This window comes from Spermophilus citellus (assembly GCF_964194105.1).
Source record: "Spermophilus citellus genome assembly, chromosome: 10".
NCBI classification, from domain to species: Eukaryota; Metazoa; Chordata; class Mammalia; order Rodentia; family Sciuridae; genus Spermophilus; species Spermophilus citellus.
The window spans coordinates 100,388,757-100,677,114 of NC_138197.1; the positions used below are offsets into that span (position 1 = coordinate 100,388,757).

The 288,358-nt window shown below is 34.6% G+C and overlaps 2 protein-coding genes across 7 annotated transcripts; one reads left to right on the forward strand and one right to left on the reverse strand.

The window, feature by feature from the left end:
• Positions 1–107,066: 107,066 nt before the first annotated feature.
• CCDC59 (coiled-coil domain containing 59) lies at positions 107,067–114,697 on the reverse strand. The gene is made up of 4 exons (XM_081310142.1): positions 114,403–114,697; positions 113,163–113,406; positions 109,998–110,097; positions 107,067–107,459 (listed from the first exon to the last, which is right to left on the reverse strand). Exons 1-4 carry the CDS (start codon positions 114,554–114,556, stop codon positions 107,298–107,300), a joined length of 660 nt encoding a protein of 219 aa, XP_081166268.1. The 5' UTR covers positions 114,557–114,697; the 3' UTR covers positions 107,067–107,297.
• METTL25 (methyltransferase like 25) lies at positions 114,593–228,246 on the forward strand. 6 transcript variants are annotated; one of them, XM_081310139.1, is made up of 14 exons: positions 114,866–115,014; positions 119,231–119,323; positions 121,598–121,688; positions 123,180–123,344; positions 126,104–126,210; positions 129,792–130,391; positions 132,137–132,284; positions 169,775–169,869; positions 173,387–173,416; positions 176,814–176,887; positions 210,339–210,432; positions 225,346–225,420; positions 225,976–226,047; positions 227,759–228,245. In XM_081310139.1, the coding sequence occupies exons 4-14, from the start codon at positions 123,284–123,286 to the stop codon at positions 227,849–227,851; spliced, it is 1,449 nt and encodes a 482-aa protein (XP_081166265.1). In that variant the 5' UTR covers positions 114,866–115,014; positions 119,231–119,323; positions 121,598–121,688; positions 123,180–123,283; the 3' UTR covers positions 227,852–228,245. The 6 variants fall into 6 exon arrangements, 5 of the variants coding, with proteins under 5 accessions (XP_081166263.1, XP_081166264.1, XP_081166265.1 ...); XM_081310141.1 differs by lacking the exon at positions 121,598–121,688; XM_081310140.1 differs by lacking the exon at positions 119,231–119,323 and having other exon boundaries at positions 114,870–115,014.
• The last annotated feature ends 60,112 nt before the right edge of the window (positions 228,247–288,358 follow it).

The window sequence follows — 288,358 nt, forward strand, 5'->3', positions numbered from 1 at the left end:
TTGATGGGACAGATAGGATATAATACTTCCAGTACTAATATTGACTCCAATTAAATGAAAGGGTTAACTGTAAAGTTGTAGATATTGAAGTAATAACCCCCTTACTCCCATTTTAAGACTGGTAAAACTGGCCTGCTCGATGTTTTGAAACCAAAAACTTGGAAATCAAAATCAAGGAAGTAAAAGGAGCAAGGGAAAGGGAGTCAATATTTTGGCACTTGTCCTTTTAAAGTCAGCCAGGACTCAGGGAATGATGGGAAACCTCTACAGGTGTTGCACCTTTGATAAATCACCCTGAACTCTTGATTAGGGAGATGGAAAGAACCCTAGACAACAGGGAGCCAACCAGTGCACATTCTGCAAAGAGGAAGGTCATTGGAAAGGCAAATATCCCTAATGTTTCCAACGGAAGCAAAACTGACCTATCCTGGTGGATGGCACAATTGGTAGATGAAGGCTAAAGGATCCAAGAGGCTTCTCACATGTTCTTATGTATGATCTCTGAAGAATCTCAACTGACCCTAACAGCAGATGGGAATAAAGGTCAACCGGAAAAGGGAGTATAACCAAAGCACAGACACACATAGACATTAACAAAAAGGCAATGACTTTTTTAATGTGACTTGAAATGTACACTTGTGTCAGTCCTTCCACAAGTAAGTAAAACTGGGAGGTTACAAATAAAGAGTTAAAAAAGACACTACCAGAGTCTCAGTTTGTTCTAAGCCAGCTTGAGATCTACTGTAATGTGCAGAACAGGCTGAATAAGTTGTCTGCAGGGCATGCCAAACAAAGTTAGCTGCAGGATAACCTGGCTTCTCTAACCCTCCATCTGGTTCTTTATCACCTGTTTGCTTCAACCCAAACGCCCAAGCCCCAGCTCAAGGCTGAGCGCTTTTCCTCCCTGCTCAAGGCTGAACACTCAGCCTGACGCACAAGGCTGAGCACTTAACCTCCTTGTGTGCCAACAAGGCAGTTTGCAAACCCAGAGACCCTGTTAGATTTAGGCAGCACAGCAGAAGGGCTATATAAGCCTTCCCAGCTGCCCCCACACACACACACACTTCTCTTTCTTTCTTTTCTCCTTTGTTGCATTGCTGCAATAATGATCTCTTGGTCGCTCCGAGTGTTGTGGTCACTTTCGTTTCATCTACAAGTTCCTTACCTCCTATATAGATAATCTAATTTTATTGATATGATTGCCTAGTTTTAATATTTATCCCTCATATCAACCTAAAATGTGTAATGTGGCACATAAAAGCCCTAACTGATGTTACCAAGAGAGTTCTAAGAGACACAACTAAAGGGATCCTTCAACTAACACAGAGGTAATGCCAAGAGTCTACTTTACATAAATCAGATGGCATTTAACAACTCAAGGAGATATCAGATATGGGTACCATTTTAAAAATTAAATGTTGTGTTTCCAGCAACTCTGCTAATGTTTTGAAAGCCTGAACGGTCTCACAAATAAATGACATGTCCGACCACACCTTAAGCTCTAATAGCTTACTATCTTTGTGGTTTTCAGAGGCTGGCAGATAACGCTAATTATTTGCAATATATAATGCTTTGAATATTGTTTATTATCATCCTAGCATGGGCCCTCCTTCCTGTACACCTTTGTCCAGTCACCTGCCAAGTACCATCACAGAACTATGGACTGCCCTGATGCGCAAGATGCCCAGAGTTCATTAAGTTCCAGATAGTCATGGAAATTGGACCCTCCATGGAGCAGCCTGCTTCCCAACTTCTACAGAGGACCCCTAGATAGCCCCTCTGGAGGGAATACCTCACTGCCACAGCCAATGTTACCATGAGCTCAAAGAAGCCAGAATAGTCTTCACCCCTTTCCTCTGACAGCAATTCAAGGACCTCTTCAGAGGTAAGATCAAGGCAGGAGATAGATTACCCATAGGCAGATAGAAATGGGGACTTCGGATAATGGGATCCTAACACCTCAGATTAAAACCCTGGGCTAAAACCTTTTCTGTTTGTTTTTGGCTGCTTGACTGAAAGGCCGCAGGCAAGCTTGAATGTTCAACTCCTATCCTTGGCAGAAGCATCATAACAAAATACAAGGCCTCCATTTATTTTAGTTCCCACCAAAGCATCCCACATTCATCTGCCTCCTTTATCCTCTTACTGACCAGGAAGTTTTCCTTCTCTAACATTCCTGTCCGCTCTCCTCCCGGAGGTGTCAATGATAGTGTGGGATACCTCCAAGCCCACGATGGCCACATACAATACTCCCTCTAAAATGTTCCCTACAAGACCCTGCCTAAAGTCAAAGCAACTCCTCTCCTATCTGTTTTCTGGCTTCCTCGACTATAATCAGAGAATCTTCTTCAAATGTGTGATTAACATATCTGTTTATACACTAACTGGACAGGAACTCGCCTAGCTCCTTTTCTCAATTCTCTGTATAATTATTGGCCTTGCCATTGGGCCCTCCCTGTTTCGGCTATTCACCTCCTTTTTTATAGGACTGCCACAGATAAGAGGGTCCAGAACATACTCTATTAGACTATGTTCTATTACTCTATTAGAATATGTTCTAATACTCTATTAGAGTAGTTCTATTAGAACTACTTAATACCAGCACCTACAAGAGGCCTCAAACACATGTCCCCTTAGTGAGAAGTAGTTTAAGATACATCACCACCCCTTCTCCCATCACCTCTTTCTTATCATATAAAAAGAATAAAGCAGGAATGTTAGGTAGAACCTGACCTAGACAATGCCATTTTGAAGCATATTCTCCATCTTAGAACCAGCGTTACCACAAAATCACTATTACTCAGCCTGACCTAAACCCTGACAATACTCCATCACCATGCAAAGAAACCCCAAGCACTCCATCATCATACAAAAGGAAATAGTTATCTGAGACTAAACTCCTGAAAACACCTAGTTCCTTATAGAGGGGACACCACAAGGACCCTTCCCTCACAACTCCATTCCTCATTACCCTGTGTCTACTCCAGACTGTAAACAAATGACAGGTCTCTATCCCCACTGGGCCCCCTCTGCAGGTCTGTCCCAAATAAGCCTGTGTTACTGTTGAGCGGCCTCACTTCTCTCTTTACTTCCTCCATTTACTTCTTTCCTTACACTCTCCACTGCCATGCATACCTGGCAAAACTCCAAGTCTGATCAAGCCCAGATATGCCTTCCCCACCCATACCTGTGTGCAAGCAGCCAGATGATGAAACCAAACCTGGGCTGAGTACTTTCCCTTCAAATTTCAGGATCCTAAGCCTCATGTAGACTTACAACCCAACACAACCATCCTACTCTTTTCTTAGTTAGGTTTCTTCCACACTCTGGAAACATCAATATTGTCCTTTACCTTGACCTTGGATCCCCTGTATGCCTTAATTGCCTCATTCTACACTAACAAACTCACTTCATAGCTCTTTCAGGAAAAAACAAATCAGCTTCAATCCAGAATTCCCATGCCTTCCACCATCCAATCAATGTGGCTACCTGCTGTAATACTTCTCCTTTTTTTCCCCTTTGTTATAAGGACAATTCTTCAAGGTATCTTTGAAGCACATGATCTCTAACTTTGTCAAGACTATTTTTCTCTTGGGATTACCTTTGTCCCTCTCCCTTATGGTCAATTTCTTTCTACACATTCATGCTATATTATCTCCTTGTCTTCAACAACTGTTCCCTGACACATAGCCACCTTCAGTTATGACAGTTTCTCCCACACTCTTTTAGCTTTGCTTTTATTTCATTGTCTCCTTCTTCTTAGTCTCCAATTTTGTTCCCCCCTCTTCTCCTCCTCTTAAAGCGTTCCTAAGACTATTTCCGGTCAGCCTTTTCTACTGGATATGTACTTTCTTCCTACTTTATCACAATCATTCCAGTGGTATCTAAACATCAACTATTTTAATGGCTCCCAAATGTATTTTATCCCCAGTCAACTCCTCCTTTGACAATACTCAAATCAAAACTCCTGATTCACCACACACACACACACACACACACACACACACACACACACGGTTCCATCTCCCACTAAATAGTTCCAAGAGTTACCTATGCCCCAAGCAAAGATTTATCATAATGATCTATTTCTCTCATTTGTTACATTTAATACACTGATGTATTTCAACCATTTTGCCTTTTATTTGAAATTGTTTGCTTCTTTTCATCTTCATTAACCCAAGTCATCCACAAGAAATCAGAATCATGGGAGATTTGGAAGTTATATAAAGAATTAAACCCAGCACCAATTCTCAGAGCTTCCAATGTAACGACATGAAGCAACACAAGCATTTTTTAAAATAGTGGTATCACACAGATGTGTGCTACATTAAAGGAATATATTTTAGTGATAAGGAACATATTTGAGAAATAAATTAATGATGGTGTTAATATTAAGAGAAATTCATCATGAGAAGGTTTTCTCAGGTTTTTTTAAGGGATTAGTATAATTTTACTCTCCAAGAATGACACACTCTGAGAGTAAGTGTATATATGTCAATGGGAACAATTTAGGGGAGAGTGATTTTAATATCAAGGATGAGAGAAAGAAGATAAGAAGCCAGATGATCAGTTAGGCAGTTGATGAGCAATTGTGGGAACTTAAACTTAGGTATTGAATTTGGAGTTTGAGAAGACAGTGATTCCATAGATAGGAGTCTCCTTCCTTCACACAACTCAGTTTTATTCATGGGGAAGAGATAGATGCTCTTATACTGAGATATAACAAGAAAGAGATTCCTCATTACATTTGTAAATCTTGATAGCTTCCTGTATGCTGAAATTATGTAATGTACTTCAATTTTCTCTATTATTAGCTATATCTGCAACACCCAAAAATAGCAAGAGATGAAAGCCAAAATAAAACAATTAGAAAGAAACAAGACTGATTGCTATTCTAGAATTATTTTGTATCTTGTTCTCATTTTTATAAATGTATCAAAATTGTCAAAATGGAAATAGAGCATTATTTTAGTCTCTAAAACTCTCAATTATGTTTCAAGTTAAAATCAATGAAAGAATTATTGATCTAGAGTCTTAATATAAGACATTGCATCTTCATCCAAGCTATAAATCAGATTGTATCAGCCCAAAGCAAAAGGCTTTGGGAGGCATCTGAAAATAAAATTTAAGGTAGACAGGCATCCAAGATATGACTTATTCATGCTTTTATATTTTTAGTGTCAGCACTGAAGCTGAAATTTCTACTACTTTATGTCAGATTTATCTCGGATGTATTTTAAGCATCAAGAATGAAGTGACAGATCCCATCAGTTATATCAAGACTTTAATCTATAAAATGCCCTGTGAGGTTCCACATATGTTCATAGAAAGACAGTAATATGTTCCATAAATATATATTATGCCCAATTCCCTATTGTCTTTCACTGGTCCACTAAGTAGATGCATCCCTGGTCCTGAGGGGTGTAAGGGAGGTGAAATATTTATGAATGTCTAAAAGTGTCCATTTGACAATCCATCCTCTATACCTTGTAGCCAGAGGAAAGTTATACAACTGGAAGGAGGAAAGCAATTGGCTGAGATAAAGTATAAATAAATCCCGTAACAGTTCTTAACTCCAGTTTTCTTCCCTCGATTTCCTTTGCATTTCAGAAACTTTGATTAGATCCTATCCTGTCTAATGGCAGAGATCATGTATTCTTGTTTGGGCTTTTTCATAAACATTTATAGAGCCCTTACCATATTCTAGGCACTATGCTAAGTAGTTTACACAGATTATATTATTTAATTTAATTCTTCCCAATTCTTGGTGAAATTGATACTCTTTTTACTCCCATTTAGCCAATAAATTGAAATTGAAAGAGCTAAGTGACTTGCAGGAGTTTACAAAGCTAACACAAGGGAACTTTGGTTGAGATGGTTTTCTTCAGAATAATTTTTAATTCAAAAAGGTCATCAGAGGATATATTGAAACATTCCTTTTATACACGAACTAAACATTTTCCTTTGAAAGCTAAGATTACTTAATTTTCCAAGAAAATAGGGATGAATGAAGAGGAAGGATGAGAATTATGTCTTCTTAATCTCAGCATAAGGCAGTTGTTATAGTTTTGCTTTATGGAAATAAGTCACTGTCCTATGAAATTGACAGATTATGTTCATGTTTTTGAAGAGAAAATTGAATTATGATCAATTTGACAGATACTATTATAGCCATTTCATATTTTATTAACAATTTCATTTATATATTTAGTTTTTATTTCATTGCAAAAGTGAATTGAATAATTCATACAATATTAATTAAGAAATCATCTTAGGTCCCTCCTCATAAAACTGTGAATTATAAGGTTGAAATAAATGGGAAGGCCATCTATGTCAACCTCACATAAACCATTTAATCCCTCAATTGTGTTCTATCTGGGCTTAAAAATCTAGAGTGAGGAGAAACTCCTCATTACAGAGGTGACCATCAGGAGACATTCATTTACATAACATTTTCCTTATATTCATCCAATTCTCTTTTCTTGTTCCTTCTGTATGTTGAACCTAATTTTACCTCTTATGGCTATTCTTTGTTTTTTAGCAACTTTATCGAGATTCACATGCTATCTAATTCATCCATTTCAAGAACATCCTTTCAGTCTTTTTTAAATATCTTTACCAAGTTATATAACCATTACCACAAACAATGTTAGGACATTTTCATTACCCCAAAATAAACATCTACTGATTGTCATTCTTCATCTCCTAAAATTCTCAAGCTCATCAAGCCACTAAACCGCTTTCTATCTCTATAGATTTACCTATTCTAGACATTTCATATAAATGGAATCACGAGATCTGAACTCTTTCTTTTGGATATTTGTTTTACTTATCATATTTTTTCAAGATTCATGTACCTTATAACATCTATAAGTACTTTATTCATTTTTATAGCTAAATAAAGTCTCATTGTTGGAATATGCCAAATTTCTTTGTACATTAATTAACTGATCAACATTTGAGTTGCTTCACTTTTTGACTATATTAAATAATTATTCTGTAAACATTTGTGTACAGAAATGGTTTTTGTGGGTGTATATTTTAGGGGGTTCTGGGGATTGAGGGGCATTCAACCACTGAGCCGCTTCTCCAGCCCTATTTTGTATTTTATTTAGGGACAGGGTCTCACTGAGTTGCTTAGTACTTCGCTTTTGCTGAGGCTGGCTTTGAACTTGTGATCCTCCTGCCTCAGCTCCCAAGCCACTGGGATTATAGGCGTGTGCCACCACGCCTGGCTTGTGGGTGTATTTTTTGTTTTGGGGGGGTATATACCATTAATACTTCAAGGCACTGCCAAGCAGTTTTCCAAAGTGGCTGCACCATTTTACATTCTCCCCAGCAATGAATGTCAGGGTTGTAAATTCTCCACAACTTTGCCAACACTTGTTATTATCTCTCTTCCCACCCCTAACCCCCATACTGGAACTGAACCCAGGAGTGCTCCACAACTGAGCTTCATATTCTGCCTTTATTATGTTTTATTTTGAGTCAGGATCTTGTTAAGTTGCTAAGATTGGCTTCAGGCTGGCAATCCTCCTGCCTCAATTTCCCGAGTAGCTGGGATTACAGGCCTATGCCACCATGCACAGTTTATGTTTCTCTCTTGTTGTAGCCATGCTTGCAGATATGAACTAGCATTTCCCTAATGGCTAATAGTATTGATTTTCCTTTCATGTGCTTTGTCCATGTGTCTACTTTGGATAAATGTCTTCTCAAGTAGCTATATCTTTTAATCATTTTTAATTGGGTTACTTTATTGTTTTATTTAATTTTATTACATATATTTTGGATGTACAATATGATATTTGTCTGTAGATAAACAATGAGGTTATTACTATGATCAAACAAATTTACATATCCATCAATGTTCATAGTTACCTTTTGTGTTTATTTGTAATAAGTGTGTATGTGTTTGTGTTGTGTGTGTAGAGTATGTTTTGGTTTGTATATGAAGTGTCCCTCAAAAGCTCTTGTGTAAGACAATGTAGGAATGTTCAGAGGTGATATGATTAGGTTATTAGAACTACAACCTAATCTTTCATCCATTTGACATATTAATAATTTGGAAGGGCTACTATATGGGGTGATAATTATAGGCAAGTAGGGTATAGCTGGAGGAAGTAGGTCACTGGGGGCCTACCTTTGGGGTTGATATTTTTCCCTGGTAAGCAAAGTTCTCTATGCTTCCTGGTTGTCATGAACTGAGCAGCTTTCCTCTCCCATACTCTTCCACCATGATGTTCTGCCTCACCTGGACTCAAAACTATGAAGTTGGCGAACCGAGGACTGAACCTTTGAAACCACGAACCCAAATAAACTTAGTCCTCTGAGTTATTCTTATCAGGTATTTTAGTCACTGTGACAAAAAGCTGACTAACAAAGAATACTTAAAATCTATTAACTTAGCAGGCACATGTACAACGAAATATTATTAATTATAGGTATCATGATATACATTAGATCAATAGGCTCATTCATGCTACCTAACTACAAAATTGTACCATTTGACCCATTTATCCCAATTTCCTCTCTCTTTCTACTCCTAGAAACTACTATTGTACATGTGTTTTTATATATTAATTTTTATTTTAGATTCTGCATGTAAGTGAAACAAAAATATATTCTTTCTATTTCTGGATTATTTAAAGGACAGCTCATAATGTCCTCCAAGTTTATATTGTCACAAATTGTAGTATCCCTTTTTAAAGGCCAAATAATATTTCATTATATATAAATATATATGATATACATACATATACATAAGTAATACCACAACTTAGGTTGGTTCTATATCTTGACTATTGTGAATAATGTTGAAGGAATATGTCAGCACACATATCTCTAGAAGATATTGATTTCATCTTCTTTGATTATATTCACTACAGAGGGATTACTGGGGCACAAGCACACTAATAGGCACAATGGAGAAAAAAACAATTTCGTCAACAAATGGTGCTGTGAAAATTTAATATCCATACAAAAGAATGTAACTGGACTTTTATGTTACCAAATATGATAAATCAACTAGATAGTGAAGGCATCGATAAATTTCTTAAGTCATATGATCTGCCCAGATTGAGTCAGGAGGATATAGACAACCTAAACAGACCAATATCAATTGAGGAAATAGAAGAAATCATCAAAAGACTGCCAACTAAGAAAAGCCCAGGACTGGATGGGTATACAGCAGAGTTTTACAAAACTTTTAAAGAGGAACTAATACCAATACTTTTCAAGCTATTTCAGGAAATAGAAAAAGAGGCAGAACTTCCAAATTCATTCTACGAGGCCAACATCACTGTGATTCCTAAACCAGACAAAGACACCTCAAAGAAAGAAAACTACAGACCAATATCTCTAATGAACATAGATGCAAAAATCCTCAATAAAATTCTGGCGAATCGGATTCAAAAACATATCAAAAAAATTGTGCACCATGATCAAGTAGGATTCATCCCTGGGATGCAAGGCTGGTTCAATATACGGAAATCAATAAATGTTATTCACCACATCAATAAACTTAAAGATAAGAACCATATGATCATCTTGATAGATGTGGAAAAAGCATTTGACAAAGTACAGCATCCCTTTATGTTCAAAACTCTAGAAAAACTAGGGATAACAGGAACATACCTCAACATTGTAAAAGCAATCTATGCTAAGCCTCAGGCTAGCATCATTCTGAATGGAGAAAAATTGAAGGCATTCCCTCTAAAATCTGGAACAAGACAGGGATGCCCTCTCTCACCACTTCTGTTCAACATAGTTCTCGAAACACTGGCCAGAGCAATTAGACAGACGAAAGAAATTAAAGGCATAAAAATAGGAAAAGAAGAACTTAAATTATCACTATTTGCAGATGACATGATGCTATACCTAGCAGACCCAAAAGGGTCTACAAAGAAACTATTAGAGCTAATAAATGAATTCAGCAAAGTGGCAGGATATAAAATCAACACGCATAAATCAAAGGCATTCCTGTATATCAGCAACAAATCCTCTGAAATGGAAATGAGGACAACCACTCCATTCACAATATCCTCAAAAAATAAAAATAAAATACTTGGGAATCAACCTAACAAAAGAGGTGAAAGACTTATACAATGAAAACTACAGATCCCTAAAGAGAGAAATAGAAGAACATCTTAGAAGATGGAAAAATATACCCTGTTCATGCATAGGCAGAACTAACATCATCAAAATGGCGATATTACCAAAAGTTCTCTATAGGTTTAATGCAATGCCAATCAAAATCCCAACGGCATTTCTTGTAGAAATAGAGAAAGCAATCATGAAATTCATATGGAAAAATAAAAGACCCAGAATAGCAAAAACAATGCTAAGCAGGAAGTGTGAATCAGGTGGTATAGCGATACCAGACTTCAAACTATATTACAGAGCAATAGTAATAAAAACAGCATGGTACTGGTACCAGAACAGGCGGGTGGACCAATGGTACAGAATAGAGGACACAGAAACCAATCCACAAAACTACAACTATCTTATATTTGATAAAGGGGCTAAAAGCATGCAATGGAGGAAGGATAGCATCTTCAACAAATGGTGCTGGGAAAACTGGAAATCCATATGCAACAAAATGAAACTGAATCCCTTTCTCTCGCCATGCACAAAAGTTAACTCAAAATGGATCAAGGAGCTTGATATCAAATCAGAGACACGGCGTTTGATAGAAGAAAAAGTTGGCTACGATCTACATACTGTGGGGTCGGGCTCCAAATTCCTCAATAGGACACCCATAGCACAAGAGTTAATAACTAGAATCAACAAATGGGACTTAAACTAAAAAGTTTTTTCTCAGCAAAAGAAACAATAAGAGAGGTAAACAGGGAGCCTACATCCTGGGAACAAATCTTTACTCCTCACACTTCAGATAGAGCCCTAATATCCAGAGTATACAAAGAACTCAAAAAATTAGACAATAAGAAAACAAACAACCCAATCAACAAATGGGCCAAGGACATGAACAGACACTTCTCAGAGGAGGACATACAATCAATCAACAAGTACATGAAAAAATGCTCACCACCTCTAGCAGTCAGAGAAATGCAAATTAAAACCACCCTAAGATACCATCTCACTCCAGTAAGATTGGCAGCCATTATGAAGTCAAACAACAACAAGTGCTGGCGAGGATGTAGGGAAAAGGGTACACTTGTTCATTGTTGGTGGGACTGAAAATTGGTGCAGCCAATTTGGAAAGCAGTATGGAGATTTCTTGGAAAGCTGGGAATGGAACCACCATTTGACCCAGCTATTCCTCTTCTCGGTCTATTCCCTAAAGACCTAAAAAGAGCATGCTACAGGGACACTGCTACATGGATATTCATAGCAGCACAATTCACAATAGCAAGACTGTGGAACCAACCTAGATGACCTTCAATAGACGAATGGATAAAAAAAAATGTGGCATTTATACACAATGGAGTATTACTCTGCATTAAAAAATGACAAAATCATAGAATTTGGAGGGAAATGGATGGCATTAGAGCAGATTATGCTAAGTGAAGCTAGCCAATCCCTAAAAAACAAATGCCAAATGTCTTCTTTGATATAAGGAGAGTAACTAAGAACAGAGTAGGGACGAAGAACATGAGAAGAAGATTAACATTAAACAGGGATGAGAGGTGGGAAGGAAAGGGAGAGAGAAGGGAAATTGCATGGAAATGGAAGGAGACCCTCAGGGTTATACAAAATTACATACAAGAGGAAGTGAGGGGTAAGGGAAAAATAATACAAGGCGGAGAAATGAATTACAGTAGAGGGGGTAGAGAGAGAAGAGGGGAGGGGAGGGGAGGGGAGGGGGGATAGTAGAGGATAGGAAAGGCAGCAGAATACAACAGGCACTAGTATGGCAATATGTAAATCAATGGAAGTGTAACTGATGTGATTCTTCAATCTGTATATGGGGTAAAAAATGGGAGTTCATAACCCACTTGAATCAAAGTATGAAATATGATATATCAAGAACTATGTAATGTTTTGAACAACCAACAATAAAAATAAAAAAATAAAAATAAACTAAAAATGGATATAAAGCTCTAAACTTAAGACCTGAAATGGCAAAACTTTTAGAAGAAAACATGGGGCTGGGGATACAGAGTAGAATGCATTCCTATTATACACAAGGCCCTGTGTGCAATCCACAGCACCACAAAGAAAAAAAAGAAAAGAAAAGAAAGAAGACAGGGGAAAAATCACTGTCATTGGCAGGAATATTTTTGCTATCACACCAAAAGCTCAAGGACCAAAAAACAAAATAAAAAAGTGTGACTACATCGAACTAAACGGCATTTGCACAGCATAAGAAATGAAAGGGCAGTAGCAATTGGTATTTGCAAACTAGGAATCTGAAAAGATTTTGATATCCAAAACTTATGAGTGACCTCTAAATAGCAAAAGGTTAAAAAAAGAAAAAAAAAGGAAGGAAGGAAGGAAGGAAGGAAGGAAGGAAGGAAGGAAGGAAGGAAGGAAGGAAGGAAGGAAGGAGAAAGGAGAGGAGAGGAAAGGAGAAGAAAGAAAGAAAAGAAAGCAGAAGGAAGGAAGGAAGGGAGAGAGAAGAAAGAAAGAAAGAAAGAAAGAAAGAAAGAAAGAAAGAAAGAAAGAAAGAAAGAAAGAAAGAAAGAAAGAAAGAAGGAAGGAGGGAAGGAGGGAGGGAGGAAGGAAGGGGGGAAGGAGGGAGGGAGAAAGACCTGATTTAAAAATGGGAGAAGGACCTAAATAGACATTTCTCAAAAGAAGATATACAAATGGCCATTGGGTTTGTGAAAAGGTGCTTAACGTCATTAAAAACAAGAAAATTCATTTCAACTTAGAACAATACTACCTTGCTTTTAAAAGTGGTTTTCTTGTCTTTGAAATGTATCTAACGAGAATAATAACATACATAATGAGAATAATAACATACATATTACGTAATAACTTTCTTCTTTTGCTTTTAGTCATATTTGTTAGATTCATCCCTGTTGTACACCATTCCTCTACATGAGTACACAATTTTTTATTCGTGTTCTCATTGATGATTATTTGTATTGCTTTTTATTTGTTTTTGTCTTGTTTTTTAATTTTTGTGGATCTGAGGATTGAATCCACAGCCTTGGGCATTCTAGACAAGTGTTGTACCACTGAGCTACATCTTGATACTCCCAGCCTGTTTTTATAAAGTGGTACATATTAATTATACAGAATAATTGGTTTATTTGTGGTATATTTGTACACTCATATAGCATATTTTGAACATCCCTGACTCCTCCACTACCCCCTTTACCCTCCCCTCCCTCCCTCTCCTGCCCTCGTCTCCTTTTCTAATAGTCTCAATCTGAGGTTATTTTAAAACCTGATGTTATAAAAATTCTTATAAATTCTTATTGCTATCTCCTTGTACACACATTCAGGAGATTCTCTAGGGAATATATTAGGAAAGAAATAACTGTTATGCATATCTTCAACTTGACTAGATAATGTTATAGGTTTCCCAAAATATTTACTTAAAAAGAGAAATCTATACTGATTCTTGTCACGCAACTTTTATTTATTTTTAAATTTTACATGTCCCTTTGGTAAGTAAGGATACTTAGCTATGATTTATTTATATTTCTTCAAGAACAAATAAGACAGATCAGCTTTTTATTTCTTCATTGGCCATTGGATTTCCTAATTTTCTGGAGTATCTATATAAACCTAAATATAGATCAATCTATCCATCAGTCTTTTTCATTTTAAGTGAGTGATTTTCTTATACTGATTTGAAGGAATTTCCTATCTATATGTGTTGGAAAAACTTCTGAATTATATGTATGTTATTTTTTTGGTTATATGTACTGCATCTTCTACTATGTGGTTTTCATTATTTTGATGAAAAGAAATTAGATTTTTAGAGTTATTTTTATTTGTTCTTTTTAGTTATACATGACAGTAGGATCTGCTTTGGTATATTTGTACAAACATGGGATATCTTATTCTAATTAGTATCCCAGACTTGCGGATGTACACAATGTTGATATTTACACATGTACATAGGAAAGTTACACCATATTAATTCCACCATTTTCCTATTCCTATCTCCCTTCCATTCCCTTCATTGACCTTTGTCTAATACACTGAACTTCTGTTCTTCCCCTCCCACCTCTTTTTGTGAGTTAGCATCCATGTATCATTGAAAATGTTCAACCTTTGGTTTGGGGGGGATTGGCTTATTTCACTCAGCATGATAGTCTCCAGGTTCATCAATTTACTTGCAAATGTCATAAAGTCAAATATGTTGTATATATGTACCAGACCATCTTTATCCATTTATCTATTGATAGGCATCTAGTTTGTTTCCATAGTTTAGCTATTGTGAATTGTGCTGCTGTAAACATTGATGTAGTTGAGTCACTGTATCTAGTACACTGATTTTAACTGCTTTGGATATATACTGAGGAGCAGGATAACTGAGTAAAATGGTCGTTCCATTCCTAATTTTTTGAGGAATCTCCATATTGCTTTCCTGAGTGGTTGCACTAATTTTCAGTCTCACCAACCATATGTGAGTATACCTGTTTCTGCACATCCTTGCCAACATTTACTGTTACTTGTATTCTTGGTAATTGCCATTCTGACTGGAGTGAAATGGAATATCAGTGTAGTTTTAATTTGTATTTCTCTAATTGCTAGAGATGCTGAACATTTTTTGATATTTATTGACCATTCATATTTCTTCTTTTGAGAAGTGTCTTTTTAGTTCCTTTGCCCATTTATTGATGGGGTTGTTTGGTTTTTATGGTGCTAAGTTTTTTGAGTTCTATGTATAGCCTGGAAATTAAACCCATCTCTGAAGTGCACGTGGCAAAGTTTTTTGTTGTTGTTGTTGTTGTTTTTTTTTTTTTTTTACATTCTGTGGGCTCTGTCTTCACACTCTTGATTGTTTCCTTTGCTGTGAAGAAGATGTTTAGTTTGATACCATCCAATTTACTGAATTTTTATTTTACTTCTTGAACTTTAGGAGTCTTGTTGAGGAAGTTGGTTCCTACACTGACATGAGGAAAAGTTGGGCCTACATTTTCTTCCAGTAGATGCAGGGTTTCTGATTTAATAACCTAGGTATTTGATCCACTTAGAGTTGAGTTTTTTGCAGAATGAGAGATAGGGGTTCAATTTTATCCTGCTATATATGGATTTCCTGTTTGATAAAAAGAAATTCTTAATGTAATCAAATAATATAGTCAAAAAAGTATTTTCCTTTAGGGGATTTAATGTCTTAAATGAAAAAAGTATTCTATAGTCTATGGTCAAGAAGGTATTCTTTTATTGGATTTTATAAAACTTTAACACACCTGCTCTTGACTTTTGTGCATGGTGGAAATTACTTAAAATTTCCACTGAATTTTCAATGAAGGTTCAGTTATGTCATTACCATTCACTGAAAAATCTGTCATTTTCTACCTAGTTGCAATGTCACCTTTGTTGTATATGCCTGAGACTGTTTTTGATTACTGTGATCAATCTATCCATCAGTCTATTCCTCTAAACCTACCCAATATAGCATATATAGCACAGTCCTTATTTATAGCTTTCTAATATGTCTTTATAGATGTTATTATACTTAACAACAACCATGTTGTTTTTCTTCCAGATATCTAGATTCTATGGAATTCCATGATAATTTTGAATCAACACCTCAAACTCAAGCCCAGGTCTGCAGTGACCCTTAGTGGCATCTATATCAAATCTAAAGATCTATTTGGGAAGGAGTGACATCTTTACAATACTCTTTTTCATTTCATGATCACAATATATCACTTTTTACTTACATATTACAATGATCTTCAAAAATGACATAATTTTATTCATAGATATCCACACACTTTTGTTAAACTTATTCCTAAGCATTGATACATTGTTTGATAAATATTATTTTCTAAAATGTCATTTTCTGCTTGTGTCTAATATAGCATATATTATTTTCTAAACTTTCATTTGCACGTTTGTATGTTGATATCTTATTCAGGTTGATTTTGTATCCACACCTTTACTGAATTGCTTCACTAATTTGTAAAATTTATGTGTATTGTGTTGAATAGAATTAGTATTATCAGGCATTCAGGTTCCAAATCTGAAGGACAAACTTTAAATAGCTTCTAAAAATTTTAGCTTGATAAAAAAAATTGCATTTTGTTTATCAAATAACCTAGAATACATTTTCTCTGCTATCCTTTGAAAGAATTTGCATAAGATAGCAATTACTTCCTGTTTGATCATCTGGTAAAAGTCACAAGCCATCTTGGTCTGAGATTTTCTTTGTAAAAGATTTTTATCACTTTATTTATTTTATATTAATGGAAATACAGAATTCCCCTTTTCTATTTTACCTTGACTCATTTTGGATAAGTATTATGGTTTGGATATGCAGTGTCTCTGAAAAGCTCATATGTGAAAAAATGCAGAGATATTTAAAACTGAAATGGTTGGAGTGGAAGACTTGTAACCTTATCAGTGTATTAATCAATCCACTAATATGGATTAACTGATTGGTAACTGGGCAGATTGGGTGTGACTGGAGGAGGTGGGTCACTGGGGGTATGACTTGGAGCTTATATTTTGTCCCTGGTGAGTGGACTCTCTCTGCTTCCTGATTGGCATGTCCTGAGAACATTCCTCCATCACACCTTTCTGCCATGTGCTACCTCATTATGGCTCAGAGATCTGAAGTTGGATGACTATGGATTGAACTTCTGAAACTGTGAGCCAAAATAAACTTTTCCTTCTCTATGTTGTTCCTGTCAGGTCTTTTGGTCTCAGCAATGAAAAGTTGTGACCAAAACAGCAAGGTATAATTTCTAAGGAATTTGAAACTTTCTTCAATATTTTCAAATTTATTGGCATAAACTAATTATAATACCATTTATCTATTTACTCTCTGCAACACTTATAGTGTTTTGCATTATTTATATGAATCATTTATGCTTCCTCTCTTCATGATCAAACATGTTAGAGGTTTGTCAATTGTATTGATCTTTCTCTCCAAAACAGCAAATTTTTAGCTGACATTATTACTTTTTTTCTATACTTGTTTTCCAGCTCATTATTCTCCACTCAAATATATTATATTCTTATAATATAAAAATTTATCATATTTTTTAGTTTATTTTTCTGTACTTCTCTGAAATAGATACTTAATATTAATATTTAGTCTTACTTTCTAAATAAATCTTCAAAGGCACAAATTTGTAATTATTGTTTTGTGACCTACTAAAACTATTTGAGTGTCTGACTTATTGTTAAGTAAGTATCTTCTAATTTCCAATAAGACAATGCAACCATGAAAATGTGTTTCTTGCCCTTCCATCTTATGAAGGTTTTCTTGTTAACCATTTTATTGCTTTATAACTTTTCAAACTTAATATACTTTGGTGAGAGAGCATGCCACATAAAATTTCAATGTTATCAAGTTTTTGAAACTTTCTTTTTTAACATTTTCCATATGTTCTTTAAACATAAATGTTCTTCAGTCTTTGGGGTTCAGGAAGTTGATTGTGTCGTTTATATTAACTAACATTTTTGTCTGTTCTATAAACTAATATGTGATATGTGCTAAAATCTAACACAACTAGGATTTACTTACTTATTTTTTAGTAATTCTAAAAATTATTCCCTGATATGTTTTAAGGGTATATTACCTGGTATAGAAGTATGTAAAATTTTTCTTAAAAATTGAAGCTTATAAGTCTCTATAAAGTGACTGTATAATTCTTTTATTCACTAAAATCAATTTTGTCTGTTAGAAATATAGCTGTAGCTGTGGGATTTTTATTTGTTTCTTTGTTTTGTATTGTTTTTGGTATTTGAATGGTAAATTATCAAGTTCAAGGATTATTTTGTTGTTGTTGTTGTTTTTAGTACCCAAGGGATGAGAATTTTTACTACAACTCAATTCAAAATTCCATGGGTGATGATAATTTCTTAAGAACAGTTTTTTTCCCTTTTCTCCTGCTCTTTTAAGTGTCAAAGAAACTTTTCTTGGGAGGTCTTATGGATAAAGAGGTAGGTAGGGACGGTTTTAACTTGTAGTTCATACTCCTCAGGTTACAGTACTTTGAGGAGCTCAGATTTATGGCAGAGCTTCAGAGTTCGTGTATTGCCACCTACTCCCCTTTTCTTTTTGGTTATTTCCTGTTCTCTACCAGGCCATGAGGTTTGAAACTCAAGTTAGTGTGATCAGCAAAATGTCCACAGAGCAACTACAACATCAGTTTTGAGCCTACCTTCTTTGGAATCTTCATTTACCATTCAATATATCTGCTACCCCTCTAAAAACTTTGGGCTTATTCTTTACATGTTTAACTGGAAAGGTTGTATATTATGATATCTAAGAATGCAGAAACTAAAATCAAGGAAACTTAACATTTATCTCAACTCATCAGTTTACTAGCCATGTTATTTGGGCAAATCACTTCACATCCCTGAGCTTCGATTTACTTCTCAGTAAAGTATAGATAAAAATAACAAACTCACAGAGAAGACAAATTGCTTACTCCAAATACATCCAGAATCTAGAGACCACACTCAGACTACTCTGCAATACTATGATAATGGCTGTCCTTTTGTTTGAACATAAGTCCCATAGGGAATTATTCAACAGGTATTTGTGTTCTTATCAAGGATACACCAGGTTTCTTCTAATATTAACGTGAATTATTGTGATTTGATTACTTTGGTTTTTACCTGTTTAGATTTCAATCTTAAAATGAATTGATAAACAAACTCTCAGTCAATATTTTACTAATATAGTTTGCTTCCATTATTGTCATAATTCCTTGTGTTTGAGATCTCCCTCAAGCACAATTTATATTACCCTATTTCCTCTTAATCGTAAGTCAGTGTATTAGACCTTACCTTTGACAACAATTAATAAAAATTTCCCATCAAACAATATTGACAATGGTCAATAAAATCTGTCTGAAGACTTAAAGTAACTATACTAGAAATAACTATAACTTTACAGTAACTAAAGTGTACATTTTCAATCTTATTTTTTAAAACATTATCTAACTCTTTATTCAAAATGGGAACTATTCAATCACCTGTTACTAAATAAAATCTGGATTTTTTTATGGCTTTATGGAAAGAAGTTTATCAACAAATAAAATTTTCTGTTAAATTCACACATATTTTGTTCACAGTCTTGGAATAAATTTTAAGGAAATATGAATATAGCTCTAGACAATTAAGTAAAATTATCCTATCAGTTTTTTTCTAAAATACAAAATGCTACCCATATATAACAAATTGCATCACTGTAGTATCTTTTCAGTACAGCTGTGGTTTTATTATAAATTGGTAGTCAGTGAGCTATATCACATGTCCAAGCCTTCATTGGCATTCCATCTGTAGCTTTTTCTAAGTCCAGAGAATTTTTCTATTCCTTCCCTGATGTCAGTACACAGCTGTACTTCCTCCTTATTTTCTCATTTTATATAACTGCTTCTTGGTTCATCCAACTAAAACATACTGTATCAATATCCAAATATAGCAATGTTAGCAAATATAGACTGAGTCTCAGATTCCATAGGCAGTAATGAAAATGCCCTTGTGAGGTGATGGATTCATACTACACAGCAATCTCTACATTTTTGCATTTCTAAATATGCTTCTCCTTATCATCTTCCTCTTTATCTTCTCCCTCTTTTATTGGATTTCCTTAGTTTTGTACCCCTATTTAGATAAGGCTCTATCTGATTATTACTATGAGGGGGGAAGGGTTTGGAGAAAAGGGATTAGGTATCTTTGGGATTCTAGCAACATATACATCATCTTATTAGAAAGATGCTCCTGTGTGCAAGCTACATATCTTGAAACCGCCTATATATCTTGATTTCACAAATTCATAATACAAGTATTATTTTCTCACCTGATAATGAGAAGTTTGGATCAGATGACCTCCAGTCTGGCAACCTATTTTTAAACCTATTAAAAGAAAAAAAAAAAAACTTCTCATTACATAAGGTACACTTAGAAGTAAAAAGCATTTGTATTTCATTCTCTTTTTATTAGGGACTTGAAGAAATTGATGAGAAAAGTAAATATTTTCATCTGAGTGAAAAATCAATAGACCTAGTATACTATTCAACCATAAGATTTGGTTTTTCTTTTCTCATTCTTTCTTCCCAGATAAGGTACAATTTCTCGACCATGGATGTCATTTTGACCTCCTTAGTAGCCTTATTAAACTAAGAAAAAAGCACTAGATATTAATTATGGAGAAAACATTTTCTCTTTTTGAATACCAACAATACAAAATTCTGTTTGCATTTATTCAAAAATTGATAACCACAGTAATTTCAACATGGGAGTTGATATCACAGAGTTCAGAATGTGTCTTGCAAGCTTTCAACTTCCATGGGTATTTTGTTTTGAAGTAGGATCTTCTCCTGTATTCATTCCCTTGTCCTCTCAGGAGTTGAATTCAGACAGTTCATGAAAGCTACTGTATACTGCGCACATCACTTCCAAGTTCCTTTGAAACCACCACACTTTTTTTTGGTGGAGAAACTATGTGGCTAGACATTGACAGTACTTTGAAAATCTCAAAAGTCTGTATCCAAAAGCTAAGATGTAGTTAAGGGCTGAACTATGAAATGGTGTCCCAGACTAAATTCTAGAACAGTGAACACAGTGGTAACCAAAATCTAACCCAGCCCCAGCCCTTGTGGAGTTTTCAGTCAAATCAGAAAAAATATATTAGTCAAATAGTCATACAGTACAATACCTTATGAGTTTAGAACTAGGGAATTGAACTGGCCTAAAAGGCCAGGTGGAGAAGGCTTTCCTGAGGAAATGAGACTTAAAAACTGGATTCAGTAGGTATTAAGTAGGAAAAAGTACAAAAGTCTTCCTCTGATTTCAGGAAGCAGGAAGAGCTTATTACTGATGGAGACACAGCTCATTTTAGCAGACAGAATTTCACAGTGACTAGAGAGATGAGAGAGAGAGAGAGAGAGAGAGAGAGAGAGAGAGAGAGAGAGAGAGAGAGAGAGAGAGAAGAGCCTGGAAGAGAAGGGAGAGCATAGTAAGACCAAAAAGAAGCAAATGGAGCATGATAAAGAGTCTCATCTTGAACTGGGAAACAGCAGGAAAAGAAAGGGGTCTTTATTCAAAGTGGTAAAGTGGTGACATTATCATTATTGTGGTTCTGGCTGCAGTGTGAAGCTGTGTTCTATGTACCTCACATCCATGAGCTCCCTCCCATCTTCACATTTTAGAGCTGAGAGCTGTGGTTGCAAAGGATTAAAGCAAATTACTCTTCTATCACACTGAATAATTCAGAGTGCATGGGACTTATTTTTCACATTTATATTGAAGGCACTTATTGCCACCTCTGATGCTCAAAGCTGTTTATATTACCACGATGGTGGTTTGTCTATATTCATACCATCACAGTAAGTAATCTCCATTGGTAAGGTTCTCTCAGTAGCTCCTGTCTCTGGAATTTATTAAAGTAAATCTGCATTTTCTTTCTTAATGCAAACCCTCATGTTTATTCTGACACTAATTTGATTATTTAATTTAATTATATGCAAGAGTCCCAGTCAATAGACAGACACTTATATGTACAATAATTTCATATTTTATTGCTGTGACATCTGTACAGTGTTTGAAATGTGTTTTAAAACATGAAAATAGGAAATGACTAAATCCCATCCTCTTTAACACATTTAAGATTTTTTCTTGAGATAAATGTGATTGACTTCTTAAGTCACCAAACTAAAGCTATATATGGCATTTTTAATATGAGCACTATCCAGCTTCTGATTTCTCTGAGCTATATCATGTCACTAATCCATCATCACTTTTTCACAAATCTTGATAAAGGAACCGCTAAAATTGCCTAATTTATGTGACTAGGAAATTAATAAATAAGCTACAGAAATATACCATCAAAACATGGTTAATTCTAGAGCACATTTTTCCCCATTCCTCTTCTTGTAAAGTAAAGATATTTTAAAGTAAGTACTGAGCACTGTCTGGACATGTCTTTTCAATCTGTCACATCTCTGTGTCCCCTGATGCCATTTGTCATGTTGATTCTCAAATTGTAGCAGTTCTAAAATTACAAAAAGACTTTCTAAGAATAGCAGCATTGATATTTTGAAACGGCAACACTATTTTTAAGTATTCTTTTTTTTTTTTTTTTTTTGCTCCCTTCTGATGAAAGTAGCTCCATGCTTCCACCCAGTGGGTTTCTTCAAAAAAGTATTAAAGAAAAAATAGGAGGAAGGAAAAAAGGGAGAAGAGGAAAAAATAGTAAGAGTAAGAGGAGTAGGAGAAACAGGGAGAAGGGAGAAGAAAAGAAGGAGGTGATGAAAAGCATTCTTTCTTTTCAAGTTTCACGAATGGAAAGGTGTCTAACTTTACCACTGATCTCAATGCCATTTGTCCAAGGATATCTACTGCTAAGCTGTACTCAAAAACACTCACCTCTATGGGACAAAATGTGAACTTGCTATACACATGAAGCCTAGTAATGCTAATGTTTGATTAACAATACTTGTCTATTATTACCTTTGACAATATTTTCCTCCAATCCAGCAATCTAGGAGCGCAAGCATTTAAAGCTCCAATTTAATACTTCTTGAAAACATGTTTAAAATGAGGACATAATCATGGCTTCAAGTCATAAATTACCTTTAGAGGCATTAAATGCAAAAGACTTCATATAGAATGGTATGTAAATAAAAATAATTTGTGTAATTTCCCCCATCAGAAAACAAATTAAGTGAATTTTTAGGATTAGTACAACTTTAAGTTGATTCACTTACTCAACAGCTATTTATTGATCAGTTTGTGGATGTTGGGAATGGGGAATATAAAGATAATTAAAAGAATGTCTTGTTCTCACAGATTTTTGTATTGTGATAAGACAATCAGCATATATGCAGATTAACACAGAATGCAATGCCAGAGAGTGATAAACAGGAGTACTAAAATTAAACAAGAAAACTAAAGCATCAGAATAAGCTAGCCAGGGAATTTCTGTCTAAATAGATGAGATTGAACAAAGAACTAAATGACATAGAGTACGATTGTATTGAACAACACTCCAGAATGAGGGAATGGCATTACGGACTGGATCTGAAGTGTCCTCCAAAGGCTCATATGTTGAAGGCTTAGTGCCCAAAGCAGCAATATTCAGAGGTTGGTTGGACTTGGGGAAGTGACTGGATCATGAGGGTTCTGATCCCATCAGTGGATGGATCCATTGATGAATCAATAGCTAAAGGGAATATTAGAAAGTAGTAGAAACTGTAGTAAGTAGGAGTTGGTTGAAAGGAGCATGTCCTTAGGGAAGTGACATTGAGGTCTACATCTTGTCCTCAATTCCTTCCCCTTACTCTGTTTCCTGACTTCCACAAGGTGAGCAGCCTCTCCCACTGCATGCCCCCACCACTGTAATGTTCTGCCCAGCCACAGGCCCAAAGCATGAAGCCAGTCAACCATGGATTAAAATCTCTGAAACTATGAGCCAAAATAAATCTTTCTAACTTTTAAGTTGTTTACCTCAGGTATTTTACCACAGTGATGGAAAGCTGACTAACAGCATGGGAGATGCTGTGAGGTGCATATATCCAAATAACACAAGAAAAGTTGAACCTTTGTAAACTTTCCAACATTTTCCCTATGAGCTTGTAGGGTTCACCATAGGCAACTGAAATAACATACCTTACAAAATCATATTGGAACACTTGAATACTTGAATACTTATTGGTAAATTTTGACCTATAAAATGAACCCACAATTTCCCAAAGTTTATTGTCTAACTCCCACATGCTTCTAGGCCAAGGAATTTTCTGGCTGGCAACTTAATATGCTCAGATACTCAAAACTCAAAAGATCATGTCAACCTATGTAATATGGGCCATGTGCGTCATTTATATATAATATAATATTTGAGCAAGATGAGCTTTTTCTTGCCTAGGGTTGAGTGTTATATCTGATCCAATAAGGGAGTCCAAACATACTTGAAAATTAGCATTATGTTAATACACTACCAATGCAGACATCCAATAATTCCAAAATCTCTTGTTTTATGGGGTGCACTTACAAATCCTTGACATCTTCCAGTTCTCTTCACATACCTCCTGGAGAAGAACCCATTACTTTAGTGATTCCTTTTGGCATGATATATTCTCCAAAATCTGTCATTTAAATTCACTTTGAAAACTCTCTCAGCCACTTGTGAAGGAGATGCATGAACCTAAATGATCATGGCTTCTCTGGAGACCCAGAAGGAACCTAGATTCTGGCTTTTGTTTCTACGCTTGTAATTCTTAAAGATGCTCAGTCCATTAGAACACATCTACTCACTCCACGTGGATAATGAAAACTCAAGAACCACAGGGGAGGTGGGATGTCTTTACAAAGAGGGCAGGTGTATGTCATAGCATGAATGCAACTGGCCACCACAGCTTAACACAACTCCATGTGATTGTGAAATTAACTGATGACAAGGATGGTAATTGCTGTTCTTTCTATATTTCAATTCCTTGGTCATAAACAAGCATGAAAGGTTGAACTATGACAGAAATCCTACCTAAAAGCAAGGATATCTAAACATTCTGGATCTCTTAATCTCTAAAAATGGCCTCTGCCCTACTTTTGAATAAGTAATTTATCACCCCTCAGCCTACCTTCACATTCATCTTTCTCACTTGGCAGCAACATAAACTGGTTTATTTGTTCAACTGATTTGCTGTTATTCGCATTTACACCTATTGTTACTTGTGAATATACTCTGTTATTGGCATTCCCATGCCCTTCTGTCTCTCTCTTCCAGGAAGGCCCATGAACTGCTACTCCGCTTATCCTACAGTTTAACCTGGGGCCAAAACACATTCTACAAATCTTTCCAGACTTCTCTTCGCCCTTATTTTCCATCTTGTAAATCAAAATGCTTTAGGTGTGTTGTCTGTGTCTAAAAGAAAGACTACCCTAAAAAAACTCCAAGCTTTTTCTACTGTTCATGCAAGCATCCATGACATGGCCATGTTGGTGGTCTTACTTGTCTGTGTTCCTGTCATCATTAGGGACTCTCAACTAAATGTCCCATCTTATATTTTGCTTGAAAGAAACGACCATAGTCTCAAAATGTTCTGCTCTTGCTATTTAGATCCAAGTGCAGAACCTTGCAGACTAGATAATTAGAATTATAAGACACAGGTCATTTTCCAATTTTAAAAGGCTCACACAAAGCTTTCCTTACAACATCATAATGCCTATAATTTCTATACTGTTCTAGGTATATAAATGATTGATAGCTATTAATAATGATAATAAGGTCCCTAGAAAGGATTTGAAATATTCAGCAAATATTTACAAATTTCCTACAATGTGCCACAATGCTATGATGCAGATAATCAATGGTGAGGGAATAATTTCACTATTATCATTAGAATTTAGAGACCATCAAAAATGACCAATAAATTATCAGTGTAAGTAAATGTAATTTCAGGGACATGATAGAAAATATAGGGTTTACAAGATGCAATAGGAGCATGTAACAAAGATGGCTGGTTGTCAGGGGAACACCAAGAAAGCTCTTTATAAGAAGGAATTCTGAAATGTGATGGAAATTATTATCCAAAGTACATGTATGAAGACCAAATTGGGTGTCAACCTACTTTATATACAAACAGAGATATGAAAAATTGTGGTATATATGTGTAATAAGAATTGTAATGCAAAAAAGTACATGCAAAAAGATAAAAAATAAATAAAAGCAATATGCTATGTAGAGTTCTCAAAAAAGAAGAATTTTCCTTTATAATGTAAGTGTGATAAGGTGATTTTCTTGTTTTGAACCTTAGAGTTGAATGATGAGGTCTGAAGAAGCAAAGAGAATTCTTGAAATAATTTGTTTCATACTAAATTATGTAAGAATATAAATATCAGTGGATTCGCCATGCAGGTGAATAAATAGGTTACTTCTGGTGTGTCTTCCTGATTTCAGCTTTCTTTGCATCCAGAGGTGACCACAAGATTAAAAAAAAAAAAAGAGGGAGGTTCTTAGAGCAAGATATTAATATGCAGGCAATCATCAAAGGTGTGGTGAAGGTAAGAAGTTGGAAACAATTTATGTTACAAAGATGGATTGGCATGTTTAAGAGGCTGGGAGTGAACAACAAAATGATAAGCTTGGAGGAATTAAGAAAATTCATTCTAGCTGCACATCAACCACTTGAGAAAGGGAGGAGACCCAGATGAGGCAGTAGAGGTGAGATACTGAAAGTTAGTGAAAGTAATGCTAAGATAATTAGAATTGATCCCCAAAGAGTAAGAAATAGTTGAACATTTTTTTTTGCAACAATTTAACTTGATTTGTGATTTAGCAAAAATAGCCTGAACACAATGTTGAAATTTTAGTATAAAACCACAGGACTTTCCATATCAACAACTTAACAAAGTCTACTGCCCTTGTGAAATTAATTGCTATCGCCCATAAATATAGAAGCATAACTTATAATATGGGCAACTAAAAATTTCTAAAATTCTCAAACTGTAAAACTTCTAAGTGCAGTGGATAAATGTAACGTTTTTAAAATATATAATAACTTAGAAAAAGTAACAAAAGTTTCATGGCCCAAACTAATAGTAAAATAAAATACTGAAAGGTAATTACAAGTTGGTGGAGTGCCTGGGTGGGGTGTACTGCACTAAATTATCTGCTTCAAGCCATTGCCATTCCTTCCCCATCATGCAAAATGGTGTTCTGTAAACATACACCCATTTCCCACCAAAAACAGATGAAAAGATCATTACTTATTCTTTCTCTTATGCATCTGTGATAGAAGGAAAAGAAATCTCTGCACAAATTTGTGACCTCAGGCTTGACCTTGGTCAGGCATGGTGTTTGAATTCCCACCACCTGCTTGGTTCATATCTCCAAAGCTTAGAAATTAATATGAATTGCTGCCTGAAGGCTGGTAAATCTTTGAGACTCCTGGTGAAACTAAATATGAAAATCATCCCTAAAGGATCTCCCCAAATTCAGGCAACAGAAGATTGCCTGCTGAAGATGAGCAATCTAAAATTAGAAAGCACATAAGGAAACTATCCACCAAGAGCAAGAATCAGCAGATGCTATACACAGCAGGTAAAATCCTTAAGACTTCAGATAATAGAACAATCTTATATAAAATACCAAGTATATTTAAAGAATAAGTATATAAAGAAGGAGTGAAAATCCTGAATATAAAAATAAGCACAATAAGAAAAACTCAAGCAGATTTGCTAAAAAGACAAATATAATTTCCAGAAAATAAAGAATATTAATAGAGACTACGATCAGGGCATCAAATGAAGCTGAAAAGATAACTATTAAATTCTTAGTGCTGAGAAAATTACCAAGAAAGCAATGATTATAAAGAAGAATAAGGATTATTTGAGAGTATATAAAATTTTAAATGAATGAAAATCACCTCATTGTTAATAGCATGGAAAAGAAGATGGGCATTATTAGCAAGAAAACATTTACTTAGAAGTCAATTACATTGCTTGAGAAGAAAGAAAAAATTCCAAATTTCTTGTATTTTTTAAACATATATGTTAAAATTTTAAGTGTAAAAATAAAGAAATATAAGCACAATATGTAATTTACAATTGAGAGAGTAAAAAGACATAAAATACACCTATCAATTCAATAGCATAAATAAGAGGTAAAAAATAAACACAGAAAAATACCATAAACTTATGGTGAAATTAATAACAATAATAATTGCAATAAAAATAATTCTTAAAAACCCCAAACTTAGAATTTCAGCTGAAAGATTAGGGAAAGATTAAGGAAAAAGTACTGACAAGTATTAATAGGAAACACTGATCTAAAAAATGTTGACATAGTTTGAGTTCTTCTTTATCTATTTGTATATCTTTAATTTTTTTCTTTTGTCTAATTTCTCTGGCTAAAGTTTCAAGGATGTTGTTGAATAGAACTGGTGAAAGAGGACATCCTTGTCTTGTTCCAGTTTTTAGCGGGAATGCTTTCAATTTTTCTCCATTTAGAATGACTCTGGCCTTGGGTTTAGCATATATAGTTTTTAAAATGTTGAGGTAAATTTCTACTATCCCTAGTTTTTCTATGTTTTGAACATAAAGGTGTGCTGTATTTTCTCAACTGCTTTTTCTGCATCTATTGAGATGATCATATGATTCTTGTTTTTAAGTCTATTAATATGATGAGTTATGTTTATTGATTTCTATATGTTGAACCGACCCTGCATCCCTGGGACAAATCCCACTTGATCATGGTGCACTATCTTTTTAATATGTTTTTATATGCAATTTGCCAGAATTTTCTTGAGAATTTTTGCATCTATGTTCATCAGGGACATTGGTCTGAAGTTTTCTTTCCTTGATGTGTCTTTGTCTGGTGGGGTATCAGGTTGATATTAGCCTCATAGAATAAATTTGGAAAGGTTCCCTCCTTTTCTATTTCATGGAATACTTGAAGAGCATTGGTATTAATTCTTGTTTGAAAGTCTTGTAGAACTGCACTGAGAATCCATCTGGTCCTGTGCTTTTCTTGGTTGGTAAGCTTTTGATGGTGTTTCCCATTTCATTACTTTAAATTGATCTGTTTAAATTATGTATGGCCTCCTCATTCAGTTTGGGTAGGTCATATGTCTCTAGAAATTTGTGGATGTCTTTGATATTTTCTATTTTGTTAGAGTATAAATTTTCAAAATAGTTTCCAATTATCTTCTGTATTTCAGATGTGTCTGTTGTGATATTTCCTTCTTCATCTTGTATTTTAGTAATTTGAGTTTTCTCTCATTTTCTCTTCATTTTCTATTTTATTTATTATTTATTTTTTCAAAGAACCAATTTTTTTGTTTTGTCATTTTTTTCAATTGTCTCTCTTGTTTCAATTTTATCTCTTATTTTAATTGCTGATGACATGATTCTATATCAAGAACATCCAAAAAATTCCACCAGAAAACTTCTATAACTAATAAATGAATTCAGCAAAGTAACAGTATATAAAATCAATACCCATACATACACATTCTTATACATCAATGATGAATCCACTGAAAGAGAAATTAGGAAAACTACTCCATTCTCAATAACCTCAAAAAAAGGAAATACCTAGGAGTCAATCTAACAAAAGAGGTCAAAGACCTCTAAATTACAACATGCTAAAGAAAGAAACTGAAGAAAACCTCAGAAGATGGACAGATTTCCCATGCTCCTAGATAGGCAGAACTAATATTGTCAAAATGGCCACACTACCAAAAGCACTATACAGATTTAATGCAATTCCTATTAAAATCCCAATGACATTCTTCATAGAAATAGAAAAAGCAATCATGAAATTTACTTGGAAAAAAAAGAGACCCAGAATAGCTAAAGCAATCCTTAGCAAGAAAAGGGAGGCAGGAGACATCACTATACCAGACCTTAAACTACAGTACAGAGCTAAAGTAAGAAAAACAACATGATATTGGCACCAAAATAAACTTGTAGACCAATGGTACAGAATAGAGGACACAGAGGGGCTGGGGATGTGGCTCAAGCGATAGCGCGCTCGCCTGGCATGCGTGCGGCCTGGGTTCAATCCTCAGCACCATATACAAACAAAGATGTTGTGTCCACTGAAAACTAAAAAATAAATATTAAAATTTGTGCTCTCTCTCTCTCTCTCTCTCTCCCTCTCTCTCTGAGACAAACCTACATAAATATGGTTATTTCATACTAGACAAAGGTGCCAAAAACATTCACTGGAGAAAAAATAGTCTATTCAACAAATGTTGCTGGCAAAACTGGAAATCCATATGTAGCAAAATGAAATTAAAGCCCTATCTCTCACCATACACATAAATCAACTCAAAGTGGATCAAAGACTTAGGCACTAGAACAGAGACCCGGCACCTAATAAAAGAAAAAATAGACCCAAATCTTAACCACTTTGGCCTAGGATGTGACTTCCTTAACAAGACATCTACAGCACAAGAAGTAAAATCAAGAATCAATAAATGGGAAGGATTTAAATTTAAAAGCTTCTTCTCCACAAAGGAAACAATAAAGTGAGGAGAGAGCTTACAGGTTAGGAGAAAACCTTTACCACGTGCACCTCTGATAAAGCATTAATCTCTAGGATATATAAAGAACTGAAAAAACTTAACACCAAAATAAATAAATAAACAAACAAATGACCCAATCAATAAATGGGCTAAAGATCTGAACACTTCACAGAAGAAATAAAATTGATCAACAAATATATGTAAAAGTGTTCAACATCTGTAGCAATTAGAGAAATGCATCTCACTCCTGTCAGAATGGCAGTCATCAAGAATACAGGCAACAATAAATATTGGCAATGATGTAGTGAAAAACGTACACTCATACATTGCTGGTGGGACTGCAAATTGGTGCAACCACTGTGAAAGCAGTATGAAGATTCCTCAGAAAATTGGCAATGGAACCACCATTTGACCCAGCTATACCACTCCTTGGCTTATACCCAAAGGGCTTAAAATCAGCTTACTACAGTGATGCAGACACATCAATGTTTAGAGCAGCTCAATTCACAATAGCTAGACTATGGAACCAATCTAGGTACCCCACAATAATGAATGGATAAAGAAAATGTAGTATATATACTCAACAGAATATTACTCAGCTTTAAAGAAAAGTGAAATTACGGCATTTGTCAGTAAGTGGTTGGAGTTGGAGAATATCATGCTAAGTGAAATAAGCCAATCCCGCAAAACCAAAGGCCAAATATTTTCTCTAATATGTGGATAGTAATTCACAATAAGGCGATGACAGAGGGGAGGTGGACAACACTAGGGAAGAATAGTGTTACCTTACATTAGGTAGAGAGAAGTGATAGGAGGGATGGGGAGTGGATAGAAAGGATAGTAGGATGAAACAGACATTATTACTGTATGCATGTATGTGACTGCATGACCAATATGATTCTGTAATATGTACACTCAGAAAAATGAGAAATTATATGATATATTAAAGTGCATAAATGTATTCTACTATCATGTATAGCTAATTAAAGCAAATAAAAGATTTTTAAAAAATGTTAACTTGGACAAAATAGAATTTCTGGATAAAAAGGAAACTGTATAAAATTATTATTAAGCATAAAGAGTAATTGGGTGACAAAAGAAAAAATTTACCAGGAAGATATCATAGATATCTGTTCATGTACTTAATAACATAATTGTAAGTAAATATAAATCAATCAATAGTAGAAGAAATACAATGGTAAGAGTCCTTATCACTTGGGCATTCAATTCCTTTGTTTTTTTTTTTTTTGTGTGTGTGTGTGTGTGTGTACCTATTATGTGGGAGAAAAGTTTCTTATTCCTCAACTAGCATTTCCAGATGTTTTGTTTGGGTAATTTGCGGGGGGGGGGGTATCAATACATGTATATAACCAAAAGTGAAGATTGATCTGTGGTTTGTAGAAGCTTACATAAATGGTAAAACACATAGACATTCATGGTAATGATAGACATTCAAATGAAAGCAGGGATCATGCCAATGGATGGAGAAAGTGTAAAGGAGAGTTGGGGAGAACGGAATGGCCTTTGCGGGGATGGACAGAGGTTCCAAAGTTCCATACGATGTTTTCCTTTTAAGAGAGCTGGTGAGTGTGTGGACGTTTATATGATTGATTATACTTTTCCACACAAAGATTTTTAGAATGAAAGAAAGTGATTACCAAAAGACATATAGAAATATTCTTTTAGTTCTCCTTTTGCCAGATGCAGCTGAATCCCTGTCTGCACCTCTTCATTTTTCACACAACAGTTGAATGAGAAAACTCCAATAATAGGTGGAGTGCAAACAATATATGCTTGAAGAAACTCTGATGTATGACATTATATGTAATCCATCAAAATGTGCTCTTTATGAAAATCATGTCTTAAAATTTGTTAGATCTATCCAATTATTGCCCCCTTCCCATTCTTATACTCTTAGTTTGGTCATTTCTGTAACTCTGGATTCTTGACTCCTTACCTTTAACTTTCAACATTTATTAATTTGCTGAAGTCCTTTTTAGGATTACTTTTTAAATTATGGCTTGGCTTCTGAAATCACAAGCTGAATCATGGTCCTTCCCTATTTTCTCTACTCACCTTTCTTGCCTTTCAATACTACCTAGAAAAAACTTCAACATTATAAAGAAAAGAATACTAAAAAGAAAAATCCCACACCCACAAACTGACCCTAGTAATACTGTCTTTGCTGCCAAGGGTGAGGAAATAACTCTCAAGAAGGAATGAGCGTTCCTACTGTTTTCCCCATCAAGTTAAGAACATGACTATAGAATCAGATAGAACTGGATTTATATCCAAGTTTTACCTCTTCCAGAAATCTTACCACAGGCAAATTACTAACCTTTGATGAGCATTTTTTTCTCACCTAAAGACAGGAATAATGGAGTTGTCCTAAGAATTATTAACCAGTGATTAGCATTAGAGTAAGAACTTGAAAAACGATAGCCTAAAATTAAGATAATTGTGAGGTTATTGACTGCTTTTGTAAAACCTGTTTAAAGTACAGTAACTCTCTTCTAAGAACTCTCTCTATATATATTTAATGTCCTAGTGAAAAGATTACTCAACCATAGATAGATAGATAGATAGATAGATTCTTGACTCCTTACCTTTAACTTTCAACATTTATTAATTTGCTGAAGTATTTTTTAGGATTACTTTTTAAATTATGGCTTGGCTTCTGAAATCATAAGCTGAATCATGGTCCTTCCGCATTTTCTCTACTCACCTTTCTTGCTTTTGGGGGGATATCAATACGTGTATATAACCAAAAGTGGAGATTGATCTGTGATTTGTAGAAGCTTACATAAATGGTAAAACACAGAGATACATACAAACACAATATGAGTTCATTCAATATATTTATTGTCTATTGTTTGTCTTCTTTCCTTCCTGAATATACTATTACCTTTACAACATGGATTTTTTGTGTCTTGTCTATTTTTTCCAAGCACATGAATCATTGCCTGCACATAGTACTTAATAAGTACTCACTAAAATTGATTTAATTGATTTTGTTAGCATATTTATACTCATATCCTGTATAGGCACAAACTCAATTATTGGTGTTCTTAATGTGTTAATCAACCAAACTAGACTTCAATTTCTTTTAAGATCATAAAACTTATTTTTAAAACTATACTTGCATGATAATAAATAATATTAAAATGTTCTAAGTCTTATTGAATCATCATTAATCATCATTCCTAGTTTCTTGGTAATCATTGCAACTATCCTATAAACTAGGTGCTATTATAATGAACATTTTACAGATAGAGAAACTAAGACACATAAAAAGTAATTAATTTACCCAGAAGTAGTAGGTGGTAGAGCTGGGTTATATTCATTTGTACCACATTCACTCAAGTCATGAAAATATAGAATGGAAAGCAACTTCAGTAATTTATAACAAAAATTAGCCAACTTTTCATCAATATTGTACATAAAATGTAAAAAAAAAAATGAACATATGCTCTGTGGATACCAACCTGCAAACTGACTTAAATGGAGAAAAGAAAGTAAAGTAAGAAAGTAAAGAAAGTCTTTCGCTCAGCTCTTATAGCAATTATCTCCACTTGTCCTCTGGTATTTTAATGTTACCTCAGACAATTAATCTCCTCCAATGTGTTAATACGTTTTTTTTTTAGTTCAAACCAATGGCTTAGAATTCGTTGTAGCTTCCAAAGCATTTTACTGGATTTTTATATCATAAAATATATAAAAAATTTTTAGCCAATACCTGACAAATGGTAGGTAAATGTTAGCTCCCTGAACCTCAGAATTGTGTGGAAAAGAATTTAGGAGTCAAGCAGACAGGTTTGAATGCCACCCCTGCTACTTCTCCATTATGATATGTGTAAAATTTCTTATTTTCTTGGAGACTTGATCATCACAACAGTTAAAAGTCATATAATAATATTCATGTATTGCTGGGTGCACTAAATGAGAAATGTTTGAATAGACATGGACATAGTAGTGCTCAATCAATATTAGTTATTATATTAGATGATTAGATTATTGATTTAATATGGACTTGAACTTTGAGCTTATTACAGACATCAAATCCAGAATCAGAAAAAAATATTACTCTTGAATTCTTCTGCATACAAAATGTCAAATGCAGACCTTATGAATAGTGCAGTCTCAGAACATCATTAGTAGTCTATTAACACTAAAATTGTTTTCTAAATCACAATTTTAATGGACAGGACCTAAATTCAAATTAGATGAAAATAATTATTGTGGCCACTGTTTTTTTGGCAAACTGAAACTACCTAGACAGATGATAATAAGCATCTCAGGCAGAAAACAAATGCTTTAAAAATATTTTAAGAAGATTTTAGAGACTCTCTTTTAAAGGCATAATATAATGCAATCAGATGAAAAGTGCTATACCAGAAAACACTCCCCTGCTGTGCTACATTGGAAATGGGGAATTTTCTCTATATGCAAAAATTTTAATTAGGTGCTTTAGGTAGATAGTGAATATGAAAGGTGAAGTTTTCAAGATTACAAATTCTACAAATAGCAACCAGCTTCAATAAGAAGGAAAAAATGTACATTTTTTCAACCTGGATTCCTCTAGGTTAGACCTCCCACAGCAAACCACATATTTTATTATGAAAGAATAAATTGTCCTTGTAATGAAGTCCTAAGGCACTGATGCTTTTGACCTCTGTATCCTCAAGCTGATCAAAGATCTGAAGCAAAAACCAGGGAAAATTATTGACTGTCATGAAAAATAGAACTTAAGCATTTGATGAAATTCCTTTGAAATAGAGTTTATATCAGATACATCTCCACCCCCAGCTCCTGATATAATTTACAGCATGATTTTTTTCTTCAATATATTCATGAATATTTCTAATTATACTAAAAATAAGCCTCTATGCTCACAACATTTATAATTCAAGTCAAAGATTGAAACTCACATTTCACCAAAGGACAAAAGTCAATGAACCTGTCAACTCAGTTGATTTATCAAACTGTCTAAACATTTCTCTTTGGTGTCAAATAATTGTTTTCCTCAGGTTAATCACAAATTTGAATCCTCACACTTTAAATATACTTCTGTCAAGGTATAAGAGAAAAACATTTACATATGTAACTCTTGGCTCAGGGTTACTTGGAAATCTCTCTCCTAGCACTCAATAAGAAGACTTTTTTTGTTGTTCACAAACTAGCAGAGGTTGCTATGCAACCATATTGAGAGAAAGGGAGATTTTAAGTCATAGACTATGAGCACATGAATTAAGGTGTTAGAAGAAAATGAGTTCAATGTGTATGTGTGTAGGCAATACTGTATAAATTATCAGAGAGTAATAAGCTAGAAGTATAAAGTGGTTTTTCTGTGAGGAAAAGAAATAAGCCAGAAGAAGCAGATTTTCCAGTTAGCAGCTTGTGAAGTTCTTAGAGTTAATTAGGTCTATCATTTAATTTGATCATTCAAACAGCAGCCTAGTCATAGCTTAGCACAAAGAAAAGAACAGTGGGTGGACAGTTAGTGGCTAAATTGGACAGGCAGCTCACACCAGTATAAACCTCTTTTTCTTTTTTCTTCCCATTGTGGCTAAGAACATAAGAATACATAGAACTAGAGCTCTGTACTAACCTATGTGACACTTTGTGAAGAGAAGGAATGAATACATGACCTTCAGAATATGTTAGTGAGTTTTCCATCACTGTAACAAACACCTGAGCTAATCATTTTATGAAAAGAATTATTTTGATGCACATATTGGGAGGTCCCAGTCCATGATCAGGAGAATCCATTGCTTTTAGCCTGTGATACAGGGAACAGGATAGCACAGTGAGAGTGTGTGCTACCACGAAACTGCCTACCCATGACTGAGAAGCAAAAGCAAACAGGAAGGGGCTGGGGTCCCACCATTCCTTTTAATGGCATGACTTCCTATAACCTGAACCTTCAACTAAGCCTCACCTCTCAGAAGGTTCCGCCACTTCTTAATAATGCTAAACTGGGGATCAAGACTTTAACACATGGACCTTTCAGGATGCTTAAGGTCCCATCTATAGCAATATAATCTCCAACTTTGAGGCAAGCAAAAACTGAGGAGATACTAGAAACACATGTGCATGGAGCATTACCTCAGCCAACATGATCTATAAAGCCAAAAACAAAATGGCTATTTTTAAATGGAAGTTTTTTTTACCTAATGAAATAGTTTCAATTTTGGATGACCTTCCTCCTTAAACACACACACACACACACACACACACACACACACATCCCTCAAATCTTTATTAACAAATATGTCTTGTTAAGTCTTCTTCAATTATGGAAATAGTAGCATAAATCTCTAAACTCTGATTGGAAATTTCACGACATTTGTCAATCTCCTCCCACTGAACACCACCAGAATCTCAACTGTGGTTCCTCAGTTTAGGTTTATTATTCATTTAAAGGAGTGTGTACACACATGGAAAACTGTGGTGCATCTCAACAAGAGGGCTTCGTGGACTTGTGTCCATCAGAAAAATTTACACATTAATATCCTAGTTTGCAGTATCTCAGACTGTGAAAGTATTTGGACATGAGTCCTTTAAAGAGGTCATTAAGTTAAAAATGACACTATTTGGATGAGCCCTATTCCAATTTGACACGTTCTTATAGAAGGAGGACATTTGGGCACACAAGAGAACTCAGAGAATGGCATGCACAAAGCAAAGACAATGTGCAGACACAGTAAGAAGGTGATCATCTGCAGACTGAAGAGAAAGGCTTCTCAAGAAACCAAGCTTGACAAAGTCACAATCCTGGGCTTCCAGCCTCCATACTGAGAAAATACATTTCTGTTCTTTAAGCCAATGAGACTTGCATTTTTTTTTTATAGCAGCCCTAGCAAACAAATACAGAGGTTTTATAAATAATCTATCACAGTATTTGAGCTTTGGATAGGTGCTTCTGAGGAGTCTAAGAAAGTGGGGCTAATTCTGTGTTTGATCATCTCAAAAAATCTTGTCTACTCTGAAAGCAGACTGGAGTGAGGCTAAGACTAACATTGGTAAAGAGGTAGCAATTCCTCCTCTTAGTCAGGAAAGGGGGATGTTGGCTACTATTGATGGATGACATCGTGACCTTGGTTTTGTCTGTGTTTAAAAACAATGAAGTGCCTTGGTTTGTCTTACTCTGTCATAGTCTCTTAGTGGCTTTGCTTGATGCTGTTTTTTGATCAGCTTACTTATGTCCAACAGGAAAACAACTAGCTATGCATGCTAGGCCAGCTTCAAATAATACTGAAGCCCAGAGCTGTGTCACATCAGTTTCTAGATGTCAATGACTATTTTTTCTTTCTCTTTTTTGAATAATTTGGGAATAAATATCTTTAACTGTGTTTTGAATTAGACTCTACATAAGAACTATGGTCAAGATCATTTAATATAATGTGGGATTTATCAGAGTCATCAGAAAGGTTGACCGCCACACACAGTATGACCTTTTTCCTTCCACATTTTCAAGGACTTGTTTTCTACACACAGTCCTATCTCAGTTGAATAGCGAGGCTGCCCATAAATATAAGTGACAAACACACTCCCACTGATTAAATTACCATGACAGTTGACATTCATTTAGCTCTTATTTGCAAAAGAGCTTTACATCATCTTGTCAGTTATGTCTCACAAGGTGGCTATGGATGACCTGAAGAGATCAGGTGGCTTTCTGAAAGGCATAGAGTAGTGGAACCAAAACAGGAAGTCATTTTCTGAGCTGGGAATCCACTAGATGTGTTGTTCACGGGTTCTTTTGATCAACTAACATAACAGCACAGTGCGGGAGAAAGCACAGATAGGAGCAGTGTACTTCTGTTTGTTCCCTGCTCTGCCACATACTACCTTTGTGACTTTTAGAAAGTTGTTTCAAGTCTCTGTGCCTCAGTTTTTACACCTTCAAAATGGAATTCATAACATTATTTAGACCATAGGTATTTTGAAACACATTAAACAAGTCAGTACATGAAAATGGTTTATACGAGTGCAGACCTAGAGCTGGCATTTATTAAATGGTTCCTACTTGTATCATCTGAACTATGATCTTTCAAAATTCATATTGTGAAGTCTTCACACCCTTATCCTCAGAATGTGACTGTACTTAGAGAGAGCGCCTTCAATGCAGCAATTAAGGCAAAATGGGTCCATCAGAGAGAAATCTGATCTAGTACAATTGGTGTCCTTCTAAGAAAAGAAGATGAGGACAGAGACAACACAGAAAGTGGGGCAACCATGTGAGGACACAAGAAACCTACCCACACTTGCTTTTGGACGTCTATCCTTGAGCACTGTGAGGACATTTATGCTATTCCTGAAGTTTGTGGCAAACTTAACTTTGAATTTGTATCTTTGCTGTTATTTTTCTTTTCTTGCTATTTTCATGATTACAGAAAGAAGTTTGCCATAGAGTGAAAGAAATCACTTCTTCATAGCTTTTATGTTTTGAGTGAGGTAGTTTCAAAACAAATTTGATTCATTTAACTTCGTTTTTGCTTTACTAAAGGTTAGCATTTTTAAAGTAGGTTTTATACATTTTTTTTTGTTTAAATCACTCAGTCTGTGATATTGTCGTGGTAGCCCTAGCAACCTAATACAGTTATTTATCAAAGTTAGCCACTCCTGGAAACTGAACAATTCCAGTGAATTCTTGTTGCATTTCTTACATGAAGATATTGATGAGCTATTGAAGAACACAAAATACTTTGTTCTGTATTTTAAAATATGGAACATCATCTCTTGGATCTTCTGTTGATTTTTTTCTTAATGCTTTTTACAGAGGATTCCTTGTTTTTGTCTCACTGATAGCACCTTCTTATATACTCACTACCTATTACATTCTAATTAGCATGTGATGACATCCACATACACAGAATAAGGGAGACAAGTTAATGAGAGAGAACGAGATAATAAAGACAATAAGCATGCAGATACGAGTTCCAGTCCATGACCAGTCACTAGTTCCTTTTGAAAATTAGCAAGATGCAAGAGAGAGATTTCTACTATTGTCGAGACAACCTATGCCCAGATCAGGACCTGCAACTATGCACAGCCACTTTGAAACCCTCCTCAGCTAAAACCAGGACCCTAGCTTCTATTCAAATCAGAGATAGCAATGCAGATCATTAGGAATGTTCAACTCATTCTGCAACAAAGAAATATTTTCCTACCTTGTGCTATCTGAAAACAGACTCTTTCAAGGAACCCTTCTTAGCCTGCAATCCCACATCACCTAAATGAGGATGGGTTCCCCAAATGCCTTAACTCAACTTCTAATTCTTTCTATCAAAAATCTGGCACTTTATTCCTTCATTATTAGAAAACAAGAACAAAAATAAACTTGGGTATGCAGAGAACCAAGTTGAAAATCTGGCTCCTGTTTTGCAATTATGTGAAATCACTTGAGCTAATGATCTCTCCATCTCAGTTTTCTCCTCTAAAAAATAAGAAGATATAAGTTAGGGAATAAATTAGAAAAAGACCTATAACATATAAAAAAGATATAAAAATAATATGTTGGGCTGGAGTCGTGGCTCACCAGTAGAGCACTCACCTAGCATGTGTGAGGCACTGGGTTCAATCCTCAATGCCACATACAAATAAATAAATACATTTTTAAAAATTATAATAATATGTTTTATGAAATATATATAAAATATACTATGTGCAAAATTTTAAAATGTTATTCAATATAAAATAATAGGAAAACATAATTGTATACAATTGAAACGATACAGGAGAAAAAGCATCAAGTCTTTAAGTTTCTATTTTCATCAGAATTGGCATTCATCTGCCAGTAAATGGATGGAATCGGAGACTATCATGCTAAGTGAAATAAGCCAGTCCCAAAAACCCAAAGGCTGAATGTTATCTCTGATATGCACAATAAGGGGGAGGGAGGGAAGGATAGAAGTTCATTGGATTAGACAAAGGGGAATTAAAAGAAAGGAGGGAGGATAGGCCTAAGAAAGACAGTAGCATGGATCAAACATAACTTTCCTATGTTCATATATGAGCAGTAAAACTCCACATTATATACAATCACAAGAATGGGATCCCAATTAGGATAAGTTATACTCCATGCATGTATACAATGTCAAAATACCCTCTACTATCATTTATGTCTAAAAAGAACAATTTTTATGAAAGAATTGATGCTGATCATTAACTGCCCTGAAATAATTAATTATCAATAATAGAGTGGCTCTAAAAGTAGAAATTTCTTTCTCTTAACTCATAGTCTGAAGTGAGCAGTCCAGATAAATAGTCTGCCCTGCTCCATGCAGTTAGTCAAAAGACCAGGATCTTTCTTTACATTCTCCGACCATTCCTTAATGTCTCACCTTTATCTGTAGAAGTGAAATTGAGTACTGTCATATTAAGTTTAAATTGGCTAGTAGGCAGACAGGAATGTGGTACAACATACCCAGGACTAAGTCCAAAAGTGGCACACACTATTTCACTCACATATTTTCAGAGAAAATTTAACCATGTGACCGCATCTAATTTGAATAACTTGGAAACAGAAATAGCTGTGAAAGGGGAGAAGGAAAATATCAAGACAACAAGATCATGCTAACATAACAACAACAACAACAACAACAAAGATTAATGGGAATTAAAATGTATCTTTAACTTGAAATTTAAAAAATATATATCATTATTTCTATTGTCACTGAATAAAAGCAACTATAACAAAAGTATCTTCCAATAGCTCACCCATATAAAAATCTTCAGACTGTTCTAAGAACAACATAAAGCACATTCAATTCTTTAGAGAAAAAATGTGAAGTATAAATCATCACCACATCTTGTTTGGGATATTTAAATGAAACAGATATTGCCATTATTTTACCTTTTCTAATTGTGAGAAAATGTAATTTACAATCTATTTTATGTGATCTAAATCTTTTAAAATCATATTCTCTTTTACACATAGCAATATAAAGAATCCAAAGGAAAACTTTTCATTTAATAAATTCAACTCAAAGCTATATATTCTTGTGGTTACCTAGGTAATAGTTGCTATAACTCTAGAATTCATGATAAGTTTAGCATTGTATTCCTAATTAGAGCCATACTATAGATCCAAGTTATTATTTTAAATACAATCATAACTAGATAGGTTAAACTTTGCATTGTTTTCCATCAATATCAAACATGCATATTTGTTCCATCATTGTCAATATTTCAAATGCCAATTTAAAATTCATTCTTCCTTGACTATTTTTCTCAAGACCAAGAGTTTTATAAAATTATATATAGAAGAGATGTTAACATCTATATAATTGAATTTGTATAAAAATAATGTCAATTCATTTCTATACTAAGTATATATTTGGAATATATATATATATATATATACATATACATATATACTCAAAGACTTTTAAAGTTATTTGTTATTTGTTTCTACTAAGTAGGTCAAAATTAATTATAATTATTTAGCCAACCAAACTTCTTTATCTTGGAAAACCAAAAAATTTGAACTTGATTTCTATGTATCATTGCTGTATCTTTAATTATTGGATTGGAACCCATTCTAAAGTACTTAAAAAGTTTAATTGGTGTTCACACAGGGCATAAACGATTGCCTCTCTTAAGCTGTTGGTAATTTTAAATCAAGAAGTAGTACTGCCTATAAGAGTAAGAGCCTAATGAAGGACTGACCATGAATGCTATTTCAAATGCAGTTTATATAATTTGTATTGATTAGTGATGTATTTAAATGTAAGTATCCAAGGTAGAAATTTCTGCATTAGGGAAATTTGTCCAACTCTTTTTCCAAAAGCATAATGTCCATAAAATGTTTAGTACTACCTATATTCTAAAACAACTATAGCATAAAATAATTTGACTGGCTTCACCAGATCTCTCTTCTAGGGATGAAATATAAACACACACACACACACCTTCTCTTTTCTCAAGATCTAATTCTTTCTCCTTAACATTCTTTTCAATAAGTGTTTCATCTGTGCTATTCCAATGGCACTGCTCCTGTCAAAGCTGCCATTTATTTTCATTGTACCATTTCCAAAATTCAACAATTAGTACTCATCTTACATGTCTTTAGTCAGGAGCAGTAACATGTACCTGTAATCTCAGTAATGACTCAGGAGGCTGAGGCAGGAGGATTGCAAATTCAAGGCCAGCCTGGGCAACTTACTGAGACCCTGTCCCAAAATAAAAAATAAATATGGTTGCAGATGGGGTTTAGTGGGCAGTGTCCCTGGGTTCAATTTTCAGTACCATAAAGAAAAAAAAGTGAGTAAAGAAATCCTTGGGTTTCCAGGACACCAAATCTCCTGGTGTCTTTCTATCTATATTACTGTTACTTCTTTGTAGCTTTCACTATCTCCTCTTAGTCTCAACTTTTGAACTTTGTAGTACCTTAGGGTTTAGTCAAAGTCACTTCTTGGTCACTTCACCATTTACCCTCACTTCCATGGATGATCTTGCCTGATCACATGACTGTACATGTCATCTCTATGTTAATGATTCCCAGATTTAATCCCAATCTACTTCTCTTAGGAGCTTCAAAATGCCCTTATCAAACTTTTTACATGTCAACTTAACATCTAATAGGCATCTTAAATTTCACATATTTGAAATAAAACTCTATCTTCCCACCTAGACCATAAACCTTTTCCTTCATTTTTACATTTTTCTGAGGCTACCCACCCAGGAGTCTCCCTTGACTTCTCTCTAATCCTCATTTCCCCAAATCAACCCATCAGAAAGTCATGGGCTATTTTAAAAATTTTGTTTGTTTTTGCTGCACTAGGAAGTGAACTGAGGGTCTCTACCAATGAACTACTTAAATACACCCCCAGCCCTTTGGTTTTTTTTTGTTTTTTGTTTTTTTTTTAAAGAGAGAGTGAAAGAGGAGAGAGAGAGAGAGAGAGAATTTTTTTATATATTTTATTGTTGGTTGTTCAAAACATTACATAGTTCTTAATATACCATATTTCACAGATTGATTCAAGTGGGTTATGAACTCCCATTTTTACCCCGTATACAGATTGCTGTGTCACATCAGTTACATTTCCATTGATTTACAAATTGCCTTTCTAGTGACTGATGTATTCTGCTGTCGAGAGAGAATTTTTTAATATTTATTATTTTTTATTTCTCGGCGGACACAACATCTTTGTTGGTATGTGGTGCTGAGGATGGAACCCGGGCGGCACGCATGCCAGGCGAGCGCGCTACCGCTTGAGCCACATCCCCAGCCCCTTTGTTTTGTTTTTTGACACAGGGTCTTACTATGTTTCCCAGACTGGCCTCAAACTCATGATCCTCTTGCTATTTGGGTTCTCCAGAAAGTAGACACTAAAGAGGAAGTGGCATTGAAAAGATTGGATAGTAAATTTATGAAAGAAAAAGGGGAAAAAAAATGGGATCGGGGTGAGGTCAGTCATGATGCTGGACCCAACAATGTTTCTACCAATTTATTGAAGTACTCCTTAACAAAGAATGCTCATTATAAATGGTGAGCATGGTTCAGCCATTGACTGAGGTCACCTAGATAAGAGCATCACTTGTACCCAAAAGCTGAGATGGGTCTTCTTTCTTTCAAAAATGTACTACCTAATCTTTTCAATGCCACCTCCTCTTTAGTATCTACTTTCTAGAGAACCCAAGCAAAATAGCAAATTATATCACATTTTTTAATTGTTTGTCCACCTCAGTAGAATGCAAGTTCTATTAGGAAAGTGACTTTGTCTGTCTTTTTAATCATTGTACTAACACATCCCCAGTATTAGTCAGCTTCATGTTACTGTAATATAATACCTGAGATAATTAACTTAATAATGGAAAAGTTTTATTTTATCTTAAAGTTTGAGTTCCAATATCCCATTCAAGGGCAAGTCCCTAATGACCTAAGTTTCTTCTATTAAGCTCACCTTTTAAAGAGTGCACCAATCCCAATAGTATCACAGCCTGGCAAACAGCCTTCAATACATGGGCCTTTGGGGGACACTGGTCCAAACCATAGCAATCCCCCACCCCCCAAAAAAACCCTAAGATAGATAGATTGTCAATGCAAAATTACTTTGAATAAGTAAATTACCTAATCCATAAACAACATCGCAGGACCACAATTAAAACGTGAAAAAGGAAGAACTAGAAATCCACAATTTTTAACCCAATATATCAAGCTTTAAGTTATGTTTCTTTTTCTTTAGTCAAATTCTTATAAAATTCGTTAGTTTTATTCACAGAATTGCTAACATAATTTTTAGTCAGCTGATTCATTTCCACTCAACACAAAAAGTTTTTAAGTTTCCACAGTGCTTAGATGATACATTTTAATGGTGTCCATTTCATTAAATACATCATTCATTAAATTGTTTGAATTTTTAAACCAAAATTTTTAGTGTTGAAAGAAACAGCACAGGAAATTTCTTGTAAGTATCTAATTTTTTTTTTCAGCAGACAGAGCAAGTTCAGGCATATTTCAGAAATATTAGGTTAGGAATGGAGAATAATTTTCTATTGTATAAATCCCAGTTTGTTGCACTTTGCCAAAGGCAACGAAATAAATGTTAGAAAATGTTCTCTCATTTTGGATGGGCCTGGCAGAAAGAGCATAAATTGAAGGAAGAATAAGCTAAAAGTCTATGTGAACTCTAAAATTGTAGTTGACTGAAATATACATGCATGATCTCTAGAACTGTTTTTAAATGGGTAGGCAAACATAGAAGTGTGTCCTCAAACTCTGTGCACAGAAGCTATAGATGCAAAGTGAGGTTGTAAATCAATGATACCAAGTTAAAACCACTGTATTTTGAAATATCTGGGCATTATCACTCAAGTTATTTAATTATAATATCAAAAGCCTTTCTCTCAGTTCTAGACTCACATAATGGGCATGGAAAATTGACAATGTAACAAATGCACATTTTATAACACTTCTGATAATACACTGAGAAAAGTTGATTTGAAAAGGTGCAATACAGTGGTACTTCCTACTCTTTGGCATTCAAGTAGGAGCTTCTTGACATGAGGCAATAGAGTGGGAGTATGGAAAACCCTTGAGTTATCTACCATAGACTATAAAACTAGGGTCACCAGCATCATTAAATATTGTTTCACAAAAAACCTTAAATACCCACTTTCTCTAATACTCCAATTAATTTACTAACCTGTTTAGTCAAGCTTCACAAAGACTTAAGTTTTTTTTTTTAACTACAATTGAAAGTGTTAATTAAACGTAGGCCTTTTTTAACACTTTATTTTTTGTAAATATTTATTTATTCTAATTTGTTACACATGATGACAGAATGCAATTAATTTTATATTAAATATATAGAGCACAATTTTTCAAGTCACTGATTGTACACAAAGTATTTTCACATTATTCGTGTCTTTGTACGTACTTTGCCCTATCTAAAATTCCTTCATTCCTCCCATGCTCCCCCTCCATCACCATTATGAGTCAGCATCCTCATATCAAAGAAAACATTCAGCCTTTGGTTTTTTGAGATTGGCTTGCTTCGTTTAGCATTATATTCTCCAGCTCCATCCATTTACCTGCATATGCCATGATTTTATTCTCTTTTAATGCCAAATAGTATTCTATTATGTATATGTACCACATTTTCTTTATCCATTCATCTACTGAAGGGCATGGGGTTGGTTCCATAATTTTTTTTTAAATTTTTTTTTAAATATAGAGAGACGGGGGGGAGAGAGAGAGAGAGAGAGAGAATATTTTTAATATTTATTTTTTAGTTTTCGGCGGACACAACATCTTTGTTGGTATGTGGTGCTGAGGATCGAACCCGGGCCGCAGGCATGCCAGGCGAGCGCGCTACCGCTTGAGCCACATCTCCAGCCCCTGGTTCCATAATTTAGCTATTGTCAATTGTGCTGCTATGAACATTGATATGGCTGTGTCCTTGTAGTATGCTGTTTTTAAGTCCTCTGGGTATAAACTGAGGAGTGAGATAGCTGGGTCAAATGGTTTTCATTCCCAGTTTTCCAAGGAATCTCCAAACTGTTTTCCAGATTGACTGCACCAATTTGCAGTCCTACCAGCAATGTATGAGTTTGCCTTTTTCCCCACATCCTCATCAACAATTACTATTGTTTGTATTCTTGATAGCTGCCATTCTGACTGGAGTGAGATGAAATCTTAAAATAGTTTTGATTTGCATTTCTTTAATTGCTAGAGATGTTGAACATTTTTTCATATGTTTGTTTGATTGTATATCCTTTTTTGAGATGTGTCTATTCAGTTTCTTGGCTCATTTATTGATTGGATTATTTGTGGGTTTTGTGTGTGTGTGTGTGTGTGTGTGTGTGTGTTGAGGTTTTTGCATGCTTTATATATCCTAGAGATTAGTGCTCTGTCTGATGTGCTTGTAGTAAAGATTTGCTCCCATTCTCTAGGCTCTCTATTCACCTCTCACTGATTATTTCTTTTGGTGAGAAGAAGTTTTTTAGTTTGAATCCATCCCATCTATTGATTCTTGGTTTTAATTCTTGCGCTATAGGAGTCTCATTAAGGAAGTTGGGGCCTAATGCAACATAACGGAGATTTGAGTCTACTTTTTCTTCCATTAGGTACAAGGTCTCTGGTTTATTTCCTAGGTCCTTGAGTTGAGTTTTGTGTATGGTGAGAGATAGAGGTTTAATTCCATTTTGTTACATGTGGATTTCCAGTTTTCCCAGCACCTTTTTTTCTTCAGATTACAAGAATAATGCATATACTTATTCTGTTATTTAGGTTAGACTAAACCATGGTAGCACACTCCAGAACTTCTGGAGTTTAACCTATCAGAGTGTATTTAGTATGAATATAGTTCTCTTACCTGCAATAACTCAAGACAAAAGTTTCCTTTCATCTATGGCTGTACATTCTTATCAGACTCTATAAGTAGATAGAACTAGAGGAAAGGAATCATGAAAGAGACCTATCCACTCCCACAAAAGCCAAAGAAGAGAATGACACATTTGTTTTTCATTCATGTATTGAGCCACATAACACTTCCACCACAAAGGAGTTAGGGATATATACAGTCTCACTATGTTCCTGATGATGATCCTATTGATACAAAAGGAAAGAATGGATTTTTGAGGACAGTTCATGTTTGCTCCACATTTATACAAAATTGAAACATTATAAAATACGATTTTAAAAATAAATCACTCCTTATGAAAATCCCATAAGGATAATTATCATAAAGGGTTTGTTACATGTCCCTATACTTATTGTAGTCATGAGTTTAAATATATTTTAAATGAGTCCATAGTGTGCCTAACACTTTTCAACTTTAGAATACAACCAAAAATTCTTAAGAAGGCTAAAAAGATGTCAAAGAGACTACTTCATTGCCCCATCCATCACTGCACACTAGCCACATGATGTTTTCTTCTGTTCTTAGGATATTCTCATTTACTTTGTAGTTTTCTCTGCCTGAAACATTCCAATTTGTTACAGGAGTGGAGCTTTTCTATTCTTCGGGTCTCAACTCATCAGTCATCTCAGAGAATTCTCTCTTCAACTCTGATTTAGGATAGTGTCTTCCACTCCATGATTCTGTCTCATGAGCATATGTAAATATTTTGTAGCAATTATCACCATATAAAATTATTTTATTTATTTTTCTCCATTAGGATGTAAGCTCCAAGAAGAAAGGACCTTATCTATGTTGTTCAACATGGCTTCTCAGCATTTAGAATGTTGCCTGGTACACAGTAAGTGCTGAATGAATCAATCAATCAATATTTCTAAGGTTATGTGACAACCTGGCCAGGAATTTTGAGGCTTAAATCAACAATGATTTCTTATTTCTTGACTTTGTGCATTAGGAATTCATGAAGTGCTCAATTGAGCAGTTCTTCTGCTATATGTAGTATTGCCTAGTTTCACTCATGCAACTGTAGTCAACAAGGAATTCATATAAAGAGGCTTCTCTTGCTCCATGTGGCCTCCAACCACTCAATAATCTGAACTGGGTTTCTTTACATCATGGCTGCTGAGATCCAAGATAGAGGAATGAAAGCTGTAGTCTGGCATCAGGTCATTCCAGAATGCCGTTTCCACTCCATTCTATTGGTCTAAGCAAGTCAAAAGTCCAGCTCAGATTAAGGAGAGAGAAAACGGAGCACATTTCTTGGAGGCTCTGCATGCACAGTGAAGGAACTGAGGAATCGTTGACAGCCATATTTAGAGACTTTTCTCAATAACTGCATCAGTTAGGATTCAATCAGTGAATCATTAATAGTTAATATAATAGTTGTAGAATAAGTTACAGAATAGTTAAAGAATAGGGTGATGATTTTGTAAGAATTATATCTTAAACAATTGTGAAAGAAAAAGGTAGAATCTGAAAAGGGAAGTTTTCAGCGGAGTCATCAACATCAGTGTGAAAAGCCAGATAGATGCAGCTACCAAAGCAGAACCACAAAGAGGAGCAAGCTAGAAAATCTATGGAGACCTATTACCTCTGTGGATTCACAGTATGGTAGTAGTGGTAGACCTGGGATTAAGACCAACAATTTCAAAGAGGTGTTAGAGACTGCAGCAAAGCAAAGCAAAAACACACTAGAACCTGTGTACTCTTTGTTGAACTTTGAAGCTGATGTTGGTCAGCAAGACCAAGAATCTGAACAAAGAGCTGGACATGTGGTAGAGGAACAGGAAGATAAGTGAGAGTCCAACAGCTATCTCTATAACTACCCCAGATAACCATGACAACTTTCATAAAGTGAACTTACTGATTTGATTCTACCTTCCAAATCATGCAAATTCTTCTTTTGGCCAATTCTAACCAGAAACCATCTATGAAAGAAATTGGGAAAACCTCAGTATATTGATTGACATTGCAAAAAATCACAAAAGCATACTTACTTTTTTATTGATATAAAACATAAGCATATACTGTGTGAGTTGTATATCTTTCAAAATCTATACACATACCTCTTCCTTGTTTCTTTTTAATTTAAAATATTTAGGATGCCCTAGACATCAACTTTCACCTCATATCTCCACATGAACTCTTGCTCTAGCTACCTAATCCTACCCCAATTACTGTTCAACTCCTTACCACCACAAAACCTAGCATGACAACTTTCTAAAATATAAAACCAGAAATTGTTTCATCCTTCCTCAAAAATTTCATATGAGTTCCCATTATATTTAGAAAAAAAAATCCAAATACTTCACCCCAATTCACAAGCAACACACCATGATCCATAGTCTGGCCTTTTTCTTCTACTTTTACATTATCTAATCACTCCCCTCTCTTGTCCTTTGCTCTTCAGCAACATTGGTCTTCTTTCTATCTTCAGATAAAACACATTCAAATTTTCACTTGCTGATGCCTTTGATTTTTGCCCACCTAGCTTTTCCTGGTTCTTTCAATGTCGATTTGGCATGTCCGCAGAGAGGACGATTTTAAAGTAACCATGTGGTCTCTTATATAAGGAGCTTCTTTATATCCATTGGTATTATGCACTGATTGCTTAATTGTTTATTTGTGTCCTTCCACTAATAAAAGTTCCGTAAAAGTAGGAATCTTTTAACCAGTGTTCACATCTTAAAAAACAGAGCCTTAGTGAGAATTTGTTGACTGCATACATAAACATATTACCCCTTTTTACTAAAAAGAGCTAAAACTTGAAGAAAAGATAGTTCAAAGCATTTCTGGGGAAAAAAAAATTTCAAGATGAGTAATTAATTTCCCCTAAATGTTGCAGACCTCCTTTAATTACTTCTAAATAAATTTTTCAGTCAATTAATGCTATTGAATTGCTAATTAAACTCTAACTGAAAACAAACACCAAAACATTAGGCAGGATCCCTAACATCAAGATGACTTCGGGAATGGGGTTATGGCTGAGTGGTAGCGCACTTGCCTAAGCATGCGTGACACACTGGGTTCCATTCTCAGCATCACATACAAATAAATAAAATAAATATTCATCAACAGCTAAAAAAATATTAAAAAAAAAAAAAGATGACTTCAGTCAGCTGAGGTTGTGGCTCAGAAGTAGAGCATTTGCCTAGCGTGTGTGAGGCACTGGTTTGAATCTTAGCACCACATATAAAATAAACAAATAAAATAAAGATCCATCAACAACTAATAAAATAAATAAATAAATAAAGATGATTTAGGTGAGGAGAGGACTGTATGCATGAAAAGCTAAATAGCTGCCAGGCAGCAAAGGGTGGATATCAGAATGACACAAATAAAAGTAAGGAGACCTATAATGAGATTCAGATGTATTATTTTACAGATAATTATTGAGAACATTTTCCCCTTCATGTTGAAATATAATTGCAATTTTTTTAAATATTTTTGAGCCTAACTTCATCTATAACTTGGTAACAAATGTTTGAGAACCCTAAAAAAACTATGTTAACCAATTCAAAAACAATAAAGACAAAAAATATAAATGATGTTCTCAAAGAAAAAAATGGAACAGGGGAAAAGCTGTTGTGTAAAGGAGAAATGGACATATTCAGTTGTTATAATATACACATTGGGGAATGATTTAAATATTTATAATTTTTAAATAATGAGTTCATTGTGTGTTTCTATTTGTAGAAATTTCTACCACCAGTGTCATTTAAAAAAAATTTTTAAATGTTTCCCCTAGTGCAACTCTCTGCAATCATGACTTCAGAGTCTACATAATGCCACTAAAATACAGTGATATGATTTTTTAAAATAAATCTCAGTGTGAATGGGATTAACAAATTCATTTATTCCTGTTAGAAAGATCTGAGGTAATATAAGGTCATCAAATGTCTAGAGAAAATAAAAGATGCTGTACTGGGGAAAAGGTCACAGAAAAGGAAAGTATAAAAAAGATAAATGTTACCTACTTTTGAAAATAACCAGCTTGAACATCTACCAATAGCAAAGTTCTTTAATAATTCTTAAAAGAAATGGCAGGGAGGGCAAGTTTAAGTAGAGTCTATCAGCAAAAGACAACCATCTTCAGTTCTCTCAGGAAAAAAAACTCAGCAAGATGTAGACTTGAAGTCATTCTGTGTGGCCATATCACCATGGTAACCTCCAGCTCAGGCTACATTATATCTGCAGAGCAGTTAAGAACATTCCTTCAAAAAGGAAAGCATACATGTAGGTCACACTTGGAGTTGGGTATATGATGCCTAAGAAAAAAAGATTCATTTATAGGGATATAGAAGATGAATATTGTAGGCATGAAACGTTTGGACAATAAAACCTTTTTGAGTTTCTCATTATAAGGAAACGCGAAATTTTAACCTCAGCTCGTGAAATTAGGAGTATTCCTTATATGGCAAGAAAGACCAAGTATAAATTTAAAAAAACGGTTGAAAGTTTACGGCTACATAATCCAGAAAGTTATTTTCTCCACTTAAAACCAAGGTGGAAGAAATGTCATTTGTCCTCATCTGGAAGCACAAAATACTTTTATAGAAGCCATGTATATCCACCCCAGGGCATGATGATAAAAAGACATTAGTGAAATACATTTGTACATAAGGAAACCTACACCTCATTCATTAACAATACGTGTATCTGACAAATAAGTATGAAAAATTAACTAGAATAATTATGACACCAAACACTTGCATAATGTTTATTATTTGATTGATGCTTTATAGGTATTTTCTTTCTTAATCCATCCATCAACACCAAAGAATAGATACCATTATTTTCTCTATTTTATAGATGAAGCAACTAAAACACAAATAGGCCTAGAAATTTCCCCAAGGACACATAGCTAATATTTGTCAGATCCAGATTGCAATGTGGAAGAGCTTGGCTCCAGAGTTGATGTTTTTTTCTGCTATGTTGAGGCAAGACTATGTTAACAACACATTATTCATTCATTTTTCTTTATGTACAAATAATTAAATGCCTCAAATTTTTGTTGTGTGAGTTACCTGTTCTTGTGGGCCATGAATTCAAGAGTAGCATGATTTTTGTGGCTGAGGGTTCTTATGAGGTTATAATTAAGATGCTAGATGAGGCTACAGTTATCTGAAGGCTTGATTCAGACTAAAAATTCTGCTTTCAAATGGTTCACTCATGGCTCTTTGCTGGATGCCTCAGTTTCTTGTCACTTGGACTTCTGAATATAGCTGTTCGTATGTCTTTACAAAATGGCAGCTGTCTTCTCCCAGCATGAGAGCTTCTCCCAAAAGCAAGACCAAGTCAGCGGCCAAAACATTACATTTACCATCATGTTAGACATATTCTGTTGGTCACACAGAATGCCATGTATTTATAAATACCACATCTAAAGGCATGAATACCAGAAGGAGAGGATCACAGAGAACCATCTGGAGATCAACTATCACAGCTATAATTTTAATTTCTCTGATTAGTGCAAAGTAGGCCTGGGATCAGGGCAGGTCAATCGATTAAAGCATTTGGAAGGCAAAATGCAAAAAGGTACTCATTCTTGGTGCCAACTTGCATGAACTTGCATGGCCCAGAGAATGAGTGCCTCTTTTTATTTTGTATACTAGGTATCTTGCTTTCTTTACCCTATTCCCAACCCTGGTACAGAAGATAAACATTTTCCATGTTTTATTTTACTATCATTTTTTTTAAATTACCAGATCAGTCATTACTTATCTCTTGAAATCTTTATCTTCTAAATTTGGTTGGTTTTCTTTAAAGTTTAAATATACTAAGCCTACATTCTTGTCATAATTTTTAATAGTGCATTTTGTTTTTAACAGACTTATTTAATATTCATGTATCAGTAACCTGTCTTATGGGTCTAGAATGGAAACAGTTTTTAAAAAGTGTTCTTAATCTATTTCTCACAGGTATGTTCTATGACTATCCTAATATCGTGATATTTGAGTTATATTTATTCCAATTTTTCTGGGGTAAAGCTCTATAATTTTAACCAAAAAAAGTTTTTCTTTAATTTTTTTAGTTGTAGATGGACATAATAACTTTGCCTTATTTATTTCTTTTTATGTGGTGCTGAAGATCGAACCCAGTGCCTCACACGTACTAGGCAAGTGCTCTGCACTGAGCTACAGCCCCAGCCCCTTTACCAAAAAAAAAGTTTTTAAAAGCTACTTCTTCGTTGTGAATTACAGCATCATATGCAGACTCTGAGGTATTTGCTCTCATTTGTGCTACAAAATTCATCATTTTTCAATGCAAGAATACTTCGTTAATTACTAATTATGGCTTGGCAATATGAGAACTAAAATTCATTTTTAAATTTAACTTTATTGAATTAAAGTTTATGAGAAAGAGATTTATGGAAAAAAACGTTTAAATTGATTTAAAATTTATATTTAGACAGGCACAGTGACACACGCCTATAATCCCAGCAGCTCGGGAGTCTGAGGCAGGAGAATCTTGAATCCAAAGCCAGCCTCAGCAAAATCAATGTGCTAAGCAACTCCGTGAGACCCAGTCTCTAAATACAATACAAAATAGAACTGTGGATGTGGCTCAGTGATTGGGTGACCCTGAGTTCAATCCCCAGTACCTTCCACCAAAAAATGAATATTTATCATATGAGCAATACTACAAAATAAAGCCAATGCCAAAGGAAAGAATGCATCACTTCTCTAACATATCAGCTTCCTTTTTTAAATGCATTTTCTCCTGGTCATGTCCTAGTTGCACACAATAAATCACCCTAGATACATACTTGTTTTTCTCTTAAATCTTAACCATCTCTATGTACTAAGCACCTAACTATATACTCCTTATATTCATCATTTCACATATAATTTTTTATATTTTACTTCATAAATTCAATCATACATAAATATAAGGAGGTTGGTAAAATAAGCCTTCAGAACCCATTATCCAGCTTCAACAATTATCAGTCACCTCGGGATCAATCTTAAATGAGAAACTCTTTTGCTGAGATGTATTTCATCTCTCCAAATCTAATGAAGTTATGAACTTAAATCGTTAACTTGCAATGTAGATTTTTAAGCTTTTCACAACTCCATAAGAGATGTTCCCTACATTCCTGGTTCATCATGAGGCAGCCCAATCACCATGGAAAGATATCTTCCATGGGCGATAGCTGACAACAGAGGTAAGAATGAGCTATACATCTCTTGAGTTGCCCAAGAGATGAGAATATGTTATAAATTTCTACATTATTATATATTTTAAGTGAATGTGGAAAGCATATTAGAGGCAATTAAAAATCATCCCAAGTTAATTTAAAAATAGCAAAGCCTCAATACTAATCACTTAATGGTGAGTTGTTTATCCTTTTCAATTGCTTTAATCATTGTAAAAATGCAACTTTTAAAGAAAAAAAATTACTGGTTTGAAAAATGATAAATCTGGGGGGGGGGGAGAAAAAACCAAAATGTATTTTTGTTATCTGAGACCTGGGGAGAAGAGCGATTGACCGCTGAGTTCAATTAAGTTCTAGAGAAGAAAGTCAGAATTAGCAAATCCTTAACAAGTCACTCTGGCAGGAAATTAATTTTTGATTAAATAACATGATTATAGAGTGAAAGGGTTTAATTCATAGTGAGATATTGGATGGCTTCCAAGTATGTTACTTATTTCTAAGAATTAAAGAATTATTTAAAATAGCCTAAAATGATATTTTAAACAGCAAAAAAATGACTTAAAAATTGGCAGCAACTAGTTATCTATGGTTAATACTTAAATATTATGCTGGATTTGGCAATGTAGTGACTTTTTAAAAGTTTTGTTTCAAATATGCCAAAATTCTTCCATTGCTGATTCAAATATCCACACATTCCTAAAACAGGTAATTATGAAGCTCAGACTTCAGAGGGACCCAGAGAAGTAATGGAAGGAAAATGCTGGAAAGGAGCTCAGGAGTCACCACCTCACTCTAATGACAAGCACAAAACCGCAATAGACACGAAATATCAGCCACCCTTCTTAGATTCTAGATCTGTCCGAGAAATAAGATCACAGGGCAAACCACTTCCCCAAAACTGGAAAGACTAACAGGTAGATACCAAGAAACCGGAAGAAACCTCTATGGGAATGGGTACCAGGTAGGAAACACTGGGCTATCATTGACAAACTGCTGGAGATGAGTAAGTACAGAGTTAGGAATTCTGAAAGACTCACTTCCTTTTGTGAATTTTACCTCTAGGAGCTCACAAGTCCTCACAGTAAATAAATATAAGGGAAAAATACTCTCATGTTCCCAGCAGGGGCAGTAGAAAAGTCACCATTTTGAACTACACCAGAGCGCTTGCTTATTCTGCATGAGGTCTGTCCTCACAAGACGCTCTTTGATCAGAACCTAACATTTTGGGATTCTAGCAAAACCTAACCTACCCAACGCTAATCAGTCCTTGTCTTCCACAGAGAAAGGAAAATAAGCCAAACCCAGCTCATTCTATCTATCGTGTCTCATCGAAGCAGGGCACAAATCTGAGAAGCAAACACTGGTGAAGTTCACAGGTTAGGGGCATGAGCTTAACAAAAGACTGAGATTTAATCATAGGACTGTATATACTTCCCCCACCCCTACATCATACCATCCTCCTGTTACCATCTAGTAGGATGTCCAGTTGGAGTCCAGGTTCTCAGTGTCCTGAACAAAGAATTGAGTAAGACATGCATAAGTGATAAAGATTTATTGAAGGTGAAAATAACAGTTTATAAAGTAGAACAAATACACTCCACAAAGCAGAGAGGAGTGGGGAGGCTCCAGGCCCCAATGTCAAGGGATTATTTTCTTACATGCTGAATTGTGAGGGGTTCCCCTCTCTGCACAGACCTGATTAAAGACCACTGCCTCGATTTTTCCCATTGGTCACTTTGTGATACCAAATTGGAATATGAGCATTTTGCCTCCATTGGTTGCCTTTATTTTTGCCTAATTAGAATACTGAACCTATGGAGGGAGTTTTCACAGACAATGAGCCCTTAGCGGCATGAGTTGTCATGGTGATATCACAGGGACATGATGACTCCTCTCTTATCTTGTACTCCAGCTATTTTTCTTGCACCCTGCCTCCACCATCTTGACGTCCCTAAACTGCTACCCTAACACTACTACTATGGCCTACTTACTGGTGTCTATTGTACACAATAAGTGGACTCAGGGACCATGATGGCTTTATGCTAATGCTAGTCAGAAATCTGACCTTAGAGCTGTGTGTCTTCTTCTGGCACTGGGGCTATTCCAGAGACTCTGTCCACAGACAGTCCTGGAAATGGGAGCTGGAAGGATCTGCCTAGTATTAGATTTAATCATCTGAACACTAAGTTCCAGTGCAAAGTCTTGGACTTACCTCCCTGTCCTATCCCCAGTGAATGAGATCCTGTGCCACACTATGCTGCCTGAGTTTGGGGTAGTGTAGGTGAAGGCAGAGCCCTGGACTTCAAGGTAACACTAAACTGGGTCAAATTTGATTCTTACAGCCACAAGGACCTGCACAGTCTCAGTGGTGTACTGAGGTCATTCCATAACTGGTAATGATCCAGGTTGACACAAAAGTCTGTCCCTGTGGGGCACAGATCTCTTTGTAATGGAAGAACAGTTCTAGAGCCCTGTCTATAGGCACTGACTTGGCAATAGCTGACTTGCTCAAGGTTCGGAAATTGATGGTGGAGATAGTCACGTGGCCACCAAGGCTGATGGTAAGCTGGTAATACCTGAATCTCACAACAAAAGGGACAGTCTATGTACGCAATCTCAAGTGGAGTTCCCACTCCAAGGCTGGAAATGATGGTGGGTGAAACTCCCGTTTATCACAGCAACACACAGATCTCTGCCAGTACCGAGGCAGGTCTAGAGGTTCCATCTATAATCCCTGACATGCATGTGGGACCCTTATTTTCTACCCAATGTTGGGTCTCCCCATGGCAGGCCTGGCACTAGTCCCATGCTAGCTTTCATGTTCTACTCCCCAGTATGTAGCGTCTGGCTCCAGGCTCTACTCCGCAAGGTTGGAGGGGTAGGTGTGGTTACAATCAGACCCCTGACCTGACCTAAGGCACTTTTAGCATCTCAGATACTGGCCTTGGGATAGGGAATGTGGGGCTTTTCCTAGCCCTGGTTCACCATGGCAGGCAGCCCTGGCACTACATTTCAATTCTCAGACCTGGACTTAATTTTTATCTCCCTCCTCAAATGAGAGGCCTCTCTCCACACTGGGCTGCTTGGAGTTGGGTTAGGGGCAAGGTTGACGCAGGCAACTTTCCATCCTGCCTACTGCAATACACTTTTTTTTTAACTTTTTATAGATTCTTTTTAGTTATATATAACTGTAGCATCCATTTTGACATAATTATACAAGCAAATTAATTCAAACCCCAGTACCTCTCTTTTCCCTTCTATTTCCCCTCCCCTGCTCACTTCCTTCTATTTATTTCTTTTCTTTTTTCATACTCTTAGATATACCCAGGTGCCATAAGAAATCAACACATGCTCCACTTCACTTCTGCCAGAAGAGCGAGCTCCCCTACCTGGCTAGCAAGTACACCTGGGCAGGTAGTTGGCGTGCTTTTATCCCCAACATAGCACTCCCACTTTCCCTGATAGGAGGAGCTTAGGGTTCGATTTACACAATTACCTAATTTTAAAATTGAGACTGGCAAAGGGAAGGGCTATACTTAAAAATAGCTACAATTAGATCTTTATATCCCAATTAAGGCTAAATAGTATATTGTGAAGGACCACTTTCTATTTCTCACAATACTATAAGCAGATATTATGGTCTCTCACCTGATTTCCTTTGCTCTTGTGAAAGTTTAGTATGTGAATATCTGTTCAACTTAGAGTGTCTGTGAGGGGACAATTGTCAGAGACCCTTGACTCTGCCGCCATCTTGCTCCAACATCCAGAGAGGAAAAAATAAAAAAGAAAAAAAACTAACAGAACAGAATATCTCAGAAACTGTGGGACAACTCCACGTGGCATAATAATGCATAATGGAAGTGTCTGAAAGAGTGAAAGGAACAGAAGAGATATTTGAAGTAATAACTTTTACTGAACAGGATATGAGAAGGTCCCCAGAAGGTAAGAGGACTTCAACTCAGGCTTGCCAGTTTCTGAACTTAAGCCACAAAAAGGAATTTAAGAAAGCATCAAGAGGTATGGGTGGAGATTTATAAGGGCAGGCAAGGTGTTTGAGCTAGTTGTGCCATTCACATAGACCAAACACATTTTTTGTCTTTCCACAATGTCAGAATATATTGATTAACAATAAATTGACAAGATATACCACTTTCATCAGTGGCAATTCACCAAATACTCATGGGTCATCTGATAGTCACAAGCTGGGCAATCACAAGTTCTTTTATAATTTCTATTATCTATAATACTCAAGTCACACTTTACACACACACACACACACACACACACACACACACACACACATTATAGAAAGGCCAAGAAAGGGTTCAGGCAACCACAGGGATTCAGGAGGCTGAACAGAGGGAATAGCCAAAGAGCAGACAAGAATGCAAAGAGTCAGCTTAGATGATCAGGCAAGATTGGGAACCAGCAAAAAAACCTTGTTCAGGACTTCAGGTTTGTCAAAGCACAGGAACTTATTAAAGGATGAGGTCCAGACAAATGTCAGTTTCAGAGTGTCATGTCATCTTGGGGTGCCTTTCCTTTTATGAGACTCATGTGTGGAGGTTGCTTCTTTCAGTAGTCTGGTATGTATTTTTTTTATTAGTTGTACAAAACATTACATAGCTCTTAAGATATCAAATTTCATACATTTGATTCAAGTGGATTATGAACTCCCATTTTTCCCCCGTATACAGATTGCAGAATCATATCGGTTACACATCCACGTTTTTACATACTAGTGTGTGTTGTATTCTGCTGTCTTTCGTATCCTGGTATGTTTGATAAGATCATGGGCTCAGTTTTTCTGATAGGAATTTGATATGCCCATGTATCTGATGTGCTTCTGATTAGTTCAATAAGTTCACAGGTTGTTAGTTTTATTAGCATGACTAATTTATTTATCAGTTTGTGCATTACGGTTGTACTAGACAAATGGTGTATAAACAAGGTGTAGAATCATTCACCACCTCAGCACTTAAACTTAAAATGGAGTAGCTCATGGCAACCTACTGCTTTATAAAATAGAGTAACACAATTTTAGGCATGGTCTAAGGTTACCATTCTACACATTGTGGAGTAATTCAGAACAGGGCATAGCCTGGTGTCTGCACAAGGAGATTTATTCAGGATAGCAAGCTATAAAGCAGGATATGCATTCAAAGAAAGAGCAAGCATGAGCACTTGAGTGAAACAAGTTTTGGGAATCCTCAGTCTTCTTAAAGAAAATGTAAATGGTGAGCATGAGAGGTATATGGGGTGGCATCAACCTAATGAATTCAATGTTTTGTTGTTGTTGTTGTTTTGGTTTTTGGGGGGGGATTGTTTTTTTACAGAGTGCAGATCAGGTCATGATGGTCTGATTCTGAGAATTTTCAGGTTGACATTAGATATAGGGGGCATAGATGACTAGGTAAGACTAGGGACTTAATAGATAGCATTTGGTCTGTGCCCATAGCGTGGATCTCACTCTGTTGTTTGATTTTGGTTTTTTTTTAAATCTCTCTAAAAGTACATTGTGTAAACTAACAAAGTATATAGTCATCCATTAAGTAGACTTACAGCACTCACATGAGAGATATCAAAGAATCAAATAAATGGAGAGATATTCTATGATCATATATAGGAAGACTCAATAGGTTAAGATGTCTGTTCTTCCCCAAGTCATTTGAAGAGTCAATAAAATCTCAATTCAAATTCCTCACTTTATCACTGAACCTCAACAAGCTAATTCTAAAGTTTATATGGGAAGGTAAAAGGCCTAGACTAGACTACCTAAACAATATTGAAGAACAAAGCTTGAGAATTGACATTACTTCAAGACTCACTACAGAGCTACAGAAATAGAGGATGTGATATTGCTGAAATAATTCACAAATAGATCAAAAGAACAAAATATAGAGCACCAAAAGGGCCCCAAAGACATGATCCATGAAGAAAATAATTCATAAACAGGACTTCATTAAAAGCAGAATCTACTCTGCAAAAAACAATGAGAGAATAATGATAAAGCGAGCCAGAGATGGGGAGAAAATATCGGTAAAAGACATATCTGATAGAAAACTGTTATCCAAAACACCCAATCACTCTTAAAACTTAATTAAAAAAAACAGTTAGAAAATGGACAAAGGACCTGGACAGGCACCTCGCTAAAAATGACAAAGATGGCAAGCAAACATGTGAACAATGTTCAGCATCTTAAGTCATTAAATATCTGCTAATTAAAACAATGAAGTACCAATCGAACAACCCAAATCCAAAATACTGACACCACCAAATGCTAAAAAAAAAAAAAAATGTGGAGAAACAGAAGAAATCCTCATTCTTGGTGGGAATGTAAAATAGCATTGTCACTTTGAAAAGACCCTAGGGTTTTTTCCAAAACTAAATATACTTTCACTATATAATTCAGCAATCACACTCCTTGATATTTACCCAAATGAAAAACGTTTGTCCACAAACAAATCTACATGTGAATATTTATAACAAACCTATTTATAATTACTAATGTATAGAAGCAAACAAATCAGCAGATAAATGGATAATCTATAGTACAGATAAAAAATGGAATATTATTCATCTCTGAAAATAAACAAGCTATCAACTTATAAAGAGACATGGAGGATACTTAAATGCATGTTACTAAGTGAAGGAAAATCTGAGAAGACTAGATATCATATGGCTCCAACTTTATAACATTTTAGAAAAGGCAAAATAATGAAAACAGTAAAATGTCAGTGGTGGCCAGAAGTTATGGTTGAAAAAATAGAGCACAGAAGATTGTTGGACAATGAAATTATGTTGTGCAATACAATGCTGGATACATAACATTGTACATTGATTCCAATCTTTTAAAATGCACATCAAGTGAACCCTAGTATAAACTGAACTTTGGATGATAATGATACATGAACACAAGCTTATTTACTGTAACCTGTGCACCATTCCATCAGTAATGTTGATAGTGGAGGCAATTATAAGTGTCAGGGTTTGGGTTTATTGGAACTCCATAATTTATGAATTCTATTGTGAATCTAAAATTGCTCTATAAAATAAAGTTCATTAATTTTGAAAACTTTGGACTAGTTGTTAAAGGATTTAGTTACTAATTTCAAATCATTCTCTAAGTGTTTATTTATTGGGATTTCAAAATATCTATTTAAAAAGTATAGAATAAACTATGTCAAAATATAATGACTAAGCTAAAAATCTAAAATAAAAATATTCTCCAATATACACAGAATGAAAGGATATGATGAAAATTTAAATGGCAATTCAATTTAAGCTTCTATTTCAACAGAATCTTTTTAATTTTTTTTAGCTGCAGATGGACACAATACCTTTATTTACTTATTTATTTTTTATATTGGTTCTGAGGATGGAACCCAGTGCCTAACTTGTGTGAGAGACGCACTCTACTACTGAGCCACAGCCACAGCCCCCAAGAGAATTAAAAAAAAAATTCTCATAGTGGCAAATGTCTTATGTGTCTGAGCATAATTGAGCTTCAGAAAAGGGGTAAAAGAAGTGTTATGGAACTATATGATAAAGTTGCCATCACCCAATTTGGCTTTATTCCAAAAACTAAAACTAAAGATACATACTGAGCCTATCATAAACCATTCTAGAATAACTTAATAATTATTAAATCTGTATTGAAACTTCTTTGTATGCATTTGGTTGTAAATGCAATTAATAGTTCCCATTTGGAATGCAATGCCCAATAATGAGCCCAATTGTTGAACTTTTGAGAAACGATTCTGGCGTGCATAGATTATTTGATACATAGGACAAGGAATAATGCATTACATATTCTGTGTAGGAATACTTAAGAAATATTTTAGATTGATGATTTTCCAAATGTGGTTCTTGCTTCAGCAATCTGGGAATTTCTAATATTTCCATATTCTTAGATCCAACCAACTCCATGCCTCATTAATCAGAAATTCTGGAAGTAAAGTCAGATCATCTGTTTTTTAAAGGTCTTCAGCTAATTCTGGGATATGCTAAACTTTGAAAAGTTGTGCTCTAAATATTTTCCACAACACATTTAATACAGATTGATGCTTACAGTGTCACTAAGACTGCAAGACCAAGCTCACAACAGGGTTTCAAGAAATAAAGAACAGAACAGAACTGATTTCTCAAAGAGTTACCACTTCTGGATCCTGTACCAGAGTAACTCATTTCATCAGCATGTGCCATGACTACACAAGTGTCAGGATACTGATATTAAGCCACCATTACTGTCTACATGTATGTGTATCTCAACCCTAAACACTGGAGAATGAAACCTGTAGGCAAACCTCATGTGTTCCTGACTGCTTCTCACAGAATAAAAAAAAAGGGGGGGGGTCACAAATACTGATCCTGTCTCACAAATCTTGGATCCTTGTATTTGTTTGGTAGATCACAGTATAGAACTAGAAACACAGATGCAAGACAATAAACCCAAAGGACAAAATCATCACTTAGACACGATCCATTGTGTTTCGAAGTCAGTAACTAGAATTATCTTTGGTTCAATAGCTATCTTCAAGCATAATTAAAGAAATACTAAGGAAACAACAGTTTAGAAGCAATTATATGTTAAAGCAATCATTACCAACTTGTTACATGTCGTTGTCTGTCACGAGCTGTCCATGGGCTGTCTGTGTGGACTGTTGCACATAGTAGCCAAATGAGGGGACAGGTCTGGCTCTGCAAACTCACTGAACCGCCCCCTTAAGCTCTGCCTAAGATTCCACACAGCAACTGAGATGGGTGTGACCTGGCAGAATGACAATCGATCTGCTGAACACAAGATATCATGGTACAAGACTCCACCCTTGAAACCTGATCCCTGCCTTTGATGTCCCCCATTATAAAATAAACCAAAAGTGGGCTCCTGCTCTCTTTCTAGCATGGAACCTTAACCCTTAAGATCAAAGAGCCGTGTCCCACCTCCCCTTTCTGGATACTACTTTGCTGTGTTTAGTGATTTTTCGCCACTACTTTCTTAGCTTCTTAGCTTAATGTTGCAGCCAGCCCATTTAAACCCAGTTTGTCTCATCTGTATGGGTCGCGGTTGAGAATTATCATCATTTATGAATTTATATGCTCTTATATTTATTGATTAAACTGATCAAATGAAATGATGCCCAGCTATGCCTTGGAAAAACACACCTAAGCAATTCACATAGTGGATGAATGGGTATAGATACATATATATAGAGAGAGAGATCAAATTCATTTTGTATAATACAGTACTTTACTCTTTATATACTATAATTGAAAGAAGAATATAATAAGTTAATCTTTTTTTTTTTGGTAGTGGGGACTGAACTCAGGGGCACTCAACTCTTAGCCACATCCCCAGCCCTATTATGTATTTTATTTAGAGACAGAGTGTCACTGAGTTGCTTAGCACATGGCGATTGTGAAGGCTAGCTTTGAACTCAAGATCCTCCTGCCTCAGCCTCCTGAGCTGCTGGGATTAGAAGCATGGGCCACCATGCCCAGCATAATATGTTAATTTTCAAATAAAGAAACTGACTCTCACATGACCACATGGCTAATAAATGAACAAAAATATGTGTGTTTTACAACTTCTCGGTCAATGTTTATTCCAATACAATTAAATGCTCTTGGTTAAATGTTTTCTAGAAATCCTTACAACAGCAACAAAGCATGACAGAAGAAAATGGGTACTCAGCTCAAGGCAAGAAAATAGTGTGAGTGCAGAGCAACAGGAATATGGAGCAGTAGCCCAGGGAGAGATTTTAAGTAACTGTCATATCCAAAAATAGACATTGTACATCTAATGCAATTCCATTTACATACACATATTAGTCAAAACATGCTTGACTATGCTGAGATAACAAGCAATCTCAAAATCCCACTGACTTAAACAATGAAGGTTTATTTCTTGCTCCACTGAGGGATGGATGGGGGCCTTAATTCACCTTATCTTCATTCAGGAACTCAGGCTTATGAAGCAGCCATTAACTGTAACATTGCTGATCATGAAAGCAGAGGGAAAGCACACTCTAGAGAACCACTTACTGAGATCTAAATGATACACATCACTACTACTTACACCTCATTGACCAGAGTAAATCACATGGCCTCACCCAATTACAATGGAGCTAAGAAGTATAATCCTTTCATATGCTTGTAAGGTAGAAAGAAAATCAGAGATACTTGGTGAGTAATATTACTGATGATTACAACAGTGTCAAAGTCAAATTAGTAAATAAAATGTTTAATCAAAACCTGGAATTATAGGTCAGAAACACCCAATTAGGGTATATTTAAAAATGTTGATAGAACCTCATATCTGTGAGTGACCATATTCTATCATGGATATGGAGAAGCAGAAGTCAATTTGCAAGGAAAGAAAAAGTGAGGCAGATTTTCTAGAAAAAAAAATGCAAGTTTTGACATCTTTCTTGATCTTGACTCTAGTCAAGAGAGCCTTTGCTGCCTTTAAGGCCACTGGATAACTCAATATCTGTTGTTAAATTTTTAATTTTTCTTAAATTCGATTAAGTAAATTTCTGTTGTTTTCAATCAACAGTTTTAATTAGGGCAATGACACTAATACATTTTTAATATCTGTCTATCTAGTGAAAAACAATTTATATATCATATGATATATTAAAGTAGTTCCTATCAAAATTATGAAATTTATTTTATTTTACATGTATATAATGTAGTGGCACAGAAAATTATTTCAAATTTGAAATTACTTATCACAATTTTAGAGAAAGAGAAATAACAGTGACAAAGAATGTGTATTTTTTTTCAAGGTTGAAAAGTTGAGTGACATTAATCTGAACAAACACCAAAGAAGATAAGTTGTTATTTTTCAGTTTTGCTTTGTTTTTTACCAAAGCAGAAACATACAAGTAAAATCATAAAGTACTATTTTTAAAGGCTGAGAAAGTGCTAATTGATCAAGCAACTCTCATGTAGAATGCAAAATACTAAAATAAAAATTATATCAGTCAGAGGGCAAACTATTAAAATGTATAATGATATTTAGAAAAATGAAAGAAAGCTTAAAGAAGTTTTCAAAACAATTAAGCAAAAATAAAATGTTCAAATTCATAATAAAATTCACATTACTGGGCTGGGGATATAGCTCAGTTGGTAGAGTGCTTGCCTCACATGCACAAGACCCTGGGTTCAATTCCAAGCACAACACACACACACACACACACACACACACACACACACCCCAAAAAATTCATATTACTTTCACCAGAGAAAATGGAATGTAAAGGAAAAAAATAGGGGGTGTTCTAAAGTCCTTAACATAATTCTTGCAGGAACATTTCATATCAACTCTCCATGTCTCTGAATAAAGCTGTAATATTTCTATAAATACTCAACTGGAAAATAACAATTTTAGGAAATAACCACTTTTTGGTTAACTTGATATACAAGAAAATCTTATGATTCACTATGTGGAAAAATTAGACAATCACAGAAAAGAGCCTCAGATAGGCCAAACAGTCTGTTTGGTTTGAACAATTCCAAATAGGAAATAATTTGACCAGAACTGCCAAAAATATGCCAACCCCTTCAGTGCATGCCTGAATAAACATGAGACAATATTTATACATACTGATTAAGGATAAGATTTTGTTATAGATTATAAGATTCCATTCAAATACTTTTTTCTCTTAGTAGAATTTTCAGTAATGCCTTCAAACATAAACACTGAAACCCACTTTTAGAAAATGTAACATGAAAATAGTATGATATTACTCACACAAAGGTTAATTTAAGTGATCTAAGGTAAAACATATGGCTTGCCATATGATTAAACTTTAACAATTTGACTCCCTACATAATCTCATAGTTTTCTGCAACAAGACATAAATTTCTTCAAACACAAGATTTTAATATTTTTCTTCTGTATTTATATAGGGTATAAAACTGTTAATATATTATTATTTCTGTTTTTCAGTCTCAAGTAGGCTCAAAACTATGATCAACCCATACACATTAACAGAGTGGGAGCCAATGTTGAGTGGCTCTCTGCACTGAGTTAGTATTGATTTATTTTTAAAAACAGTTGAGTGTCTACTGGGTGCCAGACATTATTTTAAGTGCTCAAGATTCAGCTGAGAACATGATAGGAAAAATCTTTGCTTTAGTAAATATTGTTAACTAGTGAAAAATATTTTTAAACAAGGAAATAAGTGATGTGACTGTTACAAATAACAATTCAGTCAGGAATTATGGAAGAAATATGATGCCCCTTGTCAGGGCTCAAACTGAGTATTCCAACAACCTCTTTTAGCCTCACCTAATAAACTCAACATTACAACTTTTATTTATATATAAACCCTTTTTGCATGTGCACAGTCATTACTTTTCCACCACAATACCATAATTAAACCATATACATAATATATAGTTTGTATATTATATATATATATATATATTTATAGTATTTACATAAATGTAAATATATGTGTACATATATGTAAATAAATACACATATATTTACATATATATATATATATATATAAATTAGCCTGTTTTGCCTCAAAATGCAAATACAGAAGCTTACTTATTTAGTTACTTACCTCCATATTTATTGGTACTGGAAATTGAACCCAGGGTCTCATGAATGTTAATCAAACATGCACTCTACCATTGAGCTACATCCCCAGCTCCAAGCAGCTTTTTAAATATCCATTTTATACATGGAGAAAATGAGCCTTAGGGACATTAAATACCTGAACCACGTCTGTGTAACACAGCTTGGACTTGAACCTAAGTTCATTTAAGAAAATTCAATTTTTTTTAAAAAGAGAGAGAGAATTTTTTAATATTTATTTTTTAGTTTTCAGCAGACACAACATCTTTGTTTGTATGTGATGCTGAGGATCGAACCTGGGCTGCACGCATGCCAGGCGAGCACGCTACTGGTTGAGCCACATCCCCAGCCCCAAGAAAATTCTTTTAATTAGCTGATATATCAGGTAGATTAGCATTTCCCTGATTGCTAAAGATGTTGAATATTTTTTTCCTTTATTTTTGGCCATTTCTATTTCTTCTTCTGAGAAATGTCTGTTAGTTCACTTGCCCATTCATTGATTGAAATTTCATCTCACTCTGGTTAGAATAACAATCATCACTAATAATAATAAATGTTGGCAAGGATGCAGGGGGAGAGAAACATTTATACATTTTTTTGTGGAACTGCAAATTAGTGCAACCATCATGAAGATCAATATGGAGATTATAAAAAAAAAATCAGGAATGAAACTACCATATGACCCTGCTGTCCCATACCTCAATATTTATTCAAAAGAAATAAATCGCCACACTATAGTGATACATGCACACAGACATTTACAGCAGCACAATTCATAATAGCCAAATTGTAGAACCAGCCTATATGTCTGTTAACAGATGAATGGATGAAGAAAATGTGGTGTATACATATACAATGTAAAGAACAAAATTATGTCATCTATTGGTAAATTGATGGAACTGGAGAACATCATGCTAAATGAAATAAGCCAAATGAAGAAAGTCATGGATCATATGTTTTTTCTTACACGTAGAAGTTAGAGAGAAAAAAGTGAATAAAGGATTTAATGAAAAAAAAAAAGAAAATAGACCAGTAGAGTAGAAGAAGGGGAGTTGTAGAAGTGAGAAGGAAGGGAAGTGGTGGTATTGGGATATGAAATTGACCAAAATATGTCCTCTGAATGTATGAAAATATTTCAATGAATCCACTTTGGTGTATGATTATAATGCACCAGTCAAAAATAGATATTATAAAAATAAATATGGCCCCATTCTGGCTTGAAAGTATTTATTAAGAATGGTTCATTGTTTTTAATCCCTGAGTAGCAGCATGATTGGGTCTTCTATAAGTAGTAGGGCAAAAACAAACAAAGGCTTGGAAGCAACCACATAAGCTTGGAAATTAGAGAGATGCTTAGTGTCAGCCATTCTTCCTGTTGACGGTGTAATTCCTTTACCTCCAGAAGGCAACAGAGGTTGGGTACAAAATATTTAGATGACCTGGTTTAAATTACATTCTCTTCTTTTATGTTACTTAAGGTGAAAGAAGAACTAAAGAGTGAGACCAAGAGAAGATCATCAAGGACTTCCTGGTTTTCCCCACGTGTGATGGCATGATCAGATTTGAAGACAGGAATGTGTTTCCCACAGCCCCAGTTGGCATAGCCAGAGTTGTACTCAGCTTCATGTGCAAGATAGGGGAAGTGGCTCTTCACCTGCTTAAATAGTATCTAATGAAAGTAGCTTCTCGGGATCATTGATGTGGTGCTAAATGGCTTTTTGAGAGTTGAACTTAGCTAATTGAGAGACAATCCAATAGATTTCCCCAGAAATGCACCAGATAGATTCTCAAAGTGAAGGGCTGTTGAATTCCTAGAGGTGTCATCTTTTGAATGAGATTCAAAATGGAAGTGTTCATGTTAGTGCTAAAAGGCCTCATACTGACTAACATCCACAGCAGGACAGAACAAATAGGAAACTGTCCTCATTGATTCCTCCAATAATATTGGTAATGATTGAACACCAGGTTCTTCCTTGTTTAAATGGTTTTATGTTTATTAATAAGTAGAAATATATCTCTTTAAAAAGTGTATTTACCTTTAACCTATACTATACTGCAGGGAGATCTCTTATATGTCACTAGACAAACATTATAAGTCGCATGAAATAGCATTTAATCATTCGACTTAAAATATTAAAAGGAGAATAATTCACTATTTGTCATTTCTATTGCCTGTTTCACCCTCCTTCCGAATGAGTTATTGAATAAGTATAGCCAGTTACCTTGAAGACTATACTTCTATATAGATTTTTACACATGTGACTGTGGTCAATCAAGGTTCAAGTACATGATAACAAAACCCCAGGAATCTTTGTGACTGTTACATTCACAAGTCTCTCCAATCCTTCCATCCAATTTTGGCACAGGCCAGACTCTCATCTGGAGCCTATTGTGTTCAAAGGAAACAGCAAAGAAGTGCTATTAAGCCAGTACATAGAGGAGATTGGTTCTTCAGATGACTCTAATACAAGGCCCCTGTGTAAGCAGTCCTCCTATATTCACTACTAATGTGCATCCAGGTTTAAAATCTATTTCACGGTTAAGGCAAGAAAGAAAAAAACGAAGAGGAGAGAGATACAGAAAGAAAGGGCACAATGAATGGTGATACTTGTCAAATAAATCAATTAATTAGCAGATACAGAAAAGTGGAAGCATCCAAAAAAGCATGATAGTGTCAAATTTACAAAGCAGGCAAAAAAAAAGTGAGTCAGGAAAAGATAATAATAACTTTAATAATTTTTGAATCAATTAAATGACTTTGATAAATCATATGCTAAAACTGACAAAAATCATAGGACTACAAGGAACTCCAAATACACATTAGCTTCCATTCCTTGCCCTCAGGGAGGTGAGTTTCTACACTGCCCAACAAAATGGTTCTCTCGTCTTTTTTAGAAAATCTCTAGAAACAAATGGTTTATATCCTCTTGAATAGATTGGCATAAAAATTTCATCAGAGTAAACCAGTGAAAAAGATGATAAATCACTATGCCATTTGAAACAACTTTTCTTAGTTTCCCAATAAATCATTTATAAGGCATATTTCTATTTCCTTTTCATTTACCATGGTAAGAAAATTATAAATACTATATGAGATTTAAAGTCCATTTTCTTTGTGAAAATACTGGAAAACACTAGAACCAATGAAGGAAAAATAGACCATTTTTGAATCAATACCAACCAACATCCCAAAATAAGATGTTCTTTACAATTTTTATGTAATTCCTCTAAGATGTTATTAATTCACACATTTTAGCCAAAATTAGTACTATTTACTCAGAGCATGTGTGTACATACACATATACATACATATTCATACAAACAAAATTTCTATCATCCTTTCTTAATTTAACATTACAACATGAATATTTCTATAGATTTTCAACATCAGTCAAACTAAGATTTTTTTAATAGCGCCATAACAATGTAACATATTGTAACAGGTTGAAGAGTGTTCTCCCCAAGATATGTCTACATGAAAATGTGAATGTGACATTATTTTGGAAAAGAGTATTTTCAAATGTAATTAGACTCTCACAAAATGAGTGTATCCTGTATTAGAGTGGACCCCAAACACACCCAGTATCCATATAACCATATAGAAGACAAGACAGAGAGAGGTGATTTGAAGATTGAGTTATAGATTGTGGTTACGGCCTCTGAATTGTCAGTAGCCACGTGGAATTAGGAGGCCTGGAACTAATTCTCCTTCAGAGTCTCCAGAAGACATCAACTCTGCCAACATCTTCATTTCAGACAGCGTGCCGCACAGTTCTGCAGTTTCTAAAATTTCTGTATTTAAACTACCCACATGGTGGTGATTTGTTACAATGGCCCTAGGAAATTTATACACATGGGGATGAATCACCATTTATTTAATCACTTTCAGACAAAGAGGGATGTTTTCTATTTTTTTCTTTAGCTATCCTAAATAAGTTTAGGATGAACATCTTTGACATTCAGTCATTCAATCCTTTTTTTATAAACACTACATACTAGATGTTCTTCCAGATAATTGGGGGAATAAGACACCATGGAACAAAACAAAGGTTTATGTCTGTTGAGCGTACATTCCACCAAGGGGAGACATAATCACTACACATGATAAATAGATAAATTATATTAAGATATAGTATGTGTTATGAAATAAATAAAAAGAGAAGAATTTGAGAGTATGGATTGGAAGGGTAGGATATGCAATTTAAATAGGTTGGTTAGGGAAGGTCTTGTTGAACAGTTGATATTTGAGTGAAGATCGATGTCAAGGAGGTGGACAGTGAGGAGTGAGTCACATGGTTACTTGAAGAAAAGCCACTAAAAAAAGGAAAAGTCCAAAATGTCAAAGAATGTGTTCTGGACAAATTCTCAAAAATGCAATGACTAGGTCAAAGTGTGTGAATAATTTTAAACATCTTGATAAATATCTTTCAGCTTCTCAAAAACTTGCATCAGATTAAACATTCATTGAAAAATCACTTACCCAGTTTTCAACTATTTATTATTACTTTTGCCTTCTAAATTGAAAGACAAAACCAAAACCTTCAATTGTCCAAGTCTGCAATTTCTGGTGAAAGTGCATCTTTTTTTTCATGTATTTAGTAATCATTTGATCATTTGTATCTTTCTTTTAACAAATGCCTATACTTTTAAATGTGTATTTTTTTTTGCTAAATATTGAATTGAGAAAGTTTATTCTATGAATCAGGGAAGTTTATTCTGTGATCTGTTGTTTTAATATCCTGTACAAATGGTTATTTTTTTCAGTTTGGATGTTGCCTGCTAAGTTTAATTATATTTATTTTTATGTAGAAATGTTTTTAAGTTAATGTACTAAAATATACTAATCTTTTTCTTTCATTTTGAAGTAGTACCCAAATATTCTTTTACCTCCAGGAAAACATAAATAATAAAATACATGTTTTCTACTTGCTTTATAAGTCTATTTTCAAGTGGGTATGTCTCATGAGAATACTCATAGGTTTTTGTAAATTATGACTAGAAATTTAAAAGTACTGTAGTTAAATTTGTTTTTTGTTAGCAAAGTTCAAAATCTAAGTGCTCATATTGAACAAAATATTCTGAACTGGAAGCATGGAAAATTAGTGATAATTTAAAGATATTATTCTGAAATGTACTTTAAAATTTAATTCTGGCTATTATATAAATAGCACATATTTGAAAAATTTTAGTTTAATTATATATATATATATATATATATATATATATATATATATATATATATATATATATATAAAATTCTCAGGGCATTATTTTCCCCTTGTTTAATTTTTGTAATATATTATCCTTTCTAAAAATAAATTAACATACCCTAATATTAAACGTATATATATGCTTATACATCAGATAAGTATCTTAACAGCAAACAGAACTAAATCTAGAACAAAAATGAAATGGATATATCAAATTCAGAGTAATGGAGTTACCTTGATAGAGCATCAAATTTAAAACTAAGCTTCCTGGCTTAAAAAATATTTGATACAACAAAATCAGGTCTACCTCTGCTATCACATAACAAGTGGCCCCCGGGGCTTTTGTAACCTTTGCTTGATTGAATTACTGCCACGGAGAGGTTCAGTGAAGCGTTTTCTACTTCATAGCAGTCTCCATCATTCTGATATTTATAAATAGCAAAGAGCAGCAGGCTGCAAGAAAAAACTTCCACTGGAATAACACAGCTTTTTCAAAGTATCCAAGATTAGCCCATTTATAAGTTCCTATAAAATTATCATCCCTTTTTACCTTATCATGCTTACAGTGTTTTCTAATTACTATCGTGTAAAGGAACCGGCACTTCAAAATATTCAGTGTCGTTATTCATCTAAGACTTTCACTTGTTTACATGCATATTCACACATTAGAGAACAATGTTCATATGATCAAATGTAAGTGGTTAAATAATATATACACCTTTATTAATTATTCTATAATCAGCTTTGAGTTTTTCCTGACTTCAATCTCCAAAAATAGATAGGAATCACACTTAGTATGCTCCATAAATCATTTCAATTTTATGGTATGTGTATTGTGTGCATAAACTAAATTTTGCCCCAAATTCTCTCATTCAAAAGGCAATTTAGGTTCATCCCTAAATTCTGTGTTTTATGGGGGACTTATATTTAGGCAAGTTTTGAATTATGTAGGCATAAACTTTGATCCATAAAAATATCTGAATGATTAAATATTTTGAATACTTAAATTTATTCCATTAATCAATAAAAGAATGCATTTTAAAACAAATTTAATTTCTCATGAGGAAAACAGTGCCTTGTACTCCCTCTGCTGGTTTTATGAAGGTAGTTTAAAAGACCTAATATTCTAACACGTAAACAGAAGCACTTACAAGTACTTTAAATATTACATAATTACTCCAATTATAATAAAATTAATGTGAAATAAGCATGCTTATATTCTCTCTTGGTCTTAAAAATACAGCTTGAAGTCACAAGAAGTGAATATTAAAAGGAGATTAATATGAAATTACAGTAATTAACATAGTTTAGGAAGTCAGAGGTAAAGACAAAAAGATTAGTTTAAAGAGTAGAGTATCTAAAAAAGCCTTTTAGGAATTGAATAAATTAAAAACAGAACAAATTAATCAATGGAATGTATAGTTTATTAATAATATATATTAACATAATTGGTTAGATTTCTGGAAGATACCAAGCAATGACCTTTATCCCATACTTTATGCCATAGTAAATTGTATATGGAATTTTAAAACTTTAAGTTATAAATTATAAATCAATATAAACATTATTATAATATTTTGAAGAATTTTATATATTTAGATAGGAGCGGTCTTTCTAAACTAAACAAGAAACTTACAATTCACAAAGGAAAAGAATTAGTTATACTTAACTACACACACATTCTGATAAACAAAGTTAAAGGCAGATAGATGATTACTGGCAAATATTGCAACATATATAATAGATTAAGGTATAAATTCCCTTATCTATGAATAGCTCATAAAAATTGGTAAGAAAAAGTAAAGGAACGCAATAGAAAAATAAGCAAAGACTTATGTTAAGGAAATTCCTAGAAGAAATCTAAATAGTCAATAAGAATGCATAAAACTGCTGTTCCTCCCTAGGAGTCAAGGAAAATGAAAACAAAAATGAAATGCACATTAAGTTTACAAATCATTAATGGAGTAGTTAGCTTAAGTTTTGTACTAATTGGCAAAATTAAGAATATAATAACATTCATTGTAAGCTTCTGCAATATTTTTAAAAACATTTTAGCAATATCTATAAATCTGATACACATGCAACTTTGATGAAGCAATCCCACTTGAGTGAATCTAGCCAGTAAAAATGAAAGGACCAACACCCAATAATATTCATATAGATGACAAGATAAAGAAAAAGTTTTATACGTACACAGTGGAATAGTACTCAACCAGAAAGAAAAGTGAAATCCTGTCACTTGTAGCAAAATTGATGGAACTAGAGAATGTTATGTAAGTGAAATAAGCCAGACTTAGAAAGACAGGTAATACATATTCTCTTTCATATGTGTAAGCTAACACTTGCTGAGGCAAAAGAGCAATTACTAGAAATTGGGACGGTGAATTGCCGCAGTCTGGCTGGGCACAATTCAGGAGCCACTTGTCAAAAGAAACGAACTTTATTTTTAGAACACACACACTGCACCACACAGCTCTTCAGGAAAACCCTCAGAGCCCAACTGCCACCACCAGCTTCCCACAAGCCTCTCAACCTCCCCCACCCCTCCTGGTTATTATGGGACCTGCTCAATCAGGAATCCCCGACTGAGCAGGTCCCATAATAACCATCTCTTTATTAATGGCTCTTAAATCTTGCAATAATCTCCATTTACCAGATTTCTTTTTGATGACAAAAATGGGAGTATTATGGGGAGATACAGAAGGTTGTATATGTCCTTCCGCTAATTGTTGTTTGACCAGGTCATGGGCTGCTTGTATCTTTTCTTTAGTCAGGGGCCACTGAGGAACCCATACTGGTCTTTCTGATTTCCAAGTAATTTTTATTGTCTCAGTGGCTCCTTCTGAAAATCCAACCCATGTTTGTCTTCCTTGATCTATTTGTATTGGTGCTGCTATACCTTGTTCTTGTTTTTCTAATCTTTTTCCTTTGCTAAAACCTTGTATAGCCATAATAGAGTGTGCATTTTGATTGGTGTTATTTGTTAATGTCAACCTAATTTATCTAGGACATCTCGTCCCCATAAATTTACGGGAAGATGATACAATACATATGGTTGTATAGTTCCTTCACATCCTTCAGGATCCTTCCAATCTAATACCATTGCACTTCTATGGGGATCAGTCACCACTCCTAGGCCTTGAAGTGTTTGAGTGGCTTGTTGTAATGGCCAATGTTTTGGCCATTCTTGATGAGAGATGATGCTAAGGTCTACACCTGTATCCAGTAGCCCATTAAATTCATGTCCTTGAATATTTAGTTTTAGCATGGGGCAAGAATCTAAATTTAAAGAAAGCATAGCCCAATCTACACCTGTGGAGCCTAATCCCTTGGAACCTCTTTCTACAGTACGACTGGAAAATTTATCATGCAGGCTGGGTATTATTAATAACTGTGCTATTCTATCTCCAGGTGAAATTACTGATATACCCTTTGGAGAACTGGCTATAATTTTTATTTCACCTTCATAATCGGGATCAATTACCCCAGGACTTATCATAAGTCCTTTTAAAGTAGAAGAACTGTGTCCCAATAATAAGCCTACTGTTCCTTTGGGAAGAGGTCCTTTTACCCCTGTGGGAATGATTTGAAGTCCCATCTCTGGAGTTAGTACTGTTCTGGCGGAGGCGCAGATGTGCAATCCTGTGCTTCCTCTGGTTTGTCTAGTGAGGGATTTAATGGACAATGTGTTCTGGGCACTACCCTGATGGGGTTTCTGGGTTCCTCCAGTGCTCTGTATATTTGTGGTCTTGGGCCCCGGAGCATTGGGTCCCCTTGTCCATTTTTTTGGCAATGGAGCCCGATGCCTTTCTCCACGATATCGTGGATAAACACCTGGTCCTTGTTCATTGTTTGATAATGGAGTACCCTCTATGGTGGTTTGAGAACAGCATTCATTAGCCCAATATCTCCCTCTACAGGATCGTGGGCAAATACCCGGTATTCTACTCCTTTCATACCTAGTTTTGATAAACCCTCCTCCTATAGGGCAATTACTTTTAAAATGTCCTGTTTGTTCACAATTGTAGCATGTTTTTGGCCTGGCATCTAAAACCTGTTGTACTGCAGCTGCCACGACTTGCCCTTGTTCATTAATGTCTCTACATAATTTAATATATGTGTTTAAATCTTCATGTTTCCATGGTCTAATGACTTCTCTGCACCAACGATTCGCTTGCTCATAAGCCAGTTGTTTTATTAATGGCATTGCTTGTTCTGTATTCCCCAAAACTCTGGTAGCTGTTTGAATAAGTCTATCTACAAATTCAGCATAAGGTTCATTAGCTCCTTGTATTACCTTAGATAATTGACCTTGTAAACCTCCATGTCCTTGTAAAGGCTTCCATGCCCTAACCGCATCCACAGCAATTTGTGAGTATATGCCAGGATCATATGCAATTTGTTGCTGCTGATCCTCATAAGGTCCCTTTCCTAACAACATATCTAGATTTCTCTGAGGATAACCAGCTGCTGCATTTTGCCTAACTGTCTCCTTGCAAAATTCCTCATTGGCAACCTTCCATAACAGGTATTGTCCTCCATTTAGCACAGCTTTACACATTAGCCCAATCTGCTGGCGTCATGTTCAAGTTGGTAATGGATTTGACCATGCTTACAGTGAAGGGTGCTTGAGGACCATAGGTTGTTACAGCCTCTTTTAGCTGCTTCACTTTTTTGAAATTTAAAGCATGGTGAATTCGCTGCCTGCTCAAATATAGGGCATGTTAATATTTGAGATCCTGTCTCAGGATCCCAACTATCAACTGCGGGGGTTGGGGGCCTCCCAGCATATGGAGGTGGTGTTGTTGGTTGGACACTTACGCCCTCTGGTGATAGAAAGGTGTTAGTAGCAGTCTCCTGTTGTAACTTTTCCCCTGATGGCTTTTTCTGCTCTAAACTTTCTTTGTCTGACTAGCTCGAGAGGCCTTCTCTTTTACTTGAATTTTTTCTCTGCCTGACTAGCTCGAGAGACCTTCACTTTTACTTGAATTTTTTCCTCTGTCTGACTAGCTCGAGAGGCCTTCTCTTTTACTTGAATTTTTCCCTCTGTCTGACTAGCTTGAGAGACCTTCTCTTTTACTTGAATATTTCTACTATAACTATAATACAACCCAACAAGATAACGCCAAACAAAACTGAAACAGAATGAAACAAAATTGGAACAACAAAAAATCATTATAGCCTTTCTATCCTCCTGAAATGTCCATCTGTCTTTTCTCCCTATGTGTTCCTCAGATGTGAGCGGTTTTTCTTCCATCTTACACATCTCCAGGGACAGGCAACTTAAAACAAAAGTGAAGCAAAACAAAAGAAGAATCTTAAAATGGCTACCCATCCTCTCGCCCTGCCCTCAGGGGCAAGCAGTTTACCTTATCACTTACCCTCAGTCGTTCCCCCATATGGGCCACCAAATGCCGCAGTCTGGCTGGGCACAATTCAGGAGCCACTTGTCAAAAGAAACGAACTTTATTTTTAGAACACACACACCGCACCACACAGCTCTTCAGGAAAACCCTCAGAGGCCAACTGCCACCACTGGCTTCCCACAAACCTCTCAACCTCCCCTACCCCTCCTGCTCTTGAGGCCAATTGGCTGGGTCGAGTGGGCAGAGCCAAAAAAAGTCCCCCAATGAGCAGCTCTGTGGTCTGAAAGGGCAGGGAAACAGCCCAATGAGCATCACTGCAGAGGAGCCAATCAGTTGGCAGCTAGAAGTTTGCTGGGGCCCCTTCGGCTGTGGCTCTCAACAGTGAATAAAGGGAGATTGGATTTTATCAGTGCATAATGTATGCATGTATGGAAATATCACACTGAACCTCATTAGTACATATAATTAACACATGTTAATAAAAATAAAAGGTAAAAGGAATATATATGTAGTGACATTTAATGTAACGTATTTGTAGCAGCAAAAACTGAAATATTCAAATATCAAAGAATAAACAAGGTAATAATTTTAATAGTCATTGTATTATGTAATTATTAAAAGGAAATATACAATTAGACATAGAGACATTGATTAGAAAGAAATATAAATTGATCATGCTGAAGAATCATTGAGATGAATCGTGATGGATCAAGAAAAGCAGTAACAACACTTTAATTATATAATATTTCATGTCTGTGTGAGCATAAGGTAAGTTGTGAAAAGAAAAGACTAAGGGATAGGGTTGTGGCTCAGTGGTAGAGTGCTTACCTAGCACGTGTGAGGCACTGGGTTTGATCCTCAGCACCACATACCAAAAAATAAATAAAGATACATCAACAACTAACAATATTTAAAAAAAGACTAAGCCCTTTATAGTAACTAACAAGTGGGACAGGAATAGAAAGGGGGCAAATTTTAACTTTTTACATATACATCTTTGAAAGTTTATACTTCCTAGAATGAATATTGATTTATCTATAATGTACTGTTTTAATAGTTTAATTTTAGTAAAGAAAAACAATCACAGAAAAAGTTAATATGAAGTATTCATGTCTATCTCTAAGAACATAAAACATGTTCTACACACTTTTTCGGGTGAGTAGGGTAATAGGAATTTAGGAATTTAGGCCAGGGCACTTTACCACTAAGCTATATCCCCCTTCCTTTTTATGCTTAGGGCCTCTCTAAGTTGCTGAGGCTGGCCTCAAACTTGCAATCTTCCTGTCTCAGCCTCCCAAGTCACAGGGATTCCAGTCATGTGCCACCACGCCCAGCTTTTCTACATATCTTTAGGTCATAGTAATTTTCTTAATATTTTTTGCTCTTTTTCCCACCAAAAAGTAAAAGAAATCTTAACCACACAACAGGGGATCCATGAAATATGTGTCTGGGAATGGGAGAGGTAGTAGAGGAACTGTCCGGGAAGGAGAACACAGAAAGACCTCAAGCTCGCAAGTTCATGGGAAACTCCCCAACCCATCGCATGCTCACAGTCAGCATTACAGATTGGGTAGAGAAAACCTTCTCATGTGTTTCTTTGGGGCTGGCTGTGATCACAGGTGCCATCAATAAATACTGACTCCCAAAATATCTTTAAAATCGTTCCAGTAGTGTGGTACCTGTCCCTCAGCCTTCGCTTCACATCAGAGTTGAGTGAGGAACAAAAACCAAACAGAAGAGTAAAACATGAAAGACACGTGAAAACTGTCCTTCATCTGATCAGATGAAAATGCCTTTCATCTGGTTAAATCCAAATCTTGGAACTGGGGATTGGATCTTCTTTACCAGTGTTTGAAAAAGCTCCCCAGGTGATCCAGAAGCATTGTGTGGGCTGAGAACCACTAACAGGTTCAGCAGCTTGTCCCTCATTCTCAAACAGTAGCTGGAGACTCTTGACTCCATCCCAAAGGGAAGAAGAAGGTTATCAAGCACAAAACAAACAAACAAACAAACAAAAAACCTTTTTAAACCTGGAGCTCTATAACAATGGCCATATGTCTTATTTTCACTCTACATTTTTTTAGGTATTTATTAATTTATTTATTTTTTGCTTTTTTCTTTTTTATTGGTGCATTATAATTATACATAACTATGGGATTTCTCATAATATATTCAAACGTGCACACAATGAAACAGTATAATTTGATCAATTTTATTCCCCAGTGACTCCCCTTTCTTAAAACAGCTTTTTGGAGGTATAATTTGTATATCATACATTAACCCATTTAAATATATAGTTTGAGCCAGGCACAGTGGCACATGCCTGTAACCCCAGCAGCTAGGGAGGCCTCTCAACAGGAGGGTAGCGAGTTCAAAGCCAGCCTCAGCAATGGTGAGGTGCTAAGCAACTCAGGGAGACACTTTCTCTAAATGAAATGTAAAATAGGGCTGGGGATGTGGCTCAGTGATTTTATATAATTGTACAAACATCACTACCACCAAGTTTTAGAACACTTTTATCATTCCCAAAAAAGTCTCCTCGTGCACACTGTTAGTCTATCCTGGCTCCTAATCTAATCTGAAATATCTACTGATTTTGCTTATTGTCTCACAATTTTGCTTTCCTGGAAACTTGGTTTTGTAATTGTATCATATATACTCATTTGTATTTTGCTTCTTTTCCTTAACACATATTTTTTAAAACCACTATGCTGTTGCATATGTAAATGGTCTATTCTTTTTTATTGCTAAGTAGTATTCCACATTTTTATTTAACTGTTCAACAGTTGAAAGGCATTTGGACTTTTTCCAATTTGGAGATATTATGAATAATGCTGTTATAAATATTAATATGCAAGTAGTTGTGTGGATATATGATTTCATTGTTTCATTGATACCAAGGAGTAGCTTTACTTAATTTTATGAAAAGATTTTAAGAAACTGACAAAATTTCCAAAGTGACTATACTATTTTACAATCTCACCAGTTGTGTGTGGTTGCTAGGAGACAGTTTTCACGTGTCTTACATGTTTCTGCACATTTTGCAAGCACAGAAATTAACTGCTCTTTTTTGCTTCATACTACCTCTTTTAAAAAGAATGTTTGTACAGTGAATAGACTTCAAAGAGCCAAGAATAGTTTTGATCACTAAGATAGTAAAGAAAACGTCTTCCTCTGGGAATAAAGTCAGAAAAATTTGTAGTCCATTACAAAAGATTCAGATTCCTCAGGCATAGGGTCTGCTCTCTATATAGGCTTAGATGTAAACCCATTCTATCTACAGCATTTGCATGGCTCTTCTGTACCACCCTGTCAGAATTTGAGCTCAGAAAAATGATTCAAGAACTGACCACTGATATTTTTTTTAAGTAAAAAATGTTTTTGTCTCAAAATCAGGAATCTTGTGTTTTCTATCAGCATCCATACAGCATAGAGTATTCATTAACCTTGACACTAAGGGAAAATGTCAGACTATTTACCATTCTTGATAAGTTTCCAAAGTCTTCACATCTCCCTCAACTCTTGATATAGTCTATTTTGGATGTTAGCCAGCCTATTAAAAGTGTGGCTTTAATTTTCATTTTCCTAATGACTAAGGATACTGGGCATCTTTTCCTGCGCTTTTTGACATCCATATGCCTTCTTTGGTCGATTCAAATCATTGGTCCGATTTTAACTGAATTACTTGTTTTCTTATCTAGTTCTAAGTGATTTTTATATATTCTGTACTCATGTTCTTTATTGGATATATAATTTGAAAGTATTTTATCCAAGTCTAATGGCTCATATTTCATTCCCTTAATAAAGACAAATCTAAGAATGTTTTCTTTTATAGATCATGTTTTTGTTGTTATATCTAAATCATCTTTCCCTAAGCCAGGATAACAAATATTTTCATATTTTTATAGAAGTTTAATATTTTTAGATTGTAGGTCTATGTGCTACTACATGTACGTCTATGTGCTACTTTGTATTTTATACAGATCAAAATTCTTTTTCCCCCTTAGCATATAAATAATTCTTCTAAAAGCACCGTGTACGTGCTCCTCCAATTAAATAACCTTGTCTACAATGAAAACCTTGATCAATTATATATATACAGATCTATTTCTGGACTCAAAGGTATTCCATCCATCTTTAGGTATATTTTTATGTTACTATCATAATGTTTTAATTACTGTAATTTTGTAGCAATTTTAAAATCAAATAGCTAAAGTCTTTAAAGTTTTCCTTCTTTTTTCAAAACGGTTTAGCCATATTTAGGTGTTTTGCATACTAGTCTGTTTTAACAGTTGGGACAATAGCCAGTTCAGGATGGTAAGGTAGAGTTGAAGCAGAAATTTATCAAAAAGAAAGGTTATAGCCTGGCGTGATGGTGCACACCTGTAATCCCAGCTGTTCCAGAGGCTGAGACAGGAGGATTGAGTTCAAAGTCAGCCTCAAGCAATGGCGAGGTGCTAAGCAACTCAGTGAGACCCTATCTCTAAATAGTGGTTCAGTGCCCCTAAGTTCAAACCCCAGCACCCACACCCCCAAAAAAGAAAGATCTTAGAGTGTCGTTAGGCATTTAGACTTGGAACATATGTGGAAGAACATGGTTTTCAGAGAGTCAGCAAAGGTATTTTCGATTTGTGGCACCAAGAAGTGGGAATCTGGTGTTATGGTTTCTCCATTCAATGACTATTCCTCATTCTCATATTTTTAATTGCTCTAATAAATTAACCACTTCCATTCAGTCTTATTAACAATTGATAAGTTTTTCTTTATGTTTTTTTTGAAGTGTCTGCTATACACTACTTACACAATTTGAGTCATTGAAAGGATTGTACCAGATAATCTGTATAGAGTTAGATTAATAGTTACAGGCTTTGAAGTTTAAGCAGACACGGCTTAGACAGTTTTCAGATTGCACTGGATGACTCGGCTATGATTTCCTTATTTCACAAGATTTATTTCAATGCCTTTAAGTCTACTGCCATTTAAATCATCCTCTTCTATTAATTAAAGCCTTAACTGAGTAATTTTACATGTTAAATTTTGTATTTTTCTCCGGAAGTTTGTTTCAGTAGATGATATAACCCCAGAAACTATACTTTTATTGGTCAATAGGTGTTAACCATCTTGTATCATTTCAGCTCAGAAGCAAAGGGCTTCAAGAAATTAGATCCCGAGGAACAGGAATTAGTTACATAGAATCAAATACTTGAATGAGGCTTATTTAATTGTGGGGTTTTTTTGGGGGGACATACTATTGGCATTATTTCTAGAGATATATTTTCTGATTGGTTTTTGAGGAAAACTTCCTCTTCTTTCTTATAAATCTCTTTCTAACCTTCAGTGCAGTGGACTGTGCTTTTACAAACTGAAAGGATATATATATATATATATATATATATATATATATATATATATATATATATATATATTTAATATTTATTTTTAGGTGTAGATGGACACAACACAATGCCTTTATTTTTATGTGGTGTTGAAAGGATATATTTTTAAATGATATCTGATTCTCACCTCCCAGAATTCAGAAACAATGATTTCACTGAGTCTGGTTATTCTTCGTGGTGATGCATTTATTGCAGAACTTGAGTAAGAATTCATCCTTCCTTGTATCAAGTTATATTTGACAAATTGATAATGCAACTAAGATCATAATACAATGTTATACATGATTTAAAAAAAATCTCTAGAGCTCTCCAATAAGGAGTGTTTCAGGTCACATGCAGAACCAATATTCACAACTCCTCATACCAAATTGGACTGGGACTTATTATATGACTTACAAGGTCCTTCTGCCACAGGGATAAGAAAAATCACTTCCTGTCAGGCTGTGGATTTCAGAATATTTGATAAATTTTGAAGAGAGAAGAATTCACCTAAATTTAAAGGCACTGAAATAAATCTTGTGTTAAAAGACTTTGATCGTTGGTTTTTCTAGACTCAAAAAAAAAAAAAAAAAAGCAAAGAGGGATTTAAAAATCCAATCCTATATTTCTTCTGAATTTCCAGACAAAAGTTAATTTCTAACCTCTATTTGCTCAACCTTGAATGTTTTCTGATATTCATATTAATTAACACTTCTTAGTGTATCTGATATAAATAAACAGGTCCAAACACTGTGAAACCAGTCATTTTTTTATTTGGAATAATCTTTGGGTCTTACTTATCTTACAGGGCAGAGAAAACTAGCTTTTCCAAAGTTTAAAAATAAACTTTTTGAGTTTATTAAACCCAAAAAATCATTGAAAGATTTGTACCAGATGTTCTTTCTCAAAATCTTTCTAATTTGAGGGTTCAAGGAAGAGCTTCATATCCTTTCAATGTCATATTAAAACATTAACATATCAATCAAAGAAATATTTTACTATCTATAAGAATTAATAATTCTACTGCCATTTAAACCATGATCTTCTGTTAATTAAAGACCTAAATGGAGTTATTTTACATGTTTAAATTTTGTATTTTTCTCCAGAAGTTTGTTTCAGTAGATGATATAACCCCAGAAATGATACTGTTATTGGTCTATAAGATATTAACCATCTTGTATCTAACTGGCAAGCTTACTCAGTAATGTTTTTCCAATGCCAATGAAACTTTTATCCCTTTGAATAAGATTCCTTCTAGTTAAGCTGAACACATTTTGACAAGCATTTATTCAATGTTTTATAACAATCATATTTTTAACCTTTAGAAAAACATACTGTGTCCCTGGCACAAAGCTTACAGAATCCTTGCTTTTCACTCACTAGGGAATTATAGAAGTTGATCTGCAGAATTGATAACTGAAATGAATTCACTTATTCATTTAACCAGTCAGTTAAAAGTATTTATTAATATCTCATACACAAGATCTCTCCTAGACATTATAGGCACAGTGGTAAATGTGGCATGCTGTTACCCTGCTATATAGGAATTTAATATAGTCACATGAAGATGAATGAAACAAATACATATCTGTTAGTAATTTTTTTAATAAAATAAGGCAAAGAAAGAGAATAAGAGATGTGTTTTCTGGGTGGGGAATATTGTACCCTTATAATCACTCTTCCAGGTGATCTTTAACAAGAGAATCAAGGCAGCAAGTTATTTACTATCTAGTGGAAGAATGATCTAAATATTGATTCTCAATCTTTTTAATATCAGCACTTCTCCTCTTTTAAACTCGAAGTCAGATGTGATGCTGCGCACCCAACTACTTGGGAGACAAAGGAAGGAGGATCACAAGTTTGAGGCCAACCAGAACACAATAATGAGATAGTTACAAAACAAAAAATAAAAGGAGCTGGGTACATAGTTCATTGAGAGAGCACTTACCTAGCATAGACTGGGCCCTGAGTTCATCTCAGGATCTTAAAATATAAATAAATAAATAAATAAATGCCTCCAGATTTATTAAATACAGAAAAACTTGTATGCAGATACAGAACATATACACACATGCACACACCTGGTATTACTGTATTGTAAATTATAACTATATAATTTTAAAACTCTGTACTATTTTTTAAAATATCAGTAATAACCCATTACATGATAACTTAAATAATATAATTTATGGAAAATAACACTTTCCAAAATGAAAAATGTGTGGTGAGAAAAATGGCAGTATTCACTTTTTGCAACTCTCTTTATTGTTAGTCTCAATAAGAGACAATCCAATATATTAATCTGTATTCAGTCTGTTGGAATATGATGTTTTGGTCATATATGAAGAAATTCCTGTTTCACATGGTTATGTGGTTGAGGAAAAAATTGTTTTTATTATAGCTTTTTCAGATAATCAGTTTAATTTTAATTATTACTGTGTTTAGTAACCACTTTGCAAAATTCCAGGCTATCAAGCTGGTGTCCTCTAAACATATCACATTTATTATTGCCTTAATGAAAGAAGTATCCTCAAGTATCTATTTTTGGAATATAATAAGAAAAGGTTGAATAGATCCATTTGCCAATGTCTTGGCTTGGCACAGAATCACGAGCCACCACACAGCTTTGTAGATTCAAACAGCAATTCTTTATTCCCGAACTCACACCAGCCTCTACACACGTTCTCGGGCAATCCCAGTTCTGCTGCCACCCAATTCACCTACTCCACGAGGCTTTCTTCCCAAAATACTCTCTGAATCTCACGAGAGCTCAACGGGAGCTCAGGCAGCAGGAACGCCCTAATCCCTGCAGCAATAATCCTCAACCTCCAACTTCCCTAAAATCCCTATTGTTTTAAACTGGGAACGCCCTAAACCCAAGGACCAGGATACTATACTTCCTCAAACTGCAGGATACACCCTAATCCTGGATCCACCCTCGTCCTTGAGTAGGGTCACCTTTCTCAAACACACATGCAATGTCAACAGCGAAATTCCAAGGCAAGTCCATTTAACATGGGGTACGCTGGCAAGGAAATTTCGATGCGTCATTCCTACTTGGTAATGGCCCTCAGCATCCATTCTAACATTTCTTATGTTTGAGCCTTTGGATTTCTTTCTTTGGAGAATGATACCATCATTCAGGCATTTCCTCTTTATAGAATTTGGGTTATTGATGAGTCCAGGCTTCAATCAACCAACTCCTTGGGTTGCTAATCCCTTTTTCACATTTGTAAGCCAATATATTAAATAGCATATTCTGGGTGAATGCATCCATAGCTATGGAATCACCCCAGTTACATCTGATATTTTACTCTCCTTGCTCTAATCCCTTCAAATCCACTCCCACACATACTTGTTGATGTCTCACCAACACAGACTGTGAAGCTCTGAAACTCTTTGAGGGTACAGGCTGTCTTTTCTTGGTACAATTCTTGTACTCTTTATTCATTCTAGATCTGACAGCATTCATAGGTTGCTTATGAAGATCAATTATCCATTAGGCAAATATAGTCATTAAAAGGTTTTTATCAGAGGAAATGTGTACTTTTAGTTTTCTACATGAATTATATTTGAGGAAATTGATGGCCAAAAATGGGGAGAACATTAAATTTCTCGGTCTCATCCATACTGCTCAGGTGTCCCTGTCTTATGATTTTAAAACTGCACTCCTTCTCCACCAATACTTTTCCATCAGTGAGAGGAGTTGTGAATGTATTTGAATGAAAACACTGAAACTTCTCAATAACATTGGACATACTCCATGTGGCCCTTGAATATTGAAAGATTCAAGATAGCTCCTTAAACTTTCTGATTATCCATGCGTGACATATTTTATCAATTGTATGTAAACTTTTTGGGCCATCAAAAGAAGCCAGGTAATACCAACAATTTATAATCACTTTTTGTCATGGAAACTAACTTTCACAATTACTTGAGTTCTCAACACTTTGACCTGCTTATATGCTTTATCCCATGCTAACAACTGTGATCACTTGAGTAATAATACTGCCATTTCTTGTCATGAATTATCTATATCCCATTTCTTCTTAGCACTTCCCAAACATGTGAGCAATCTGTTCCTCTAATTTGAAGTTCTGTTTCCTGGGGCCATTTTTGGTAGCAATTATTGTACCAGTCAAGGTGCTGGCAAGGTACAGATGACACAAATGAGGAAAGAGATTCATAAAGAAACAATTTACACAAATAAAAATAAGGCGTAGGGAAGCCGTGGGCTATCCTGCATAATATTATAACATTTCTAGGTACTTACCCACATACACATACCATACACACCATGCTTAAAGCTTCATTTTACTTTTCACTCAAGATATAAATTGGGAAATCATCCAAGATTCTCCCTCTGCATCCCAATCTTAATTAACTAAATACCAAGTCCTGTCCATTTTGTCTACTAAATAAACATCTAAAATATGTTTTCCTTACAACACTGATCCTCTCCAATGGGGCATTGTGGTCCCGTGCATACCAAATAAAAAGAATTTTTGTATAACAGGAGGAGCAGGAGTAGGAGTAATAGGAAGATCAAGGTCATGGAATGGTTCTTGTATCAGATTAGGAAGATCATTCTCCTTCTATTTACAGCAAAAGGAAAATATAGGGAAAGCAAAGTGATTTATATGTCCACATTGTTTTTGCTTTTGCATTGACTGCTCAGCTTGAGAAGATGCATTAATACAACATCAGCATAAAAGAAGTGAATTTTAATATGTAGCACATTCAGTTAAAGCACTACAGAGAGAATTAGGAGAAAAGGAGCTATAAACATCCAGCTGCAGTTTAAACAGTCTCATGCTGTGACTTCAGAGAATGCAAATTATATATTCTCAACTCATTTTAGAAACCAAAAGTGCATTATATTAAGCTCAATCTGTATGTTATGACCTGGGAATTATAAACTTCAACTCAATTGTAGGAATGTATAAATTTATTGAATTCTTTATTTTGATTGGTACCACTGAAGAAATGTTAAACTACATTACAGGAAATGAAAAGGACAACACAGCCCAAGGTGTTCCTACCTGAACTACAGTACAGGTCATCGGCCAAGTGTCAAGGTAAAATGTCCATACTTCTCCCTACCTATACTGTATTACCTATATACTTTATATTAACTGATATAATATACTAGACTGAACTTATAACCTTATATTAAGTATAAAATGTGAGGGCAAAGCATATCATTGGTCTCCTACCTGTGCTCTAGCAGTATTTATTAAAGTGAACTGCTGCTTCACTAGCAAGTTAAGTAAAAATTCATGGATCTTAGTCTTTCTGTTTTTGTCATCTGAAGAGAGAGAAATGGAGAGAGAAGGGAAAGCACATGGAAATAGTAGGAGACCTTCAATGATACATAAAATTATAAGAGGTTATGAGGGGCAAGGGGGAGGGAAAAAAAGGGAGAGAATTGAACAACAGCAGGGGAGGTAGAGAGGGAAGATGGGAGGGGAGGGGAGGGGAGGGGGGATAGTAGGGGATAGGAAAGATAGCAGAATACAACAGTCACTAATATGGCATTATGTAAAAATGTGAGTATGTAACAGATGTGATTCTGCAATCTGTATTTGGGGTGAAAATGGGAGTTCAAAACACAATTTGAGTCAAATGTATGAAAGATGATATATCATGAGCTATGTAATGCTTTAAAGAATCAATAAAAAAATAAAAAATAATAAAATATAGCATCTCATAGTAACTTCTTAACTATTATAAATAAGTAGCTAACAGGAGACTGCTGGGAAGGAAATAACATAATATCTGAATAAATTATATATATGATGATCCAAACCTAATTTATTCATCCTATTTTTCTTCATTTAATAGTATCTGTATCATTTACTTTAACCCAAAATTGAAGTCACACCCCTTTTTGAACAATAATCTGCACCATGGAATTGAATAGACTCAACTCTTTTATGAGACTCAATACACTCTTCAATTGCTAGAACAAAATAGGCCTCAGAATCTTGAACTTTTACAAAGCCATATAAAATTTTGAATCATAAAACTTAAATAGATGCAGGATGAAAAAATAACTTTCACTTTCTTTATAAACTTCATCAAGGATTCTTCAGTCCAGACAGTCTTTTAACAATTATGTATCTTTGGGCTGGGGATGTGGCTCAAGAGGTAACGCGCTTGCCTGGCATGCGTGCAGCCCGGGTTCGATCCTCAGCACCACATACAAACGAAGATGTTGTGTCCGCCGAAAACTAAAAAATAAATATTAAAAATTCTCTCTCTTTAAAAAAAACAATTATGTATCTTTGGTGCATAGAGGACATATGTGTTCCAAGGAAAGACCTTTCCAAATATAAGGGATTTTCTACTATTCTGAAATTGATGATTGCATCGTTAATAGTTATTTATGTGCACAGGAAGGGGAGAGAATGCCAACTTAAAAAATAATAATCCATCTGGGCATGGTGGCATAGGCCTATAATCCTAGCAACTCAGGAGGCTGAGGAGGGAGGATCACAAATTTGAGGCCACTCTCAGCAATTTATTGAGTCTCTAACTTAGTGAGACCCTGTCTCCAAATAAAGAATAAAAAAGGCTGGGGATTTAGCATAGTGATCAAGTGCCCATGGTTCAATCCCCAACACCCTCTGCAGAAAAAAAAAAATAGTCCAGAACTTCCTGTACCCCCCATAACTTCTGTCCATCGAATTGACATTCTTAAATTCACCAGTTGGGTGTGGTCATAGTTTTAAGATTTCAGGCACTTAATAAAAAATGTCATGTTGAGGCCTAATACTAATAACTTTAAATAAGATTATTGGGCTGGGGATATAGTTCAGTAGGTAGAATGCTTCTCTCACATGTGCAAGGCCATGGGTTCAATCCCCAACACCACAAAAAAGAAATAAATAAATAAAATTCTTTTTTAAATTATCATTTTACATTACAAAACTTACTTTTGAATGCATGGAGACATCATTACACATAAACATGTTAAATTACTTAAAGAAAAATACTAATTGCTGTACATATGGTAAACCTTCCTTGAGCATATTATAAATATTGAAAGGTAAGAGCCATGCTATTTTTCCTATCTGGATTTGGCATTATACCTCAGTTAGTACTTTCATAACAATGTGAAATCAATAAATATATTTGATGAATTTTATTAACTACCTGTCTTCTATGATATTATTTTCTAAGTTTTATTTTTCTTTTTAATTGACACATAAGAATTGTATATATTTATGGGGTACCATGTGATATTTCAATACATGTATACAATGTGCAGATCAAAGCAGGGTAACTAAGTATTACCATGTCCTTATACATTTATCATTTATTCATGTTTGAAGATTTTGACTTCCTCTCTTTCAGTTCTTCATTAAGGATATAATAGGTTGTTGGGAACTATCATCATCCTATTCTGCTATAGAACACTAGAACTTATTCCTCCTATATTTTGGAAACCATCCAACTTCCCACCATTCCTCCTTTATTCTTCTCATGCAACTATCTGGTAAATACTGTTCTAATCTCTTTAAAGATCTATGTTTTAAGCTTCTATGTGACAACAGGCAGTATTTGTTTTACTGTGCTTGGCTTATTTCACTTAACACAATGTCCTTCAGTTTCACTCTTTTATTTTTTAATATTTTTCTAGTAGATGGGCGCAATACACATAATACCTTTATTTTATTTTTATGTGTTGCTGAGTATCAAACTCAGTGCCTCACATGTGCTAGGAGAGTGCTCTACCAAGTGAGCCACAACCTCGGCCCCTCCAGTTTCATTCTTAATAAATTTTCTAAAAAAATTCTGGAAGATTGGAATAAATCAGAACCCTCTTGTTTGAAAGTTTCTAGAAGTATACTACAACATACCCTGTATTGTTGTGTCAGCTTAGTTAGGAAAATAAAGCATTCTTCAATAAGTTGTGGAAATTATTGTACTTTCCAATAAATTAATTAAGCATTTTCATCTTTCAATAAGTAAACATAAGAAAAAGTGTAAGGATTCTGGCTGTGGAAATGTACAGGACAGTGTTCCTCGGTGAGCAAACTCCTGGGTGTAACAGGCTCCCTGTTTTCCACACTTGGAATATTCTGCAGGTTCCCCCCAGGAACTACTAAGTTAACTAATACATGTGCAATGCCTGGTTGCTGTGGCAATACTCTGCATGAGGAGGCTCTGTGCTAGAGTCTTATCAGCCTCCACCTTGATCTCAGGCACTCAGCTTCTGGGAATAAAGGAATTTTCTTGTTGGACAACCACAAGTGTTTCACCAAGCTCAGCTGAGCCTGAACCTGTCCACATAACAGTAACTTTAAACAATGGACTTTCTTGAGAGCTACACAAAGCTCCTAACATGCACATTGCAACTATACTGTGTAAGTGAGAAATAAGTTGCACAATGTTGCTAACTCTGTAACCTGCCTATTGACACAATGAACGATAATGTACTACTGATGCCAGTGACCTAATGTAACCTATTGATATCAATAAAGCTGTCAGCTTGGACAAGGGGCTTTCTGCCTCTCTGCCATTCTGCCATCCTGCTATTCTGCCACTTTGCCTGTGCACCTTCCTTCTGTCTCCTTTTGCTTTCTTTTATTTATTTATTTATTTTTTTATTGTTGGTCGTTCAAAACATTACAAAGTTCTTAATATATCATATTTCACAATTTGATTCAAGTGGGTTATGAACTCCCATTTTTACCCCGTACACCGATTGCTGTATCACATCAGTTACACTTCTATTGATTTACATATTGCCATTCTAGTGACTGCTGTATTCTGCTGTTTATCCTATTCTCTACTATCCCCCTTCCCCTCCCCTCCCCTCCCCTCCCCTTTTCTCTCTCTACCCCCTCTACTGTAAATCATTTCTTCACTTGTATTATTTTTCTCTTATCCCTCATTTCCTCTTATATGTAATTGTGTATGACCCTGGGGCTCACCTTCCAATTCCATGCGATTTCCCTTCTCTCTCCCTTTCCCTCCCACCTCTCATCCCTGTTTAATGTTAATCTTCTCAAGCTCTTCGTCCCTACCCTGTCCTTGGTTACTCCCCTTATATCAAAGAAGTCATTTGGCATTTGTTTTTTAAGGATTGGCTAGCTTCGCTTAGCATAATCTGCTCTAATGCCATCCATTTCCCTCCATATTCTATGATTCCTTTTGCTTTCTTTACAAAAGTTTTGGAAAAAAATTTCTTTCATTCTCTTTTAGAACTATGTGATGTTGTTTTTCTATATTTAATTTCCATTGTTTAATTAACTATTTACATTGTCCAAGAGAGTGTTTTAAAAGCTCAAAAAGAAAGACTTTATAACATTCACCTGTATATACTTAGGATGATGGTTAATATGATAATGTTTCCCAAATACTTAGTTTAGCATGAATGATGATATTCATTTTTCTATAGATATTTTGTATAAAACCTGAAATTGTAAAGGAAAATTCATGAGAATAATGTTTAAATATTTATACACAAAAATTTCATTATGGTATATTTTTTCTTGGATAGTTAAAATTTCAGAGTCAATTTTTGGAAGTAATTAAGAGATTATTGTTTAACATTATAATAAAATTTTATTTGACTATAAATTAATAAAATACTGGTTTAGAAGAGTATGCAATAATGTAAAAAGATGCTTATACAATTGTAATTATGATATAAAAATATTTGGAAGATATGTGTCAATGCATTAATAGTTCTTACCTCTGCATATTTTTTAAAAACATCCATTTTCATCTGTGACTAACATTTAGAAAAAATGCAATATTCATAAACTGCTACTGTATTTATTCTTTAGCAGAATTAACACTGTACAAAAAATGTATTGGTCACCAGATAGCTGAAAGAACATTATTACGTATGACTTTGATACGAGGATATAAGAAAAGGTAAGCACAGGTACTTTTTAATCTATGATTTTCTTTGGAAACATATTATACATTAGAATGATAACTTTTATATACACTTTTTAAATTTTTGTAACTTTAAAATGAGTCAATAACTTAACAGAACTTTCATAATTTCTTTTTGAAAACAAAGTGATTGAATAAATTGGTATCCTAAATTTCAAAATTCTGGGCTCAAAAAACAAATATTGAGGAATTTAATTTGGATGAATACTATACATGAAATATACTAATCCTGGTTTGCACATAAATTAATTCACCAAATATGATTAAAAGACACAAGGAATTACAATTTCCTAAATTGTAAAATAGCACCAAATAATTTTATCAAAGGGCTGTTGAGGGAATTAAATGAGAATGTACCTAAAAGTCTTAGTACAGAATTTTACAGTATTAATATTATTTTATTATATTATTGTTATTTAGCCAATCATAAGTCTGGGTGAAAGCATAGAGTTTGTTGGGGAATTAAATAAGATAATATTTATAAATCTCAGCACAGTGTCAGGTAATTATAAAAACAACAATAATGATAGTGTTTTACTTCCAAAATACATACAATATCAGATTATTAATGTCTAAATATTTACAAATTCCTCTAATTAAACATCTTCTTTCCTCTTATAGTTATCCTTCATGTGGAGATATATGATAACTAACAGGAAAAAAGATGTTTAACATTCAGCAAAGTTGATCCAAAACTCAAAATGTCTGAGTTCTTAGTTTATATTGCTACAAAAATGTCTTTAGAAATCAACATTGGAAGAAATGATTTTTAAAAATAAGTCTCTGCAATTAAATTTTGAGAAATATAGAGTTTAATTTGTGTTATATAATATAAATTTATTTTTAAGAAACAAAAATGTCTAAAAAGTTCACAGAGATAAAGAGACATGAATGGAAGATGATTCAAATGTTGACAGGCTTTATTTAAAAGGCATCTGGCATTAAGGATTTTTGTATGCTCCTTTTAAGAGCTATAACTGCCATTTTAATTAAACAGAGTTTTATCCTCTAATAGAAATAACTATGCATGATTATCAATTAGGCAATATAAAATAAATTTAAAATACTAGGCAATATAAAATAAAATAATCTTTATTTCATATAGAATATAAAGCTACAAAATAGTAAAGAAAAGTAATTGTAGTTAGTTGTAAGTGTTTTATATTGACAACATGTATGTTTTTATCTAATGCCTTTATTAATTTGGACTTTCAATTTTTCCTCATGACATAAATTCCATCAACAAACCAGCCAAACACATCCAAGACATATCTGGTGTAAACCTGGATAAAGCATCTCATTTCCTTGCAAACAAGATGAGTATGTCAACATGTAACATCCCAAAAATAAACCAAGGTACATAATATATTATTATTATTATTATTATTATTATTATTATTATTATTACAAACATACAAATATTTAGTACGTGTCAATTGCTGTTTTAAGTACTTTGCATGAACTAATTTATTTAGTCATTTAAGTTACCCCTTGATGAACATATTATTTCCGACCTGCAATCTCTTACCTACAATTTTGAAAGACAAAAATCTCTGATAACTTTGTTTCGTTTTTTCAAACACAGGCTGAAATCCGACTTTATATGAAGCTTTTCACTTCTTGATTTATCCCTCTTAGTTTGAATTTGTTTTGCTGCAGCTATTTAAATATGCTGCTTTAGGCCTTACTGTGGTGTTGTCTACACTAAATTACTTTCTAAAATCCTAAATATTCTTAATTCTGAAATAACCCCTTGACTCAAGATTTTTAGAAAATAAGTATGAGGGCTTGGGATGTTACTCAGTGATATAGAGCTAGCCTAGCATGTACCAGGAAAGAAGGAAGAAGGGAGGTTGGGAAGGGGGACATAAGATATGAACTGAATCATTATCATGCTCATTTCACAGACAACTGGAGAACAGATAAGGTAACTAATCTTGCAAAGTCACACAGCCATAAGCAGTTGATTGATATGTGATTCATTTTCATGTAAACATTTATCATGGTTTTAAATGTTTTTCCCATCCTCCTGGCTTTCCCATTGACTGCAATATCTAAAATATGGAAAGTTCGATGTGTACCTATAAATGAATGTCATTTAAAAATAGTATAGAAAACTTTACCAATGTTGCTGGCTAAAAACTAATTTTGTCCTCCAAGAAAAACATCATATTGGTCATCCTATATATGTCAGTTGAAGATGAAACATTAATTTATTGGAGAGTGTTTGTGTCTGTCATCGCAGCTGCAACAGGGTGGCCAGATTCTGTGCCAGCATGGACTGTCAAAAAAAAACAAAACAAAACAAAAAAAACACTGTGAACTGTATAGTAATCAGTCTGAAACTGTGAAACTACAGAGAAGGCAAAGCTTTTCAAGGACTCAAATACATCTGTCTTGATTGAAATTTCTAGAGCTATCCATATAGCAGATTGAGATGGATGTTAGGAAACTGAGTTTCTGTTTCTAGCTCAGAAACCAAATTGTTGTATGACCTTGAAAAAATAACTAAGTGGTATTTTGCTTCATTTCTTTCTAGTCCTAAACTCTAAATTATATTTAAGATTTTGCTTTCATGAATTCTAAATGAAAAAAAATGTATATGAGTACGGTTAATCGAGTCATTTATAGGAAGGCCTAAAAGTAGTATCAACTATTTTGGTGTCTAATCCTGAAAGAGTATGTCCTATTTCACGGTATCAGAAGCCAAAGTAGAATTTGTCATCTGCAGTGTGCACCAAGATTGATCAATTAAGGTTCTCAGAGACTTTAATAGCGTTTTAAGGAGTGGCAAATGAATAATAATTTTATAACTCTAAATATAAATGCCATGCTTAGTCAAAGTGTAAATATGTAAGTTAATAATTTAGATATTTTTGACCCTATTGCACTTTACATAAATTGTTAATGATGTTCCTCAATTTCAGTAACTATTGGGATAGCAGAATACTGAAAACTGACAAACTGTCTCAATCAAGAGCAAAGACAATGCTCACATTTTACACTAGATTAGTGGTTTCTGATTTCTAGAAAGTGCATATTCCATTACTGCTAATGGACAGTATGGCATGACTCATGTGAATGGCCCCTTTATTAGGCCACTAATGCAAAACATTCCTATGAAATAAAAAAAATGTGCATAAGCCTTTTCAGTTGATTAGAGTACACCCTGTAGAAAATATATGAATGTCCAGAATTATAAATCATGATTATTCATATCACACAATGCTACTTCTCAAATATTTTTCAAGGCTAGCCAAGGGTTGCTATAAATAGTAAGCTTTTCTTTCACAATTTAAAACGTAAATTTGTCTTTTTTAAATTACTTTATTAGTAAACCATACCAAATGCCTGAAAGCAGTTTGGGGATAAGAATTAATAGTTTAATTTAGCAGCAGTTGATCCTTTTTTTTTTTACTAAGGGATGAGAGTTAATGTGACTGTTTATAATTTAAGACAGTGAATGAGCACTTCAAATCATAAACCCAGAACCAAAGAAAATCAAACTACCCTTTTCCATATGCAAACATAAAATACAAGTCACACAAAAATGCTAATATTTTTTAAATGGATTCACATTTTAATCTAGATTTAAAGCATGAAAATTAACCTTTAAAACTTACAGCCTTGGTAATTAATTCAAGCAGAATTTCCAAAAGACTTTTTGTTCTAAGGATATTAAAAGGGAAGGAAGGGATGGTATTAAAATTGCATTTACTTGACTTTCCCCACTGCTGCAAACATATAATTAGACCCCGACTCAGATACAAACCCAACAAACTCAGTATTTTCTAACCCAAACCAGGTTCTTCTAGTAGTTTCTCTATTCTTGTATTGTAATAGTTATATCTATGTGTGTATGTGTGTGTGAATATAATTAAATAATAACAGATCAAATATTGGAGGCTCTGATAAAAGAGGTTTTAGGGAGAAGGAAAGGTCTTCAACAACCACAAGATTATGAACCATCCCTGTTTCATATTAGTAAATTAAAATCTTTCAGTGATGTCCATCAGATGATTATATCTGAATTTACGGGTTAAATAAACACTGGGCTGGTTGGAATGTCCATGTGGTGCTCATTTTAGAACAATTCCTTCTGCACTCCCCTGCTTTGTGAGTTCCATACTTTGGATTTACAGCATTAGGCTGACTGAGCTTTATAGGTGCTGTGCTTTAGGGGGCAATTTCTGCAGTTGCTTTCTTGCAGTTTTTCTTTTTTCCCAGAAGAGAAGTTTTGAACATAAGGATTTGGTCAACTTTGGCAAAGAATCATCATTTAAATGTCACTCTATATCTGAGGTTCAGCTATCAATAGAACTGGTTCCTTGAGTTAATGATTTCCTGGAAACTGCATGATCACACTTGTATTATTATTATAAATATAACCATAAATAGAACTTTGCCTTGAACCACGTGATCTGCATAACCAGTGATGAAAATTTTTTGATGGATGGAATATTGCTTTGTCTTCAGTAATGTGTCTGTTAGTGGGAGCAGGATTGGCCTAGAAATGACAGATAGGAGACCACACCAAGTACTGCAGGCATACACAGGCAAGGCTTTAATTGGGGCTCCATTGAAAGGAGGCAAGAGAGTGACTGGGCTGCTCCTGGAACAAAGGAAGGAGCCAGGTCCTTGTTGAGTTGGTGGGGTGGGCTAGGGTCTGGTATTTCTCACTGGTCATGCATGTGATATTTTCTCAAGGAATTTCTTCTTTGTGAAAGATGCAGATCAATAGTTATATAGTTTATTCTTGGAAATGTTTTGACATCGATATTCTGTCTTTTTGCACCTGGCCTCATGACTGTCTTGGTACTTGGAATAATATTGTTGAAAAATATGGAAGGGAAGGAGACATGAAAGAATGCATGGCAATTTTAAAGAATGACAGGGGGTAAGGCATTGAGTGTTTTTCTGTCATTTCTGTGTACCATTCTTTTAATGGATGACAAGTCAGAGGCTGAGGCCTTGGGTTTTTCATCTTCTGTTCCCGAGGCAGCCCCTGTCTCAGGTCCTGTACAATCTGCAAGGTTGACATAAGGTGGGCTAAATTACTAGGAGTAATCACCTAGCAGATAACATCCATCAAGCACCAGTTCCACAAATATAATACAAGGAGGAAGAAAATACTCAAAAATCAATCCCTAGGGAACTAGCACAAAAGACAATTTGTGTTATTTTCCCCTATCATTTTTATATTATATTTCTCTCTCGGATATTGCTGAAAATGACACATTTTTGATAACTATTCTGTTATTGTTTTTACTTCCTAAAATTGAATTTTAACAAATGCTATCCCCATTCAGACTCTCTGACCTATATGGTTTTTCATCAGGCAAATTGAGCCTCTATTGAGAATCTCGAGAAGGTTTTCACAAACTTCTTTTGGATTGTAGTCACTGGAGACTAGAGCAACCACAGAATTCTGTACATAACTGGAATTATAAGGAACTTGCAGTATGTAGATATGTAGTATATTAAAAGGAAAGCCCCCATATTCCTGACCATTTTTGCAATTGCAATTGCACAAGCTAATTTGAACCGTGTGTGTGTGTGTGTGTGTGTGTGTGTGTGTGTGTGTAGATGTTTTTGGACCTTTATTTTTTATTCATTTATTTATATGTGGTGCTGAGAACTGAACCTAGTGCCTCACACATGCTAGGCAAGTGCTCTACCTCTGAGCCACAACACCAGCCTCTCTCTCTTCAAAATTACTAAAAGAGAAATGTTTTCAAATAAATTCATTTAGCTGACCATTATTTTGTTTTATCAGGCACAGGAGATAACATCATGGTCATTTTATTGGTTTACAGGGTTTCAGGCAGAGCTTTATGCTTCTAGAGACTTTTTTTAAAAAAATATAGCCTTGGTTGAAGATCTTCTTGAATGGAAATCCACTTATTTGGGTTGATAGTTTGTTTGCACAAAGAACACTTAAAAGAAACATAAATTGTCTTCCAGAAATATTGTAAAACATTTTCATATTGGGTTGTATTATAAGTTTGTGTTCTTCAGAAAAGATACATTGGATATCTAATTCCCAAGACTTCAGCATGTGACTTTATTTGGAGATAGGATACTTACAGAAGTAATCAAATTAAAAAGAGCTCATTGGAATAGTCCTTTCTAAAATGACTAGTGTCTTTAGAAAAAGGACATTTGGATACAAAGGTGTGCATACAGGAAGAACACCAAGAGGTGTTATGCTCTCATGATTTCCAGAAGCTGGAAAAGAGACCCAAAGAAGATCTTTGTCTAGTGCTTTCAGAAGGAGTAGACCCTTCAAACATTTGGGTTTGGGATTTCAGGCTTTTGGCCTTCACAAACTATGAAACAATACATTTATATTGTTCTAAGATACCTGGTTGTGGCTTGATTTTTAATGGCATCCCTAGGAAAGTAATACAATATGTCTTCTAAAAATCATAATTTCTGGCTGAAAGTTTTGAGTGTTTCCTTTGAAAAGCTGTCTCATCCCTCCTGGGCTTTAGACTGAGTAAAACAGATTAATCTCTGGCAGTATTTAGGTAGACCTGCATGTGTAAGCATAGTATCAGTGGAGTTATTCCCAGTGATAGAAGATGTATTGTAATGATCTTATAGAAAGCTTGTGTGAGTTCTGATGAGAGGATTGTGTGGTTATTAATGTCTAATTTAGGCCAGCTCAAACATTGTGTTTATGAAAATTTAGACAATGCCATCTTTAGCATCTCATTTACTCCTTTTACTTTTCCTTATGATTGGGCTAATATTTAACATGTTAAATATTTTTGTATTAATGGAAGTGAGATCAAGCCATTTCTCTTTAACTGTTCCCATAAAATCAGTTGCTTTATTTGGGAATGTGTATAGCATTTTAACAACTGATAGGGTTAAGAAAGAGCTTCTAACCAGCCAAACATTTTACCAACAAAAATTAATGTGTATATATAGCTTGAAGATTTTGACAGTTGTAAAAAGTCCATTTGTGAATCTCAAGAGGGATATTGAGGGGAAATAAACCATATATCACCATTACACATTTACCTGGATTATGATTGTTATCCACCATTATTTATTTAATGATAATTTTTCGAAGTCCAAAGTGCTTGCCATTACACCATGGAACCCCCCAAAACTGTTTTTCTATTTCAAAAAATGAACGATCATAAAGTAATTTGTCCTGGGTCTATTAAAGGGATTATGTTGGTATAGGGAACCCATATCCAAATCACCGAAATCTCTATGGAAAATGAGTTCTTGTGTTGGCCAATTTTGTCTTTCAGGAGGTTGAGCTTATCATTGTGAATCCACCATAGCAAGCTTAAATCAAGATAGTTACCTTTCTAGGTTTGTTCGTTATGTATGTCAGTTTAGAAACACTACATGTAAACTAATGGTAAAGCTACTCATTCAGCATGTGACGCTTCAAGGCCATTGCCCTCAGGCTTCAGTCTACATGTGAACTTCTATCTCAAGAAACCATGTGTTTTTAATAGCTTATGTATGAAGTCATTGATCTTTTTCACTGGTAGTCAAAATATATGAAGAGGTTATAAATCCTTTTGGTCTTCATATCATTCCATATTCATGAACAATTATTAAAAAGAGTATACCTACACTTTTTAAATCTTTTTTCTTTTGTTACAATACAGGCTTCAGCTACCTAGGAAGATTGAATACCACATAATGGAGCTGCTTTAATGGCTGTATTTTCGGTGAATACAACAAAAGGGGATGTCATTATTATTTTTAAAAGCAAAATCCATCTATAAACTTATTAAAGCAGGAATAAATAAAAGAATGTGTGTAAGATCTGTCCTGGGCATAATGAACTCCTGAGTTATTGCTATAGTCCTGTATTTCATCTTCATCTGAAAGAGTGAGATTTGAACAATGTTACATAGTGATAAGCAAAAGATGATAGAAGGATTTCATAAATGGAAAAGTTGCTAATAAAGAAATTTTTGCATGTTCTTAGAAGTAACAATGACTTTACAGCAGCTGCCGATTCTTGCAAACATGACAAATAGGCCTTCATTATCAAACAGGCAATAGGAAGCTTCTAGTGAATCAGTACTCCCCATGCAATATCTTGCCTTTGTTCAAACAAAAGAGCAGTTTTGACATAATTAGCGACACACAAAGCAGAAGGTTGTTAAAGAAGTCAAAGAAGAGAAATCTTCTTTCACTTTTACACCCCATGGGAGAGGCTGAAATTATTCTTAGAAAGTTCAGGAGAGGTCTAAACTATTATAAATAGATATTTATTTCTTGCAATAACCAGTCAATCATTAAAATCATTTCATCCTCCTTTAGTATAGTGCTTTATTAAATTGAAATTCTTTGTTCTGTGCAGGACAGAAAATAGTAGGTGCTGACAGATTGTGACATAAAAAATTTTCTCAGTTTTTTGATAATAACATGCCTTTTCTCTAGACTCCTTTGGCCCATTTTCAGCTAATCTTGAAAAGAGATAATGTATAGTCTTCCTGTGATCTATGTAGAACAAGCAGGTACAAGAGTAAATCATCTACAAATTATATGAGGATGGATGCTCAAAAAAAACCATTTTGTTTAAATTATTTACATTGAAAATAATATGAAGGAAAGTCAATTAAATCCTTATGATCATCCATGTATGCTATTAATCCGCATGCAAAAATAGCAAACAAATGTCAACCACCTTTAATTATATGTTTACTAAAGAAAGCTGTACATAAATCTACTACTATAATATATTTAATTATTCAGCAAATGGAAGATGGAACACCTATTGTTGAAAATACCAGAAATCTATTGCTTACTCTAAATTTTTGATCGATATAAGCAGCCTTTTATGACGGACTTCCTAACTGGCTATATGAGAATATTGCAAAAATTGAAATGTGGCAATAGGTATTCTAATAAAGACTGAATAATAGGTTTTATTCAGGTTTGAATGGATATTGGGATGATTTCAGTAAGGGTTTATAAGATTTCATTTGAACCTTAGGTCAGTTCCAAATATTCTACTACTGTCAGTAGAATGTTTAATCCAAAATTGAAAGTAACCTGATCTAATAGTGCATAGAGAGAGTATAGAGAGTGCATATCTTCTATCTTCTATATGTAGAAGAACAGAACTGCTGTAATTTAGGTTGTTCTAATATAGTGCCTTCTGACAAACTATTAATTTCCGAATTCCATTATAGAATAAGTATCAATAAGTTATTTGGAGCAGAGACATATAATTAAAATTGACAAAAATTTCAAGACTGGGAGGATCATATGTTATCGATATCTATTGATATCCTCTACAATTGTACTATTGGTGCTCCAAAGGACGCACTGGGATCAGGTGGTGAGCTTTAAGGTGGAAAATAGAGCAAGTGCCTCCACTAGGAATTGGAAGGCTTGCCCTGCAAACTGGAATAATACAATCTGCCAACTACCTTGGAGAGGTGTCACTGTTAAATTTCTCATCTAATTTCAGAGGCTTCTTTTTTGGTTTCAGCAAGAAGACACCCTCCCCCCCGCCCCTTTTTTTTAAAGATGTCACATTTCCTAAAAAGTTGGATCTTCTTCTACCATGTGAATCAACTATTCTCCTTCTAGGTATTTACCAAAGAGAAATCAAAGCACACACCCATACAGAACTTAGACACAAATATTCATGGTAGCTTTTTTTAAAATTTGATCTTTTTAGATATATGTGACAGTAGAATGTATTTTGACACATATACATGGAGTATAACATTCTAATTAGGATCCCATTCTTGTGGTTTTACATGATATGGAGATTAACTGGTCATGCATTCATATATGAACATAGGAAAGTTATGTCCAAATCATTCTACTCTCTTCTTTTTAAAGAGAGAGAGAGAGAGAGAGAGAGAGAGAGAGAGAGAGAGAGAGAGAGAGAGAATTTTTTAATATTTATTTTTTACTTTTCGGCGGACACAACATCTTTGTTTGTATGTAGTGCTGAGGATCGAACCCGGGCCGCACGCGTGCCAGGCGAGCGCGCTACCGCTTGAGCCACATCCCCAGCCCCTCATTCTACTCTTTCCTAATCCCATTTTATCTCCCCTCGTTTCCCTTTGTCTAATCCAATGTGAACTTCTCCTCGTCTCCCTTATTGTGTGTTAGTATCCACATATCAGAGAGAACATTCGGCCTTTGGTTTTGGGGAATTGGCTTATTTCACTTAGCATGGTAGTCTTTAGATTTATCCATTTACCTGCAAATATCATAAAGTCATTCTTTTCATGGCTGAGTAATATTCCATTGTGTACATATACCACATTTTCTTTATCTATTCATCTATTGAATCGGACCTAGGTCGGTTCCATAACTTAGCTATTGTGAATTGAGCTGCTATAAACATTGATGTGGATATGTCACTGTAGTATGCTGATTTTAAGTCCTTTATGTATATACTGAGGAGCAGGATGGGGTTAAATGGGTCAAATGGTGGTTCCATTCCAAGTTTTCTGAGGAATCTCAATACTACTTTCCAGAATGGTTGTACCAATTTGCAGGCCCACCAGCAATGTATGAGTGTATCTTTCCCCCTGCATCTCTACCAACATTTATTTTTACTTGTATTCTTGGATTTATTGTTACTCATATGCCATTCTGACTGGAATGAGATGGAATCTCAGTAAGTCTTACTTTGCATTTGTCTAATTGCTATAGATGTTAGACAGTTTTTCATTTATTTGTTGCATGGTAGCCTTATTTCTGAGATCCAAACACTAGGAATAACCCACGCAGCCATCTACAGGTGAATGAATAAACAAACTGTGGTGATAAAAGGAACAAACCATTGATAATACAATAACACGGATAAGCCTCCAAATAATTATGCTAATTAGAAAAGCTAGACAAAAATAGAGGAGAGTATGTAGTTTTTGTTATATAAAATTTTTGAAAATTTAGACTATATTATAACAGAAAACAGATCATGGGCCTCTTTGTTTCAGTTTGTTGAGCCACTAGGATTAGGAAGGGCCATGAGGTAAATTTGGGAGGTGATGGTGATTCTTGTGAAGATTTCATGGGTGCATACATGTGTCAAAACTCCCCAAATTACATATAATAAAATAGACTTGAATTAATCTGTTTGTAAAACTTAGCCACTAGCCCTGTGAGGTTTGCATTTCTTCCATAGGGCTCTATATCAGCTCTATGTATGATTCAATTAGGTGTTCTCAATGGGAATATACAAATACATAAAGAGAACCCAGCAAAATGCCAGTAAACATCAATGTTCCCCATTTTAGCATACATTTTTCTCCTTATCCAACTCCTAGAGGAAGAAAATGAGGTATATATTAAATTACCTTTTCAGTTAATGTCTGAAGACAAAGAAAAAACAAATCAAACACCAGAATTAAATCCACCTGCTGTCACAAGGTTAAGAATTCAGCAAAATTAAAGTTCTTTCTGTTGATTTCATCCCCTCACAACCAGAAATGTTCTTAATGTCTAGGTAGCTTGCTTCATTATCTGCAGCCTAGGTGACTTCTTAAGAATAGATGTGACTCAATGAGCTCCTTAAAGTCTAAATCAACTCAACATTAAGTCTAGAGCAGGCGTTAATTTTTAGAAGGCCCAAAGAGTAATAAAATGCTGAAGATAATCACACTAACCTCACACTTATCAAATTTAAAGGGCATATACCCTGTACAAAATTATGCTCCCAGTCATTATTATTATCAAATATAATAATCTAATAAACTCTCTAATAGAAACTCGCAGACCTATAGGAAGGTAGCTGTTGGTGGCTTTAGTTCAATAGAATGCTATTCAAATCAACTGCACACTTAAATTGGAAGATGTTTATCAGCAAGAAGTTAAATTTATCACCATGAACACAGCATGGCACATTGTCTTCTCTCAGACAACAGTGTTAGAGACACTGATACTATCTTGCCAAATATAGAATTTGCAGTGGTTCAGTAACCAATCATGAGACACCTTTGACTTGATTCTTTGCTTTCTAGAATGTGCAAAATCTTTAAAGTTGCAATTCAATGACTGGCATAATCAATCTGAACCTTGAACTTCTCTAGAACTGCCCACAAGGCATCTCTTTTGAAGTTTAAAAGCAGCAAATACTGACAGTCATTATGTCTAGCTTTCCTAAGACATCCTATCATTAAATCCTTGCTGCAAGAGATGGCTTTCCAATCTTCCCAGTATCTAATAAGGCCCCTGCTGCTTGAACATGCAAATTTAATGTAGTTCAAGGTCAAATCATAACAGCCTGCATCTGAGGCTACTTTCTCTTGCCAGTGACTTTCTTGATGATGGCACAGCAAGGGTAGCTTGCTAAACCTCATCTTGGCTGACATCTGCTGAGGCCATACAGGAGGCCACCCTCTGGGTGAGCCTACTGATTTCCTATAGACAAAGCTACACTCATTTTCAGATCAAATTCTCACAAGTTTAAGAGCTTCAAGTCTTTTACCAAAATTACAGCAATTAAAAGTTTACTGTACATTTATAAAAATTCAAATCAATGGTCTACTAAAAGTGCCTACAAAATGTCAAAATAAAAACTGTGTATAAAGTCTAAAGCCTAAAACCACAGACTCTGGCTACCCCAAATCCTGTTTGTTTTTATGCTGCTCCCTCAAGTTTTACTGGATCCATGCAGCTTTAATGATTAGATGTTACATTCTCCAAAACATAGACTTCCCTCTTGCTCTGCATCCATCCTCCTCTTACTCTTCATTGATAGAGCCAATTTTTGTTTATAAAATTTATAGTGGTATGAACCAAGTACTGCAGGAAGTGCCTGTAGTACCAGTTACTGGAAGGAATGCTGGAATACTCGTGTCCATATCCTATTAGCAATAATAGATTTCATAACATTTTTTTAGTTCAGTACACTCAATACTTTCTTTCCCTTTCTAAATTTTTCTTATGTAGTTTTACCTCTAATCTTTGCAACCTTGATGGCTCCTCTCAACTTCCAATTCACCAATGAAATTTTTCATGTTTTCTTAAGATGAAACATCTTTCCAGAGGCTCTGGCCTGATGCTTTCTTTATAAAGTGTGGTACATACAAGTCCCCTGAGGAGCCCATCTATATTATCTAAATCTTTGAGGGCAGGACCATCAGATATGGTTTTATTGAAGTTCCCTGGGTGATTTTCTAGTTCACTAGAACCTTTTGTTTTGTATCTGACACTGTTTACTTTTTGCCTTAAAATGTGATTATTTGACATTTATTATCCTGCAAGATACTTTTTTTTAAAAGAGTATCTCCAAATATAATCTTGCATATAGTAGCTGCCCAACAAAGTTAAATTTTCAATCGCTTCTCAAAACAACTAGATCTTCTTCCATGTTTTATGACTAAACTATCTAGAGGAATACAAGCTTGAAATGATTATAAAGATCACTGCCATCATTTAGTCAGCATCATTATGTATTGTCTTTACCCACATAGACAAATATTGGCAGTCTTTCCAGTCTACTTAAGTACAATATACTGTATTGCAAATTTCTGAGCATTATTTTGCTATGCAATAGAAAATAAATTTAGTGTTTCCTAAGCAACCCCTACTGTACTTTCAAATGCAGGAAGAAATCACTAGACAACAAAGGCTCCCTAAAACCTTAACACAATTTCAGACTGCACATGCTATCATTTAAAAAAACATATGATGCTTTACAACTGTTATGGTACAATCTCTTTGCTTACACTGACTATAGTCAAACTTTTATTATTTTGCTGCAATGACCAGGCAAAGAAACAGTTGTATTTTCTCTTAGTTTACTAATACACTGTAGGGCATGACTTGCTGCCCACTTCCCGGTCTTGGGGCTGCACATGTGGCTGGGACAGCGCCTGGCGATCAGCCAGGACTCGGTGCTGTGGGTGGTGCAGACCACATCCAGGATAGGTCCAGGACTCTTCTGCCCTCGTGGACAGCTCATGCCTTCCCTTACAGACTATGGGATGGTGTACACGTGAACTCACTCCACCCCTCTGACCTTTATCCTTATTGGTTCCTGTGCAGTATATAAGCTGGGCTGGGTGCAAGCAGCCAGTTGACCTTTACCTTTCTTGGCTTGTCCTGGTCAGGGCATGCACCAACAGAGTGACATGGTGATCATGCAATCATGGTATACCTCCCATAGGATCTAGAACGCTTTATTCTTACTGTGACACTGCTGGGTTTCCACAATAATTTAAAAGGTTTTACACTAATAAGCTATGTGCTTCCACTTAAGAGAATGTTTATAAAAATCAGACTCAATTCTTAAGCCAAACTCCTTTACCAAGCCTACCTTGTTATAATGGCAATAGGTTATTTTAGCACTCAGGTATCCTATTCTTGGGTGTCTGGAAAATACATTCTCCTATAGCACACATAATTTAAAATAAATAGAATATTAAATACTCAGAGGGAGTCGCTGCCTTCCTTCTCATCAAAATTAATTTAAAAGTGATATACTGTAGCTGATTACTAAACTGAAAGAGGTACACGTACTTGAAATGCTTCATTGAAAGCTGTCACTCTTATTTTTAAAACTTTTATTTCACAAATATCATATAATACAAAAGCAGTACACGCTTGATCATGTTTCTCAAATAGAAGGTTCTTTCAGTTCTTCAGGTCATCCTTCTTCCAGAGGAAAATAAGTAAGTCACAAAATCTACAGCATATATAGAAAATTTTCTTTCACAAGAACAAAAATATTTGCAGAATTTAACCCTTAATCATTTTTCCTTAGGAAAAAAATTTCTGATTTAACTTTTTTCTTGTATTTTTTGAAGAAGATACTCCATTTGTAAATTCAAGTTTGGTTGGCCCTTTCTAGTCTTTTTGCTCAATATTTTGAACGCTTCCATTTTCTTCTTTTTGTAGAGTCTTTGAGCTTCTTCTCTCTCTTTTTTTCTCCTCTCGAACTCCTGAAATTATTAACATATGTGAGTTCACTAATCACAAGCAGTAGAAATAACTTAGAAGTGGTCTTGAGATAGCTATCACCATGCAAACACTCTTCAGGTTTCTCTCTTACATTCTGTAAAATGTAAATAGCTTCCCCAAATTGAAGCAGTATATAATTACTTGTCTTCACACTATAAAAATACATGGTATAACATGGACTAATGTAAAGTTACTGAACCATTTTACATATTTATATGCAAATAAAATTAGGTCAAAGAGAGAAGACATATATATCTGTACTAATTAAATCCACTGAAGTTAGAGAAGACTAAAGATTGTCTAGTGTAATTTTCCAAATAAAACTAAAAACTTCATTTCCAAAAACATATATCTGGTATCCCTTTTGTCATCTGCTTTGCAGTTTAACTTTTTAAAAAATTATTGACTACTTATGATATATGTGCAAAACATTCTGCTAAACATTATGATTTTGACCATTAAGAACTAGAGTTATTTTGATATGTTAAAATAAATATTCAAGTCTGAGTATAAAGAAAAAAAATTCAAAGTTCTAAATGGTTCTGAAAAGCCACTACTCAAAATTTACTACAATATTCTTAGTAAATATAAAAGTTAAAAGTTCTTAAATAGTGTAATATGCATACCATTTTCCAATTTCTCTGTGATGCACATAGCCAAAAAAATAACACATTACACAAATACAGGACTTATATTTACTCATAACTAACAAAATACTTTCACAGACTATGGGATGGGTGTACACGTGAACTCACTCCACCCCTCTGACCTTTATCCTGATTGGCTCCTGTGCAGTATATAAGCTGGGCTGGGTGCAGGCGGCCAGTTGACCGTGAAATCACAGTACATTCCATTGTCTTAAAACTTTTTATGCTAACTGGGTTCAGTGGCACACACTGGTAATCCTAGTGAGGCTGAGGAAGAGGATTGCAAGTTCAAGACCAGTGTCACCAATTTAGGAGACCACAGCAACTTAGTGAGACTTATTTGACAACAACAAATTAAAAAAAAAAAGGCCTGAGGAAGTGGCTCCAGTGGTAAGGTACTCCTGGGTTTAATCCCCAGAACACCACCTCCCAAAAATTAAAAATAAAAATTTTGACGCTAGTTTTCTATGTGCATATTACAGGTGAGGAGCTGAGCTAGTGATTTCTGACAGGATTGTTCAAGATCTCTGATAAGTGGTAGAGCTGAATCTTTTATCCAAATACTGTTAAGTTCCCATCATGCTACATTATATTACTTAAAATTACATTTTTTTTGTATTTCATTTATTTTTATAAGTACTTGAGTTTTGAATCATTATTTGTAAATTTAGGTGTATGAAGCCTAGTTTACCCCATGGAGTTTTTCTAAGCAAAATATATGTATTTTAATATCTTTACCATCAATTATGGGTCTGTACTTAACATTCTTAACAATTTCCCATGTGTAATGGTGTTGAGCTTTAAAATCTGAGATCTACTAGTTCTAAGAAATGGCTAATTTTCATGATATAAAACTCTTTTTATATAACCCGTTCTATATAAAGGAAATTTTAAAAGTATACAAAATGTTTAACAACATAACGGTCCTTACTATGCTTCACCTGATATACTGTTTCCAAAGATGGCAAACTGTGCACGCTTAGTAAAAAGCATAAGGGTCCAGTATTTCCAGAGAGATATTTCTACTTCATCCCAGTCTGCCATTGTTAAACTCTTAAGTTTTCTTAACTACATATATTTATTTTAAATCAAAAACAAAAAGGCAATTGAACTAACCATAACCTCTACAACAGGAAAATTTTGTCAAAGCTATAGATAATTGTTGTACTCACTGGAAAAGTCTATTAAAATTCTGATTTTCTGAATGATAACTGAGTAGTAACTTTCTGCTAAGTTAAAAAATAGCTAACAAAATAATATATAAAATAGTAGGTTTTTTAGTTGGCAAAAATCAATTCTCAATATTTTATTCTAATACCTCCCCTGATTTTTACTTGTTTTAATGCAAGATTATGAAAATCATCCATATTTTGTATTTTAGTGGTTCTCAAATTTTATTAAGCATAAGAATCTCTTTGCCAGTTCTTGAACTATTATCCCAGGTGCACATATTATTAACCCCCAAGCAATAATTTTAAAAATCTATTCTTGACTGAGCAGTATTTCTTGAGATAATATAAATAATCAATGAATGTGAACATGATGCAATTCTATGATTCTGCTCATTCATTCATTTAAGAAATATTTACAGTTGGGAGGCAGAGGCATAAGGATCACAAGTTCAAGACCAACTTAGTGAGACATTGTCTTAAAAACAAAAAAGGGCTGGGGTTGCAGTTCAGTGGTAGAGTACCCTGAGTTCAACCCCAATGACCTCCCCCCCAAAAAAAGAAAAGAAAAAAGAAAAAAAGAAAAAATTATATATATTTACAGAGAGAATACTACCCCAAGAATACCACCCCAAGAAACACAAGTTATATTCCAGATAAATAAGGGAAAAATGTACCCAAATATTGTAAAAGTAGAACTTACTTGTTTCTTGGCAGCACGTTTAGCTTGTATCCGTTCATATTCTTCTAGTGCTTTTTGATTTGATGTTTTCTTTTTATTCTTTTTTGGAATAGTCAGAGAACTTTATAAGACAAATAAATCAAAAGTTTTAAAAATGACTTAACCAAAATTATGATGCAATTGTGTCAAACACATATTTATATACAATCTTTTCACCCAAACTTTTCAGTCAAGTTATAAAGAACAGAAAATAGACTGTCACTTCTCGTTCACTCCTTAACTCTGATACCTGAGTCTCACTAATGCATATTAATTGAGAATAGAAGAGAATAGGAAAAAACAATTTGCATATTAATAATAATTAATAAGATTAAAAACATACTTGCAACTTGCAACTATATGATTATGAATCATATACTTGTTGATCAATTGTACTTCTTCTTCTGTAAAATGTCTGTTCAGTTCCTTAGCCCATTTATTGATTGGGTTATTTGTAAGATTTCAACTCACTCCAGTCAGAAAGACAATCATCAAGAATACAGGCAACAATAAATGCTGGCGAGGATGTGGGGGAAAAGGTAAACTCATACATTGCTGGTGGGACTGCAAATTGGGACAACCACTATGGAAAGCAGTATGAATATTCCTCAGAAAACTTGGAATGGAACCACCATTTGACCCAGTTATCCCACTCCTCAGTATACCCAAAGGACTTAAAACCAGCATACTACAGTGATGCATCCATGTCAATGTTCATAACAGCTCAATTCACAATAGCTAAACTATGGAACCAACCTGGATGCCCTTCAATAGATGAATGGTATATATATATATATATATATATATATATATATATATATATATATATATATTCAATGGAATATTACTCAGCTTTAAAGAATGAAATTATTCCATTTGCCAGTAAATGGATGGAGTTGGAGAATTTCATGCTAAGCGAAATAAGCCAGTCTCCCAAAACCAAAGGCTGAATATTTTTCTAATATGCAGATGCTAATTCAATATAAGGGGTGGGGGGCACTAGAGAAGAATAGAGTTACCTTAGATTAGGTAGAGGGAAGTGAAGGGAAAGAGGGGAGGGAATGTGGAGATAGGAAGGATAATAGAATGAAACAGAAATTATTAGTTTATGCATATTTATGACTGCATGACCGATATGATTCTACAACATATACTCTCAGAAAATGAAAAATTATAATCCATCTATGAATGATATATCAAAGTGCATAAATGCATTCTACTATAATGTATATCTAATGGAAAAAAAATTTTTTAAAAAGATTATGGATCAATTACTGGGTGGTAAATGAAAATTCTTGGAAATATTTCACCATGGGAAATAGAAAAAGCTTTGAAAGATCCTACAATGTTAAAAAAAAATTTAAAGACAGACTAAAAAAATACATTACATTGAAAGACATTATAGAAGTTGCTTGTATGAAGAAACTTTAATCTCAAAGTTCTTTGACCACCTTGTCTCAATTCTATTTTATCCACCACCATGCCTTGGACCTAGTTTCCATTTAGAAATGTTCAATATTACAGCATTTTCACTTCTTTGAAAGTGTTCCTCCTTCGAAGGCTAATCTAAATACCTGGAATACCGTTTATTTCCTTAGGATACCTGACTGAGTAGTAATCTTTCTTTCCTTTGTCTCTCAACTTATCACTATCTTCATACCATAACTACAATAAAACATTTTTCTGCAACTCCCTTGCTAATGTAAATTAAAAAAATTCATTATCCATTATTAGAGTATATGTCCTCTTAGCTCCTAATCTTTCCCCCTAACTTTTCATAGTCAAGTTCCTAGAAAGAATAAAGCACAGACTATGACTGTCACTTCCTATTTACTTGTTACCTTTTCAATGTCTCACTTCTGGTTCCCAACTCCAATCAAACTACCCAGGCCAAGATAGTGATGCCCTCCTATCCAAGGATCATCAATGGGCCTTTTTGGTCTCTTTAAATGACTATTCACTACTTTTGAAAAGTCTACTCTCTTAGTTTAGGTGACCTTTTTCTCTTCTGATCCTTCTCACAACTTTCCTCTGCTGAGTTAGCTGTCCTTCCATTTCCCCAATTCTTCAATTTTGACAAGTTTATTTATCTTCTTCAATGACAGTTTTTTTTTTTCAATCTCAAAATAAAAAGCTTTTTTTTTTTTTTTAAATCTTAACTTGTTTCCTGGTTTAACTCTTCTCACTTCAATTATCACTGGTAATAACTCAAATCTATAGTGCTGGTGCTTACTTTTTCACTGCACAACTCCATTGTTTAGTAATATGACAGATAAGTCTACTGAAAAAAAAACAGAAGTTTTAGTCTCTATGCCTTTATCCCCAACTAAACTTTTTTCCTAGAGTCCTAGTGCGTGTTAGTTTTAGCACAAATAATTCACAGTGTTAAAAGAACAAATTATGGACCCAAGTATCATCTGACTTCTTTGAAAGTTTAAGTTTTTATTATGTTTTTACCTGAAACATGTGGAGAAACAGTTTATACTTAGCTCTTATAATACCAAAGTGTTGTGGAGCCATGTCATTTTTTAGTTACAACCATTTCCTATCCTTTGAAGAAAATCCAGATTAGTAATAGGAGTAGTAGCAGTTTACACTTATAAGCACTTACCATGTGTTATACATCCTTTTAAATGTCTGATATAAATTAACTCTGTCATCACACATCAAGATATACTAACACCATTTACCTCAGTGAATGATCTACTCTACAGCTATGCAACACAGTGGCTCTCAATTACACACTTATTATCCTTCCCAGTTTAAAGGACACTAGGAAACAATATGCTAAGTTTGGCTCTACAATCTAAGCTGTTATTGACCACACTTACGATAATTCTCAAATATTACTTAAATATATTAGTAATAGGAGTTACTATGGTCCAAGTAAGTTACATGTATGTAAGGCAGAAAGCCAAAGCTCAGATATTTTAACTTCATCACTTCTTCATTTATGCTAAACTAGTCTAATTCAGTTATTTAAAATTAAAAAGAATTCTTCCAAGAAAATATGATCACCTACTTACACCATGACTTCTAAATGTGTTAAATAAGAAAAATCACAATTCCTATGTAAATTTTCCTATAATACCTTTCAGAAAATACTACTTACATTTAAAGTAAAAGACTTCAGAAAAAAATACATACTTTTTCGTTTTGCCACACTGTTCTGGTTGAGGCTGATCAACTTGTTCTTCTGACAAAGACTGGGTAACTTTTCTCAGTTGCTTCCTGAGTCTTTCTTCTTCAGCTAAATAAAGATGTTTCAGATGATCTGGATACTGATCTGTGAATTGGGATTCCTGTGATATTTGAGCCTTCTTTTTCTTCCACAGCAATTTCTTGTAATGTTGTTGAATCTTCAGTTTTCTCTGAAATGCAAAGCCTTGCCCTACATTGAAGGATATAGGTAATGATTATTATCACAAAACATAAATTGAATGAAAAGATAAAGCTGTTAATTAAAAATGAAATCTTAATACATTATTACATTCAAATGTTACAATTATTTTGTTTTATTCTTTAAGAGAAATGTGTCTGGCAACAAATTTAAGCAGAGGGGCTGAACAGCAAGTTGGCCATCTGCAAAAAGATTAGGCAGAAATTTGTCATACAACCACCTAAAAATCTCAAAAACTGACCAGTTCAGACTGTTGCAAACTTGAATTTATAACTGTACTCACAAATCAAAAACCAAATTCCTCTAGGTCATCTAACATAATCAGGCCCTTCAACAAATACGTACAAATAAACACATCTTTTTACCTTAGAGAAACTTACTACAATACGTTGTGTAGTAAGTTTCTCTAAGGTAAAAATACTGCAACCAAAAGAAAAAAAAAGTGCTTGACTTTCTTGCACAACTAACAATTATCAGAAGACTTAACTTATTTTATAGTTATGCATTCAAAATGGAATCTGAGGGACCTAACAGCAAGAAAAAAAGAAAAAAAAAAAAGTTAAGAAGAACCGTGAGATGCAAATGGCTATTGCGATATCTGGAATCAGCGAAGTTTGAGAGCTGTATTTCTGGTCCCATCCTGAAGTCCATTCTTAACATAATACAGGTTCAAATGTGTAAATGTAACACACCCAAGTGGACCTGCAGGCGCTCTCCCCTTAGGGCCACAGAGGAAAGGAGTTCTCATCAAGTCTGATATTATTTCTAAGGAGACATTTTAACCCGATTTAAATGATCAACTCTACCCCCATCTGCCCATCCAGAGCTCTGGGAAGCGCACGGTTTCAGAGGTTTTAGGAATGGCTTCCTCTGTCCCCAGCAGGACCCAGGTTTTGGTTCCTAAAACCTTCTTTCAAGCTTAGGCGGGTCGCGCGTCCCAGGACTTCGCAGGCCTAAGGGCTTCTAAATGGCTGTCTTCTTACGCACCCTCGCGAACGCTGCCCGAAAAAGCTTGAGGATAGTTAGGCCGCCAGGTCCTCTTTTTCCCATTCTTATTCCTGCATCCGACAGGTGAAACCCCCTCAACACGCGTCCCCAAACCACCGGCTCTCAACCTCGCTGCCGGCCTGACGGGTGCCATAGTGGACCAATTCGGTGGACAGATCCCCAGGACCTACGTTCCTGAAAGACGTCACCAAACAGAAGCAATCCATCGCCAAACTAAAGGCCGACTCGGAGCTCCACTGATCAGGTCTGCACCACTTTTGTCAAGAGTCGATGCCGCGCGGCCATGTTTGCGCCACCTACAGCCTGGGAGGTTGCACGTCATGGCTGCTGCTTGCCCTCTCCCGGCGACCCAGGACCTGCCCACGCTACATGCCAAGTTACAGGGACTGCTGCGGTTCCTGAGGGACGCTCTGCCTATTTCCAATGCGCACACGGTGGACTTCTACACAGAGTCTGTGTGGGAAAAGTTGATTGACTTATCTCCGGAGACTGTGCTGGCTGCGTTGAAGAGGTCCGCGGCGGAGGCGGAGGCGGAGGCGGAGGCCGGGTTTTCGGAGGCGCGCCCCCTGGTGGAAGCAGAGGCGCGAGCAGGTGAATGACGGAGTAGGCGGGGTGGGAAGGGAGGAGAGATGGGTCCTGTTTGCACCGCGAGCAGCCAGGTGGAAGCACACCTGACCCGGGCAGCGGCTGGGCGTCGTCTTCCCGGGAAAACAGGGATCAGTTTACTAGGGACTGGGTGGCGACAGCCTTTCTGCGATCCCTCTTTTGTATTGGGGTGTATTGAGACTTACCATAATTAAAGGAAAACAAGGGGCATTCATTTAGTCATAAAACAATTTTTGACCTAGGGAAACCGGGGTACAGTGCTTTTACTGGGTTTATAGATTCTAGGTGGAAACATGGTAGGGAATAAGGTTAACAGAAAAAAAGGTAATTTCAGATGTTACTAATGGCCAAGTAGAAAAATAAAAACAGTGTGAGGCGACAGGGCTTGTGGAAAGAGCCTCCCTAACCTAAGATGGGAGGGTATTAGTTGGCCTAGAGCCAAGGGAACAGGATTGCTGACTGTGGGAACCACAGGATACACTAGCCAGGACCTGAGGGCAGCAGCAGGTGCAGTCATGGAAGTACACAGAGACCAGGTCACATAGAGCTTTCTGGGCCATAGAGAGATTTGGTATTTTAAATGTGTTGGAAAACCTCTGGAGTCACTTAGGCAGCTTGGTGACCTAATCTAATATATATATTTGAAAAGATAACTCTGAGGGATTTTTGAAGAATTACACAGTGGTGCAAAAGCTAGTTAAGAGAGGATTTCATGGTGTGGGGCTCGCTTGTCATCCCAGCTACTTAGGAGGCTGAGGCAGGAGGATGGCAAGTTCAAAGCAAGCCTTAGCAATTTAACAAGACCTTCAGCAACAGAAAGACCCTGTCTCAAAATTTACAAAATAAAAAAAGGGATGGGGATGTGAATCAGTGGTTAAGCACCCCTGGGTTCAATCCCCAGTACCAAAAAAGAAAAGAGAGAGAGAGAGAGAGAGAGAGATAAAGAAGAGATTAATTAGTGTAGGAAAATGATGACTTATTTGAATTAGGATGGTAGCAGTGACGATTTTGCATATCTGCTAATGCAGTGGTGAGTTTTTGTGGGCTCTGTAGGTCCTGTCCCAGAGTAATGTGAATTCTACTAGAATCTATATTTTGAAAATAAAAAACCATTTTTTTGTATCCAACAGCAATGAAATCTAGAGAAGATTGTTAACTTTTGAAATATCTCTAGACCTAAAAGCTTTTTTATACAAAATATTCAATTATCCAACTGCTCAGCTACTTCTTGTATTTAAGAGTGAGTTTTAATAATCTGTGTTATAAGGAATCTTAATTTTTGATGATGGAAAGATGGGCATTTCCCTCATTATTATATGAGGTTCATTATTTGTGTCAGAGAAGAGCATTAGAATCATTTTGACTAGATTTGTTCTTTCATTAAATAGTTGTGAGTTATTATGGACATAATAGAGTAGCTGTGAAATTTGTAAACTTTGGAGTCATAATTCAAATCCCATTTCTACCATTTATCAGTTCTGTGATCTTGGGGAAGTTCATTTATTACTCCAGTCAGCAAACATGATAATCAAGTGTCAACTGTGTGCCATGTACTTTTCTAGAAATTAAAGAATTGTAAAGGGATGAAGTAGGACCCCCCCCCCAATTTTTTTGAAGTGTTACAGAGAAAAAGTACATAAGAGAGAAATAAACAAGGGGAGACAAGGTCTTATCCAGGCAAGACCTCATTGAGGTTACTCAGGAATAAAAGATCTGAGGAGAAAAAGAAACCATGATAATAGCTATTTGAATTTTTAAAATTAATTTAGGTTTTTTTTTTTTTAGCATAGTGTAAATTATCACTGCTCTGGGCAATATGCTGAATTAGTAAGTACTAGAAATGGTTGAATTTAAACTTACTGCTATTTGAGAGGAAGAAATAGGCAATCCTTGAGCCTCCCTTCTGCAACCTCTGCAGAGTCATTATTTTTCAAAATGTATGTTGTCATTTGTAGAGCTGAGAATAGGTTAGTATTCTCTAAGCCTCCCAACCCAAGTGTGCCTGATTATTTTTATTTTTGCAAAAATTACTTGGTATTTTCTGAGTAAAATGTTGAGCTAGGTGTTGTGAATACAATATCGAGCAAGGTATAATCTTTTTTTCAAAAACTTGCATCCCGCCAGGCACAATTGTGTACCAGAGGCTCTGGAGGCTAAGGCAAGATAATCCCCAGTTCAAAGCCAGCCTCAGCAACTTAGTGAGGTCCTAAGCAACTCAATGAGACCTTGTTTCTAAATAAAATATAAAAAAGGGCTGTGGATATGGCTCAGTGGATAAGTGCCTCTGGGTTCAATCTTCTGTACCAAAAGAAAAAAGAAAAAACATTCCTTTTTAGGAGACTTTTATTTTAGTTTCTTCCCATTTCATGTGATCTGGTAATTTAATTATTATGCTTTTTATACATCAAATAATCTTTAAAAATCCTGTGCTCTTAGTATTGCCCTAGAATTGCTTTTTGATTTATTATATATTATTTAATTTCGACTGTGTGAAAGTGCTCTTATCTAAAACTAGTTGGTTTCATTTTCCAAATAAATGTTCAACATTTTTTAATCTTTGAGGTTGAAAATGTGTGGGTCTCAATTGTTGTATTGCTTTCTGAGTTAATTGTCATAAATTTCCCTACAAAATTCTAGTCCCGTATGCCACAAGTTAAGCTGTTCTTCATTTATTATTTTAGTCATCTTCCTGTTCCTAAGAATTTTGAGCTGAAAGAATCTTTCATGACAACTGTTTACATACGAGGCACCTTTGACTTAATTTACTTTTTAACTAATTTATTTTTTATTTAGCAAATACATTTTTAAATTTGTTTCTTTGAATATTTTTGTTCCTCTCAAGAGAAAAGAATCTGATAGAGTTAAAATACTATGGTTAAATTTTTCTATCTTTATATTTAATGTCATTTTTATAAATATAATTGTGAAATTACTTTTGGCATGATTAAACGAACTTATACATTCAATGTGATTTTAGTATTGGTACAGTAAAGATACGAATGTCAATTTCTTATTAATTATTTCTTATTCCTTCCAAAAGCATGGTTTAAATGTTTAAGTAACTTATTAAAAATTTCATATACAACTGTAAATTAAGCTGTAATGACTTAATCAAAAAGTTTCCTAGCACATAATTGGGTGATATTAGTTTCTTTTAAAAGCAACAGGATATATTCTGGTTTTTTCCTTGGTAGAGTATAGGAAGATAGATAAACTCAAACATTCATAAAATTTAGCTAGGCCTATCTTTAATTTTCAAAAGTTGATAAGACATTTTAGCATTTGATTAAATTTTATTAAAAATTTATCAAAGATTGAAGTTAAAAGTCAACTGTTAACAGAAGCCAGAACTTTAAAATGCTTAATTAACCCGTAATCCCAGTGGCTTGGGAGGCTGAGGCAGGAGAATTGTGAGTTCAAAGCCAGCCTCGGCAAATTATTGAGGCCCTAAGCAACTCAGCAAAATCCTGTCTCTAAATGAAATACAAAAAAGAGTTCGGGGTATAGCTCAGTGTATAAGTGCCCCTGGATTCAATCACCAATACCAAAAAAGAAAAGTTTAATAAAATTTGTATTGAATAAAGGTAAATTTTTATGTTAGAAAACATGTTCAGTTCAACTCAACCAGTGAGCATTGTGCTGTGGGACTTTTATCCAAAAGGAAAATAACAACTATGAAGCCTTTGCAGTAGCACTGGTGAGAGTTAATAGGGTTTGAACCACAGCAGTGATAGAGAGAGGAGGTTTCCAAACGAAAGACATTTTTACATCCAGATGGAGGCGTGGGTAGATGTATAAATTGAGGACACAAGAAATATTTAAGATAACGTGAAGATTTTTAACTTTAACACTGAATGAAAATGCTCTTAAGATAGGAAATAAGAGAAAGATTACGGTAAAATGACAACATTCAGTTTGGTTCTGAACCTTTGAACTGAAAAAATCTTTAGAATTTTTGTGTAGAAATTAATACAAAAACTTATGTCCTTTGAAGATTATTATGAGGAAGGCACCACTGGTTTCTTGAAATTCTGATCCATAGGCTGTGTGATATTGAGTTTCCCCTCACTCCTGTAACACAAATTTTGGTGCATAATTTCATTTTATCTTATGTCACATTCTAAATGTTCTAAATCACTCTCACCTTATCCTACAATTATAAATATTTGGGCTGAAATGAGATTTTATGCTTCTCTAACAGGCTATTGAAGTCCTCGTAGAGGCCTCAGTGATTACATCCACAGAGTTTTTAGGAGAGTTCGTCTCTCTTTCTGTAGCTGATGATGCTACAATAGTAAGTGTATTGAAATATTGCTGTCATTCATGCATGCAGGCATTCATTCGTTCATTCATTCATGCTGTGTGCAAAGTACTTGCTTTACAGTTAGCTTGTAGCAGTAGTATTTTGTCTCTAGAAATAGATTACACAGTGAATCTTATGAAAACATTTTTATTCCTCTTTCAGAGACTTGTCAGCTATTTTACATGTAAAAATTACTTTTCAATTTCTGGAAACTTTTAAATCATTCTGGTGGAGAGAAGGTGTTAAAGGGGAATGAAAAAAGTGGTTATGAAGACAGAGTACAAAATATTTTAATCTCTACAGGAGGAAATTATTGCCAAACCTGAAGCTGGCAGGTTTGCTTAACGTTTTATTTTTTTTTCACTGCTATTTTGCCTGATTTCCTTTATTGTCCACTATACTTATCACTGTGGCATGATAACAGAATTAAGAGCAAGTTCTGAAGTCAAGACTGCCTCAGTTTACATGCCCTGCCACTTAGTATCTGTGCAAATTTGGATCAATCACAGCATCCCTATGTCTCAGTTTTTTCCTCAGTAAATGGGGATAAAAGCACTAATTAACTAGCTTAGAAAACTGTCATGAAAGGAAAAGAGTTTGGCATAGTACTTGGCACATAGCATAATAGTGAAGAATTACTGTGAACCCTGACAGGTGTCATCTCCCATAGTGTTTCATAACATTCAAGTAAGAGACATTTATTTTTGAAATTTAGTTTTTATTATTAATTGTAAATGTACATTCATTGTATTTTTAGTTTTGAAGTTGTATTATGAATTCGTCTGCTTAAGACTTTCATAATGTAATATATATGAATGACTTTTCTATCTTTTCTTACACATTGATCTCTGATATAAAAGAAGATATTCTGGTCTCATATTTATAGAAAATACCTCCTTCCTCCACTTCTCACTCAGTTAACCTATCTTATAATAATTGTCTTATAACACTGGCCTTTTTCTTATACGAAGTTTCTCTTCTTTGAAATAGTAGGTTGCATGAAAAATAAAAGTATGTAGAGAACACAAGAAAAGCATATAATGAAACAGAACAGGAACTTCCAGTAGAGGGTGTTATGGGCAAAATAATCAAGCCACATAATATGCAGGTAAAATGGGCAACAAATTTAACAAGCTTTCCCTGTACAAAAAGAAAAAACAAATCTAAGAATTAACTAAATGTAAGTAATCCTGTGGTTTCTGTTTTACTAGTTGCTGATCCCAAACTGGTTATACAGGTACCCAAGGAAGCACTGTGCAAACTCTTGACACCATTATCATTGCCTTATAACTAACTTTTCACATACTGTTTCAGAGACAGAAGTAAAGACAAGATCGTTGACATTTCTTTCTTTGAATCTCTAAAAAGTAGCAAGTCATGGAAGTTATAAGTGGGCTGAATAACTTAAAAACAAAATAAGTATAGTGGATGTAGTTCCATAATTCAAAAATATTTTATTCATGGAATTCTGGCCTGAATAAAATGGTGTTAACTCTAATGATATAAACTATTGGGCTGGATCAGAACACTGGCCTTTTTAAAAATTAATTATTGTTGAAAGTTATTATCATTGCAATTTAGATCTCCAAAATTTCTGAAGTAATGGGGGTAGGAAGCTATTATTGAAAGCAAATTAACAATATTTAATTCAGGTTTGATTGAAAATTTTTCAAGTATTTTCAGTAGGATAGTTAAGTTGATTTGAATCTTTACTTTTCCAACAGAAACATCACGTTTCTTTCTGTTGGCAACATTGTCCAATAACTGACTTTTATAATAGTCCCTTTGCACATTGAGATTTAATACTCTTATTCTATCACACTCTAAGAAATTGCTGCCCTGGAACTTGGGGATGTTGAGACTGCTCTTAAACCTGAGAGTCTCACTTAATAGTTGACTGAGTTTTCCCCTCTGTATCATGCCTAAATATTTTGATGTGGATTTTATTACTTTTTGGCTGTATCAGTTCAGTTTGTAAAATGTCCAAAGAACTTTATATAACACATAAAATATATCTTAAATAAATTTGCTATAGTAATTTTGAAATCTTCTTTTATTTTTAGTTGATTAAAAAATAGAAGTTACATATCCCTGCCAATTTTCTATTAATGAATTTGGTAAACATTGCCCCCACCTACTTAAGAGATACTAGCTTTCAAAAGATAATAGCTTAAATATGTTATTTTTGTTTAGAATTCTATAAACCTACATCAGTTGTCTTGCTTTCAGGCCTTGTCAAATAGCATCATTATTCTTTGTGTTTAGGTGAATTTTTATAATTTTGTAATTAACTGTGAGGATCAGCTGTGCTAGAGAAGACTTCAGTGGTATATAGATTGTACCATGCTTTTATAAGGTGAGCATTTTATGTATTTTATTTTTCCACTGGATGGAGTTTTTTTGTTGTTGTTATGTCAGTTTTTAAAAAAATAATTATCAGCAAATAGGCTTACTTGGACCCCTCCATCTAGAGTTACTTTGAACTACTACAGACAAATTGGAATGCCTTTTTAAAAATCCTCTTAAGTAAATTGACTTGACTTAAAAATGAACATAGAAAAATGAGATTAAGCAAATCTCAATGTGCCTTTACATATCCATCAGAATAGGCAGCATTATGCTATAATAATAAGCCCAAAACCTCAGTGATGGAAAGCAATGTAGTTGACTTTTCATTCTGTATTTCCGTTGGTGTATACATATCCATTATAGTTTGACAATACTGCTTACCTTGACATAGTCACTCAGGGACTCAGATTGAGATGAGTTCCATCTTCACAAATCACAGAGCTAGGGAAAGTTCTTCCCATATTCTTAAATCTTCTGCCTAAAAATGGTCTAGTTTACCTAAGCAAGATGTTGCTATACCTGAGTTTAATAGGGTATTTATACATACTCCTACCCAGAGGGGCACTGATGTTTGTAAACAGTATACCACTTTCCCATACTATTTTGAATTTGTGAGCCTTTAGAAACTGTCAACAGTTACTATACTAAGAAAATGTGTGGTTAAAAACTGACCACGAGGAAAAATGAACTGTTTTACCAGATCATAACTTAATTAGTTTTAGAATTATCAGACTGACAACACCTTCAGCAATACATATAGCCCCCCCCCACCTGCCCATGTGTGTGCAGGCACACACACACAACACACACACACAAGTAAGTCTATATGGTCCAAATGACAGAGGAACTGTTTTATAGTAACCTTTATACCACTGGGATTATTACCATTGTTCTGTAGGCAGTATGGATAGTAAGGTAATAGTGTTATAAAGGGTTGAACTGAAAATGCACAGTTATAGATCAGACAGGATTATTCCATTAATTAAGTAACTATTTTACTGTTAAGATTTAAGTCTTTCTTTTATTAGCTCTTGAAACGAGCCAAAATTTGATTTGATATTTAAACATATAATTGAGTAAAATGTTAAAACAGGGTGCTACGTGCAAGGCCCTGGGTTCGATCCACAGCACCACATTAAAAAAAATAATAATAATAATAAAGTTATTGTGTCCAACTACAACTACAAAAAAAATTTAAAAACACAGTCTTTGATGCTGAGGTAGGAACCAGTTTTAATACTTATTATTATCTAAATAATAAAATAATGAATTATAGACCATATTTATTGTCTACAAATAGCTATAGTTTAAATAACAGATACAAATGGAACTTTTAGAGATACTGCCAAAATTCACACTAAAACAAAAATATTGTAATTTGCTATAAAATTCCAACATTCATTTATTATTTTAAAATCTCATACTGATTAGTTTTTAGTTATTTAGTTATTACTAATGTTTTTGTTTTTGTTTTTGTTCTCCTATCATGATTTTTTAGGTGTTAGTGATTTTCCAAAAGCATTTTGTGAAACTTCTCAGAAGCTAGTGAGTGTGGAAGCCTTTGCTCTGGCTGCAAAATATTATTCTGTTCAAAACTTGGGAATGTGTACTCCTTTTGAACAGTTGCTTGTAGCTCTTCAAGGAAATAAAAAACAGAGGACTGGTATGTGTGTTTATGTGTATACATGTATGTGTTTTAGATACTTAGAAGATATATGCTATCTTTCCAACATATTCTTATTGTTAGACCTTATAAGTCATGATAAATTATCTTATACCTAGAAGAATTGATTTTCTTTTATACCATATTAAACAGAATAACTTATAGATCTCTGAATTTTGTTCTTACTTTAGCCTCTGGCTATCTTCAGTTAGTGCCTGCCCTTCAAACATAGATTACAGTGGGATAATACAAATTACAAAATCCTTTTTTTAAATTTTTATTGCTGTGGGCTACTGGTTGCTATGGCTGGTTCTTTAGGAAGAGGTGGGAGAAATGCACAGTGTGGTTGGGGGTATGAGGGAGAAACCTTAGTGTGAGAAAGTAGGGACGGCACAAGTGAAAAAACAAATGGCAACATAGTAGATTAAAACTCAGTTGATTCAATAATTTTATTAAATGTGAATGACTTATATGTTCCTATTCAGATAGAGAAAAGAAGACTGATTTTTTTTTTTTTAAACACAGTCTTTAGGGGCTGGGGTTATGGCTCAGTGGTAGAGTGCTTGCTTTGAACATGCAAGGCCCTGGGTTCGATCCTCAGCACCACATAAAAATAATAAATAAATAAATAATAAAATCATTGTATCCAAGTATAACTACAAAAATAAAAAAATTAAGAACAGTCTTTGATGTTGAGGTAGGAGCCAGTTTAATACTTATTATTATCTAAATAATAAAATAATGAATTACAGACCTTATTTACTGTCCACAAAGGTCGGAACTGTTATCTCATTTAATCCTCCTTTCCCCATCATTTTATTTTGAAAAGTTACAAAAAGTTGCAAAAGTAGTACAGTGAACCCTGTATAATTTTCACCTAGATTCACTGTTTGTTAAAATGTCCTCACATTTGTTGTAGTTCTTTACACACACACACATGCATGCACATGCAGCCTTTTATCTGAATCCTTTGAACATAAATTACATATATCGTAACACTTTACCCTCGAGTACTTCAGTATATATCTTGCAAGAACAAGGACATTTCCTAAACATCTCATAACACATGAGCACACTTAGGAATCTAACCTTGCTAGCGTAATACTGTCTAATAAGCAATCTAACATTGCTAGAGTAATACTATCTAATAAGCAATCTGTATTCAAATTTCTCTTAAGTTTCTTAAAAATATTTGTATGGCCAGTTTTTTCCTTAGTATTGAAATCAGTCCAAGCTTATGTATGGTATTTAGTTTTATGTTTAATTCTTTAATCTAGAACAGTTCCTCAGCCTGCCTTTTGTTTTTCCTGACACTGATGCTTTCAATGCATATAGGCTGGGTCTGTTTGATTATTTCCCTATGATTAGATTCAGGTTATACATTTTTTACCTGAAGACTACTTAACATAATCCCTTTCTCATTCATGATACTAGGAGACACATGTAATTTTGTCCCATTATTCATGAAAATAAGTTTGCTTACTTGTTAAAAATGAATCCACTGGAGTTATCATTTGTAAAGGGAGCTTTTTCCCTTTAAATGTAATTCTTTCATTATTTTAATCTTTTTCATTTATCTTTTCAATCATTTTAAGCAAAATTATTTCATAGTTTCTCCTGCAGCAAAATAGAGGGCTTTTTGATAAATCATGGCTCTTGGTAGGGTTATTCCAGTTGCTAAATAAGTTTATCAGCAACGTTGCTATAGAAGCTGTATAGAAGGTCACTGAGCTTTTTTTTTTTTTTTTTAATGAATTTTTTTTTAAGTGAGAGAGGAGAGAGAGAGAGAGAGAATTTTTTTTTTAATATTTATTTTTTAGTTCTCGGCGGACACAACATCTTTGTTGGTATGTGGTGCTGAGGATCGAACCCGGGCCGCACGCATGCCAGGCGAGCGCGCTACCACTTGAGCCACATCCCCAGCCCAAGGTCACTGAGCTTTAATCTCAGATGTTGCTGACTGGCAATAACTGAATGGGCTCTGTATCAAGGATAGCACCCTTGGCCCTTCCCTTGATTATAATGGTTAAGGACTGCATTTTGGAACTCAAAGTGAACAAAACTGTTACGCTATCATAATCATCCCAGCACTACATTTCAGTTCCCTACTGCCCAACTCTCATATGTGTGATGATGTTAACTACTTTGTCACATGCTCTTTGGCCACTTTTATAATGTAGAGTATATACCGTAATGCACCATCCTGTGTGATGTTCTGCATTGATATAGAAATATGTATCTTTGATTCTTGGGACAATAGAAAACAACATGCTTGTTGAGCATTTTAAGTGTGCCTAATGCAGTTCAGAAACAATTTGCAATTTTATTTGAATTTTCTAAATGCAAATTTAAATAATCGTGCATGGTTAGTAGCTACTGTACTAGACAGTACAGGTACTTATTGATATATATAAATTCATTTTGTTTTTGTAGTTGTATGTATTGGAAATATTTTTTCCCATTTTGTTGCTTGCCTTTCCACTCTTAAGTCGTCTCTTAATGAAAAAGTTTCTTTTGTAGTATAGTTTTTCAGTCTTTATCATTAACTGCTTGTATCAAGGGACATTTTTAATGATATGTAGATCTTTATTCAAATTAGATTCATAGCAGCTAAGGAATAGAAATCTATCAGATACCACAATAGAATTTCTATCTTATTTTCATATTAAATTCCAAAAAATGAGCATTGACTGATAATTTTAATTCTGTTAAATTCTGCTTTAGAAGTGTTATTTCAGTTTTGTTTTATTTTCATTTAGCTGAAAATTTGAAGCCTGTTGAGTTTATGAATATGAAAAAATCTCATGAAGTTCAGGCAATGTCACAGCTGATCTGCAGTATTACTGATTACTATGGAGTAAAGCAGGTAAGAATATTTCCCTGTATTTTTACTAGCCAGGTGTGATTGGGCATGCCTATATTCCCAGCAATTCTGGAGACTGAGGCAGGAGGATTGTAAATTTGAGGCATATGCCTGTAATCATGGAAATAGAAGTTGCTGTAGGGCACTTAATCCAATTACTCTCCGGCCTTACCATTTCATAGTGTGCTAGACTGGTTTATACCTGCACTATCACCATTTCTTTCCTGTGGGCTTTCTCCTGCTGCTGAAACAAGTACTGCTCATATATAAGTTCTGGAAATTAATTCCTCCCCTCTACAGCCTTGAACCAATAACTGATATAACTTTCCAGGTGGTATGATATTTTAGTCAGCTTTCTTGCTGCTGTGACTAAGACCTGACAAGAACAATTATAGGAGGAAAAGTTTATTTAGGGGCTTACAGTTTCAGAGGTTTCAGTCCATAGACAGCCAGCTCCATTGTTTCGTACTTGAGGTGAGACAGAACATCATGGTGGAAGAGGGTGGCAGAGAAAAGCACCCAGGAAGCAGAAAGAGAGAGACTCCACTCACCAGGTACAAAATATATACCCCAGAGTAACATCTCCAGTGTCCCACCTCTTTCATCCACACCATACCTGCCTTCATTTATCACTCAATTAATCCCTACCATCAGATTAATTCACTGATTGGGTTAAGGCTCTCATAACCCAATCATTTCATCTCTAAACCTTCTTGCATCATCTCACACATGAGCTTTTAGGGGATACCTAATACTAAACGATAACAGATGATTCTTAGATATGTGCTTTACCCTAGTCCTTAGCTTCTGAGTGGGATTAAACCCAAGTTGCCCTAAAGTATTATGTTATCTTGTTTAAAAAAATACCTTTATTGGGCTGCTATTTTTTCTATTTTTCTCTTTTTTACTTCCCTTCCTGTGTTTTACTACCAAATAGATCACTTTCACTTCAATCTTTGTTGACAGATCTGCCTCTGGGGTAACACAAACAAAAATGAGGGATATTTACTCTATAACTTTATTTATATTTATTTATATCTCTCTCTGTGTGTTATGTTTATTTTTATGTAAAATACTATGTAATAGTAAATAAATTTAAGTTGATAAACTAGATTTATTTGTATTTATAAAGTACATACAAAATATGTTTAAATAGCTTAATGTACCATGTTAGGCCTTTTTTAAGAAAACTTTTTTATAGTGGTGAAAATTATATCTAGTGAATGAAACAAATCAAAAATTTGTGATTCTGATAAGGTGCAAATTACTACAGATTAGAGTGTCCTTAGCACTAAGGACACTAAGATTTTTCTCTTGAAATCACTTAATGATCTTATTATTTGATTCTCTTAATGTTTACATTTAAATGTATTCTGTGTATACTAATTATACTGTTTAAATGGAGATTAAATAAATACGGATTTGGTAGACTGAGGCTGAGATTCTGAAATACTTAACCTTAGCAGTAATCATAGAGAAGTAGAAAAGAAAAAAGAAATTCATTTCTACCTCTTCCATAGCACCACTGGAATGCCCAAAACTTTACTTCTCACACTCATATTACCAAGCCTTCTTGATTTGTATTTCTTAAATATGTGCATCCCTTTGCATATTTTGCACATGTTCTTGTATTCATTCATTTAACCAATATTTTCTTTAGCTCCTACCATGTTTCAGAGGCATTGTTTAAAACACTGAATACATAGCAATAAATAAAAAGTACTTTTGCCCTCATGGCATTTATATTTTAATAAGGACAACTAGACAATAAAAAGATTCTAAGTATTTTTTGTTATATATGTTAAAACATTTTCAAGAGGAAAGAAAAGGGGAAGGGAGGGATTAAATTCAGAAGATAAGGCAAGTAAGACCTCTTTGTAAGGATAATATGAGTTAATATCTCTTTTAGAAGATACAGAAACTTCAAAATATCTGAAGCAAAGGGTTTTCAAATGAAGTGAATGTGTTTGGTGGCACTGAAGTGGGAATGTGGTGACTGCTTAGTTCTCGGAATAGCCAGGAAGCCAAATAGATACCAATGGAGTGAATAAGAGAAAAATAACAGCTGAGGTTGGAGTGGGAAAGGGAAGATTATGAAGTTATAGATTTTTGGAGGCCTTTGTGATCATCATTTGGCCTTTTTATTCTGAATGAGAAGAAAGCCATTGCAGCCACTGGATCTTTTTTTTCTTCTGTGTCATTTTATGAAGAAAATAGATCGACTGTCTTTGATTCTCTACTTCACTGTTTTTAGACATGTAAACTGATTCCTTTAAGAAACTAGCTCCTATTTAAGTAGATGCTTTCAGAGTTAAAGCAAACAATTTAGGCTGGGCACAGTGGAGCAAGCCTGTAATCCTTTTTATTTCACTTTTTATTAATCTTTGTGTTTGATGTGTGACAGGAAAAGTTCATTTTTTTCCTGTCACACATTCAATTTTACCTACAAGTTTTTGAAAAGACTATCATCTTTTCCTTAGGCAGTTGGCAAAAATCAGTAGTCTATTTAGTCTATTTTAATCTATTTCCAGACTTTTTTTCCTATTGATTTTATATGTCCATTTTATATCATTACTAAACTCTTTTGATTAGTGTAGTTTTACATTAATTCTTGAATCAGTAATATTCTTTGACCTATTCTTTTTCAAAATCATTTTTGTTATTCTAGGAACTTTCTCTTTCCATATAAATTGTAATAGCTGCTCATGATTTTCCTTAAAAAGCCCTTCTAGTATTTTTATTAGGATTATGTTGAATCTTTAAGTCAACTTAAAGAGAATTTCCATCTCAGCATTTGGCTTGTTATTTCGTGAATATGATATATCTTTTTATTTAGACTTTCTAAGTTTTTGTTTTGTTTTGTTTTGTATACCAGGGATTCAACTCAGGGGCACTTGAACCCTAAGCCACACCCTCAGCCCTATTTGTATTTTATTTAAAGACAGGTCTCATTGAGTTGCATAGCTTCTCCTCATTCCTGAGGCTGGCTTTGAAATCTGGATCTTCCTGCCTCAGCCTCCCTAGCCAGTGGGATTATAGGTGTGCACCACCATGCCTGGCTAGACTTGCTAAGTTTTTTATGGGATTTTATAGTTTTCAGTCTGTGGGGTCTTATATGTCCTTTGTTAGTTTATTCCCGGATATTCTATTGTTATACTGTCTTAATTCAAATGTTTTAAAATTTGCCTTGAAACTATTTATTACTACTCTATTATATATGTTCTGATGGTTCATTATTTATTTCCATTGCCTTTTGTATCCTAACATGTTGCTAAATTCACCTACTATTTCAGTTAGTTTTTTCTATTCAGAGATTTGCTTTGGATACAGTCATGTCATCTTTGAATAAAGATATTTTTCTTCTTCCAACATTTATCTTTTACTTATTTTTCTTGGTTTATTATGCTAACTAAAACTTATAGGAAAATGTTTAATAAAAATGGTTTTTTAAAAGAAAAATAGCAAATGCAACAGGCTGTGTAAATATATAATTCATTTGTTTACTTGCTTTAAAAAATATCTAGAATGCTTTCTATTATAAACTGACTAAAATTACTTAATTCATTCCATTTTTCTTACTTTAGGTTATTGACCTGGGTTCTGGGAAAGGCTATTTAAGCTCCTTTTTGTCCCTGAAGTATGGCTTAAAAGTTTATGGAATTGATTCTTCAAATACCAATACTCATGGGGCTAAGGAGAGAAACAGGAAATTGAAGAAACATTGGAAACACTATCATACTCAATCAAGAGTAGATGTGAATGGAGTGGCCTTAAAAATGGCAAAAGAAAGGAAAGTGCAAAATGAAATTAAGTATAATGCAAACGTTGAAGAAACATATAATAACAGTTCTGCAAATCAAGAAAAAATGTCTCCCTCAGATTATTTGCCAGATTTTTCAGGCTCTGTAATTTCTGACATCAGAAAACAAATGGAAAACCTACACGCTCAACCACATGGAGAAGATAATTTGTGTTTTGAAAATTCCTTTTCTCTGATAGACTTTTTACCTATCAATGCTGTAGAGATAAACTCTTCATCTCAAATACTCAACAGAGAAATTTCTGAAGCAAATAAAGAGAGAAGAAAATTGGCATCAAAGTCAAACGAATCAAATATATATTCACCGTTAACCTCTTTTATCACTGCTGATTCTGAACTACATGACATTATTAAAGATCTGGAGGTGATTTGACTTATAAATTATTTTCTTTGATTTACAAAAATGCTGTAAACAGAATTTAATTTTAATAGCTTATTAATGTAATTTTACATTTTACATTAATTTTAATCTGATTACATTTTTCTAAAAGACCAAGAAAATAAAACCCTAACTTTCAGCTGTTATTATTATACTTTCAGCTGTTAAAATCTGCCAAGAACACATTCCAGAACAGAGTACCCTCTTCTAATTTCAGTTTTAGTAAGCTAAGTCTCTATCTCCAACTTGGGTATTGTTTAAATTCTAATAGAAGAAAAGTCTTATGTGTTTTTATAAGATTTATTTTTAATTGACACAAAAATTTTACATGTTTATGGAGTACAATGTACATATGTATACATGGTATAATGATCAAATCTTGCAAATTAGCATATGTATCACCTTCAAAATTGCATTTCTTTGAGATAAAATGCGTAAAGAAGTATCTAGAACAAAATTATGTTTAATGTTAGACTTGGTGATCAAATATGTGATTTCTTTTGAGTAAAAATAACTTCTGGATATTCTTGCAGGTTTGAATGATATAAAGAATGATATAAAGAAGCTTCTAATGATCATTTGGCTTAACTCCTTTCAAAACAAGATAGCTTTTACTATTGTGTTATTTTACCTTGTTAAAGTTTTTAGAAATTCTTCCCCAAAGGAGGAAACAAAAGATATCAGAATTGTTCATAAATTTAAATCCTGTTTTGGTAACTGACTAGAGTTTTGCCATTTTTAAAAAAGTGAAGTTTTTCTTTTCCAACATATTTTTGAAAAACACCAATGAAAGGAACCTAGTTAATCCTCATGAATTGTTTTTATTTTATATATGAATCCAATTAACCTGTTCTTCAGGTTAAATGACCCCACTAATTTAACCCAACTTTAGAATTTTTAGTGAGTATTGTCACTTTTTTTCAAGTTTCTCCAAATCTATTTGAAATATTTGAAAATAGACAATAAAAATAAGCTCAGAAGAATTATTTAAAATAAAATACAAGACTATTTCTTGGATCCTGTAATAAATCAATTTAATAACCCAAATTAACCAATCTTCCTATTATCCCTCCCCTGACAAACAATACTTAAATATTTTACTATTAGAATAGAGTTTTATTTATGTGTCTTTGTCTCCTCTAGCTGCTAGCTGCTAATAATAAGTCTATATGATAAATACAGTAAACAGTGAGATTAAATGTTATTGTTATTTTCTTTAATGAGAGTTCAGCTAAGCTTAAAGAGAGAAATGTGTAACTGTTATTCACTTCCTTAATTAACAATAAACCTTTCCTGACTGAATTTTTTTATTTATAATACTGTAGCATGGAAAAACTTATCCAAACTATCTAATTAACAAGAAAAGCAAAATGATTATAATATCCCTTCAAAAAAAGTGTTGCAACTTGGTTGTAAAGGAGGTCAGAGAAATACAAATGGATTAATAACCCAAAACACTCTCTAAATAAAATACAAAATAGGGCTGGAGTTGTGGTTCAGTAGTCAAGTGGCCCTGAGTTCAGTCCCTGATACAAAAAAAAAAAAAAAAAAAAAAAAAAGACACTGAAAGAAACTCAAAAGTCATGTTAAGAGATCACAGCCTTTAAAAAAAAAAGTATAAAAATTACTTATTATAAAGCTTTGCATATTCAAATGGATCTTTAAAATCTTAACTTGAATTGTTTTTAACCCTCCTTTTAATTGCCAAAACTTATTTTTCTTCTTTGAAGGAATGTTTAATGGTGGGTCTACATACTTGTGGTGATCTTGCTTCAAATACTCTGCGAATATTTGCTTCCAATTCAGAAATCAAGGGAGTTTGCAGTGTGGGTTGTTGCTACCACCTCTTATCTGAAGAGTTTGAAAATGAGCATAAAGGTACAAAGTTCTCCATCATAACTTTTTAATTATTAGAGTAAAAAGGGCTGTTTTTTATTTCAAACACTTTTTTTTCTTCTTTTTGCCATTGTTGTAATTTGAATTAATATTTAAGATAACATCTGATTTCCTTGCAAATTTAATATTATGGTATATTTGAAATTTGATGCAGCATCACTTTATATATTTCAGTATGGTTTATTTGCTCATAAAATGGTCTAATTAGTCCTGAAAGCTCTGCAAATATTTGAAAATTTTATGTGATACATATTTTAGAGAACTTCTGTTTAAAATTCTTGTGAGGTATGCATTTACTGAGACATTAAAGCTAAGTTATTTTGTCATGAATAGTGTTTCAAGGTTTGCTTTCATTTCCATAGCCTTCTCCATTTCCAAAGGAATATTGATATTTCTAAAATAAAATAATAGTTGAAGAGTTAGCCCACCAAGATTTTAGAAAACTACAAGACTGCTTGCATTAAAATAATTGTACTCAAATTATGCTCCCTGGATTTAGATGCCTGCAGAGCAAAGTACAAAATAGGTTGGGGAATTTGAAGCACCTCATAGCCCTTCATCCAGAGTTCCTGATGGGTACATTTTATATGTTAAATTTCTCCATAAAATATGTGTTCAGAACTGAAGCTTCAGATTACATGGTTAGTCTATTAATATTAGCAGTTCTCTTTTATATTAGTTAGTTCAATGAATTTTTAGGTCAGAAAGTTGTATACATAAGGATGATATTATTTACTCTTATTCTTAATATTAAAACCCAGTTGAATGTGAAATTTTCATTATTTTCATTTAGTCAGGTCCAAGAGGTTAAAGTAATAATTATAGAAGTCTATTGAAGTGAGACTAAGTGAAACCATCTTTGGAAGTGGCAGAATGTTTTATAAAATAGAGTTAATTGAATTAGAATTACTTTGTCCAGGTTTTGAAAAGTATCTTATAGGAAAGATGCCTAAAAGTAAAATTATGAATACAAAGAGATAGAATGAAAGGAAAAACAATTGGCAAAAAGTTAGCTATTGCTTAATTTATATGGAAAATATGTGAGTGCTAAGCTAAGTACAAAAATATGCAATGTGAATATTAGAGGAAAAAAGGAAACTTAAAAATAGAATAAGAAAATGTTTCTATTAAATTATATACTCTGATACCTTACAGTATTTTTATGTATCTTTCCTAAAGGAAATAAAGGAGAAAATCTTGAATGAAATCACAGTTCTATAGCTTTTTAAATATTAAATGTGTAATAGTTTTCTTAATCAGTAATATTAAACAACTCTAGATAGATAAGCATTGGCTTCTGGAGTATGTTATTTGGGTCTTTGTTCATGTGCTTTCTAATCTGTCGTACAATGAAATGCAGTTTAATATTGGCCCAATTTAGAGGCAGAGGTAAATGTTTCTTGTGTCTAAATTCAGAGATACCCTTCTACATTTTAGGGTCTTTAGTTTCAGCTGCCTGCTTCCTTCTTTCAGTTCATCATCATTGCTCCTAAGGATGCCTTCTTCCAAGATGCCGTTCTCTGCTCTTCAGGCAATATCTTCTTTAAACTGCCATCACTGGTCCTTCTGGACCTTAGCAGCCAGTTCTGTACTTTCAGGTCTCAGACCTAGCCTCAGTACTTCCCCACTAAGAATGAGATCCTCTTTTTTGAGCAATGTACTCCACTCTTGCACACTATTTTCTCCACTGTCCCCACCTTATTTTCCTTTTGGAGTGATTCCCAGAGCCAGTCAAGCTGATCTGAGATGTTTCTTTCCTAACATGTTTAAATCAAAGTTCATTGTGTAGTTGTAGGATATGATAATTTTATTTCTTCTGATATTTGTCAAATATGTAAAGAGTCCAGTTAAGGTAAAAATCACTATTTTATGGCAGCTGGAAGGTATCAGCAGTGGTGCATTTTTCATTGATATCTTGGGTTGTTCAATCCTATTCATAAAGAGATTGGCAGAAGCTCCTTGCCGGGATTGAAGAAAATTAAGACGTTACTCCTTTGCCAATCTATTTTAAATCACTCTTCAGGTACCTTTTCTAGTAGATTATTGCGTTAAACAGGTAAGAAGTATTCATTGGCCATATATTCTAATTAAAATGAATTTAAATAGGACAGGTTAGATAAAGAGTTCCTTTGAAGAGCCTGAAAGGAAAAAGGAAGGTTGGTATACCCACATATTTTGTCACTTCCATTTCTTTCCTACCAAGGAAAGATGTGATAAATTGATGAGCCTTCAGTGTATAGACACTTAAGTTTATAGATGAGCCTATAGCATATTTATACACTTTTGTGTCTTCCAAACTAAGCACATTAACCAGTCATGTTTAACTTAAACATGATTGATGTAGATTGTTTGTATGATGGGTATTGAATAGATCATTGAAAATAAGTGACTACAATAGAGCTTTATTCAACTAAAAGTAAAATTATGTAATTTTCAGGAAAATGGATAAAGGTAGAGACCATTATGTTAAGTCAAATCAACCAAACTCAGAAGGTCAAGGGTCATTTTGTTTTTTCTCATATATGGAAGCTAAGAGGAAGAAAGAGAAGAAAGAGGGCAGGTATCTCATGAAAATCATAACAAGATCAATAGAAGAAAGGGACCAGGGGGATGGGAGGCAGGAGGGAGGGAGAAAGTACTGGGGATTGATATTGGTTAAATTATATTGTTATATTGTGTGCACATCTGAATATATTACAATAAACTATATCATTATATACTACTATAATTCACTAATTAAAAATATGAATAAAGAAAAAAATCACTGTTCCCTACCTTGGCAGCTGAATTTCATACAAGTAAGAGAGAATATGATTGAAGTGAATAAACTTATATTTACTACTACTATTGTTAAGGGATTGTATTTGGCACTTTTTATATGATAAAGGGAAATTGAAGAGGGGCTCATTAAAAGTCAATACCGGGAAATATTAGAAACTAAATAGATGACAAGCAGATCTTAACCCAGTAAACATTCATTGAATGCCAACTGTGTACTAAGTTCTAAGTGTTGGTGATACAGAAACATATCTTTACCTTAGAAAACCTTTTTGTTTATTTTTTAAGTTCTTTATTCTAGGAACCAGGTAATACTTGCTAGTAACTTACCAAAAAGAAAAAAAAATGTGAAAATTTATTTAGACAAGAAAAATACAAATAACAGAAAAAAATGAAAATACAAACTTCTTACCCCCTAACCTTCCCAGGATATAGTATATATACACACATACACATTCTATATTCTTATGTTTTAGGGAAACAAATATATAAACTTTTCCAGTATCTTACTTATTCATGATCTCACATAATATATTTGGTGATCTTTCCATCAGTACAGAAAATATTCACTTAGTCTTTTTAATGATCCCAAGATTATTTTATACACTATATTTATTTAGTCCTAAAAGTTAATATTTGCCTAAAGTGGTACTCTTTGTTGTGTTTTTTGCTCCCCATGGATAGCTATAGTACTGAGTTCTTTCTTTTTTTAAATTTTCTTAGTTCTTTTTTAAATGTACATTACAATTTTGACATATTATACATACATGGAGTATAACTGATTCTAATTAGGATCCCATTCTTGTAGTTGAACGTGATGTGGAGTTACACTGGTGAATATACTGGTATTCGTATATGAATGTAGGAAAGTTATGTCCAATTCATTCTACTGTCTTTCCTCTTCCCATGCTCTCTCTGTTCCCTTCATTCCCCTTTGTCTAATCCAGTGAATTTCAGTTCTCCACCCTCCCCTACCCCTTATTGTGTATTAACATCCCTATATCAGAGAGAACATTTGGCCTTTGGTTTTGGGGGATGGGCTTATTAGACTTAGTATGACACTTCCCAGTTCGATTTACTGGCAAATGCTTTAATTTCGTTCTTCTTTGTGGCTGAGTGGTACTCTTAATAAATCAAAATTTAGTGAACAGATGATGGGTTCAATGTAAAATTTAGAGATCACAAAATATGGCACCAGAGTTTATCTTTGTCATCTTATCCTCAGACATTAGTTTCAAAATAGTGTAGTAAATGCTCTTAAGATATTATATCAGTGTCGTTTTATTGCAGAGGAGCATATAGCTCAGTATATAAAGACGTGGGGCAATAAGTGTTTCAAGTCAAATTTCCTTCTCTTGACTTTCATATTAATTATTTCTTTTTGTAACTCTCTTTTTTCCTGTTGTATATTTCCTCATATCTTTCTCACAGACAGTGATAATCCTAATATTCAATTCTGAAAAAAGGCACAATTTGTAGAGCAAATGAGGCATCCTTTTTCATTTCAGTTTATGTTATAACTTGTTTCCCCACAACCTCTTCTTGGTTCACTTAGTTGACTTATTAGAACTCAGTAATTTACAAGATATTCTTTGGAATATTTTGAGTAAGTTAGTTAAACAAAATACTTCCAAATTTTTGCACACTAGAAATGGAAGCCTCTGTTAACATATTCTTGAGAATTGGTCTTCAATCCTACCTGGTTAAAGGCAATTTTGCCATTCCTTACTAGAGTGGAAGTTAACCATTGTTCACTGTGAGTTAATAGGACATTTTTGGTCTCAGGATTCAGATAAAAAGAAGTCTTGAAAAGTGTGTTTAGAACACAGACTGGTTGCTATAGACTCTTCATTTTCCCTCCCTGTAGGCATAGCCAATTCATGGTAACATCTTCCAATCAAAAATATCCACAAGAAGCCAGGCGCAATGGCGCAAGACTATAATCCCAGAGGCTCCAGAAGCTGAGACAGGAGGATTATGAGTTCAGAGCCATCCTTAGCAACTGTGAGGCACTAAGCAACTCAGTGAGATCCTGTCTCTAAATAAAATACAAAATAGGTCTGGGGATGTGGCTCAGTGGTAGAGTGCCCCTGGGTTCAATCCCTGGTACCCACCCCCCACAAAAAAAAAATATCCACTAGGAATCATTGAGGTTATCAAATAGATAATGGTAGGCTTCAGTGGGGGAAAGCAAATGTAATATCTTAGTCTTGCTGGCTTTCCTCATATATACCTGAAATGAACAGAGGATTGGTGTTTTGTGTGTTAGAAATACAAAGGATAAGGAGGAGGAAACAGTACGGAGAAATATAATGAAATGGGTGGAAATGTGTGCAACGAGATTACCCTCAAATACTTTGGAAATTGAGAGAAGAGGAAAATGTAGAAAAAACAAATAGGAAAAATAAAAGCAAACTTTGTTCATGATATGGTTTTGCCTAGCTCTGGACTGCCATATTTTCTCATCTTAAAAGCCAATTGGGAGGAGGTGGGGAAGCCAGCTGGAGAGGTAACTTACTCTGTTCTTTACCACATCCCATCTCTATTCTTCTCATCTTATCTTTGCTAGAGAAAAAAAGAAGAAGAAGATATTCATTTCTGCAAATTTTTAACAGTGTTTTCAACTCTTGCTGTCTAGTTAAATCAAATGTGACCCTTTTAGTGTGCCATGTACCTTCTGACCTGAAATGTAATTTCTAGACGTATGACTTGAATTTTTGTATTTTTTTAAAATTTATTTTTAATAAACAATATTGTATGTATTTATAGAGTACATCATGTTTTGATACAAGTATACATTGTAGAATGACTACAAATCAAAGTATTGAACATGTGCAATACCTTACTGTTAGTCAATTTTTTATCACTGTAACAAAAGACCTGACATAATCAACTTATAAGAAAGAAAGATTTATTTTGATCAGTTTCAGAGGTTTTAATACATGATTCTTTGACCCAATTTCTTTGGGGCCTTGGCAAGGCAGTAACATGGTAGAAATGCGTGGCAGAGGAAGTCTGTTCACCTCATGGCAGCCAGGAAACAGAGAGAGAGACAGGAAGGGGCCAAGGCCCTAGTGTTCCCTCCAAGGGCATGCCTCCAGTGACCTAACTTCCTCCCACTAGGCCCCACCTCTTAAAGCTTCCACCACCTTCCAATAGCACCACAGGCTGGAGACTAAGACTTTTTAACATATGTTCTTTTAGGGGATACTCTAGTTTCAAACTATAGAACTTGTGTAGTTTTTTTTTTTTTTTGTGTGTGTGTGTGTGTGTGTGTGTGTGTGTGTGGTGATAACACTTAAAACCTACTCTCCTAGAAATTTTCAAGTATATAGGTATTTTTATCAGCTATAGTAGTCATGATGTACAATAGATCTCTTCTTTTTTGCAGGAAGGGCATGAACCAGGATTGAACTCAATTACACTCAACCACCGAGCCACATCCCCAACCATATTTTGTATTTTATTTAAAAACAGGGTCTCTTGTGCTCGCTTCGGCAGCACATATACTAAAAACAGGGTCTCATTGAGTTGCTTAGCACCTTGCCATTGCTGAGGCTGGCTTTGAACTCACAAGCCTCCTATCTCAGCCTCCCAAGCTTCTGTGATTACAGGTGTGTGCTACCATAGCCAACTAGATCTCTTGAACTTATTCTTTGTATCTGAAATTTTTTATCTTTTGACCAATATCCCCCCAATTCCCTGCAAGCCTTGAGTAATTGCCATTTTACCATCTGTTTCTAAGAGTTTGACTTTTTTATATTTCACCTATAAGTGACATCTTATGGTATTTATCTTTTTGTGCCTGGTTTATTTCACTTAACATTATGTTCTTCAGGTTCATCTATATTGTCACAAATGACAAGATTTCCTTATTTATAAAGGTTGAACAATAACCTATTATGTATATGTCTACATTTTCCTTATCCATTCATCTGTTGATTGACAGTTAAGCCAGTTTTACTTCTTGGCTATTGTGAACAGTGCTACAATGATTATAAGAGTGCAGATATCTCTTAGACACTGATTTTATGTATTTCAGATATATATCCAGTAGTGCGATTGCTATATTATGTGATAATAATAGTTATATTTTTAATTTTCTGAGGAACCTCAATACTTTTTTTCATAATGATTGTACCAGTTGACAGTTCCACTAACAGTATACAAGGCTTTCCTTTTCTCTACATTCTTGTCAACTTTTGCTATCTTTCATCTTTTTAATAAAAGCTATTTGAATAGATGTAGATGATACTGTGTGCTTTCAATTTTGCATTTCCCTGATGACTAATGATGTAGAGCATTTTTTTCTAAACCTTCTGGCCATGTGTATATCTTCTTTTAAAAAATCTTTCCAGGTCCTTTTCCAATTTTTTATTCAGTGTATTTTCTTGCCATTGAATAGTGTGAATTCCTTTCATACTTTAGAATTAATCCTTTATCAGAGGTTTGATTTGTGAATATTTTCTCCCATTCTATAGATTGCCTTTCATTCTATTGATTATTTTCTTTGCTGTAAAGAAGCCTTTTAGTTTGATGTAGCCCCATTTGTCTATTTCTGTTTCATTGCCTATACTTTTGGGGTCATGTCCAAAAATCACCTTTGTCTAGATCAATGTCAGAAAGCTTTCTCCTTATGTTTTCTTCTGGTTGTTTTATAATTTCAAGTCTTTCTTTTAAGTCATTTGTCCATTTTGTGTTCTTTTTGTGTATGTGGTAAGGTGTGGGTCCAATTTCATTTAAAATAATTATTCAGTTTCCCCAGTACCATTTATTGAAGAGACTGTCTTTATCCCATTTTATATTATTGACATTTTTGTCAAAAACATAAATAATGTATGGATTTACTTCTCTGCTATGTCTCATGTGTTATTGCCTATGTGTCTTTTTTTTTTTGCCCCCAGCACCATCCTATTTGATTTTTACAGCTTTATAATAGATTTGGAAAGCACAGGTGGTGCGATACCTCTAGTTTTGGTCTTTTTGCTTAAGCTTGCTTTTTTCTTTCTTTAATATTTTCTTAATTGTTGATTGACCTTTATTTCATTTGTTAATTTATTTGTATGTGGTGCTGAGAAGCAAACCCAGCTCCTCAAACATGCCGGGCAAGTGTGCTACCGCTCAGCCCCAGCCCCAGCCCTTAGACTGTTTTGATTATTCAGAAACCTTTGTGATTCTATATGAATTTATGATTTCTTTTTCTATGTCTATAAAAATATCATGGAATTTTGATAGGGATTGCACTGAATCTGTAGATTGCTTTGGGCAATATAAATATTTTAACAATGTGAATTCTTCCAGTACATGAAAATGGGATATCATTCCACTTATTTGTGTCTTCTTTGGTTTATTTTATCAATGTGTTACAGTTTTCAGTGTATAGCTACTTCATCTTCTCGGATAAATTTATTCCTAATATTTTACTTTGTTTGTAGATGTCCTAAATAAAATTGTCTTCTTGATTTCTTTTTCAGGCATTATAAATGTACAGAAATGTTACTGCTTTTTGTATGTTGATTTTGTATTCTATATCTTTACTGAATTTATTAGTTTTTTTCAATTTTTTAAAATTTTAATTTGTTATATATGACAACAGAATGCATCACAATTCATATTACACATATATAGCACAATTTTTCATATCTCTGGTTGTACACAAAGTAGAGTCACATCCTTTGTGTTTTCATACATGTACTTGCGGTAATGATGACCATCACATTCCACCATCTTTCCTACCCCTATTCCCCCTTTCTTTATCTCCTCGCCTTTGCCCTATCTAGAGTTCATTTAATCCTTCCCCTCCCCACAACATATTGTGAATTGGCATCCTTAAATCAGAGAAATATTTGGCATTTGGTTTTGTGAGATTGGCTAACTTCACTTAGCATTATATTCTCCAGCTCCATCCATTTACCTGCAAATGCTATAATTTTATTCTATTTTAATGCTGAATAATATTCCATTGTGTATATATACCACATCTTCTATCCATTCATCAACAGAAGAGCATTTAGTTTGGCTCCACAGTTTAGCTGTGGTGAATTATGCTGCTATAAACATTGATGTGGCTGTGTCCCTGTAGTATGCTGATTTTAAGTCCTTTGGGTTTAGACCGAGGAGTGGAGTGGCTGGGTCAAATGGTGGTTCCATTCCCAGTTTTCCAAGGATTCTCCAAACTGTTTTCCATATTGGCTGCACCAGTTGAAGTCCGACCAGCAATGTATGAGTGTGCCTTTTCCCCCACATCCTTGCCAACACTTATTGTTGTTTGTATTCTTAATAGATGCCATTCTGACTGGAGTGAGATGAAATCTTAGTTTTGATTTGCATTTCTCTAATTGCTAGAGATGTTGAACATTTTTCATATGTTTATTGATTGATTGTATATCGTATTCTGAGAAGTGAGTGTTCAGTTCCTTGGCCCATTTATTGATTAGGTTATTTGTGTTTTTGGTGTTAAGGTTTTTGAGTTCTTTATATATTCTAGAGATTAGTGCTCTGTTTAATGTGAGTGTGGTAAGAATTTGTTCCCAATTAGTAGACTCTCTATTCAGCTCACTGATTGTTTCTTTTTGCTGAGAAGTTTGAATCCATCCCATTTATTAATTCTTGATATTTACTCTGGCGCTATAGGAGTCTCATTATGAAAGTTGGGGCCTAATCCAATATGATGGAGATTTGGGCCTACTTTTTCTTCCATTAGGTGCAAGGTCTCTGCTTTGATTCCTAGGTCCTTGATCCACTTTGAGTTGAGTTTTGTGCATGGTGAGAGATAGGGGTTTAATTTCATTTTGTTGCATATGGATTTCTAATTGCCCCAGCACCCGTTATTGAATAGGCTATCTTTTCTTCAATGTACGTTTTTGGTGCATTTGTCAAATATAAGATTACTGTAATTATGTGGGTTTGTCTGTGTCCTTTATTCTGTACCATTGTTATACCAGTCTATTTTGGTGCCAATACCATGCTGTTTTTGTTACTATGGTTCTGTAGTATAGTTTATGGTCTGATATAGTGATGCCACCTGCTTCGCTCTTCTTGCTAAGGATTGCTTTAGCTACTCTGGGTCTCTTAATTTTTCCAGATGAATTTCATGACTGCTTTTTCTACTTCTGTGAGGAATGTCATTGGGATTTTGATTGGAATTACATTAAATCTGTATAGTGCTTTTGGTAGTATAGTCATTTTGACACTATTAATTCTGCCTATCCAAAAACAAGGTAGATTTTTCCATCTTGTAAGGTCTTCTTTAATTTCTTTCTTTAGCGTTCTATAGTTTTCATTATATAGATCTTTCATCTTTTTCATTAAGTTGATTCCTAAGTGTTTTATTGATTGATTGATTCTATTGTAAATGGGATAGTTTTTCTTGTTTCCCTTTCATAGGAATTATCACTGGTATACAGAAATGCCTCTGATTTATAGGTGTTGATATTTGTATCCTGCTACTTTTCTGAATTCATTTACTAGTTCTAGAAGTTTTCTGGTGGAATTTTTTGGTTCTTCTAGGTATAGAATCATTTCGTTGGCAAATAGTTCTAATTTGAATTCTTCTTATGTGTATCCCTTTAATTTCTTTCATCTAATTGCTCTGGTCAGTGTTTTAAGAACTATGTTAAATAGTAGTGGTGAAAGAGGAGAGCATCCCTGTCTTGTTCCAGTTTTTAGAGGGAATGCTTTTAATATTTTTCCATTTAAAATGATGTTGACCTGGACTTAGCATAGATAACTTTTACAATGTTGAGATATATTCCTGTTATCCCTAGTTTTTCTAGTATTTTGAACATGAAGGAGTGCTGTATTTTGTTGAATGCTTTTTCATCATCTATTGAGATGATCTTATGGTTCTTATCTTTAAGTCTACTGAATTGATGAAGTACATTTATTGATTTCCATACGTTCAACCAACCTTGCATCCCTGGAATGAACCCCACTTGATCATGGTATACTATCTTTTGATACATTTTTATATTTGATTTGCCAGAACTTTATTGAGAATTTCTGCATCTATATTCATTAGAGATATTGGTATGAAGTTTCTTTTTCTGATGTGTTTTTGCCTGGTTTTGGAATCAGGATGACATTGGCCTCATAGAATGAGTTTAAAAGTGCTCCCTCTTTTTCTATTTCCTGAAATAAATTGAAGAGTATTGGTATTAGTTCTTCTTTAAAGGTCTTGTAGAACTCAGCTGTGTATCCATCTGGTCCTGGGCTTTTCTTGTTGGTAGTCTTCTGATGGTGTGTTCTATTTCAACTCTTGAAATTGATGTATTTAAATTATGTATATCATCCTGATTCAATTTGGGCAAATCATATAACTCTAGAAATTTCTTGATGCCTTTGATGTTTTCTATTTTATTGGAGTACAAGTTTTCAAAATAATTTCTAATTACCTTCTTTATTTCTGTAGTATCTGTTGTGATATTTCCTTTTTCATCACATGTTAGTAATTTGGGTTTTCTCTCTCCTTTTCTTCATTAGCATGGCTAAGGGACTGTCAATTTCATTTATTTTTTTTTAAAAACAACTTTTTTGTCAATTTTTTAAATTGTTTCTTTTGTTTCAATTTCATTGATTTCAGCTCTGATTTTAATTATCTCCTGTATTTTTCTGCTTTTACTATAGATTTGTTCTTTTTCTAGGGCTTTGAGATATAATGTTAAGTCATTTATTTGTTGACGTTTTTTCTTTTAAGGAATAAACTTCATGCAATGAACTTTCCTCTTAAAACTACCTTCATAGTGTCCCAGAGATTTCGATATGTTGGATCTGTGTTCTCATTAATCTCTAAATTTTTTTTTAATCTCCTCCTTGATGTCTTCTGCACCCTATTGTTCATTCAGTAGCATATTATTTAGTCTCCAGGTGTTGGAGTAGCTTTTATTTCTTATTTTATTGTTGATTTTTAATTTCCCTCCATTATGATCTGATAGAATACAGGGTAGTATCTCTACTTTTTTATATTTCAAAAGAGTTGCTTTGTGGCATAATATATGGTCTATTTTAAAGAAGAACCCATGAGCTGCTGAGAAGAAAGTGTATTCGCTCATTAAAGGATGAAATATTTTATGTGTGTCAAGTAAAGTCTAAGTTATTGGTTGTATTATTGAGTTCTGGAATTTCTTTTTTTTAGCTTTGTTTGGAAGATCTATCCAGTGGTGAAAGAGGTGTGTTAAAGTCACCCAAAATTATTGTGTTGTGGTCTATTTGACTATTGAATTTGAGAAGAGTTTGTTTGATGAATGTAGATTATCCATTGTTTGGGGGCATATATAATTGTTAACTCTTGTTGGTTTATAGTTCCCTTGAGCAGTATGTATTGTCTTTCTTTATCCCTTTTGATTAACTTTAGCTTGACGTCTACTTTATTTGGTATGACGATAGAAACCCCTGCTTGCTTCCACAGTCCATGTGAATGGTATGATTTTTCCCAACTTTCACCTTCAGTTTTTAGATATCTTTTCCTATGAGATGAGTCTCTTGGAGGCAGCATATTGTTGGGTCGATTTTTTGTTTGTTTGTTTGTTTTTGATCCATTCTACTAGTCTATGTCTTTTGATGCGTGAGTTTAGGCCATTAACATTCAGGGTTATTATTGAGACATGATTAGTATTCCCAGTCATGTTTGTTTATTGTTGGTATTTAAAATGACTTGGTTTCTCCTCTGATTAGTTTTTCCTTTAGTATAATCCCTCCCTCTGCTGATTTTCATCATTGTTTTTATTTCCTCCTCTTAGAATATTTTACCAAGGATGTTCTGTAGTTCAGGCATTCTAGTTCTCAATTTAACTTTTGTTTATTATGGAAGGTTTTTATTTCATCATCAAATCTAAAGCTTAATTTTGCTGGGTATAAGATTCTTGGTTGGCATCCATTTTCTTTTAGAGCTTGGTATATGTTGTTCCATGATCTCCTGGCTTTGAGGGTCTGGGTTGAAAAATCTGCTGAAATATGAATTGGTCTCCCCCTATATGTGATCTGATTCCTCTCTTCAAGCTTTTAAGATTCTATTCTTATTCTGTATGCTAGGCATTTTCATTATAATATGCCTTGGTGTAGATCTGTTGTAATTTTGTATATTTGGTGTCCTATAAGCATCTTGTATTAGGTTTTCCTATTCATTCTTCATGCTTGGGAAATTTTCTGATATTATCTCATTGAAGAGACTGTGCATTCCTTTGGTATGAAACACTGTGCCTTCCTCTATCCCAATAACTCTTAGATTTGGTCTTTTGATGCTGTCCCATGATTCTTGGATGTTCTGGTCATAGTTTATTAGTATCTTTACTGTGTGATCAACTTTATTTTCGAGAAATTTTTTGATGCCTTTGATGTTTTCTATTTTATTGGAGTACAAGTTTTCAAAATAATTTCTAATTACCTTCTGTAATTAGATTGTATACTTTATCTTCATTATCTGTTGTTTTCTTCCAAGTGATCTTGTCTGTTGGTTATGCTTTCTTTTGTCTTTTTTATTTGGTTTATTGTTTCCTTCATTTCAGGGATTTCTGTCTGGTTTTTATCAGAGTCTCTCTTTCTTGAATTAATCTTTTGCCACCTGTATTTGCTCTCTTACTTCTTTGTTGGAGTAATCAACTTTTGCTTGTATTTGCTCATTTAGGTCATTCTTTAATTCACAGATTATTTTAGTTATGAACCTTCTGAACTTCTTCTCTGCATTTCATCAATTTCACTGTCCATGGATTCTGTTATTATAGTGTCCTGGTTTGTTCTGGAGCTCTTTCATCCCTTGTTTATTCATGTTGTCTATGTGTCTTCCTTTCTTACAGTGTGGATCTTCTCAGATATTACAGTTTCTTCCTTAAATTCTTGTAGTACCCATGTAGATTGTCTGTACCTCACCTTGATGTTGGGCTTTCAGACTCTGCTGGTGGCCCTCATTGTATGATACTGCAACTAAACATGGTGGCGGCAATAGCCAAGGTAACTCGAGATAATAGTGGAGGTACCCCAAGATGGATGCAATGTCTTACAGAGATGGGGCTGAAAGGGTTGGCCTTACACTGTCTTTAGGATGTCTGCAGTATCCCAAGATGGAAATGGGTTAGGCTTGGGCTCCCAGGTTGTGGGGGAGGGGTTGGTTAGTGAACTGGGACCTACCCTGGTCTGGGTCCTGCATATGTCAGTTTGGGCATCTGAGTGGGGCCTGAGCTCCTGGGTAGTCTGCTGGTTGAGGAGGCAGTCCTGTGCCTGAGCCTGAGCTCTGGTGGGTGTCTGCCATTGGTGGGGTGGACCAGGGCCTACTGTGAGCCCAGGTCCCGTATAGGCTGGTCAAGACTTGAATATTTTTAAGAAGCTTCATGCCTCTTGTGCTCCCCCTCCCTATCCCACTATGAATCAGCCTCCTTATATCAGATTAAACATTCCGCCTTGGGCAGAGGGGTGGCAGGAGAAGGGAGGGGACAGGGAGTTAGCAAGGATGGTGGAATGTGATGGATATTATTATCCAAAGTACATGTATGAAGACACGAATTTGTGTGAACATATTTTATATACAACCAGAGATATGAAAAATTGTGCTGTATATGTGTAATAAGATTGTAATGCATTTCACTGTCATTTATTTTTTAAAAATCAATTAAAAATAAAAAAAAACAAAAAAAAGAAGGTCCACAGGCATTCTAATGAATTGCATGTTTGAAAATAACGTATTTATAATAATTATTTAAGAAGACATGTAGAATTCTGTAGGATTTATAGAAATATACTCAAGATAATACATATTTATTTCACCTTCTCCCATGCACAGTTAGATGGGCTCTACTCTGAAGCCAGTTTGTAGATCCAAAGCAAAAGTTGAACCCCAAATGGCCCAGTAGTGTACATCAAAGTCAAAGTGCAGAGAGCTCCAATAAGCACCTCAAAATAAAATCCATGAATTATAGAGTTCAGACAAAAACCTTGGGAAACCAAACACAAATCTAGGAGGCCAGAAAGCTGGGTTGTAAATATTAAATGAAGGTAAGGGTTATAGGCTAAACAAGTTCAAGGAGAAAAAAAAATCTAAAACAGCAAGGAGTGTCCAAGATAATTATTATGGGTGCCACTAGAATTTTGATAGCTTACTTTTTATTGATAAACAAATGTAAGATATAAGTAACTGTGTGTGTTCAGGGGTGTATGATGTGTGAGAATGTGTGTATGGAGGCAGACAATGGCAAACAATTTGTTCTGGACTATTTAGGAGTCACTATTGTGATAAATGAAATATGAATCTAGCTTTATTTTACATATGCAATATATTTTATATAGTCCTAGAATTTACTAAAATAGAAAAAGTCCCTATGTAGTTTGATCATTATATAAAAATAACTGACAAATGGTTTATGTGCATAATATTAGTGTATTTCCTGTCATATATCAAGCACTCACTTCCATGGAGTTTTAATCCCTGAATGGCCAACAATGTCACGTTTCCCTCTCTTCATATCTTATACACCTGCCCCTTACCCTTACTTTATTTGCACAGCTGTTTTTACGTTTGAATTGGGGTAGTGTTGCCCTTTGGGATGTAAATTTGAGTTATTAATAGTCCAATATAGTATAGTAGAAAATTCTAGTACATATATTGCAGCTTTTTATGTTGATATTTACTATGTAAACAATGGTTTTTACATATTTACCTAAAACTGCTGTGGTAGACCGTAGAGGTGGTCTGTTGTGAATGCCAGTTTTCAAAAATACCTCAAAGCTTTATGCGTCATTATGAATACTGAATTTATGCCAGATGTTTTAAAAACTGCTTTTAAATATTTTTGTTATGAGCCAGTAGTCCCTAAGAGAACAAGAAATACCAGAAACTGGTTTTTTCAGTTCTTTATAGGATATTCATTTTCCCAAGATTGACTAATGTTCCCATATTTGTCTTTTTTAAAAATTTTATTTTAGTTGTAGATGAACACGATACCTTTATTTTTTTATTTTTATGTGGTGCTGAGGATCAAACCCAGTGCCTCACACATGCAAGGCTGCTCAAGCACTTTACCACTGCTACTCCAACCCTCCATATTTGTCTTAACATTGATTATTATTATCATAATTAAGTTCAAACACTTATATTACTTTTTCTCCTAGAAGGTAGGACAATCAGTATAACTTGTTTGTTTTTCTCATAAATGTAGAAACAGGTCATGGAAACACTACCACATCTACATATCTCTTCTCCCTTTCTAATTGAACCATAATTTTGTTTAAGCATTGATTATCAGGGATATTGAGTCCTTCTATAGCCTCAGAAATATGTAAATCTCAAGTACTCTAAGTTATGGTAATTTCATTGATTTAGGAATGAGTATGATACACAGTTCTTACCAACTCCGAGGGTGTCTTTGTTAATTTTCTTAGTTTCCTCTTAAAACTGAACACAAGGGCTGGGGTTGTGCCTCAGCGGTGGAGCCCTCGCCTCGCATCGAACGGGCGAGACCCTGGGTTTGATCCTCAGCACCATATAAAAATAAATAAGTGAAATAAACGTATTGTGTCCAACCACAACTAAAAAATAAATATTTTAAAAAACCTGAACACAAGAAAAGAAAATCATTTTTTTTGTGGGGTAAAGTTCATTTATTTGTATTTGTTCGGCCTGACAGAATTCTTGTATCTGCTTACTATTGGCTTTAAAAAGTATGATTAGTACACCGCAAATACTGCAGAACTGCATTTCAAATATCAGCAGTGTGGCCCTGGAAAACCCACAGCATGACTTCATGTCAAACATCAGTCATTAATGTTATGAGATAATAAGTTGATTCTCCTATATAATTAATTACTTTGTTCATTTATTTATTCAAATAGTCATAGCCATCTTTAGGTGACACATTTCAACCTGGTACTGCCATTTCTGTATCAAACAAATTTAAGGGTGAATGATACCTTTCCTTATATAGGTTCTTAGTTTGTGTCAAGTAGAGTAATTTTTAAAAAATTTTTATTTGTTCTTTTCATTTGTACATGACAGTAGAATGTAATTTGACACGTTATACATTCTTGGAATGTGCCATTCTTGTGTACATGATATGGAGTTAACGCTGGTCATGTATTCATATATGAACATAGAAGTTATGTCTGATCCATTTCCAGCAGTCTTGGTAGGATTTTTCCTAAGTACCTTCCTGCTTATAGTTCATCTACAGCTGGCTAAATTAGATCATGTATTTTCTTTTCTTTTAATGCATTGATGAGTCCACATAAAATAAGGGAAATCTGCATGTATCAAGAAAAATCAAACCCAAAACTTATAAAAATATGAGAAGGGGAAAAGAAAGGAATGGGAATTGAGACCATAGTAGGAAACCGGGAACCATAACACATGGTAGACAGTATTGTTCTGAGGCAAGTGCTGGTCAAATTGGGATCTAAAGCCTAATATTGGGTCTCCTTCACAGTATGGGAGCTGGACCTATGAAGTCTATACTAAGGCATGCTTTTCAATGAAAGAGTGTAATCCATGCATAAACAAATTTAAATCATTATAGAGAAAAGGAGTACTTCACAAATGCAGGCCTTCTGAATTTCTACTGATTAAAATTTACCAAATATGAGTTCAAAAACTTAACTACAACATATATGTGTCTAGTTATCTTGGCTGATTCTCCTGCATGCAACTAAAAGTACTGAATATAATCAGTTTTGTTTGTTGTTGATATTTTTCAAACATTCAAGTTCTGAAAAGATACTTAATATTTATCAGGTCAATATTTAGAGAAATGCTTCAGTCCACAAAGGCAAAGGAAGCACTGAAGCTATTGTGGGTATATGTGTGGTGGCAAACTTGAGCATTGGTTTTATAGCTTTACAGGGGCGGGTTCCAAATGATAGAACTCATATTTAGGCAAACATAGAGTCTCATAGATACACACCTAATTTGAGACTAAAATGGTGAAGACTGAAATTAGAGCAGCAGTAGTTGTTATAAGGTAAATAGAAGAATTCAAGAAGCATTGAAAATTGTTTATAGGAGTAGGAGGCAAAGGAGCAGAAATTATCAAGAATTATTATCAAGGTTCTGTTTTGAGAAGCTTGGAATGTGACCACTTATGCAATTTACATAACAGAAAATACTAAGAAAATGGCAAGTTGGGGGCAAAGTTTTGAATGTTTACTTTTAGATTGCTTTATGCATCCGTAATCATATAAGTTTTATAAATACAGATACTTGAAAACATGGAAATAGAACTATTATGGCATAAACACTGAAGATTTATTTTTGTCACATTTTCCAGAAAAATCTGTAGGTAGGAGCTGGCATTGGTTCATATGGTTCAAGAATGTGAGGGCCAACTATTGCAGTTCTATTAATCTTTCATGTATGGTTACATTAAAGCTGTGACTACTCTATTACAGTCCAGATGGAACGAAATAATAATGAAGGTGGAAAAGCTTCCCCCATCTGAGAGAGCCTCCTGTAAAGAACTTTCTTGTAAATTCTACCCAACTGCTTCCTTTTACTTTTTATAGATCTACTCTAGAAGGCTGGGATGGGCACATTACAGTTCTATCTATAAGACTGTATGAGTAACAAAAGAGAAACTAGATATTGTATAGGGAGCTAGCATTTTCTGTGGCAGAGTGTCTGTATGCATGTGTGTAATATTTACGGATAAGGCACTGGAAGGAGGGGAGTGACATGATGAGTAGACAGTGTGACAGTATCTATGTGTATCAATGTAACATTGAAATAATAGTCATTGTTCTCTTCTTTTTTAATAGCATGACCCCTCTTAATTTAGCAGGGCAAATGTCACTCTGCTAGAGTACCTGTTCCTCATGTTGACAAAGTGTAAGCCAAAAGAATATAAGTCAAAATAATGTGTGCAACTTGTAGTTCCTTTCCTTTACAGTGAACCTGCTCCCCAGCCCTATTTTTTAAATAACAATAAGGAATAATAATAACCTATATGTGAAAGTCAATAACCAATTCGTTTTTTTTCAAATTTATTTATCTTTTTTCTTTTTTAAATTTATTTATTTATTTTAATTAGATATATATGACAGCAGAATGCATTTTGATTCATTGTACACAATTGCAGCACAACTTTACATTTCTATAGTTGTACATGATGTATCGTCACACCATATGTTCAGTCATACACGTACCTGGGGTAATGAGATCAATCTCATTCCACTATCTTTCCTGCCCCACTCTACCCTCCCTACCCTCCCTACCCTCCGACCAATCAAATTTCCTCCATTTTTTCCATGCCTACCCACTCCCAGTTATGGATCAGCATCCACTTATCAGATAGAACATTCGGCCTTTGGTTTTTGGGGATCAACTTACTTCGCTTAGCATGATATTCTCCAGCTCCATCCATTTACCTGCAAATGCCATAATTTTATTCTCTTTTAATGCTGATTAATATTCCATTGTGTGTATGTACTGAAGCTTATTTATCCATTTATCTATTGAAGGGAATCTAGGTTGCTTCCACAGTTTAGCTATTGTGAATTGAGCTGCTGTGAACATTGATGTGGCTGTGTTACTATGGTATGCTGATTTTATCGATGACCAATTCTTGAGGATGGCAGAACGACCTTACCTGTCTAGCTCCCTGAACAGCGTACTGCCTGTCTTCCTCTGGAGTATGACAAAAGAGAAATGGACTGTCTTATTTAAGAAACTGTGTTCTGAGATCTTTTGTGATACCCTGTCTAGTACAGTTGAATCTAAGGTCTGGTTCTAAAAACTTATCCTTTCTGTGAAATTTTTGCCTTGAGATTATAATTGTATTTAGGTACTCTGAATGTACAAGTGTATAATAATAAAAACAATAAACAAGAAACTATGATTTATGCATTATATATAGATACATATGGTAAGTAATTTCTAAGGGAAGGGAAAATATGTAAATATTAAAAGAGCCATTTTAGCTAGAAGGGAAAGATTATTTCTGCTTAAGTGATCAAGAAGGGCTTTACAATAGTAGTAACATTTGAGTTCAATTGTTACTCAAATGTTACTCAAATGTAGGGAAGGATGCAGATTAAAAAAAAATGTGGAGAGGAGCATTCTAAGTAAAAGGAGTCTTAATCCATAAGTGCTGCTCTAAGAGAATATCACAGACCAGGTACTTAATAAAAATAAGTTTTTCTAATAAGTATTTACTATTTCTGAAGCTTAATTCTAAGTGCTTTACCTTTATTAACTATCATTCCTCATTATATTCATATGAGGTAATAATGTTGTCATTCATTTTCATTATGTTTCATGAGATGCCTGTAAGGTTATAATAATACTGTTATTATCATGTTCATTTTTGGGATGAGAAAACAATCATGGAGAAGTTAGGTAACCTGCCTACAATCACATAGCTAACAAGGGAAGGAACTGGAACTCTAGCCCAGTCAGCCTGTCTATAGGGTTACACTATTAGAACATCAGAGAGATAGATAGAAATTGTCCTCCTGTGGAAATTTCATTAAGTTTAAAAACATCAGGGCCACAACCAATGATTAACATTTTGGAATAGCCTCCAGTCTTATGGGAAGATTGGAATCTGAAGCAGAACTTGAGACAAAAGCATCGTCAGACTTGATGTGAATAAAATGGGGAGATAGAGGGAGCTGCACCTTAGGGGATGCACAGTTGCTACTTCTTCCCAGATTTATGGTAAAAGTTAAGTGTAAAACTGAAAGATTAGTCCTCACCTTTCGGCAAGAATAGGGCCTTTTGAATGTGGGAAAGCTCGATTAGTTTGAGTTGAGGAAGTGGGTAGAGGACTTTGACTTTGGCAGAGATTAAGATAGTTTGGAAATTGATAAATCTGTTTTTGCTAACGTTGGATGAAGACAATTTCCTAATCTCTGCCTCCCTCTCCTCAATTTTGGACCTTATAACTTTCACAGTTGAATAAAGTAACTCATAGTATTTTTCTTCTCTAGAATATTATAAGGGTGGGGTATGTCTCTTCCAGTTCATATGGCATTTGCCATATTATAAACTATTTTTTGTGTAGATGTCAGTTATTTTGTTTATTGGGTTTAAGATTAAATTAGCATGGTTTTAGTAGTTATACCCTATTTTAATTTATCCTGTCTTTTTTTTTTAACTCTTGTAACCTGGATTGCACAAATCTTTTGTTGTTATTGTTTTGTTTTTCTTTCATCTTCTGTTTCTGGTGAGTTACATGGGCTCTGGAGAAAAGAGACTGAAGAAGTTCAAGGTAAGTGCAGTCTTTAACATAGAAGATATGTGACTCCTGAAGAGCCACATGTTGGGAAAAAAAAAAAGAAGCTATTATTTAGCCACACATATTTTAGTTTTAAATACTTAGGGGAAGACAAAATAATAGAAAGTTTACCTATAGTCAGGAGGTAGCAATTCTAGGATTGGTTCACTGGTTCAGCTACACTGGACACTAGAGCCATTGTTAGTCTTCTCTCAGGACTGAAAAGTGACTATTACAGTTGTTCTTATCATGTCTTAATGAGAAGTGGGCATGGGGTAGAAAATTTCTTCTCAATTATCTCTTTTGGTCAAGAGAAAAAAAAAATGTATCCAGAAATGTCTTAGAATTGCTTTTTGTTTCTTTGTTTTGAAATGGTTCACAGCTAAGTTTTAGCAACAAGGGAATTTGGCAGCATGAATATTTGATTTTTTTTTTTTTTTTTTTAGCCTCTATTTGGAGACAGGCAAAGTAAAAAGGAGCAAAGAAGACTCTCAAGTAACTAACACACACATCTGCAAAAGCATCCTTTTTCTTTCTCTCCCCTGGTCCTCCTTCCTCCTTTCTTTCCTGTCTTCTGTCTTTTGTATCCTGTTTTTGGAGTGTGGGCGAGGTAACAGGAGAGCACTAACTCTCCATAAGGAGAGGGGCAGTGATTTCTTTGTACTTTCTTGTGCTTTGGCATCCACTACATTATTTAATCATGGTTCATTTAGTATTTATCTCTCATCATGCACTCTGTTCTCCTCTAAAGCCAAAAGCTTATTTTGTAACACCTAACAGTCACTATAATACGTAATATACAGCTTGTACTCAAAACAGAAGTGGCATGTGAAATAAAGATAAATTTTAAAAAACTGATTGGGCACTGATTAAAAGTAGAGATATTCTATGAGAAAACTTGAGAAGAAATGATTATGTTGACACAATTTAGGTCTTATTTAACTAAATCTACACACATTCAGATTCTTTTTGTGATCATAAATTAAATTTTATCTCTTCAGTATTCCTTAAGAAGGAACCAAAAATTTCCAAATATTCACTTAATAACTACAAAGCATTTATTTCCTTTCCCAAACCTGTGATCTTTAACCACAACAGAGTGAATGACTACAAGGGTTGTAAAACACATTCATGGAAGAAAAATATATTTTTATACAAATTATAGTGGTGGTATCAGACCCATATAAAAATATATTTTACATTACTACCTAAAGAGAGAAATCTAAAACTAATGCATACATTTTATTACAAAAAGTACTTACTCATTTTCTTTTTGGTTAATGTGTATTCTTTTTTCTTTTTACTAATTTTTTAGTTGTAGATGGACACAGTACCTTTATTTTATTTGTTTATTTTTATGTGGTGCCTGGGATTGAACCCAGTGCTTCACTCATGCGCTCTACCACTGAGCCACAACCCTGGTCCTTAATGTGTATTCTTTAATAGGTAATCTTAAAACACACAATGCATTATTACATTTTTATTCCATTCCTTTCTCTTAATTTTATAAAATGTGATTCACAATCCAGTAATTTGAGTTCATAACACATTAGTGGGTTGTAGCCAATAGTGGCATGTTGTTTAATCGTTGGTTCTTATAAAACCCCTAATGTGTAGCATTTCCTGATTTCCATGGTGTAAATATACCCAGGTTGGCCAATTTGAATCTACCAAACTGATACCACTACAAAAGCTAAGTTGGGAAGAGATTCATGAAATCATATATTTCTGGAGTCACTAAGAGCCAGCAAAGAGCTAGCTCCATCAGTATATTGCCTGTACCCTACGTTATATAAAACATTGCTTTTTGAATTTGTTTATCATAAGTAACTGGATTTGCCCATTTAGACTGAAAATCACTTTATGTGTGCTGTGTTAAGCATCCCAAGCAGTATCTGGTACATAGTAAAAGCTATGTATATTTGTTAAATGGATAAGTTGCTTTATTTTAAGAAGTACAAAAGAATATTTTTGTCTCCCTAAGTATTTCTTCAGTCATCCAGCCTTTCATATGAGAACTTCAGTTTCTCTGCTGAATTTCAACATAATTTTCCAGATTGTAAACTTCTAAGTTGAAGAGGAAATATGTTACTTTGCTTATCTGTCATGGTGCCTGTAGCATCACATGTTCATTACTAGAATTTTCTCTAAGAATTTTAGCATACAATTTGAGAAGATAAAGCTTTAAAACAAATTATATGATTGATGATATTTCAAAATCATAATTTGAAGAAAACTTTTACATTAAATTATAAATGATTGTATTTTAAATCATTTCTTTTCATTCTACTCTTAACATTTCAATACTTGATTGAGAATCTGGAGATTGGAGCATGAAAATTTTTTAGCAACTCCTAATTTGAAACCAACATGAAATTATAATGAGAACTCTAAAATCATGAGCACACAGAACTTAGTACAATAACACAGGGCAATGAGAATATCACTACACATTTTTACTCAATTTAGAATTGTGCCTAGATTTAGAAACACTCAGCAAATTCTGTACTCATCTATAGCCCACTTTGCTAGAGGCTGAGAATATCTAATTGAAATGATTTAAAGAAATGTACAGTATAATAGTAGATTTTGTTATAAATAAGACAGTAGTAATAGATGGTGATAGGTGCTCTAATACCACATTAATGGAATGTGATGTATGTTTACATTTTACATTATGTGAATTTCCACCACAGTGTGATATTAGAGTTATATATAAGACATTGGAAGCATAGATAGAAATTATGGTTGTTAAATATCCACAAAAGAGATGCTTTGACTGACTGGAATTTTCATTCTGTTTCTGCAGCACTATAGCTTGAAATAAATTAATTAAGCCTTTGTGGGTTATCTATAAAACTAGTAAAACAAGAGGGATTAAATTAGATGATTTGTCTCTTATGGCTCTAATGAAGCTTTCCAAAACATGCCTGTTGCTTAAACAGAACTTCGCTTTTCAAAATATTTCAGCTTAGTTTTTTCTTAATTATATTGGGTTTGCATAAACAAATATTCTGCTTTACTGCTATGATTCTCCGTTTGGATGATAACGTGAAGTTTTGAAAATTACACTTTAAAACTATGTTTAATAATGGCCATAAATGTTGTTATATTTCCCAGAGTGTTTTGTGTCTGGCTTTTAAGAAGTAAATCTATCTAATAATAATTCATAACAAATACATGTTTAAGTGTTCATTTTCTTAATTATCAATATTAACAATTTATTAGCTAATTAAGTAATTCAATGAGAAACTGTCAGTTGCTATCTCAGCATGAAAAGAAGTTTCTGGGGTAGCTATTCTAGGTATTGTTCTTTTCAGTCTTATAGTAGATAAATAGATTCCGCTGCCAGCCTCGTAGGTTCAGCTGTTTATAAGCTTTTGTTACAATATCACATTACTTTTCACTGCCTGGACCTATGTCACAGAAAAATTCTTGCCAATTAATATCAAATGAATAGAGATTTCTAGATGTACTTGGCATTCTTTGTACAGTTACTTCACACTGACAGCTGTATCTGATCTTCAGTTAGCTCTGTGTTTTCTTGAATGTTGGCACTGATTTTATTTTTGCCCTGAGGCATCTTTTTGCTGCCTAGCAGTATTTAGAAATGGGTCTTTAATGCAGTTTGCTCCTTTCTTTCTTTAATTTGCACCTCATTATTTTTTTTTGTGGCGAATATAAAGTGGTTTTTGAAGCTCATGCAAATTGGATTTGTTCAGCATAAGTTCTCCTTGCATTCATGGTAAATAAAAGAATCCAAGAATGTGATTAAGTTTAAAATAGAAATTAATATATCCACTTAAAAGAAGTAGTAAAGAGAATTCATTTGTGCTTTGGATATAAAGTAATATGAAAGCAAAACTTATAAAAGTTGACTGTCATACTCATAATAAAACAGGCTTTTTTTAAAAAAATTTAACATTTATTTTTTAGTTGTAACTGGACACAATATCTTCATTTCATCTATCCATTTTTATGTGGTGCTGAGGATCGAACCCAGGGCCCTGCACGTGCTAGGCAAGCAATCAATCACTGAGCCACAATCCCAGCCCCTAAAACAGACTTTTAAAACGTAATTTACAGTTTATAATAGTTTATAATCTGGATTTGGATGCTGTAGAGCAAATGCCTTCAAATCATATTTTGATAATAATATACTGTTTTAAAAATTTTTTTCCCCATGGTAAATGAATTATATGCAAGTTGTTTAAATTTCCTTCATTTTCACTCTGAAATTTTTATAGGAATGAAGTTACATGATCCATAATACAGTTATAAAGATTGTTTCAGGCATTCCATATATGTCTCAATATAAATTATTTTATCAAAAGCAGAGACTTAACAATAAAACAAGCTTATCATAAACAGTGAGAGACTTAATTGGGTTGTGGCTATCACAGTGTTTACCAAACCCAACACATTGTTTTCTCTTACTACCTGGGCTTTGCCATTTTATAGTTATGCATAAAAATACCAAAACAGCAGTACCTTGACTGATTTATTTATGCACTGTTTTTATGTAGGTATAACTGTATTTAAATAATGTGTATGTCTTTTTACTGCGTTTTTATCTCTCTTTGTATATACACTATAACTTTACATATGTACCATGAGATTACATATCTAGATTGTGCTCTTAATGAAAGGATAAGTGAAATATTAAAAACATTGATTATATAATGAAACTGAAAGTGTTTATAGAGGCTGAGGAGTCGCTATTATGAGAGCTGGAGACCCAGGAAAGTCAGTAATGTTATTTCCAGTCTGGGTCAGAAGGCCTGAGAATCAGGAGTGGCAGTTATCTAAACTCAGTCCAAAGGCAGGAAAAAACAGATGTGTCAGTTCAGGCAGCCAGACAGAGAGGGAGAAAAATTAACTTTCTCCACCTTCATGTTGTATTCAGGCTCTCAGTGGATTGTTTGATGCCCACTGGGGAGAGCAATATGCTTTACCCACTCCACCAATTCAAATGCCATTCTCTTCTCCAAACTTCCTTGTAGACACATCCAGAAATAATGTTTTAACCAGATATTTCGACATCCTGTGGCATAGTCAAGTTGACACATAATTATACCTGATATGGTCCAGAGGGAAACAAATCAGATATAATTATTCTTTTTATATTTATGCAATGTTAAAATTACCATTTTACCATTACCAGTTATATCCTTTAGAATCTTTTGTGAAGCCAAAGCCTATATATGGAATCTGTATCTCAGTTACTTAAATTAAAAGTGCATTCTAGTGAAGATAATAAAAGGCAATCTGTAGGTACTCAGTAAATTTATAGTAAGAATTAATTGCCATGAGTGTATGATCATTGTTTTATAACTTTCTTTAAATATCTTGAAATCTTGGATTTTTCTGCAGTACTTTGTTCATAGCTTTAATCATGGTTAGCATCTACATATAAACTTTTTTAAGTTACCAAATTTTTACATCCATGTTTTTTTCTGATTATATTAAGTGGGTAGGCCAATTTTAGAACTTACTTGCTTTTGAATTAGCTATTTAATCCTTTTCTGGTTATACCATTTTAATTTTATTCTTCATTTTATTATGTTCATGATTAATGCTAAAGAGTGTAGATGTGATTTACACAATTACTTAACTGTATTTTACTACTTGATTTTAATGCATTTGAGAAACCAGTAGACTATTAGAACTTCAGAAATCTTATCAGTTCCATATTACATTTATCAGGTAATTTGAATGCCATGTACATTTGGCTTTATTTAAAAGCTAAAATGATTCAGTTGATTTTTGGGTAAAAAGCTGAAATGAAAATCAAGAAATTTTCACAGAATTGTCCTATACATTCTGATGCTAATTTTAAAACTGTAAAACTCTTAGGAGGAAAATTAGTTCATAAACTTAAAAACAGAGATGTCATTTCTACTGGGAGTATGTCACTCATTCATGCAATTCTTCAGATACCTTTGCAGGACATTTTTTAAAGAAACCTAAGGAATCTAACTGAATCCTGAAAGAGAAAAACATACAACAAAGACTAAATTTTTTAAAAAAATAGAGCTGGTAAATAATATATGCGTGACTTTTAAAAAAAACTATTTTTGTGGAAGACTATTAAGATATTAAGATGACTATCAAATTTTATCTTTTTGTTATAAAGCATTACAAAATTGACATAGGTGCAAGTTGTACAAGAAAAGATGATTTAATAAAGGGTTTCAAACTGTGAATAAACTCAAACATAAGTAATACATACATATATTATTATAAAATAAATTCTGATATTATACAAACATAGCAGTGAAAACTTGGCATTGACAATGACATTGTCTTTGCACGTTTCTTTCTCTACATTTACATAAATAAATATTTACTTGTACAAATATTTAGGGTTTTTTTAAACAAAATAATCAAACTGAAAGTAATCATTCATTTATTTATTCTTTAAATAAATATTTATCAGGTGTCCACAACATAGTAGATACTTTTTAGCTAGAGGTGGGAAAAGTTTCTGTTTTCATGTTATTTATATTCTAGGGGGTGGAAACAGCGAAACAGCAGAGTATTTTAACCAAAAAAAAAAAAAATAGTATATTAGAAGATGATAGGTACTATGGAGAAATATAAAATGAATGAGATTGGAGGGATGGTATTTGTTTATATAAGGTAACCAGGAAAAGGCCTTATTGTTAAGACAACACTTGAGCAGAGAGTTGAAGGTAGCAAACCATGCAGTTTTCTTAGAGACCAGTGGTCCATACTAAGGGAGTATTAAGTAAAGACCCCAAGGCAGAATTTGCTTGACTTTTTAAAGTTACAACAAAGAGACTGGTTTGCTAATGCAAAGGGTCAAGAGCAGAAGCAAGTAGATTCCTTGGGGAGCTATTGCTGTAGTCCAGATAAGAGCTGATAGTAAGACTGGAAAAGGGAGCATTAGTAAGTAATGATTAAATTCTGGATATATTATGTAAGTTTTCCCAGAAGACGTTATTGACTTTATGGAGATATGAGAGAAGTAAAGTATAAATCAACGGAAAGACAGAGTTGTGGTCTGCTGAGCTGGGTATGACTACAGAAAGAGAACTGAGATGGAGATTTTTTATTTTGTGGCAGCTTGAGTTTGACGTATCATTTAGAAATTCAAATATGGACTGTTTTTTATCAGTTGGATAATGATTTTGGATATTTCAGGACAAATCTTAGATTGAGAAATTTGTGAATTACTAACATATAGCTGTTATTTAAATCATAATCTAAATGAAATTACTTAGGGAGTACAGAGAATAAAAAAAAAGGAAGCAAATAATCTGAACCTGAGAACATTCCAAAGGAAAGTGAAAAGATAAAAAAGAATAGCAAGATGATCTGATAAGGAAGAACAATGTCTTTTTATTTAGCAATACATTGTGTAAACCTGTTCATGGGTTTTCATGTGTGTGTGTATGTATGTGTGTATAGATATGTATGTATTACACATGTATAAACATATACACACATATGTAATTTTATATACTGCAGATATTCCATGAAATAAATGAACCATGTTCTAGTTAGCCTTTCCTGTTGTGATTTATATTTATTTTAAATGTTTTCCTCTGACTTTTATAGTTTTCATTTTATCCAATTTCATAATACATCTGAGTTTATTTTTGTTTATGATTTGAGAAATAGCTCTAATTTAGTATTTTTCTGAATGCTGTTTATGAATAGTCAGTAGTTTCCCACAATAATATGAAATGGCTCCCTCTGCATACATTGTATTTATGGAATATATTTTAGTTCCTTAATATGTTTATTCTTATAATAGTTCCATACAGTTTTAATTAGTCATTTGTTGGAAGCTTTGAAGTCTGGAAAAGCAAGTCTCACAAATTTCTTATTTTTCAGAATTTTCTTAGCTAATCTCATACATTTGTTCTTGAAAATTAATTTTAGAATCAGATTGTTATGATCCATAAAAACCTGTTGAAATTTTGATTGGCAGGAATTGAATTTATAATCAGTGTTGAGATTATAACATCATTGTGATTTAAGTTTTCCTTTTGTAACATAAATATCCCTCCATTAATCTGCTTCTTATCTCGCCCAGTATTAGTTTGTTTTATTCCCAAGAATTTTACTTTTTCCATTTATATATGAAATATTTATTGGGTGCCTGCCATATGTTAATCACTTGTGGTAAATAGTAGCTTTAGTAGGAAAAGGAAGGAAGAAAGAGAATAACCGTAATTTATGTAAGGAAAAACATAACCCTACCTTTAGCCTCCTCACTTTCATCAGTTCAAGTCAGGAAACATACCTGAAGTAAGACCATCCTTTATGATTCTCCATTTTTCCTGTGATAACTAAGTGTGTTCCATGTGGTACTGCACCCCTGCTGGGTCCTATGCTGTACCATCTGGAAATGAAGGGATTCCATGTGTCTCCAGAGGTCTTCTCTTCTTCACCAGAAGTAGGAAAGTCCAGAACACTCTATCATTCCTTTGGAAAAATTCCCTCCCTTCTCTTCCTATTGTTATAACACTCCTAGCTTCACTATTATCTTCCTAGAGACTCAGAAAAGTAATCCCATCATGCCTCTTATCCCTGTACATGTCAGCCACCACCCCAATTCTCATAGTTCATTCCTTATTTTCAGGATGCTAATCAGATGAATCTGTATATGCCCTTTATTTTGTCTGTGTTTTCTACTTCTCTCCAATTCCAAAGTCCTTCTACTACAGCCTCTAGAATTCATTCATTGGGTTAGTTACCAAAATTGTCTTTATCTGTAGCAGCATCTCTGAAAGGCTGCTTATTTTCTTTTGTAACCCCAGCCTAAAGAAGAATATTTCCATACCTTCCAGACAGAAGATTTTTCTGTTTCAGGTCTCTGTATGGGATAATCACCTCCTCACTCCTCATTGCTACTTTTTTGGCAGCATTTGTTATCTAACGTTGTCTAAGAAATCACCCCCAAAACTCAATGGTTTACAGCTTATAGTTAGAAATAATTTAATAAAATGAAATGGCTTATATCTTACAGCTAGAGATAATTATTATATCTCAGTAGTTTTCTATGGGTCAAGAATTTGGAAACCACTTGGCTATAGGTTTCTTATGTTTTTTTTCTGCAAATGATATACCCCTTCCAGTATAATGTATTTTCAGCAGTACTATACATTTTAATCTAATGTTAAGTAATATATTTTTTTGTCCAAGTTTTCTTTAGTTTTTTGCTCCAGGAGAATCTCTCTATTTTTCAGGCAAGTAGACATGTTTGTTTTTTTTCTCCCTCCCATAACAGCCCAAGGTGAATTACAGAGCAATTGATGGTTCACTAAATATAGCTTTTATTATAAATTCGTTATTTTTCTTATTTTGTTTGTTTTAGTAAAATTTGTTTCATGTTTGCAATAAGTGATTTGTCATCTCCTGTTTTCCAGTGTTAGAAGCTTGCTTCCTTTTCTTTCTTTCTTTCTTTCTTTCTTTCTTTCTTTCTTTCTTTCTTTCTTTCTTTCTTTCTTTCTTTCTTTCTTTGTATTTGGTTTAGATATTAGAATAAGTTGGGAAATTGCTAGTCAATTAATTTGAATTGTGAAGATATTATGTTCTGTTTTTGGAGAGCATATATTGTTTGTCAGAAGCTTAGGTTTTTTGTTTGTTTGTTTTTTGTTTTATTAAATCACCCCCTCATACAGTCGTCCCTTGGTTTCTGCAGGGATTTGGTTCAGAGACTCCTATAGAAGCTACCAAAATCTGCAGATGCTCAATATCCTTCTATAAAACAGCATAACAGTTGCATATGATATGCATATATCATCCCTTACAGGTTACATATAATGACTAATAAAATATTAATGTCATGTATATAGTTGGTATAGTGTATTGTTTAAGGAACAATGGCATGAAAAAGAAGTCACCACATGTTCAATACAGATTCATTTTTTCAAGTGTTTGTGTGTGTGTGTGTATGTGTGTGTGTGTAGATATTTTTTAATTGGCTGTTGGATATAGAGCACAGGGATATAGAGAGTTCACTGTTCTCTTGGCTTGATTCCTCATTTAATTTTAGTCTCTGTTCAAACATCAGGTCCTTAAGGAACTTGTATTATTTAGGAGAGAATTATTCGACCACTGTTGTATATGGGTGTTCGTGTGTTATTGTTTCCTTTATCCCCTGTATTTTGCCTCTTAATAGAATCATCATCATCATCATTTGTTTATTTCGGTGTGTTATACAAAATTTGCTATATTCTAAGGGTGCTAATAGGTTCAGAACCAAAGTAATAACGACTTAAACAAGACAGAGTGATATTTCTGTTTCAGTCCACAAGTAGACAATTGGAGTTGGTATGGAAGCTGTCTACCAACACAAATCTTCTAAGAACCAGGATTCTGCTGTTCTGTTGTTCCATTCTCCTAGTCAGCCTACCACCATAGCATATTCAGGGGAAAAAATGAAGTTGAAAGGAATGGGGAGAGTACTGGGGAAAGAGGATCACCCCCCAATAAGCATATGACCTAGAGTTTATTTACACACATCATTACTGTCCACACCCAGTTAATCAAAATTTTTTCTTGTAGCTATTATAGTAGCTTCATGGGATACTGAGAATTTCAGTCTTTAGTATGGACAGTTGGGTTATCTGTTACTACAAGGAACAAGGATAGGATGGATGTAGGGATGAAAAATTAGCAGTTTTATTGGTTGGTACTTTTTCTAACCACTGTGAATAAAATAGCATACTCTCATCTCTCCAGCCCCTTACTCTTTACAGTAAATTTTGCTGTAGTAATACTTTGATTTAGCAATAATCATGTCTCCTAATTAAATCATAAAAGTTAAATCACTGTTTCAAATCATCTTGGAAATAGAAATAACCAGAGTTCCTAGGACCTAGATAGGCTTCAAGGGTTCAGAGCCTTATGCAGTTATAAGTGAAATTATTTGTGAATATGCATTGATATAGCTTGGTAATTAAAAGCGTGCGTCTCAGAGTCAGACTTCCAGATTTAAATTTTAGATCTGTCTGTCCTGTGCTAGATGTGTAAATTAGGCAGTTTTCTTAACTTGCTTGTGCTGAGTTTCCCTATCTGAAACATGAAAATAATTGTGTCCCTACTTTATAGAATTGCTTCAGGGACTATAGAAGTTAATACATTTAAAGTATTTATAAGAGTGTCTCACAATATTAAGTTCTATATAAATAGTAGTGTGCTTAATATTTATATTCTGGGGGGTGTCCAATTTTCAAATGATTAACAGTAGAGGCTATTATAAATTCTAATTTAATACCTGAAAAAAACTGCTTTCACTGATATCTGAACTGCATGAAATTTAAACTTTGGGAATGGGGATGTAGTTCAGAGGTAGAACACTTGGGTAGCATGAACAGGGCCCTGAGTTCAATCCCCAGCCCATAATATAAATGAATGAAATGACTTTAAACTTTCTTTTAATCAAAACTCATTTGATCTTTCATAGTGAAGAAGTTTATTTAGTGAACTCTACCTCAACTACACTTTCTTTTAAAGAGTTTCCTTGTTTTCAAATTTAGTTCTATTTTATTTTTTAACCTAATAGTAATTTATATTTATGTTTGTCCCAATTTTCTTTTTAATTGTCATAGTTTTTATGAAATTCAAATCTATTTTCCAGGCTTTAAGAAATTGGTCGCTTTAAGATATTGGTCTTTTTTTTTTTTCCTTTTTAAAGATCCTCAAACTAAAAAGTTTTTTCTCAGCAAAAGAAACAATAAGAGAGGTAAATAGGGAGCCAACATCATGGGAACAAATTTTTACTCCTCACACTTCAGATAGAGCCCTAATATCCAGAGTATACAAAGAACTCAAAAAATTAGACAATAAGATAACTAATAACCCAATCAACAAATGGGCCAAGGACCTAAACAGACACTTCTCAGAGGAGGACATACAATCAATCAACAAGTACATGAAAAAATGCTCACCATCGCTAGCAGTCAGAGAAATGCAAATCAAAACCACCCTAAGATATCATCTCACTCCAGTAAGATTGGCAGTCATTAAGAAGTCAAACAACAACAAGTGCTGGCGAGGATGTGGGGAAAAGGGTACACTTGTACATTGTTGGTGGGACTGCAAATTGGTGCAACCAATTTGGAAAGCAGTATGGAGATTTCTTGGAAAGCTGGGAATGGAACCACCATTTGACCCAGCTATTCCCCTTCTCGGTCTATTCCCTAAAGACCTAACAAGAGCATGCTACAGGGACACTGCTACATCGATGTTCATAGCAGCACAATTCACAATAGCAAGACTGTGGAACCAACCTAGATGCCCTTCAATAGATGAATGGATAAAAAAAAATGTGGCATCTACACACAATGGAGTATTACTCTGCATTAAAAAAATGACAAAATCATAGAATTTGGAGGGAAATGGATGGCATTAGAGCAGATTATGCTAAGTGAAGCTAGCCAATCCCTAAAAAACAAATGCCAAATGTCCTCTTTGATATAAGGAGAATAACTAAGAACAGAGTAGGGAAGAAGAGCATGAGAAAATGACTAATATTAAACAGGGATGAGAGGTGGGAGGGACAGGGAGAGAGAAGGGAAATTGCTTGGAAATGGAAGGAGACCCTCAGGGTTATACAAAATTATATACAAGAGGAAGTGAGGGGAAAGGGAAAAATAATACAAGGGGGAGAAATGCATTACAGTAGAGGGGGTAGAGAGAGAAGAGTGGAGGGGAGGGGAGGGGAGGGGGGATAGTAGAGGATAGGAAAGGCAGCAGAATACAACAGACACTAGTATGGCAATATGTAAATCAGTGGAAGTGTAACTGATGTGACTCTGCAGTCTGTATACGGGGTAAAAATGGGAGTTCATAACCCACTTGAATCAAAGTGTGAACTATGATATATCAAGAACTATGTAATGTTTTGAACAACCAATAAAAAAATTAAAAAAAAAAAAGATCCTGAGGAACTGATAGTTCTAAATGAGGGATTTGAACCTGAGCAAGTTGAATGTGTAATAATTCCGAATTGGGGTATTCAGTATGTGATTAAGCAAGAACATGTACTTTTCTGCAAAGTGATCATAGTAGCAAAAAAAAAAATCATGCTTCAGTATTTTTAGGAATGAATTCATATTATCCTCAATAAATTGACAAATGTCAAAATCAGATTACAATAAATGAGTAATTTACAATAAATGAGTAATTTCATGAGTAATCTCCAACAGTTACACCAAATTTGCATTTTATTTTTTTATTTTTTTATTTTTTTTAAAGTTCTATTGATTTTTTTATTATATAAATACACTTTGATGATTTGTGTAGTTTTTTGTCTCTCTTTGAGAAAAACACACCATGGATCTTGCAGATTTTAACAATTTTGTCTGCCTTCTTGTCACATATGAAACACTGTTCATAATAAGTCATTTTCAGTTAATTGCTAATTTACCTCTAAATTATTTAGTAGTTTTGATTTTTTTTTTTAATTTTTTATTGATTATTTAAAGCATTACATAGCTCATGATATATCATCTTTCATACATTAGACTCAAATTGTGTTTTGAACTCCCATTTTCACCCCAAATATAGATTGCAGAATCACATCTGTTACATATTCACATTTTTACATAATGCCATATTAGTGTCTGTTGTATTCTGCTACCTTTCCTAACCCCTACTATCACCCCTCCCCTCCCCTCCCCTCCCATCTTCCCTCTCTATCTCCCCTGCTGTTGTTCAATTCTCTCCCTTTTTTTTCCCTCCCCCTTGCCCCTCATAGCCTCTTGTAATTTTATGTATCCTTGAAGGTCTCCTACCATTTCCATATGCTTTCCCTTCTCTCTCCGTTTCTCTCCCCCCATTCGTCTTTGTTATCTGTAGTCTTTTCCACATGCTCTTCCTTCCTGTTCTGTTCTTAGTTGTTCTCTTTATATCAAAGCAGACATTTGGCATTTGTTTTTTAGGGCTTGGCTAGCTTCACTTAGCATAATCTGCTCTAATGCCATCCATTTCCCTGCAAATTCTATGATTTTGTCATTTCTTAGTGCTGCATAATATTCCATTGTGTATAGATGCCACATTTTCTTTATCCATTCATCTATTGAAGGGCATCTAGGTTGGTTCCACAGTCTAGCTATTGTGAATTGTGCCGCTATAATCATTGATGCAGCCGTATCCCTATAGTGCGCTCTTTTAAGGTCCTCAGGGAATAGTCCGAGAAGTGCAATAGCTGGGTCAAATGGTGGTTCCATTCCCAGCTTTCCCAGGAATCTCCATACTGCTTTCCAAATTGGCCTCACCATTTTGCAGCCCCACCAGCAGTGTACAAGTGTACCTTTTTCCCCACATCCCCGCCAACACTTGTTGTTGTTTGACTTCATAATGGCTGCCAATCTTACTGGAGTGAGATGGTATCTTAGGGTGGTTTTGATTTGCATTTCTCTGATTGCTAGAGATGGTGAGCATTTTTTCATGAACTTGTTGATTGATTTTATGTCCTCCTCTGAGAAGTGTCTGTTGAGGTCCTTGGCCCATTTGTTAATTGGGTTATTTGTTATCTTATTCTTTAATTTTTTGAGTTCTTTGTACATTCTGGATATTAGGGCTCTATCAGAGGTGTGGGGGGTAAAGATTTGTTCCCAGGATGTAGGCTCTCTATTTACCTCTTTTATTGTTTCTCTTGCTGAGAAAAAACTTTTTAGTTTAAGTAAGTCCCATTTGTTTATTCTGGTTGTTAACTCTTGGGCTATGGGTGTCCTATTAAGGAATTTGGAGCCCGACCCCACAATTTGTAGATCGTAGCCAACTTTTTCTTCTATCAGACGCAGTGTCTCTGATTTGATATCTAGCTCCCTGATCCATTTTGAGTTAATTTTTGTGGATGGCGAGAGAAAGGGATTCAATTTCATTTTGTTGCATATGGATTTCCAATTTTCCCAGCACCATTTGTTGAAGATGCTATCCTTCCTCCATTGCATGCTTTTAGCCCCTTTATCAAATATAAGATAGTTGTAACTTTGTGGATTAGTCTCTGTGTCTTCTATTCTGTACCATTGGTCCACCCGCCTGTTTTGGTACCAGTACCATGCTGTTTTTGTTACTATTGCTTTGTAGTACAGTTTGACCTCTGGTATCGCTATACCTCCAGATTCACACTTCCTGCTTAGAATTGCTTTTGCTATTCTGGGTCTTTTGTTTTTCCATATGAATTTCATGATTGCTTTGTCTATTTCTACAAGAAATGCCGTTGGTATTTTGATTGGCATCGCATTAAACCTATAGAGAACTTTGGGTAATATCGCCATTTTGATGATGTTAGTTCTGCCTATCCATGAACAGGGTACATTTTTCCATCTTCTGAGATCTTCTTCTATCTCTCTCTTTAGGGTTCTGTAGTTTTCATTGTATAAATCTTTCACCTCTTTTGTTAGGTTGATACCCAAGTATCTTATTTTCTTTGAGGATATTGTGAATGGAGTGGTTTTCCTTATTTCCATTTCAGAAGTTTTGTTGCTGATATATAGGAATGCCTTTGATTTATGCAAAGGCATTCCTGTCTCAATCTGGGCAATTCAATTTGGAAGGAGCTCTTCCAAATTCATTCTATGAGGCCAACATCACTTTGATCCCAAAACCAGACAAAGATACTTCAAAGAAAGAAAACTACAGACCAATATCTCTAATGAACTTGGATGCGAAAATTCTCAATAAAATTCTGGCGAATCGAATACAAAAACATATCAGAAAACTTGTGCACCATGATCAAGTAGGATTCATTCCTGGGATGCAAGGATGGTTCAATATACGGAAATCAATAAATGCTATCCACCACATCAATAGACTTAAAGACAAGAACCACATGATCATCTCGATGGATGCAGAAAAAGCATTTGACAAAGTACAGCATCCCTTTATGTTCAAAACACTAGAAAAACTAGGGATAACAGGAACTTACCTCAACATTGTAAAAGCTATCTATGCTAAGCCTCAGGCTAGCATCATTCTGAATGGAGAAAAATTGAAGGCATTCCCTCTAAAATCTGGAACAAGACAGGGATGCCCTCTATCACCACTTCTATTCAATTTAGTTCTCGAAGTACTAGCCAGAGCAATTAGACAGACAAAAGAAATTAAAGGCATAAAAATAGGAAAAGAAGAAATTAAACTATCGCTATTTGCGGATGACATGATAATATACTTAACAGACCCAAAAGAGTCTACAAAGAAGCTGCTAGAGTTAATAAATGAATTCACCAAATTTGCATTTTAAATTCTTGCACTAAATCTTACAGAAATATTTTTGTCAAATTGGTTGGTATTGGACCTGGAGCTTAAACACAAAGCAGCTGTTTTTGAGCAAATACCATTTTCATAACATTAATGTGCTTCCAGTTAACAAACTGGAATGAACTGTTAAACATCACCACTTCCATGTTTAACTGCTATTTGACTTTCTCAGTGAATGATTTGCTTTCTTAATAGATTATTTACTTTAACTAAAAGAAGAAGAATTTTATGTAAGTATCCATATTTTTCCCCCATCTGCAGAATGTATGCAAGAAAAGTGGGGATTTCCAATGTGCCATTATTTAAAGGAAGAGAGGTGGTGCTGTGGTCGTAATGCCAGAATGTCAGCCTGTTTGGTATGTTTGTATTTTTTTCCTAGAATAAGAAGCTTACCCATATGCTGTCAAATTTATTATTTTTAGCTAATATCATGAATTAAATTCTGAATTTTCTAGAGCATCAACATTAATGCTTTTATATATTATAAATTATGAGAAAATTGTTTGTTCTTCATGCATTGTCCTAACATGTTTACATATAATTATTATGTGAAATGTACCAAATACCAAGTCTTAAACACAGAATCAATTCAGTACTTTATATTTAGCCATTTAGTGTCTTCATGTTTGTTTACAAAAGTCTTTTGGTCTTCTAAATTTTTATGGAATGGGAAAAATATTACTGTACCTGGGACATGAAATAACTATGTAGTTAAATAAAAACTATTTTGCTTAACTAGACTAGCATACTTAGATATAGAACACTATAACACATGTGGTCTTTCTTCAGGATGTAATGTTGTTTTATACAGGAACCATTTAAATGGTATAAGTGGATATTTTTTGTCATCAGAAATTTAAAATATCACAGTTATATGGGATGACTAAATCTAGAGACCTAAATAACATGAGGACTATAATATTAATACTATTGTATTATATACAGAACATTTCTTAAGTAAGGTTTTTCTAAGAGTAGGGTTTCAATTGTAACTGAGTTGGGTATGTTATATTACTTTTCTGCAATAATCATTTCAATATATATGTGTGTTTATCAGAACATTATATTGCATACCTTAAATTTACACAATAAATTTTTACATTAAGTATAGTTGATTAGATAATCTGTTTTAGTGACTAGCCATAGGATAATTCTTTTAATGCCCATTGTCTCTATGATGGTTACTTAGCAACATAAGAAGTAATATACCAATCTTCTAGGTTGTATATCCTAGAATTATCTTAGAATTCTATTTACATTCTAATAATTATTTTCCTATGTAACCCTACCAGAAATACTTTTCTGGAAAATCATCTTATTTCTTTATTTTAGGTTTAAATGATACTTGTTCAGAATCTTAGATATTAGATAACAGGTCATCTTGGAATGATATAGTTCCTGGGATGCTGACAGCCAGGCTTATTTATACTCTACAGGAAAATACTGAAATAGGCTTTTTTAGGAAGTATGACTATCTTAAGACCAAATACTTGAAGATACTGGCATCAGGTGTTTTACAATGAAACAGTATAAATCTAGTCCTTTATGGAGAGGCCCACAATCTAGTCCTCACATGTAAGCACAATGTATTAATCAGGTTTATGGTATCCCCATTATAATGAACAAAATAAACCATCAAAAATCACTAGATGTCTTAAGGAAAGTCCCACATTGAAAAACAGACATCAAGGGCTGTAGCTGTAGCTCAGTGCAGAGCTGTTGCCTAGCATGTGTAAAGTACTGCATTCAATCCTCAGCACCACATAAAAAATAATCAAATCAAATAAAGGCATGCTGTCCATCTACAACTACAAAGAACAGGAATAATTTTATAGAAATAAACATTCAAAGAACTAAAGAAAGAAATTTTAAAGAATAAATCCCATACATATAGAATTTGCAGACCATGATGCTCTTAAGTTCTCCTGACCACTGTCACTTTCTGACAGAATTCAACTCCATTACAACCCTTGCTCACCTTGACTACTACTTTTTTTTTTTTTATTCCATAGTAACTTGGGAAAGTTTAAGGAATATTTCTTTGGGTACATGTTTCCTATATAAATGACCTTTTCAAAAAATATTCAAATATTTAAGGGTTATTAAAAAGGTGCCTTTGTAGGGACACTTATAAATAAAGTTCCTAGCCAGAAATAAAATTTTAATTCAATTAGAACAACCTCGTCAGCATTTATTACGCCTAGTATAACTGCAAAAAATATTTTAGATTTGTATGAAAGGAACACTTTGTATATTTTCTTTATTACTTCTGCTGACTGCCCAAAAACAATATTAATGTTTACTAGAAACTTCTTATTACCTATCTGATTATCTTCTAATTATGTAGTCAAAACTTATCATTTGTATTTATAAAATAAGCTCATCAGTATCAAGTTGTTCTCCATTGTATTTTTTTTTAAGAGAGAGAGAGAGAGAGAGAGAATTTTTTAATATTTATTTTTCAGTTCTTGGAAGACACAACATCTTTGTTTGTAGGTGGTGCTGAGGATAGAACTTGGGCCGCACGCACGCCAGGCGAGTGCGCTACCACTTAAACCACATCCCCAGCCTTCTCCATTGTATTTTAATTTTATTGACACCAAATAATTTCTTTTTGAAAATTCTTCTGTTTCTTTGGCCTTTAGAAAATTCCATAACAAAGATTTAATCTTAAAATTACCACAACTAGTGCCATAAATGAAAACTCATTGTATCTTCAGTAGTAAATCTATTCTGAGCCAGTTGCTGTTTAACTTCTTGGGAAAATTATCTAATAAAAATCTGCTGTCTTCATAACTTTCTGTTTGGCTCTAAATATTCAATGAGGGTGTCCTTCATGTAAGTTTCAAGTATTGGATTATGAGTATTTATTAGAAATGTGAGGAACATTTTGTAAAATTGCTTTAGATCAACTATAAATATAATCCAATATGTATAAAATTGTAAAAATATATGTTTCAGTACTTTCTATTCTGACTCTTGATTATATGTATATATGCAGACTAAAAATAAAAATGCTTTTCTAAAATAAGCTATCCACTATAATGTGTTCATTTTTGTTTTCCAACAGATAAAATTATACAATCATTAAAAATTATAAGAGGGCTGGGGTTGTGGCTCAATGGTAGAGCACTTGCTTAGCATGTGTGAGGCACTGGGCTCAATTCTCAGTACCACATATAAATGAATAAAGTCCATTGACAAATAAGAAAATATTTTTTTTAAATTATAAGAAATATGTTAAAATATGTAAATATATCTGTCTTTCTCTCTATATACATACTACCAGCTTTGAATTTATTTTGTTTTCTTTACATTTTTTTATTGGTTGTTCACAACATTACAAAGCTCTTGACATATCATATTTCATACATTAGATTGAAGTGGGTTATGAACTCCCAATTTTACCCCAAATGCAGATTGCAGAATCACGTCGGTTACACATCCACAATTTTACATAATGCCCTATTAGTAATTGTTGTATTCTGCTACCTTTCCTATCCAGCTTTGAATTTAGTTGATTGTTAATTACACTAAACATGAGTCAAGACCACTTTGTTTCATAACTTTTCTATGTTCTAGTTCCTTCTGAAATTCAAGATGTATAATTGGAACATATATGTATTTATGTATATGACACATACCCATTATAAATTAGTATTAAATTATATAAGTATACTAGTTAACATTTTTAATATTAACGATTTTAATGTGTTGACTTACATTTTTATCGATGAATTCATCTTTCCAAATATCACTTTTACAAAACCTTATACAGTGTGTTTATAACTTTATAAATCTTATGCTTTTATAAATCTTATAAAGTAAGACTAAATATATCAAAAGTCTTTGTCTTGTTTTTTCTCCTTAAAGGCATTGGAGCGGGTTGCACTTGGCCAAGGAGTAAGTGAGAATATTTACTTAAATTCAACTTATGAACACTGTAGTTTTTCTCTTGAGCTCTCTTCATACTTGACCTGCTGATGAACTTAAAACTGGATGGATTTTCATAAATATCATCTCCTGGTATTACTACAAGGTGTTCAAATCTATACATTTCTATACATTTGCTTTACATGTGAACTTTCAAAAACTAAATTGAACTCTTAGGAAAATTGCCCCATTGTTCTCTATACTAACCTCTGATTTCTTCATATTAAATTATATGGCCTATAAATATTTCTGGAGACATAATGTTGCCAACTGACCAGGTATTCATAGCCTTAGTTCAAGCAAAGATAAACAAGGTATAACATTCAGTGTATTCTTTATCTGTAATCCAAAACAGATATCATTTGGTTGATAACTGTTTTTTCATTCACTCAGTCATTAGTTGCAACAGCCAAATGGTTTTGCAGGTATAAACAAAAGTTTACTCTCTCACTCAAATATTCACATGATTGCATTGTTCTACCTTGTATTCATGAAACATATTAGGACTATGTTAAGAGTTTCTTTTAAGCTTATCACAAAATTATTTTTATTGAACCTAATTTTACAAATCTCTTCTTTGCTTGTTTTCAATAAACATTAATAATGTCAATTTATACTTTTTAAATTAATAATAGTTTTAAAACAATAATAGCAATAACAAGTGTCATTTATTATATGCTCACCCTAGGCAAAGAACATTGACAAGTATTGTGTATGTTGTTGCAATTGTTGTTTTTTAATATATTAATGTGCCTATCTAAAAAGTGATAAAAAACTAGTCTTTGTGAAGTCATCATTTTTTATCAAGTTTTAGAATTTATTAAGTGTGTGGGTTTTAGTCTTAGACTGCTGTTTTGCATCCAATCATCATCACTAACTGGTTTAATGACCTTCGACACATCATAATTTCTTTATCTGTAAAATAGGAAAAGTGACACTAATACCAGTAATAGTTTGCTCATAATATTGTCATTTCAAGTAAATAATGAAGCATGCAAAATGTGTAAAACAATGGCTAGTACATAGTAAGTGCAAAGTAAATGTCTATACTTGTTGTGATCAGTAATCATTTTAATCATGAAAATAACAGTTAAATCTAACATAGAGCTTACCAAAGTACTGCTCAAAGTTCTTCTCATCTATAGGTAATAAATACATAAAACTATGAATACATACTATTATTATCCCAGAATACACATGAAGAAATCGTAAAGTAGTTAATGTTGAGATTTGAATCAATCTCTCTCTCTCTGGATTTCATGCTCTTAACTACTGTACTACATATCACCTTAGTGGTTCCCTAGGGATTATCATCATAATGCTCCAATGGTGTAGTGTTTTTAATTTTCCAAGTGTTTGCTCATGCTTCCAGTCAATCGTATGAGTTGGTTATTGCGCCAAACTTATATGCAGACTTGCTATACAGCAGCATTTTAATTGTGTTCTAGCATCCTTAATTAATTACAGAGCCCTAATTTCTAGCTTAGTGCCTTTTCCACTAGGTCTGTAAAATGCATGTCTGATACATATGCTTTAAGGGTGTACACTTTTTGTTTCCTCCCATATTTAAAATGCATTAAAAATGTTAAGTACATTTATCACTTATGAGGGAAAGAACATAAACTCTGAACTACATGCAACTTTTTTCTGGAATAGTCAGACTGTTTAGGAGATGTTGACTCCTTTCCCACTTACCCCACTCTGTATTTACCAGGATGGACAGTCCTAGTTATTCTAGGAATGTTCATTTGAAGGCACTACACAACTCTCTTCTTTTTCTCTTAGGAAACAGCTGTAAAGCCCTTTATATACTCAGGGTAACTTGGGAATGATGATTTTTCCTATCCTGTTTGCATTTCTCTGTGCATTCCATTTATGTCTGTTCTTTTGCTTAAAATACGTTTCTTAATCTTTTATTGCTGTCATTCTACACTTTGTTTCTCATAAAATGTGTACATTTTTTATAAATTATGTTGATATCATTTATATGATTTTTCTCAAAGGCATGATAAAAACATTTTAATCATTTTTAGGCATTTCATATAAAATTGAAGTTCTCGTATATTATAGATAATCAAACATAAAGTTAAGAATTTTTAAGCAGTTTATATACAAAGAATATTTTAGTTCATGCAATAGTTTTTTTAGCAAAATGCCTTGAATTTCAATTGAATATTTCCAGATTAAGTGTTGATGTATGAAAAGGGATTTCAGCATTTTTGTGAGAAAAGTGATGTTCAAAGAAATAAGGGATAGATCATAAAGTAAGACTTTGGAACTGTAACAATATATTTCTCAAGATGAGAAAATGTCAAATGGAAAATATGTCTGGACTTAAGAAATCAAAATGAAATATATGTCAGAAACTTCAAGGGAAGAAAAGTTTTTAAATTAGTGAAGTCTGAAACTTTGCCAGTTGTTGGACAGTTAGGACATAATCTGACTTAGTTGGACCTTATTTGACTTCACAAAAGCATTCATTATTGTTGACCTCTTTAGTTCATTTTCTCTTTCTTTTCTTTTTTCAATAGTAACTTTTCAGGAAATCTAGATTATTATTGTTGACATTGTTTTGTGTTAGATATTTCTGTACTATCAGTATCAAGAGATCTGTAGGGATATGGATGGGATTTTGGTGTCCTTTGTAATTTCTTAATTCATGAGTACCATCTCTGTTTTGCACCGAAGTATTATTTTTCTAAGAAATACTACAGTACTTTTTTTACTTTCTCTGTCTTTGAAGCTATTAGGTTTTATTGAGGACTTCTTCAGCTTCTCCTTCTTTCTTTTCAAAATCCTCTGAATCCTGGTGAGAGAGCACCTATCTCTCATTACCCCAGAAGAGCTGTCTTGCCAAGAACTCAGTTTCTTTTGACCTTTCCAAGACTCTGCAGTAGCCGAAGTTATGATCTTACAGTCTTCAGACATATTTTTAATTTTTCCTAACATAAGTAGTATCTACTCAGTATGTGAATCCTAGTCCATAATATCTTAGGTCAAAGCCATTCTTTTCTCTTTTACACATATCCTTTCTGACTCCTATAGGCTTCAGAATTGATTGGCTTGTGTTAAAAGTGTATTTGTACATTTGTATGTGATAAGAACTCCATTTGGGTTACTAGCTTATTTTTCATTGATTAAGACTTATCTTCGTCATTTACTACTATTTCTCTTATGGTTTCTTCTGTTTTCTTGCAGAATTCGTTTCATAGTGAGAAATAATCTTAGGATAGTACTGTGAGTTAGAATGGAGACATTACAATGTCTCCCTCTATGTTTTACAGCAAAGTCAAGTTTCTCACATTCACTATGGTCCCAGCTCTCTAATATTAATTTGATTTCTGGTTTTTGTCTGCCTTTTTTTCAGCTGCCTACTGAATCACTCTTCTATCGTGCTGTTCTTCAGGATATTATTAAAGATTGTTATGGCATCACAAAATGGTATGAGGATTTTATTTTAATAAGAATAACTCATAAGTGAAATTATTTTTAGTCTTCAAGTGAATTTTTTAAGGATCAATTATTAGTAAAAAATAAAAGCTATGAATTTGAGCTAATGTAAGTAAAGAAGATGTAGTCACATTATCTTAGTTAACTCATTTTTAATGTGTGAATTCTAATAATTCTTTCTTTTCCTGAAAGGTTTTTGTAATGCTAAAATTATATATTTAAAGTGTACTTTAGAACTTTTGAAGTATTAAAATATTATGTGTAAATAATTAATTGAATATTTGAGTAGGAGTTATTTTTAGATGTTTCACAACCAGCGCAGTATAACACTTAACTCACTTGAACAAATTTCAATTATAGGCAACCATTATAGCCATTCTCATCTCTATTGATACACTAGTAGCCCAGTGTTATATTTTTGGTGTGTGTATGTGTGTCTGTTTTCAAATAATTTACTGGATATATAGAAAGGCAAGTAGTTGAATTTTTTCATAATATTGGTTTAAAATTTTCTTTATTCAAGCATATATTTGTAATCTTGGCAAATTGCATGAATGTTGTTTTGCTAATTATAATTTTAGGATTGTGGTAGTCACTTGGTGCAAAGTAGAATTCTTCTTTAAATTCAAGTAGGGTGATTTTTAGGTACTCAAAAAACTATTTGGCAGATATTGAAGGGTTTAAATTAGCTATCTTTTGGCAAGAAAAAAACTCTTAATAGAAATTTGTATGTGCATATATCTACATAAACTATTGGTTTCAACTATAATTTCTATGCAAATAACTTCCAAATCTTTATATTTGGGGTAGGGGTTGGGGATTGGTACTGGGAATTTAACCCCGGGGCAGTTTACCATTGAGCTACATCTCCAACTTTTTTGAGGCAGGATCTCACTAAATTGCTTAGGGCCTTGCTAAATTGGTGAGGCTGGCCTTGAGCTTAAAATCCTCTTGTCTCAACCTCTGGAGCCACTGGGATTATAGTTATGTGCCACTCACTGTTCCTGGCCCAAATCATCATCGTAATCTCTATTCCCTTTTCTATAAATTTACCAATCTTTCATGTATCTAAAAAAGTGAATTCTTCATGTTCTCCTGAAAACCAGTTTTCTTTCTTGAGCCCACCTAAAGATGCCATCCTTGTTGAAAAAGTATTCCTAAAAGTGTGCAAACTTGTGTCCACACAAATATTGATTCCCTGCCTTCTTTTACAACTTCAGATGTATTCATTGATTTGTTTAATGATCTCTTGTTGATCTCTTAAATTTGTCTCCATTCTTTTCTCAGTCATTCTCTTAATTAAAAATCTGACTTTCTAACATTCCATAGTCCTGCCTTCCTTTTCTATACAGAAAGTAAATGGTATGTATTTAAGATTTATTTTATTCCAAAGCCTGATTTGTCTTTAAGCCTCATTTGACCATGTTGATAATTGTTTATTCTCTAAACTTTCTTGCTCACTATCTTCTGTAACATTGCATCCTATTAAGTTTCTTTTTCCTACCCTAAACATTCATCTTAAATGTCTGGAGGCATCTGCCAATTTATTAGTAGTCAGCTGTCTGCCAGTCAACAGACAAGACAGACTGAGCCCAGCTTTCAAAAGAATAACAGTTCTAGTGAGGCAGAAGTTAAAGTTCATGTTCTACCTAGATGAAGACTCAAGAGTAAGCCAAGTAAACCACTCATACATTGAGTTAGGTCTCTAAAGGGTCACACCATAAGAATTAGATATACAACATTTCCAAGATGGACTAAAGCCCCACTTCAAATCATCTCAAGCTTCCATTATGGTGTTTCTGATTATTGCTTCCATTAGCTCTCTGCAAAAAGCATATTCTCTGTGGACAAAAATAATATAAATCTGGACATCAAATTATCACAACAGTTTATTACCTACAGCATCTGGCAGTTAATCTAAACCATTCATGGTATGAAACAAGACAACATGGCCAGAATCTAAAGTAAACCATATAGTTAATAGAAATAGGCCTCTAGTAGATCCAAAGAAAAATAACTATAATGGAGAGAAAATGAAAGGGATATACTTCTTGTCGGTTTTCTTGCTAAGTATAATTAAAACCCTGCACATTATATGCTACAAACAGTAGAAGACTCTGAAAGATGGAGAGAGTAAGGAAGACTGGCTCTGGATTTCAGAACATGATAAATTTCTTGGGTTTTCTTTTTGATTATATAGTTCAGAATTGGAACTGGAAAAGCTAGCAATCCAGAAACACAAGTGGGCACTAACAAAACATCCTGAAGGAAGATTAAATGGGGCAATAGAAATGTTTGGAATTTTCCAATATTAAGAAATAAAATATGTCGATCCCCAGATTTAACAAGAACGTAAACCCTTTGGCAAAGGCAAAAAAAAAGAAAAAAATAGAAGACGACAACGACAAAGAAGAAGAAATACAAGAACCACCAACTTCTAGACATATAATAGTAAGATTGCTGAAAACAGGTCAGGCACAGTGATGCATACCTGTAATCCCAGCAATTTGGGAGGCTGAGGCAGAAGAATGGCAAGTCCAAGGCCATCCCCAGCAATTTAGCCAAGATCCTGTCTCAAAATTAAAAAATATAAAGGGCTAGGGATATAGTTTAGTGGTGCTAAGCCTCAGTTCAATCCCTAGTACCAAAAATAAATAAAATGAAAGAAAAAAAGGATTGCCAAAAATGAAACCAAAGAGAAAATTCTTAAAGCAGTCAGAGATGGTAGAAAGGGAAAGGGGGAAGACAAGATATCTTCAAAGGAATACAGTTAAAATGACCACTAAATTCTTAGGTTGAACAGTGGAACCAGAGTTAGGATATCTTCGAGATGCAAGACGAAAGTCAGCTACAATGTAGGTGATGTAAAGACATTTTGAGACACACAAAAACAGCAAATATGCAAACTAGCATGCAGACCTAAAAGAAATACTAAAGGATTAAGGCACAAAGAAAATTACCCCAGATTGAGTTTGAAGATACAGGAAAAAATATATAAAATAATAGGAAAAATAAGTGGGGTTAAATCGAAATGAAAATTGACTATATAAAACTATAAAAGCAAAATCATATATAAAAATAGCATATCAGTCAGAGGTAAGTAAATAAAGTTAAAATGTTCTGATTGCCTTGAGTTGTTCTTGGCAATATAAAAATAGTCACTTTATATAAGTTGAGGATGTATATTAAAATATTTGATATCAATAAGTGGTAAGAGAGTATATAACTAACAAGCTAATTGAGTAGGTAAAATATAATGAAATGATTTACTTAATCCAAAAGAAGAATAAACAGGATACAGATAGATACAGGTCTTCATCATTGATGGATAAGTATTATAACTGGGAAATTTAAAGGGATTAAGTACTTTTTCTTGAACAAAGTAAAACATATTTTGATTTAAAATAGTTACTGTTGTCAACTATATTAGTCCATTCTTTGTGGCCCTAACAATACCACAGGTTGGGTGATTTATAACAAAGTTTTTTGTTTGTTTCTTTTTGTTTTGTTGGCTAATTGAGGTCCAAGATTGAAGGGCCATATCTAGAGATGGCTTTTTCGCCGTGGTGTTTTAAGGTGGTACAGGATATCACAAGGCAAGAGATTCCACCCTAATGACCTTAACTTATCCTAATAACTTCCCAAATATCCTATCTCAAAATACCATAGTTGGATTATTTTCATTCTTTTAAAGTATTAAGTTGAGGATGATTTTTCAACTCAAGAAGCCTTACAAAGAGACACATATTACCACAGTACAAACAGAAGTGATGTTGGTCAGAATATTCCCAGAGCTCAAGTGTAAATAGCTCCATACCACGGTAGACTCAAAGGAGCTGTTTCATCAAATAGTCACAAAAAAAGCATCTAGCACAATCCTAAAATGTTTGAAATCTGTTTAAAAATGGAGTAGAGGGCTATATGCTAGGAAGGAGGACTATGATAACTTTAATTTGGAACCTTCTAGATTTCCTATTTTGGTTATTTGGTATATTTCTAAAAGATAGTATTATACTGTTTTAAGTTGCAATAGTCAAGTCCACTTTTTTAATGCCAGTTGACTGGATGGATATATTGATGAATATTCTGAACAGAAAATAATGTTGTCAAATGAAAGTTACAAAAACTATAAGAGAAGTTAAGAGATTTAATGTAGTTAATGTAGATAGTAAGTACTCAGAAAAAGAAACCTAATAGAGCACCTAGAAAGAGAGATGTAGGGGATACCCAACCCAGTGCAAGAGTTAATGATTTAACCAACATTATCATTTAGTACTCAGGCTTAGGCATCTGATTTACTTCAGCAGTGAGCCTATCCTTAAGAAGGTGTATGCAAAGAAAACCAGAGCCTTGGCAGGGCAGGGGCAGGAGGGGGTTCAGATTGTTAAAAATGAGCTCTCTAGTTCACTAAATAATATTCAGCATGATTCAATTTTTATTTTATATGGAAGTTTTGTTCCTGTTGCCTTTATCCTTATGCTCTGAAAATGCTACAGGTTTATGACATAATTGTAGGGGGATTAAATCAAGTAACTGCAAATTATATAATTATCATCAGGCAGTTACACAGCATCAACTATAATAGTAGTTATTTTGGACCTACTATCCTACTGTGGCTTGAGGATTAGCTAAAAAGGAAAGTTCTGAACTAAAATATCAACCAGTTCTGGTTGTATACAAAGTATATTCACACCATTTGTATCTTCATACATGTACTTAGTTATAAGTTATCAACATATCCCCTTTTAATAAGTTATCTAATAAAAAATGTCATTTACTTAAAAAAAAATAAAGGAAGAACCGTTCAGGTAACCTAGATGCAGTCAGCTCCAATAGGAAGGTATAGACTAATAAAACCAACTGTAAAAAAATAAATAAATAAAATAAAATAAAATATCAACCAGAGTTCTATTTCTAGCAATATTGTGGGTTTAAATGCTTACAAATAAACTACTGAATAAAATAATAAATTTTTAATGCTTTACTGAGCTGAAAAGAAAAAAAAAAAGAATTCTTCAAACCCAAAATCAAGTGAATTCAGAGGTAGGAAGAAGGAAAAAAGATAGCTCTGAAACCTGTAATGTCCGCAGTATTCTCTCTTAAATCCTAATGGCATTTCACTTTTATTTTCACAGATGCCCAAGGTAGATAGGGGTAGGGCATAAATCCTGCTATCTCAAAATGAATTTTCTAAACAAGAAATCCCCTTACAAAGATATAATAACAAAAGGCTATAACTTTACTTAAGGGTAAACTAAAAAGGAAGCTTTCGCGCACACACACACACACACACACACAAAAAAAATGTAATAAACTTATCTTAATACTGATTTGGGGGTAGAGGAGAACTCTTTCCTGAAAATTTATAACCATAGCCTTTATTATGAGGATTTTTGTAAAACAAAATCATAACATTCATGCAGAATTCATTTCAAGAAGGTTCAGAGTAATAGTGCTCTTTAGTCTGTAGCACAGAGTGACACAAATACCTATGGAGGAATATACCTTCAAAGTATACCTCATGATAAAATTCCAAACAACATGATATTAAAAAGACAGACCTCAAAATACTATTGGAAAAAAGAATCTATAAGTCAGGAGAACAACCAACAACAGATTCAGATATCCACTAATATATGATATAAAAATCATATTTTAGCATATGTAAGAAAAAATGTAATTTTATATGTTCATATGGATAGATAAAGGGAAAATATAATAAAATATGTGGCTATAAAATAGTGACCAAATATATTTCAGAATGAATCAAAGCCAAAACTCAGTATACAATGTTGAAGAGAGAATTAATGAGTTGTAAGATACATACAAAGAAGTTATCCACAATAAAACAGATCATGAAGTGGAAATATTGAAAATAAGATAGTAAAAATGGTCAACATAAACATCACTAGAGATATAAAAGAAGAGAAAATTGAGAGACAATATTTAAAAAGATAATAGCTAGCTAGAGATTTTTCAGAATTTGATGAAAACACCAATTTCGACATCCAGAGAATTCCAACCAATCCCAAACAAACTAAAGAGAAAGAACCCCACATTTAAACTCCCTGGACTTAAAAATCAGATCATCAGAGACAGAAAGAAGACAAAAGCAGTCTGAAGGGAAAACAGGGGAACAGATTATATCAAAGGTGTAAGTATTATATTGGCTTTCTAATAGTGACAGTAGAAACCAGAAGAGGTAGAATGATGTAATCAGTATCCTGATTAGAGATAATTTATCTTAGATTTATATACTCAATAAATGTATATTTTTAAGATGCCAATAATGCTTGAGAGAGTTAGCTTTAACAGACCTGCAAAATGAATACATTTGAGGATACAGGAAATAGGACTTAGATGGAAGGACTAGTTCAGAAAAGAATTGTTGGGCACAGAAACTGGCAAACATCAAAGCAAACATTACGCATATGTAAAACTAAGTTATGAACATAAGTAAAACTAGTGATACTAGCTAATTGGTTAAATCTTTGAAAATTATAGCTAAGATAGTATAAACAAGTACATATGTTTTGGAAGAATTAATCAGAGCATCTTACATGGTCTTATACATCATAGAAATGATGGTGAAGATAACTCTTAAAGAGATTTGTGTTAATAATTACAGTCGCATAACTTTAAAATATATACTTTCTAACTTCCCAGTTTATAAATAAAAAAGAAAAACAGAAATGCAGGAAAAAAATGAACATTAAATTCACAAAATAGCCAAAGCAATCCTTAACAAAAACAACAAAGTTAGAGGCATTATATGACCTAGATTCAAAATATGCTATATAGCTTTAGCAAATAAAGCAACATGGCATCGGCATAAAAATAAACATATACACTAATGGAATTGGTGCTCAGAAATAAATGTATACATTTATGCTCAACTGATTTTTGACAGAGGGACCAAGAATATACAATAGGGAAAGAACATTCTCTTCAATGAAGGGTGCCAGGACAACTGGATATCCTTATGCAGAGGATGAAATTAAACCCATATCTCTGACCATATAAAAAAGTCCATTCAAAATGGATTAAAGACTTAAATATTTAAGACCTAAAACTGTAAAATGCCATAAGAAAATGTACAGGAAAAGCTCTATAACATTGACATGGGCGATGGTTTTTTAAATGTGACCCCAAATACACAGCAACAAATGCAGAAATAGACAAAATGGGATTATATCACACTAAAAGGTTTCTGTTAAGAAAGGAAATAACAGTAAGAGACAACATACAGAATGAGAGAAAATATTTGCCAACAATACACTGTCTAGGAGTTATTAACCAGAATTTATATAAAACTCAAAAAAAAAACTCAATAGCAAAAAACACAAATAACCCAATTTTTCAGTGAACTAAAGACCTAAATAGGCATTTCTTGAAACAAGACATACAAATGACTAATGATATATGAAAAAAAAATGTTCAGTAATCACTACCATCAAGGAAATGCAAATCAAAACCACAGTGAGACATCACCTCACCTTTGCTAGAATAACTAGCATTAAAAAGACAGAAAAGTAACAAATGCTGGTGAGCTTGTGGAAAAAGGGGAACTCTGGTAGAAATGTAAATTACAAACTTCATGGAGAACAATGTAGAGGTTGCTCAAAACAATTAGGGTAGAGGGAGTGGGAAAGATATCTTGTCCAAGTTTACTTAGTTTCAGTTAGATAGAAAGAATAAGTTCGAGAGATCTATTCTACAACATGGAGACTATAACTAATAACAATTTATTATATTCTTTATAAAGGAAATAGAGTAGGCTGTAAGTGTAATCATAAAGAAAATGGTAAGTATGTGAGGAAATGCATGTTACTTAGATCAGTAGAGCCATTCCACGGTGTTTACATATTTCAAAATAACATGTACACAATTAACATATACAACTTTATTTGTTAAAACTTGGAGAGGGGTAGCCAGCGCTGGGGAGGGGCAAGCAGAAAAAATCAAAACCATAGAGTGCTGGGGATCCCAAAAGCCAATGGTGTGACCCCGGAGATCCAGGCTGTCTGATTCGCGCGGCCTGCCCCGAGGCTACAGAAGGCGTGGTGCCCCAGAGAAGGGGTTAAATAGTCAGCAGGGAATTAAGTGGCTGCGACACGGTGGTATCCCACCAGCTAAACCCAAGCCCGCACTGACCCCCGGGCTGAGTTTGGGATTGTTGGCGGGGACGGAAGCGGTACAGCCCCACCCCCCCACAAGGGACACTCCACTAAGGTAACCAGCGGCCACCATCCTGGACAGCGGAAGTAAACACCGCCACTCGCCGACAGATTGCAACAACAAACAGGTGTGTGTCACCCAGCTCAGCCCCCATACATAGGGGGATTTCGCTTAAAATCTCTCCTAGACTTTCAGGGGGAGGGACTATCAGAGTGAGCCTGCATAAAGACTAAAGGAGAGCTAGAGGCACCTGACCCTCAACCCCCCCCCTCCCATCAGCGGCCAAAACAAAACCTGTCTAGCCAGCGCTGGGGAGGGGCAAGCAGAAAAAATCAAAACCATAGAGTGCTGGGGATCCCAAAAGCCAACGGTGTGACCCCGGAGATCCAGGCTGTCTGATTCGCGCGGCCTGCCCCGAGGCTACAGAAGGCGTGGTGCCCCAGAGAAGGGGTTAAATAGTCAGCAGGGAATTAAGTGGCTGCGACACGGTGGTATCCCACCAGCTAAACCCAAGCCCGCACTGACCCCCGGGCTGAGTTCGGGATTGTTGGCGGGGACGGAAGCGGTACAGCCCCACCCCCCACAAGGGACACTCCACTAAGGTAACCAGCGGCCACCATCTTGGACAGCGGAAGTAAACACCGCCACTCGCCGACAGATTGCAACAACAAACAGGTGTGTGTCACCCAGCTCAGCCCCCATACATAGGGGGATTTCGCTTAAAATCTCTCCTAGACTTTCAGGGGGAGGGACTATCAGAGTGAGCCTGCATAAAGACTAAAGGAGAGCTAGAGGCACCTGACCCTCAACCCGCCCCCCTCCCATCAGCGGCCAAAACAAAACCTGTCTAGCCAGCGCTGGGGAGGGGCAAGCAGAAAAAATCAAAACCATAGAGTGCTGGGGATCCCAAAAGCCAACGGTGTGACCCCGGAGATCCAGGCTGTCTGATTCGCGCAGCCTGCCCCGAGGCTACAGAAGGCGTGGCGCCCCAGAGAAGGGGTTAAATAGTCAGCAGGGAATTAAGTGACTGCGACACGGTGGTATCCCACCAGCCAAGCCCAAGCCCGCACTGACCCCCGGGCTGAGTTCGGGATTGTTGGCGGGGACGGAAGCGGTACAGCCCCACCCCCCACAAGGGACACTCCACTAAGGTAACCAGCGGCCACCATCTTGGACAGCGGAAGTAAACACCGCCACTCGCCGACAGATTGCAACAACAAACAGGTGTGTGTCACCCAGCTCAGCCCCCATACATAGGGGGATTTCGCTTAAAATCTCTCCTAGACTTTCAGGGGGAGGGACTATCAGAGTGAGCCTGCATAAAGACTAAAGGAGAGCTAGAGGCACCTGACCCTCAACCCCCCCCCCTCCCATCAGCGGCCAAAAGAAAACCTGTCTAGCCAGCGCTGGGGAGGGGCAAGCAGAAAAAATCAAAACCATAGAGTGCTGGGGATCCCAAAAGCCAACGGTGTGACCCCGGAGATCCAGGCTGTCTGATTCGCGCGGCCTGCCCCGAGGCTACAGAAGGCGTGGCGCCCCAGAGAAGAGGTTAACGAGTCAGCAGGGAATTAAGTGGCTGCGACACGGTGGTATCCCACCAGCTAAGCCCAAGCCCGCACTGACCCCCGGGCTGAGTTCGGGATTGTTGGCGGGGACGGAAGCGGTACAGCCCCACCCCCCACAAGGGACACTCCACTAAGGTAACCAGCGGCCACCATCTTGGACAGCTGAAGTATCCACCGCCACTGTCCGACAGATTGCAACAACAAAACAGGCACAGAGTACAGTTTGAACTGCCGAGAATCATCACTGAGGGGAAATCTGGTCTAGCAGGAGAAACCAAGGCTAGCAGGAGAAACCAGGAGCCTAGAGGCAAGGCCCTCGCGACTGGGCAGCTGTAAACTGCAGGCCCACCGGCGACAGTTCACCCACTGCCCGCGTAACTTGGCGGTAGGAGAACGCCCTCCCGTTGGTGACGGATCACCTGCCCGCGGCCTGTGATACTGGGTGGCTGGAGTCTACCCGCCTGCCACGACCGGGAGCTGAAACCACACAGAGACAGTCCAGTCACACCCCCCCATTAGGGCACCCCAGCAAGGAGACTGGGGCCCGTCATAGCAGAGTAGTGTCGTCACTGGAGCTCGAACGTCGGAATTCCTTCCCAGCGGAATCCACGTTAGCAGTCATACTTCAACAACACAAAGGAGAGACATCAGAGTAATACAGAAACAAAACAAATCTATAGAGGAGAGCAGAAACACGACAATCAAAAAGAGCTGGAAAGTAACGTGGACAACATGAGAAAACAAGGGAAAAAAGGATTACAAACAATGCAAGACTACTCAATTCTACAGGAGGACATAGAAACTTCAGAAACAGGTATAGGGAAAGAACTCAAGGCATACCTAACTCGAATGGAAAGGAATATTAGAGAAGACATGAGACAGCAAGTCCAAGAAATAAAAATATATTTTGAAAATGAATTAAACAAACAAATTCAAATGGCAAAGAACGAGCTCTACCAGGAGATAGAGATATTAAAAAAAAATCAAACAATAATCCTAGAATTCCAGGAAACTATAAACCAAATTAAAAACTCAAACGAGAATATTACAAATAGACTTGATCAAGTAGAAGTCAGAACATCAGATAATGAAGACAAAGTTTATCAACTTGAAAAGAATATAGTCAACACAGAAAAGATGCTTAATTCCCACGAGCAATCTATTCAAGAGATATGGGATGTCATAAAAAAACCAAATCTGAGAGTCATAGGGATAGAAGAAGGCACAGAGATTCAAACCAAAGGAATGGACAGCATATTAAATGAAATAATTCTAGAAAACTTCCCAGAGATGAAAGATGGAATGGATTGCCAAATCCTGGAAGCCTACAGGACCCCAAACATTCAAAACCATAATAGACCAACCCCAAGACATATAATTATGAAGATAGCCAACGTACAGAACAAGGAGAGAATATTAAAAGCTACGAGAGAAAAGAGGCAGATTACTTTCAGGGGTAAACCAATTAGGTTAACGACAGATTTCTCATCACAAACTTTGAAAGCGAGAAGATCCTGGAATAACGTATTTCAAACGCTGAAAAATAATGGATTCCAACCAAGAATACTATATCCAGCAAAATTGAGCTTCAAATTTGACAATGAAATTAAAATCTTTCACGATAAACAAAAGCTAAAAGAATTTGCAGCAAGAAAACCAGCTCTGCAAAGCATTTTGAACAAAACACTACAAGAAGAGGATGTGAAAAATAGTGCCCAAAACTAACAGCAGGAAGTATCTCAGTAAAGGGGGAGGAAAATAACCAAAAAGCAAAACTAACCAAACTAAAATAAATAAATAAAGAAGCATGACTGGAAATACAAATCATATCTCAATTGTAACCTTAAATGTTAATGGCCTAAACTCACCAATCAAGAGACATAGGCTAGTAAACTGGATCAAAAAAACAAATCCAACAATATGCTGCCTTCAAGAGACTCATATGATAGGAAAAGACATACACAGGCTGAAGGTAAAAGGTTGGGAAAAATCATACCACTCACATGGCCCTCGGAAGCAAGCAGGAGTGGCCATACTCATATCGAATAAAATCAACTTCAAACCTAAGTTAATCAAGAAGGACAAAGAAGGTCACTATATACTGTTAAAAGGAACCATCCACCAACAAGACATAACAATCATCAATTTGTATGCACCCAACAATGGAGCTGCAACGTTCATAAAACAAACTCTCCTCAAGTTCAAGAGTCAAATAGACCACAACACAATAATTATGGGTGACTTCAACACACCGCTCTCGCCATTAGACAGATCCTCTAGACAAAAACTGAATAAAGAAACTATAAAACTCAACAGCACAATCAATAACCTAGACTTAACCGACATATATAGAATATATCAACCATCATCAAGTGGATACACGTTCTTCTCAGCAGCACATGGATCCTACTCAAAGATAGACCATATATTATGCCATAAGACAACTCTTAGTAAATATAAAGGCATGGAGATAATACCATGCACCATATCTGACCATAATGGAATGAAATTGGAAATCAATGATAAGAGAAGGAAGGAAAAATCCTACATCACATGGAAAATGAACAATATGTTATTGAATGATCAATGGGTTATAGAAGACATAAAGGAGGAGATGAAAAAATTCTTAGAGTCAAATGATAACACAGACACAACATACCGGAATTTATGGGACACAATGAAAGCAGTTTTAAGAGGGAAATTCATTTCTTGGAGTTCTTACCTCAAAAAAAGAAAAAACCAACAAATAAATGAACTCACACAACACCTCAAAAATCTAGAAAAGGAAGAGCAAAACAACAGTAAATGTAGTAGAAGACAAGAAATAATTAAAATTAGAGCAGAAATCAATGAAATTGAAACAAAAGAAACCATTGAAAAAATAGATAAAACTAAAAGTTGGTTCTTTGAAAAAATAAATAAGATAGACAAGCCCTTAGCCACGCTAACGAAAAGAAGAAGAGAGAGAACTCAAATTACTAACATACGGGATGAAAAAGGCAATATCACAACAGACACTACAGAAATACAGAAGATAATTAGAAAGTATTTTGAAACCCTATATTCTAATAAAATAGAAGATAACGAAGATATCGATAAATTTCTTAAGGCATATGAATTGCCCAGATTGAGACAGGAAGACACACACAATTTAAACAGACCAATAACAAAAGAAGAAATAGAAGAAGCCATCAAAAGACTACCAACTAAGAAAAGCCCTGGACCAGATGGGTATACAGCGGAGTTCTACAAAACCTTCAAAGAAGAATTAATACCAATACTTTTCAAGCTATTTCAAGAAATAGAAAAAGAAGGAGCTCTTCCAAATTCATTCTATGAGGCCAACATCACTTTGATCCCAAAACCAGACAAAGATACTTCAAAGAAAGAAAACTACAGACCAATATCTCTAATGAACTTGGATGCAAAAATTCTCAATAAAATTCTGGCGAATCGAATACAAAAACATATCAGAAAACTTGTGCACCATGATCAAGTAGGATTCATTCCTGGGATGCAAGGATGGTTCAATATACGGAAATCAATAAATGCTATCCACCACATCAATAGACTTAAAGACAAGAACCACATGATCATCTCGATGGATGCAGAAAAAGCATTTGACAAAGTACAGCATCCCTTTATGTTCAAAACACTAGAAAAACTAGGGATAACAGGAACTTACCTCAACATTGTAAAAGCTATCTATGCTAAGCCTCAGGCTAGCATCATTCTGAATGGAGAAAAACTGAAGGCATTTCCTCTAAAATCTGGAACAAGACAGGGATGCCCTCTATCACCACTTCTATTCAATTTAGTTCTCGAAGTACTAGCCAGAGCAATTAGACAGACAAAAGAAATTAAAGGCATAAAAATAGGAAAAGAAGAAATTAAACTATCGCTATTTGCGGATGACATGATAATATACTTAACAGACCCAAAAGAGTCTACAAAGAAGCTGCTAGAGTTAATAAATGAATTCAGCAAAGTGGCAGGTTATAAAATCAACACGCATAAATCAAAGGCATTCCTATATATCAGCAACAAAACTTCTGAAATGGAAATAAGGAAAACCACTCCATTCACAATATCCTCAAAGAAAATAAGATACTTGGGTATCAACCTAACAAAAGAGGTGAAAGATTTATACAATGAAAACTACAGAACCCTAAAGAGAGAGATAGAAGAAGATCTCAGAAGATGGAAAAATGTACCCTGTTCATGGATAGGCAGAACTAACATCATCAAAATGGCAATATTACCCAAAGTTCTCTATAGGTTTAATGCGATGCCAATCAAAATACCAACGGCATTTCTTGTAGAAATAGACAAAGCAATCATGAAATTCATATGGAAAAACAAAAGACCCAGAATAGCAAAAGCAATTCTAAGCAGGAAGTGTGAATCTGGAGGTATAGCGATACCAGAGGTCAAACTGTACTACAAAGCAATAGTAACAAAAACAGCATGGTACTGGTACCAAAACAGGCGGGTGGACCAATGGTACAGAATAGAAGACACAGAGACTAATCCACAAAGTTACAACTATCTTATATTTGATAAAGGGGCTAAAAGCATGCAATGGAGGAAGGATAGCATCTTCAACAAATGGTGCTGGGAAAATTGGAAATCCATATGCAACAAAATGAAATTGAATCCCTTTCTCTCGCCATCCACAAAAATTAACTCAAAATGGATCAGGGAGCTAGATATCAAATCAGAGACACTGCGTCTGATAGAAGAAAAAGTTGGCTACGATCTACAAATTGTGGGGTCGGGCTCCAAATTCCTTAATAGGACACCCATAGCCCAAGAGTTAACAACCAGAATAAACAAATGGGACTTACTTAAACTAAAAAGTTTTTTCTCAGCAAGAGAAACAATAAAAGAGGTAAATAGAGAGCCTACATCCTGGGAACAAATCTTTACCCCCCACACCTCTGATAGAGCCCTAATATCCAGAATGTACAAAGAACTCAAAAAATTAAATAATAAGATAACAAATAACCCAATTAACAAATGGGCCAAGGACCTCAACAGACACTTCTCAGAGGAGGACATACAATCAATCAACAAGTTCATGAAAAAATGCTCACCATCTCTAGCAATCAGAGAAATGCAAATCAAAACCACCCTAAGATACCATCTCACTCCAGTAAGATTGGCAGCCATTATGAAGTCAAACAACAACAAGTGTTGGCGGGGATGTGGGGAAAAAGGTACACTTGTACACTGCTGGTGGGGCTGCAAAATGGTGAGGCCAATTTGGAAAGCAGTATGGAGATTCCTGGGAAAGCTGGGAATGGAACCACCATTTGACCCAGCTATTGCACTTCTCGGACTATTCCCTGAGGACCTTAAAAGAGCGCACTATAGGGATACGGCTGCATCAATGATTATAGCGGCACAATTCACAATAGCTAGACTGTGGAACCAACCTAGATGCCCTTCAATAGATGAATGGATAAAGAAAAAGTGGCATCTATACACAATGGAATATTATGCAGCACTAAGAAATGACAAAATCATAGAATTTGCAGGGAAATGGATGGCATTAGAGCAGATTATGCTAAGTGAAGCTAGCCAAGCCCTAAAAAACAAATGCCAAATGTCTGCTTTGATATAAAGAGAACAACTAAGAACAGAACAGGAAGGAAGAGCATGTGGAAAAGACTACAGATAACAAAGACGAATGGGGGGAGAGAAACGGAGAGAGAAGGGAAAGCATATGGAAATGGTAGGAGACCTTCAAGGATACATAAAATTACAAGAGGCTATGAGGGGCAAGGGGGAGGGAAAAAAAAGGGAGAGAATTGAACAACAGCAGGGGAGATAGAGAGGGAAGATGGGAGGGGAGGGGAGGGGAGGGGTGATAGTAGGGGTTAGGAAAGGTAGCAGAATACAACAGACACTAATATGGCATTATGTAAAAATGTGAATATGTAACAGATGTGATTCTGCAATCTATATTTGGGGTGAAAATGGGAGTTCAAAACACAATTTGAGTCTAATGTATGAAAGATGATATATCATGAGCTATGTAATGCTTTAAATAATCAATAAAAAATTAAAAAAAAAAAAAAAAAAAAAACTTGGAGAGGGGGAAATATAGTTATAAACTTATAAATTCGTAAATAGAAATAAACAGAAATGAAGAAAAAACAAACATTAAATCATTTGAAAAGAAACAGGGAAGATGAAGACAAAAAGAAACAAAAATCAGAAACCAATAGAAAGTTAATATTCTTCCCTAATTTAAAACAAAATACTTTAGTAAATGACAAACGGTTTAGCTTAAAAATGAATTTGTATCCTAAAGTGTGCATCAAATGCCATGCTATGTGGAGTAACATTAAAAGCTCAATATCAGGAAAAAGGCAAAGATGTCTGTTGCTTACAACCAGTATCAGGCTAGAAGTCTTAGCCAACATTGTAAGACTAGGAAAATAAGTAACAATATAAGCATTGGAAAGGAAGAAGAAACACCATGATTATTTTTTGCTGTTATGGTACTATAGACTATCTAAAATAGACTATAGACTACCTAAAGTAATGTACAAATTGTTAAACAAAAAAGCTTGGTGAAATATTCAAAAAGCTATTGCTTTTTAAGCTGTCATTAAAAAACAGTTTTAAATACCACTTTGAATTTTAGTTAAAAAATGACATATCTAGTAATAAACCTGTCAAAGGCATGAAGAAAACAATAAAATGTAAAAATATTAAATGACTGCTTAACAAAAGAAGAAATATACCATGTTTATGGGTAGAAAGACTGTCATAAAGATGTCAGTTCTCCTAGTATTGTCTAGAGCACTGCAACAGTGCATTTAGTCAACATCCAAAAGGGTATTGTGTGTGTGTGTGTGTGTGTGTGTACACAAGTTGTTTCAGAATTTATTTGGAAGAGCTAAGGATAAAATAAAGTGAAGAATCTACTGAAGAAAAAAAAAAACAAATATGGAAATTCTTGTTTCACCAGATATCAGCACTTACTTTTGATCTATAGTGATTTAGATGACTGCCAATTAGAGCAGAGGAACCAAGTGGAGTTCAGGGACAAATCTTTTTGGTTTGTCTTTGAAGAACAGAATTGTTAATTAGTAGTAGTAGAGTAATAATTTATTCAATGTATCATTTTCCATTGTTGTGTTACAAATTATCACAAACATAGTAGCTTAAAACAGCACAGATTTATTATTTGAAGTTCTGGAGGTCAGAGTCCAAAATGGGTTTCACTGAGCTAAAACTCAAGATGACAGCAGAGCAGCAGTTCTTTTGAAGAATTTAGAGAATAATCCATTTCCTTGCCTTTCACAGCTTTAAAGGCATTCTTCATGCTTTGGTTCATGGCTCCTTCCTTCATCTTCAAGGCCAGCAGCATAGCATCTTTTTCTGACTCTTCCTCTTCTGCTTTCCTCTTCCACTTTAAAGGATTCTTATGATTACTTTGGGCCACATGGATCATCCACCTTGACTTGAAGGTCAGTAGATTAGCAGACTTAATTCCATCTACATCTTTAATTCCTTCTTGCCATGTAACATAACATATTGACAGGTTCCATAAATTAAAATGTAGATATATATCTTCAGGAGATCACTATTCTGCTGTTTCCTTACCAAAAAAACAAAAAAAATTAAATCTGACTTCTACTTTATATCAAACATACAAGCCAATCTATTGTGGATTCAAAGCTTAACAATAAAATATAATGCTGTAGTACTTGTAGGAGATTGTATTGAGAAACTTTTATGACTCTGGGATAGGAGAAGTTTTTCTTAATATAACTGTGCAAATTTTTAAAGACTGAAAATTAAAACACTAATACTGAGAAGTTATGTTGACTTAAGATATCATGAAGAGAGTTAAGAAAAATGACCACTCTCAGAAGCTAATTCTAAAACTTAGAACTAACAAGATTAATATCTAAATGATATACACAAAGAGAATTCCCACATAGTCAACATAAGAAAAGATGCTCAGTATTTATTAGGAAACAGGAAAATGAAAAATCAAATCATAATAAAATAATGTTTTTATAATTGTTAGATTAAAAAAAAATTAAGATTTGACAAAATTAAGTCTTAGCAAGAATATAGAGCAGCTAGAACTGTCCATGTTGCTGGTTTGAAAAAAAAATAGTTGAACTCTTTCAAATCAAGTTACTCTTCACTAATAAAGTTGAAAATGTTCATATACTTATCTCATCAGTTCTACATCTAAGTATACTTCCTAGAGAAAATTTTATGTGTTTTCCTCTAGATTTATACAACAATGATCAATAATAGCAGTGCTTATAAGAGCAAAAGTCTAGAAACAAAAAATTTATTATTATTAAGATTATAAAATGTTTGTTCATATAGTAAAATACTATGATATAATGAAAATTTATGAATTACAACATATGTCAATGTGAATGACTCATAGTTTTAACTCAAGTAAATAAAAAATTTCTTATGTTTCCATTATGTAATTCACAAATAAGCAAAACTGTGTACTAAATTATTTAGGATTATAAATATGTGGTAAACAATCAAGAAAAGCATAAGAGCATGAAAACAAGGATTAATATTGTGTTTCTTATGGAAGGAGCAACAATGGTGTAAACAGAGTGATGAAAGGAAAGACAAAGAGTACATTAAAAAATCAGTGTACTGATAGTATTATATTTCTCAAGTTTGGTGTTGAGTACAAGGGTTCATTTTATTGACACTTGTATTTTTTATGTATTTTATAAATACTGAAGATTTTTTGTGTTTTCAATAAAGTTTTAATTTTTTAGCAAGCTACACCACAGGGTCAGTTTATCCACATATGATATGCCTAATATCTAATAAAGACATTTTATTTTATTTATTTTGGGGAAAGGTACCAGAGACTGAACTCAGGGACACTCAACCACTAAGCAACATCCCCAGCCCAATTTTGAATTTTTATTAGAGACAGGGTCTCACTGAGTTGCTTAGTGCCTTGTTAAGGCTGACTTTGAACTTATGATCCTTTTGTCTCAGCCTCCTGAGACTGGGATTACAGGCATGCCCCACCGTGCCCAGCTGACATTTTATTATAATATTAAACAATTAAGATAATAGTTAAAAGCTTTTCTAAAGTTTTATAGCCTGAATGAACCATGCTAGGACTAAATTCACAGTATGAAAGTACTTTCATTATTTTGTACTTTTTTTTTTATATTTTATTTTATAAATGTTATACACACACACACACACACCACATTTTCTTTATTCATTCATCTATTGAAGGGCATGTAGGCTAGTTCTGGAGTTTAGCTCTTGTGAATTAAGCTGCTATAAACATTGATGTGGCTGTAGAATGCTGATTTTAAGTCCTTTGGGTATAAACCGAGGGGTGGGATAGCTGAGTGAAATGGTGGTTCCATTGCAAGTTTTCTAAGGAATCTCCATACTGCTTTCCAGAGTGGTCACACCAATTTGCAGTCCTACCAGCAATATATGAGTGTGCCTTTTCCCCTACATCCTTGCCAACACTTATTGTTGTTTGTGTTCTTAACAGATGCCATTCTGACTGGAGTAAGATGAAATCTTACAGTGGTTTTGATTTGCTTTTCTGTAATTGCTAGAGATGTTGAACATTTTTTCATATATTTGTTGGTTGATTGTATATCACCTTTTGAGAAGTGTCTGTTCAGTTCCTTGGCCCATTTATTAGGTTGTTTTTTTGGTGTTAAGGTTTTTGAGTTCTTTATATATCATAGAGATTAGTGCTCTATCTGACGTGCATGTGGTAAGAATTGTTCCCAATTAGTAGATTCTCTATTTACCTCACTGATTTTTTTCTTTTGCTGTGAAGAAGATTTTTAATTTGAGTCCATCCCATTTATTGATTCTTCAATTTATTTTTTGTGCTTTAGGAGTCTTTTTGAAGAAGTCAGACCCTAGGCAGACATGGTGGGAATTTGGACCTACTCTTTTTTCTATTAGGCACAGGGTCTATGTTCTAGTGCCTAAATCTTTGATCCATTTTGAGTTGAGTTCCATGCAGGGTGAGAGAGGTTGAATTTCATTTTGTTACATGTGACTTTCCATTTTTCCCAGCACCATTTGTTAAATGGGCTATATTTTTCTCCAGTGAATATTTTTGGCACCTTTGTCTAGTATGAGATAACTGTATTTATGTGGGTTTGTCTATATCTTCTATTCTGTATCATTGGTCTATGTGTCTGTTTTGGTACCAATACCATGCTATTTTTGTTACTATGGTTCTATAGTATAATTCAGGTTTATTATTATGATGCCTCCTGCTTCACTTTTCTTGCTAAGGATTGCTTTGGCTATTCTGGGTCTCTTATTTTTCCAAACAAATTTCATGATTGCTTTTTCTAATCCAATAAGAATGTTATCGGTATTTTAATAGGAATTCCATTAAGTCTGTATAACACTTTTGGTAATATGCCCATTTTGACAATATTGACTCTACCTATCCAGACGCATGAAAGGTCTTTCCATCTTTTAAGGTCTTTTTCAATTTCTTTCTTTAATATTCTGTAGCTTTCATTGTAAAGGTCTTTCACCTCTTTTGTTAGATTGATTCCCAAATGTCTTATTATATTTTTTGAGGCTTTTGTGAATGGGGTAGTTTTCTAACTTCTCTTTCAGAGGGTGCGTTTGATTTATGGGAGTTGATTTATATCCTACTACTTTGCTGAATTCATTTATTATTTCTAAAAGTTTTTTTGGTGGGATTTTTTAAATTTTCTAAATATAGAAGCATGTCATTGTCAAATAGTGATAGTTTGAGTTCTTCTTCATCTATTTGTATCCCTTTAATTTTTTTCATTTAATTGCTCTGGCCAGAGTTTCAAGGATGATGTTGAATTAAAGTGTTGAAAGAGGACATCCTTGTCTTATTCCAGTTTTTAGAGGGAATGCTTTCAATTTTCTTCATTTAGAATGATGCTGGCCTTGGGTTTAGCATATATAGCTTTTACGATGTTGAAGTATGTTTCTACTCTCCCTAGTTTTTCTAGTGTTTTCAACATAAAAGGGTGCTGTAGTGTGTCTGATGCTTTCTCTGAATCTATTGAGATGATCAGATGATTCTTGTTTCTAAGTCTGGGTGCAGCAGCTCCCAGAAAGAAGACCTCAAGATGGCTTCTATGCTGCAGCCGCTGTGTTTGTGGCAGTGGCCTCTGCGATAGCAGTGTAGGCAGTACCCCTGCTGAGAGAAAAGACCTCCAGGCCATGGTGGCAGAGGCACCCTCATGCTTATTTTTAATTGTAAATTCTCTTTGCGATATTTCTAATATGAGCTGAGTTGCATGGTTCTTTATAGTAGTATTATAGATCAAACTATATTAGTTTTGTTACTGTAACAAAAAAAAAAAAGTATTGAAGCTCAGTACTTAGGAAGAAAAGAGGTTTATTTAGCTGATAGTTTGGGAGGTCCAAGGGCATGTGTCAACATGGGTTCACTTCTAGTAAGGATGGTAAATGGCATCTCAGTGGATTTGCAGAGGGGACATATCACGTGATAAAACAGGAAGAAGTGCAAGGAGGGGTTTTTGTTGTTGTTTTTAAATCACAACTCACTCTCTTGAACCAACACAAGATCCCCGGAGAACTACCTTAAACCCTTACCAAGACAGCATCCCCAGTGTCCCAAACAACTCCCACTAGGCCATATACGGGAAGCCAAGCTTTTAGTACCTGAACTCAAAAGGGGTAAATCATCCAGACAATAGCACAAGGTTAATTTGATTTGAATCTCAAGCCAACAAGGGTATTAAACACAGAAAATAAGATTACTTTCTTTCTTCTTTCACATAGTGTTTAGGTTTTTTTTCTGGTAAGTAAAATAAATTGTCCTTAATTAACACAGTTTTCAAATACCTGAAACATTATTCTGAAAGTTTTTCTGTAAGTATAATTGTTCATATTACTTAAGATTAGAAGTAAATGTTTTTCATGGACTTATAACACTTTTACTATATTAGTTATAATTTTGATTTGCACATTTATGTTTAAAATCCATAATTTATAGAAAATTCCTTATTTCATAATTAGGCCTTAGCTGGAAACTTTCTCTGGAGTAAAATATCAAAAAGGAATTTCATGTGATAAAAATATCTTAAAATGCCAGGCATGGGTGGCACACACCTGTAATCCCAGCGGCTCAGGAGGCTGAGGCAGAAGGATCACAAGTTCAAAGCCAGAAAAACAAGGTGCTGAAAAATTCATTGAGACCCTGTCTCTAAATAAAATACAGAATAGGTCTGGGGATGTGGCTCAGTGGTCAAGTGCCTCTAAGTACAATCCCCAGTACGCCCCCCACCCCATTCCAAAAAAATTTTTTTTCTTAAAACACTTAGCAAGAAGGCAGGAAAAATATAATATGTACACAGTATTCATTTTACTCTGTTTTACTTTTTACTGTATTGAAGGTTAAATATTGGGCCCTTGCACATGCTCAATGAGAGCTCTACCACTGAGCTACATCTCCAACTGTTTGTTCATTTTATTCTCTTTGATAATGAGAACTGTATACATATATTTAGGGAACATGGAATCTTTTACTGCCTGTAGTTATGAGTTATGTCGGTGAATTTTAATTTTATTATAATCAAATAGGAAAATGAAAGCCCAAATCTTGAAAACTATCTCACAAAATTAAAGCTAATTACTTAATTCATAATGTGTGGTCAAGTTGAAATTATAAACTATATTTTTTAAATTGAAAACTGATTTAAAGAGTTTATGGAGCTCACTTAATGGTCTTTGAGTCTTTTAATATGTTTCAGCACATATAAGGCACAAAATAATTTCACAGATATTTTGTGATGATGGAGAAACTGAGTTTTGGTAATCCTCTCCTGCATGTGCATGTTTCCATTTATTTTGTATGATTTCATTTCACCGTTTCCTCAGGAGTCCCTACAGTATTGCTGTTTAGACAATGCTAGGAGTAACCGTGCTCCTAAAATTGTATTTTTGGAAAACATGTGGGTGGTATTGGATTCACTTGAGTAGAATTTTAATTAGATCTAGTGAATTCACTTTTATTAAAAGAAAGAATACAAATTCCTCTATAGCATTCTGACCGTGCTTGTGTTTTTTTCTGACAGAGGGCCCCCTTCTAATCTTGTCTTAACTTTACATCGTTTATTTTTTGGAAACAGTCATGTCATTTCTCTAACATGTAGAAAATGTTTGATAATTATTCTTCATTCTCTGCACTCTGAGCAGCTGCCCATGCATACAGTCCTCGAGTACCATGTTATTTGTCATTGCTTATGTTCCTTATTTTATACCTTGTATGCTTCCATAGATTCTACTGGGAATATTCTTCTCCCTCTGTCATTCTTTTCCCCAAAACCTCTGGCAGGTGAAATCCTTAATGTTCCTTAAAACCAGCTTAAAAGTCAAGTATAATGCCATTTTTTTTTCCTTCTTGACCTCTTCTCTCTTCCTACAATACTTAAGGTCTTTATAAAATTATTGGTGTATCTACTCCTGTACCACCTTCTGAGTTGCTTAGTAGAAATTTTTCAGTCTAACTAAATGAAAAGTTCTTTTTGGACTTTATTTTCTTCTTAAATCTTTTCTTTCCTTTACAACAAAACTTGAAACTACTGCCGATTTCTTTATCAATTGCTCTTTGACACATTCCATTCAGTTTTTACTTCCATCACTTCAGTAGACCATCCCTCTCAGGGTACTAATGACTAATGTTAATTAATGTTAAATCCCATGGTCAGTTCTCAAGCCTCATCTTACTTTGTCATCACTATTGCAGCTGATTTACTTTTCTGTATTGAAGCACGTTTTCTCTCATTTTCTAGGGAAATACCTCACAGGTACTCACCTTTTCTCTTTTCTCTTGCTTTTCTTCAATTATTTTTCTATTTTCCCCCCCTTGATTTCTCTTCCTTTTTCAAGCCTCTATTTTTAGAATACATTTTTTGGCCCATACCTACTACCTAATTTTATCCCATCTCATCACTCTAACTACCATAAGTATATTAATAAATGCCAGATAATCCAATTAATGACAGTGATATTATTCCAGTTGCCAAATCCAGAAGTGGTGAGTGTATCCTTGACTTTCTGTCATTGCTTAGATCCAATCTTTCCGCGTATTTATAAGCACTCCCTTCAGTGTATCTACAGTTTTACCACTTTTTACCATCCACAGGGCTGCCACCCTGGTCCAACCACCATCATCTCTTAACTAGATTCTTGTAATAAACTCCTAATTGATCGTCCTGCTTCTACCTTTGCCTGTAGAGTCTTTTTTCTCTATCAATATGTTTAAATGAGCCGTCTAATTCTCACAGTCTTCCAGTAGCTTCTAATCTAACACCTCACTTTCACTCTGACCTAATTTCTGTTCTTCCCTTTGTTTATGTTTGCATCAAACACACTAGTTTTCTTGGAAATGCCAGAAATATCCACTTCTAAGTCTTTGCATAGGATGTACCTCTGCCTGACATGCCCTCCCTAGACATGCACTTGGCTATGTCACTCCCTTCCTTCAGGTTCTTACTCACCTTTGGGATATCCACCAATCTCCATCTCTCCCTCCTGACATTTCATATCTGCTTCCTTTCCTCTATCCCTAGCTTTTCAAGAGCTTTTATTACTAAGATATTTTTTTTCCTGTGTGTGTTGTTGATTTGTCTCCCAATTCAAATTATTTTTGTTGTTTTATTTATTTTCAAGTTTTATTTGGTTCACTACAGGGGATAGAACCAACTAACCTGGCTCTAGAGTATGTTAAAAAAGATTTTGCAAAATGATAAATCAGATTTTGATTATTCCATAACAGTATTCTCCAGATTTTTTCCTACAAAAGCAATGATTCTATAAAAATACTTTGAGAGAAAAATATTTCCTCACTAAAAAATATCCCTTCTCTTTAAGATTCTCAGTGCACATTCATATTTTAAAGACTCAGTAATTTGGTGAGAGACAGCAGAGTGTCACCATTAAGGAACATAAGCACAGGAGTTCTACTGTTTGGTTTCCAATCCCAGTCCCCACTGCATAATAACAGTATTGTTTGGGGCACACTGTTTAACATTTTTCCTCTGTTCTCCCATCTTTAATTTGGGGTTACAATAGTACTTTAAAGGGGTGTTTTGAAGATAGTTAATTCCATAAAGTGTTTTGAACAATATTTGAAGCATAATGAGTGGTTATTTTTTAAAATAAATTAGTTTATCTTTGTTGAAACCAATATTTATTTGTTAATACAACCTTTCTTCTACCAAACTATACACATACATAATTAATATTTGGTAATACTGTTTTGTGGAATACACTGAAAAATAATTATTCTGACTCTTCTAAGGATCTCCTTTGGAATTTAAATCATTATTTGCCTATGAAATCCAAAAGAAATGACAAAATACAGTTCTTATGATTCTTTGGTGAGCAGTCAAATACTCTGGAGGAGTCATATGAAATAAGAACTTTGTTTGTACCGTGGTGCTGGGAATTGAACCCAGGGCCTTGTGCATACAATGCAAGCACTCTACCAACTGAACTCTACTCCCAGCTCGAAATAAGAACTTTTTAAATGTTAGCATTTTCTGTTAACTATATTAAAATCAGGCATACTTTAAATCCTGGGAACACAGTACCACACTTGTTCTCTTTGGTGACTGGTCTTTGCTTTCCTTTTACAATCTTTATATAATCCTCACATTTAATGACAGAATTTCCTGTGTCCATAAGGCTCTAAATTGTTTTAAAGTTTTCTTCTGCATGGATCAAGCTATTATTACATAAATAAATTGTAGGTTCTTATTTCAATTTATTAAACATGAAGACTAAAACTTTATTAAAATTAATCTCTTGATGAAATTGTTGGGAGTGGCTTTCATAATACCTCTAGTAAAGGAATTCTTTTGTTTCTTTAATGCTTCAGAAGATTGTAAAACTTATGATAAAGCAGCATAGAAATATGAGGAAGAGCTGTACTTTCATCTAAAGCTACAGCAGGAGAAGAGCTATCTATAACGAGACGTAGAGAATAAAATTTAGACCACAGGCACCTTCCCAGATGAATCCATTTTAGGAAAATGGGTTTAAGAAAGTAGAGATCCTGGAAATTGGTTTCTTTCTTTCTTTCTTTTTTTTATTGTATATGAACACGATACCTTTAATTTATTTATTTGTTTTTATGTGGTGTAGAGGATTGAACCCAGTGCCTCACATATGCAAGGCAAGCGCTCTACCACTGAGCCACAACTCCAGCCCCTGAACGTTGATTTCTTTAAAACCATAGCCAACACTATACCCCTTAAAAATGCTTTCCAGACCTCTATCATGTACTCATATGAAGATCCCTACTTTAAATCACTATGCTTAAGCTGTGAATTATGTAAGTGGCCACTGCATATTTGTACAAAAAGTAAACAAAACTTACCAACACTTTGATATTACAAAAGAAAGATTATTTAACCTATCTGTAGCATTTTGCAATTTACTAATATACTCCGTTATCTTCTTTACATCTTTTTATTTCTCTAAAGATGTTACTTTTATTTCATTTCTGTTCTGTCAGTGAAAAATTTGGGACTCCAAAGAGTGATTTGTTTATAGAGCTTGAAATTTAGATCTTCTTAAGGGTTTTTCTATTGTGTTTTGCTTTGGGTTTTGTTATTTTCTTAAGATAACACTATATCAGAAGGACTATGCTTGATTAAAATTAGAGCATTCCTAGCCGGGAGTGGTGGCACATTCCTGTATCACAGCAGCTTGGGAACCTGAGGCAGGAGGATCACAGGTTTGAAGCCAGCCTCAGCAACTAAGGGTCTACGCAACTTAGCAAAACCCTAATCTCAAAATAAATAGATAGATAAATAGATAGATAGCTGGGGATATGGCTCAGTGGTTAAGTGCCGTGGGTTCAATTCCTGGTGCCAAATAAAAAATAAAACTAAATAAAGTTGAGGGCTGGTGGTAGAGTACTTGCCTAGCATGTATAAGGTCCTGGGTTCAGTCCTCAGTACTACATAATACTAAATAAATAAAATAAATTCATTGTTTTCATCTACAACTAAAGAAAAATATTTAAAAAATAAATAAATAAAGTTGAGCATTTCTGAGGCCTACCTGAGAAAGACTTCTTTAGTGCCAAAAAGACCAAGCTTTGAATTGTGGTCTGGATCTTTCTCTTACTCTGTTGTCCTTGCCATATTCACTGAACAGTCTGCTTTGCCTAAAGCACTACCTCCTGTGCTCTTAGGCACTGTCTTAGTCCTTGCAAATAACCTATCAAATTATCTATGGATCCTGCTATCAAAGAACACAGTCATAGTAGAATGACAGTTTCACATTACTGGGAACATAACTAAAAAATCAGAAGAATAGTACCATTACTCTTTCTCAGGATGGTAGTAACAATGTTGGGAATTATTTTATTTATATGTGGTACTCAGAATCAAACACAGTGCCACACACATGCTAGGCAAGCACTCTTCCACTGAGCTACAACCCCAGCCCTAATGTTGGTAATTAATTCAGTAGCTTTGTCCCAGCAGCAATTACCCATGGTTCAGTTTGGTGCCCAGGCTCTCTGAACCAAAAACCATGGGACTTGTGGTATAATGAATAAGATAATTCATACAGAAAATCCATAATGTAAAGGACTAGTAGTGCAAAGAGAAATCATAAATACCAAAATTTGCCCTTGAAAATATTTGTATGAAATGTGAGGAATTTTCAAGAGCAATGTGAACTTGGACATTATATAGCTCAGCACAGTAAAATAAATATGTAACCTGCTTAATTAAGTATTTTTGCCTATATGTCATATAAAATATATATGTAAAATATTTTATAATGCTTTTACAAAGATGCCAAATGAATATAATTGAATTCTCATAGAATTTAACTCTTCTCTATCCTTTGCTCACATGTTAATCATAATATAGTAGTAAGTAATTTTAGGATGTATGATCAGAGGAAGTTTTTATTTGGAGTTTGTTTCAGAGAAATTTGATTATTTCATCTAATGAAAGTAAAGATCCAGTCAGCAACAAGAAATTGAAAACTTAGAAGAAGAGACAGATAGAGATAACATTCAGATCCCTGATTTAATGTGTTTGCTGACAGAAGAGAATCTAACTACGCTTATAATGACTAATGTACAGAAGGATTTCTGTCTTCAAGCACTTTAACATATATTGAGACAGTAGTGAGTCTGTGATATCAAAAGGCAGATTCTATAGTGTTACATAATGAAAAAAAATGGGATTGGCACTTAATATCTAGACTTGTATTCATAAGGCACCTAAGAAGAATTTGATATCCTAACAATATTCTTCCCAAACTCAAAAGAATACAGTGTTTTATGTCAAGCTCTCACAAAAAAAGAAAGAAAAATAAAGAAAAGATAACATGCCCTGTATTCCATTTGTGAATAATAAAGAGATTATTCTTTATACATGTTGAGTTATGAGGTTCTTGACCCTGCCTCCTTTTCTTTTATTAACTAATAAAATAACAATATATAGTCATTAAACCATACACCTTATTCAGTACAATGAATCATATTTTTAGAACCTTTTGAAGTTAAAGGTTAGTTTTGCAGGACATGGCACAATTCTCTAAAGTCTAGATGTCTTATAACTTAATCTCATTAAAAATAACAATTGCAAAGAGAATTTATGATATAAAATGTGATCTGCTCATTTGTAGTTGCAATAAAAGTATAATGTCTCATTAATTAGGATTTTAAAGGATACTTCTCTCTTTTCCCATCCCTATAAATGTAATAAGATCAATTTTTTCAGACTTTTTTTACCAGGACCCTATTTTCAAATAGTCTTACATAAGCTAATTCTATAGATTTTAGAAAAAGGATTTAGTTTTTACATAGTACACTCTTGTTTTATATAAAATTGTAATCTGTTAAAGCACCTCCTTATAGCCCTTAACATACACAAGATTAAAACAAATTATTTTAACCTAATTAGTTTTATACTTTATTCTCATTTTGGTATGTTCATTTATTATGTTAATATTGCTAATCACAATACTGTTAGAAAAAGAGACTTTTTGAAGGTTAACTCCTCTAAGAAGACTTCCCAAGTCATTTTCAGAGAATGATGTCACTGTCTGCTTTGTGCTGTCCTCTGTAGTCTTTGAATAGCTCTATCACCATGTATTTATCCTATCATATAATAATATTTGTTCACCTGTCTTCTTTTATTAAACTTAGAAAAATCCTTGATTTTTATAAAATGAATGATTCAATTCTTAGAGCCTGGTATAATATAAGTGTTAGAGTGAGGCTATAAACCCATTTCAGTGTTGAGTTTAAAGCCTGTGCTAACCACTATTACCATGCATATACAACATTTCAATAAATGTTTTTAAAATAAATGAATGAACAACCTAATTAGCATGAGTGCCATTTAGAAAGAATTCAAGTATTTCTAGCAAGCCATAAATCCTGAACAGTTTGGGTGGTAAATCTGGCAGTGACATAGAAAGAGTGTCTCCTCCAACCATATGTTCATTCTCTTTCTTCTCATGTCATTTTTTAATTATTAGAATTATTTAGCATTGTTTGGATTACTATTATATCATTGTTGCACTAAAGTACTAAAACTCTTTCTTAAGTACAGCAGGCAAGCCTGCACAGCTTTTCTGTAAGAATATATATATATCTACTCTGGTGGGCTGTCATGAAGTAGGCCTGTGTCTGTTGGCCTAAAATACAGAGGTGGCTATTCTTCATCATCAGTTCACAATATTGAATGTGAGTCCTATCCATACTATGCTAGAGATAATATTGACTAGTAGTTAATATCCCAGATTCTGAAGACAGACGTTGGGCATTTTGCGTAACCTCTCTGTACTGTAGAATAGGACTAATAGTGAGACCTGACCAAACAGAGTTGTTGTATAAACTAAATGTATAAATGCAGCAAAGGATTTAAGAAACCTTGGCACATAGTAAACATGTCATAAATATTAGCTGCTGCTATGGGTATTTTTTACTTTGCACTTTTCTTTACATATTTGTACAATAGTTCTTTCTGTATATTTTAGATTACATTTATCTGTATATTTAAGCCTACCTTTGTGTATTTGATTACAATACACATTTACTATATTATTGTATTTCCCTATACTGTGTAACAAGATATGCTTCTCTCTATAAACTGAAAGATCTATTTATTTAAATTTTTATTTCATTTATTGAGATCCTTCTATGTGTGCAGCACTGTGCTAGGCACTGTGGATATAATCATGAGCAAAACAGGTAGAAACTCTGCTCTCTAGTGATTAAAGTAGTGATCTCAAACATATTTTTGAATGTTATACCTTTGTCAACCTTTTTAATCATGTACATACAAATTAATATTTAATTACTTTTAAGTGATATATGCAGTGCAGCTATGTACTAGGGTATAGATTTTACAATAAACTCAAAAATGGAAATTAAAAATGGATAAAATAGAAATAAAAACTGTAATATTCTTTTTCCCATTGGAAAATATTCACACCATTTGGAAAGTCCACTGGTTTAAAATGTCAGGGGATAGATAATGAGAAAAACAAACAAGAAAGATCTGAAGGAAATGTGTTCTATATCAGGGGCTTTATATGGAGTGCCAGAGAAGGCTGCCCCAAGGAATCAACATTTGAGATAGGATCTCAATGGAATGTGGAGTTCCAGAGGCAAAAGTGTTGAGAGTGGAGTGTTCTAGGAACAGTGTTTATAGCTAAAAGCATAGTGTGTTCAAGAAACAGACAGAATGTTAGTGTTGCTGAGGAGGTGGTATCATAAAATCATGTTGGAGGGGTCAAACCCAAATATATAATAAGGCTTATATACTCTGTTAAGGATTTATACCCTAAGATTCATGGGCAGCTCTTGAAAAATTACAAGAGGAAAAGTATTGTGAATAAATAATCACCTTTCTAGTTCTGTGTGGGTGATATGTTTTTTCTGCCTGTTGTTGCTAAAAAGAGGTAATAGTATAGATGAATAAAGGATTTCAAGAAACAATTTTATGCAAAAAAATTATTTAATGCAGTAATCTTAGAATAGTCATGCTGTGAGTTTTTTCTTAATAGTAAAAGATAGTATATTCTGGAAAGGAAAAGTAAGTGAAGGGCAAACTAAAATACAAAGTGCTTTTATCTTCAACTACCCTGAAATACAAAACCCAAGGCACAGATCACTACCTTTTATACACATAATATACATCTTATTTTGTTTGTTTGCTTGCTTGGGTTTTTTTATGTTAATATAAAAATCCAGATTATTAATTTTGGTAATGACAAAAACAACAATAGGATGGTAACAGTTCACATCATGTCTCTTTTCTGAGCATCTTACATGTGTTATCTAGTTTACAGTGACTCTACAAAGTGAGTACTATTGATATCTCATTTTGATACTGAGAGAACTAAGAGATGATAAAACTACTGTGACTGAAACCAAGCCACATTATTCTCCACTGTGCTGTACTTTCTTGAAGTACTCTATAAGGCAGCAGTGAATAATATAAGAACTGGAATCACTGGCTCATGGGAATGACTTAATTGGTTGTCCTTTTAGATTAAAAAAGAAATGACAGCATAAAGACCTTTTTAATATGAGAGCAAGTGTCAGGAGCTGCACGTAAGAGAGGAGCACTTACCCTTAGCCTTGAGCCGTGGAAGTGTGGAACTGGCTTCCACTGCTCACAAAAGCAGATGGACCTCACCTCCAACAGCAGGGGAGTAAAGCTCTGAAAGTGGGCGTCACCCAATGGGACTGGGCTACAGCCCCTGAAACCCAACCCTTGCCAATTTAGGTGGAACTTTCTCTAGTGTCTTCCCCCCATAAGGTGTGCTCTTGCTCTCTCTTGTCTGCCTCTCTTGCTTCCCTTGTGGGAGCTGGGGCCAAGGAGCTCGTCACTGGACCCCAAGAAAAATGTAGTTATGTGTAGAATGTGAGATTGACACAAATATACAGTTTCTGCATTCTGGAACGCAAACCTATTCAAATGACTTTATTCAAAGCAATGATAAAATAAGAAATGAACGGAAGAATAATAAGCGTTATAGAAATTCAAAACAAGAAAAGATGATTATTAGTTACTTTACCAAAAAAACATGTAAACTTGACCTTTGTCATTAAGTAATGACTATAGTACAACTAAGCTGAAGAGTAAGGAACCTCATAATCCATTAAGAGGTGACTGTATCATCAAACACATCAAGACAGAAATGTGGAAGGCATTTGGAATCAATGAGTAGACTCATCTAAGGAGATAAAACTAAATTCTCAAATATAATGGGATATGAGAGAATGGGAAAATGTGGTCATATATTGGGCCAAGATGGCTTAATTAAGGATTTTCAAATTTGTAACAAGAAACAATTATTGAGAGCTTTTGAAGCAGAGAAGTGGCAAAATAAAAATGTTCTTCTAAAAATGTTTTCTTCTGAGAAAATAAGATTATAGGCAGAAATGAAGGAGGAAGACTTCAGTCAGAGGTCCTAACTAGAATTAATTGTAATAATCAAGACATAAGTGATTCAAATTGAGGCAGTCATCTTGAAATGGAACTGAAGGAATATATTTGAGATTCCTATCTTTTTTTGGCTGGGGGAGGGGGGAGGCTATTGGAAATTGAACCTCAGGGGAGCTTAACCACTGAACCACATCTTCTGGCCTCACTAAGTTGCTGAGGCTGGTCTCAAACTTAGCATCCTCCTGCCTCTGCCTCCCAAATCCTGGGATTAGAGGCATGCACCATTGTGTCCTGCTTAAGATATATTTTAAGGGAAGAATTTGTAGAATGTATTTTCTCATTAATCAGAGGGTTTATATTTATCCTGCCAAGAGTAAATGAAGCTTTATTCATTGTTTTGATATCGGCTAGGTGGTGGATTTTTATCTCCCTGATTTTTTACATTATGCCAGAATTACAAAAAAAAATTGTAAGATGCAATAGTGTAACATTATATTATTTAAATTGAAAACCATTTCATGATACTTTGTTAAAACTATAACTATAAAATCTGCAAAGTAAATAAAATTACATCTAGTCAGACCCAAATCAGCATATGGTACTTGATCGCTGACTGGCATTGAAGAAGTTCTCTGCATGGAACTGTTGAATTATTGCCACTATTAGCAGGTGTTGCAATGAAATGTGCACAGTAATATTAAGCCAGTAAAACCGAAATGTATTTTGTAGCACAATGGAAAATTTTGAAAGGCCTGTTAGTTCCCGTTAAAAAATGAGGCTAAGGAGCAGGGGTTGTGACTCAGTGGTAGAGTACTTGCCTAGCATGCATGACGCACTGGTTTTCATCCTCAGCACCACATACATACATACATACATACATACATATAAAGGTGCTGTGTCCATCTACAACTATATATAAATATATATATATATACACACACACACACACACACACACACACACATATATATAAATGAGGCTAAATTTTTAATATTGTAATTTTGAAACTTCTTTCTCATAGCATTATCTTCCTAATATTATCTTGCACTGCTATATGTTGTAAGAATTCTGAAGCAGATCATAAAAGGTTCACCAAAGTATTAATATATTTTGGTCACATCTGGATCTTGTGCTATATACACAGAAGATATTTTTAAACATGTCATGTCTAGAATTTAAAACCATCTATAATTTAAATTGGAAAAACTAAAAAAAGTATTCAATTTTGTTTTGCAGTGAGCAGCATGTTGGTAAAATCTATTCCAAATGTTCTTCTTTTCTGGATTATGTCAGAAAGTCTCTAAAGAAGCTTGGATTAGATGAGTCCAAGGTCAGTATATGATTACCTATTAATTTAACAAGAGAAAAATCTTCTGTGGGGTAATGAATAGAAATAATACAAAATAATTTGCCGTCTATTTTTCTCCAATTTGTAAAAGACTAAATTATAATGAAACCAAGTCTCTGTTATCTTGATTACAGTTCATATTCCTGTCACTAGTTTATGATTATATACCTCCAGAAAGCTTTGCTCTTTAGGATTATTGAGTAAAACATGGGCCTGTTAACAAATCAAAATAGAATTGAAAAATAAGACAACAGTACAAATGAAAATTAGAAGTACAAAAGAGAGAATAGTGTTAATTTTAATGCGCTTAATGAGAAATTTTATAACTAAGTTTTGTTTTGTTCTTTGGTACTGAGAATTCAATCCATTGGTACTGTACTGAACTATTATCTCCAGCCCTCTTTATTCTTTATTTTGAGATGGGGGTCTCACTAAGTTGCTTAGCGCTTCACTGAGTTGCTGAAGCTAGCTTCAAACTTGGAATCCTCCTGTCTTACCCTCACAAGTCTATGGTATTATAGATATGTACTGCTATACCCACACCCAGTATAACTAATTTAAATTTAAAATCTTAAATTTAAAAAGTTAAGTGGAAGAATTTTGGAAAGTTGTAACGTCACTACAGTTCCAAGCTAATAATTGATAACACTGTTAAAGGCAAAAGGTAAGCTCATTGCCTGGTACTAATAAATATTCTGAGAGTAAAGTAAACTCAATGTAATTCAAATGAATCAATGACCAGAATATTCAATTGAACTTGGATCACTATATTTTGAATTAATTACAAATTGAAGCAAAGAATAATGTAGGTGGTTAAAGGAATAGTATTGTTCTTTTGCAAGAGAAAAGTTACACAAAAAATAAGATTAAGTTATATCAAAGTTTAAGTATATTATTATTTATTGTACCAATTATCCATGTAGTACCCAGTTGCTTTGTAATTAAAGTAGTTGGAATAGTACTAGTCAGTTTCCTCTCCTGTAAAATTTGGAAATGTCAGGAGAATACTAAAGCAGGAAAAATATCAAAACATCAACATCTAGACAGATATTTTCAAACTACAGAAAATTAAAGAAAAAAAAATATTTAAAGAAGCCAGAGTAGAAAAACACCTAGCCTATATATGAACAAAGATAAGAATTGCTTCCAAATTCTCCCCAGAAATCATGCAAGCAATAAGAATGTAGAGTGAAATGTTTAAAATGTTGAAAGAAAAAACAAAGCACCATAGAATTCTTTAGCCTGTGAAACAGTTATTCAAAAGTGAAGGAGAAATACCTTCTTAGACAAAAATGGAAGGAATTTATTACCAAAAGATATGCCAACAATAAAGCCCAGTGGCCCCAGTGGCATATTCTTATAATCCCAGTGAATCAGGAGCCAGAGGCAGAAGGATTGCAAGTTACAGCCAACCTATCTCAAAAAAAAAAAGCTCTGGGGTTGTAGCTCAGTGGTAAAATTTTCCTGGGTTTAATTGCCAGTACTGAAATAACTAAAAACAAGCCGCATGCTAGAAACATGTTAAAATAAGCTATAGATTTCAAATGGAATCTATCTCAGGTATGCAAGCCCAGTTCAGCACTGAAAAATCAATTAATGTAATCCATGTAATCAATAGAATAAAAAAGAAAAATCACATGATCATATCAATAGACATGAAAAATTTGACCAAACCAAACAACTATTTGTGATAAAAACTCACAGTAAACTGGGTACTTGGGAACTTTCTCACCTTGACAGAGAGTATCTACAAAACTCCTACACACAGTATCATACGTAATGTGAGAAATTCAGAGCTTTTTCCAAAAGATCAGAAACAAGGTCCTGGAATAACCTATACCAAGCTCTGAAAGAAAATGGATGCCAACCAAGAATCCTATACATAGAAAAATTAAGCTTCAGATTTGAAGATGAAATAAAAACCTTCCATGATAAACAAAAGTTGAAATAATTTGCAACTAGAAATCCTGCACTATAGAATATTCTCAACAAAATATCCCATGAGGATGAAATGGGAAAAAAAAAAAGCAAAAGCTAGGAAAGGAAGGAACTACACTAAAGGAATAGTCAATCAGAGGAGAAACTAATTCAAATTAAAAACTAGAAATAAACCAAAATGACCAGGAATACAAATCCTGTCCCAATAAATACATCACTAAAATGGACCGTGTAAACAAGCAGATAAAGTGGACTTCAAGCCTGAGTTAATCAGAAGAGACAAAGAAGGTAATTTCATACTGCTTAAGGGACGTATACATCAACAAGACATAACAATCATAAATATTTATGCCCAACAATGGAACATCTGTGTTACATCAAAGGAACCCTTCTCAATTTCAAGAATCAAAGAACCCACAACACAATAATATTGGATGATTTTAACATTCCTTGTTCCTCCAAACAAAACTAAACAAAAAAACTATAGAACTAAATAATACAATCAATAATTTAGACTTAATATACATATATAGAATATTTTATCCATCAATGAGTGAATAAACTTTCTTCTTAGCAGCACATGTATCCTTCTCTAAAATAGACCATATCTATGTCACAAAGCAGCTCCTAGCAAATACAAAAAAAAAAAAAAATATAGAGATAATACCTTGCGTTCTATCAGATCAAAGTGGAATAAAATTAGAAATCAATGATAAATTAAAAAATAGAAGCTTCTCAAACACCTGGAGACTAAATAATATTCTATTCAATGATGAATAGAGAGCAGAAGAAATCAAGGATGAAATTTTAAAAAAATACTTAGAGGTAAATGAGAATAGAGGTACAACATATCAAAATCTCTGGATACTGAAGACAGTGCTAAAAAGAAATTTAATTGTAGCTCATTCATTAAAAAAAATACAGTCAGTGAATAAATGACCTAATATTACATCACAAAGTCCTAGAAAAAGAACATATTAACCCTGAAAGCAGAAGACAGGACATAATTAAAATCAGATGAAATTGAAATAAAAGAAACCATTAAAAAATTGACAAGACAAAAAGCTGGTTCTTTGAAAAAAAAATAAATATGGTTGATAAATCCTTAGCCAGGCTAACAAAGAAAAAGAAAAAACTCAAATTACTAAAATTCATGATGAAAAAGGAAATGCCATGACAGACACTACTGAAATACAGAAGATAATCAGAAACTATTTTGAAAATTTATTCTTCAATAAAATAGGAAATCATCACATTTCTAAAGGCATATGACCTACCCAAATAGAATCAGGAGGACATGGAAATTTTAAAAAGATCAGTTTCAAGCAATGAAATTAAAGATGTTACCAAAAGCCTAACAACAAAGAAAAGCCCAGGACTGGATGGATTCTCAGCCAAGGTCTACCAGAACTTTAAAAGATGAACTAACATCAATATTCCTCAATTTAGAAAAGGAGGGAACCCTTCTAAACTCATTCCATGAAGCTAGTATCACCCTGATACCAAAACCAAAGGCACATCAAGGAAAGAAAACTTAAGACCAATATCCCTGTTGAACATAAATGCAAAAATTCTGAATAAAATTGTGGAAAATTTCATACAAAAACATTTAAAATGTAGTGCACCACAATCAAATGGGGTTCATTCCAGGATGCAAGGTTGGTTCAACTATACAGAAATCAATAAAAGTAATTTATCATATCAATAGACTTAAATACAGTAATCATATGATCATCTTAATAGATCATCTTAAAAAATCATTTCACAACATACAGCATCCCTCATGTTCAAAACACTAGAAAAACTAGAAATAGTAGGAATGTACCTCAACATTATAAAAGCTATATATGCTAAACCCAAAGCCAACATCATCCTAAATGGAGAAATATTGAAAGCATTCCCTGTAAAAACTGGAACAAGACAAGGATGCCCTCTTTCACCACTTTTATTCAACATTGTCCTTGAAACTCTAACCAGAGCAATTAGATGAAAGAAATTAAAGCGATACAAATAGGTAAAGAAGAACTCAAACTATCACTATTTGCTTATAACATGATTATATATTTAGAAATTTTAAAAAATTCCACCAGAAAACTTCTAGAACTCATAAATGAATTCAACAAATAGGAGAATATAAAATTAACACCTATTCATTCCCTATACATCAGTGATGAATCCACTGAAAGAGAAATTAGGAAAACTGTCCCATTCACAATCGTCTCAAAAAATAAAATAAAATATTTGGGAATCAATCTAACAAAAGAGGTGAAAGACCTCTACAATGAAAACTAAGGAAAATGGAAGACCTTAGAAGATGGAAATATCTTCCATGCTCTAGGTTAGTGATAACTAACATTGCCAAAATGGCCATACCACCAAGTACTGTTCAGGTATTTGGGAACTTCCCGTGGCAGTCCCACTGGGTAAGATCACCCAGACTCATGTGACAAATGTATATTACTCAGTGATAGTAGCCAATATGAAAAGGCAAATATGATATGATTCCAACTATGTGACATTCTGGAAATGTCAAAATGATGAAGACAGTAAAAAGTTAAGTGGTTTCAGGAATGGGGGGATGGAGACAGGCATTAGGGCACTGGAATTACTCTGCATTATGTTATAATGGTGGATACATGTTGTTGTACTTTTATCCAATCCCACACAATTTATGCTAATATGAGTGAATCCTAATATGCAATATAGTCTTTGGATGATAATGATGGGTCAGTGTAGTTCCATCAACTATAAGAAATGCATCACTCTAGTGAGTGATGCTGGGAATAGAGGAGACTCTTTATGTGTACAAGCAGAGTCTGTATGGGCACACCATATTTTTTTGCTCAATTTTGCATAAACCTAAAACTCTTCTAAAAAATAAAGTCTGTTTAAGAAAACACTCATGATAGGTATTATTATTCCCAATGAAATGATATAAAAAGAGTCTCAGAAAAAGGCAAGTCAAATTTCCTGCTACAGAGAGCTAGAACTTGAATCAAGACTCCACATAAGGTCAGAACCAGTCAGGGTCACTCCAGGTGAACTGGGCTGGCACAAAATAATCACACAGAGACAGAGAAATACCTTTTTCTTTGGGTTCTGTGACAGCTCCTCTGACCCAGCTCCCACAAAGGAGGCAAAAAGGACAAGAGAGAGAGAGAGCACACCTCAAACCTCGGTTTTGTTAGGGGAGGCTGTTCCATGGAATATTCTATCTCCAAAAGGGCAAAGGGGTAGTATTACAAAGGAACAGGTGAGTGTAACTCAACCCCAGTGAGTGACTCCTATTCCTGGAGCCACGCCTTGTTATCCAAGCTGGGGTAATGCCCAAGTTACTTTCACCTGGCACTACCAAGCAGACTGAAGGCAATAATTGTTCAGAACCCAGTGCATCAGAACTTAAAGGCATGTTCATCCAGGACAGCTCCCAACAGAGGAAAGTACCAAACTACATGATAAGGCATGAAAAAGCTGTGCTGGTGAAAGGAAGCAAATAAATAAATATACAGTTGGGGAGAGCTTTTTTTTATTATTTTTAAGCAAGAGATATTTAAAAAATAGTGTCTGTCAGGCCACAGCAATTAGCAATATTAAGTTATCAAAACCAAAGTTGTGTTTCCAATACAATACAAATATTTTATTCTTAAATCAGAAACAATCAATGTTAAAATGAAAGCTTTGACAATACACACAATAAAAAGGTGGACATTTAATTTTACTTAAAAAATAAATTATTTTTCACTTGAAGTTCTAAACACTGAAAAATGTTTAGACCATTTAAATTTGAAATTTTGAATATACTAAAAACACCTTTGACTAATTCATAATTATTTCTTTTCTTTCTTTTTTTTTTTTTTTTGTACTGGGAATTGAACCTAGGAGCACTTAACCACTGAGCCACATCTATCCCTTTTTTGTATTTTATTTTAGAGACAGTGTCTCACTGAGTTGCTTGGGGCCTCCGTAAGTAGCTGAGGCTAGCTTTAAGGAGATCCTCCTGCCTCAGCCTCCTGAACTGCTGAGATTACAGTGTACATCACAACACCCTGCTCATAATCATTTTTTTACAAGCATTTATATGTAATTGGATGTGTAGTGAATGCACTGATGTCTTATAATCTTTAAAATATCTCTTCACATTTAAAACAATGTAAACAAGGTAAGTATCTAGAAAATCTTCTAAAATACTCTGGGTAAGTTCTTATCCACAAGAAATCAAATTAAATATAAAAGCAAACAAAACATTCCCAGTTAAATCATCTTTCCAAAGGACACCAAAACTGCATGTATTGGATAAAAAAGTGCCTTACAAACCGCTTACAAGTTTAATCTGTAACTCATAAAAGTCAGTTGTGAAAGACAGCATTGACATTTATTATAGAGCTTACTTCATCAAACTCAGCACCATTGCATTTGGATTCTTTGTTGTGAGGAACTGACCTGTGCATTATGACATTTAGCAGCATCTCTGGCCTCTACCCACTAGATGTCAGCAGTAGCATAATGATGAAACATTTTAAAGAAAAAGAAAAGTCTCTAGACATGGCCAAAACTGACCCCACGTGAGAACCACTGTCTTCATCATTTGTCATCTTAATGATTTCATTTGTAGTCATCTACCATTCTCATCATAAATCCCATTTTTAGGGGATTAAACAGTGATTGAGGTTTTAAACTTTCTATTCAAAATGATCCCTTCCTGAACCTCTCATTTAGGATAGCTGCAACCACTTAAGAATGATATTCTTTCAACCCTCTGTAAAGGATCCTATTTTTAAAGCATGTTTAGATTCCATAACAAAGTTAAGCCTAACTACACCACTGAAAACAATAAGTTGTGTCAGAACATTGACTGCTTTATGGCAAAGTACTTCTTTTTGAAGACTGAATAATATTTGTGTGTGTGTGTGTGTGTGTGTGTTTATACCACAACTTCTTTATTCATTCATTCATCAGTAGATTAGGTTGTTTCCATATCTTACTATAGTGAATAATGCTGCAGTAAACATGGCGGTGCAGATATTGTTACAAAGTAATGATTTTTACTTCTTTTGGATGTTTACCCAGAAGTACTGCAGAATATAAGTTCTTAATGATTAAACCCCCAAGCATTATTTCTCATGCCTGCAAATTTTATCTCAGTTAAATCTGCATCATTTTAGATTGAGACTTAATTATGTTATTAATATTGCTGTTAATATAGGACAAATCATTGTTACATGCCATATTAGTTTAGATTATTAGAATTATTAAAGTATACAAATCTGCAAATGACAGCTCATATGAAATAATTGTAATAATAATTATATACATGTATAATTATTATGTAATAATGATATAATAATTATATGCTGTATCTACTTATTTTTAGAATATGAGCTGAATATAATATATGTAAATTTTATTATTCAAATAGGAGCAATTTTAAATTTTATTTTCATTAGCTAGTAATTAAACAGGTATGCAATGAAAAAGATAAGAAATCTATTTTTCTTTCTTTTTTTTAAGGCAATCCTGTCTTACTACCCGTAAGTTTGAAGGTTAAAAATATTAGCTACATATGTAATTATATCACTTCTAAAAATAATAAACATAGGAATCAACTTTGCTTTGTGTTTTACAAAAGATTATAGTAACAGTAGTTTTTTGACTAAGAGTATGGATAACTTCCTCTGTCAACTTAAGAATATCAGGATCACTTCAGTCTCCCTGACTCTGATTTTGTCTCTTCTTGGTTCCTTAGCACAATCAGCTGATGAATCTCACTTCCATAACTATATACCATAGTTTTTGAGCCCATTATGACCTAGTCAAGGTTATACTGGCAGCTTCAGTTCTACCATCTAGTGGTAAGACTATTTCAAATACCAAGTCATCCTCTAATGATATATAATGTGGGGAGGATGTCTAACAACTGTGTGTGGCATGTACTTGTCTACCTGCTTTCCATGAAGTTGTTGTAAGGTCCACCTTTGCTTGTCTGGAGTCCTTTACATATATCTCTTTAAAAAATAGAATAAATAAATAAGTGAAAAAGAGACAAATCTCTTATGGAAAACAATTCCAAATAATTTATGTAGGTATTCTACCCTTGAGGAGATGGAGTATAGCTTCCCACTCATTAAGTGTAGTCAGTACATGGTGACTTTTTCCCTAGAGTCTGGAAAAGGGGACAGAAAAGGAATTTTATAGTTAAAAAACCCAAGAAACACTATTGCATCCAGGTAGTCAAGGTCAATGACAAAAGTACTAGGTCAATAGAAGGGAAATTATCAAAAGAGTAGAGCAAGCACATCAGGGAGGGAGAAAGGGAGAGAAAGGGAGGTACTGCAGAATGAGATTCATCAAATTATATTATATGTATATATGAATATGCCATAATGAATCCCACTCATGCATAATTATAATTCACCAATTAAAGAAAAAAGAATCCAAGACCCCCAAAGCATACCTTACTCTCAAGTACCTCCATTCTTTCTTCCTTTGTATATCCTGCTCTGTTGCTTGCTTTCCTGGATAAATCTTATCTTGCCTTCCTAAATTAAAAAAAAGAAGAAGAAGAAGAAGAAGAAAAGGATGATAAGTCACATGAGAAATACATACTTTTGATGTGATATAAGGAACATGACCCTTCTGTGATCTTGTTTTCAAAAACTATAGCCCTAATTTATAACAGGGGGAAAAAAATCTAACACGTCCAAATGGAGGAGTACTGGGGAAATTGGCCAAATTATATGGTTATGTTGTGTAGATGTATGAATGTGAATGCACCGATAAAAAATGTGGGGGAAGTACAAATGTAGGAACATTCTCTAAAATATCTGACCAATACTTCTCAAAACTATCAAGATCATAAAAACAAGGCAAGTCTGAGAAACTTTCAAAACCAAGTGGTCTAAATGTGATGTGGTATTCTGGATGGGATTCTAGAACTGGAAAATCAGGACACAGGTAAAAAACAAGAAAATCTGAGGGTAGTATGAACTTTAGTTAATGTGTCAACGTTGGTTCTTTCATTATTACAAATGTAGCATAATGTAACATGAAGTAGTAGATATAGAATAAATGGAAATTGTACTATCTTCAAAATTTCTTTAAACCTAAAACGTATGTTGATTTCTTTTAAAATAATATGAGAAAAACCAATGTTTATTGAACTTTTGCTTTATGCCAGATATGGTACTAAAAGTTTTATTTATTTATATTATCTCTTTGAATACTAAGGACAATAGGATTGAGATGTGAAGTTAAGTGGATTTCTTTAGACCAAAATCTAGGAAACTGGGGAAGAATGCCAATCTATACTGTCTAATTGTATTTTTTTATACTTATATGATAAGAGACATCACACAAAAAAAGAATAATTATTTGACATTTTTTACAAAACTAACAGTCATCAAGCAAGCAAGCCTAAGAGGAAGAATAAGAAGAAATTTCATACTTACAACAAAGGATTTTTTGTTTTGTTTTTGTTTTTTGTGGTACTAGGGATCGAACCCAAGGCCTCATACATGTCAGGAAAGTGCTCTACCACTGAGCTACACCACCAGCCCTTTTATTTTATTTTGAGACAGGGTCTAAGTTGTCCAGGCTGGCATTGAACTTGGAATCTTCCTGCCTCAGCCTCCTGAGTAGCTGGGATTATAGGAGTTCATCACTGCACCTGGCAAATATGAATATACATCTAAAGCAGATTGAAGAATTGAAGTCTGAATCTGCCTTTTTTAAAGGCAAATGAAATTCAGAAAGTGATGAGTCTTAATGAAGAGTTGAAGAAAGAATGCTTACATCTTTGACTTTTAGAATTCTTGCAGGCAGAATGAAGTTGGTCAAGTATATGAAACACACATTGGGTAGTACGACATATTCTCTAACCTATTTGGTTAAGTCAAATAGCTGTCAAGAAATTGTGAAGAAGAGAGTGTAGACTAAAGTGCTTGAGCATGACTGCTCATTTACTGTGTCCAACCCATTTTCTCTTTAGAACTGTATATCTCCTTGTCCCTGACGCAAAGCCAGGGAGGGACCTACTACACAACTCGTGCTAATCCCTTTTCCTAGAATATAGGCCTTGGACAGCAGGGAGCAAGTAGTTCCTGTCCAGTATTCCAATCTGTCATTCATTTCACATTTTTAATTTATAAGTTTTTGTATATGGCCTTGCTTGAGTTATGACCTCTGCTGGGCAGTGCCTCAGTTCTTGATGCCTTTTTTAATCTCCGTAAAGTTGACCCTTCGTAGGTTCTCGCTGATTTCAACACTCAGTAATGCCACCTGTAAAAAATATGTCTTGAAGATTCATGTTGACATTAAGTGGGATGGTGTCTTCATTTTTTAAACTTCTTAGAATCTCCGTGATCTAATCTGAAGTATTTTTAAACATTTGATTGAAAAAGTTGACTTAAGCATGGAATCATACCTTAAACACTGAATTTTTCTCCTAGAAATACAAGATTATACCTTTTATTCACCAATTTTTGATATAAGAAGAGGGCCATTTGTTTAGTTTTGTTTACACAAAGATTTGCATATGGTATCACTGCTTGAAGGTCTACCTTCACTATTTTTGCATCAAACATAGGATAATGTATAATCCATATAATGCCAGCCTTGGTTCACTTAAAGTAACAGACTTATTTTTAAATAAGAGAGTAAAGATAGTGCTCTCCCCTTTTCTCTCCAGAATCCCTCAAAAGCAACAAATACAATGAGAAATGGAAGCACAGACTCCCTTTTTGATAAAATCAAGAGGCATTTTAAATCTCAAACTATGTGTATTTCAAAGTACATTGGATGTAAAAAAGGGATGTAGAAAGAGGCCAAGAGGAAATCCCAGGGTTACAAATCTCAGACAAACCAAAAGAATAGCTGTATATGCTAAACCTCAGGCTAGCATCATCCTAAACGGAGAAAAACTGAAGGCATTTCCTCTAAAATCTGGAACAAGACAGGGATGCCCTCTATCACCACTTCTATTCAATTTAGTTCTCGAAGTACTAGCCAGAGCAATTAGACAGACAAAAGAAATTAAAGGCATAAAAATAGGAAAAGAAGAAATTAAACTATCGCTATTTGCGGATGACATGATAATATACTTAACAGACCCAAAAGAGTCTACAAAGAAGCTGCTAGAGTTAATAAATGAATTCAGCAAAGTGGCAGGGTATAAAATCAACACGCATAAATCAAAGGCATTCCTGTATATCAGCAACAAAACCTCGGAAATGGAAATAAGGAAAACCACTCCATTCACAATATCCTCAAAGAAAATAAGATACTTGGGAATCAACCTAACAAAAGAGGTGAAAGATTTATACAATGAAAACTACAGAACCATAAAGAGAGAGATAGAAGAAGATCTCAGAAGATGGAAAAATGTACCCTGTTCATGGATAGGCAGAACTAACATCGTCAAAATGGCGATATTACCCAAACTTCTCTACAGGTTTAATGCGATGCCAATCAAAATCCCAATGGCATTTCTTGTAGAAATAGACAAAGCAATCATGAAATTCATATGGAAAAACAAAAGACCCAGAATAGCAAAAGCAATTCTAAGCAGGAAGTGTGAATCTGGAGGCATAGCGATACCAGAGGTCAAACTGTACTACAAAGCAATAGTAACAAAAACAGCATGGTACTGGTACCAAAACAGGTGGGTAGACCAATGGTACAGAATAGAAGACACAGAGACTAATCCACAAAGTTACAACTATCTTATATTTGATAAAGGGGCTAAAAGCATGCAATGGAGGAAGGATAGCATTTTCAACAAATGGTGCTGGGAAAATTGGAAATCCATATGCAACAAAATGAAATTGAATCCCTTTCTCTCGCCATCCACAAAAATTAACTCAAAATGGATCAGGGAGCTAGGTATCAAATCAGAGACACTGCGTCTGATAGAAGAAAAAGTTGGCTATGATCTACAAATTGTGGGGTCAGGCTCCAAATTCCTCAATAGGACACCCATAGCCCAAGAGTTAACAACAAGAATAAACAAATGGGACTTAATTAAACTAAAAAGTTTTTTCTCAGCAAGAGAAACAATAAAAGAGGTAAATAGAGAGCCTACATCCTGGGAACAAATCTTTACCCCCCACACCTCCGATAGAGCCCTAATATCCAGAATGTACAAAGAACTCAAAAAATTAAACAATAAGATAACAAATAACCCAATTAACAAATGGGCCAAGGACCTCAACAGACACTTCTCAGAGGAGGACATACAATCAATCAACAAGTACATGAAAAAATGCTCACCATCTCTAGCAATCAGAGAAATGCAAATCAAAACCACCCTAAGATACCATCTCACTCCAGTAAGATTGGCAGCCACTATGAAGTCAAACAACAACAAGTGTTGGCGGGGATGTGGGGAAAAGGGTACACTTGTACACTGCTGGTGGGACTGCAAAATGGTGAGGCCAATTTGGAAAGCAGTATGGAGATTCCTGGGAAAGCTGGGAATGGAACCACCATTTGACCCAGCTATCGCACTTCTCGGACTATTCCCTGAGGACCTTAAAAGAGCGCACTATAGGGATACGGCCACATCAATGATTATAGCGGCACAATTCACAATAGCTAGACTGTGGAACCAACCTAGATGCCCTTCAATTGATGAATGGATAAAAAAAATGTGGCATCTATACACAATGGAGTATTATGCAGCACTAAGAAATGACAAAATCATAGAATTTGCAGGGAAATGGATGGCATTAGAGCAGATTATGCTAAGCGAAGCTAGCCAAGCCCTAAAAAACAAATGCCAAATGTCTGCTTTGATATAAAGAGAAAAACTAAGAACAGAACATGAAAAAAGAGCATGAGGAAAAGACTACAGTAAACAAAGACGAATCGGGGGAGAGAAACGGAGAGAGAAGGGAAAGCATATGGAAATGGTAGGAGACCTTCAAGGATACATAAAATTATAAGAGGTTATGAGGGGCAAGGGGGAGGGAAAAAAAAAAGGGAGAGAATTGAACAACAGCAGGGGAGGTAGAGAGGGAAGATGGGAGGGGAGGGGAGGGGAGGGGGGATAGTAGGGGATAGGAAAGGTAGCAGAATACAACAGTCACTAATATGGCATTATGTAAAAATGCGAATATGTAACAGATGTGATTCTGCAATCTGTATTTGGGGTGAAAATGGGAGTTCAAAGCACAATTTGAGTCTAATGTATGAAAGATGATATATCATGAACTATGTAATGCGATAAATAATCAATAAAAAAAAAAAAAAAAAAAAGAATACAGGTCTCCGTAGTAGCATCCCCTGAAAAAGCAAAGTCAGCAATTCCTAATTGCAACAAAGGCAATCGAGGACAGTACTTTCTAGTTTAGCACAGAGAAATGAGAATCTAAGGAATCACATTGAAAACTGATGTCTGTAGAAAGCAGAATGGTAAAGATTAAGCGTTCAAAGGTGTCACTTTACAGCTAATCTGAGGATGGTAGCAGAGAAGTAAAGTTTAAAGGCTATGGTTCAGGCACACAATTTTGTGAAATGAGAGTTTTTGCTGCCTTGAAATACAGTCCTGAATTCAGACCAATTCATTCTACTGTAGAAGCCTGGTCTAGAGGGTACTCAATTTAATTCAAAGATGGGTGAGAGTTTTAAAAGGGTGAGGGGTACATAATCTTCTTAAGGTCTATACCAAAAGGGAGATCTTTTCTGGAAGGTTTTATGCGAAATGTGATGACACAGAGCTTTGCTCTTCACTGCTTCCCTTTTATAGTTTTTAAATTCAAAATAGGTTCATGGAGAATATCACGCTAAGTAAAATTAGGCAAACTGAGAAACTCAAAGCTCTCTCAAATGTGGAAGCCAGAGTAAAATAAAGAAAAGCAGGAGGGAAGGATAGAATAACATATAGAACCAATCAAATATAAATTAATAGAAGACCCAAAGGAAGTCTGATAAAGTAGAGGAAAGAGAATGGGAGAGGGTAGGGAGGGCAGGAGGTCAAGGGGGAGTGAACTGAAACCAATTACCATGTATATATAGATATGTCTGGATGAACCCAACTACTGTGAATAACTAACTGTGAAGCTCTTAATTTAAAAAAAAAAAATCTCTTAAAAAATAGGTTTTAGTGCAATAAGAAAAGGGACAGACTTTGGGGGGAAAAATCATTTAGACATTTGCCAGGAAATCTGACAAATCCTTTCAGATTTTTTACTCTTTTTATAGATCCAGTCTTTCATTTATTTTGACTGTAGTTTTTTCTGGTGACTCCTTTGTGAAACCCTTCACAAAGTTGGTCAACTTACGAAAACAACGTTTCCTTTTGCATTCATCTTTCATTGGTTATGCAATGTTTGTTTATATTATTACAATAACATAATAGGCATAAAAAGATTGTAAATTATAACAATCGATTCAGTAAACATAAAGTTAAACTGGTGGGTGTAGAAACATGAGCATGGACTAGAAAGTGGCCATTTAGAGTAGGAGGGTAAGCATACTATGGGTATATCTTTTAGAGAAAAAATTGTAAAATAATGTTTATTGATAAGTATGTTAAGTGGATGTTAGAGAGAATTATTTGAAATATGACATTATGTTGCTGTGTAGTCTTTAAATCTTTCTCTAGGATATAGTTGTAGTGTTTCAAACTTTAATTTTATTCAAAAAATGTTCATTGAAATCTTATTTATAGTATACTAGTAAGTAAAAGTAAATATTTAATTACTAAGTATTGAATTAATATCAAAATAGTAGTGATTTTTTTATGATGCTGAATAACCTTTATCAGTGCAGACTTAAGTGAAAGAATTTAGTTACATTAACTTGGTTCAATGTTACATTGCTTCAGCAGTTACATTGACTTGCTAGAGAGAGCTCTTCAGACACCTAAGGTTACTTTAAGTTAACATGATATTTATGTTTGATAAAGAAAAGTTTTAACTGCCTTTGACTATTAATAAATTTATTATCATTTTTATCTTTAAGTTGCCAGAAAAAATTATAATGGACTACTATGAGAAGTATAAACCTAGAATGGATGAGCTGGAAGCATTCAATATGGTAAATATCTTATATTTAAACATATTAAATTGGATATGTTGCTAGACTTTGAATACCATTCTATTAAATTTTATTATGGAGCCAACCAATCTATGTTGTTTTTCTCATTCTGTAGAAAAACTATTTTGGATCATTTCCTACTTCAGAACTATATTAGGTGTCAGTAATGTAATAAAGAGAGCACATGGTAGATTCCTCTTAAAGTGTATTATAAATGCATGGAAAGACATTTTAGAGTCCTTTGAAGACATATTGGTCTCGATGCAGTTATTTCACAAGCATTCTTTTTAATGAATTTCATTCTTAGGACCCCTTTAAAAGCTTTCTCATATGATTGCTTGTTGGATTCTACCTCAAAGTCATTTAAAGGGCATTCTTTTCCATTATTAAAGAAAAACCTTTGATCTCTGCAGTATTTATTTTCTGAAGATGCACAATGAGTATTCGGAATTGGCCTATGTAAACTCTAGATGCATTTTCTTAAACATAAATGTTAAGGAAATAAGTTTTTTTTTTTTTTTAAGTACCACTTTCTTTTCTTATGCCTTCTTTTAGTTGAAAGTATTTCTGGCTCCTTGTATAGAAACATTGATTCTTCTGGATCGACTTTGTTACCTTAAAGAGCAGGTAAATTACATTACTTTTTAAATGATTAACAAATATTTATTAAATGTAGTAATGTGAGTCCAGTAATAGTGAGGATAGTTATTTTACATAAAGCTAGTAAGGTAATTTTTTTCATTATATTTTTATAGTTAAGATACTTATACCATCTTCTTGTCAGTATATAAACATATGTACAACAGATGTCTTCATAAAAACTACTCTAATAAAGTTTACATTCTTTTAATTGTATGGTAATTACGATACATAGGCAGTGAACAAATGCTGCCATATATGAAAGATTGTTTAGCCAAAATTAATAAAGGCCAGACATAAAAAATATTGTGTACACATTTGATTTTGTAAGACTTTGCCTTTTAATTAATTCTCTTTTGGATTTTTGAACATATCGTGTTCTGCAGTATAGAAAATTAATTAATGAAGATTATTTCTTTATTTTTTCCATAATCTTATTTCATCTATGTCAAATGACAAAATATTGTCTTTTAAGTTATCTTTAGGGAAAATATATTTTTCAGATCTCACTGAGTGCTTTGTTTAAATTATTGTGAACTATTTAAATTAAACTCATTCCAATATTTGGCCTAATGCTTTCACTGTAAACCCTTTACTTTAAAACAATTTTTTTCTTCCTGCTGGAACAAATGGATTTTAATAAATGGGTCTTTACTCTAATTTGTATTTTTATGCAAAAAGAACATTTTTTAAGTATTTAAATAGTGATGTGCTTTCCTAAATGGCCAGCTAACTTCAAATCACTGAAAAGCCTTGATTTGCAAGTTGTAGGTGACAGAACAATCAGTCCCTGCCAAAACAGGTACTAATTTCCTTTCAAAACAATTTCCATTGAACTAAGTACAATAGTTAGGCAAAACAATATGTACTGAGATTAGTTGAGATAAATAATAGCATAAATAATTTATGTTTACTATTTTAAATATTCTAAAAGTAATACACATTTATGTTACAAATCTAAAATATATAAAAATATTTTTTAAAGGACATTTAAAGTAACAATCCTACCTTTGAGCATTAACTATTAAGTATTTGGTATATTTCTATTTATGCTTATACTCAAATATATGAATTTTGCAAGTATATGTGTGTGCACATTATTTATACTTTAATTAAAATTGTAAAAAAAAATTACAAATGCAGTTTGTATGCAGTTTGTTTCATTTATGTAAAATTTTCCCACCTCATTAACTATCCTGCACAGAGTGAATAATGTTTCATCATAAAATTTTTTATTTACTATACATTTGATTATGGCATTTTTTCATAGTCACAGCAAAATAGGCCTTATAATTCAGTATATGTGTGTTACTTTATTTTGTCAGCATAATTCCTTGAAGGTGAAACTGTAGATGTTAATTTTATTCAACAAAGAATAGTGTTCTTTTATAGTTTTTTTTTTACATGGGCTTTGTTTTTTGGTTTTTTGTTTGTTTGTTTTTGGTACCAGAGATTGAACCCAGGGACACTTAACCATTTAGCTTTATCCCCAGCCCTTGTTATTATTTGAGACTGGGTCTCACTAAGTTGCTGAGGCTGGCTTTGAATTCTTGATCCTTCTGCCTCAGCTTCCTGAGACGCTGGGATTACATGAGTATGCCACCATGCCCAGCCATAGTATTACAGTATGTAGTCTCTGTCACCTCTCCTTTTCTGTTCAAAAAATGGTTGTATATCTAAATCACTTATCAATTTGCAGGAAGATATTGCATGGTCTGCACTTGTGAAGTTGTTTGATCCTGTGAAATCTCCCAGATGTTATGCTGTTATTGCTCTGAAGAAGCAGCAATGATTTCAAATGAAGCAAGTTATTAGTTATACCTGTTTGCAGAACTTGTTGATAACCTTGCTTTTCTAAACATTTATGTGTTATTATGTAAATATTTTAAAATAATTGCTATATTTTTACATAAACAATAAAATAAATAATGGCTAACAACAGAAGGTCATAATCTATTTTTCTATGAGAAAGCATATATAAATAAGAACTTGTGAAAATATTGTGAAAGAATCAACCTGATTCCTAAGCTAGTGTATCAATAGAACAGTGTGATTGAATCTTTGTTCCTGCTCAATGTTTGAGACCCTCCATATATACTATTATATTTTGACTGACATTTACTTTAAAAAAAAAAAAAAGGATGAAAGACACTGGTTCAGATATAGTCAAATGTTGGGAATCATTTGCATTGTCCTCCACATTTTGGAAGGATTTTTCACATTACTATAAAAGAAAAATCATATTTCAAGAGAAGAAATACTCACAAACCACTCCATTTATAGAATGTGCCTAGCATAAAGCACATTTTACACTACATTTTAATCTGTTACATAAGGTAATATTATGCTCCCTTAAAAGAGTGTGCATCTTGTGAGAATCACTTTAAGTACTCTTGAGGCTCTTTATCTTATTAAAATTAAGAATGGGTTGACACTTAAGGGCATTACCTTGTAAGTTATAAAAAGCCAGTCTCAGTAAAGCAAGATTGAATGGAAGGCCAGCACCCTGCCCAGTATGGAAAAATTTCCTTTCATTAGCAGAAAACTTGATCTAACAAAGGAGATGGACAGCTGAGACTCTTGATGCTCAGCTAGAGAGCATCTCTAATTCTTTAGAGTAGAAAAAGGAATTCTTAAATTTTGGAGTCTCTTCCTGGATGAGAAGAATTATCATTTTGCTTTTGATGGTAGTATTATTGATTTTGCAGCCAATATAAATATATGTGATCAGGTATTGTGTACATCTTCTATACTGAGAAAAAAAGCCATTGTTTGATATTTTATGTTCTGCAAAATTTCAAACATATCTAAAAGTGCAAAGTAAATTTTAAGGAATCTCTATGTATTCATTACAAACTTCAGCAATTATCAACTTTTTGCCAATCTCATTCCATCTATGCATATATAAATACACACACACACATACACACACACACACACACACACACACACACTCCACCCAAACCTACCCCTGCTGAAGAATCTTAAAGCAAATTCTAGGCTGTTTGTTACTTGTTATAAATACACTAGTATATATTTCTAGTGTATTTTTTCTATAGTAATATCTGGTCAATCACATACCTGTGACTGGCTCAAGAAGTCTTTTTAAACATAATTCAGGTTATTGTTAGATGTTTGTTTTGGTCTTCTGGCAAAAATACTTCACAGATAATATACTTTATATTACAGATAATATACTTTATATTACGTCACACCAGGAGGCACAGCATGTTCGACCCACCTTAAGTGATACCAAGGTGGATCGGCAGATTTCAGTTGTGAGCCCGATTTATCTAATATAAAGTTCCCTGTCTCTTCTTAACTCTTTTAGCAGCTAGTTGAAAACTGGAATGAAGGAGGGAGGATGGGAGGGAGAAAGAAAGAAAGGAAAGATGGAAGGAAGGAAGTGACCACACACAAGTTTAATTATCTATCATGCCAATTGGCTGAGAATCTTCTCCAGTTTCTGTTTAACTACATATTTCATTATTCTGAGATAAACTGCTTGTTTGTTGCAGTGTACTGTTCTTTTATTTTCCCATACTGTTTTCTGTATGAATAGCTGGCTATCCTAGAAGAAGCAGAAAACTTTCCCAGCCTATTTTCTTTCCTTTCATAATTTTATGTAAAATTTTACAATCTTTTCCTGATATTCAAATATTTATATAGCATTCATTTCTCATAATAATAAAGACAAGAGCTTCTTGTGTGCAAAACAGTGTTTAGAAAAGTAAGTTAAAGTTGTTTCATCAGCAAGGGAACGTTGTAGAAACTTCTTTATAAGTTAAAACATGGTCAGATGCTGGGCATGGTGGTGCCCACCTGTAATCCTAGATACTTGGGAGGTTGAGGCAGGTAGATCGTAAGGATATCTTGTCTGTAGATGAATAAACAAGAGGAAGAGGAACTCACTAATATTACATGTTGAGTGTTCCTTATAGGAAATACTTAAGACATGATTTAAATTTTGGATGTTTAGGCTAGGGTTATGGCTAGGGAATGCTTGCCTAGAATGTGTGAGGCCCTGGGTTCAATCCTCAGCACCACATAAAAATAAATTAATAAAAAAATAGATGTTGTGTCCAAATATATATATAAATTTTGGATGTTTTTCAGATTTTGGAATATTTGCATATACATAATGAGATATCTTAGAGAAAGGAACCAGGTCTAAACAGAAAGTCCGTTTATGGTGTATACATACTTTATTCACATTGCCTGAAGGTAACTTTTTCAATATTTTTAATAATAGGAAACAAAGTTATGTAGTCTGGAATTTTCCATGTCTGGCATCATATTGGTGCACAAAACATTTTGGTGTTTTGAAGCATTTCAGTTTTCAAATTTTAAATTAGGGATGCTTATGGAGTACCTGAATTTAGATTCATGTGGCCTAGAATATTTTGTATCATTAGATAAGTCACTTAACTCTTCAGGGTGCCTCAGTTTTCTCCTCTGTTAAAAAAAAGGAATTTAGTCATAATTTTGGTTATATGATTTGTATGTTTTTGTTTCCTCCAAAATTCATGTATTGGAAACTTAATCCCCAGTGGAATGGCATTGGGAAGTAGAACCTTTTGAAAGAGGTTTAGCTCATGAGGGCCCCATGGCATATATGGGTTAGTGCTGCAATAAAGAGGGGTCGCAGTAGGTTCACTCTTTCACCCGTCTAATTTTCACCATGGGAAGACACAGTAAGAAGGCTCATACCAGATTCCATCACACTGATCTTGGACTTTCCAGCCTCCAGAGCTGTGAGAGAATACATTTATATTCTATATAAATTACCCAGTTTCTGGTATCATGTTATAGCAGCTCAAAACAAACTAAAAACAGGTATAGAGAACACTGCCTTGACAGTCTTGACAGTGTCTCTGAAGGGGGAAAATCGGGAGGAATTTATAGGAGTTGGATGTCTGGGCTCAAATGTAGAGAACAGACTAAGATTTGAACCGGTTGGTGACATAATTGTCTAGCATTAGTATATATAGCAACACAAGGGTCTTGAGATAAGTTTTGATAAATAAACTGTTGCTTGATAACTGAACTCTTTGCCAAGGTGAGAAAATTGTTTGTCTGAGATAAATTAATATATAGGAATTTCCTGAAACAAACAATGAAGTTATTTATTGGTATACAGTCTTATCTTTCCTAGGCAAATTGTTCCCATAACAAACAAATAAATCATGTTGACACAGGGGTTTCAGCTCTAGGACCTGATAGCTCTGTCATGCTGATGCAGATGGTTGCAGTTCTCAATATAAACACTTAATTCTTGGAACATAATGCATAGTATTTAATAGTTGCATTTGTTAAATGACCTAGCGAGATAGAAATGGGAACTTAGCCATATTTATAATACTGATTGTGTGGGGGAAAGTGTGTTCTAAATTCTAATCGAACAACTTACAAATGCATTTTCAGTGTACCCAGTTAAAATCAGTGAAATTATTCACATATAAAAGTGCATTTGGTTAGTGGTTGGAGAACATTACCTTACATAAAGTAGTTTTACAGTAATTTCATTTGCTGAGGTCATGTATTGTCTTCAGACTAATATTTATTTCTAGGATAATTTCTGCCTACTCCCTATTTATATCATTTCTGACTTAGTGATTGCTCTGTATCTATAGGTATAAATGCAGAGACTGATAGAAAAAGGCTTTTCCACATTACATGTATCTGAAGATTATTCTTTGATTTGTGGTTCCAGATAATGCACATAACAATTATTTACTATTATTAATATGCATTATTGCCCCTTTTAACATGCATAGTTATTTCAGAGTCATCTTCATGAGGCATGAAGTTCCATCCTTTACTAAATTATTATTAGCTTAAATTGACTACTCTTTTTTTCTTTTAGCTTTCTGCTATTCTCCATTTTTTGAAATGTCTTTTCAAAACATAAAACACATTTTATATCGATTTCTCTAACTTTTTAGTTCATCATTCTAAAACCACTGAAGAATATTGTTGTCATTAATTCTTTTGTTAATGTGTGTAACTGAGAGACATACATAGTAGATACGGGTGGACAAGCTTCTAATCTAAAACTTACTACTAGTAACCCTGTCTTAATAATTAGTACTCCGAATGCCTAGAATGGAGAGGAACACAGATGAGGCTCCTAGAATGTGTTTAGATATAACATCTAAAAATGGACTCTACTACATGTCTGCCACTCTGAAAACATGGTGGGTTATATCACCCAGAGTAAGGTTAAGCATATTTCTTTACCCAGCCCCTAGTACAGTGCCTGCAATGTAAAATGCTCACAGTGAGTACTTGCGAAATAAATGTATCACCTACCTTAAATTACTTACCAAAATGTCTTTTAGAAAATAGTATTTGATGGATATCACCACTCTAGAAAGCATTGAGTTTTGTTTTTGTTAATGTTGTCCTAAGAATTTTTTATTTATTAAACCATTTGATCTCAACATTTCATAAAGTAGGTGTGTCATTATCCTTATATAGATTAGAAATGGGCAGAAGCAAATCATCTTTGAAAAAAAATCTCATTCTTCATCAGGCATTATTTCTACAGTTTTGCAAATAAATATCTAACACTCTAGCAAAAGTAACCTGACTTAAAGAGAGGTTAAGAAATATGAGAAACTACAGAATCGAGTAGACATGAGGCTTCCATATATTTCATTTATAAGACATAGTCAAGAAATGAAAGACTAAGAATTTCAGGAAAACTGGAAACTATAAAGAAGTATCAAATGGAAGAGCTAGACGTTAAAAAATACCATTAATCAAAATTAAGAATTTAGTTCATTAGACAACTGAAAGGAAATTCAGAATTAAATATCCAGAAGGAAACCCAGAGACAAAAGGATGGTGGGGGGAATCAGAAAACAGTATAAGACACATAGATAATTCATTAAGAAAGTCTAACATACATATATTTGGGATCTTAGAAGGCAAGAATATAATGAGGCACTAATGCTCAAAGAAATAATGACTAAGAATATATATATTTTTAACTGAGAACCATAGATTCAAGAAAGAAAATTTTTAAAAAGACAAAATTATCTCTAGGCATATTAATATTGGTAGAACCAGAGACAGCATGAAAGTCTTAAAAAATTTGGCCAAAAATAAATTTTAAAAAAATATCTATGAAAACAAAAACACCATTACACTGAAAATGGACAGAAATATGGAATGGAAGACAATTGAAAAATACCTCCTAGGTGCTAGAGTAAAAAGAAGAAAACATTTCTGTTCCTAGTGAAAATAACTGAAGAATTAAAACACTAATCTAGAACAATTATAAAGAATATAGCCCCAAAATAATAGAAGGAAGCAAATGAAATATTATCAACAGAGTCACCCCTAGAATAAGAAGAGCAGCACTGGGCAAAGATTTTTTGGCAGGATTTTCATCTACATAAACAGTGTGAATCACTCCAAATGGGTCTGTACTGCTGACAGCCCAATCTTGCAGAATTCTATGGAAGAAATACAGTGCTATCCATCAGGAGTAATCTGTTTACCTGGCTGGAACTATAACCTGTCCCATATGGGGGCATAGATTGACTTTATTGGAATAATTCTCAAAATTTGGAGAAATATCTGATGTTTGATCCACATGTGAGGTAGAGGCTAGGAGGAGAGCAACTCAAATGAGTTCTACACATAATCCAGCTATTCCTAGACACCAGATAGGATTCCCACATTCAATGTAACATGAAGCATGGAGCCCAGTATGGGAACCTACTTACCTTGAGATCATGAGATACTGATTCTCAATCTCTTCCTCCCCAGATAAAGATAATGAAAAAAGAGGAAAGGAAACAGGTCAGAGCACATAGAGAGCAACTAATATGATGGCAGATGAAAGTTCAGATATATCAGCAATCCCATTACATGTAAATTAAATCCTTTAAAGGAAAAACAAAGACATTGTAAAGTAAAGTAATAGTATACTATTTAAAAGAGACATCTGAAACAGGATACAAAAACATTCAAAACTAATAGGAAGGCCGGGTGTGGTGGCACATACCTGTAATCCCAGCAGCTGGGGAGGCTGAGGCAGGAGGATCATGAGTTCAAAGCCAGCCTGAACAATGTAGTGAGGCCCTGTCTCTAAATAAAATATAAAATGGGCTGGGGCTATGACTCAATGGTTAAGCCCCTCTGGTTTTAATCCCTAGTACCTAAATAAATAAATAAAATAAAAAATTAATAGGAAGAAAAAGGCGTATTTGCAAATACTCATCAAAAGCTACATTGATAAGTGACTTTAATATTTTAATTAACATTGGGCAAAAAGTATCTTTAAAGACAGAGATCCTTCAGAATTTAAGAAAAAAGTTTCAAATTTGCTAGGAAAAGATATGATCATTTTAAAGTCATATCCTGTTGGTAATATAACCTCAAAATACAGGAAGTATTTTGAGAAATAAAATTAACTACAACGAGAAAAAGGTAAATCTACAATCATGCTGGGAGTATTTTTGTGCTCCCATTCATTGGATGGAAAACAAACAGAATCATAACAATACAAGATTCAAACAAAGTACAACTTACCTAACAGACAAATATACTATATCCAAATACAGTGTATGGAATGCAAGTGGAACTTTTAAACTTGTTTGAGTATGTGCTGGGTTTTTAAGTAAATTTCAAAAGCTTGGAATGACATAGTTTGTAGTCTCAGACCATATGTGGGTTAAAAAAAATTTTTTTAAAGATAAGTAGAAAATCTCCGTATGCTTTAATTTTTACAATTATATAGCTAAATATCTGATAAGTCAAAGAAATCAGAATAGAGATCAGAAAATGAAATAAAGGTAATGAAATTGAATTATGAAAAAGTTACATGTCAAACCTGTGGGATAAGGTGAAACCATACTATATGGAAAGCATTATCTTTGAACATATATATTAGAAAAGAAAAACTCTGGGCTGTGCTATGGCTTAGTGGTAAAGCACTTGCCTAACATGTGTGAGGCATTTGGTTCAATCCTCAGCACCACAATAAATAAATAAATAAATAAATAAATAAATTCTCTCCATCTACAACTAAAAAAATAATAATCATGAAAAAAATAAATGAAAAATTCTGAAAATCAAAGAATTAGTAGTCAATGAAAGAAAAAAAAAACAGAGGTGATTAATATAGCCAAAAGTTGCTTCTTAGATAACTATAAACTCTGGCAAGACTAGTCATTTAAAAAAAAGAAGAAGAAGAACATTCAAATAACCAGTATCAGGAATGGAAAAGGGAAAATAGGAAATTCCTTTAGAAACTAGAAAGATAATAAAAAATATTATGAACAATTTTTGCCAATAAATTTTTTTAATTATATAAAATGGAAATTTTACTGAGAGAAACACAATATGCCAGATTACCTCAAGAAGAAAAATAAATTATTCATAACTATATAGCAATTTAATTGCACCTGTAATTAATCTTTTGTGGTTATCTACCTCTCAATAAAAGTACTTTGTAGATGTTGCATATATTCTGATCAATCACTATTTGTTAGTTAAGTACTGTGTGACTAAGACACATAGTAGTAGACACTAAAAGTTGGGGAAAAAGATTTAAAAACTGATAGTTCCTAATCTTAAGGAGTTATAAATCTAGTCATTGAAACATATACAAGGTACATTTAAGAATTAAGGTAATGCCTTAGTCATTTGGTAATGAATTTGGGGAGTAGAAAAAGAAAGTTGCTCCATAAACATACAATCTGTTACCAAGAACCATGTCCTAGAATGTTTTACTTCTATCCCATTCTCCCTGTTAATTATATTTTCCTTTAAGTTGTTTTTAAGTGTGCTCCATAGAATAGCTTGTTTTCGTAGAGTAGGACTGTTTAAGAAATAATCTGCTGTATGAAATATGTACTCTGGTTAGCCTGTGACCAAAGAAATTCCAAGCCCCCAAACCTCCCCAGACGATTTGTACTTGGCCAGTGATGTTACTGTCTGCATGTATGGGAATTTATTAATTGATGTATTTATCTCCGTGGTTGCCTCATTAAGTTTGCAGATGTTCTGTCAATAGAAGACCTTTTTTAAAAATGGTACTGTTTTTACTAGAATTTTCCAATTCACAATCCAGCATAAGATAGTTAACACATTTCAGCATAGAACAAAATAGCATGTATTTAAATGTCACCAGAGGAAACGCCTTTAACTTGTACTGAGACAGTTGTGATTGAACATGCTACATTTTAGAAATGGAGAGAAAGTATGCAAATTCCAACTGAAAATTCACCGTGTTGCTTTCCATTCAGTCAGCATGGGATTTTGTGTGCCTCAGCTAATCATACTGAACTAAATGCACAGATATTCTGAATTAGCTGCCCTTGCAGAAAAAAGTCTTCTAATATTGCTGTAACTCTTTAAAGAAAGACATGGTCTGAATGGTGGTTTTCCATCTAGCAAAGGATACTCAAATAATGTATTTCAAGGAAAGATAAAACAATTCGCAACCCATTTGATTATAACAACAGATTTTTTGTGTGTGTTCTGGTAGCTTCAGCATATTTTAAATTTTCATAGAAAAAAATTAGTAGACAGTATACTTCTGTGCAGGTAAATCTTCTGTGAGAATAATTAAATAAAAAGTTCATGATAGAGAGATTTTAAATCATAAAAAAAAATTTAGTGCTCTAATTTCCATTTAAACTAACTAAAAAGGACAAAAATAAAAATAAAATTAAAGACAAAAGAGGATTCCCTTGTAGTATATAGGATGTTAAACATTTTTCTACATAAGCAAAAATGCCTTTAAAGAGTACATTTACATTCACATTACCAGCTTATAATGGGTTTAAAAAATTCAGGAAGCCATTTCTTAACAGCCAGTTATACTATACTGAAGAATGAGTGCTAAGGATTTTGAGGGTTAACATTCTGAGTGTGAGAACTGAAAGCATTTGCAAGATAAATTATTTCTTAGCTAATTTTTCTCTAATATCAAACGCTGTTTGTCATGCAGATTAGCAGTCTTTAAAATTCTTTAAAAATATGTTTTATATTTGGGCTGGGGATGTAGCTCAGCAGCAGAGCATTGGTTTAGCATATGTGAGACTCTAACTGGGGGAGAAATAAAAGCTTCATTTCTTAGGTCTTCAGAACAGTTTTGATATCCATATTTTGGTAACTTTTTTATTCTGATATATTCATTGTAAATACTAAAACTGTTGTGATTAACAGCATAGCTTCTGCCTTTAGAATTACAAAACAAGGATAAATCATTCTCTTTTTATTATGAAAATTAAAACTAATTCTCATGGAACTTTTTTTAGTTAAATGAGGCAATGTTTTTTGAGTTCAAAAATCATATTAGCTAGCCTACTGGAATTACATTATATACATATATTTAATGTATGCCCTGATGTTTAGATCCCAACCTCTCTATAAGATGTTAATGCATAAGAGGGAGAAGATAGTTGTTTGTCGGATCCAAAGTAGAAGTGCCATCTTGGAAAGAGGAAACAGGAGAGCAAATCTCTAGAACTTTTGAAAGAAGAAGTACTGGTGTATGTGTTTCTGATCAATGAAGACGTATTTGAATCCAACAAAATTTTATTGAATATCTTCTATGAGCTGGGCACTCTGTTAGAGACTTTCACACTTATGTCAATCATCAGAACAATAAATAATAATATGCACTAGGGATATGGATCATTTATATCTAAATAGTAATAGATATACAGGGAAAAAGCAATAATACTTTAATCTCATTCGTTCCCTATTAACTCTAGGAATTTAATTATCTTGGAAGCATAATTATTTGAATGCCCTATATCTGTATATAGACTTCTCTTTTGTTATTTCCTTTTATCTAGCTCTGTGATATCCAAACCTGGGTAGGACAAAGAACTAAGGCATGCTACTTTTTCAGAAAAAAAAAAGAAAAAAAGTGTAAATGTATTTTTCATACAAACATGTTCTTATAATAAATATATTTTTTAAAATATTTTGGTACTATTTACAGGCCAAGAAAAATTGATTCAGTGAAAAGAATACCATTGATTCCAAGTAATGTGTATTGTTTTTACTACCTTGGGTAATGTCTTTCAGACCTCACTTTTGTTGTCCCATAAGTCTATGATAAGTTATAATTAGAACTTTGCAATTTAAAATTTTATCCTGAGGCTACTTTTGAAAGGATTGAATATTATGACAGTGTTAATTATAACTTACTTACGAAGATCTATAGAAAACAAGAATCTTCCTGTGTAGGTGTTAATTTTATTTTTTAATAAAGTGTAAAATAATTACTAAAAATGAAACTAAAGGTAATTTTTATTATTAAATACTTAAATACTTTAGAATTTTACAAATCTTATATCCAAGGGCAACAAAAAAAAAAAAATCCGAGGGGGTTCTATAAGGAGATATTGAAATGGAAATTCCAAAGCAAATTTTCAAAAGCAGTCAACTAAACAGATGTCCACATCTGTTAAATTGTGTTAACATCACAATGTTAAGGCAGTAATATTCCAAAAAGCTGGTAGACAAACATTAATATCTAAGACTTACACATTAGAATTACAATATTGATCTTGCTAGACGCTAAAATGTCAAAAACTGTAAGAACTTTTTCTGATATACAGTAAAAGTTCTTTTTACATTAGAATCCACTCCAATGATATGCTTCCTTGTCCAAAGTTTGTTTCCATTCATGGAAATAATATGTGAAACAGAGATTATATTGAGAACTCTACTTATCTCTGTTTGCTCATGTAAAGTTAGCGTAGAGTCGTAACACTCAAAAATGTAGTCCAGGGATGAACAGCATCAGTATCACCTGGGAACTAGTTTAAAATGCAGAATTTCAGTCCTCACTTCAGACTTACCCAGTCAGAATCAATACTTTAAGTGGTTCCTTAGATAGCTTAATGCTCAACAACCCAAAGGGCCCTATCAAGCTCCATAGAGCCTACCACATTGCAAACGTGGGGCATATACCAATCTCTAGGGTACTCACTATAAGGACCCACATCTTTGTCCACGGTCAAGAAATCTGTATCAAAGATTGGACCACCCTGTTTGTGGTCACTGTCAAAGAACGAATACAAAGGTGATCAGAATTTCCCAAATACAGTCTATCTTTCTTCTTTAATAGGTGCTGCTTCAAGAAAATTTGTTAATGTTATTTTGGTCTAGGAAGTGTGCTTTTGCACAAAATTGACTTTGGCTCTGTCTTTTAATTGTAATGTAAAAGATTTAATTTAGAAGGAAAACTTAAGAATATAAAAAGTTCTGCATCCTCTATATATCTGCAAAAAAATCCAACTTGTAAATTCTGTGTATTGCAGTTTAGAATACATAACTCTTCAAAAGCTCTTCCTATCTTTTGGTGGTCTCTGCACACTACATGCTGTGCTTTTCCTGTTCATCTCTGATTATGATTATCTTTTTACTCCTACCTTCATATTCATAAAGGTAGCATTGAAATTTTCACAAAATTTATTAAGAAAATCAAAATACAAAGCTCAAATTAACTTAACATAGAAAGTGTCATTACTGCAAATCCATGAAAAATGAGCAAGAAAATTGACTCTTGCATAATGTGGTCATACCATTTAAATCTGTTTACTTCCCTTTTCTGTCAGAGGAAAAAGAATCAAAGAAATTATATTTATTCAGATTCTCACCACTGACCAGAGATTTTCATTTCATCTGAAGGTATACATTGTTTATATTTTTGTGATTTTGTATTGCCTTTATGGTGGTCATTTTAATGACTTCAAATGAGTTCTTCCTAATGTAAGATAACCATTTGCCCATTAGTTTATTGTTAGCCTTTTACTTTGTTTTAATTTCTTGCTATTAACCTAAGACTGCTATGAGTGCCTTTAGCCTAAAGAACTATTTCTTTTTTCCAGTTATTTCCTCTCCAGAGGATATATTACCAGATGTAGGATTGATACAGGCATTTTATACATTCTTATTTGAGAGCTGTTTTTTTTCTAAGCTTTTTTAAAATTTCCATGGCTAAATTTCCATTTTTAAACAAATGTATGGGACGTTGAATTTAGTTGCTCTGCATGTAAAACCCACCATCTTGGGAAATCATTGGTAATTAAATACAGGATCTGTAGATAACTTCATGACAATGAATTGCAAACCTTGAATATTTCCCTGCCTAGATAGACATTTCTACATAAAATATCAGATAACATAGATATGCAAGCTACTAATGATCTGACAAATCAATTTAGATAACTAAATTCTTCTATATAAATTTGTCAAATATATCCCATAAAAATGCAATCTGTATACGGGGTAAAAATGGGAGTTCATAACCCACTTGAATCAAATGTATGAAATATGATATGTCAAGAGCTTTGTAATGTTTTGAACAACCAATTAAAAAAAAAGAAAAAGAAAAACTTCCCATTAAATAAATCAATTTTTAAAAATGCCCAAATGAGTACCTGGCACAGTGATACACACCTGTAGTTACAACTACTAGGAAGTTTAGGCAGGAAGATCACTGAACCTAGCAGTTAGAGACAAACCTGGGCAAGGGGGAAAAAAAGAAAAAGCACAAAGACCAGTTGCCAGATGAATACATAGCACTTTTTATGTGCCCCATGTAAAGGAAAACCTGTAACTTCATATGTGTTATAAACTGTTTTTTTCTGCCCCAAGGAAACCAAGTCTAATCTAGGAAATGCAAAAATGCATACAATCTAGGTAAAATTATGAACAGACACAGAAGCCCAACTTAAATATTTCATAATCGAAACATTTTACTTTACCACCTGTATTAGTTAATAGATGTCAAAATAGACAGCTTGACAGCAATAGAAGGATGAGGTCACTTCACTTATAGATTTCATGAAACCCCTCAGAATTTCCATTTTTAGTGGCCTCTTACTTTCAGTCCAAAGGTGTTATATAAGCCCCTTCCTGGCACACAGGAGTGCACCATCAATTTTTTTGATGGTTTAGAAAGTTTACTGTTCTAATTGATGTTTCCCATCTCAGTCGTGGTAGAAGGTTCCCATATGTTAACATAATTCCAGGTTCACTCTTCCCAAGTGTGCTGGCATCTGAGCAGCCCTCATTGAAGGAATCTTCTTGAGTGACCAGATCTGTTTTTAAAATTTTGGAGGTGACTCCAATTGTAGATTTCTCTTAGGCTCAAACCATTCATACACCAGTGTCCTTGGCAACAACTCAATTTTTAAAAGGTTTTTTAAACTCCAAATGACATGATGAATTTTAAGAATAATGCCAACTGAATATTTATTGGGTGCTTACTCTGTGCTAGGTGCTTGTTCTAAGCACTTTATATTTTTTAACTTATTTAATCCTTACAACAATCCTAAGTAGAAGGAACTGTATTGCTTCTGTTATTTTACTGAAGAGGAAAGAGAGATACAAAGAGGTCAAGCAATTTGCTCCAACTAGGAGTAATATGGAAACTCTTAAGTGGTAAAATTAGGAGTTTTTAAAATCAGAGGAGTCAGGCATTCTGCCTTAAAAGTCTAACAACCAATATAGGCTCTGCCTATTCCTTAATTATTTGAGGGTCTTCTGTAATGTTCTCCTTCCATTTTTTCAGTTTTCTTTTGAGAAAAAGAAAGAGTTTACTGGACACATAATCCTAGAGATAAGCAGTTGACAATATCTTTATGCTTCTAAATAGGTAGGTCTCATAATCTTTCAACTAGATTTTTTTCCAAGAAAGTAGGATAATATTTTGCTTTGTTTTAGACATAACCCTAAGAATGTCTCCTTATTAAAATGAGGAAAAGATGTATATAACCAAAATCATATATAATTAATTTTGAATTTTCTCTCCAAAATAATGAGATATTTTCCTTAATTTTATATTACAAAATTAAAGTCACTTTTCCCAAAATTACCTAGCTAACACTTGAAGATGCTAAAATTCAAAATAAATAATAATTACCAAGAATGTTCAGACAGTGTCATTCAATTACATGTCTACAACAAAGCAAACCATTTTCATCCATTCTTATTAACATGAGTGAGTGCTACTTCTTATCCATAACTACTCTAGGCTCATTTTAATCCTCTTCCTTCCTATACTTAAAAAGAAAAATTAAGGAGTTGTTGAATTTTTCTAGCTTTTGAGAACATCCAGTCCACACCAGGACCTCCTGGTTTTGAGTCCTTCCTATAAGCATGCATTTCAAATCCAAAACAAAGAAAACAATCAAGAATATGGACAGAGAACCTATAGAATGGGAGAAAATCTTTTCCACCTTGACCTCAGAGCACTAATCTCCAGGATATACAAAGAACATCAAAAACTTAGTACCAAAAAAACAAATAACCTAATCAGTAAATAGGCAAAGCAACTGAACAGGTACTTCACAGAAGAAGAAATACAAATGGTAAAAAATTATATGAAGAAAATATTCAATATTTCTACCAATTAAAGAAATGCAAATTAAAACTGCGCTTGAGATTCTATCTCACCCCAGTCAGAATGCCAGTTACAAAGAATACAAGTAACAACGAATGTTGCCAAAGGTGTAGGGGAAAAGGTACACTCATACATTGCTGGTGGGACTGCAAATCGGTGCAACCACTATGGGAAGTAGTATGGAGATTCCTCAAAAAGCTTAAAATGGAACCACCATTTGATCCAGTTATCCCACTCCTCGGTCAATAACCAAAGGACTTAAAAACAGCATTCTGCAGTGACCCAGCCACATCAGTGTTTATAGCAGCTCAATCACAATAGAACAGCTATGTAACCAACCTAGGTGACCTTCAACAGATGAATGGATAAAGAAAGTGTGGTATACATACACAGTGGAATATTACTCAGCCATAAAGAATGAGATTATGGTGTTTGCTGTAAATGGATGGAACTGGAGACTGTCATGCTAAACAAAATAAACCAGTCCCAAAAAAGCAAAGGCCAAATATTCTCTCTGATACGTGGATGCTAACCCACAACAAGAGAGTGTGAGGAGGGGAAGAATAGAAGGTCATTGGATTAGACAAAGGGGAATGAAGGGAAGGGAGGGGGAGAGGAATAGAAAAGACAGTAGAATTAACTGGACATCACTTTCCTATCCTTGTATTTGAATACACAACCAGGGTAACTGCATCATGTACAACCACAAGAATAGGATCTTAATTAAAGTTTACTCCATTATGTATAATATACCAAAATACACTCTACTGTCATGTACATCTTTTTAAATATTTTTTAGTTGTAATTGGACACAATACCTTTATTTTATTTATTTTTTTAAGGTAGTGCTGAGGATCGAACCCAGCACCTTGCATGTGCTAGGCAAGCGCTCTAGCACAACCCCAGCCCTGTCATGTATATCGTAAAAGAACAAATAAAAATTTTTTAAAATTCCATAAGAGTCTCCTGCAGACTCCCTTTTACTGGAACAACCGGTGGTTCCTCTGGAGTGCATTCATTATGGCTGCCATACTTAGCAAATAAATCTAACATAGACTATTATTGTGTTCCTAGTACTCTTAGTTTAATGAACTTTATTCATTCCTCTATTTTTGGACTAAATGAATGGGGACACTAGGGTATGCGAAGAACAATATTTTGGGGAAAAACTGCAAATGCCATTTTAGACATGTTGAATTTAGGATGCCGTTGAGACATGCAAGTAATGTTAAAGGAGCACTGATCTATATATTCTATATCACAGAAGGGTGCTTGTTTACAAGTTTAAAAGTTATTATCACATAAATATTGAAGATAAGATGTGGAAACATCACTCAGTATAAAAAAGTATAGGGAGAGATAACGAGGAAGTTAGTCCAGAATTTACAATGACTCCAATGTGAAGATTCTGTAGAGAAGGATAAACAACACAGGCTGAGAAAGAACATCCAAAGAGAAAAAGATAAAGACCAAGAGCATAACACCACATCAACCAAGGAGGACACCATTTCAAGGCCTACAGAGTGACCAGTGGTTGAAAGCATTTGAGAGAAGAGCAAGATGGCAATTTTAAAATTCCTTTTGAACGTCATCATTGATATTTTGTGTGAACAGTTTTTTTCAAAATTGTGATGGAAACAGAAGCCAGATTAAATGGATGGGTATGAGGTAAGCTAAAGGGTAAGTAGTGCTATAAGTGGTAGTTAAAAGTAGTAGTTAAAAGCATGGAATTCTAGAGTTTAAATCATAGTTTTGTCCTTTATTAGCTGTTTGACCTTGGTCAAGTTACTTATTTGAATCTCCGTTTCCCCATCTATCAACTGATGGAAATGCAGTAGTTGACCATATAGGATTATGAGACTTAACACATCAATTATTAGAAATCCTTGAATATAGAAGTCTTTCAATAATCTGGGTGTGGTGATACATACTTGTCATCCCAGTGACTTGGAGGCTGAGATAGGAGGATCACAAGTTCAAGGCCAACCTCAGCAATTTAACAAGGCCCTAAGCAACTTAACAAGACCCTATCTCAAAATAAAAAATAAAAAGGACTAGGGGTGTGGTGCAATAGTAAAGTACCCCTAGGTACAATTCTCAGTACCAAAAAAAAGGGAAAGCAATCTTTCAATACATACTAGAAAAAAATTATCACAAAAAAACCAAAACAGTGTGACATCACCAGGGGCTTGAACATAGATCCATGTGAATGTTGAATATGGAAATAAGGCCAGGCTGACAGAATTAACAGGATCCTACATTTGGAGGACTTTGAATATCATGCTTTTGAAGTAGATTTCTTCTCTAACCACAAGGACGATTAAGAAAGGGGTGATGGATATAATTATAGTTCTAAAAATCAACACGACTAAAATTGAACATTTCTGTCAAGTGTGCCCTTCCTGTAAGACTCCTTTTTAGTGAAGGAAACTTTCAGCTAAAAGCCAAAGATCATCCTATAATTCTCTCTCCTTCCAATCCATTTAAACTTTAAAAGTCTGTTTTATTCTACCTCCAACAGTTCCCTTGACCACCTCTCCTATCCAGTCCCACTGTTACTATCTGGTCATACCATCTGAACTTCTCTTTTGGTTTCCTCCTAATCCTGCTTATCACTCTTCTATGGCTCCGTCATCTACAGGAAAGCCCTTTAGCATGTCCATCAAATCCTCTATGATGCTTTCCCTGGCTGCTTCAGCAGCACCGTCTCTTTCTACATACCACCCAGCCCCATGTTTCAAATTATCTGGACTTTTTGTGACTCCCACAGCATCTCAAGTCATTGCCTCTGTCTGGACTTTCCTCTCCCTGATCCCTGTTTCAAGAAGGCAAACATCCCTTTTTCTTTCTGTCAACACTCCTCTGTTATCCATCCATATTTATGATCCTGTCCCCACATTTAAATCACTTTCTTTTTATTATGTCCCAACAACCCTCCAAAGAGATGCCTATGACAGCATCAATAGTACTTTACTGCACTTAATTTTTAAACCTTAGTATTCAACCTGGAGGAGTATAAAATATGTCCTTTTAGCTGTTTATCCTATGCTTTTCAGTGAAGGCATTCAGAACATGCTTTGGAGCAAAGAAAGGAAATGAATATGCTGACCCTCCATGGGGAGGGGGGACTAGCCTATCCTCTGAGAGAAAAGAATAAGGTCAGGCAAGTGAAATCAGGAGATTTATAGTTATGGTTTTTAAACACCTCCCCCCCCCCAAAAAAAAAATGCCCTCCCAATGAGGGCACGAAAGGTACCATCTCCTTCAGAAGACTATAATACACCTCAGTGGAAGGAAGCAGAAGCCTTTGAAGGTAAGCCACTTGTGTCCCTGAAGTGTAACTAGGAGAAGGATACTATTCCTGAATGACAGAGAAATTCCCAGAGAGGAAGGCTTTTGTCTACATACCTATCTTCAAAAGAATGCTAGGCAATAGGCATCTGGAATTTGCTCCATTAGATACTGGTAAGCAAAATGAAAATGGAGCCTTTCCCAGAGGTATGGTTCCAAATACCCTGGCAGAAAGGAGGCAGAAAAGGCTGTCACGGCTGATAACAGTGCTAAAGAGTCTGTTAGTGTCTAATTAACTGAGGGAAACCTGCTGCTGCCAGGCTTTAAAGACAGTTTAAATTGGAATGTCTCTTAGGATGTAATAAATAGCTTATTTAATCAAGGGCCAGAGAGGACCTCAACTGCTCTAGCCAGGTTGGGTCACATGAACTGGGGTACTGAAGAAAAACGGAGTCTGTGAGTCAGAATCTGGTTATGTCTACCACTTGGACTACTTATTTAAGTGCACAGTCCTGCACCCTCCAGTGCAGGAGTGAAAGGAACTGGCTAAAGCCAAGGAGGCACAGTGAGAGCACAAGCTGAGGAAGGGCCTAGGACAGAGGAAGGCCCTTGCCAGGAGGGCTTCTTCAGCCAAGGACTCTGCACCTCCTCACAGTTTCTGGAGGAAATGGGCCAAGAAAGAACTTTTTCCTGCCAGAATAAAATGGTAAACACAAACTGAATATTCTAGTCAAGAGTGGAATCCTGTTTGGGCTTCTGTATTTTGAGGAGGATTTCTTCCTTTGGCACATAATGGAGGAGTTGGGAAAGGCAAGGAATAATTCCTCCCTTAGCCATTTTGTGATCTCAGGATTTTACCAGTTATTTATCCGATGCTGACACTTGTCCCCTCTGTAGAAAGCAGTCCCTTCTGTTGTTCCTTAATGCCTTCTTACTCTTCAAGTTAATGCAGATTAACTACTGTGCAAAGTATTTTCTGATATTCCATCCACACTTCTACCACCACACAAGAGAAGGCTAAGAACATCGTTTATGTCACTCCCTGCCATATGATGTGGAATATCCCCCAGAGACCTGTTTGTGTTAAAGGCTTGATGCCCAGGAGAGGGGATGAAGGGCTGCTGTGGGGAGGTGATGGAACCTTTAGAGGTGAGAGATAGTAGGAGGTCTTTAGGTGATTGGGGTCAGGCCTCTGAAAGGGATAGTGTGGTACCTTGAACCCCTCCTTGATCTTTTGGCTTATTGGCCATGAATTGGTGCTTTTGTTCCACCATGTGCTCCCACTGTGATGGGCTGCCTCACCTCAGGCCCAAAGCAACAGGGCCAACCAGTTATGGACTGGAACCTCCAAAAGCAGTGAGCCAAAATAAACATTTTCTGTTTCTAAGTTCATTATCCCAGGTATAATAATTGTGTTGTACTGATGGAAAGATAACACACTCCCATATGTGCTCACATGTCCAATTAACAAAAGTAAAAGCTGGTAAGGTTGAAACATTCTAAATTGAACTACTAAAGGTATTTTAATATACTCCCAGGGTAGGGGACAATCTAAGCAGTAGGTTTGAGAAATGGGAATATAGAAGGCATAGATAAACTGTTTCTGTGTCATAGGTCCTTTTGATGCTATGGAAATGTCTTTGGATCTCTTCTCAAACATTTTAAATAAAGAATAAACTATGTAATATGAAAAGCTTTATGCTTCTAGAAGAAAATGTAGGAGAAAATTGTTGTGACCTTTGGTTAAGAAAAGGTTTCCGGGCCAGGTTATAGCTCAGTGATAGAGCACTTACCGAGCATACATAAAGCCCTGGGATCAATCCCCAGCACCAATCAATAAATAAAATTTTTTAAAAAAGGTTTCTTAGGACACAAAAAGCATAGATCATGAGCAAAAAATGTGACCAATTGGGCCTCATCAAAATATAAAATGGTTTCTCTTCAAAATACATTAATAAGAAAAGGAAAAAAAACAGGCCACAGGATGATTTCTTAAAAATCTGCAAAGCACAGGCCTGATATACAGAATACATAAATAATAAGACAGACAACTCAGTAAATAGAGGACAAAAAGGACTGGCTGAGCATTTCATCGAAGATAACAGGAAGTGGCCAAAAAACACATGGTGTCATCAAGTAAATGAGTTGAAAGTACAAGAACATCTTACCACAAACCCAATAGAATAGCTAAAATTAAAAAAAAAAAACAGATAATACAAACTGTTGGAAACAATGTAGAATAAAGCTCAGCACTAAAATGTTGCTAATGGAATATGAAAGAGTTATTTGAGAGAACAATCTGACAGACTTTTATAAAATTAAACATATACTTACTGTATTACCAAAATTTCCATTCAAAGGTATTTACCCATAAATACAGAAATAAAAACATATATCCCCACAATAAATGTTAATAGCTGCTATATTCATGGTAGCCAAAAGTCCATCAACAGGAGCATAGAAAATTTTGTGGTGTATTTGAATGGTGGAATGTTGAGCAACAAAAAGGGAAAAGCAATGACATGGATGAATTTCAAAACATTATACTAAGTGGCTAAGTAAAAGAAGCCAGGCACAATAGACTGCATGCTCTAGCTTCCATTTATATGACATCTAAGAAAGTCAAAACTGTAGAAACAAAAACCAGATCACTGGTTGCCTGTGGGCTGTGGGTAAAAAAGGTATTGTCTTTGAAGAGGCATGAGGGAACTTTCTGAAGACCCAAAAATATCCTATATCTGAATTTTGGAGGTGGATACCCAACTCATGTACCTGTTAAAACTCATTGAACTGTACACTTAAGAAGGTTGACTATTATTGATAAATTACAATAAAGCCTAGCTTTAAAAAAAAGCTAAAGTTTTATCATAGAGAAATTATGATATTTTGTTACTAGCTTATCCTACTAGGGAATTCAACCTCAGGCTACACTTCCTCCACTCCAAATGAAAGGCACTGGTGCATGCTCTAAATACAGAGAGTAACAGATGCATTGGCTCAGTGTCTTATGAGGTTTGTGTGCTATTTGGAAATCAGAATGCTTTGATGAATTTCTTGCTAGCCAGGAAAAGCATTAAGGGATTATTTGATCACCATGATTTCAAATTTTTCCCTAATGATAAAATCATTTGAATTAAAAGAGTACAGCCAAAGTAGTTTTACTCAGGGAAATATTTTTTCATACATAGATATGTCAAAAACACTAAAAGCATGAAAAAATATACTTTGATTTTCTAGTTTTGTTACTTTAAGTATTAAAAATAACAGCACCAAACAATTTTAATCCTATATGGTACATATTTCAGAATTCCTTTTATGTACTTGTCATCTTAAAGACTTCCAGTCACCTGTGGATGTGGGTTTTGTAAACTTCAATCTGCACTTTGAAGCTTTACTTCTCAGTCATATTTAATACCTAGTTTAATGATATTTGAGGACATTACCAGATTATATTGTGGTTTTTACTTGTTTATGTGCTCTGTTTTTCTACTGCACTATAACACATTTAGCTTTAATAGACCCCTATGTATTTCATGAATTTCTTTGCAAATAAAGGGTAATTTCTTCAATAATGCACAAAAAAACTTTAAAATCTTCATAAAGGTAATTTATTTGTTAATAGAACATTCATATTATATGACTTATCCAAAAAATTATTTTTCCTATCCACAGTTCATAGAATGAATAATCACTGTTTAATTTAAACGAGTTCCTGTATAACTACAAAGTTAATTAGTTTATTTTTATTTTTAGGCATTTTCAAAGTATTGTCATAATATTAGTTGCTTTAGTGAACTTGTAGTCAATAATGTAAATTTATTTTTATTAGAATTTTTTTACCAGAAAGACCTAACTATAAATTTAAGCACATTTCTTTCAGATTTCCCTTGAATACAGTTAAGCTTCAAGCAATTACTTTATTTACCCTATTTGTACAAAGTGCTCATTTATATATTTAGATGCACTAATGTTCAACACAGTCTCTACTAGCCACATGTGGTTATTTAAGTTAATTAAAATGAAATGAAATAAAATGTTCAGAACCTAAGCCACACCAAGTTTCACGTGCTCAATACATGAATACATGGTCAATCCCTGACCATTGCACAGCACAAGGATAGAGCATTCCTGTCTTCATAACAGCTCTGTGGAACAGTGATGGTCTAGATCGGGATCAGAAAAATCCCTTAAAGGGCTGGGTAGTAAATATCTTAGAAATTATGGACAAACAATCAAAATCAAAGCTACTGTTTAGATACATATATAACCATTTCAAAAATAAATTTATTGGAAAATGGGGGATGTGGGGATGGTATACTTCACTGGAGAGCCATTAAAATCAGGTAGTGGCTAGATTTGATCCATAGTTTTTCTACCCCTGATAAAGATCATTTTATCTTTTATTCATTAAGAGTATCTTTATTGAGCATGCCTATATTTCTAGCACTGGGCTAAATATTAACGCTAGAGCAGTTGACAGGAAAATGTGATCCCAGCCCTCCTAGAGTTTGGTGGAGAATAAAAAGCCATTAAATAAAAAATTACACTATTAATCCATTATTATAATTGGAAAAATATAATAAAGAAGATACACAGGATGGTATGAGAAGAATTAACAAAGGAACATAAACAGGTCAAAATGTTAACTTGATTCTAAAAATCATCTACATCTAGTATTTTTTATTGTGTCAATTACTATTTATTGTAGACTTTCCAGCTGACCTATGTGGAAAAGGCACTATAAAAATTAATATCTACATATATTACTAAACATACTTACACTCATATCTCTATAACATTCTTATATACCATGTTTCATATGTGTAAAATGTAGAACATCTAATAATAGAAATTGTTTACAAAATAACATGTTGATATTTAAATTTTTCTTTCTTTGTTATCTACAATCTTTTGTAAGAATAAAAGTGTATAAACTGCTTTCTTGTATCCAGAAAAATTTGTCACAGATTATTCCTGAATTGGCCCTAATTTTCTATAAATTGTTGATATCAATATTTCAAGTTCAGGCCCTCATTAACAAAATATTATGATGAAAATAAAAACAGCCATTTTTTCTCTGATATGCAGATATAAATAACAATAAATGGGGGATTAGTAGTACTTTGAATAAGGGGAATCCATTTTCCTTTTGGAAAGGGGAATGAAGGGAATGAGAATAGGAAAGATAGTAGAATGAATGGGACTTTACTTTCCTATGTGCATATATGAATACATGAACAAGGTAATTCCACGTCATATACAACCAGAAGAATGGGAAGTTATACTCCTTATATGTATAATATGTCAAGATACATGCTATTGTCATGTATAACCAATAAGAACAAATAAAAAATCAGCCAACTTTAACAGATTCTTTTATGAACACATGAGTTCTTTTCACTTATTAGAACTCAGTATGCATAATCAGCAAAACAAAAATATATGGCCACACTGATCATTATACAATGGTCACTGTCAAGATTATATTTGATTTTATGAGGCCTTTATTGCACTTTACAGCTCATTTAATTGTTGCCTTTTATTGTTGTTTTCAAAAAACTTCATATGAATCTGAATATTTTGATCGCTGAGTATATGAGAGTTGAGAAACAAAGTCATTCTACACTGAGTATGCCCTGAATGAAACAAATAGCTCAAATTATAATAGTTTAGAGATTATGTTATGTATCATTTATCAACTTTCTGGCAATACATAAACTCCAAATTGTTAAATACAGCTGATTATACATCAAAATTAGTATGAAATAAAGAGAATAAAATACTTCCCAAGGTCATGACATTGAGTTTCAATTCTCTAGTTTCATTAAAATTAACAGGCCCACTAGCAAATCCTTCTGCTGATTCAGGGTTTACATTGCTTTTTTATGGTGACAAATTAAGTGTACCAAGAAATTAGAATTTGACATTCCCTTCATGGTTTCTTAGAATAATACAAGTTGGAATAGTGCCAAGAATACTGGAGTTTAAAACCAAATTTAAAAAAGTAAGGACTGAATCCATCAAGAAAACAGATTCCCTTTCTGAATTAGTAACCAAAGTACTGCTTTTCTATCATCTTTTTTTTTTTATTGGTTGTTCAAAACATTACATAGCTCATGACATATCATCTTTCATACATTTGATTCAAGTGGGTTATGAACTCCCATTTTTACCCCAAATACAAGTTGCAGAATCACATCGGTTATACATCCACATTTTTACATAATTCCATATTAGTGACTGTTGTATTCTGCTACCTTTCCTATCCCCTACTATCCCCCCTCCCCTTCCCTCCCATCTTCCCTCTCTACCCCATCTGCTGTTATTCAATTCTCTCCCTTGTTTTTCCCCCCTTTCCCCTCACCATCTCTTATATGTAATTTTGTGTAACAATGAGGGTCTCCTTCCATTACCATACAGTTTCCCTTCTCTCTCCCTTTCCCTCCCACCACTTGTCTCTGTTTAATATTAGTCTTTTCCTCATGCTCTTCCTCCCTGCTCTGTTCTTAGTTGCTCTCCTTATATCAAAGAAGACATTTGGCATTTGTTTTTTAAGGATTGGCTAGCTTCACTTAGCATAATCTGCTCTAATGCCATCCATTTTCCTGCAAATTCCATGATTTTGTCATTTTTTAGTGCTGCGTAATACTCCATTGTGTATAAATGCCACATTTTTTTTATCCATTCATCTATTGAAGGGCATCTAGGTTGATTCCAGCGTCTAGCTATTGTGAATTGTGCTGCTATGATCATTGATGTGGCAGTATCCCAATAGTATGTTCTATCATCTTTACACAATTTGTAGCCTAGAGCTGGTACTGTTGTTCTTCAATGCAGCTTATTATGTATAAATTAAAATATGATGGCATCAAACTTTACATGTCCTCAGTTTATTGAGAGAAAAAAGTTATATTCATTTAATTCATGAAATTGGAGACCTTCCACAGTAATAAGGTCTTGATGTCATCTAAGTAGGTACAGTGAGAAGGGATATTGACAACTGGAATGCAATTCCTAGTGGAATATGGAACTTTTCCTGAGCACCTGATAGTCACTCTGCAGAGGAGCTCATCCTGTGCTGTTTCTATACGTGGGTTTGCCAGTCTGCAGACAGGGGCTTATTCAATACCATCACCACCAGACTCAAAGGTGCTCTTCTAACAGTTTACATTTATGAGAACCTTGACATGGGAATGGGCACTGGCGCAGGGGTGGGAAAGGGGGACATCTGTTGCTGGGGTCATAGGACGTGATAGTAATACAAGAATTATCCTCTTTGGGGTCTACTCCACCCTTTGCTTCTGTATGAAAACTGTTTTCAGTGGATTAGTAATCCTGGTCAAATTAGTAAACCATTAAAATGATTTCAGGAGAAAGTTTCCACTTGCATTTCAAATATTAAACCATTATCTTTGTCACTGAGACCCTACAAGGTTCCTATTGATTCCTCCAGCCCCATGAGAAAACTTAAGAGTTTCTGGGATCTCTTTTTCTAGCAGACTCTGCCTGGGTTAAGATCAAACCTTAGTCTCTAGGGAAAATAATAATTCAAATTTACCATCTTATCTCGTGGTTCTCCTTTCCTTGAATTTTTTTGTTCATGATATTCCCTTACTATCTGAAATCCAGTCTCAAAATAAAAAGGGCTATAAATGTATTTAACTCAATGATAGAGCATTCCTGGGTTCAATCTTCAGTGTGACACACACAAAAACAATTATTTTTATATAAAATTATGTTTTCATTAAAATTATTTATTTTTATAATTTTAACACTCTTACTTTAAACTATTTTAATACATTTTTATTAATATAATGTTTGGGAACTCATTTCTCATCCTTATTTCTGTTCTTTTAAATTTTGAGCATCGGGGTTATTGAGGAAAAGATCTAAGTGTGTTAACTGTGTTTATACACCCCCATTTAACCATCTGACACACACACACCAACTGCACATATATGCACAAATAGCACTTTGTGGCAGATGAATTTTTTCAGCTTACTCTTTTTTTTTAAAGAGAGAGAGAGAAAGTAAGAGAGAGAGAGAGAGAATTTTTTAATAATTTTTTTTAAGTTTTCAGTGGACACAACATCTTTGTTGGTATGTGGTGCTGAGGATCGAACCCGGGCCGCACGCATGCCAGGCCAGCGCGCTACCGCTTGAGCCACATCCCCAGCCCTCAGTTTACTCTTAAGGATACAAATTATTTTTATTTTAAAAATACACTTTTGGCCGCCCGGTAACAGGCCGCCGCGCCTCCGCGCTCCCACCGCCGCCGCCACAGGCCCGCCGGAGCCGGAGCCGGAGGGAGTGGAACGGCCCCGCACCCCGACCGCCGCCGCCGGCGCCTCGGACCGGGCCGCGCCAAAGCCACGTCCCGCCTGGCGCGAGGAGGAGGGCGCGTGGCCGTTGTGGGACCTGGACCTGCCGGGACGCGGCGCCGAGTCCGCAGCGCCCGCGCCGAGCGGCCCCCGCCGCTGGAGCGCCCCCGAGGTCCCTGGGCGGCTGAGTGTGGTTTCGCCGCCGCCAGGCCCGCACCGCCGGAGCCCCGCGGAGCCGCTGCCTGGGACGGAGCCCAGGCCTGTGATTGAAAACATCAAGTCATGAGCCAAGGTGGAGGAAATCCATCACGACTTCAGCGCGAGCAGTAAGGCTGCAGCCCCAGGTACACGGCTCTATCGGCCCCATCTTCTTCTCCTCACCGCCTCTCCGCCTTGCTTCTCTCCAGCTGTCTCTCCCCCCAAGCTCAGTCTCTAAATCTAGATTTCAATTTCTTTCCCCCATCCCGCCCGCTCTCCCGCGTGTCTGGTACCCGCCCCCGCGCCCCGAGGCGCCGCCTCCCCTCCCCCAACCCGCACCCCCTCTCCGGGGGTCCCGAAGGCCGCTGCCGCCGCCTCCCACAGAGCACCATAGAGCAGACTCTTCACCACGCGAATGAGCTGCCGAATTAAATGAAACAGCTGATAAGATGAGAGACAATTTAAAATCCAAGTGAACCGAGAACACGCACTGAGCCCTGATCCACTGAATTCAAACTCCCGGTCACCTGCTTCCCGCAGACAAGCTGCCCGGCTCCTTCGGCCCCTTCTCCTTCTCCTCTCCGCCTCTCTGCCTTGCTTCTTTCTCCCCAGCTGTCTCCCCTCCCAAGCTCAGTCTCTAAATTTAGATCTCAATTTCTTTCCCCCACCCCACCCGCTCTCCGGCGTGTTCGGTACCCAGACCACGCGGCCCTGAAGCGCCGCCTCCCCTCCCCCAACCCGCACCCCCTCCCCGGGGGTCCCGAAGGCCGCCGCCGCCGCCGCAGCCGCATCCCGCGGAACACCATAGAGCAGAATCTGCACCGCGCGAATGAGCTGCCGAATTATATGAAACAGCTGATAAGATGAGTGACAATTTAAAATCCAAGTGATCCGAGAACACACACTGAGCTCTGACCCGCTGAATTCAAACTCCCGGTCACCTGCTTCCCGCAGACAAACAGCTATGACACTGCATTAATTCATCCGGCTGAAACAACTGGTCAGCCCTTCTCATCATACGAATGTAAATGCCTACCGAGCCTTCATAAGTAGTGGCCACTGGTTTGAAACGGGGCTTGGGAGAGGAGGACCCACACGTTGAATTGGTCGCCCGGCAAAGGGAAACGACGTCATCAGACTGCTGCAGAGGAGATAACTTAGTTGAAACAGGTGTGTGATCCCATAGCCTTACCTCCTCACACATCGGGAAACCCTTAGGGCCCCTCCCAGCTCTCCCGTGAGTGCTACAGCCAGCCCGAGGAAGTCAGAGGTGGTGCGGGTCCCGCGGAGCGGAACCACCACCCCCACCAGGGCTGACAGCTGAGGTTCCTTGCACCAGCTACCGGGGGCGTGGCTACTGGAGGGCAAGTAAAATACGCTGAGGATTCTCAGCCCCAAACTCTACAAGCTTAGGGTCTGAGGGAATGGCAAACTGGAAGAGTGTGCCCAGTCGTTCATGAAAACAGGGGTCCCGGGAGCAGCAGACTTGGCGTGTAGCCAGTATTGTGAGAGGGGGCCTGGCTAGAGAAAAAGTGGGAAGTGACTAGACACAAGAGGAGGCCCTAGACACTCAGGATTGGAGACTCGCCCAGTCTGGGAGGAGCTACTGCACAGTGATTGGTACCCGCGTATTGACAGGAGTAACTTGACCTGGTGGGCACAGCGCCATCTCCTGGAAGAGAAGTTAATCAAACTCTAAGACTGCATCTATTAGGGTTTTTTTTTTTTTTTTTTTTTTTTTAATTTTTGATCTGGGTTTTTCTTTCATTTTCATTTTTTCTTTCTTGTTGTTTTATTAATTTTTTTTCTTTCTTAAAAATTCTTTTTTTTAATTTTTTTTTCTACTAATTTTAATTTAAATTTTTTTTTAAATTAATATTATTACTCTATTTTATTATTTTTTTTAAATCTTTTCCTTTTTTAGTTCCTATTCTTTTACTTCTTTAGTCTTTTCATTTTTCTTATCCCCCCTTTTTTCTTGAATTCTACCTGCCTATTCTCATTCTCTTTAGAGACTTCTTCCCTTCCCTTCAAATACCTTTCCTCCCAAGCATCAAATTAATTTATAGGAGTAAACAGTAACTCAGCAGTCAAACAGAACAAGAAGCAACATGAGCAGCTTCAAAAAACAAGGAAGAAAAGGAGTACAAACAATGCAGGAGAGCCTAAATATTCAGGAGGACCTAGAGTCATCAGATAAATGGTCATATAAAGAACTCAAGGAACACCTAAGACAGATGGAATGGAACCTTAAAGAAGATACAAGACAGCAAATTCAAGCAGCGAAAGAACACATTGAGAATGCATTTCACAAACAGATAAAAGAAGAAGTTAAGCATCTTTATCAGGAGATAGAGGTTATAAAAAATAATCAAACAATAATTCTAGAAATGAAGGAAACGATAAACCAAATGAAAAACTCAATTGAGAGTATCACTAACAGAGTGGAGCAGGTAGAAGCCAGAACGTCAGATAATGAAGACAAAATATACCATCTTGAAAAGAGTCTAGCCAACTCAGAAAGGCTGGTAAAAAATCACGAGAAAAACCTCCAAGAATTATGGGATAACATAAAGAAACCAAACTTACGAGTCATCGGGATAGAAGAAGGTACAGAGATTCAAACCAAGGGAATGAGAAACTTGCTGAATGAGATAATTACAGAAAACTTTCCAGAAATAAAAAAGGAAACAGATATACAAATTGAAGATGCATACAGGACACCGAGCACACAAAATCACAGTAGACCAACGCCAAGACACATTGTTATGAAGATATCCAATATACAGAACAAAGAGAAAATATTAAAAGCTACAAGAGAAAGGAGACAGATTACATTTAGGGGTAAACCAATACGGTTAACCACGGATTTTTCATCACAGACACTGAAAGCAAGAAGGTCATGGAACAATGTATTTCAAACACTGAAAGACAATGGATGCCAACCAAGAATTCTGTATCCAGCAAAATTAAGCTTTAGGTATGACAACGAAATAAAAATCTTTCATGATAAACAAAAGTTAAAAGAATTTGCAGCCAGAAAACCAGCATTGCAAAGCATTTTGAACAAAACACTACAAGAAGAAGAAATGAAAAACAATAACCAAAACCATCAGTGGGAAGTGCCTCAGTAAAGACAGAGGGCAAGGGGAAAGACAATCATGGAGAAACAAACTAAATTTTTTTTTTTTTTAAAGGATAAACAATCAAACATGGATGGAAGTTCAAACCATATATCAATAGTAACTCTGAATGTTAATGGCTTAAACTCTCCAATAAAGCGACATAGGCTGGTATCATGGATTAAAAAAACAAATCCAACAATATGCTGCCTCCAGGAGACACATATGATTGGAAATGACATACACAGGCTGAAGGTGAAAGGATGGGAAAAAATATACCACGCACACGCTCCTCGCAAGCAAGCAGGGGTGGCCATCCTCATATCGAATAAAATTGACTTCAAGACTAAGTTAATCAAAAGGGATAAAGAAGGTCATTATATACTGTTAAAAGGAACCATTCACCAACAAGACATAACAATTATCAATATTTACGCACCAAATAATGGTGCTGCGACATACATAAAACAAATTCTCCTCAAATTCAAGAAACAAATAGACCACAACACAATAATTATGGGAGACTTCAACACACCTCTCTCACCATTGGACAGATCCTCCAAACAAAAGTTAAATAAAGAAACTATAGAACTCAATACCACAATCAATAACCTAGACTTAACTGACTTATATAGAATATATCAACCATCATCAAATGGATATACTTTCTTCTCAGCAGCACATGGATCCTTCTCAAAAATAGACCATATATTATGCCATAGGGCAACCCTCAGTAAATATAAAGGGGTGGAGATAATACCATGCATTCTATCTGATCATAATGGAATGAAACTGGAAATCAATAACAAAAGAAGGAAGGAAAAATCCTACATCACATGGAAAATGAACAATATACTACTGAATGATCAATGGGTTACAGAAGACATAAAGGAGGAAATCAAAAAATTCTTGGAGATAAACGAAAATACAGACACAACATATCGGAATCTATGGGACACAATGAAAGCAGTTTTAAGAGGAAAGTTCATCGCCTGGTGGTCACTCCTCAAAAAAAGAAGAAACCAACAAATAAATGAGCTCACACTCCAACTCAAAGCCCTAGAAAAGGAGGAGCAAAACAACAGCAAATATAGCAGAAGGCAAGAAATAATTAAAATCAGAGCGGAAATTAATGAAATTGAAACAAAAGAAACTATTGAAAAAATTCACAAAACTAAAAGTTGGTTCTTCGAAAAAATAAATAAGATCGACAGACCTTTAGCCATGCTAACAAAGAGAAGAAGAGAGAGAACTCAAATTACTAACATACGGGATGAAAAAGGCAATATCACAACAGATGCTACAGAAATACAGAAGACAATTAGAAATTATTTTGAAAACCTATATTCCAATAAAATAGAGGATAGTGAAGACATCGATAAATTTCTTAAGTCATATGATTTGCCCAGACTGAGTCAGGAGGATACACACAATCTGAACAGACCAATATCAATGGATGAAATTGAAGAAGCCATCAAAAGACTACCATCCAAGAAAAGCCCAGGACCGGATGGGTATACAGCAGAGTTTTACAAAACCTTTAAAGAAGAATTAATACCAATACTTTTCAAGTTATTTCAGGAAATAGAAAAAGAGGGAGCTCTTCCAAATTCATTCTATGAGGCCAACATCACCCTGATCCCGAAACCAGACAAAGACACCTCAAAGAAAGAAAACTACAGACCAATATCTCTAATGAACCTAGATGCAAAAATCCTCAATAAAATTCTGGCGAATCGAATACAAAAACACATCAAAAAAATTGTGCACCATGATCAAGTAGGATTCATCCCTGGGATGCAAGGATGGTTCAACATACGAAAATCAATAAATGTTATTCACCACATCAATAGACTTAAAGATAAGAACCATATGATCATCTCGATAGATGCAGAGAAAGCATTCGACAAAGTACAGCATGCCTTTATGTTCAAAACATTAGAAAAACTAGGGATAACAGGAACTTACCTTGACATTGTAAAAGCTATCTACGCTAAGCCTCAGGCTAGCATCATTCTCAATGGACAAAAGTTGAAGGCATTCCCTCTAAAATCCGGAACAAGACAGGGATGCCCTCTATCTCCACTTCTATTCAATATAGTTCTCGAAACACTGGCCAGAGCAATTAGACAGACGAAAGAAATTAAAGGCATAAAAATAGGAAAAGAAGAACTTAAATTATCACTATTTGCAGATGACATGATTCTATACCTAGAAGACCCAAAAGGGTCTACAAAGAAACTACTAGAACTAATAAATGAATTCAGCAAAGTGGCAGGATATAAAATCAACACGCATAAATCAAAGGCATTTCTGTATATCAGCGACAAAACTTCTGAAATGGAAATGAGGAAAAACACTCCATTCACAATATCCGCAAAAAAAATAAAATACTTGGGAATCAACCTAACAAAAGAGGTGAAAGACCTATACAATGAAAACTACAGAACCCTAAAGAGAGAAATAGAAGAGGATCTTAGAAGATGGAAAAATATACCTTGTTCATGGATAGGCAGAACTAACATCATCAAAATGGCAATATTACCAAAAGTTCTCTATAGGTTTAATGCAATGCCAATCAAAATACCAATGGCATTTCTTGTACAAATAGATAAAGCAATCATGAAATTCATATGGAAAAATAAAAGACCCAGAATAGCAAAAGCAATTCTAAGCAGAAAGTGTGAATCAGGCGGTATAGCAATACCAGATTTCAAACTATATTACAGAGCAATAGTGACAAAAACAGCATGGTACTGGTACCAAAACAGGCGGGTGGACCAATGGTATAAAATAGAGGACACAGAGACTAATCCACAAAGTTACAACTATCTTATATTTGATAAAGGGGCTATAAGCATGCAATGGAGGAAGGATAGCATCTTCAACAAATGGTGTTGGGAAAACTGGAAATCCATATGCAACAAAATGAAACTGAATCCCTTTCTCTCGCCATGCACAAAAGTTAACTCAAAATGGATCAAGGAGCTTGATATCAAATCAGAAACTCTGCGTCTGATAGAAGATAAAGTTGGCTCCGATCTACAGATTGTGGGGTCGGGCCCCAAATTCCTTAATAGGACACCCATAGCACAAGAGTTAACAACTAGAATCAACAAATGGGACTTAATTAAACTTAAAAGTTTTTTCTCAGCAAAAGAAACAATAAGAGAGGTAAATAGGGAGCCTACATCCTGGGAACAAATTTTTACGCCTCACACTTCAGATAGAGCCCTAATATCCAGAGTATACAAAGAACTCAAAAAATTAGACAATAAGATAACAAATAACCCAATCAACAAATGGGCCAAGGACCTGAACAGACACTTCTCAGAGGAGGATATACAATCAATCAACAAGTACATGAAAAAATGCTCACCATCTCTAGCAGTCAGAGAAATGCAAATCAAAACCACCCTAAGATACCATCTCACTCCAGTAAGATTGGCAGCCACTATGAAGTCAAACAACAACAAGTGCTGGCGAGGATGTGGAGAAAAGGGTACACTTGTACATTGCTGGTGGGACTGCAAATTGGTGCGGCCAATTTGGAAAGCAGTTTGGAGATTCCTGGGAAAGCTGGGAATGGAACCACCATTTGACCCTGCTATTGCCCTTCTCGGACTATTCCCTGAAGACCTCAAAAAAGCATGCTACAGGGATACTGCCACATCAATGTTCATAGCAGCACAATTCACAATAGCTAGACTGTGGAACCAAACCAGATGCCCTTCAATAGATGAATGGATAAAAAAAATGTGGCATCTATACACAATGGAGTACTATGCAGCAATAAAAAATGACAAAATCATAGAATTTTCAGGGAAATGGTTGGTACTAGAGCAGATTATGCTTAGTGAAGCTAGCCAAACCCTAAAAAACAAATACCAAATGTCTTCTTTGATATAATGAGAGCAACTAAGAACAGAGCAGTGAGGAAGAGTAGGAAGAAAAAATTAACATTAAACAGAGACTTGAGATGGGAGGGGAAGGGAGAGAAAAGGGAAATTGCATGGAAATGAAGGGAGACCCTCATTGCTAAACAAAATTACACATAAGAGGTTGTGAGGGGAATGGGAAAATAAACAAAGAGAGAAATGAATTACAGTAGATGGGATAGAGAGAGAAGTTGGGAGGGGAGGGGAGGGGGGATAGTAGGGGATAGGAAAGGTAGCAGAATACAACAATTACTATTAGGGCATTATGTAAAATTGTGGATGTGTAACCGACGTGATTCTGCTATCTGCATTTGGGGTAAAATTGGGGGTTCATAACCCACTTCAATCTAATGTATGAAATATCATATGTCAAGAGCTTTGTAATGTTATGAACAACCAATAAAAAAAAAATAAAAAAAATAAAAAATAAAAATACACTTTTATTTTGGGGATAATCTTAGACTTACTGGAAAGTAGAAAATTTGAGTTCCAACATACTGCTTTACCTCAGTTTCTTCAATGTTATAGCTTACATTCCCAGGATGCCTTTGTCAAAACTAAGAAAGCAACATTAGTATATTACACTTAATTTAACTGCAAACTACTTGGATTTAAATGGTTTTCCCCTAATGTTTAGGGTTGGAGGTTTTCTTTTTCTTTGCTTTTTTTTTTTTTCCCTCTATCAAGATCTAATCCGGGACACTATGTTGTATCTAGTGTTCTATAATGTTTTTTAAACTGATATTTTGTAACGTTCCATATTTCTTAATTCAGTGTTCTGTTTTTACTTCTACATGAGCATTTAATGAAAGTGTTCATTTGAGAATTGCTTTTGAGTGCCAAAGTGCCGTGTTTTTCACACTCTAAACTCCTAGGCAGACCTGTAAAGACAACTTGTTCTTTATTTATGACACTATATATTAAAGTCACTGAAAATATTCAAAATAATGCTTACTTTGTGCATAGTCCATGAACTCTAACCAGAACACATAAATGTCGAATTTGAGCCATAAATTTTGATTGATTTTGAGATTCCACTTAAGGAACTATTTTTCTGAATAGATGCTCATGGAAAATATTTTAAAATAATGTTTTATAAAAAATTGTGTCCTATGGGACCTGAAATTTCTTTAGGTAGACTTTTAGGAAAATGTATGAACAATTTAAATACTTTTTCAGATTGTCAGAATGACAAATGTTTTTTAATATTTCATGATGGTGATTTATCACTCAAGATGACAGTACTCTAAATATTTTTCACACTTCAAATAAACAACCGGCATTTTTCTGTTTTGTTCTTTTCCTTGCTATGTACTCTTCTTTGAAACACTTTCAAATTTTAAAAAGAGGTATTTCATTTGGGGGCCATTAGTAAATGTGTATAAGCCATTATATGAAATGTGCATTATATGATCGAAGGTTAAATAAGGGAGTGGATTATGGTTCATTAAAAATGCCAAGATGTTCCTGGAAAAGCTTTAGTTAAGAAAAAGCACTTACCAGTGCTGTATGTTTTGGTAAAGATTGTCTACCATGAAGCAGACATTTCTTATAACAAACATGAGGGGGCATCTTCCAGGTAGGACTCCAACTTCTGAAAGAAACTTCATACCTTTCATCAAGCAAAGATGTCTGCAAAGCAAGGTACCAGTTAAAGGGGGTCACCATGATTCTGATTAAAGGTCTGGACCTAGAGGGCCACATGGTAAGGCTCAGGATTAAGATAATGTAGTCTAAAGAGGAAACTGCTAAAGCCACTGGTCATGTGGCCTATAGTCTTATATTATTTGATCCAGACAGTGAGTGGGTTTTTGTTCGTTTTTAATATTTAAATAAATTATTAACTAATTACACTACAAAAATCTATTTTTTACATGTCAATAACAAAGCAGAAATGAGTAGCAGGCCATTTTTCCATTGGGCATACCCTCCCCAGCTACACAGCCCCACCACTCAAAGGGACCTGGTAGCTACTAGCTACCATTACTACTTATGCAGCTATTTTTTTATGATAAAGAAGCTTTCGTCCACAGTGCTAACAAAGGAGGGCAAGGACCTGAGGCTTGTGAGGGCATGTTCTTCACGCATTGGTGTTTCTACCAGGCCCAGAAGATTCCTGACCTTGTGACCATGTATAATATGGTGACACAATGTTCATCAAGAGGAGAGTGTCCTTTTCTCCTGGTTTTCAATTAGAACTAAGATATGAGTCTAAACAGTGTTTTTCCCCCTTGAGTTTCTTTTACATTACTGCTCATGGCAATAGTTTCATGGTTTGAAGCACAGAATCTGCAGCTAACCTCCCTTGGTTCAGAGTCCCACTGTGCTGCTTAAAATTATGCAACCGTGGAAAGTTGTTTAAATTCTCTATGTCTCAGTTTCCTAGATTAGTCATCAGGATTACATGAGTTAATTTGTAGGAAGCACTGAAAATAGTAGCTGGTATGTAAAATATGCCCTGTAAGTGTTAGCTATCGTAATCGTCATTTATTTTCTGATTGTGATAGCAAATCACTTATTATATATTGCCCTTGTTGCCTTTTAATTTTCAAGTGATTGGTAAAGAAACTTGTCCCCATGGTATCTGACCTTCACCCACTATTTACACCTCCACAGGTCTGTACCAGCTCCATGGTCTGGCAGTGTGTTTGCTTATATTAAAGAAAGTAAATGACCACTGTGAATAAAATATATTCAAACACATTCAGAAATTTAGGACCAGGACCTTAGAGAGACCCAGCCCAGGAGTTGGCAAACTTTTCTCTGTTAAGAGCCAGGTTGTAAATATTTTGGCTTTGTGGCCACATGATCACAGTGTCAACTACCTTAGCTCTGCTGCTGCAGTACAAAAGCAGCCACAGGTGGCATGGAATGAACCATCGTGATGTGACTGAGTTCCAGTAAACACTATATCGGGATGCTAACACCTAAATGGCATATAATATCATGAAATGATGTTATTCTTTTGATTTTTTTCAATCAACCATTTTAAAATATTAAAACTGTTCTTAAGTGATTTTTTTTCCTATCTTCACAACTTAGCTGTGGGCCCTAAAAAATAACAACAACAACAACAAAAAAATGGGTGAAGGAGAGCACCCTTGAATTCCATCTGGGAGTTGTTTGCTGAAAAGTGAAGCTACCTGGGCCCTGCTCCAACAGAACAGAAATCTCTTGGGTGGTGGAGTCATAAAAGCAGTACTGTGAAAACGCACGTGATCCCCACCAGTACACCTCTAGGGACCACACTTTGAGAAACTACACTAGGCCTTCAAATAAGTAAGGAGATTTTGTGTCTCTCTTCACAGATCTAGAAATGATTTATGAAGGTTAAGTATAATAAGTACCACATTGTAAAAGTGAATGTGATCACTTTTGACCTAAATTACTTACACTTGCTTTTTACATTCTTTTATTGTTATCATCAAAATTTCCTCTCAGCAAAAGTCATTATTCTCTTCTTCTTTGAGGAATATGGTAACACCTAAAAATTACCCTCAAATAACTACATATTAAAGAACTCTCATTTCATCTTTCTGTCAGTGTAAGAACATGTGCATGCTTATTGGCACATTCTTTGTGGTGATCAGAAAATAAAATAGTATGAAAACAACCTCAATGTCCTGGTGAATATTCTGATACATGCTTACTTGAAATACAGTGCCTCTCAAAATATGATGCCCCTGTGTAAGAAATGTGTTCATGCTGTAGGTACCGTCCTAGAAAATGGATGCCTATCACATACCGAGAACAACAGAAACAATAACCACTGAAAACTGGAGAATAAAGTTCGCAACATATAAAAAAGGAAACACATTGACAATATTGGTTGCCTCAGATAGACAAGACTGAAAATAGAAGAAAAAAGATTATTTAATTTTTTTCTTTAAACATCTTTATTGTTTGATTTTCTTAGAAATAACTTAAAATAGTAAGACATTTTAATATAAATTGGAAAAAATCCTCGAATAGTCTTCCTTGTCTGTTTGGGACAAGAATCTATTTTCCTGATAAGAAAGAGAAGTCTGTTTCTGAGACCCAGGCAAAGTGGAAAGATCTAATTTATAATGTTAATCTGGCTACAAAACCACATAATCATCATCTTTCTTCCCTAACTCAAGTCAGCAGTTTAAGAGAATCTTTGAAGTGGAATTACATTTGTGTAAATCTCATCTAAAGTCAAGTAGAACCCTGATTTTGAGTAAGCCCCTGCTTTGACTAAACAAGCCAGAAAGAGGCAATCCATTATATTTTTCTGGTCTTTATTTTCAATAGTGAGAGTAAAATTTTAATAGGAAGTTTGTTCTATCACTCAACATTTCTTGGAAAAGTACCCATTTAAATAATTGCTGATTATACACTCTTGTTAAGCCTCTACTTTGCCTTAGTATTTTTTTTTCAGCAACAAACAGATTTTTGTAGGAATTGTAGAGGGCATCATTACCAAATGCTTCTCTAAGTTATTCTGCCTCACTCATTTGGATACACCTGTTATTTCCATGCAGTTGCATTTGAGCATTAGAAAACATGCATTCTTAAGGAAAGAAAGAAAAATGGATGGATCTAATACATCAATGAAATGGTCCAAATTAAATGTACTCAAGATCAAAGTGAGAATTTCAAGATGAAAAGGGGAACTTAATTCTCTAATTGCAATTTACCCCTTTGTTCACATACTATTTATTGAGTTTACTGTGTCAGGACCTGTGTATGTGCTTATAAATTTACATGTGCTATGGCCCAAAGCAAACAGTTCATTCATTTTTAATTCATTAGAAAAATATAAGCTTAGAAAAGTTAGGTAACCTCTAGTAACATACTCATAAATGCACAAGCATGATTTAACTCAGGCCTGTGTGTGAATTTAACAAACATTATTACATCACAATGCCAGGAGCTATTCTAGATACTTGATAAATATTAAAGCCTCAAATATTCATAATTCCAGAGGTCAGAACTTTTGTATATACCACTTTATAGGTGAGTTCATTTAGATGGAAGGAGGTTAAGCAAATAGCGGAGATGGAATTCAACCCCATGCAGCCAGCTAACAGAAATCTTGCTTTGAACCACACTGCCAGAGGGCATTTTCCATCCTAAAGGCATGTGGGACAGCAAACTAAGGGGAATTCCCACCCTAAATGTCAGTGGCACAGTCCAATAGGTTGGGGGCCTGTATGGAACAAAAAGGTGGAAGAAGGAGAAGCCAATACAGACAAACAGAAGGATTTTTCTTGGGTGGGTACTTCATTTGCTATCATTACCTGAGGAAATCAGACTCCAGATCCTTCACTCTTTCAAAGTGGATTCTGACCAGCAACTCTTCAAGGAGTTTCCAGACCTTCAGTCTGGTCTAGGACTGCATCATTAGTCCTTCTTCTTTCAAAGCTTTAGCTCCTTGGACTGAGCAACTTGTTAGCCTGCAGATGATCCTTATAGGACTATCCAGCTTCTGATCCTACAAGCAAATCCAATAAATCTCCATTTATTTTTTTTAATGTTTTTAAATCTCCATTTGATAATCAGATACACATATATGCATATGTGAATATATATACATAGGTGTGTGTATAGTTGATTTTGTTCCTCTCTTTCTCTACCACACACACACACACACACACACACACACACACACACACACAACCTTTTACCAACCCTTGTATGTTTGTGCTTTCCTCTGAGTTGATTTTTTCATTAGCTCAGCTCTGTCTGTGCTTCCCCCTAGGCTAGCATGTGTTCCTCATGTATGGTCCCAGTGAAATCTCAGGGAGAAAAATGTTTCTCTTTCCCACAGTTCTAACAAAGTGTTGTAATTGAGCACTACAGGCCTGGCTTGAGTCAGGTATCTATGCCTGAACCAAACCAATCATTATGGCCAATGTAATGACTGCAATAATTGGCTAAGCTATGGGCTGGGGTTGTGGCTCAGTGGTAGAGTGCTTGCCCAGCATGCATGAAACACTGGGCTCGATCCCCAGCACCACATAAAAACAAACAAATGTATTGTGTTCATCTACCAAATAAAAAAGTATTTTAAAATAATAATAATAATAATAATAATAATAATAGTAATTGGCTAAGCCTAGGTAAGTCTACTTATCTACTCCTACAACCTATAGCCTCAGATCAAACCCTGGGGAATTTTAGGCTGAAAATTGGGTGAGATGCTCCACAAAAGTAAATCAGAATGGCTGCTGATTTAACAAAACAGAGGCATAGGGACATCAGGCAGACAAAACCAGAGGGTCTACCTCAGTGAACTGTATACTAGGCCATTAATTGTCAAACAAACCTGTGTACTGAAATAATTTGGGAGTTTGTAAAAACTGCAAATACCAGAAGCTTACCGTTAAAGATGCTAATTTGATGATTTTTCTAGAACTCATTGTAGTTCACAGGGTCCAGGAAGTCTGGTCTTAGTTATTTTTCTTTTGAATTTGATATATGCTGATATAGGTTATTAGGTAAGAGATTTTCAGTTCCACCACTGTTTCATATTTTTTTATATTGGTGTAGAATACTCCTACTAAGATCCACCTGTGATTCCTTCAAATAAAAATTAGTGAGCAAAAGGAATAATGTTATCCTTTAAGAAGCAAAATTTAAGATCTACAGTGAATGGATTTAAGTATAAATATGCAAAGCAACCCAGAGGAGCCAGAAGGGTTTTCAAGGCCAGCAGGACAACAAGCATTCCAAGGATTCTTATTGCTTCACTTTTGTGAGTTGTCATGTAAACATGGACGGCTCTTGGTGCTAATAATAAGCACTTTGTTATGATTTAGATATGAGGTGTCCCCCAAAAGCTCATGTGTGAAACAATGCAAGAAAGTTTAGAGGTGAAATGATTGAGTTCAGAGAGTCTTAATGTAATAAGTGCAGTAACCCCTGATAGAGATTAACTGGGTGGTGACTGTAGGCAGGTAGGGTATGAACAGAAGAGGTGCATCACTGGGGACAAACATGCCTTTGGGACTTATAGTTTGTCCGTGGTTGGGGGTGCGCTCTTGCACTCCCTCCTGCTCCCTACCCTCCCTTGTTCTATATCCTGAGCTGTTTTCTTCCTCCATACCTCTCTGCCATGATGTTTTGCCTCATCTTGGGCCCAAAGCAAAAGAGTCAGCCATCTGTGGACTGAGACCCTGAAACAGTGAGCCCCCAAATACACTTTTCCTCTTCTATGTTGTTCTTGTCAGATCTTTTGGTCACAGCAGTGAAAAAGCTGGCTAAAACATTTCCAACGAGAGGTCTGGGCATGGTGGCACACTCACGTAATCCTAGCAGCTAAGAAGGCTGAGGCAGGAGGATTGCAAGTTCTAAAACCAGCCTCAGGTTTAGCAAGGACCTAAGCAACTCAGGAAGGCCCTTTCTCAAAATAAAATATGAAAAAGGGCTGGGGATGTGGCTCAGTAGTTCAGTGCTTCTGAGTTCATTCCCCAGTACAAAAAAAAAAAAAAAAAAATCCAACAAGAAAAGATCTACAGTGTAATTTACAGAAGCATCAACTTTCTCCCCTTCAAACATTGATCACTGCTAAATGGGCTAATTTTATTATGTCCATTGATATCTTATTTCTATAGTTCTGGTTTATTGCTTGTGTGAGAAATAAACATGAAAACAAAACTCAACCAAATTGAGCAGGAGAAAGAAAGAATATTGAGAATATTGAGTTCAGAAAAGCTCTGAAGTCCTGTCCTTCAGAACTGCTGTATTTCTTAGCTAGAGAAGCAGCATAGACATTCAAAGGAAAGGCAGCAGAGTGAACCTCTTTGAGCCTGCAGTTCTCAGCAGGCAGGAATGCTAAACACCTATGAGTATAGGTATTAACGACATGTGAAATTTTGCTCTGAAACTGTTGGGGGAAGAAATAGAAACGGGAGGTTACATATCAATGAGAAAATAGTTGCAATATTCCCTGTGAGCAACAGAAAATAATTTGGGTTTTATTTTATTAAACTTAGAAATGGAGTTTATTAAAAGAATAAAAGTCAGCTTATAGAAGCACCATAAACTTTAAAAACCAGGCTTAGAATATGGGCAGAAACAAAGTCAAAGCAGAGTCAAAATCATACCAGGAGCTGGTCTAATGATGAGACCCACTGCTGCCACCACAGAAACGTGGACCTCTAGTCTGCTTCTTAGCCCCAGGTGTGCCCCTGCCACAAGGATTCTGTGGCCTGTCTCAGCTTTATTCAATATAAAACAATGATTTCCAGAATAGCAAGCCCCTCACACAAGATAAGTCAATTCTGATTAGATTGTAGTTAACTCATCTTAAAAATGTGCAGTTTACCAATACCTAATAAAATAAGTATGTTTATAACTTATCACTCAGTAATTCCACTTTGGGATGCATGCTGTGGTAAGACCCCCCTCAACATCCACAATGATCTACTTCTCTGAGCACGTTCAGTAAAGGACATTTTTTTTTCTATTCAATTCTTTTATCAATGGCTTAAGTGAAGATTTTTAAAAATACAAACTATCAAATGGCCAAACTGAAGTAGGTAAAAAATATTTTTAAAAAATAAGTCTTGCTGAATGTAAAGAGAGATTCCAAGTATTTTCAAAATCCTGAACACTAGGTTAGAATTAAATTTTTTCATAACCAACTGTACAAGAACAGGATGGGGAAGAGCTGACTTGTGGTGGTATTTCCTATGAAAATTACTTGAGGGGTTTGAGTTGACCACAAAACTAACATGCATGTTATATTGACAGCTAAATGGGCTGCACTCTTAGGTTACATCTGGGCCTGGTGTTCAACTAAAGGAAGACATAACTGTCTTTTGATATTATGTGGAAGAGGGGAAACGCCTAAAACCATAGAATTCCAGCTAAACATGAGCTGTATTCCTCTAGGAGATAAAACATGAGTAAATGGATAGAAATTCTATGAATATGGATTTGGTTTTACTTTAAGAAAGAACTCTGACATCTGTAGGATTCTACTAGCCTAATGAGGTAGTGAGTTACTGCTGGAAGTAATCAAGAAGAAACTTGCTGGCTTTCTAATTATTCTCCACTGGATGAGAGATTTTAAGCAACTTAAATTTTGTTAATATTCTCTTGCATTTTAAAATTTTTTTAAAATCTTATTTATGAAAATAGGACTGCAGAGCAAAGAAAGAATACCAATAGCTTTGAGAACACAGGGTATTCAAGGTGTAAACAATGATTTCCCAAATAGCATGAGATATACGGAAAGGAATAGTCCCACTGAGTAGTACCGAAGGGCAAGAGAGAGACACAGATACAGTTATTTTAAAACTATATCCCATTCTGTATCAGAAAAAGATGAGGAAGACCTACCTAGCTTGAGGGGGTATTTCCTATGAAAGAAACTTAAGGGGTTGGAGTTGACCACAAACCTAATATGCATGTCATAGAATAACACACATTATACAAAAATATTGCAAAATAACCTTATTTTTTGGTCTCTTTCCCTTCAGTAGGGCTCAGTGAAGCTATTCATTTCCTTTTTTGGATGACATCTTGGGCCATCCTACGACTTTATTTGATACACTAAGATAATAGTCCTATAGTCGCTTTAAATTGCAAACGCAATTGAACTTATAATTTAAAACATCCATTATTGTTTTACAATCAAATATCCACGCCAGATTTAAAGTGTAAACACTCCTGCCTCCCCATCCCCATTGGCCAGAACCTGCCTTTGGTTGGCTGTTTGCACTGGGGGAAAGAAGTGGAAAAGCTCATGGAGAGAGGAAATGTTTTCCCCGACAGGTAATTCTGTAAGATGCCTGTGTGTCCTGCAAGAGTGTGCAGGAGTGGAGCAGTTGTTTAACACTGACTTGTCTCTGGGGAACCTTTTGATTGACAGAAACTCCCTTCCGAACAACCCCCCTTTTCTGTGGGCAGGGCCTCAGCAGCTTCCTTCTAATGGGCCAGGCTTCAGCTGGTCTCTGCTTTCCACTCCTCACTTCCTGCCTCAGCTAGTACACTTTCCTTTTTTAAGGCAGTGCTGACGATTGAACCAGAGGCCTTGCATGTGCTGGGCAAGCACTCTACCACTGAGCCACATCCCAAGCCTTCCTGGTGAGTATAGATGCTTAGGAGATCTTCCATTCCCTTTCTTTGGAAGACTGTGTACCTGAATAGAATCCCTTTAAAAACAACCCCAAGTTGGCAACACAATCAACTTCCATGTCTGGTCCTGCGTCCAGGGACCTTTAACCTGTCATTGGACAGGACACGTGACAGTTACTTCCCATGAACAGCTAGCTCTCCGCTCTGTGGTCATTAGCTGCTTTTACTTTCTGAGGCATGAGGTAGGCCACAACCCTGCAGGCCCAGGGACGCCTGTTATAGTCTCTGAGTGGACCCAGCAAAGCCCCTCTCACCTGATCTGCTCAGGGAGGCAGCACTTTCATACGCCTCCAACCAAGGGGAGGGAGGTAAGACTATATCTCACCTAAGTCTCCAGAAAAATGCTCCCCAAATCCTGGCTTTTGTGGGTTTTTTAATATGCGTGCACTAGGTAAGGCATTCCTAAGTAAGGACAAGGGACTGTTTTCTTCACAAATTTGCATTTTATGTGTCTACACTTTCTCACATCTATCATATCTTTATGCCTTGGTCAAAAATTCCAATTAAGACCAGTACAGTGGCACACAACTGTAATCCCAGCAGCTCAGGAGGCTGAGGCAGTAGGATCCCAAGTTCAAAGCCAGCCTCAGCAACAAGACCCTATATCAAAATTATTAAAAAAAAAATTTAAAGGACTGGGAATGTGGCCCAACAGTTATGTGCCCCTGGGTTCAATCCCTGGTGCTTATATATATTTGCATATATATAATCTCCAATTAAGCACCTCTATGATACTAATTGAGTCCCCTCAACAAATCTATAAATCTATACAATAACCCTTTAATGGCCACATTTTACAGTTAAGGAAGTTGAGGCACAGAGAGATTAACAATTTACCCAAACCATAGCCGTATAGCTGTAAATTATAGGACTTGACATGAATCTGGACTTTGTTCTCCACACTGTGTAGTATGTTGTTAGGATTAGCTGATTTCATCGTGTGGAAGAATCTATATATCTGTAATTGTCCATGAATGCCCATGAGGGAAGAAGAAGTTTTTGCTACTACACAGCTGGAACCAAGTGTAAAATTCTAAACACAATATTTTAATAAATGATTACTTAAAGCTCTCCTTTGTAGATGGTTATAGCCTTGTGTGTGCAGAAAAGTAGAAGCTCCATTTGTATTTATTCTGCCAATTTTTCAGTTACAGTAATAAGACAATGGATAATAATAATTTGCTAATTATTGCCCTGAAGTGTTCTAAGTTGTTTCACTCTTTTCCTATAACAACATTAGGACAGTATTTTTTCCATTTTACAGATGAAGAAAAGGAAACCCAGAAAAAAAACTGGGAGAAAACACTAGAGACAGACCACCAAATTTCCTGTTCCTGTTCTGTTATTTACCAGTACTCAAGAGTCTGTGAGGCCAATCACATAGTGCCATATTTTTCTCATCTATAAAATGGGAAGAACAACAACAATCCTATTTGTTTTTTAGGGTCTTTGTGAGAGTCAAAAAAGAGAGTAGATAGATAAGCACTTTCAAAACTCATTTAGTCCAGTTTCAAGGAATCCATATGACTATTCTATTTCTAAGATCATCATCCCAAGGAAGGAAGCTGTAGTGGGTAGAACTGCAAGTTCATCTTTAGCTGAGTACCACCTGACAAGGACCTCAGAGAGACTACCCAACAGAGAGCAGTTTGCACATACTGCAGAGGAGAGACTATTTCCTGAAAATCATTTAAACATAAGGAAGGCAAACTTAGAAGAAGAAGAAAAAAAAAACACAAAAATAACGTTGCATTGCTGAGACAGAGCCAAGTTGGGAAAGCTTTGGGAAACTTGTTGCTCTTGAGGACTATTAGGCTTGAAAATGAGAGCCAGGTGGGGAGGGAAGAGGATGGCCACAAAGGAACAGCAGAAAAGAAGCACTCGAACAAATTCAGGGCAAGCTAGTGTAACAATGCAGAGTAAGAATTTTAAATCTACTCAGATACTGACCAGATATTAAGATACTACATGTTTGCGAAACATAACTACTCAGTCCACAGTCTAGAAGAGAAATCATGGAAACTTTCTTCTCTCTCTTCCAAGACAAAACAAAAGCAGACCTGATGTAATTAATGAAAAAAAGATGGCTATTTGAAACAGTAAAGGCTCTGAACAACAGAATGGAATGGAAATGAGGTCCACATTTAGGGACAAGTCATTATGTATCTGCTGTACGTTTTAAGCATTCTCTCTCCAGGGAGAATACCAAACCAGGTTGGTAAGCAAAGCTAAGTATGAGCAGTTAGAGGCCAGGACAGGAGTATTGGGTAGAGGGAGTTACTCCTTGAATATCAATTAGCATAGTCCATCCAACTTGAAGACTTACAATTGAATACTTCAACTTAATGGATCTGTTTTCAAATTCCCTCTAATGACCCTTCTGCGACCATAATATCTACTTTTCCAGACATCCTAAGTAGAAACCATTACAGACAATGCATGTAGAATCCCCTAAGGATCACATATGGAGGGGAGAATGTTAGTTGCCAAATTTAGCAGCTCTGGAGAGAGTGTTTTTGAATTAAACTTGAATCTATGGGGATTACAGTTCAGTTATGACTGGCAAAACATATCTTCCCAATTCTGAAAGGTAAATCCCACTGATATACATGTGGATTTCACAAGGGTTTCTCAAAAATTGTAAGGAAAAAAAATCACTTCCACAAAAAAATGCAAACATTCTATAACTATTTTGGAATTAAAAGTCACGTGTTATGTTGACAATGTTCTTACTACTAAATGGAGAATTTTGTAAGTATTGTGCCAACTCTAACCTGAGGAAGCTCAGATCAGAAGTTTCAGCCCTGAGATATTAGGGAAAGATGTATGTTTCAAAAGAATTAAGAAACTGAAGGACTGACAGTGCAGTGACTATAGGTTTTGGGATCTTTAAAAATAAGCAGTATTTCAAAAGTGTGCAGAGAAGGAATTTTTTAGGAAAATTTTTTCCTTTGCTGGATAAGATCTGCTAAATTCTGATATTTTTAAAAATTTTAATTTTATTATGTTTACATTAAAAAGATGATTGACAGTACAAATATTTGCAATATAAAGCACAGTTCTTCAGATTTAATGTAGCTACCTTCATGAAAAATTATCTTTATTCATGTCAGTGTTCTAATTTTACTGTGGACTAATGAAAATACCATGGCAAACCCGAGCTTGTCTGCAGACCTGCAATTGGAAAGCACTAACTTGATTCAATTTGTTAGTATGTATGAGCTAACCAACCATTAAACTCCAATTCAGAAACTTCCAAAGTCTAACTAAAAAGCAAGCACCTGTAATTTTAGGATAGAAGAACTTGATCTTTTAATGAATATTTATGATTACTAGAGAATGATATTTTATAGTCATTCAGTAAATTCCTTGCAGTAAATTGCTTTTTTTTTTTTTTCTATTTTCAAGGACTTGCTATCGCTAGGAATTCTATCCACCTTTGAACTGTTTGTATCATAACCATAAACATATCTTGAAACACTAGTGAAGCTTCAAATTTGCAGAAATTCCAGTTTTCCATTTTTTTCATCTTCAATAATAAAGCTCTTTTAAGACTGAGATGCATTTTTATAGGTTAAATTAAACTATCAACTCCATTAAGCTACTAAGTTTCCTGTTTTTACTGCCATTATATAGTATTAAATATCTAGTAACAAATGATCTACATGCAGAGACTGGGGAATCCTTGTAATTCTGCAATTTTAATATTTCCATATTATAAAAAAGAACTTAATTTTATTTTTGCTAGTTGAGGAGCTTTCATTGAAAGATTAGTCTAAAAATCAAGTTTAACCCTTTATTAAACCTTGAAAACTTAGATTTGGGTTATTATCTACATTCAATATACTTTTTTTTCATCTATTAATTTAGAAATTAACATTAGTGCTACAGCACATTGAGGAAAAAGACCTGGTTAACTTTTCCCTCTGCCAAGACCAGTAGGCAATCTCCTAAAGCTCCTTCAAAGGAAGGAACGGAACAAAATGGAATGTCTATATGTATTTATTTATTCCTTTATTTATTTTTGCCTCCTTACCTTGTTACTCTGAAAGTCAATGCATGATTAAATTCTACCCACATAAACTAAGCCTAAAATCCAAACCATTTTTGAAGTAATCCACACTTCAAAAACACAGTTTCTTATGATAAATGAATCTGAATTCTGGAAAGCTAAATGAAGGCAAGTGCTGACTTTTTAAAATTATTATTATTTTAAACTGGTGTCCCTTCTGGAGCAGCTGAATAAGTTTTTAGAGTTAGCTTGTATTTCTTTTTTAATAAGTAAATATCTATCAAGCATTGTTTGTTGTGGTAAGAATATTTACTATGAGATCTAACCTCTTAATGGATTTATAATTGTACCACATGTCATTATTAAATATAGACACTATGGGCCAGGTGTGGTGGCACATGCTTACATTCCCAGAGGCTCCAGAGGCTGAGGCAGGAGGATTACAAGTTCAAGGCCAGTCTCAGCAACTTAGTAAGGCCCTCAGCTACTTAGCAAGATCCTGTCTTAAAATAAAAATTAAAAAGGGTTGGGATATGGCTTAGTGGTGAAGTGCCCCTGCCCCTGGATTTATTCCCCAACACCAAACAACAACAACAAGAAGGAGAAGAAGGAGAAGAAGGAGAAGAAGAACTCATTCATCTTGAAACACTGCAACTCTAAGCATTGCTTTTGAAATTTGAAATATGTGTTAAATAAATTTTATAACAGTTTTGCATTTAGTCTCAAAAGTAAATAAAACAGAAATGAGGCAAGACCCAAATGCATTACTTGAACCAAAGAAATGATTGTTTTATAGTATAAAGTTCTATATTCAATCAGCAAGGAACTGTTATTTTCATAAGTAGTTGCTTTCTACTTTTTAGTACATCCTAGTGACTTTCCCCTGTGCTTCATAGAGAAGCAACTAGTAAGTGTGAAATTTTCAGTGGTTTTGGCTACATTAGCTGATGACCAGTAGAGGTCGTCACATACCACATTCTAGCATTTCAAAGCAAAAACAAAAAAACACGACCAAACCCTGAATGTTTGATTGGTTAGTAAAAATGCACAAAGGGGTCATAAGTTTTCAATATGAAGCTTTCCTCTTGGAAGCTTTGCATAATTGAACCAATATTTAAGTCAGAGAAAAAAGTATAAATAAAAATAATGAATACAAGATGTTGGTGTTATAGAACTTCAAAAAACAGAATTTCTTAGAAATTACATAAAAATTCTTTTAGTTGACTTAGTTAATACAAACCCTTCTTTCTGTCAAAATGTTGGAAAGAAACCTCCAAAATGTTATCGAATCCAAAATAGTAAAATCCATATATTTGCATGATGACTTTGCAGTCTCTACCACTATGTGTTTGAAACTTAAAAATCTCAAATGTTTGTTTTTTACCCTGACATATTCTATGACTTTTATTTTGTATTTTAGATTTTTTTAAATGTGTTAGATTTTTTCAATTACACAATGATAATTAACTGGCAGACTGTTGATGTGGCTCGTGGTTATCACAGCTTACAAAGCACATTCAAATTTTGACATATAGTTATTGTGGCTTGTTTCCCAAATAAAGAATAAAGTTGAATTTATCTTCTTTAAGAAATGACTGAACTGAGAAGAAAAGATACAATTACAATTTGGAGTAGACTCTATAGATACCTTGAAATAATAAGAGTGTCCTCCATAGGAGGGAATAAGTTATGCTTGGTAATTCTAGAATAGGCAAATGAGTAAACATACATAGATATGCAATTCAAACTAAGGAAAACTTTTCCAATAGACAGGATTTTTTAAAAGTAATGATTGTTTCAGAAGTTAATAAGCTTGTTATTACTACAAATATCCAAATGGCTTAGATAATCACTTGGTGAGAGTAGATTTGATATTTAAATTCTCACATTTGGGTGGGAAGTTTTGCTGAACTTCTAAGAAAAAACACTTCAATTCTTAGGTTTTTAAACTTTAGTTTGATAAAGTGTTAAGATTGTGTTATATTAGGATAATTCTAGCTGATATGACAAATAAATCTAAAAGTTTTAGTGGTTTAACACAACTGTTTTATTTCAAATTCATGTACTGGTTCCAAGACTTTATTGATGATTGAGTGGTGACTTCTCTACGAGCAGACTCAGACTCAGGTTTTATGACTCTGACATCTTCTAGGGCATTGAAGTCCTTTTGCTCTCACCCAGAAAAAGGGGAGAAAACAAACCACATGATCCCACATACATTTAGGAAGAAAGAGAAAGTTTTGATGTACAATCAGCTGTCTGCTCCACTGTCTATCCCTCTGACAACTAAATATCTCTATATATCCTTCTACTAGATGTAAGATAAATGTATTTCCTCTACAAGGGAGTCCACTGGTGTCACATTCAGGAACACCATCCAACTAAAAGCCTAGAAAATCTGGGTGCACAGTGCTCTCTATCTGGAAGATTCACATCTCTTCATCCTTGATATGATGTGATTCTTTAGAGTCCAGTGACTGCATTTATTTCCTGAAGTAAGCTGCAGCCTTGGCGCAAATCTTAGCATTCCTTGTGTCCGTGTCCTGTGCCATGTAACTTTGCAGTCCCCCTCACTGTGAATAAAGTTTTCTTCTCTTAGTCTTTAACACTGGCCTTTACCATGTGGCTTGCTTTCAGCACTGAGATGTTAGCAAACAAAATTTAAGCAGAAACTTGCCCTCATCTGATCCAGATGAGAATATGTTCATAGATAGTCCACAGAAGGATGAGAGATACATGAAACAGACCCAGTTGCTTCATCCAAGGCATCCTAGATTAGTTGACAGCCAGCCAACCTCTAGATAATGTAAGCAAGCTAAGCAAGACAGACCTGCCTGGCTAACCCCTGGCTGATACTATGCCTGTGAGTAATAAAATGCTTGACATTATATGACACTTGAGTTTTTGTAATTATTTATTACTCAGCCTTATTAGTGTCTGATAAATTTACTGATCTAAACCATGAACCCTTGGCAGAAATTTGTCTTTTTTTAATTCTTTATTCCTTTTTTTTGTTTGTTTGTTTATTTGTTTGGTTGGTTTTGGCCTATAGTCATCACGATATAGAATACTGTGCTTTCACAGATTAGAATTCAAATTTGTTGAGCGAAGTTTAATATATAACAAACTTTAGCTGAAGAAATAGCATTAAGGATTGTGAAACATAGATATGTAGAGACTTTTAAAATGTCTTTATAGTGCTTTTACCTTCTCAAATCACTTGTGTCTTCTTTCATTTGATTCTTCACAGCAAACTTGATAGAATATAAAATAAATATTAACTCTGTATTCTTGGCTTCCAAAGCTCAGAATCTGAGTCACTTCTCCACTTGTAACAAAGTTAATAACAAAGGGAGTTCAAACACACTGGAATCTATGTATCCTGGCTCCAGAATACACCCTCATTGCTGAATAGGCCTTATCAGAGAACAAAAAAACACAACTCTTTTACCATAGACATACTGTGGTAAGTATGGTCATTACACAATGACCCCATTAGTGGGTGCTTTCAAGGGCAAGCTTTATTATAACATATCTGTGGTTCAAGTTGATGTCAGTTTTCTCTAGTGGAATGCTTATACCCATATTTTCTACCTAAAGAACCTGTTAAACTGAAAAGTAAACAAATATTGGATACAAAAGAATTTGGACATAATAGCTGGGTTCTCAATGTCAACATTATTGACATTTTGAACTAAATGATTCTTTGCTGTGTTGTGCTTCCCTGTTCATTGTAGCATATTTCACAGCATCCTTGGCCTGTACCCAGTAGATTCCAGTATCATTGTCTCAGTTGTGACAACCAAAAATGTCTCCAGATATTGCAAAATTATCACCTCTGGGGTGATATTTTTCCCTTCCCACATGGAGAAACATAAGTGTACAGGTTAAATGCAACGGGGATTATGCATGAATGTCATATTTCTAGGCTACAAGAACTACAGGGATGAGACTTGAAAACTTTTTGTAAGAGGGAGTTTGCTGGGGATCAAACCCAGAGCCTTGCACATGCTGGGCAAGTGTTCTCCACTGAGCTATATCCCCAGCCCAACTTTCATTGTTTAAGAGAGGAAACTACGCCCAAAGGAGCTATGCAAGGCCACAGGAATGGTAATTCCCTGCCTCCATAAAATAAGTTTATTGTCTATATATCTGCTCCATTTTCCTCTGCAAGCACAATTATGGGGTTTTGGATAGTCCTTGCACCTTTTATCTCCTCTTCTCATCTGTTTTTAGGTCCACCTCAATTATTGCCAAGATGATTTCTTTGATATAACCTAGATTTTTGTCTACTTTGTCATTTTCCTCTTTTAGCCTTCTCTTGCCACTCAATAATTCTAGTCCTTTAGGAATCCACTGTCCCAAGGCAACTCCTCCTCAACTTAAGAGCTCCTTCTCAACCCCAAATAGGCATATCTCCTTTTCATTACTATCTCCCTCCCAAAGCCTATTCTGGTATTCATGAGTCATATTTACACCTTGAAAAGACAAATAAGTTGTTTTTACTTAGAAGTCCCCAATGATCAATTCTTAAAATAGATAAATGTTGTATTTCAGCACACCAGCTATTTATCCACACTCTGCCTAGAGGAGCTCCTCAATTCATCATTGTTTGCTAGCCCAGGGTATATTTTGCAGTCACCTTCCCATCTTTGAAATGTGTAAATGAACAAAATAAAATACCTGCCTATCAAAATATGGATTAATAAATTCAGTCCTTTAGGAATGTTGTTTTATGAAATTGTTAGAAAAATAGTTATTTGATAAGGTACCTAACTACAGTGAAAAGTTCTAATTACAAAGCTTGCTATCATAGTATTCAAAGAGAAAAAAATATTATCTGTTGTGTTCAGGAAATTGATTCCTTTTACTACAACCTATCAAGTATATAATCCACTTTCAAATGATTATGTATTAACCTATTGTAAATAATTACCATTCTTTGGAGTAAAGAGACTAAAAAGAAAAATAGCATTCCAGAGAAAGCTAGAAACTATATTTTTCACTTACTTGAAGAGTAGTTATCCATTTGTTTCAAAAATTACTTTGGCTCAGTGATAGGGCCCTTACCTAGCATGCACAAGACCCTGGGTTAAATCCCCACCCTGAAAAAAAATGTTTTATTACTATGAATTATTTAAGAAAAAATGGAGGGAGAAAGAAAAGATTTGGGAAGGGACGTGACTCAAAACTTCTGTTGATGCAAATAAAACCAGAAAAGAATTATAAATGAGGATGCAGTTTGATTTTACCATACATACAGGTGTTGAACAATTTCTATTTTAGAAGATATCTATAAAAGAAAGTGAATCCAGGAACTATACTGATGAAGCATAAGTGTAGAGAGACATTGTATAGTTCTGAATGTCCAATCAGCATGCAATATATTCATAAATATCACCAGGAAAAGTTACATTGTTGATTCTCAACTCTGCTTTCAAATCATATATTCATATGCTTATCTAATTTCAGGAAAATAATTTCCAAGCTTCAGAAGATATTTTTGCTTTGTGCATGAGTTAGAAAGGAACAGTTTTATACTTAGCACATAAAGAAATTATTTTTAATGAAAGCATTTTATAAAGAATTTGCTAATTGCTATATGTTTTTAAGATACCTATTAATGAGTATTTCTAAATGGAAGTAAATAGTATATAAATGAGATTTCTAAAATATATTTATTAAATTTCAATTTCACATATAATGTTAGAGTGTACATATTAAAAACATGTACTAGACTTGTATATTATTCAAATACCTATAAAATGCCACAACAAAGTTTTAAGTGTGATATATTTTTAAAAAGACCACAGTTATGTTAATTCTACTATCTTACAGCTGCCAACTGTAATTCAGTTAGAGTATGGAGGTGCCAGGTCATTTACCAAGATAGAATTCAGGCTTTCTTAGAAAATATCCCTGTACCCTCTGACTTAGAGAGGGAAAACAATCTTTCCTGACATGCTACCGGATTTTTACTCATTTTACTTTCTTCCTTCAAAAGCTGGATAGCATCTTGCGATTACAGTTGCTTGTTAATACAGCCTTTTACAAAGAACTAAAGTGTGCCACTGAGTGTCATTTAGACTCAGTCAAGCTGATTTATATAAAGTAGAATGAGTTGGAGATAAGAATGGAGTAATAATTTTAGATCTTTTTAAATTTAAAAAGCTTTATGCCACCATTAGCATGTTCATTAAAGTAGCATTCAATTATGAGATGGGGTTTTATGCATATATAATATATCAAATTAGGCAGAAGAAAATAACTTTAAGCCTGCTTATTTTAACTGCCTATAACTTTCCCAGTTTTTAGAAAAGTAATTCTTAATTTTTTAATTAATTTTTTTTATTAAAGTCTCCCAATGGGAATGTCAGTTCACTGAATACTTTGAGAAAGATAGAGAGAGATTAGTCTAAAGTAGTAAAGACACCTCTAGGGATGGTCGTTTTTTTATTCCACATTGAAACAAGCCTAGACACTCTTCTTTGTCCCCATTATCTATTGTGTTGCATTTGGGTATCAGAAACTCAATTGCTGGGAGAAACCAGACAGGAAATAGATGGAGAGACATGGGCTGAAGGTAAAGCAATAGAGACATAGGAACAGTGAAAAATCTGACTCATGTCAGTACAGAACGACCATTGAGTTCCAGCCAACTATTGGAACTGTAGGCCCATTTTTTGACAAATAGTCATATTTATGGAAATTCTTTAAATTCCTAGACATTGGAAAGTAATTCACATTCAAGGGAAAGATGTGTTGTGAAAATCTAATCTGGTATGGGCCAAAAAGGAAGCAGTTAAGATCCAGAATCAGCCTGTCCAGGTACAACATCTGACCAGGAGTGAAGTACAATTAGAAGACAGAACTGTCAAAAAGATCGAAAGATAATATACAGGAAAAAAAAAAAGATAATATACAGGAAAAGTAGGTCAGGAGTCCTTTGGTTGCCAAGGATAGGAAATTCAACTACTATTTCAAAGGGGGAGATATTTACTATCTCATGTAAGTGAAAAATTCAGAGATAGGTTTAGATTTAGGCAGAGCTGAATCTAGCAATTTCAAATGATGTCAGAATCATTTCTCTTAAATCTTTCCCTCAGCCTGTAAAGTATCTACTTCATCCTCTAGCTCCATATACCAGCACTCAGTAGATTCAGACTTTTCCAATATAGGTAAAAAGTAGCCATTATGACCTCACAAGTTCACCCTACACCTACTAAAAGAAGAGAGGTTCTTTAAGTAAGTCTCCTCATAGAATAGAGATTAGTTTTCTTGTTCCAAAAAGGTCAAGAAATTGTTTCCTTACAAATAACTAACGCCTATGAACTTATACACATACCATAGCTCACTATGATCAGGGGGTGGAATCATCATTTAATTTAAGTCATTATCAGAGGATCCCCTGGAACAATTCTACCTAAGAGAGAATAAATTCACAATATTATTAGGGATTACCATTGTTGAGAAAGGAAAATGGACTCAGCTACAACAATAGTTAGGCATCAGATTGGGGGAAAACAACTAAGAAAACTAAAAAGAAAATAGTAGGAAAAGTTAAAAAAATAGTGCCTATAAATATGAAAATTTTAATGAGAAAGGCAGTTATTGCAGGGATATATCATACACAAACAGAAAATATCCACTGTAAAAAGACTGGGAAAAAAACATAGGTTTTTAACTCCGTGATTTTAAAGTGGGTGAATCTTTCTAGTTAAAATACAAAACTTGGAAGCCATAAAGGAGAAGCTAGATAAATTTGGAAACATAAAACTTAAACATTCCAGATGTCTACAATAACACAATTTTGTTAAAAATATGTGTGGTGATACATTTGCAACAGATATATGACACACAAAACTAATATCCTTAATATTTAAAGAGCTCTTTACAAATCATTTTCATGTATCACTAATGGATTTTGACATCAAAGACTGTCTGTCAAAGGGTACCAAGAACACATCTATAGTTGAACTAGCTGAATTTATTATTTGTTATATCAAGGGAGAATGAATAACACAGAATTGTGGTATGTCTCAGTATCTCAGTAAGAGGGTATCATTCCTAACCCCATGTTATGGGATTTTTGTTTTGATTTGATAATTTTGGGGAGAGTTGAAGGAAGGGGACTTTGCTCTGGATTGGAAGTGATCCTGTATTTGGGAATCTTAATCTTACCTAGGGGGAGAGCTGATTAGAAGGAGGCTAAAATTGTAATGAGTAAAGAAACAGCAACCTACTATGTGGAAAAGGAGGATGTTGGTACTTTGTGGTATCTATACAGTGGTCTTGTGTTTCTTTGTGCTCAGACAAAATTAGAAGGTAGTTTTATTTTAACTATTTTTGTCATAGTTTTGGAATAACTGTGTGTGATGTTGGTGTTCTATAAGATTATTTTTGTCAATTAAGAGAACAATATGGCCTACCCATGAGTTCCAGGCCACTTTCAAAAAACAATGAAATCTATCTGGTTTCAGAGGCTGCTTTTTTTCTTTTCTTTCTCAAATCTTTTTTTTTCTTTTTTTGTGGTAGGCAAGGGGTGGTGGTGGTGGTGGAGGTGGTGGTGGTACCAGGGATTGAACCCAGGGGCACTCAACCACTGAGCCACATACCCAGCCCTATTTTGCATTTTACTAAGAGACAGGTTCTCACTGATTTGCTTAGTGCCTTGAATTTGCTGAAGCTGACTTTGAACTTGTGATCCTCCTGCCTCAGCCTCTGGAGCCACTGGGATTACAGTGCACAGCACAGAACCCAGCTCTTTCCCATATCTTAAAGATATATTCCTACTATAGGGGAGAGTTGAAGGAAGGTGAATTTGCTCTGGATTGGATGTGATTCTATATTTGGGAATCTCAATCTTATCTAGAAGGAGGTTTGATTAGAAGGAGGCTAAAACTGTAATGAGTAAGGAAACAGCAACCTACCATGTGGAAAAGGAATCCTACTATATTCTACTTATGCAAATAGATTGATGCATGAAGTTGTTTAATATAGTAATATTTAGAGCAAATTCATTCTAAATATTCACCAGTGGAAGGCAGAATAAATAATTTATAATGCAACCTATATAGTGGATAATCTCTATGGCTATAAAAATAATGTAAACATGTGCTGATAGGAAGAATTCTAAAATATTGTTAGGTGATAAAAGCAAGATATAAAAGAGCATTTGTTTCTATTTGTATTGAAAGTCATTAATGCCTTTTGATAAATACTTCTGTTCTATCCCCCTTCCAGGCCCATAATAGGAAAACATTTCTTCACCCTTTCTTTTTAGGCCACTTTGCTAGTGACTATGAAAGAGTTATTGTGAGTTACTTCCAAATTGTAACACTTCATTGTTGGTCTGAGGCCTTCAGGAACTCTCTTTCCCTTTGTCAGCCCTATTGGCAAGGATCCAGATGGCAGTCTGGGTCTTAGAATAAGAACATTTTGAAGCACAGTCTCCAACCAACCTTCAGTAGAAACACAGTATGAGAAAAAAACCTCATTGTTTAACATGCTGAGATTATGGGATTTTAGTAAATTCAGCGTAACCTAGTCTATCCTGACTAGTAGTCTTATTGCCATGTTTAAAGGGCTGCAGTAGTAAAGAATATATAGCATTGACTTAGAAGTAGGTAGTAGTCCTTGAACAAACCTTTATCTGAGGCTGTAAGGATACAAATTCGAGTGGAATACAATATTGTCACCAGAAAAAAATTGGAAGGCAGTTTGTATACCCATTAGAATTGAAGACTTTGGGGGAATGTGTTGAAAGACAAGATGTTAGTAGAGTCATTCCTATCAAATGCATTTGACAAGTTTTTATGAGAAAGAGACAAGCTCAAAATAGAATTAGCTGTTTCATAAACAGGAATACATGTGGTTTCCAGCCATTCTTTGTTTCAGGAAAGTTCCTTGATGTTTCTGTTCCAGTATTTTTCTCATCTATTACATTAGCCTTTGCCCTCTTTATCTCCTTTGTCCTGTATATTTGATCTTCTCTGTCTGTCATCTGGAACTGACGCTGTCTCTCAAATATCTTTTAATATGTTATTTCTTTTTGGTTTTTTACTTTATATTTCCTGTTTCTCTTAGGACATTCATTATTTGTTTACTGACTTTCTCTTGTTCTTTCTTATTTGCTCTTCAATTCTGAAATTTCTTTTTGTATGAACAATTTTCTAATTCTGTGAGTTCCAATTTCAAATCTTCCTACTCTCTTCTCTCTTCTCCAACCATCTCACTTATGAGGTTTTGCAATTACGATTTATGTTGTTTCCTGGCTATCGACGTTGCCTTAAATCCTTTTGTGTCTCTCTGAGGTTTTCAGTTATAGTTCTCATCTTTATTGTGTGTAGATTATCTTGTCATGCCTTTATTGTTGGCAGAGATGTTATTTTATTTTTTACTATAAAAACTTCAGTGGGATCTGGTCAAAATTCTTTTCTGCTGTAATTTTCTTGTCACTCATTTTTCTGAATTAGAAAAGGTTGGTGAAATCAGGATACCTTTCCCAGCTTCATGGTTCTAGATCTCCTTTTTATTATTTAAAAATGTGTCCAAAAACAAAAACTGGACATTTTTCTGACATCTGGTGACAGGTTCCTTCTCCCCATTACTTTCTAAACCCTTTTCTTTTCTCTGCTCATATTAAGGTTCTAATCTTAGTATTTTCTGTTTAGTACAGGATTTTATAGTGAAAGGGAATTTTAGTTGGTTACTAACAAGAGATTTGAATACCAGACTTTTCCAGCACAGTCACGCTTTCCATGACCCCTATTTTCATGAGCCCTTGTACACATGCTCTCACAGTTTCTTTCACTGTTTTATAGATGCCACCTTGAAAATTTCCTCCTGAGTTTCTCAATGAGTACCTGCTCATCATGTGGTATTCTTTAGCTCTCAAGCACATCTGAACCTTCTCTGCTTTTCTTTCCCTTTCTCTCCCATCATTGCTGATATCATATGGTCATTCCTTGGAGGAGGTGCTTGGTTCTCATCTGCTCATGTTTTGGAGATTACAATTGAGTGCTTGCATAGCATGCGCACACAAGGCCCAGGGTTAAATCCCCTGCACTGGAAAAATAAAAAAATTAAAATTAAATTGCCACCAATTTCCCTGATGTTCTTTCTCTTCCATGTCCGAATTTTAAAAATCTACCTTTTTGTTTTATAATTTTAGATATATATTATTCTTTATACAGTTATTTATATTGTTGTATAAATTCATATGAATATGTGTGGGGGGTGCAAGCATATGACACAGTTAATGAGAAAGCAGAGCAATGTGAATGCATGACATGCATCCTATGTAAATGCATGACATCCCTATCTCTATTTTGTATTTTATTTAGAGACAGAGTCTCACTGAGTTGCTTAGCAGCTTGCTTTTGCTGAGGCTGACTTTGAACTCTCAATCTTCCTGTCTCAGCCTCCTGAACCACTGAGATTATAGACTTGTGCCACGGCGCCCAGGTGCATGCTATCTTTATAACTATTGTAAGTGACCTAAATCTCACTATAATCAACTAGCATCCACGTTTTGGTCTCCAGTCTACACAGACTAATGCACACAGATACATACACACACAATGAGTACTCTTTGAGAGGCAAATGAGTGCAAATTTTAGGGCAGAAGACAATCACTGTGGGTGAGAAACATCTATTTGTTGCTCATTATTTTATAAATGAAGAACCTGAACTCCAAAGTGGTTGTTGTTAAATGCAAGAATGCTTTTGTCTTTTTTTTTTTTTTACGGATAGCAGCAAAATTGCTGAAATAAAACAAATTACTAAATATTAAATAAATTTATATAGTTTGAGCATTAAATAAATGATGATGGGACTGGGGATATAGCTTAGTGGTAGAACGTAGCTTAGCATGTGCAAAGCCCTAAGTTTGATCCCCTGTAGCATATAAATAAGTAAATAAATAAAGATTAGTATGATATTTATAATGTTTAGTTAAATAGGTTGTATCTAAGAAAGCCTATAACTTTCTAATAATTCTTAAACAAGAAAAGTTTATATAAGTTTAGAAAAATATAATCCATGGATATGAATAAATATAACACTTTGCTTAATATTTTATTTGAATATGTAATAAATTAATATATGCAATTATTAATTAAATATCTGCATATAAAGTTTAAGTCAGTCCTTTCTTTAATCACCACAGAGCATAAATAAGCCAAGTTATCACAGCAAAAGTAGATTCAGTAAAAAGAAAAGAAAGGTCTAATTAGCACATCTAATTAATCAGATTCCAAGGGTGTCCACAGCTAATCAGCTTCAGTGGTCACACACAATAACCAAGTAAAAGGAAGGTTCAAAGAGCGTTCTAAATTGACAAATTAACCAAATGCACCAAAGAGGAGAGCTGACTCACAGACACAATCACTCATCTCCTAGGAGTTGACAATTCTTGATGTTCCAACTAATTATAATAAAATACTAATAAGAAATATATTAGATTTTAATAGTACTAACAGACTACACTAATACATCAAAAAGATGAGGTAATGGATAGGTACAAGTTAAAAGTTTCCTTCATTCCTTGGAATGCTCTCAAGTCTCAAAAAATCAAAACTTTTATGAAAGAAAAAAAAGTCCCATTATGAAATGATTAGAATTTTATTATAAGTAATTTAGCAGCCTAGAAATTGCCTTAGACTCCTCAACTAGGGCCATCTCCCAGAAAAGACTTTAATCTTTGTAACCCATCCTGTATCTATTTAGTCTGAAATGATGTGATTTTTCTTTTTTTTAATTTTTAAAAATTATTCTTCTTAGTGGAATGTATTTTGTTGTTTTTAGTGGAATGTATTTTGTCATATCATATATACAATGGAGTATAACTTCCCATGTAATTTTCTTAAAGATGGAAGGCTAGCAAAGCCCCAGATAGGGGTTTAAGTGAAAATCTAGGA

Bases quoted from the DNA above. Each gene is read 5' to 3' on its own strand.
- CCDC59 (XM_081310142.1), bottom strand. From the start codon at position 114,556: ATGGCACCCGTCAGGCCGGCAGCGAGGTTGAGAGCCGGTGGTTTGGGG. The intron at 113,407-114,402 runs GTGCGTAAGAAG...CCTTCAATGTAG, and splicing joins TTCGGGCAGCGTTCGCGAGG to GGCAAGGCTTTGCATTTCAG. The intron at 107,460-109,997 runs GTAAGTTCTACT...TAATAATTTCAG, and splicing joins AACGTGCTGCCAAGAAACAA to GAGTTCGAGAGGAGAAAAAA.
- METTL25 (XM_081310137.1), top strand. From the start codon at position 114,744: ATGGCTGCTGCTTGCCCTCTCCCGGCGACCCAGGACCTGCCCACGCTA. The intron at 126,211-129,791 runs GTAAGAATATTT...TTCTTACTTTAG, and splicing joins ATTACTATGGAGTAAAGCAG to GTTATTGACCTGGGTTCTGG. The intron at 226,048-227,758 runs GTAAATTACATT...ATCAATTTGCAG, and splicing joins TTTGTTACCTTAAAGAGCAG to GAAGATATTGCATGGTCTGC.